The sequence below is a fragment of the Neoarius graeffei genome, chromosome 24, assembly GCF_027579695.1.
Source record: "Neoarius graeffei isolate fNeoGra1 chromosome 24, fNeoGra1.pri, whole genome shotgun sequence".
In the NCBI taxonomy this organism is placed as follows: domain Eukaryota; kingdom Metazoa; phylum Chordata; class Actinopteri; order Siluriformes; family Ariidae; genus Neoarius; species Neoarius graeffei.
In genome coordinates this window covers 38,918,312-39,195,351 of record NC_083592.1, presented here as the reverse complement: position 1 = coordinate 39,195,351, position 277,040 = coordinate 38,918,312, and the positions used below count along the sequence as shown (strand labels likewise).

The 277,040-nt window shown below is 40.9% G+C and overlaps 1 protein-coding gene across 2 annotated transcripts; it reads right to left on the bottom strand.

The window, feature by feature from the left end:
* Nucleotides 1-72,153: 72,153 nt before the first annotated feature.
* smarca2 (SWI/SNF related, matrix associated, actin dependent regulator of chromatin, subfamily a, member 2) lies at nt 72,154-219,370 on the bottom strand. Of its 2 annotated transcripts, XM_060907217.1 has the most exons (34): nt 219,241-219,370; nt 196,774-197,016; nt 194,135-194,264; nt 189,418-189,756; nt 185,945-186,034; nt 182,169-182,457; nt 169,334-169,460; nt 167,179-167,352; nt 161,612-161,785; nt 161,355-161,525; nt 159,402-159,452; nt 159,159-159,289; nt 156,936-156,993; nt 156,589-156,689; nt 156,179-156,326; nt 153,338-153,501; nt 148,380-148,446; nt 146,552-146,662; nt 146,184-146,426; nt 145,846-145,959; nt 144,690-144,797; nt 144,526-144,612; nt 144,349-144,395; nt 144,015-144,181; nt 143,617-143,780; nt 140,465-140,692; nt 126,594-126,671; nt 124,533-124,751; nt 99,940-100,157; nt 87,964-88,069; nt 82,295-82,396; nt 79,394-79,514; nt 78,284-78,420; nt 72,154-73,245 (listed from the first exon to the last, which is right to left on the bottom strand). In XM_060907217.1, exons 2-34 carry the CDS (start codon nt 196,999-197,001, stop codon nt 73,210-73,212), a joined length of 4,728 nt encoding a protein of 1,575 aa, XP_060763200.1. In that variant the 5' UTR covers nt 197,002-197,016; nt 219,241-219,370; the 3' UTR covers nt 72,154-73,209. The 2 variants fall into 2 exon arrangements, with proteins under 2 accessions (XP_060763200.1, XP_060763201.1); XM_060907218.1 differs by lacking the exon at nt 78,284-78,420.
* Nucleotides 219,371-277,040: the final 57,670 nt, after the last annotated feature.

Below are 277,040 nucleotides of genomic sequence, written 5' to 3'. Positions count from 1 at the left end.
CTACGGGCGAAAGGCGGGGTACACCCTGGACAAGTCGCCAGGTCATCACAGGGCTGACACATAGACACAGACAACCATTCACACTCACATTCACACCTACGGTCAATTTAGAGTCACCAGTTAACCTAACCTGCATGTCTTTGGACTGTGGGGAAAACCGGAGCACCCGGAGGAAACCCACGCGGACAACATGCAAACTCCACACAGAAAGGCCCTCACCGGCCACGGGGCTCAAACCCGGACCTTCTTATTGTGAGGCAACAGCGCCAACCACTACACCACCATGCCGCCCTACTGGGTGAAATATTTTGACAAAATTCAAAAGTTTAATGGTGGCACCAGGAGCTCAAAGTTATGGAAAAAGCTGCTATTTTATGACAATTTCGATCACTTTTCATGAAACATTATGACACCTTATAGAGTATACCAAATATCTTCGATACACATTTTTAGTACATATTCTAAATATATTCTCAAGCACAGTTTGAGTTTTAGCTGTTCATTGAATCATTGTTCAACTACTTTTAAACAATACAAATGTATTATGAATCACATTAATGCTTCTCAATCCCTTGTTCGAAAGCTGAAGAGCTGGCAATGCTAAAGTAAAGCAGTCACGGTTGTATCATAAACTAAATTGTATTTAGCTTCATGAGCAAGAAAAAAAATCCTTTCATACAGACATCAGTTGCCCCCTAAAAATGAAAAGTTCCTCCGATCATGATGCATTTTTGTTTTTATGTTCCTTTTGGTAAGAAAACACACTGGGTGAAATCTCATTCTCATCTCATTATCTGTAGCCGCTTTATCCTGTTCTACAGGCAAGCTGGAGCCTATCCCAGCTGACTACGGGCGAAAGGCGGGGTACACCCTGGACAAGTCGCCAGGTCATCACAGGGCTGACACATAGACACAGACAACCATTCACACTCACGGTCAATTTAGAGTCACCAGTTAACCTAACCTGCATGTCTTTGGACTGTGGGGGAAACCGGAGCACCCGGAGGAAACCCACGCGGACAACATGCAAACTCCGCACAGAAAGGCCCTCGCCGGCCACGGGGCTCGAACCCGGACCTTCTTATTGTGAGGCAACAGCGCTAACCACTACACCACCATGCCGCTCTACTGGGTGAAATATTTTGACAAAATTCAAAAGTTTAATGGTGGCACCAGGAGCTCAAAGTTATGGAAAAAGCTGCTATTTTATGACTTTTATGACAATTTCGATCACTTTTCATGAAACATTATGGCACCTTATAGAGTATACCAAATATCTTAGATCCACGTTTTTAGTATATATTCTAAATATATTCTCAAGCACAGTTTGAGTTTTAGCTGTTCATTGAATCATTGTTCAACTACTTTTAAACAATACAAATGTATTATGAATCACATTAATGCTTCTCAATCCCTTGTTCGAAAGCTGAAGAGCTGGCAATGCTAAAGTAAAGCAGTCACGGTTGTATCATAAACTAAATTGTATTTAGCTTCATGAGCAAGAAAAAAAATCCTTTCATACAGACATCAGTTGCCCCCTAAAAATGAAAAGTTCCTCCGATCATGATGCATTTTTGTTTTTATGTTCCTTTTGGTAAGAAAACACACTGGGTGAAATCTCATTCTCATCTCATTATCTGTAGCCGCTTTATCCTGTTCTACAGGCAAGCTGGAGCCTATCCCAGCTGACTACGGGCGAAAGGCGGGGTACACCCTGGACAAGTCGCCAGGTCATCACAGGGCTGACACATAGACACAGACAACCATTCACACTCACATTCACACCTACGGTCAATTTAGAGTCACCAGTTAACCTAACTTGCATGTCTTTGGACTGTGGGGAAAACCGGAGCACCCGGAGGAAACCCACGCGGACACGGGGAGAACATGCAAACTCCACACAGAAAGGCCCTCACCGGCCACGGGGCTCAAACCCGGACCTTCTTATTGTGAGGCAACAGCGCCAACCACTACACCACCATGCCGCCCTACTGGGTGAAATATTTTGACAAAATTCAAAAGTTTAATGGTGGCACCAGGAGCTCAAAGTTATGGAAAAAGCTGCTATTTTATGACAATTTCGATCACTTTTCATGAAACATTATGACACCTTATAGAGTATACCAAATATCTTCGATACACATTTTTAGTACATATTCTAAATATATTCTCAAGCACAGTTTGAGTTTTAGCTGTTCATTGAATCATTGTTCAACTACTTTTAAACAATACAAATGTATTATGAATCACATTAATGCTTCTCAATCCCTTGTTCGAAAGCTGAAGAGCTGGCAATGCTAAAGTAAAGCAGTCACGGTTGTATCATAAACTAAATTGTATTTAGCTTCATGAGCAAGAAAAAAAATCCTTTCATACAGACATCAGTTGCCCCCTAAAAATGAAAAGTTCCTCCGATCATGATGCATTTTTGTTTTTATGTTCCTTTTGGTAAGAAAACACACTGGGTGAAATCTCATTCTCATCTCATTATCTGTAGCCGCTTTATCCTGTTCTACAGGCAAGCTGGAGCCTATCCCAGCTGACTACGGGCGAAAGGCGGGGTACACCCTGGACAAGTCGCCAGGTCATCACAGGGCTGACACATAGACACAGACAACCATTCACACTCACATTCACACCTACGGTCAATTTAGAGTCACCAGTTAACCTAACCTGCATGTCTTTGGACTGTGGGGGAAACCGGAGCACCCGGAGGAAACCCACGCGGACAACATGCAAACTCCACACAGAAAGGCCCTCACCGGCCACGGGGCTCAAACCCGGACCTTCTTATTGTGAGGCAACAGCGCCAACCACTACACCACCATGCCGCCCTACTGGGTGAAATATTTTGACAAAATTCAAAAGTTTAATGGTGGCACCAGGAGCTCAAAGTTATGGAAAAAGCTGCTATTTTATGACAATTTCGATCACTTTTCATGAAACATTATGACACCTTATAGAGTATACCAAATATCTTCGATACACATTTTTAGTACATATTCTAAATATATTCTCAAGCACAGTTTGAGTTTTAGCTGTTCATTGAATCATTGTTCAACTACTTTTAAACAATACAAATGTATTATGAATCACATTAATGCTTCTCAATCCCTTGTTCGAAAGCTGAAGAGCTGGCAATGCTAAAGTAAAGCAGTCACGGTTGTATCATAAACTAAATTGTATTTAGCTTTATGAGCAAGAAAAAAAATCCTTTCATACAGACATCAGTTGCCCCCTAAAAATGAAAAGTTCCTCCGATCATGATGCATTTTTGTTTATATGTTCCTTTTGGTAAGAAAACACACTGGGTGAAATCTCATTCTCATCTCATTATCTGTAGCCGCTTTATCCTGTTCTACAGGCAAGCTGGAGCCTATCCCAGCTGACTACGGGCGAAAGGCGGGGTACACCCTGGACAAGTCGCCAGGTCATCACAGGGCTGACACATAGACACAGACAACCATTCACACTCACATTCACACCTACGGTCAATTTAGAGTCACCAGTTAACCTAACCTGCATGTCTTTGGACTGTGGGGAAAACCGGAGCACCCGGAGGAAACCCACGCGGACAACATGCAAACTCCACACAGAAAGGCCCTCACCGGCCACGGGGCTCAAACCCGGACCTTCTTATTGTGAGGCAACAGCGCCAACCACTACACCACCATGCCGCCCTACTGGGTGAAATATTTTGACAAAATTCAAAAGTTTAATGGTGGCACCAGGAGCTCAAAGTTATGGAAAAAGCTGCTATTTTATGACAATTTCGATCACTTTTCATGAAACATTATGACACCTTATAGAGTATACCAAATATCTTCGATACACATTTTTAGTACATATTCTAAATATATTCTCAAGCACAGTTTGAGTTTTAGCTGTTCATTGAATCATTGTTCAACTACTTTTAAACAATACAAATGTATTATGAATCACATTAATGCTTCTCAATCCCTTGTTCGAAAGCTGAAGAGCTGGCAATGCTAAAGTAAAGCAGTCACGGTTGTATCATAAACTAAATTGTATTTAGCTTCATGAGCAAGAAAAAAAATCCTTTCATACAGACATCAGTTGCCCCCTAAAAATGAAAAGTTCCTCCGATCATGATGCATTTTTGTTTTTATGTTCCTTTTGGTAAGAAAACACACTGGGTGAAATCTCATTCTCATCTCATTATCTGTAGCCGCTTTATCCTGTTCTACAGGCAAGCTGGAGCCTATCCCAGCTGACTACGGGCGAAAGGCGGGGTACACCCTGGACAAGTCGCCAGGTCATCACAGGGCTGACACATAGACACAGACAACCATTCACACTCACATTCACACCTACGGTCAATTTAGAGTCACCAGTTAACCTAACCTGCATGTCTTTGGACTGTGGGGAAAACCGGAGCACCCGGAGGAAACCCACGCGGACAACATGCAAACTCCACACAGAAAGGCCCTCACCGGCCACGGGGCTCAAACCCGGACCTTCTTATTGTGAGGCAACAGCGCCAACCACTACACCACCATGCCGCCCTACTGGGTGAAATATTTTGACAAAATTCAAAAGTTTAATGGTGGCACCAGGAGCTCAAAGTTATGGAAAAAGCTGCTATTTTATGACAATTTCGATCACTTTTCATGAAACATTATGACACCTTATAGAGTATACCAAATATCTTCGATACACATTTTTAGTACATATTCTAAATATATTCTCAAGCACAGTTTGAGTTTTAGCTGTTCATTGAATCATTGTTCAACTACTTTTAAACAATACAAATGTATTATGAATCACATTAATGCTTCTCAATCCCTTGTTCGAAAGCTGAAGAGCTGGCAATGCTAAAGTAAAGCAGTCACGGTTGTATCATAAACTAAATTGTATTTAGCTTCATGAGCAAGAAAAAAAATCCTTTCATACAGACATCAGTTGCCCCCTAAAAATGAAAAGTTCCTCCGATCATGATGCATTTTTGTTTTTATGTTCCTTTTGGTAAGAAAACACACTGGGTGAAATCTCATTCTCATCTCATTATCTGTAGCCGCTTTATCCTGTTCTACAGGCAAGCTGGAGCCTATCCCAGCTGACTACGGGCGAAAGGCGGGGTACACCCTGGACAAGTCGCCAGGTCATCACAGGGCTGACACATAGACACAGACAACCATTCACACTCACGGTCAATTTAGAGTCACCAGTTAACCTAACCTGCATGTCTTTGGACTGTGGGGGAAACCGGAGCACCCGGAGGAAACCCACGCGGACAACATGCAAACTCCGCACAGAAAGGCCCTCGCCGGCCACGGGGCTCGAACCCGGACCTTCTTATTGTGAGGCAACAGCGCTAACCACTACACCACCATGCCGCTCTACTGGGTGAAATATTTTGACAAAATTCAAAAGTTTAATGGTGGCACCAGGAGCTCAAAGTTATGGAAAAAGCTGCTATTTTATGACTTTTATGACAATTTCGATCACTTTTCATGAAACATTATGGCACCTTATAGAGTATACCAAATATCTTAGATCCACGTTTTTAGTATATATTCTAAATATATTCTCAAGCACAGTTTGAGTTTTAGCTGTTCATTGAATCATTGTTCAACTACTTTTAAACAATACAAATGTATTATGAATCACATTAATGCTTCTCAATCCCTTGTTCGAAAGCTGAAGAGCTGGCAATGCTAAAGTAAAGCAGTCACGGTTGTATCATAAACTAAATTGTATTTAGCTTCATGAGCAAGAAAAAAAATCCTTTCATACAGACATCAGTTGCCCCCTAAAAATGAAAAGTTCCTCCGATCATGATGCATTTTTGTTTTTATGTTCCTTTTGGTAAGAAAACACACTGGGTGAAATCTCATTCTCATCTCATTATCTGTAGCCGCTTTATCCTGTTCTACAGGCAAGCTGGAGCCTATCCCAGCTGACTACGGGCGAAAGGCGGGGTACACCCTGGACAAGTCGCCAGGTCATCACAGGGCTGACACATAGACACAGACAACCATTCACACTCACATTCACACCTACGGTCAATTTAGAGTCACCAGTTAACCTAACTTGCATGTCTTTGGACTGTGGGGAAAACCGGAGCACCCGGAGGAAACCCACGCGGACACGGGGAGAACATGCAAACTCCACACAGAAAGGCCCTCACCGGCCACGGGGCTCAAACCCGGACCTTCTTATTGTGAGGCAACAGCGCCAACCACTACACCACCATGCCGCCCTACTGGGTGAAATATTTTGACAAAATTCAAAAGTTTAATGGTGGCACCAGGAGCTCAAAGTTATGGAAAAAGCTGCTATTTTATGACAATTTCGATCACTTTTCATGAAACATTATGACACCTTATAGAGTATACCAAATATCTTCGATACACATTTTTAGTACATATTCTAAATATATTCTCAAGCACAGTTTGAGTTTTAGCTGTTCATTGAATCATTGTTCAACTACTTTTAAACAATACAAATGTATTATGAATCACATTAATGCTTCTCAATCCCTTGTTCGAAAGCTGAAGAGCTGGCAATGCTAAAGTAAAGCAGTCACGGTTGTATCATAAACTAAATTGTATTTAGCTTCATGAGCAAGAAAAAAAATCCTTTCATACAGACATCAGTTGCCCCCTAAAAATGAAAAGTTCCTCCGATCATGATGCATTTTTGTTTTTATGTTCCTTTTGGTAAGAAAACACACTGGGTGAAATCTCATTCTCATCTCATTATCTGTAGCCGCTTTATCCTGTTCTACAGGCAAGCTGGAGCCTATCCCAGCTGACTACGGGCGAAAGGCGGGGTACACCCTGGACAAGTCGCCAGGTCATCACAGGGCTGACACATAGACACAGACAACCATTCACACTCACATTCACACCTACGGTCAATTTAGAGTCACCAGTTAACCTAACCTGCATGTCTTTGGACTGTGGGGGAAACCGGAGCACCCGGAGGAAACCCACGCGGACAACATGCAAACTCCACACAGAAAGGCCCTCACCGGCCACGGGGCTCAAACCCGGACCTTCTTATTGTGAGGCAACAGCGCCAACCACTACACCACCATGCCGCCCTACTGGGTGAAATATTTTGACAAAATTCAAAAGTTTAATGGTGGCACCAGGAGCTCAAAGTTATGGAAAAAGCTGCTATTTTATGACAATTTCGATCACTTTTCATGAAACATTATGACACCTTATAGAGTATACCAAATATCTTCGATACACATTTTTAGTACATATTCTAAATATATTCTCAAGCACAGTTTGAGTTTTAGCTGTTCATTGAATCATTGTTCAACTACTTTTAAACAATACAAATGTATTATGAATCACATTAATGCTTCTCAATCCCTTGTTCGAAAGCTGAAGAGCTGGCAATGCTAAAGTAAAGCAGTCACGGTTGTATCATAAACTAAATTGTATTTAGCTTCATGAGCAAGAAAAAAAATCCTTTCATACAGACATCAGTTGCCCCCTAAAAATGAAAAGTTCCTCCGATCATGATGCATTTTTGTTTTTATGTTCCTTTTGGTAAGAAAACACACTGGGTGAAATCTCATTCTCATCTCATTATCTGTAGCCGCTTTATCCTGTTCTACAGGCAAGCTGGAGCCTATCCCAGCTGACTACGGGCGAAAGGCGGGGTACACCCTGGACAAGTCGCCAGGTCATCACAGGGCTGACACATAGACACAGACAACCATTCACACTCACATTCACACCTACGGTCAATTTAGAGTCACCAGTTAACCTAACTTGCATGTCTTTGGACTGTGGGGAAAACCGGAGCACCCGGAGGAAACCCACGCGGACACGGGGAGAACATGCAAACTCCACACAGAAAGGCCCTCGCCGGCCACGGGGCTCGAACCCGGACCTTCTTATTGTGAGGCAACAGCGCTAACCACTACACCACCGTGCCGCCCTACTGGGTGAAATATTTTGACAAAATTCAAAAGTTTAATGGTGGCACCAGGAGCTCAAAGTTATGGAAAAAGCTGCTATTTTATGACAATTTCGATCACTTTTCATGAAACATTATGGCACCTTATAGAGTATACCAAATATCTTAGATCCACGTTTTTAGTACATATTCTAAATATATTCTCAAGCACAGTTTGAGTTTTAGCTGTTCATTGAATCATTGTTCAACTACTTTTAAACAATACAAATGTATTATGAATCACATTAATGCTTCTCAATCCCTTGCAAAGGTTCTTAACATGATCTCTGGGTCACAAGAAATCAATAAATGGAGTCCAACATTGTGATTCAAACCTTACGCGAAAACATAAAATAAGCGTTTTTTGGAAAAAAATGAACCTCATGGTGCCACCATTAGACTTTTGAATATGGTCAAAAAATTTTACAGGATGTCTTTATTGGTGAAAAGGAACACCCGAACAAAAATGCATCAGATTTTATGAAAGTGAGGGCAACTGATGCACCCTAATATACACTACCGTTCAAAAGTTTGGGGTCACCCAGACAATTTTGTGTTTTCCTTGAAAAGTCATACTTTTATTTACCACCATAAGTTGTAAAATGAATAGAAAATATAGTCAAGACATTTTTCTGGCCATTTTGAGCATTTAATCGATGCTGCGCAGGTGGTTGGATGACTGACATATAGCAACAAATCATCGGCGTACAATGAAACCCTGTGTTCCAACCCCCCCTTACTATACCCTGAAATGCTGTTGTGGTTCGTAAGGCTATGGCAAGTGGTTCGATCACAATGGCAAACAAAAGTGGGGAGAGTGGGCAACCTTGTCTTGTGCCTCTACTCAAGGGGAAAAAAAACTGACCTCAAGTCATTGGTTTGCACGCTTGCTTGTGGATCCTTATACAAGAGCTTAATCCATGAAATGAAATTTTTACCAAAGCCAAATTTGTCCAATGCTGCAAATAAATGCTTCCACTCGACCCTGTCGAACGCTTTCTCTGCATCTAAAGAAATAATTGCTTCAGGCAGACGGTCTGTGTTTTTTGTACACTACTGTTCAAAAGTTTGGGGTCACCCAGACAATTTTGTGTTTTCCATGAAAAGTCACACTTTTATTTACCACCATAAGTTGTAAAATGAATAGAAAATATAGTCAAGACATTTTTCTGGCCATTTTGAGCATTTAATCGACCCCACAAATGTGATGCTCCAGAAACTCAATCTGCTCAAAGGAAGGTCAGTTTTATAGCTTCTCTAAAGAGCTCAACTGTTTTCAGCTGTGCTAACATGATTGTACAAGGGTTTTCTAATCCTCCATTAGCCTTCTGAGGCAATGAGCAAACACATTGTACCATTAGAACACTGGAGTGAGAGTTGCTGGAAATGGGCCTCTATACACCTATGGAGATATTGCACCAAAAACCAGACATTTGCAGCTAGAATAGTCATTTACCACATTAGCAATGTATAGAGTGGATTTCTGATTAGTTTAAAGTGATCTTCATTGAAAAGAACAGTGCTTTTCTTTCAAAAATAAGGACATTTCAAAGTGACCCCAAACTTTTGAATGGTAGTGTACTGTAGTTTTGACCAGGACTGACTGACTTCTCTGTTGCGTAACTGAACCTGAAATCATGCTGTCATTTTAAAATCTGGTTGCCTAAATCCACAGAAAGACATCACTTAACTCTTATTACATTCATTATCTACAGTACATTACATGCGTTTAGCAGACGCTTTTATCCAGAGCGACGTACAACATACCCAGAGCAGCCTGTGGAGCAGTTGGGGGTTTGGCGGCTTGCTCAAGCGCACTTCAGCCATTCCTGCTGGTCCAGGGAATCAACCCAGTGACCTTTTGGTCCCAAAGCTGCTTCTCTAACGTTTAGGCCATAGAAGGATGGTGTTATCTATCGAGTATAGGTTCAGAGATTTGAAAAATTTATACCAGGGTGCATTGAAGCTATTCTTGTGGCTCATGGTGGCCCAACATCTTACCCAGTTTAGGTTTTCATTTCATTTGCCACTTGTCTGTAGGATGTCCCTCTACAGGTTTGGTGGCTTGCTCAAGGGCTCTATAGCCATTCCTGCTGGGCCAGGGAATCAACCCAGTGACCTTTTGGTCCCAAAGCTGCTTCTTTAACGTTTAGGACATAGAAGGATGGTGTTTATCTATCGAGTATAGGTTCAGAGATTTGAAAAATTTATACCAGGGTGTATTGAAGCTATTCTGGTGGCCCATCATTTTACTTACACAGTTTAGGTCGTGTTTTCATTTCATTTGCCACTTGTCTGTAGGATATGCCTCTAGAGGTTTGGTGCCTTGCTCAAGGGCACTTCAGCCATTCCTGTTGGTCCAGGGAATTAAACCAGTGACCTTTTGGTCCCAAAGCTGCTTCTTTAACATTTAGGACATAGAAGGATGGTGTTTATCTATCGAGTATAGGTTCAGAGATTGGAAAAATTTATACCAGGGTGTATTGAAGCTATTCTGGTGGCCCAGCATATTACTTACATAGTTTAGGTTGGGTTTTCATTTCATTTGCAACTTGTCTGTAGGATGTCCTTCTACAGGTTTGGTGGCTTGCTCAAGGGCACTATAGCCATTCCTGCTGGGCCAGGGAATTAAACCAGTGACCTTTTGGTCCCAAAGCTGCTTCTCTAACCTTTAGGCCATAGAAGGATGGTGTTTGTCTATCAAGTATAGGTTCAGAGATTTGCAAAATTCATACCAAGGTGTATTGAAGCTATTCTGGTGGCTTATGATGGCCCAACATCTTACTTACCCAGTTTAGGTTGGGTTTTCATTTCATTTGCCACTTGTCTGTAGGATGTCCCTCTAGAGCAGGGGTGGGGAACGTCCGGCCTCCGGGCCGTATACGGCCCGCGAGACCGTTTGATCCGGCCTGCAAGATGGTTCATAATTACTCACACAGACAAAAAAAAATTTAAATCAGAAAAAATGAGACCGCAATTAATAAAATCGGCAAGTGGTTGTCTTTCCGGGCCAAGATAAGGGTCCTGAACCCCACATGAGCAGAGCGTGATTGTGCGCGGTCACGTCACATCATTTAGCGGGCATAGACAGACTGTTTAACGATTTCACCAAAACGCACCATGGCGAGTATGAAGAAGAGAAAGGTAGATGCAGAATGTCGTGCTTTTCAGGAAAAATGGAAAAACGATAATTTTTTCGTAGAAGTAAAAGGGAAGCCAGTTTGCTTAGTTTGTGGGGAAGCACTTGCAGTGATGAAAAAGGCTAATCTGGAGCGTCATTACAACACCAAACACGCCAAGCTGGACGAGCTGAAAGGACAAATGCATGTGGATAAAATCCATGCTCTTCGGCGGAGTTTGGGCACCCAACAAGCAACATTCACAAGACCTCAAGGTAACCAAGAAAACGTTACACAGGCTAGTTTTGTGGTAAGTGAGCTAATCGCTAAGAAACTGAAACCACATTCAGAATGGGAGTTTGTGAAGGAGTGCCTTGTCGCTGCCGCGGAACTGCTCGCACTGGAAAGGTTTCACTTCGTCCGAAGTGTCAGTTTGTCTCCAAGAACCATCTCCGATCGGATTACTGACATGGCCCAAGACATTGAGAAAACACTGAAGGATACCGCGAGGGATTTTCAGTTTTTCTCATTAGCCTGCGACGAGACAACAGACATCACAAATACCGCCCAACTTGCCATTTTTGTGCATGGTATTACAGCTGAGTTTGATACGCGGGAGAAAATGCTGTCTTTGCAAGCCATGCATGGCACTACTGAAGGTGAGGATTTGTTTGAGCTGCAAAGCAACAATGAGGTCAAAGCTAAGTACAACAGCCTTCCTCTGATTGAGTTCTACAAACTGTATGTGCATTCTGAGGATTTTCCCACTCTGAGGAGACATGCACTGAAGTTTGCATCACTGTTTGGGACAACCTACTGCTGTGAGCAGTTCTTCTCAAAACTGACCCTTGCAAAGAATCGGTTCCGCTCAAGACTGACTGACCCAAACCTGGAAAACCAGCTGCGAGTAGCATCGTCATCTGTACCATCTGACATCAGACGCCTCACCAAAGAGAAGCAGTTCCAGCCTTCACATTAGGTCGGCCAGATATAATAATAATTGGTAAAATATTATTATATTAGGGCGGCACGGTGGTGTAGTGGTTAGCGCTGTCGCCTCACAGCAAGAAGGTCCTGGGTTCGAGCCCTGGGGCCGGCGAGGGCCTTTCTGTGTGGAGTTTGCATGTTCTCCCTGTGTCCGCGTGGGTTTCCTCCGGGTGCTCCGGTTTCCCCCACAGTCCAAAGACATGCAGGTTAGGTTAACTGGTGACTCTAAATTGACCGTAGGTGTGAATGTGAGTGTGAATGGTTGTCTGTGTCTATGTGTCAGCCCTGTGATGACCTGGCGACTTGTCCAGGGTGTACCCCGCCTTTCGCCCGTAGTCAGCTGGGATAGGCTCCAGCTTGCCTGCGACCCTGTAGAAGGATAAAGCGGCTAGAGATAATGAGATAAGATGAGATTATTATATTATAGCATCTTCATTACATAAAATGCTCAAAGTGCTTGACATCGGTACATATAAAATCAATAAGAACACAAGACGAAAAACAGAGCATTAAAACAGTAAGAGGTGGATAAAATTTAAAAGGAAAATGGGAAGATTAAAAAGGGATAAAACAGAAAGTTACACAAATAAAGTTGCTTTTTTATTTGAATAGCATGAAAGAAGGCTAAAATAAATGGGCTGCATCTTAAAATTTTCAGCAGAGTTTATGGGTTAAAAAATTTAGTTTGGCCCCCATAGGATGTTATAAAATTCGAAATGGCCCTTGATAGGAAAAAGGTTCCCCACCCCTGCTCTAGAGATTTGGTGCTTTGCTCAAGGGCACTTCAGCCATTCCTGCTGGTCCAGGGAACCAAACCAGTGACTTTTTGGTCCCAAAGCTGCTTCTCTAACCATTAGGCTTCTCCCATGACACTATCTTATCTATGACACTTATCCATTGCTGTTCATGGGTAAGCTGGAGCCAATCCCAGCTCATTTTGGGCGAGAGCGGGGTGCACCCTGGACAGGTCGCCAGTCTATCACAGAGCAAACACAGAGAGACAGACAGACAGACAACCATTCACACTCACATTCACACTAGAGGAGCTAGTTGACCTAAATCTGCACCCAGAGGAAACCCATGCAGGCACAAGGAGAACAAATTCCACACAGAAAGACCTCAGTCAACTGGTTGCTGTGAGACACCATTGCACCATCTTCTTATTTCATTCATAAACTTAATTTACCTGCTTATGTAGAAACAGGGGCAGCATGGTGGTGTAGTGGTTAGCGTTGTCGCCTCACAGCAAGAAGGTCTGGGTTCGAGCCCCATGGCCGACGGGTTTGCATGTTCTCCCCGTGTCCGCGTGGGTTTCCCCCACAGTCCAAAGACATGCAGGTTAGGTTAACTGGTGAGTGTGAATGGTTGTCTATGTGTTGGCCCTGTGATGACCTGGTTACTTGTCCAGGGTGTACCCTACCTTTTGCCTGTAGTCAGCTGGGATAGGCTCCAGCTTGCCTGCAACCCTGTAGAACAGGATAAAGCATCTAGAGATAATGAGATGAGATGTTAAAACAGCATTACTAACCAAGTTAACGATGGGACATGAGTTATCACGTTGTATCCTAGTTGGGTGATCTGTTCATAAGTGAGCGATGCTAAGTACAGGTGTGAACGGGGGCAAATCCGTCTCAAAGATGCATTGTGATCTGTTCACTCAAACTACATTCGGAGGTCTGGAATACGTACGACCACATCACATTTGTAGTGTGAACATGAATACATCTCAATATGTTCTGGGCAGGAATGAAGAACCGCCCAATCAACTGCATCATTAACTCTAGCCAGAAATGATGTAATTGTGGTGAAACTCACACTGACCTGATAACAACTCTCTGCTGTCCACTGATAATAATTCTGCAATACACTCCGAATGTGCAGCCGTATCATTTTGCAGGATCTTCTAACTATAAAACATCAGAAATGAAAGCAGCTGCTTTTCATACCTTTTTTTCATCGTTCAAGTTTTATTTGTAGACCAAGTGAGTAAAGCTTTTGAAACAGCCTGGGCATGGACATAAAATATGATTTATTGGGCATTTCTGCTTGAAAATAAACAGCGGAAAGCTGACATGGTGAATGTAAACGACACCCTTCCTCCAGTGGAAATGATGCATGAAATCTGAATGCAAATGGTCACAGGGGACACATTTGTAATGGTCAGATGCAGACAGCTATGCATCTCGGCTGTAAACTCATGAACGGATCACTCGAGATGGATGTTAATAGTATGAGTGTGGACAGGTCCTTAGATTATGAGCAACAGCCACATCAACATCCACCTCATCACCTGAGGAAAAGTCGCTCAGAGCATTTGAAGAACCAGAGCCTAATTCTACCTTTATTAGAATGCTCTCTGTATACGCTAACATTGGTGGAAAAATAATCACTGACCACTTCAGTCAGTTCTGTTGGCTAAATTTTGTGTTATTAATGCCTTTTTATTAGATCATGCTGACATTCAGAAACTTTGTCTGCTGCCATCTGTACAGAATGTTTAAGCACTATTTCCTGTTTTGATGATGATGTGACATAATGGAAATATTGACAGCTGTTTTTTGATCACAAACTGAACTGATTAGGCTTCAATGGGTAACTATCCAAAACCTGGAGCAAATCATATGAAAATTGTATTTAACTAATGAGGTTTTAGGCAGAGTGTATTTACAGCTGTGTTCGTTAAGCTGATTTATTACCCAACATGATCTTTGCAGGCGGGCGGCATGGTGGTGTAGTGGTTAGCGCTGTCGCCTCACAGCAAGAAGGTCCGGGTTCGAGCCCCGTGGCCGGCGAGGGCCTTTCTGTGCGGAGTTTGCATGTTCTGTCCGTGTGGGTTTCCTCCGGGTGCTCCGGTTTCCCCCACAGTCCAAAGACATGCAGGTTAGGTTAACTGGTGACTCTAAATTGACCGTAGGTGTGAATGTGAGTGTGAATGGTTGTCTATGTGTCAGCCCTGTGATGACCTGGCGACTTGTCCAGGGTGTACCCCGCCTTTCGCCCGTAGTCAGCTGGGATAGACTCCAGCTTGCCTGCGACCCTGTAGAAGGATAAAGCGGCTAGAGATGATGAGATGAGATCTTTGCAGGCAGATAGCCAAAGAAAGGTTCGAAAATAACTTTAAAACACTTCTATATCTCATTATCTCTAGCCGCTTTATCCTGTCCTACAGGGTCGCAGGCAAGCTGGAGCCTATCCCAGCTGACTACTGGCGAAAGGCAGGGTACACCCTGGACAAGTCGCCAGGTCATCACATAGACAACCATTCACACCTACGGTCAATTTAGAGTCACCAGTTAACCTAACCTGCATGTCTTTGGACTGTGGGCGAAACCAGAGCACCCGGAGGAAACCCATGCAGACAACATGCAAACTCCGCACAGAAAGGCCCTCGCCGGCCACGGGGCTCAAACCTGGACCTTCTTGCTGTGAGGCGACAGTGCTAACCACTACACCACCGTGCCGCCCGCACGTCTATATCATTTTGGTAAAGTATATTTATGCTTCCTTAAAAACTGAGATGTCAATTTTGGTGAAAACTTGAAATTTTGTCATCTTGGCTGTTTCCCAGAATTCAGCTGTTGCAACTTTCAATGGGTTTTCTGGGCCACCTCACATTTACAGCATTTGGCACATGACCTTTTCCAAAGTGATTTGGTGTAGAAGTTGGACTTCAGTGCTCTTTTAAAGACAGTCAGTGACTCAGTTATTCTGAATGCCAGGGGAAGTTCATTCCACCACCTGGTTGCCAAAGGTTTGATGCATGTCTTCCTTGCAAGTTGAGGGATGTTGGGACAAGTTTGAAGGGAAATTCTAGAAGTTCAGGCTCATGCAGGCAAGCATCAGTGTTTTAAATCTGATTTCATGCAGCTATATATAGGAAGCCACTGGAAGGAACATAGCTAATGGGGCTATGTGGGAGAACTCAGAGAGAGGTGGCTCATTGGTTAAAGCTTTGGACTACTAATTGGAACGTTGTGGGTTTAAATCCCGCTGACATAGTGAGCTCTATCCTGTCTCAAGCATAAATCAAAATGGTCAATTGTTGTCCTTTTGCTGGATAAAATCATCAGCCAACTTGGCAAATTAGGGGTCTGGTGGCATACAGGAGAAAACCAGGAGTGGAGTGGAGTACAGTCTTCCAGTATCAAGATAACAAGCACCTGAGTGGCCTCTAGGGAGAAAAATTGCCAGACTCACTCATTGTTGTAAAGGAGAAACCTGTGTTACTGATTAATGTTGGTAATATGAAGACAGAAGGATAGTTGGTACCCCAAAGGTTTCATAAACCAGGTAATGCTGTATTAAATGCTTCATGTAGGGCAGTGAGAATATTACAATGTTCATAATAGGCACTTTAAAAATGGTCTTAGAATGTATTCTTGAGTTGAGTACCAGTTTTTACCAGTTTCATGTTTACAGCAGATGTTGAAGGAAATGATTTCCAAACCCTTTGCACATTGTACAAAGCAGCTGCTTTTTGCCAAAAGGCAAAACTGTGTTTTGTTGACTTTCTCACATGATTTCTTACTATAGAGACAAAGCCTGAATCGTATCTGGTTTTCTGTTGGGCATACTGTGTTGTGCAATTAGTAAGATGTTTTTTATCCTTTCATTATAGACCCCTTCGCAGTAAACGTCATTCATACGTAAGAGGAAATTGCGTGCGCAGCCTGGACCCAAAAAAGACTCAGCAACGGTAGAGACAAGAAGAAATATTTGGAAGAAATGCCTAGTTGTTGTGTTGTCGGGTGTCAGAATCGTAGCAGTGATGGGGTTAAAATGTACAGAATTCCAGCAGGATCTCACCCATTCCAAAAAAATCGCCGACGTCTATGGCTACAAGCCATCAAACGTGTAGACTGGGATGAAAGCACCATCAAAAATGCGCGGGTTTGCAGCGCCCACTTCATCACAGGTAAGATCAGGCTATTTATTAAATCTTTCTTTTTTATTCTTTCTAGTCTTCGTTTATTGATGTAGCAAAATACTTTGGTAACGTTTGTCTGATTAGCTGGGTCATAGTTACACAATGTAATGAATATTGTTAGCATGTTAACTTAGCTTTGCATGCAATTTTGTTTGTAGGAGAGGTCTCGCTTGACTCAAGCAGTCCAGATTTTGTGCCATCATTATTTGTGTATGCCGAAAATCACAATTTTAAAGCAAGGATGGAAAGGTAAAATTGTGTGCCCTCACTCTAAATGCCAACTTACGTTGACTGCTCTAACCTAGCTCCCGCCCCGTTCAGTTTCATTTCTGCTCTCTGCCTCTCGCTTTTTACGCAGCTCTGATTTCTCTTAGCTGCACTCTTTACACTATCATTCCTTTCATGCCATTACCTCCTGCAAATTGCTGTTTAGTGTTGGGATTTGCTGTTGTAGCTAAAGCCACATTGCCATCACATCACTGGCATAATTTGATTAAAACAAAATGAATATGAATGTCCCATTGTTAATCAAGTTGTAGTCTCGCTGTAACCAGAATGTTGATGGCAGGCTACTTTTGTAAATAGGGGTTTTTTTTTTGAGTTTGACATTTTTTGTAAATAGTATGACTGCCTTCAGGTATCAGAGGAAAACTTACTAACATCGTCCGTCCACTCTTTAATTAAATACGGATCCGGTAGGCGATGTCCACTTGTTAGAGTTAACTTATTTATGTAGCATTCTCAATCTTGTAACGAGAATTGTTTGGCATAATCTGACAGCTCATAATGCCGGTCTATGGGCAGCGCCATTGTTTCTGGGTCCAGGCTGCGCGCGCATCCTGGCAACGGTCGGTTTGTTTACAAACATGCGAAGGGGTCTATACACTCATATACAGTGGTGCTTGAAAGTTTGTGAACCCTTTAGAATTTTCTATATTTCTGCATAAATATGACCTAAAACATCATCAGATTTTCACACAAGTCCTAAAAGTAGATAAAGAGAACCCAGTTAAACAATGAGACAAAATTATTATACTTGGTCATTTATTTGTTGAGGAAAATGATCCAAGATTACATATGCGAGTGGCAAAAGTATGTGAACCTTTGCTTTCAGTATCTGGTGTGACCCCCTTGTGCAGCAATAACTGCAACTAAACGTTTCCGGTAACTGTTGATCCGTCCTGCACACCGGCTTGGAGGAATTTTAGCCCATTCCTCCGTACAGAACAGCTTCAACTCTGGGTTGTTGGTGGGTTTCCTCACATGAACTGCTCACTTCAGGTCCTTCCACAACATTTCGATTGGATTAAGGTCAGGACTTTGACTTGGCCATTCCAAAACATTAACTTTATTCTTCTTTAACCATTCTTTGGTAGAACAACTTGTGTGCTTACGGTTGTTGTTTTGCTGCATGACCCACCTTCTCTTGAGATTCAGTTCATGGACAGATGTCCTGACATTTTCCTTTAGAATTCGCTGGTACAATTCAGAATTCATTGTTCCATCAATGATGGCAAGCCGTCCTGGCCCAGATGCAGCAAAACAGGCCCAAACCGTGATATTACCACCACCATGTTTCACAGATGGGATAAGGTTCTTATGCTGGAATGCAGTGTTTTCCTTTGACCAAACATAACGCTTCTCATTTAAACCAAAAAAGTTCTATTTTGGTCTCATCCATCCACAAAACATTTTTCCAATAGCCTTCTGGCTTGTCCACATGATCTTTAGCAAACTGCAGATGAGCAGCAATGTTGTTTTTGGAGAGCAGTGGCTTTCTCCTTGCAACCCTGCCATGCACACCATTGTTGTTCAGTGTTCTCCTGATGGTGGACTCATGAACATTAGCCAATGTGAGAGAGGCCTTCAGTTGCTTAGAAGTTACCCTGGGGTCCTTTGTGACCTCACCAACTATTACACGCCTTGCTCTTGGAGTGATCTTTGTTGGTCGACCACTCCTGGGGAGGGTAACAATGGTCTTGAATTTCCTCCATTTGTACACAATCTGTCTGACTGTGGATTGGTGGAGTCCAAACTCTTTAGAGATGGTTTTGTAACCTTTTCCAGCCTGATGAGCATCAACAACGCTTTTTCTGAGGTCCTCAGAAAGCTCCTTTGTTTGTGCCATGATACACTTCCACAAACATGTGTTGTGAAGATCAGACTTAGATAGATCCCTATTCTTTAAATAAAACCGGGTGCCCACTCACACCTGATTGTCATCCCATTGATTGAAAACACCTGACTCTAATTTCACCTTCAAATTAACTGCTAATCCTAGAGGTTCACATACTTTTGCCACTCACAGATATGTAATATTGGATCATTTTCCTCAATAAATAAATGACCAAGTATAATATTTTTGTCTCACTTGTTTAACTGGGTTCTCTTTATCTACTTTTAGGACTTGTGTGAAAATCTGATAATGTTTTAGGTCATATTTATGCAGAACTGTAGAAAATTCTAAAGGGGTCACAAACTTTCAAGCACCACTGTACTTAAGTCAAAGGCGGTACACGTCTTTCTGCATCAAAAGGCTGTTATTTTTATAATATATAATTATTTACAATTTTGACATCAAAAGAACACATACTAAAACTTTTGAACCATACTTTGAACCATACTTTTTTTAAAAACTGCAGGATACTTTTCAAAGGGGGTGTGCTCATTTACGCTGAGCACTGTATATTGGTCCATCAGGTCCTGGTTGATCCAATCTCGGGGTAATTTGTACTATTGTCCTCAGACCGTTTCAGGGCACTTGTTTGGAGGAATACAAGACTCCATGTCTCTTTCATCCCTAGTGCTATTGAGATGTTTCATGGAAATTAGCACTCTGATTGCATTCTTTGCACTATCCTGGTATATTTGTACACTTGCACAATTGTCCTTTTGTATATTTATACTTGGTATGAAATTCCCATTTCCTTTATTGTTGGTGTTGTTGTTGTTGTTGTCCTTTGTATTTGTCATTATGTGTATCTTTGGGACATACAAATTTCCCATAGAGGGACAATAAAGAGAACCTGAACAAATATCAATATAATTTTCATGAGTGAGATTCCAATTTTTTATTTTTTCAATACTTCATATGTCCATGTTTATTTTTGATGACAGACTCAATATTCCTCGGCATGGAGGATACCAGTGTTGCGCAAATTTCTGGAGAGATGTTCAATTCTTCAGAGAAAATTTTTTCAACTGCTCTATGTTGCAGGGCTTGTGCTGCTCTACCTTTTGTCTTTAAAATACCCCAAAAGGTGTTCTATTGGATTCAAGTCAGGTGACATACTTGGTCAGGTCATAGTTTTCTAACAAAGGTTTGCCAAAGTAATCCTGAGCCCATGTGGTTATATCAGCTATAGATGAATGATGGCTCTTGATGCAGTGCCGTCTGAGGGATCAGAGATCACAGGTGTTCAGCTTAGGCTTGTGCCCTTGCCCTTTACGCACCGAAATTCCTCCAGATTGCTTGAATCTTTTAATGATATTATGCATTGTATAGGGTGAAATATCCAAATCCCTTTGTATCTGTATTATTTGATGAACGCTGTTTTTAAACATTTAAATAATTCTCATGCCCCAAAAGGTTGAGAAACTGGAGATCCTCGGCCCATCTTTTCTTCTCAAAGACTAGTCCTTTCCTGGATACTGATTTTGTACCAAATTATGATTACAATCAGCAGTTTACATCACCTGTTTCAAATCAAATCAAATCAAATCATTATTTAATTGTTTTACCTCACTACTAGCCCTAAATTGACCCCATACCAACTTTTTTTGGAATGTGTTATAGGCCTGAAATGAAGGAATGGATGTATATTAACAAATGAAATGAAGGTAACCAGACAAAACATGAAATATCTTGGGTTCACACTGTCTGCAATGAAATACAAGTCAAAGTAAATTTAGAAATCATTGCTTTCTCTGGTATTTATTTGCATATTCCATACCCAGGGCACTGCTAGAAATTTTGGGCCCAAAGAAAGAATATAATATTGCCTCCCCCTTTACGTTTCTGGTAACCCGACTTCTTCATGATGGTGTCAATCTACTGATGGTTCACCATCAATTTTGCTTCTACCATGTGCAGCTAATGTTAGTGCTGGATTGGAAAGCAACAAACCTAACGTGTAGTCACGCTCTGGTTCCACCTACACAAGACAAGACTGTACCATGTCATGAATAGGGAGAGGGGTGAAATATAAAGACTATTCTAATAATTTTGCAGAAAATGGAAAATCAAACTAGAAGGTTGTTGTATTTGCTCATTTTAAGAAACAAAATTATGAATTTTTTTATTCAATTAACTTACACATGGTAATAATATTACTACTGTCGTCTGAGGGCCCTCTGTCAATGCTGGGCTCTTAGAATCATCCTAACTCCCCCCCCCCCCCAATGGCGCCCCTGTCCATACCATTCCAGCTTTTTCTGATTTGGGGTTTTAAATCATTTGCACTACAACTATAACTACAACCCCGATTCCAAAAAAGTTGGGACAAAGTACAAATTGTAAATAAAAACGGAATGCAATAATTTACAAATCTCAAAAAGTGATATTGTATTCACAATAGAACATAGACAACATATCAAATGTTGAAAGTGAGACATTTTGAAATTTCATGCCAAATATTGGCTCATTTGAAATTTCATGACAGCAACACATCTCAAAAAAGTTGGGACAGGGGCAATAAGAGGCTGGAAAAGTTAAAGGTACAAAAAAGGAACAGCTGGAGGACCAAATTGCAACTCATTAGGTCAATTGGCAATGACTGGGTATAAAAAGAGCATCTTGGAGTGGCAGCGGCTCTCAGAAGTAAAGATGGGAAGAGGATCACCAATCCCCCTAATTCTGTGCCGACAAATAGTGGAGCAATATCAGAAAGGAGTTCGACAGTGTAAAACTGCAAAGAGTTTGAACATATCATCATCTACAGTGCATAATATCATCAAAAGATTCAGAGAATCTGGAAGAATCTCTGTGCGTAAGGGTCAAGGCCGGAAAACCATACTGGGTGCCCGTGATCTTCGGGCCCTTAGACGGCACTGCATCACATACAGGCATGCTTCTGTATTGGAAATCACAAAATGGGCTCAGGAATATTTCCAGAAAACATCATCTGTGAACACAATTCACCGTGCCATCCGCCGTTGCCAGCTAAAACTCTATAGTTCAAAGAAGAAGCCGTATCTAAACATGATCCAGAAGCGCAGACGTCTTCTCTGGGCCAAGGCTCATTTAAAATGGACTGTGGCAAAGTGGAAAACTGTTCTGTGGTCAGATGAATCAAAATTTGAAGTTCTTTATGGAAATCAGGGACGCCGTGTCGTTCGGACTAAAGAGGAGAAGGACGACCCGAGTTGTTATCAGCTCGGAAGCCTGCATCTCTGATGGTATGGGGTTGCATTAGTGCGTGTGGCATGGGCAGCTTACACATCTGGAAAGACACCATCAATGCTGAAAGGTATATCCAGGTTCTAGAGCAACATATGCTCCCATCCAGACGACGTCTCTTTCAGGGAAGACCTTGCATTTTCCAACATGACAATGCCAAACCACATACTGCATCAATTACAGCATCATGGCTGCGTAGAAGAAGGGTCCGGGTACTGAACTGGCCAGCCTGCAGTCCAGATCTTTCACCCATAGAAAACATTTGGCGCATCATAAAACGGAAGATACGACAAAAAAGACCTACGACACTTGAGCAACTAGAATCCTACATTAGACAAGAATGGGTTAACATTCCTATCCCTAAACTTGAGCAACTTGTCTCCTCAGTCCCCAGACGTTTACAGACTGTTGTAAAGAGAAAAGGGGATGTCTCACAGTGGGAAACATGGCCTTGTCCCAACTTTTTTTTAGATGTGTTATTGTCATGAAATTTAAAATCACCTAATTTTTCTCTTTAAATGATACATTTTCTCAGTTTAAACATTTGATATGTAATCTATGTTCTATTCTGAATAAAATATGGAATTTTGAAACTTCCACATCATTGCATTCCGTTTTTATTTACAATTTGTACTTTGTCCCAACTTTTTTTGGAATCGGGGTTGTATGTACAGAACTGCTTTTTGAGAAAATTAATCAACATCTGACAAAATGAAAAAAAATTTAACTGTGTTGTGGTATCAAGTTAAGCAATTAAAATCCTATGATCCTACCATGCTCTGTGATATGTATAAAAATACTAAGCAGGCCCAGTTTTTCAGTTTTGGGTCAAGGTGGCAAGGGAAAAAGATCTAAATTACTTTAAAAAGTGGGTTCATTATTGTGGCACATATTTCAGGAGCTTCTGTTACAAGACTGCTCAACTGGTGAGTGTTTCAGTCGAAACAGTGACGAAAGTGACATCTGCATTCGGCCTATGGAAATGGCATCCAATAACTACGATTGTGATGCACTACTGCAACATATAAGGTGGTTATGTCAGATTTTCAGTAAGAATTGTCCATAGACAGCTACATAGAGAGGGATATGATAGTAGGAGTCGTATAAAGAGGCATGCACAATTGAGAGTTATCTGGTGCAAAAACAATAAGGACTGGTTTACAGAGGGAAAAAAGTGAGTCACGTATTTTAGCCTGACGTGTTAGACAGCACTCTCCATCACCATCATCAAAACATCAGTTGAGCAAATATCTTTTTACCTCTCAACTGGCATTTATCGCACCATTCAGTACAGCTCCAGAGACTTGTACAATCTACACCAAGGTCACTTGAATTTGTTGTGGCAGTTTATGGCAACCCAACAGCTTACTAAGACATTTTTTCCCTGTTTTTGGCTATTTAGGTCTTTCAAGAGGTTTATGTTTTTGAACAAGTTCATAATCCATCCATCCATTATCTGTAGCCGCTTATCCTGTGCAGGGTCACAGGCAAGCTGGAGCCTATCCCAGCTGACAATGGGCGAGAGGCGGGGTACACCCTGGACAAGTCACCAGATCATCGCAGGGCTAACACATAGAGACAAACAACCATTCACACTCACACCTACGGTCAATTTAGAGTCACCAATTAGCCTAACTTGCATGTCTTTGGACTGTGGGGGAAACCGGAGCACCCGGAGGAAACCCACGCGGACACGGGGAAACATGCAAACTCCGCACAGAAAGGCCCTCGTCAGCCACTGGGCTCGAACCCAGGACCTTCTTGCTGTGAAGCGACAGCGCTAACCACTACACCACTGTGCCGCCCAAGTTCATAATCTACAACCCCAATTCCAAAAAAGTTGGGAAACTGTGTAAAATTTAAATTATTACATTTTGCGTAGCATCCCAACTTTTTTTGGAATTGCAGTTTGTGGCAGTGGGGTCATGGTTGAGCATCAGCTGTGGACAGATAGGAGACAGGTAGAACCAGTACGTAACCATGTGACAAATCTCATCTGTGTCGGATTACCAGCAATTTATTTATGTGTCTTTTGTGTTCTTTAGAGTGTTACAGGGTGGTAAGAAGATATTTTAGTTATTATTTATATACAAGATCCACTTCTTATATACAGATATACCTGGGAACCTACTTGCCATCAATCAGGAGGATCCTCAACCAAATAACATTAGAAATCATCTCATCTCATTATCTCTAGCCGCTTTATCCTTCTACAGGGTCGCAGGCAAGCTGGAGCCTATCCCAGCTGACTACGGGCGAAAGGCGGGGTACACCCTGGACAAGTCGCCAGGTCATCACAGGGCTGACACATAGACACAGACAACCATTCACACTCACATTCACACCTACGGTCAATTTAGAGTCACCAGTTAACCTAACCTGCATGTCTTTGGACTGTGGGGGAAACCGGAGCACCCGGAGGAAACCCACGCGGACACGGGGAGAACATGCAAACTCCACACAGAAAGGCCCTCGCCGGCCACGGGGCTCGAACCCGGACCTTCTTGCTGTGAAGCGACAGCGCTAACCACTACACCACCATGCCGCCCCATTAGAAATCACAGATATATAATTTTTTTTATTTATTTAGACAGCTTTAGCACAATAAAATGAACGACATGGGGACTGCTCAATATACAGCAATATGTCTATTTCTTTTATATCAGCCTTTTGTCACTCGTCCTACTTGCTGTAAAGTGTATGACCCCATCAAACTATAGCTACATTTAACGGTTATTCCACTAAATCTCGTTGTACATAAGCTGATAGCTGACAAGGTGTGTAGCGCCGAGTAACTTTATACAAAACATCCGACAAAATAATTTCCGCTTAGAATGTAAACAAACCAGCGAAATGACAGTAGTAATTTGTGAAAAATAAAGAAAAAAAGATATGTTCTTCCCATCAAATACTTTCATTCCATAGTTTGTTGCTTTTTTATGGTTTTATTTTCAAGTAGAGTTTTTATTTTGTCCTCGGTTGGTTCAGCAAGATGCTCCGCCATTTTGTTTTTCTCTACTCACGGTATATGAGCTGATATCCTAATAGTAGAGTAGCCGATCAGAGTGTGCGATCACTCATATCCAGTGAATGTGGATCGAATAAAATCCTTTAGAGTGTTACAGGGTTGTAAAACAAAGAAGAGATTTTCGTTACTGTTTATATCTAATATCCGTTTCTTTTATACAGATACGCCTGGGAACCTACTTGTCATCAATCTGGGTATGTGTATGTGCTCATTGCCCGCTTTTGTGTGTGCGTTCACTGCTTCAGATGGGTTAAACGCAGAGGAGGAATTTCGCTGTGCTTGAATGTACATGTGACAAATAAAGGCTTCTTAGAGTTTTAATTTGTCAATTACAACCCCAATAGCTAATAAGTAGTCATACTTTTTTTTTTTAAGTGGCAGAGGAGTTGTTTTTGAATGAGTTTCGGTTATAGAATATAGATATCAAAGAAATATTGTCCTCTGTTTTCTGAGACTCTTACTTACACACAAATACACATCCCAGCCCAATGAAGGAAACACAGTCCAGCAGTGGACAAACTACACAGAACTGGACAAACTTCTCAATCTTGCCTCTGGCTGCTCTCTAAGCTGTTAGTCAGTGTTTTTGCTGAAATACAGGGATGAAATTCCAGCAGGATGTTGATTCAAAAAGAGGGCACTTGGGGGTCCTGAGAATTTGTCTCTCCTCAGGTCGGAGTGAGCCTTAAGGTTTTATGGAGGGGTAAAACTGAATGTCAGCACCTCCTTTGTTTCCTGCCTGTGATCCGTTCCAAATGCACCCCCCTTTTTCCTCATAGACATTTAGCATGGCTGTAAAGTGACTAACAAAAGGACGACGCATCTGTGACGATGCTGGCATGAAGAACAACATCATTGTTACCCAATGCATTTTGAGTTGAAGGGAGACAGCTTGTTTTGTACAAATCCAAACCGCATCTCAGTGGCAAGTTGTAAATGCTCTGACCTTGCTGACATCAGTACGGGCGATTATGGATGCAAAATAGGCAGATAAATCTTCTGTTTCTCATTTGTTATACTCATATCATTGTTTCAGAACAAAGACACAAGGGCAACAATGGCAACCAAAGGCATGCCAAAATCACAATGGCGTATCTGGTGGCATTCACCCTGAGGCTGAATGGGTTAGCCTGCAGACGTCACGATACGAGAAAAGAGGCACAGCATTAAAATCATCCGGGAGCAGTGGAACATTGTGGAAGGGAGAGGAGTAAATTGGATTGACATAACTGAACATGTTCTTGCTTGATTTTACTGTGACTCATTAAGAGGAGCTTAACAACTCACAGACCACAAGTTGGCTCAGTGGTTAGCGTGTCTGCCTCTTGACCGGGAAATCGTGAGTTCTATGCGCGGTCAGGTCATACCAAAGGCCATCATAAAAATGGTACCTACTACCATCTGGCAAGGTATGCTGCAATACAGATGCGAGTGGGGAAGTCAAACTCTCACAGTTACCAGAGGACTAACCCTAACTGTATAGGTGAGAGGTTGAGGGCTATCAAAATGGAGATTGGCACCACACCATACGCCTTAAAGAGTTAGTTAGTAGTGGGACAGGAGACTGCCTGGGAAGACCAGATTCTGGTGTGAGAGGGACTTTGACTTGACAACTCACAAATGGTGTTACTTTGGGGGGGGGGGGTTTGCTAGACTTTTTTTTTTTTTTAAACACAGAAAGAACTTCACAACTGAATGAGACTGATTTAAATGCAACTGCTCTGCTAATTGTCATGTAAGGAATCTTACTGAGGAGACCCTGGAGAGTCTGCGGAAACACTATTTTCATGACGTTTGGAATGTGACCAAAGCCAGAACCACTCATCCACTCATGTGGTACCAGGACATGTTTTTTTTAAAGCTACACAGGAACTCATTTGGTGCTTTAAAAATGTCAAAGGGAGACTAAGGTTATGTATTTTCTTTCTATTGGGCCAAAGGACACAGTAAAGTGAAATAGGGAAAGGAGGAGAAAATGACCTACTTTCAAGGAATTCCATTGGACACGATCCACATTTGACTCCCTGTATTTTAACAAATATAGGTCACTCTTTCTACCAATTTGTTACTTTCTACAACTGTCCTGATTAAAAGTATGTGGTACGAGCTGACACTGTTTTTCCTCTATTTCACAATTTTCCAGCAATGTTTTGGCTCTTGCTGGATGTGTGTGGGTGGATGTGAATATGCGTGTGTGAGTATGTACAACACAAAATGGGGCTATACAAATTTCAGTGCCAGAAAACGATTTTTCTGGATGTGGTGTACACTTTTAATGGAGTGTACAATCTTGTGACACAATGTAAGTGCAAGAGAAACAAAAAACAACAGGAAATTGTTTTTTCTTTAGAAAAAACAATTTGTTGTTTCTTTAGAACTTTTATTATAGTTAGTATAGTTGATTGTATGTGAGCAGCATGATGGCACACAGCAGGCAGCATTGCCACATCTCAAAGCTCCAGGGTTCAAGTCTGAGCTCAAGTTACTGCTTGTACAGAGTTTCTCATGTTCTACCTTGTGCTCGCATAGGTTTCTTATGGGTTCTCTAGTTTCCTCTCACTGTCCAAAAAACATGCAGTTAGGCCGCCTGACTATACTAAATTACCCCTAGGTTTGACTGAGTGTGTACATACATGGCGCCCTGCAATGGACTGGTGGGTGAATTCTTCCACCTTATGCCCAGTGATGCCAGGATTGACACCAGATCCACTGCAGCCTTGGCCACGATAGTTCTCATCTCACCTCATTATCTCTAGCCGCTTTATCCTGTCCTACAGGGTCGCAGGCAAGCTGGAGCCTATCCCAGCTGACTACGGGCGAAAGGCGGGGTACACCCTGGACAAGTCGCCAGGTCATCACAGGGCTGACACATAGACACAGACAACCATTCACACTCACATTCATTCCTACGGTCAATTTAGAGTCACCAGTTAACCTAACCTGCATGTCTTTGGACTGTGGGGGAAACCGGAGCACCCGGAGGAAACCCACGCGGACACGGGAAGAACATGCAAACTCCGCACAGAAAGGCCCTCGCCGGCCACGGGGCTCGAACCCGGACCTTCTTGCTGTGAGGCGACAGCGCTAACCACTACACCACCGTGCCGCCTGCCACAATAGTTATTGAAGATAAATGAATGATAAATAATCACTTCACTTCATGGAGGACTGCCCAGTTTCCAACTTATAACACAAGCCAGGGATATTTCACATAGAAAACCACCAAGGTGCCATATTTGGATAAAATGTGTTCGAGTTCAATGTCCCTTCCCATGCCAGGACCTGATCTTCCCAGGCAGTTTACTGTCCCAGTACTAACCAGGCCCTTGAGGTACATTGGGCGGTGCCAATCTCCGTTTCTATAGCCCTCGGCCTCTCGCCTATTACATAGCTGGGGTTACAGTGGGGGGGTTGGTCCTCTGGTAACCACAAGAGTTTGACTCCCTACTTGCATCTGTATTGCAACATGCCTCACTAGATGGCAGAAGGTACTATTTTGATAATGGTCTTTGGTATGACCCGACCGTGAGTAGAACTCAAAATTGCCCAGTCGAGAGGCAGACATGCCAACCACTAGGCCAAGTCGCGGTAGACAAACGTGTATGCATCCATTAAATGGTAGTGGCATTAAGTGGCAAGATGCCAGTGTTGTAGTCCAGTCACTAAACCCCGAGTCCAAGTTCAGTCTCAAGTCCCCAGTGTTCAAGTCCGAGTCAAGTCCAAGTCATTAAAGAAAATTTTGAGTTGAGTCAACTATTGATCCGAGTCAAGGTCGAGTCCGAGAACAAGACTCCAACCGTATCCTTTGACGGTGGCTGTTGCTGCCTTTATGTGAAACCGTCTCTGCTACTGTGTTGGACTAACGTTACTGCTTGACTGCCTCATTTTAGTTACTAGGCTACAGATAAAAAGCTTGTTCATCGCTCAGCAAGCCCCGCCCACTATCAACAGGGCAAATAGCATGAGAGAGGGTTAACACTAGCTAGTTCATCGCTCAGCAAGCAAGCCCCGCTATCAACAGAGTAATGAACATAGCATGTCACTTCCTTCTCTGGGTAGAGTCTTGCCAAATGATGATTGAAGTTCGAGGTTGTCCCCATCGTCTCCTCGATAGTTCTTCTACATATGGAACACATAGCAGTGCATTTTGTTCCCACTGCACGAGAAGTCTGTATAAGCAAAGCGGACAATCCTAGGGGCCTCTCTCCAGGCATTTTAGCGCCATTAACGTTAGTTTGTTCCTGAACATGACGTATGAACACGTGAATGTGCATTCTTTTGCAAAAAATTAGTACAAAAATTTATCTTATGGCAAATTATTATGGCATGGTACAAAAAATAAAGAAAATATCTGAGTCCTCGTCTCCAATTTATGAGTCCGAATGCAGTTAATGCACGAGTCCTAGTCATCAGTGCTCAAGTCCAAGTCAAGTCACGAGTCCTTAAAATTAGAGCACAAGTCGGACCCGAGTCCAAGTCCTGGACTCAAGTACTACAATCCGGCAAGGCGCACATTGTTATTTATACATGATGGCTGAATTAGAGAATGAATGAGATTTAAATGATTCATGCTCTGCTGTGAAGACTTGAAAATAATCGCTATGCTCATTTTCTGAAAGGATGTGCTTCATAATTCATAAATTTTTCTTAATCTGCACTTCCTTTATTTATATAGAGAAAAAGCAGCAATCGGATAATTAAAAATACAGCATATTCAGCGTGGATAATAATAATATTAATAATGATTTAACATGTATATAATTAGCCCTGTGTTCAATTGGGGATAAAGCTGCCTCCATTTTAATTACAGATGTTCTCCTGTGATAGAGGCCATATTATTTGGAAGGCAGTATAAGGACCGATGTCTTCGGCTTAAAATGATCATACGATTCAGTTAACTGGGTGAAATTTACATGAAGATATGAAAAAAACATGCCAGGCAGACTGGAATGAAGCATATCATTTTGAATTTGCTTGGTACAAAAAACAAAAAAAAGAAAGAAAGAAACATTATTAAAGTATTGTGAACTGTGACAGGCAGACTCGGTCTATTATCACCTGAAAAATTCAGCAGTATTTATGAGTCAAATGGCAAGGCATCAGTTCAACACATGTACGGGTCTGAAGAAAAATGGCAGTGTATACTGGGATTTAGAACTTCAGTGCATTGCATTATACAGGGTGTTTAAAAAAAATTGATATTATTTCTCATCTCATCTCATTATCTGTAGCCGCTTTATCCTGTTCTACAGGGTCGCAGGCAAGCTGGAGCCTATCCCAGCTGACTACGGGCGAAAGGCGGGGTACACCCTGGACAAGTCGCCAGGTCATCACAGGGCTGACACATAGACACAGACAACCATTCACATTCGCATTCACACCTACGGTCAATTTAGAGTCACCAGTTAACCTAACCTGCATGTCTTTGGACTGTGGGGGAAACCGGAGCACCCGGAGGAAACCCACGCGGACACAGGGAGAACATGCAAACTCCACACAGAAAGGCCCTCGCCGGCCACGGGGCTCGAACCCGGACCTTCTTGCTGTGAGGTGACAGCGCTAACCACTACGCCACCGTGCCACCCATATTGATATTATTTGAGATGTAAATATCCCAGAAACTACACAGTCTAGGCAAATGAAACTAAACAGGCTTAATGTTGAGCAATATAAGCTTCATTCCTCAAAATTTCAATGAGAAATTCAAAGGTATGTGGATTCCATGAACGATTTCACAAATTTTCAATATGCGCGTCGCCTGAGACACACACACACACACACAGCCTTCCTCTTTGAACTTTCTGTGCCGTGTCCAAATCTGCATTGCAGTTGGTGCATTTTTAGAGAATGCTCTCATAAATGCACGCTGTACAGTCTTTTTCGAGTGTACTCTAACACACAAAACGCCTTTTCTTTTCCAGTGAATGGATTTCTATACCTAAAAAGATAAAAACCAAAATAAAAACATGAAACATAACATTTTGACCCATTTCCACACATGCTGTTAAAATTTGAGGTCAAATGAACAAGAACTGGCAAAGTTATTAGATTGTGAAATGATATCAAATGTTTTTTGAAACACCCTGTACATGATAACTATTAAGTAATTAAGTGAAGGTGGCACACAATAGCCAGTAGGGGGCGTTCACAATCCTGCTTCAGCTGCCAACTTTTTGTTAAACCATGTTCATGTTGAGGAAAAAGGACATGGAAGGGGGCATGAAAGGGAAGGGAAGCAGTGCTTCGGTCAAGCCCCCCATTTCTTTTCGATAATTCTCATGTCTTAGCTGAGATATCTGTGCCCGAGCGACAATATGGCCTATTCATGAGCCTATCTGATCCCTCCTCAGGTGAATAGCCTGATAGTATCTCGCCACTTAAACCAAAGCTTAACTCTAGATGCAGAGAAATCACTTGAATAGAAAAAGCCACATGCAAAACCAAGCCACAGGGAAAGTGCATTCAATTGCAATGAAAGATGTTCAGTGAACTTTTTATACACTGTACTTATAATCCAAAGACTTTACCATAATAATAATAACGAGATCATCAATGACGGCGTAGCTCACTCCGGCCCCGTCTAGTCCAGAAGGAATGATCTAAAGTGGGCCACCTTGGGCAATAAATGTTGCAAGCTACATACATTATATATACACAAGCTATATACAGATGCTACAGGGGTGCTTGAAAGTTTGTGAACCCTTTAGAATTTTCTATACTTCTGCATAAATATGCCCTAAAACATCATCAGATTTTCACACAAGTCCTAAAAGTAGATAAAGAGAACCCAGTTAAACAAATGAGACAAATAATATTATACTTGGTCATTTATTTACTGAGGAAAATGATCCAATATTACATATCTGTGAGTGGCAAAAGTATGTGAACCTCTAGGATTAGCAGTTAATTTGAAGGTGAAATTAATTAGAGTCAGGTGTTTTCAATCAATGGGATGACAATCAGGTGTGACTGGCCACCGTTTTATTTAAAGAACAGGGATCTATCAAAGTCTGATCTTCACAACACATGTTTGTGGAAGTGTATCATGGCACGAACAAAGGAGATTTCTGAGGCCCTCAGAAAAAGCGTTGTTGATGCTCATCAGGCTAGAAAAGGTTACAAAACCATCTCTAAAGAGTTTAGACTCCACCAATCCACAGTCAGACAGATTGTGTACAAATGGAGGAAATTCAAGACTATTGTTACCCTCCCCAGGAGTGGTCGACCAATAAAGATCACTCCAAGAGCAAGGCGTGTAATAGTCAGCGAGGTCACAAAGGACCCCAGGGTAACTTCTAAGCAACTGAAGGCCTCTCACATTGGCTAATGTTCATGAATCCACCATCAGGAGAACACTGAACAACAATGGTGTGCATGGCAGGGTTGCAAGGAGAAAGACACTACTCTCCATAAAGACCATTGCTGCTCATCTGCAGTTTGCTAAAGATCACGTGGACATTGTGTGAAAACCTGATGTTGTTTTAGGTCATATTTATGCATAAATATAGACAATTCTAAAGGGTTCACAAACTTTCAAGCACCACTGTATACACACCCTAGGAATAGCTACCTATTTGCCAGAAAGAATCCAAAACGGCGAGGAATTGACCAAGAAGAAGCGATTTTTGTTGAACTGCTTAATTAGTCCATAACTTCATTAATAATTGGAATTAAGCAAATCTGGGTATACCTCATGTGATACTTCATTATTTGGGTTTCAGGCATATTGCTGTTGAATTCTGGATTCTGATTGTCAAGAGGTGTTGAATCATTGGCTTGGACAGTAGTTCTAGCTGCAAAGTAAATCAGAGTTATCTTAATAAATTGTTAATACAATTTCTGTGAAAACACTATCAATTTTATCAACATCCCAATTTTGTGTTTTTGGAAGGAGTCTCCAGTGTCAGTGCTTTGAAACAGTAAAAATTTACATTTTTCAAATGGTAAAGTTTTCAGGATGGAGGACTTTGGGGTTAGTTTGTCACATGACAAGCTGCATCTTTGTCTGATTGATTGATTGACCTTTATTAGTGTGCTTGCAAAAGCACACTATTGTTCTTCTTAAGTTTTATTTTTATTATTATAATTATTATTATTCTGTTTCACCCGTTTTTTGGATCCACTACTCCTTCTAGGCTTTCGAGATAGAGACACCGTTCCAACGCTGAAATGTAGGGCCCGATCTGGAATGGCATGCTTGTTAAAATGGTTGCACTACCCCTTGTCATTCGTTCGGTATTCCCGTTTTTTGGCAAAATTCTGTGCCATTGAAATGAATGGGTAGAACTTTGGAGTGACGATGTCATAAGGAGCTCCTCCACTCTAGTATGCTAGCTGTTAGCATGTTAGTATGCTAGCTGTTAGCATGTTAGTATGCTAACTGTTAGCATGTTGGCATGCTAGCTGTTCTGCTACAGCTCAGCAAGCACACTTTGCATTTTCTCTGCGGAAATGCAGTCTAGTTGTCATTGTAATGCACAAGTATAGTACAATAAAATTGTTTGGCTGTCCTTTGCCAGTGCAAATAACATAATAATAGATAAATAATAGATCAATAGTAAGACACATTTTTTTATTTCAAAAGATACCGCACATTAAAAATACGCACATTCAAGAAATGTTGCCCATTTCGGGTGTTCATGCTATTTGTGTGTCCATATTCAGTGCTCTTATGGCTCTGGCATAAAAAAACCTGCTTTTCAGTCTGTTAGTTCTTGTTAGTGTGCTTGCTCAAGCACACTATTGTTCTTCTTAAGTTTACTTATTCTGCCTTATTCCGACACATTTTTTGGATCCACTCCTCCTCCTAGGGCGTTCGAGATAGAGAACACCGTTCCAACTCTGAGACATCTGGCCCGAAGTGGTGTAGTGTGCTTGTATACAGCTTTTGGATCAACGTGCCCGTTCTCTTGTTCTTGTCATTTTTCTTTTGTTTTTTTCCCATAGAGAATGAATAGGGCTCATGAATCGAATCGTCCTACTCGGACACGCTCCATCGCAGATGCACCAAACCTCAAGTGATACTTCAGGCCAACTCCCCCGACACATACATGCAATCGGTTCTGACCCGCACTCATATTTTCCCTTTCTTTTTGCTCATCCCTTTTTCCTCCACAGGCTTGCATTGATTTTTGGCCCCATTGAAAATGAATGGTGTTTCAGGAGAAAAACTTTCACTCTCCATCAATTTTTTTAACCAAGTGACCAAACTTCAAGAAACTTCACTTGATGCCTCAGGCCAAGTCCCCGCACAGATCCATCCCCTCATCTGAGACCTGCACTCGTCTTTTCTTTTGTTTTCACGCATCTCTTTTTACCTCCATAGGCTTCCATTGATTTTTGGCCCCATTCAAATGAATGGAGTTTTGCTCAGTAACACTTCACCACACATCCACCAAACTTCATACGGCACCTCAGGCCAAATCACCATCACACGCATGATATCGGTTCTGACCCGCACTCGTCTTTGTCTTGCCTTTCATCCGTCCATTTTTTCTCCATTTTGCCGCTAATCAGTGGAAGCTTGACTGAGTCATTCCTCCCTTCCCCCATAGGTGATGATGCATTTGGCAAGGATCTGCTCATTTGAGACTTTGACAGCAAATCAACTTCAACTCAATGGCCACTTTATTAGGAATACTTACACGCACACGATAGCAATTAGCATATAAGCATTCACGTGTTACCATGCTAGCTGTTAGCATGTTACCCATTACGATATCATGCCTGCTGTTAGCTCGCGAGTTGTTAGCATGTTCACCATTAGCATGTTATCATGAGAGCTGTTAACATGTCAGGATTAGCATGGTAGCATGCAGAGTTCGCATGTTTGCTGTTAACGAGTTCGCCTGAGCATGTTAGCATGCTAACTGTTAGCATGTTAGCTGTAAGCATGTCACCCTCAGTGTGTTAGCATGCTAAAAGTTAACATACTAGCCATTAGCATGTTAGCCTGTTTGCTGTTAGCATGATAGCTGTCAGCATATTAGCCTTAAAGTGTTAGAATTTTAACAAATAGCATGTTAATCATTAGCATGTTAGAATGCTAGCTGTTAGCATGTTATCTATTAGCATATTATCTATTAGCATGTTAGCATTAACATGTTAACATGCTAGCTTTTAGCATGTTAGTATGCTGTTAGCATGTTAGTATGCTAACTGTTAGCATGCTAGTTGTTAGCATGTTGGCATTAGCATGTTAGCATTAACATGTTGGCTTGCTAGCTTTTAGCATGCTAGCATGATAGCTGTTTTGCTACAGCTCAGCAAGCACACTTTGCATTTTTTCTGTGGAAATGCAGTCTAGTTTTTATTGCCCTGAAACGCCTTATTAATATTTGTTTATTATTAATTATTATTAGTTTATATTTATAACATACTTAAGTGAAAACAGGAGATAACTACTTCTTTTTGTAGACATGCCACAATATTAAACAAGTATAAATGGATAAAATTATTAAGTGTCATCTGTTTAATAAATAATGTGTTATATGAGGCATAAAGCACTTTTGGCATTTGGCGTTATCAGAAAATTGCCACTTTGGAATAATAACTGCCCTCCAGTTTCTGTCAGATGACATCACAGCATTCATTAACTGATTATTTTCCATGCGCTGTTGTGTTTTTTTTCCCATAATAAGAATATAATCAGCACTTGGTCTGTATTATTTTGGTCAGTCAATGAATTGGTCAGCCATTGCACTTGCATCAGTCATGGCTCGCCATGTGTCTCACTTTCTTCTAAAGCAAGGAGTCTTTCACAGTGACGACGCCTCCTCTCCTCACTCTATGTATACAGATTACACGAGCTACAACGTCAGCTGTTCACAAGTAAAGCCACTTAACCCGAGTCTAATTTGATCTGAGCCAAGACACACGGGATGTCCAGAAATCTGACCACATACTTGCATTCTCTCAACTGAAAAAAAAAAAGAAGATAATCATAACACCAGGAAGCAAGACTTGTACTGACATTCCATAATGGTCAGTGCACAGTGTAGTGGAGGAAAGTAAAGGGTTTTTGGAGTAGATGCCTATTCTTAAATCAGGTAAGATAATGTCCACGGTGATCCGTCTTCACATAACGCTATCCCAGCAATTCACCACAGACGAGACAGAGGTGCCCTCTGCCACTGGCCTGCTTGTTGACGTTGGCAAAAGTGAGCTGTCACAGGGCCCCAGTCCCATAGGAAAGTCTAATATTTGAACTTTTCACTCCTGTTGCGGCTGAAAAAAAAAATCTCACTTTGTCGAAGAGATGACGACCAGACAGAGAAAATAAGCACAGCAGGGTTTGCCACAGGCTGCCTTTCTCTGACCATTTGTGGTGAATAGAGTTGCAAATTCTCACAAAGTAAGTGCTGGATTGGTGTGCAAGTTGGGTAATAACAGGAATAACTCTCATTGGGGCAAAATATAGAATACTGCTTTAGAAACTGGTGGGTCTTAAGTCAATAATTGATGGAAACTCAACTTTTTAAAAAATATTTTAAAATATCTCATTCATTCATTCATTCATTCATTCATACATACATACATACATACATACATACATACCCTTTGCTTGATGACCTTGTTGATGTTAATTCATCTTTTAGGCCTTGTTGGGCCACCTATTCCCAAATACGTCCCTAAATTCATGCAACTGGTAGGCATTCAGCTCTCCCAAGAAGAAAAACAATGAAGAGACCAAGAGTCTTTATGAAGAGCCCTTCAAGTTCAAACTCTGGTTGAAGTCACTTGTCCAGTAATATGACATCTTGGAAGTCTTTAGTAAGATCAAGGCCACTGTCCGTCCCCTATAACTGGGCTGGACTCAAATTCTGTTTAAACACAAAAGCACATTGTGTGGGCTGTAATCGAAGTGTATATATTATATATATATACACACACACATCTGTACCATTCCAAGGACACCACTCCATCCCTTCGTGGAACCCATCCCACGCTCATACTACATATTCAATGATATACAGTGGAAGATGCATTGGAAGATGCACTGGCATGGTGGTGTAGTGGTTAGCACTATCACCTCACACCTAGAAGGTTCTGGGTTCAAACCCCATGGCTGATAGGGGCCTTTCTGTGCAGAGTTGGCATGTTTTCCTTGTGTCTGCGTGGGTTTCCTCTGGGTGCTCCGGTTTCCTCCAGAGTTTAAGACATGCAGGTTAGGTAAAAATACTCAGCCACTGGGGTTGCACAAGCCAGTGTGTACTTAGTGCTGGTCCCAAGCCTGGAAAGATTGGGGAGAGTTACATCAGAAAGGGCATCCAGTGTAAAAAATCTATGCCAAAGGAAAATCAATTGGGGCTTTGCCCTGTGTTTTTCCCCTGTGACAAATCTGTCGGTCCTCCTAAACCACTCCCTTTCCCATTGATTCATCTGAGAGTTGAACATATTTGCCCCAATTTAAGGTAATACCCCTCTCCATTGAAATTTACTGATAACTCTCTTGTATTGGCCACTTGATTGTGGTGATATCCTCAGGTTAGACTGACATTAACTTTTCCCTGGAAGATCTCTATATGAGAGTAGTGAATCAGGGACCTTGATCATAGATGTGATGATCTGGGATATCTTCTAATGAAGAAAATGAGAATGAGACATATGGCAACTTAACAATGGTCAGGATGTTGCGAAAAAATCCATTCCCAATCTTCAACTGTCCAGTTTTGGGTGAGCATACGCCCACAGTAGCCTCAGATATCTGTTCTTGACTGACAGGAGTGGAACCTAGTGTTGTAGTACTTAAGACTGGTCTCAAGATCACTTTTTGAAGGTCTCAGGCTTGTCTCGGAATCTACCACATTTTTACTCGGTCTTTTCTCGGTCATAGAGACTCAGGATTTCATTTCAAGACCGGTCAAGACCACAACTGTGGGGATTTCACTAAATTGCCTGTGGATTGTCAGATTTATTTGTTAACATCATTACCGTGATTGGATGCAAAACTTCCTGCTTCAAATGCATCCAATAACGTGACTCATTGCTCATTTGAAATTTTCGTTACTGTTAACGGCTGTCACTCCTCCCCACCTCCTTCACACACACTGGTCTGGTCCTGGTCTTGACTCGGTCTCGCCCTGCTTTGGACTTGGTCTTGACTTGAGTTCAACCCTTCAAAGTCTTGGTCTTGTCTCAGTCTCGATATACTCTGGTCTTAGTCATAACTTGGTCTTGGTTTAGGTGGTCCTGACGACAACACTAGTGAAACCCAATGTGATAGTTTGCCGTTGGAGCCCATCCACCTCAAGGACTGATCTGCTAAAATGCTTTTCTGCTCAGCACAGTTGTAAAGAGTGATTATTTGAGTTACTGTACCTTTCCTCGCAACTCGAACCAGCCTGCTGACAAGGTGAGTCCATCTGCAGAAATGCTATATTATCATTTTCCACACCATTCTGTGTAAACTGTAGAGTCTGCGGTGTGTGAACATCCCAGGAGATCCTGCTGTTTCTGAAAACCAGCCTGTCTGGCACCAACAGCCATGCCACGCGCAAAATCGCAGCGATGACATTTTTTTTCCACTTCGATGTTATGTGCAACATTAACTGAAGCTCTTGACATGTTTCTGCATGATTTATGCATTGTGCTTCTGCCACATGATTGGCTGACTGGATAATTAATTGCATAAATGAGCAGGTGTATAGGTGTTCCTAATAAAGTGGACAGTGACTGTAGATGTGTTCATCTACGTTCTGAAAATAAAAGCAGAAGATACTTAAATGAGTATTCTGTTTTCTCTTTCATTTTACTCTCTCTCACACACATGGTTGCTAAATGGTGGAATATGCTCTCAAGTTATCAGCAAAATAATGATCAAATTTATATTATAACTGTGAAAGACACAAGAAAAAGAAAAGTTGCAATATTGAGCCTAATGCTCCACAATCGTCTTCCCCATGTCATCTCTGTGTTTGATCCACAGGTTAAAGGAATGAAAACAGCACCCCAATCGCTTCAGGATTTCCAAAAAAAAAAAGAAAGGGAAAAAAAAAGTCAATTAACATTTTTATTTTCTTGCTGTTTGTAGTTTAAATCCATGGTTAAACTTTAATAAAAGGTGGTGAAGAAGAAGAAGAAGAAGAAGAAAGCCTAGCGTTTAAGCCTTTTGTTTTCTCATTTTATGCCTCTGGGGAAATGGTTTTGTTTGTCTCTTAAATAATTCAGAAATCTCTGGAGAGGTCATTAGAAGAATTATTCTTTGCCCATGCAGAGAAAGCCAAATGAGCTTAAAAATATGACAACAGCCTTGAAAAAGACTGAAAGGAAAAAACAAAACAAAAAACAACCCCAGAGTCCAACCAATACTTTACTTCGAGCCAATGCATTAATACATTAACAAATGTATTAATGATTAATTCATGAAATTAAATTTATGTCCCTTTCCAAAAGACATGCAAATAAGTATATTCCACTGGCCTTGGCTTATTTCTCCATGGAAAAGTTTGGAGGAAGCTTTCGTTCTTCGACTCTCATTAATTGTTTCAATGGTTCCCAGAAAAAAAATGGATTTTTTATTAGATCATATATACGTATAATAGATACCAGTACAATTCAAACAACCTCTTGGTTTTTTTTTCTTTCTTCAGAAACGGTACCCGGCGGCACGGTGGTGTAGTGGTTAGCGCTGTCGCCTCACAGCAAGAAGGTCCGGGTTCGAGCCCCGTGGCCGGCGAGGGCCTTTCTGTGCGGAGTTTGCATGTTCTCCCCGTGTCCGCGTGGGTTTCCTCCGGGTGCTCCGGTTTCCCCCACAGTCCAAAGACATGCAGGTTAGGTTAACTGGTGACTCTAAATTGACCGTAGGTGTGAATGTGAGTGTGAATGGTTGTCTGTGTCTATGTGTCAGCCCTGTGATGACCTGGCGACTTGTCCAGGGTGTACCCCGCCTTTCGCCCATAGTCAGCTGGGATAGGCTCCAGCTTGCCTGCGACCCTGTAGAACAGGATAAAGCGGCTAGAGATAATGAGATGAGATGAGAAAGCTCGCATTTAATCTACTCCGGGGCCTCTAATATAAGAAATGCTCAGATCAGGGAGATGCCCATCCACTTACTCTTACTCATATATGTTTTAGAGCAATTGTAACTCATACATCAAACCACCTTGCCAATTATACACGACAGACCCAAACAAATTTTCATAATCCAAATATTTAATGAATTTTTCAAATAACCCCATATTACGCAGTTGAAAGCCAACAATATACTGTGTTCAGTACAGCCAGCAGGATTCCCATCACCAACAAGGCACACTGAACAACTAATAGTCTATTTTTAACCAGGGTTGCCAGATGTCAGCAAATATTCCAAGCCAACTTTATCTCAAATCCCAAAAACCTTTGGGCATTGAAAAAGGGAGACATGTTTCGACCCACTGTCTGGACTTTACTAGATTTAATTCTGATTATTTCCTATACAAGGACCTTTTTCTTTGGCCATGGATAATTTGTCAACTAGCAACTTGTAAATCTCGCAACCAATTTGCTGTCCTGTCTCCTGGCTGCTCTTCCTCCGACTATGAAGCAGCGTGATTCCTTCCCCAGTGGGACTCTGTTAGCACCACATTAGTATTTCAACAGAATTTAAAATGCATGAAATTGTGAATGAGAACTTTATTACGATTGATGTCTTTGTATGACTATATATACTATCCACATTCATTGGATATGAGCAATCGTGTGCTCTGATTGGCTACTCTACTACTAGGGTATCAGCTCATATACCGTGAGTCGAGAAAAACAAAATGGCGGAGCACTTTGCTGACGCAACCAAGGACGAAATAAAAACTCCACTCAAAAACAAAACCCCAAAAAATAAAAAAAAGCACGACAAAATATGGAAAGAAAGTACTTGATGGGAAGAATGCGTCTTTTTTTAATTTTTCAAGAATTATTATTATAGCATTTTTTGCAAATTGCTACTGTCATTTTGCCAGTTTGTTTACATTCTAAGCGGAAATTATTTTGTCGGACGTTTTGTATGAAGTTTTTATTTATCGAATTTGCAAAAAATAAAAATAAAGATGCTCTGTTTCTCAAAATCCAGTGAATATGGATAGAATAAAACAGTTACTCCACTCAATCTCGTCGTACATGGCTGATAGCCAACTTGGAGCTACGCGACTCACCGGCTATCAGCTCATGTACGACGAGATTTCATGGAATAACTGTTAAACATATATTTTGTGCACCGATGGATGAGCTGCTACTGTTTCCTTTCATAAAACATATATTTTGTGCACCGATGGATGAGCTGCTACTGTTTCCTTTCATAAGCATCAGGAAGATTAGAGATTAGATAAAACTTTATTGATCCCTTTGGGAGGGTTCCCTCAGGGAAATTAAGATTCCAGCAGCATCATTACAGATAAACAGAGAAAAGAAATCGAGAAAACTTCTAGAAAAAAAGAAAGGAAGATTCACACTTTCTAAAGGCTTCATTAAAATAAGCTTTTAACTGAATAATCACTGTCTGTAATAAAACATGGACAGTGTAACATCCCTAAAAAGTGAAGCAACCTCAGGTCTAGCGCCCCTGCTGGCTCGCTACAGTATAATATGTAGTTCTGTCCATTCCCACATATGACCAATAGTCTATTTTCCATGTCACTTTTCTCATCTAAACTGTCTTTACATTTACAGTGTATAAATCAAATAGTTAATTTTCCATATGCTGATATCTACACATTTTTTATTCCCCCTACCCCCCAAAAAATTTAAAGCGTTATTCTACTATATCGTAAGAAGGCGTGGATAAACTTGGGAAAGAAGTGAGTGATTGACAGCCTTGGGTATGTGCTTTGTACTTTGGTATTAGGAAAAAGGGATAAGCCTACCAAATGAGTAGGTGTACCTGACTTTGTCTCTCGTCTCTACTGCACAGACTCTGGCTCCAGATTTGACAGCATGGCGGAGGGATTTTGGCTTCATTTCTATAGAATGGAAGGAAATGAAGCCACACTGTCCATGTTTTTTACTGTCATCGTGAATAATAATATCTATCACATCCATGTGGAAGAATCAGAATAATAATCCATCCATCCATCCATCCATCCATTATCTCTAGCCGCTTTATCCTGTTCTACAGGGTCGCAGGCAAGCTGGAGCCTATCCCAGCTGACTACGGGCGAAAGGCGGGGTACACCCTGGACAAGTCGCCAGGTCATCATAGGGCTGACACATAGACACAGACAACCATTCACACTCACATTCACACCTACGGTCAGTTTAGAGTCACCAGTTAACCCTGCATGTCTTTGGACTGTGGGGGAAACCGGAGCACCCGGAGGAAACCCACGCGGACATGGGGAGAACATGCAAACTCCGCACAGAAAGGCCCTCGCCGGCCACGGGGCTCGAACCCAGACCTTCTTGCTGTGAGGCGACAGTGCTAACCACTACACCACCGTTCCACGGAATTAATTTACGCCTGGGCAGATTTCTTTCTAGTACTGTCTCACAGGAGAATCCTGACTTCCTGGGGGGGGGGAAATCAACCTCTTGTAAATTTAATTCTGACCCTTTTGCTCTACCTCAAACTGTAACAGCAAGCTGTTTTCCTTCAGACTGCATTTTAATAGTTTCCCTGTGGTTTACCTGTTATCGTTCATTTCAGCTCCAATGTCTGTACCTGACAGACCTGTAATGTTAGCACAGATGGAAGTCTTCAAGGGAGGAATAGTATAAAAATCCAATTCTTCACTCCTTGCAGACTGTCTCTGGCTCGAGTATAATTTAATAGACTGCAGTGCGGGGATATTTCCATGACTAAAGCTGTGTCAAAGTCAATAAAGCATTTGCAGATGCATTTCTTTTTACCCATTCAAATGCATTATACAAAATATACAAATGTATTTAAGTGCACTGTGGTGGTAAGGAGTTACTGGAAATTGTTTGACACAATGTCTCAATGATTTGCATGTCCACCAATAATTGTTTTCTATATAGGCCAGATGAGAAAGCTGGAAGACCCTGTTCTTTACATGTGCAGTGGGTGTACAAATGAGAGAATGTGTCACTGTGTGTTCTGCAAATACTGGATCAGCAGTGGAAAAGTGGCAGCATGTGTATACAGCTAAGTCCTTCCAGTAAGAGGGAGTGAAAAGAATGCCTTGAAACATCTAAACACACAAAAGAGATGCGAGAGTGGGTGAGAGAACGACACGGCGCATAGAGCACTGAAATATCCGCTTCGCCTCTCCACAATGCACACACCTGCTTTGTGTGTGTTGTTTTAATCTGCGTCCTTTTTTAGACATAAATTCCTCTGAAACACATCCAGACTTCTTGGTACACGGTGCTCCATTACCACCCAAGGGTTTCTCCTGCTTTAACAGCCTAACTTGACCAGACTCAGTATTAAACACGCACTCATGAGAAGAAAATGGAGGAAAAGTGTCAGATCAGGACTAGAGAGGTGCTCAAATGTGAATGTGCTCCAACAATGTCTTATTCTATCCACAGTCGCTGGATATGAGCAATCACGCACTCTGATTGGCTACTCTACTACTAGGATATCAGCTCATATACCATGAGTAGAGAAAAACAAAATGGCAGACCGTGTTGCTGAACCAACCGAGGGCAAACTATAATAAAAACTACTCGAAAGCAAAACCCCAAAAAATAATAATTAAAAAAAAGCAACAAAATATGGAATTTGATGGGAAGAATGTATCTTTATTTATTTTTCAAGAATTATTATAGCATTTTTCACAAATTGCTAGGTCATTTCGCCGGTTTGTTTACATTCTATGCAGAAATGAGTTTGTCTACATCTATATTCTATAACCAAAACTCATTCAAAAAAAAACAACCCCTCCCCAACTTTTTAAAAAATTATGACTACTTGGCTATTGGGGTTGTAGTTGACAAGAATTTAAGAAGCCTTTATTGGTCACATGTACACTCAAACATAGCGAAATTCGTCTTCTACGTTTAACCCATCTGAAGCAGTGAACACACACATGCAAGTGGGCAATGAGCACACACGCATACCCAGATTGATGGCAAGTAGGTTCCCAGGTGTATCTGTATAAAAGAAACGGATATTATATATAAACAGGGCTGTTTACAACCCTGTAACACTATAAAAGATTTTATTCGATCCACATTCACTGGATATGAGCAGTTGCACACTCTGATTGGCTACTCTACTACTAGGGTATCAGCTCATATATCATGAGTAGAGAAAAACAAAATGGCGGAGCATCTTGCTGACCCAACCGAGGACGAAATGAAAACTACTCGAAAACAAAACCCCCCCAAAAAATTAAAAAAGCAATAAAATATGGAATTTGATGGGAAGAACGTATCTTTTTTATTTTTCAAGAATTATTATTCTTTTCGCTGTCCGGTTTCCATTAAATCGTGTGCTCTGATTGGCTCGCGAGCAGTCCGGAATCCTACGATACGGACCCCTGGTGACTTGCTCATTCACAACAACAAAAAACATAGTAGCAATTTTTGGCAACATTTATTTTCGCATTTCTCAGTATAATAGCATTAATTTTACAGCATGGATAGCGATAACAACAGTCTTCACAGCAAAAGCGAGTTTTACTACCCTGATGAAGATGAAATAAAAGAAAACATTTCAGGAGAAAGCTAAAAACCTCTAACTGTTGCTAACGCCGAGCAAAAACATAGCTGAATCCTGAATGACTCAATTTTGTATAAATAGGGGACTACATAGGCAGCAAAATGTAGTTTTTTTTTCCTGCCATGGAAGTGCACTTGTATACCGAGGAGGAAGCCATTTGCATTACAGCCGTGAATGAGGATTCAAAATGCTGGCTTGCCTTGGTTCGGTTTTCCCTTTCGGGCGCTCTCGTTTTCTGTTAGAATTTGGTAAAGAAAAAAATAAATATATGTTATTAACCAGCTGGGAGGTCTGTATCGTGAAACACCGTGACTGAGGTCTTGAAAGTACTGAGCTAGGCCCTTTGGGCCGAGGTCACGGTATTTCACCATACGGACCGACCTTAAGCTGGTAAATAATATATTTATTTTTTTCTTTACCAAATTCTAACAGAAAACGAGAGCGCCCGAAAGGGAAAACCGATCCGAGCTGCCATTTTGAATCGTCATTCACGGCTGTAATGCAAATGGCTTCCTCCTCGGTATACAAGTGCACTTCCATGGCAGGAAAAATACTACATTTTGCTGCCTATGTAGTCCCCTATTTATACAAAATTGAGTCATTCAGGATTCAGCCATGTTTTTGCTTGGCGTTAGCAACAGTTAGAGGTTTTTAGCTTTCTCCTGAAATGTTTTCTTTTATTTTTTCTTCCTCAGGGTAGTAAAACTCGCTTTCGCTGTGAAGACTGTCATTATCACTATCCATGCTGTAAAATTAATGCTATTATGCTGAGAAATGCTGGCAAAAATATATAAGATTTTTGATAATCTTATAAATAAATCTTATAAAAAAAAGATAAAATATTGACAAAAATTGCTACTATCTTTGTTGTTGTGAACAAGCGAGTCGCCAGAGGTCCGTAACCGGGGGCCGTACCGTAGGATACGGACCCACTCGCCAGCCAATCAGAGTGCAGGATTTGATGGAAACCGGACTGCGAAAAAAATATATAATTATAGCATTTTTCACAAATTGCAACTGTCATTTCACCAGTTTGTTTACACTCTATGCGGAAATGATTTTGTCGGACGTTTTGTATAAAGTTACTCAGCGCTACGCACCTTGTCAGCGCTCAGCTTGTGTACGATGAGATTTTGTAGAATAACTGTTAAATGTAGCTATAGTTTGCTGGGGTCATACACTTTACATCAATTGGGACTAGTGACAAAAAGCTTATATGAAAGAAATAGACATCACTTTTAAGACATTTCTATTCACAGCTTAGCACTTGGTGTATATTTAGCAGTCCCCATGCCTTTCATTTTATTGCACCGAAGCTGTTTAAATTTAAAAAACCCATTATATATCTGTGATTTCTAATGTTATTTGGTTGAGGATCCTCCTGATTGATGGCACGTAGGTTCCCAGGTATATCTGTATATAACAAGAAGTGGATCTTATATATAAATAATAACTAAAATATCTTCTGTTTTACCACCCTGTAACACTCTAAAGAACACAAAAGATGCATAAATAAATTGCTGGTAATCCGACACAGATGAGACTCGTCATGAGTTACGTCCTGGTTCTACCTGTCTTCTATCTGTCCACAGCTGATGCTTGACCATGACCCCACTGCCACAAACTGCAATTATTATTATTATTATTATTATTATTGCATTTTTCACAAATTGCTACTGTCATTTCGCCGGTTTGTTTACAATCTAAGCTGAAATTATTTTGTCGGACGTTTTGCATAAACTTATTTATCATCTCATCTCATTATCTCTAGCCGCTTTATCCTGTTCTACAGGGTCACAGGCAAGCTGGAGCCTATCCCAGCTGACTACGGGCGAAAGGCGGGGTACACCCTGGACAAGTCGCCAGGTCATCACAGGGCTGACACATAGACACAGACAACCATTCACACTCACATTCACACCTACGGTCAATTTAGAGTCACCAGTTAACCTAACCTGCATGTCTTTGGACTGTGGGGGAAACCGGAGCACCCGGAGGAAACCCACGCGGACACGGGGAGAACATGCAAACTCCACACAGAAAGGCCCTCGCCGGCCACGGGGCTCGAACCTGGACCTTCTTGCTGTGAGGCGACAGTGCTAACCACTACACCACCGTGCTGCCATTTATTTATCAAATATGCAAAAAATAAAAATGCTCTGTTTCTCAAAATCCAGTGAATGTGGATAGAATAAAACAGTTATTCCACTCAATCTCCTCAGTGCTACGTGCTCGTCAGCTACCAGCTCATGTACGACTCGATTTCATGGAATAATTGTTATTGCAAGCATGAATTCATTGTTTTGGGGTCAAATTGCCTTCAGGTTAAAGGGTTTTACTGTGTGTATTCCTGTAGTCGATCATCAAGCAGGGCCAAACGGTGTCCAATATCTCAAAAAACATTTACATTCGACTCCAATCTCTGTTGCTGGTCCACTGTGATGTCCAAGAACAGAAACCAAACCGAGAGCTAAAGGCCATCCTCAACACTGTGGGACATTCATTAATACATTTTTAAACAGACCTTGTACTCTATTGGTCTTTAAAGCAGAACCAGAAGACCTTTTGACTCATCATAAATCCATTTGCCATGCCTATTTATCATGACCTTTTGAGGTGCTTTCTGCTGTGGTGAGTAAATAACCTGCTGGAAATGTGTTTCTCAGCATTTCTCTGAATGAATGCTGTAAAATATTGGCTCCAAGTGGTAAACTGTGAGTCTAAATGAGGCACAAATCGTTCAAAGATTGCTGCAGTTTACAGGCTGCCAGTGTTAAAGGAATAGCAATGGACGGAGTTGTGGGAAGGGGGAAGCAATAGATTTCTGAAGCCTTGTGAAGTCTTTTAAGAAAGGATGACAAAAAGAGATCCTTTTCAAACTAATGAGGCATAAATGTATTCAGGTAAGTTCACACACTGTGGATCAGGCAGAGAATTCCATCCCCTTCCAAATGTGCCCTGAGGCCCCGAAAATGTGCATCCCATTTCAATTTACAACATGGCATGAGATATAAAATGTAATTTATATGAAACTGAGCATGCTCTCCAGGGAAATCAGGATCCATCCGGTGCTTATTCACCGAATCACCATTAAAGCATTTCATTAGTGCACTGAAAATTATTCAAAAAATACAACACAACAGCGGGCGGCACGGTGGTGTAGTGGTTAGCGCGGTCGCCTCACAGCAAGAAGGTCCGGGTTCGAGCCCCATGGCCGGCGAGGGCCTTTCTGTGCGGAGTTTGCATGTTCTCCCCGTGTCCGCGTGGGTTTCCTCCGGGTGCTCCGGTTTCCCCCACAGTCCAAAGACATGCAGGTTAGGTTAACTGGTGACTCTAAATTGACCGTAGGTGTGAATGTGAGTGTGAATGGTTGTCTGTGTCTATGTGTCAGCCCTGTGATGACCTGGCGACTTCTCCAGGGTGTACCCCGCCTTTCGCCCATAGTCAGCTGGGATAGGCCCCAGCTTGCCTGCAACCCTGTAGAACAGGATAAAGCAGCTAGAGATAATGAGATGAGATGAGACAACACAACAGCATGTGTGTATGGTGGACCGGCTTGTAGTACTCAAGTACAGGACTTGGACTCGGGTCCGACTCGTGCCCTAATTTTAAGGACTCGTGGACTGACTTGGACTTGAGCACCGATGACTCAGACTCGTGCATTAAATGCATTTGGACTTGTAAATTGGAGACGAGGACTCGGATTTTTTCTTTATTTTTTGTAACATGCCATAATAATTTAGCATAAGATATTTATATCTACATTAATTTTTATACTAATTCCATGCAAGAGAATGCACATGCACCTGTTCATAAGTCATGTTCAGGAACAATGGCGCTAAAATGCCTGGAGAGAAGTCCCTAAGATTGGCCACTTTGCTAATACAGACTTCTCATGCAGTGGGGAAAAAACGCACCGCTATGTGTTCCATATGTAGAAGAACTATCGAGGAGACGACGGGGACAACCTTGAACTTCAATCATCGTTTGACGAGACTCCACCCAGAGAAGGAAGTGACAGATTATTAGCATGCCACTGTAGCCTAATCAGCCTACTATGAGGGAGCAACATTGGCTGGGCTTGGCGCAGTTTCGTTTTGAAACCTAGACCTTTTTTTTTTCTTAGAGCTTGGGTTGTTTTCTACTTAACTCTTTCTTCATCTTAAAATGGGGCATTTAGATTATTAAACACTCAATATATATGGGGTTCTGTTTTACAGTGGTGCTTGAAAGTTTGTGAACCCTTTAGAATTTTCTATATTTCTGCATAAATATGACCTAAAACATCATCAGATTTTCACACATGTCCTAAAAGTAGATAAAGAGAACCCAGTTAAACAAATGAGACAAAAATATTATACTTGGTCATTTATTTATTGAGGAAAATGATCCAATATTACATATCTGAGAGTGGCAAAAGTATGTGAACCTTTGCTTTCAGTATCTGGTGTGACCCCCTTGTGCAGCAATAACTGCAACTAAACGTTTCCAGTAACTGTTGATCAGTCCTGCACACTGGCTTGGAGGAATTTTAGTCCATTCCTCCGTACAAAACAGCTTCAACTCTGGGATGTTGGTGGGTTTCCTCACATGAACTGCTCGCTTCAGGTCCTTCCATAACATTTCCATTGGATTAAGGTCAGGACTTTGACTTGGCCATTCCAAAACATTAACTTTATTCTTCTTTAACCATTTTTTGGTAGAACGACTTGTGTGCTTAGGGTTATTGTCTTGCTGCATGACCCACCTTCTCTTGAGATTCAGTTCATGGACAGATGTCCTGACATTTTCCTTTAGAATTCGCTGGTATAATTCAGAATTCATTGCTCCATCAATGATGGCAAGCTGTCCTGGCCCAGATGCAGCAAAACAGGCCCAAAACCATGATACTACCACCACCATGTTTCACAGATGGGATAAGGTTCTTATGCTGGAATGCAGTGTTTTCCTTTCTTCAAACATAACACTTCTCATTGAAACCAAAAAGTTCTATTTTGTTCTCATCCGTCCACAAAACATTTTTCCAATAGCCTTCTGGCTTGTCCACGTGATCTTTAGCAAACTGCAGATGAGCAGCAATGTTCTTTTTGGAGAGCAGTGGCTTTCTCCTTGTAACCCTGCCATGCACACAATTGTTGTTCAGTGTTCTCCTGATGGTGGACTCATGAACATTAACATTAGCCAATGTGAGAGAGGCCTTCAGTTGCTTATAAGTTACCCTGGGGTCCTTTGTGACCGCGCCGACTATTACACGCCTTGCTCTTGGAGTGATCTTTGCTGGTCGACCACTCCTGGGGAGGGTAACAATGGTCTTGAATTTCCTCCATTTGTACACAATCTGTCTGACTGTGGATTGGTGGAGTCTAAACTCTTTAGAGATGGTTTTGTAACCTTTTCCAGCCTGATGAACATCAACAACGCTTTTTCTGAGGTCCTCAGAAATCTCCTTTGTTTGTGCCATGATACACTTCCACAAACATGCGTTGTGAAGATCAGACTTTGATAGATCCCTGTTCTTTAAATAAAACAGGGTGCCCACTCACACCTGATTGTCATCCCATTGATTGAAAACACCTGACTCTAATTTCACCTTCAAATTAACTGCTAATCCTAGAGGTTCACATACTTTTGCCACTCACAGATATGTAATATTGGATCATTTTCCTCAATAAATAAATGACCAAGTGTAATATTTTTGTCTCATTTGTTTAACTGGGTTCTCTTTATCTATGTTTAGGACTTGTGTGAAAATCTGATGATGTTTTGGGTCATATTTATGCAGAAATATAGAAAATTCTAAAGGGTTCACAAACTTTCAAGCACCACTGTACATATGGCCTTGGGAGCCACTTAAGTGTTTTACTTTGTGTGTGTGTGTTAACTTTGCTTCTTAGGCGATGTCAAATCTGATAGTCTTTAGATCGGTTAAGCCTGCGATTCTGCTCAGGTTCTTTAATAGAGGTGGATCTAGGAAAGTGCTCTTGCTGTTTGAGCCGTTTCTGTTTTTATTTTTATTTTTTTACCTTATATTTTTAGTTGGCGGCACAGTGGTGTAGTGGTTAGCGCTGTCGCCTCACAGCAAGAAGGGCCGGGTTCGAGCCCCGTGGCCGGCGAGGGCCTTTCTGTGCGGGGTTTGCATGTTCTCCCCGTGTCCGCGTGGGTTTCCTCCGGGTGCTCCGGTTTCCCCCACAGTCCAAAGACATGCAGGTTAGGTTAACTGGTGACTCTAAATTGACCGTAGGTGTGAATGTGAGTGTGAATGGTTGTCTGTGTCTATGTGTCAGCCCTGTGATGACCTGGCGACTTGTCCAGGGTGTACCCCGCCTTTCGCCCGTAGTCAGCTGGGATAGGCTCCAGCTTGCCTGCGACCCTGTAGAAGGATAAAGCGGCTAGAGATAATGAGATGAGATATTTTTAGTTTTCTCCCCCCCCCTTTCAGTTCTTACAATGCTAATGGTAAGCCTAGCACTCAAGTCTATATTACAGTCATACTTAGCCTATGTAATGTGTGATATCCTTCCTCACTTTACTGACATCTCTACACCTCTTTTAGGTCCCCTTAACAAAATGTGTCATCACTTCTTTTATATCTTTCATCCATTGACAAAATGAATAGCAGCCCAGTAGTACGTTTTGTTTCATAGAATGCCAAGGGACTAAATGGACCAATCAAACGCTCTAGAATTTTCTCCTACCTTAAATCTCTCAATGCTGATATACTGTTTCTACAGGAAACACATTTACGAGTAAAGGATCACATTCGTTTACGTAAAGCTTGGATTAGCCAAGTCCATCACTCCAGACACAATGGTAGTTCAAAAGGGGTTGCCATCCTCATCTCATCTCATTATCTCTAGCCGCTTTATCCTTTCCTACAGGGTCGCAGGCAAGCTGAAGCCTATCCCAGCTGACTACGGGCGAAAGGCGGGGTACACCCTGGACAAGTCGCCAGGTCATCACAGGGCTGACACATAGACACAGACAACCATTCACACTTACGGTCAATTTAGAGTCACCAGTTAACCTAACCTGCATGTCTTTGGACTGTGGGGGAAACCGGAGCACCCGGAGGAAACCCACGCGGACACGGGGAGAACATGCAAACTCCGCACAGAAAGGCCCTCGCCGGCCACGGGGCTCCAACCCGGACCTTCTTGCTGTGAGGCGACAGCGCTAATCACTACACCACCGTGCCGCCGGGTTGCCATCCTAATTAATAAAAAAGTGCAGTTTACACCGACAGGGGTCATCACTGATACTCTTGGTCGTTTTGTCATAATCTGTGGATGTCTTTTTCAAACCAGAGTTATTCTTGTAAACCTCTATGCCCCTAATTGGGATGACACAGACTTTGTGAATAAACTGTTATCAACGCTTCCAAATTTAGACACTCATAAGCTCATTTTGGGAGGTGATTTAAATTGTGCAGTCAATCCTGTATTAAACTGGGGGCATCGTGACTCAGGTGGATAAGGCACCATACCATAAATCCGGGGATCTGACCCGAGGTCATTTCCTGACCCCTCCCTGTCTCTACACTGTCCTATCCGATAAAAGTGGAACCCCCCCCCCCCCAAAAAAAAAATCTTTAATCCTGTATTAGACAAATCATGCTCCAAAACATCCTCCCCTTCAGGCATGGCAAAGGCATCCTCTGCTTTTATGGCTCAAAGTGGTTGTATAGATCCGTGGCGATTTCTCAACCCAAATTTGAAACCGTTCTCCCTTTTTTCTCCAGTGTACCACTCCTTCTCATGTATAGATTATTTCTTTGTTGACAGTTCATTCATTCCTTCAATAAAAACAGCCGATTACTTAGCTATCATCATTTCTGACCACGCCCCGGTTGTTCTGGATCTCTCCTTCGCTCTGAATATAAAGCAACGTCCATTATGGAAACTAGATCCTCTTTTGCTATCTGAGGAGGACTTCTGCAAATTCCTGGCAACCAATATAGATGTTTATATTGCCATAAATAAAACTGATCAGATCTCATACTCCATGCTCTGGGACTCACTTAAAGCCTACCTTAGGGGGCAAATTCTCTCATATACAGCCTTTAACAATAAGGAGTGTTCTAAGGAGATATCAGGCTTAACTGAATCTATAAGTAAGCTTGACCAGCTCTACTCTGAGTCACCTAATGCAGAATTGTACAAGAAACGGATAGATTTGCAAGCTAAACTGAACATTTTAACCACTAAACATGCAGAGCAACTTTTACTTAAAACCAGAGGGACTTTCTATGAATATATCCAGTCGTTTACTTGCTCATCAATTAAAACGCCAGGCTGCATCCCGTCTTATCCCTCAAGTAACGGATGAACATGGTACATTAAATTTCAGACCCTAAACACATAAATGACATATTTGTCTCTCATTTCATCTCACTTTACACCTCTAATTTCCCTACAGACACCACCCCATGATGACTTTTCTGAATAAAATGAAAACCCCTTCCCTTAGTCACTCTGATGCATCTACCCTTGAACGAAATTTAGAGATAGAGGAGGTCCTCAACGCCATTATGGCCATGCAGAACAGAAAAACTCCAGGCATGGACGGATACCCTGTCGAGTTTTATAAAAAGTTTAAAGACCAGCTTGCCCCACTCCTCACGGCAGTTTTTACTGAATCACTGGAGAAAGGTTCCTTACCCCCCACATTCTCTCAAGCATCTATCTCACTTATTCTCAAGAAAGATAAGGATCCCACCCATTGTGGCAGGGGCGCAGATACGTTTTTTGAACTGGGGGGGACAAAGCTGCCAGCAAACCAACCCCACCCCCACCATGTGTTGTGCGAGGAATATACTCTGATGCCCTCAGGGCGGCGACGTTACTCAGCTAAGACAAAAAAACCATCACTCCTTCATCCCTGCAACCGTTAGCTTAGGTTGTGATGTCTGGTGCTCTCATGTGCTATTTACCACTGACACGACAGGACGTCATATGGGTTGAATGTGTGTGTGTTCTGGATGACTGCTGACTGTTTTGTCTACCCTTTGTATTTATCTATAGCATCTACGTAGGTCTGTGTATCCTATGTATTGAGACTTGGACTGTCAAACTTAATTACCCATCATTGAAAGAAATAAAGCTTATTGATTCTGATACTGATTCCAATCACTCCCCAAGCATGCCATATGCCATATGCAAAAACTGTTTTATTTAAACATTAATTGACTTTCAGCACACTGATTCTTTAAGAAAACAAAGAGCAGGGTGTAAAAAAAAAAAAAAAAACCCACAAAATGTAATTAAAAGTCACTTCTTACTTGATGTGCCTTACAAACACAAACAACATAACCTATATATATATACATGAATAAAACTGTAAATAAGTAGTCTACATGAGTTTTCAATAAATGGCCTCAAATGCAGAAACAGATTATGTGAAGGATCCAAAAACCTCTCTCCTCCGAACCTTGCCCTGAATATATTGTTGGGCGATGTCTCTCCTATTCAGATTGTCCAGCCTCTCTTGGTGGATGTGGCACACTGCCACTCCATTCAGCCTTTTTTGGGTCATGGTGGACCGCAACCATGTTTTAAGCCTCCGCAAGCCACTGAAACTTCGTTCTGCCTCTGCAGATGATGCGGGCACTACCATTAACAATCTGAGAAGTGTTTCAACTTGCTCAAAAAGGGCACAAACTTCAACAGGCATTGCTTTTAAGGTCTGTGCAGCATCTGCAGTGGTTTTGAAACTGTACTATGTACTATGCTCTTGGCTTGTGCTGGTTTTCCACTTCTATAGTATTTAGAGCAATGAAAACACAGAACACCATCAATACCAGGACTGACATGCAGCCAGGGATACTTTTCATACCATACTTTTTGGAATGACAGTGTACGGTGCTTCATCACCTGCTTTTGAACAGATTTGGGGTCAGGTTGATTTGGCTTTGTATATGACACGTCAACCTCCTCTCCCTTTCCTCCAGCGGTCTCTGCCCTTGCTTTCTCGTCTCCTGTCCATCCTTCTTCCGACCCTTCTTCTCTCTCTCTTCCTTCTGCCTCTTGCAGTTGCAGGCCTAGTGCACTACTACTACCCTCCTGTGGATCACTTATTTCACCTCCCTCACTGCCATCACCAGGAACTACCTGCAGGCCAGGACAATGATAACATTTTAACATAGCCTATGGAAATCCAAAGTTTACACATTATCATCACGCACAGAAATTGCAAAACTAGTTTTAAAACCGCTAAGTTCCAACTGTTAAACATAGCGAGAGGCTGGGCTACGTGTGTGTGTGTGTAAAGTGTAAACCAGTGCATCCTGACTTTCTAACTATGCCTGTGTGTTGCGTGAGCGGCAGTCAGTCAACAACTCTTCGCAAAGTTTCCTTATGAAACAATATGCTCGCTGAAATTATGGCAGGGAACGCCAGATTAAACATTAAAACTGCCTTCTGAGCACTGTATCTACAGGCTACCACCGAAAGAAGGAGGCTACCAGAAAGGCATCTCTACTCCGTACGATTTTACTTTCACTACGACATTACTTTGAACAGACTATCAAAAAATTGCAAGGTGATATGATAAAGTAAGGCACAGTTTACTTACAGTCGTTGTTTTTTGAAAAAAACGATGCAATCGTTTTCTGCCTTTTCGGTTTGGCACCCTTCATCATGCCGTGTTGGGGTCCTGAACTAGGAGCTGTCCCCGATATGCCTGTCAAACTTGTTGTGGGTAACCATAGCAATCAAGCTCGAGCTCGCAACCTATGCAGTCTGCGCAGCTCAACCAACCGAATATCAGTCTTTGTTTTGTTTTATGTGAGTTTTTGCAACTATGTATGTACTGCTGTGCACCTCAATAAACCGAATGGTAATTAGTCTTTTGATTTTTCCGTGAGGTTTGCCTTATGCAAAGAAAGACAGCATAGACGTTTTTTCCTCCCTATAAGTGGGGGGGACCGAACGAGGTGAATTTAAATCTGGGTGGGACGAATCCCACCCGTCCCACCCTCTATCTACGCCCATGCATTGTGGTTCTTATCGTCCGATATCTCTCTTGAATGTGGATGCAAAGATCCTAGCTAAAATTTTGGCCCGCCGGATGGAGAATTTTCTTCCAACAATCATTTCTGAAGATCAAACCGGTTTTATTAGAGGTTGGCATTCTTTTTTGAATGCATATTGCCTTATTAATATAGCATATACACTACCGTTCAAAAGTTTGGGGTCACTTTGAAATGTCCTTATTTTTGAAAGAAAAGCACTGTTCTTTTCAATGAAGATCACTTTAAACTAATCAGAAATCCACTCTAGACATTGCTAATGTGGTAAATGACTATTCTAGCTGCAAATGTCTGGTTTTTGGTGCAATATCTCCATAGGTGTATAGAGGCCCATTTCCAGCAACTCTCACTCCAGTGTTCTAATGGTACAATGTGTTTGCTCATTGCCTCAGAAGGCTAATGGATGATTAGAAAACCCTTGTACAATCATGTTAGCACAGCTGAAAACAGTTGAGCTCTTTAGAGAAGCTATAAAACTGACCTTCCTTTGAGCAGATTGAGTCTCTGGAGCATCACATTTGTGGGGTCGATTAAATGCTCAAAATGGCCAGAAAAATGTCTTGACTATATTTTCTATTCATTTTACAACTTATGGTGGTAAATAAAAGTGTGACTTTTCATGGAAAACACAAAATTGTCTGGGTGACCCCAAACTTTTGAACAGTAGTGTACAAAAAACACAGACCGTCTGCCTGAAGCAATTATTTCTTTAGATGCAGAGAAAGCGTTCGACAGGGTCGAGTGGAAGTATTTATTTGCAGCATTGGACAAATTTGGCTTTGGTAAAAATTTCATTTCATGGATTAAGCTCTTGTATAAGGATCCACAAGCAAGCGTGCAAACCAATGACTTGAGGTCAGTTTTTTTTCCCCTTGAGTAGAGGCACAAGAAAGGTTGCCCACTCTCCCCACTTTTGTTTGCCATTGTGATCGAACCACTTGCCATAGCCTTACGAACCACAACAGCATCTCAGGGTATAGTAAGAGGGGGGGTTGGAACACAGGGTTTCATTGTACGCCGATGATTTGTTGCTATATGTCAGTCATCCAACCACCTGCGCAGCTAAAATTGTTTCCATATTAGAAGAGTTTGGGAGATTTTCTGGATATAAACTGAATTTGCAGAAAAGCGAATGTTTCCAACTAAACTCTCCAGCACCGTCTGGACAAACACCTTCCTTTCCTTTTCACATTTCTGGTTCAGGTTTCAAATATTTAGGAGTTAAGATTACCAAGTCCTTCACTTCCCTTTCATCAAATTTTACAGCATTAGTTAATCAAATGAAGGATGACTTCAAAAGATGGTCTGCTTTACCTCTTACTTTGGCAAGCCGTATACCGTAAATACTGTAAAGATGACGGTTCTCCCGAAGTTTTTATACCTCTTTCAGTGTTTACCTCTCTTTCTTACCAAGTCTTTCTTTCGACTGCTAGGTCAAGTTGTGACCTCATTTATTTTGGGCAATCAAGTACCAAGAGTTAAAGTGAATCTTTTACAAAGGCAGCGAAGTGTAGGTGGATTAGCCTTGTCCAGTTTTATCCATTACTACTGGGCTGCAAATGTCCAGGAGATACTTTATTGGTTACACGCTACTAACACAAACTGGTGTATTTTGGAAGAACAGTCATGCAGACATTCAAGCCTTAGGGCTTTAATTTACTCATCCTTACCTTTAAAGCCTTCTCGCTTCTCCTCTAATCCTATAGTTCTGTCCACACTAAAAATTTGGAACCAGTTTCGTTCACATTACAAATTTCTTTCTGCCTCTATCCTTGGCCCCATTCACAAAAATCACTTATTTCCTCCATCTACCATGGACTTGTCATTCATGGAGTGGTGGAAGAAGGATATTTACTGTTTCCAGAGTCTTTACAGCTCCAAGACCATGGACAGTTTTAAAAATCTACAGAAACAGCATAATCTACCCAGACAATTATTCTTTCAGTATCTCCAAATACGACATTTTCTCAAAACTAGTTTCCCCTCCTTCCGCAATCTACCAACACTGGGAGCCTGGGAAGACTTAACTCTTTTAAAACCAGAAAGAGGTATAATTTCTGTCATATATCAGAAACTAATGTCTTTGGATGACCACAATTTAGCCAGAATTCAGTCTAAGTGGGAAGATGAGTTAGGAATGGAGCTGGGAGGCTATTGGGACTGTGCACTTATGGTACAAAAGTTAATTCGTCATCATTCTGTGCACGCCTGGCTCTTATTCAGTTCAAAGTCTTACACAGAGGACATTATAGTAAAGCCAAATTGGCTGAAACATACCCAGAAGCGGATGCAAGCTGTAGTAGGTGTTCCTTTTCTCCAGCTAATCTTACGCACAGTTTCTGGTCCTGTCCTTCCCTTGAAAGATACTGCTCTGGAGTGTTTGAGGCTTTGTCTGAGGCACTCGATATATCCATCGAACCGAACCCCTTAACTGCAATTTTTGGTGTTCCTGCAGACACAGTTTCAAAGACTCAATCTGATGTCATTGCTTTTACCTCACTGCTTGCCCGCCGTAGAATTCTCTTAGGATGGAAATCTTCTACACCCCATTCACTAGCCCGGTGGCTAGAGGATACTATGCTCTTTCTTAAATTAGAAAAGAATAAATTTACTCTTAGAGAGTCAATGAAAAAATTTTACTTGAGATGGCAACCCCTTAGCACTTACTTTGATAAGTTAAAAGAACTGGAGGCTGAATCCACATACGGTAGCTTATGTTACCTTCCCATGATCTTTTTGAGTAAGTAGGTCTAGTACACATGAAGCTGCTCTTGAACACCTAGGCTTATTCAATTATTTATTTCCTTCCCCCCCATTATTATTATCTCATCTCATTATCTCTAGCCACTTTATCCTGTTCTACAGGGTCGCAGGCAAGCTGGAGCCTATCCCAGCTGACTACGGGCGAAAGGCGGGGTACACCCTGGACAAGTCGCCAGGTCATCACAGGGCTGACACATAGACACAGACAACCATTCACACTCACATTCACACCTACGGTCAAATTTAGAGTCACCAGTTAACCTAACCTGCATGTCTTTGGACTGTGGGGGAAACCGGAGCACCCGGAGGAAACCCACGTGGACACGGGGAGAACATGCAAACTCCACACAGAAAGGCCCTCGCCGGCCACAGGGCTCGAACCCGGCCCTTCTTGCTGTGAGGCGACAGTGCTAACCACTACACCACCATGCCGCCATTATTATTATTATTATATTATTTTTTATTCTCTTCTTGGCTTGAAATTTACTTTATGGTATTGTTGTTTGTTGCTGTTCCATGTTTTATAAAAGGAAATCAGGTGGAAACTGCTTTTTACTATCTTTGTCTTAGTAGACAATGTCTACTTCACCCTCTATATCACTTTGGTTTTCATCAATAAACAGATTTCTAAAAAAAAAAAAAGGAGGAAGTGACACACTATGTTCATTGCTCTGTTGATAGCGGGGCTTGCTTGCTGAGCGATGAACTAGCTAGTGTTAACCCTCTCTCATGTTATTGGCCCTGTTGATAGTGGGCGGGACTTGCTGAGCGATGAACGAGCTTTTTCTCTGTAGTCTATTAACTAAAATGGGGCAGTCGAGCAGTAACGTTAGTCCAACACAGTAGCAGAGACCTTTTATTTGTTTTATATACAAATGTGTGTCAAAGCCAGCACACAGGACGGCATATTTTAAAGTTTGCTGACGACTGTTATTGTGTCTCTTTTAAAGTCAGATGATCCTGATCATAGCTCAGTGGTGTCTGATTTTATTAACTGGTGTAAGTCATCCTTTTTAGACATAAGCGTCAGCAAAACTAAAGAAATTATCATTGATTTTAGAAAAAAACAAAGATGTCATCTCCCCTGTATATATTAATGATCAGGTAGTTGAAGTTGTGGAGGAGTACAAATACTCGGGTACCATAATCAACTACAGATTTACTTTTGACAAACATGTGGACACTGTATGCAAGAAAGCTCACCAATGTATGCATTTTTTTTCGTAAACTGAGGAATTTTAACATGGACAGCAGTTTTATGAGAATGTTTTACAGTTGTTTTATTGAATCTGTTCTTACTTTTTCTTTTATCTGCTGGTTTGGGTTGCTGACACAGAAGAACAAGAACCGTATTTTTATCATCATCAGTCTCTGTAGCAAAATTGCCAATACCCCCCTGAACAATATCTCCACTCTCCATAAAATCAGGTCACTCGAAGAAGCACAGGCAATTTTAGCTGATCCCAGTCAGCCCCTGTTCTCAGAGTTCTCCCTTTTACCATCCGGACACAGATTTGTTTTAAAAGGTTGTAGAACCAACAGATTCAAAAACTCATTTTTACCTGCTGTAACCGTCCTTTTAAACACTTCTTGATGAATGTTTTTATTGTTCTAATTATTTATGTATTATTATGTTTTTATGTCTCAATTGTGACTGTATTTATTGTTGGTACGTGTTTTTTTCTGCTGGCTGCAAAATGAATTGCCCTCAGGGGACATTAAAGATAACTTGAACCTTGAGACGGTTTCACATAAAGGCACCGTCAAATGGTGCAGTTGGAGTCTTGTTCTCGGACCCAAAATTTTCTTTCAGGACTTAGGCTACACCCACACGATAACGGCAACGAGATTTTTTTTTTTTTAAATATCGCGTCCACATGGGCAACGGATCAGTAAAATATCAGGTTCATATAGCAACGCAACGCTTGCTGAAAACGATGCAATACACATGCCACACCTCTACGTGCGCTGTAAGACGGTCCCATCAGAGACACCAGAACAATAGAAGAAGTAGACGCATGCGCATAAACCCCTTCTTCTGTAGCATCAGCCACATAAAGTTTTGATTATTAATCAGTAGCGTAAAACGAAAGACGCGGAAAGAGGAATGAACGGGGGTAGATGGAAGCTGGTACGCCAACATTCTGATATCCTCCAGAATTCTTTAATGGTCCGGAATAAATTGAATGCTACACGTTGATGGATTACTTTGTTCTTCTACACCCTTTTTGAGGAATGTATTGTCAGACTTAAACCAACATCCGAAGAGGTGAGATCGCTCCTTTTTTTTTTCCCTATTTTTCCTGGCGGGATTGTTTTTGTTTTTGGAAAGCGCACGGGCGGTGCGCGGTTTGGTACTGCTTCCGCAGTGTTTGGACTAAAGACTCTGCCCTAAGGGCTATTCTCTCACTCTCTCTCTCTCTCTCTCTCACTTTGCACCATTACACAATAAATATTCACAGTGAAAATATTTTGTAAGCGCGTTTCATGAACCAAGTTATAGGATTTGTTGACAACTCGCATCAAGTTCGTTACACTTCTACCCGGCGTGAAGCACTGACAGTCATGTGGTTGTGACGTCATCGTAAACAAATCCGTTCTACTCATCCAGACGACTTCGCAACGGCGCCGTTGTCAGATTTTTCCACTCTGGAACCCGTTCTCAAAAGATTTTGTTTTGGGGCACCCAAAACGCCGGTGCCGTGTGGACGCCAGGCCGAAACGATAAACAATTTTATCAGATTCACCTGAATCCGTTGCCGTGTGGACAGGGCCTGAGTGACTCGACTGCAACACTGATGCTGGACTCATTTCTTTACATACCCTTTTAAGGAAGGAAATCATCCACCTCCCAGCTAACAATCCACAACACAGACGCAGCATGAAATCTTCCAACAACGCAGACTGTCACGATTTGTGCTTGTGTGGCAGCTTGTCAAACGCAATTAAGTCGTTACTCAGTTCTCAACTAGATCTCCATGTGAATGTGCCAAACTGCCTCATCTTTGTTCTCCAGGAGTCTTACCATCGCATACCAAACGCAGCTCCCACACAGGCACATCAACTTCAAAAGTTCATCAGTGTAAAGTGATTAATGAGAGTGGCAGATAAAGAATTGCGCATGTGGACCTGACTTCCAAACTTTGCAAGAACTATCATAATGTACAGAGAGCTGAGGGAAGAATGAATAATGAGGACAATTATGCAAGTAAGCCTTGAGGTCTTTTTCCACACACACACACACACACACACACACCTTCCCAAGATTTTCTATTTTAAAACATGCTAGGCTGAGAAGTCATGTTAAATTCCTCTGGAGATGTTCATCATTATTTTCTTAAATGTTAAAATGATTGATACCCAAAAGAATATATTAAATAAAACCCAAAATGCTTGATAATATTAATTTAAATTGCATTCAGCCTTCATGGACTTGACCTTCACTTTGACTATAATGTGTTTCATTGGGATAAAATTACAAGTTTGCACACAAGTAAAATGATTTTGTCATCCAGTGAGAGCCAAAGAGACATGGACACAAAAAATACAGATGTATTACATTACAAGCATTTAGCAGGTGCTCTTATTCAGAGCGACATACAACATACCCAGATCAGCCTGGGGAGCAGTTAGAGGTTTGGTGCCTTGCTCAAGGGCACTCCAGCTATTCCTGCTGGTCCAGGGAATTGAACCAGCAACCTTTAGGCCATGACTTCCCTATGGGCTTTTCCTCCAGATAGCTGCTGATGTGCTCAAGTCTGGTAGAAAGTTCATTCGGAAACACAAATTGGTTCTTCTGTGGCATTACACTAAAAACCTCAAGGGATGGTTAAGGGTCCTTCTCTTCCTAATGGTTTTTACTTAGAGTGCTTTTTGATAGGAAAACACCCTGCTGTAGGGTTCGACATAGAACCATTCGGTGAAAAACAGAAGGACAGAAAGAATGGCACTAAGCCAATATACTGTCAAATGTCCCTCCTGTGCCAGGACCTGGTCTTCCCAGGCAGGCTCCTGTCCCAGTACTAACCAGGCCCTCAAGGCGCATTGGACAGCACCCCTTGGCCTCTCACGTAGCTAGGGTTAGAGTGTAGAGCTAGTCCTCTGGTAGCAATACTCACATCTTACCAGATGGTTTTTGGTATGACCTGACCACAAGTAGAACTCACAATCTCCCGGTCGAGAGGCAGACACACTAACCAGTAAGCCAGCTCATAGTTAATGAACTGTACTTGCATCAAACTAAATACAACAAAGAAGCAATTTGTTAAATGGAGCAAATCTTAAGCATATTTACCTGCATTTCAGTTCGTTTTATCTATTCTTGAATAACGAGTAGAAACCAAGCAAGCATTTATTTATTTTTTGATCAATGACAAACTGAAAATTGGACACCAATATACTATTTGTGTGCTCCTGACTGCTTGTTTGGAGAAGGCCTTATACGAGGGTACTTCAAAAAGAAAATTCTTGCTCTCACCCAGAAAACATTAGAGGAGAAAGACTGTTCTTGCATTATTTTTCAACACAGCCCCCTTTAACGTCAATGCACTTGGTCCACCGATGTTCAAGCTTCGCTATCCCTTCCTGGAAGACGGTCACATCTTGAGCCTCCAGATCCTCCTCAACAGCATGGATGACCTCATCATCACTGTGAAAATGGCGACCATGCAAGTGGGATTTCAGTTTGGGAAACGGATAGAAGCCAGACAGTGCCAGGCTGGGTGATTAAGGTGCATGGGGCAACAGTTCAGAGCCACATTTGACTGCTTCTGCCCCTGCCATTTGTGCTGTGTGGACGGGCGCATTGTCCTGAAGCAACAGCATGCCAGCTCGAAGTGCTCCTCTCCTTTTTTCTTAGAAAGCTTCGTTCATTTGAGTTTTGGTGGACAGTGATATAACGTTTACATTTAGCAGACGCTCTTATCCAGAGCAACGTACAATGTACTCAGAGCAGCCTGGGGAGTAGTTGGGGGTTAGGTGCCTTGCTCAAGGGCACTTCAGCCATTCCTGCTGGTCCAGGGAATCAAACCAGCGACCATTAGGCCATGCCTTCCTCAGTATATAAGACTTTATAATATACAGTTATGCCCCAAAATGGGAGTTACGCCACTTGTTTCTGGGTGAGGCTGATAACTTTTTGAACTACCCTCATATTTAATCTGATGGCTATTGGCAGTAATAAGTTCCAACAGCGTTTGTTTGTATTCTATATTATACTGTACAGCGGGCGGCACGGTGGTGTAGTGGTTAGCGCTGTCGCCTCACAGCAAGAAGGTCCTGGGTTCGAGCCCCGGGGCCAGCGAGGGCCTTTCTGTGTGGAGTTTGCATGTTCTCCCCGTGTCCGCGTGGGTTTCCTCCGGGTGCTCCGGTTTCCCCCACAGTCCAAAGACATGCAGGTTAGGTTAACTGGTGACTCTAAATTGACCGTAGGTGTGAATGTGAGTGTGAATGGTTGTCTGTGTCTATGTGTCAGCCCTGTGATGACCTGGCGACTTGTCCAGGGTGTACCCCGCCTTTCGCCCGTAGTCAGCTGGGATAGGCTCCAGCTTGCCTGCGACCCTGTAGAAGGATAAAGCGGCTAGAGATAATAAGATGAGATGAGATTATACTGTACAGCCAGGTATAGAGCATCATGCAAAGAGTGAGCAACAGTACACATTGTGACCTCTAGTTTTGCTCACATCTTCACTAAACGTGCTACAAAGTTGTCATTTAAGTACTCAGAAGTACTTAAAGTCCATAGCAATTTGGCAGTTCCAGCAACTTCAGATTGCGAAGTGACCTGTAATAACAGTGTACAACCTTCTACATTTCAACAACAAAAAGGCCTCTCACTTATCACTTCAAGCAAATTCACAGCCAGCTGGGGTTCTTTATTCATTGCCAGCAGCAAATTCTTGTGACAGTGGTCCACTAGAGGAGCGTATGTGTTCAGAGAAAAGTCATCTTAGTGGCTACCTATGAAGAAACACATTCTGTCCAGCACCTTTTCAAGTGGTGCAGATTTGGTATGTGGAGGCTGTTTTAGAGCCAGCTGAATCAAGCGATACAAAAGGTGCGATTTATGCCGGTACTTTTAATAACAGAGTGCACCTGGCTCCTTCATATCAAATCATACATGACTTCTTTTTCCCACCAATCTGAAAGACTCACAAAGGCCACAGAGGAATCAAGTGGAATGCACTGGCACCTGACATTCCAGCTAACATCTCTGGTGCTGAAACACGGATTACCGTCCAATTTATCTTTTTTTCAGAGGCTTAGCTCTATCTAAACAGCTCTCCACTTCAAAGTGCATGATATAAACGGATGCAGCGATGGATGACTGCAGACTCTCAGGCAAAATTGGCTTAGTCCAGCTCCATTTACTTTGTGCAATCGCACACAAAATGTAAAAGCCGTTTTGAAATCCGGGGAGAAAATTAGCTTGATGCAAGAGGAGACTACGATTTCCTTTCAATTGGTCCCTGGTGCTCTGCTAGGACAGGGTATGTGAGGACAATGATGGACCCTCTATGGACTAATGGGGTTAGGACCACATCACACGACCAGGTTTCAGTGGTTATAAACCCATTGTGACATATCAAATTATTTTATTTCTCATCATTTATTTATCCCAAGTATATTACCTTAAAATCATGTTGTTTGATGGAGACTAGGGTGCATCAGTTGCCCCCTAAAAATGAAAAGTTCCTCCGATCATGATGCATTTTTGTTTTTATGTTCCTTTTGGTAAGAAAACACACTGGGTGAAATTTGACAAAATTCAAAAGTTTAATGGTGGCACCAGGAGCTCAAAGTTATGGAAAAAGCTGCTGTTTTATGACTTTTATGACAAAATTTCGATCACTTTTCATGAAACATTATGGCACCTTATAGAGTATACCAAATATCTTCGATACACATTTTTAGTACATATTCTAAATATATTATCAAGCACAGTTTGAGTTTTAGCTGTTCATTGAATCATTGTTCAACTACTTTTAAACAATACAAATGTATTATGAATCACATTAATGCTTCTCAATCCCTTGCAAAGGTTCTGAACATGATCTCTGGGCCACAAGAAATCAATAAATGGAGTCCAACATTGTGATTCAAACCTTACGCGAAAACATAAAATAAGCGTTTTTTGGCAAAAAAATGAACCTCATGGTGCCACCATTAGACTTTTGAATATGGTCAAAAAATTTTACAGGATGTCTTTATTGGTGAAAAGGAACACCCGAACAAAAATGCATCAGATTTTATGAAAGTGAGGGCAACTGATGCACCCTAATGGAGACCAGCTTGGTTCTTTTACTGATATGCTGAGTATAATTAACAGTTATTCCATGAAATCGAGTCGTACATGAGCTGATAGCTGATGAGTCACGTAGCGCTGAGTCGGCTATAAGCCACGTACGACGAGATTGAGTGCAATAACTGTTTTATTCTATCCACATTCACTGGATTTAGAGAAACTGAGCATTTTCATTTTTTGCAAATTCAATAAATAAAAACTTTATACAAAACGGCCGACAAAATCATTTCCGCTTAGAATGTAAACAAACCGGAGAAATGACGGTAGCAATTTGTGAAAAATGCGATAATTATTCTTGGGGAAAAAAAAAAAGTTCTTACCATCAAATACTTTTAATCCATATTTTGTTGCTTTTTGTGTGTGCAATTTTTGGTGTTTTGCTTTCAAGTAGTTTTTATTTCGTCCTCGGTTGGTTCAGCAACACGCACCGCCATTTTGTTTTTCTCTCCTCACGGTATATGAGCTGATATCCTAGTAGTAGAGTAGCCAATCAGAGTGCACAATTGCTCATATCCAGTGAAGATGGATATAACAACATATACTATACAGATTAATTAACATTTTTACAAAGATTCTAGACAGCTGTTCCCTTCATTTAGTAAATTATACACATCTTGCTTGGAAGTAGAACTTGAAGGCAGCATACTTTTCAAGAAGAACCCGAGGTTACTTATATAGATCCAGATGGTTTCCCAGTAGACTGGCTTGTTTGTTGGAAATTCATCTCATCTCATTATCTCTAGCCGCTTTATCCTGTTCTACAGGGTCGCAGGCAAGCTGGAGCCTATCCCAGCTGACTACGGGCGAAAGGCGGGGTACACCCTGGACAAGTCGCCAGGTCATCACAGGGCTGACGCATAGACACAGACAACCATTCACACTCACATTCACACCTACGGTCAATTTAGAGTCACCAGTTAACCTAACCTGCATGTCTTTGGACTGTGGGGGAAACCGGAGCACCCGGAGGAAACCCACGCGGACACGGGGAGAACATGCAAACTCCGCACAAAACCCCTCGCCGGCCACGGGGCTCGAACCTGGACTCTCTTGCTGTGAGGCAACAGCGCTAACCACTACACCACCGTGCCGCCCCTTGTTGGAAATTATGATAATCAATTAAAAATGTTTGAAGTAATCAGAAGCCCATTATACCACAGGTTTATTGTTGCTACATATAGTACCAACTTACTCACAGGAACTTGTATGGCATTCATATAATCACTCTATATAATTAAAGACTAATAATACACGGATTTAAAAAAAAAAACAAACCAGTTATTTAACAAAGAAAAGAATAATGTATACTTGTTGATATGATGACTTTCTGCACGGAGAGTTTTATTCAACACATTTAGAAGGCATTATCAGCGTCAATACTTTGTAATACTTTTCTGCCACTGAAGAGTCTTCAGGGTGGAGGGGTTTGGACTTTCTGGCTTGTTGGTTACATAAGAGGTTGAGTTTTTAGTTTCATTAACTTCAAGAGAGATTTTTTAAAAAAGGCTAGTTAGGAAACAACTGTTTATAGCTCTTACAACATGTGATAACAGGAACAAACTCATTTTACAGACTTTCCACAACATTAAAAGTAACTATTAATTGCAAAAATGCATGAATTCATTATCTAATTGAAAATTGTCATCATTGGCAAATTGCTGAACAAAAATGAAATAAGAAAAATACCACTTTGATTGGTAACTTCACTTTGCTTCTGGCTGCATCACACCACCCCGACATTGATTAATTCTCTAAAACAGCACACCCCGTTTTATTCTTTACATTACATTAATGGCATTGAGCAGACGCTCTTATCCAGAGCGATGTACAACATACCCAGAGCAGCCTGGGGAGCAAATTTATGGTAGCAGTTTGGAGAAGGACTACATTTGGGTGTTGAGGGTAAGGTGTTCACAAACGTTTGACCATATAGTGTATCATCATTTGGTAAGATCCAAGTTTTGCAGTGTAATGTGTACAAAGAAGGTATCATGGTATACAAAGCCACATCCTGTAATCTTCAAATTTAAACATTGTTAGGATATTCACAATCTGCCATTCATCATATATTCTGTTCAGTCAGTTGTCAGTTTTTTTTTTTTCTAGTTAGCTTCTTAGCAATTCAACATATTTTAATGATTGAAGAATAGGGTGCATCAGTTGCCCTCACTTTCATAAAATCTGATGCATTTTTGTTCGGGTGTTCCTTTTCACCAATAAAGACATCCTGTAAAATGTTTTGACCATATTCAAAAGTCTAATGGTGGCACCATGAGGTTCATTTTTTGCCAAAAAACGCTTATTTTATGTTTTCGCGTAAGGTTTGAATCACAATGTTGGACTCCATTTATTGATTTCTTGTGACCCAGAGATCATGTTAAGAACCTTTGCAAGGGATTGAGAAGCATTAATGTGATTCATAATACATTTGTATTGTTTAAAAGTAGTTGAACAATGATTCAATGAACAGCTAAAACTCAAACTGTGCTTGATAATATATTTAGAATATGTACTAAAAATGTGTATCGAAGATGTTTGGTATACTCTATAAGGTGCCATAATGTTTCATGAAAAGTGATCGAAATTTTGTCATAAAAGTCATAAAATAGCAGCTTTTTCCATAACTTTGAGCTCCTGGTGCCACCATTAAACTTTTGAATTTTGTCAAAATATTTCATCCAGTGTGTTTTCTTACCAAAAGGAACATAAAAACAAAAATGCATCATGATCGGAGGAACTTTTCATTTTTAGAGGGCAACTGATGCACCCTATTGAAGAACTAGACAAAAGCCTTTAAAATTGGTGGCATTTATTTGCTCAAGGGCACTTCTGTTCCTGCTGGGCCAGAGAATCAAACCAGTGACCTCTTGGTCCCAAAACAGCTTCTCTAGCCATTAGGCCATGGTTCCTCTTCTTTGTGTATGCATATATGTTACAGGTTAAAATATTTCAACCTCGGTGATTTTTTTTTTTTTGACCTGGGTGAATTTTTTTAAATCTAGTTCATAATTTCCAACGTAGGTAAAATTTTGGATTATCTAAGCTTCTTAAGAGTTATTGTCCATCCACATCCTCTCTTTCTGCACCTTCCTATTATTTCCTTTTGTCTGTCTACCCAATTACCATTTTGTAAATAGCTTTTTTCATATTTAACTAGGATTCAAACTCAAAACCTTCTGATTTTTAACCTAACACCTTAACCACAAGACCAGCGAAGACTGCGAATGAAGGATATGTATTTTGAATTTATTAAACAAGTCCAGTCTTATTACATTACCAAGTAGTTTAAAATATTAAAAGTCTTTCCAAATCCTGACCCTAGATATAGTAAGTCTCCCTAATACAAGTAGCAAATTATGAACCGGGTTAAAAATTCTAACCTCGGTTGAAAAATTCCCCCGACCTACAATTCTGACCTGTAACATATACATACTGTACACTGTGAAATATCTTGGTTATCTTAGCAAGTACAAATATCTTCAATTCAGGCAAATGAACTCAACTAATATTTCCCTTTATTAGAATTTCAATATAATTAGGGTTTTTGTTTGAAACAATGCAAGCGTATTAAGGCCATTTCTGGACATTTTGATTTACTAATTTTATGCCTGAAATTGTTTTATTCTACTGGCAGATCATTTTACTGATTCGAAGCATTTATTTAAAAAAAGCAAAAATTATCTGCCACTCCAATCAGCCCATTTTAAGTTGGGATTTAGTAAATATCTCTATAACTATTCATATTTGTCTTATAATAATAATAATAATAATAATCTCATAATGACAAATATTACATACCTTTATTCAAGATACACTATACGGCCAAATGATTGTGGACAGCTTCATCTCATTCCAGACGCAGTCTCTGCGTTTTACTGTTATAATAATAACCTTCACTTTTCTGGGAAGGCTTTCCGTGAGATTCTGGAGCGTGACTGTGGGGATTTGTGCTCATTCAGCATTAGCGAGGTCAGGCACTGATGTTGCGTGAGGAGGCCTGGTGTGAAGTTTGCATTCGAATACATTCCAAAGATGTTCAGTAGGGTTGAGGTCAGGGCTCTGTGCAGGACACTTAGGTTCTTCCACTCCAAACTGGGTAAAACATGTCTTCATGGAGCTCGAACAGGAACTGGAACAGGTTTGGGCCACTTAGTTGCATTTAAGGGAAATTTGAATGCCTTGGTATACAGATACATCCTATACAATTGTGTACTTCCAACTTTGTGGTAAGAGTTTGGGGAAGAACTACATAGGGGTGTTGAGGGTAAGGTATTCACAAGCGTTTGATCATATGCGTCACGCCACGGGATTCTTGTACCAGATGCTCTGTTTACAGAATGTGTAGATATGGTGTTTAAAAGCACGCAATATTTTGGACTGTTTTCGCTGGCTGATCCAGTAACTTATCAATGAAGAATCACCTCAATTGCGCCCCTACGGGATACATTACACTTTAACATCATCCACGACTGTGTTGGACTGAGGCTGGTTCTAGAGGACTTCAGACAGGGACTCATTTGAAAGTGACTACCATGTCCAGAACCGGAAATGAATCAACACTCGACAGCATCCATTCATTGTACATGTACTGACTGATTCGGAGTCCTGGTCTCCGTGTTTTCAACACTGCATGTTCAGAGGTTAGAAAGAATAAAAGTACATTTTATGACTGACTATCTTGTATCAACAACAGTTCTAGCCTAGTAACATTTTGTACAGGTTAAAGTTGGTCCCATGTGAGAAACAGAGTATTGCCGACCAATATTCTGACATAATATTCTGTAGGAGCGCTCTTGAGGTGGTTATTCATTGATAGTTCCTGGATCAGCCAGCGAAAACGGTGACACATATAGTGCATCTTCACTTGGTAAAGTCTAAGGCCAAATAAAAAAAAATAGTGTGTTTCCGGTAACCCGACCGACCGAGAATTTTGGCGGCGAAATTGCCGACCGTAAAGTTATTACAAATTTCCTTCGATATTTTAGTGTAAGCGGCGTTAGTTTGTCATAATTTTTTGTTTCAACGCATTCAAGTTGTGAAAGAAACGATAAAAAGTAAAATAATGTTTCGCCACTTCTATCAGCCCTCCTGCATAAACATGGAAGCGCACTTGTATACTGAAGGAGGAAGGGAAAACTGAGCCGAGCCGCCATTTTGAATCCTCATTCAAGGCTGTAATGCAAATTGCTTCCTCTTCAGTATACAAGTGCACTTCCATGGCAGGGAAAAATACTACATTTTGCCGCCTATGTAGTTCCCCATTTATACAAATAGGAGTCATTCAGGATTCAGCCATGTTTTTGCTCGGTGTTTTTGCTCGACCCAGGTTCGACAGTAGGCTAGGCTAGGCCGTCTGCTTTTAATGGAAGTAGCCTAGGACGTTATTTTCACGTTATTTCTTGATAAGGTGTTTTCATGTTATTACATGAAAATATCATGAAATAACGCGATAATTTCGTATCATGAAATTACGTGATATGTTATTACATGATAAATATATTGTAAAAAAGTGATAACTTTGTTAACAATATCTTTTCATGTAATTACTTGATTCGAAGCCAATTTTTTTTGAGTGTGGCAGCAATACGCTTCCGTAGATCATAACTCGAACTCTTGCGATATTTTTTTTTAATTCGTTTAAAGATTTAAAACACTTTTATTTTATTAGGATGTGTGGTATAAAGGATTCTGTGCCAAAATACTATTTTGTAAGATGTTTACTTGTGTTAATTTTTTCGAACAAAATAAAAAAAAATTAAGAAAAAAAAAAAAAAAAAAAAAAACCTTTTTCCTACCTACCGACCTTATTTTAGTATTTCATGTTACCGGAAACACACTTTTTTTTTTTGGCCTAATTTTTTTGCAGTGTAACGTGTACAAAGACGATATCATGGCACACAAAGCCACATCTGTAATCTTCAGATTTAAACATTCTTAGGAACATATTCACAGTCTGCCATTCATCATGTGTCATCATATATTCTGTTCAGTCTTGTTTTTTTTTCTCTCATCAGCTTCTTAGCAATTCAATATATTTTAATAACTGAAGAACTTGAGAAGAGCCTTTCAAATCGGTGACATTTATTTGCTTTGGGCTATGAGATACAACCTCAAAGACATTGTGCAAAGAAAGCAATGATTATGACACTTCAGAAAAGGTGACATGCATAAAGCAAAAATATAGAACAGGAGATATCTGAAAAAAGTTCAGCTGGAACAAGAGGACAAACATCAGGAGAGAGAAAGCAGACACTAATACTGATAAATGTAAGCTCATTAATGAGACAAAATATTTTTAACACTTCAGTATCAAGTTTTTTTAATACTTTTTTTTTTTTTTTAAATGTCCAGAATTTTAACAAAAAGTCAAATCTTTGAAAAAAGATAAATACAAAAATACCCAGACCTGTGAGGGTTGATATTAAAGGCGAGATGATCAGAAGCAAGAGTGAAGTGTCATCTGTAAGTGAATCGATACACAAGTGAATCTTGCTCGATGTCTCCATCCACTAAAACTGCATCAGGTTTATCAGTGGACCAAATCAAAGTCTAATGATTATCCATTTATAAACATCTCTGCACAAAGTGCGACTCAAAGTCTCTACATTATATGGAGTTTATTCATTTTAAGGGCATGAGCTCCGATGGGGACAACGTGAGAGTATATGAAATTCTATCCGAAATGTGTCTTTTACTAGATAAAAATGTTCAGATAAAATTCGTAGATATGTGAATCATGAGCAGGAGCACTGCTATTCTTCTTGACGCGATCAAAGCAGAGATTTCTGTAAAACGTGTTTTTTTTCTGTGCGAGTAAATATAGAAAACATTTATAGATTGGTAAAACACATACAAGGGTATAGACTCAGTTTCATCAGTACAGTATGTGTCGTGAAGCCACACGACAGACCGAAAAAACAAATGAAAAAAAAAAAAACAGGACAAACATTGAAAAAACACTGCATTTGTCACATGATCTGAAAGCAAGCCAGAAATAAGTGTTGTATTGTCTTCAGTGACTTTGCAGGGTAGAAAGTGTAGATATGCTGGCAAAAAGCCCCCCCCCCCCCCCAAAAAAAAAGAAGAAAAATTGATAAAAAGACAAACACGGGTCAATCGGTTATTCATCTTCGGTGCGGCTGCCCTCAGACTGCTCCTGTGAAAAACACCAATGCTGGAATAAGTGAGATGGCACCAAAAAAAAGAAAAAAAAAAAAAGACCAGACAAGAGTCTGATTGCCTGCAATCCTCAACTCAGAACTGAGAGCTAGTCTCAAGAGACTTTCACATGTCGCTTTTTTCATGTCACACGCGTGTGGGAGAATCAGACGAAGCATATGGGCACAGTGCTACACTAAATATTAACACACTGTCTTAAGTGTGAGAAAGGAGCATATGGTGCTATAAGCCACAGGCAAGAGACAAGGGACATGGAGGCTGAACAAATAAATAAAAATTGATCCTTATCAATAACTGGCTAATTAACCTGTTAATACGAGTCATTGACATGTAAGTGGACACCTGACCGTCTGACTCAGATGTGTTTGTTGAACCGCTTATTTCGAAACCATAGGCTATATGAGTGATTCCACGCTTATGGGTACTGAAATGGGGACATGAACTTATTTTTAAAAATTCACCTAAAACCATTTCTTTTTTTTACCATCAGGTCACAAAACATGTAATCTTTAATGAATGATATGTTAAAAGATAACTTTAATTTTCTGAGATGTAATAAAAACATATTTATATGCCAAAGTCAGAACGTAACAGAAGTGTTGTGGACATATATATTCTCAATTTTAACAATGTAGAATTACTTTTTGAAACATAGGAAGGTGATGTTTTAGCAAATATAATTAATAAACATGTGTAGTAGAATAAACGTACACATTCTTTCAATAAGATTAACATGGTATAGAGCTAGATTGTAATTAATTTGTAACAGACGCGAGATGGACAATCGTAACAGAAGTAATGTAACAGACATCATTTTGGAACTCATGGGCTTGACTTTGGCATATAAATATGTTTTTATTACATCTCAGAAAATTAAAGTTATCTTTTAACATATCATTCATTAAAGATTACATGTTTTGTGACCTGATGGTAAAAAAAGAAATGGTTTTAGGTGAATAAGTTCATGTCCCCATTTCAGTACCCATAAGCGTGGAATCACTCATATATATTATATATATTTTTTTTTTTGGGCTTTTTCACCTTTATTGGATAGGACAGTATAGAGACAGAAAATGAGCGGGAGAGAGAGACGGGGAGGGATCGGGAAATGACCTCGGGTTGGAATCGGATTTATGGTATGGCGCCTTATCCACCTGAGCCACGACGCCCCATAGGCTATTTTAAACATGGAGTTGATAACCCTTTTTAGAAGGCTTTCATGTGGATTAGATTAACTGGCTACTTTAAATTGCTCATTAGGTGTGGATAAGAGTGTGAATGGTTGGTTGTCTCTGTGACAGATTAGCAATCTTGCCCGAAATCAGATGGGATTGGCTCCAGCTTCCCTCGCAACAACTACTTCTTTTTTCTTCTTTTGGCTACTCCGGTCACCACAGCAGATCTTTAGTCTCCATTGCTCCCTGTCTTCCGCATCCTTCTCTACCACACCTGCCACTTTCATATCCTCCCTCACCACATCCATGTATCTCCTCTTTGGCCTTCCTTGCTTTCGTTTGCCTGGCAGCTCCATCCTCAACGTTCTCCTTCCAACATGCTCTGCATCTCTTCTCAGGATGTGCCCGTACCATCTCAGTCTCATCTCTCTTACAGTAGCTTAATTCCCAAGCTCTCCACATGTGCTGTCCCTCTGATGTGCTCGTTCCTTATCCTGTCCAACCTCCCATCGCAAACCTTAACATCCTCAACTCCGCCACCTCCAACTTTGCCTCCTGTCTCTTCGTTAAGGGTACGGTCTCCAATCCAGACATCACAGCTGGTCTCACTACTGTCTTATACATCTGACCTTTCACTTTTGCTGGGACTTTCCGATCACAAATGACTCCCGAAATCCTTCTCCAACTGCTCCACCCTGCCTGCACTCTCTTTCTCACCTCACTATCGCAGCCCCCATTTTCCTGCACAGTTGACCCCAGGTACTTGAATTCACCAACTTTCTTTACGTCTGCTCCTTGCATCTTCACTACACTCTCGCTCCCATTCTCATTGATGCACATGTATTCTGTTTCGCTACTGCTCACCTTCATTCCAATGCATACAGTACCTCCAACTTTCCAAACCCAACTCAACCTCCTTTCTACTTTCACCACATATCACAATATCATCCACAAACATCATGTTCCATGGTGACTCTTGCCTCACTCTTTACCAGCTTCCCCTGCAACTGCTTATTGGATAAGCAGTAGTGATAATTAGATGGATGGATGGATTTTTTTTGGTTTGTTTTGAAAGATAGCTCACAGCTTATGAGCTAGTCATAGTCAGAGTGAGAAGGAGGAAAAAGGCTAGCTGCACAATGTTTTTTTCCCCAGTTATTACTGGAACTCCAGGGACATGACATGTCTGGAGGCAGTGAGGAGTGACATGCACAGTAATAGTCACCTGATGGGCGATCCAATCTAGAACCACCTGTGTAACTGAATCAAATCTTATCTGTCATATTTAGGCAAAAATACAAGATTTATGTCCCCTTCTATAACATTTACGCTCAGATTCAGAGAATCACATCCACAAAGTACATCAATATTTACACTGGGAAAGTTGTATGTATTCAGAGTTTGGTTACACATCTGCTTAAGGTGCTTTTATGGATGTGCCACTCCAATTATACAAATTACCTGTGTGCATTTCATGCCTCCTAGGTTGGCAGATGCTAAGCATCCGAGACAGGGTTTTTAAATAACACCTAAACACAAGTACTGGCCTGAAAGGCCAAAAAAAAAAAAAAAAAAAAAACAGGGGTAGAAAAGACAGACTGAATAAGAATTTTTTTCCCCTGTGCTGTCAATTGCAATACAATGCAACAAAGTAAAAAGACTTAATATGATGAATTATTACCCATACAGGACACTTTTTCAATGGAATAAAAACATGTGTTCTATTCCCTTCTAGCAGGTTTCATTCATTTGGTTTGACAGCATGCAATATTGTTAGCATATCGCTTATCCTACGTGTATTACGTCACTCTACCCAATGGAGAATGAGTGTTGAATATTGCACGGTTGTCAAGACAATATGACGTCACACGTCGGAGCTGACGCGAATATTCAACGAAGAGGTTTTCTGCTCTGCATGCGCAGAAGCATTTCTTTGTTCACCGGGAAAGAGAAAGACGCATTGAACACCCGAAAGGAATGTAGTATAATAATAATAATAATAATAATAATAATAATAATAATAATAATAGCTGACTTTTTTGTGGTATATCAGATATATTCCATTCAGCTAGCATGATATTAAACTTGTCTTCGACTCGTTCAATATCATGATAGTTGAATGGAATATATCTGATATACCACTCAACACTAGCCAGTATTACAACCCCGATTTCAAAAGAGTTGGGACAAAGTACAAATTGTAAACAAAAACGGAATGCAATAATTTACAAATCTCAAAAACTGATATTGTATTCACAATAGAACATAGACAACATATCAAAATGTCGAAAGTGAGACATTTTGAAATGTCATGCCAAATATTGGCTCATTTGAAATTTCATGACAGCAACACATCTCAACAAAGTTGGGACAGGGGCAATAAGAGGCTGGAAAAGTTAAAGGTACAAAAAAGGAACAGCTGGAGGACCTAATTGCAACTCATTAGGTCAATTGGCAATAGGTCATTAACATGACTGGGTATAAAAAGAGCATCTTGGAGTGGCAGCGGCTCTCAGAAGTAAAGATGGGAAGAGGATCACCAATCCCCCTAATTCTGCGCCGACAAATAGTGGAGCAATATCAGAAAGGAGTTCGACAGTGTAAAATTGCAAAGAGTTTGAACATATCATCATCTACAGTGCATAATATCATTAAAAGATTCAGAGAATCTGGAAGAATCTCTGTGGGTAAGGATCAAGGCCGGAAAACCATACGGGGTGCCTGTGATCTTCAGGCCCTTAGACGGCACTGCATCACATACAGGCATGCTTCTGTATTGGAAATCACAAAATGGGCTCAGGAATATTTCCAGAGAACATCATCTGTGAACACAATTCACCGTGCCATCCGCCGTTGCCAGCTAAAACTCTACAGTTCAAAGAAGAAGCCGTATCTAAACATGATCCAGAAGCGCAGACGTCTTCTCTGGGCCAAGGCTCATTTAGAATGGACTGTGGCAAAGTGGAAAACTGTTCCGTGGTCAGACGAATCAAAATTTGAAGTTCTTTATGGAAATCAGGGACGCCGTGTCATTCGGACTAAAGAGGAGAAGGACGACCCAAGTTGTTATCAGCGCTCAGTTCAGAAGCCTGCATCTCTGATGGTATGGGGTTGCATTAGTGCGTGTGGCATGGGCAGCTTACACATCTGGAAAGACACCATCAATGCTGAAAGGTATATCCAGGTTCTAGAGCAACATATGCTCCCATCCAGACGACGTCTCTTTCAGGGAAGACCTTGCATTTTCCAACATGACAATGCCAAACCACATACTGCATCAATTACAGCATCATGGCTGCGTAGAAGAAGGGTCCGGGTACTGAACTGGCCAGCCTGCAGTCCAGATCTTTCACCCATAGAAAACATTTGGCGCATCATAAAACGGAAGATACGACAAAAAAGACCTAAGACAGTTGAGCAACTAGAATCCTACATTAGACAAGAATGGGTTAACATTCCTATCCCTAAACTTGAGCAACTTGTCTCCTCAGTCCCCAGACGTTTACAGACTGTTGTAAAGAGAAAAGGGGATGTCTCACAGTGGTAAACATGGCCTTGTCCCAACTTTTTTGAGATGTGTTGTTGTCATGAAATTTAAAATCACCTAATTTTTCTCTTTAAATGATACATTTTCTCAGTTTAAACATTTGATATGTCATCTATGTTCTATTCTGAATAAAATATGGAATTTTGAAACTTCCACATCATTGCATTCCGTTTTTATTTACAATTTGTACTTTGTCCCAACTTTTTTGGAATTGGGGTTATATTTAAATAGGAAGAATGATATATTAGAATGTATTGTTTTTAATGGGAGAAGCTGATTCGAGGTGAACCTACATTCTCCTCCTGCTCTTCATCACTGTCATCATCACTGACCACAGGCTTGGCTTTGACCCGACTCGGCCGCTTCTTGCCCCTTTCTTGGCCGCGTTCCTCCCGCTTGTTCAGCCTGATCTTCACTTTCACTGACTTCGCTGGGGTGGGGAACCATGTTGCGTAATTAAAGAAAACATTATTTACAAACTTGTTTAAAATTGCACCACTAGTTTTCTTGAGCTCCTAATGCCACACTGCCCTTATGTTTACAGTGGGCAATAACTGCATAAACGGAGCAAGTAAATTAATGTTTGAGAAAGACATTAGAAGTCAGACGCTAAGTTACTCTACTAATAACAGGGATGCAAACAGCGCGCCTTTTGGCGGATGGCACCTTTTTCACGGCTGAATTGCGCAGATCCGAATTTTTTTTTTTGGGGGGGGGGGGGGGGGGGGGGGGGGGGGCGTTGGAGTGTCTGATTATAATTTCAAAGTAAATTCTGTATTAAAATGACTAAATAAGCAAATCCGTTACAGTCCATGAAACAGGAAGTACAAGGATGAGGAAAAAACAGTTTAAATCGGGAAGCTGCGCACATTTGTGCAGCCTGAGTGGCAGGACTGCGCAAATGTGCGCAGCTTCCCGATTTAAACTGTTTTTTCCTCATCCTTATACTTCCTGTTTCATGGACTGTAACGGATTTGCTTATTTAGTCATTTTAATACAGAATTTACTTTGAAATTATAATCAGACACTCCAACCCCCCCCAAAAAAAATCGGATCTGCGCAATTCAGCCGTGAAAAAGGTGCCATCCGCCAAAAGGCGCGCTGTTTGCATCCCTGTAATAAGTTAGAGTGGCACTAACACGAAAACCTTTCAGTTTGATGAGGAACTTAACTGTGCATGAAATGATGAGCTGGAATGAATCAAGTGCTAGTGTTTTGGGCTGACTCAACCATATGAAATATCTATACAAAATTACTCAATGCTCTGTTTCAGTAAATTCCCTATATTTTGAGATCCTTATTTTAAAATCAGTGTATTGCAAAACACCATTTAAACAGGTTCAGTTATTCATGGTGTCCATAATTCTTTACTTATGTGATTATTGAAGATATACATTTCTTACACTCAGCCTCTGACTCATCCTCCTCCTCATCATCATTGCTGTCGTCCTCACTCTCTTCTTTGGCAATCTTCTGCCTGGCGCTCCTGAACACTGACTGCAACACGATGGAGTCCTCAAAGATCTTAAAGATAGCAGCATCAAACAAAATCAATAGTTCATTAATAATGGAAAAGGTGGGCATAATTTGAAAAAGCCATTCATACCTAGACAAAAGTTTGATTACTGTTTTTTTTTTTGTCTCCAAAATAAAGGTTTGAGTGGAAAATTAGGTTGTGTATGAAATTAATTTACAGTACAAGGCAAATCAGCAACTGACAGTGTCCACAGTCCTTCACCACTGAACATCCTTCGTATCTTATTCCGCAACACTATATTGACATCTTTAAAGTGCTGTATCGAAATACCAGTTGTTGTTTTAAAACTTCCTCTGGCACAATGGATTTTTTTTTTAAAATAGTGTCAGGGGTGCATCAAGGGTGTATGGTTCCTCCCTTCCTATTCCTCTTGATAGTTGACTTTATATTGAAGAGGGCTACTGACAACCAAAGGGGTGGTATAGAATGGAACAATGGGCGCTTGACGGATTTGGATTTTGCAGACATCACCACTCTCTCAGCCGAACAGTGTCGAGAGCTACAGATAATGACGAATAGCCTAAAGGAAAATGCAGAGAAGGTTGGTCTTCGCATCCATGTAGATAAAACAAAAGTCCAGAAGATCAGTAGAAATGAAGACACGCCTATATTAATAGCTGGAACACCAGCTCATACGTCTAGGGAGTAACTTTTCAAAAGAGACAGACCTAAAGCGCCGACTGGGTAAAGCAACCACGGCTTTTAGCTGACTACAATCAGTGGTCATCCAAATCATTTGGTATCTCTACCAAAGTTAGACTGTATCTTGCAATAGTCATACCTACAGCAATCTATGCTGGTGAAACTTAGAAAACGGCAGCGAAAATGGTTCAGAAGTTAAATGTGTTTCATAGAAGATGCCTTTGAAAAATTCTACGTATAAACACTGGACAGCCCACATAAGCATGCAAACACAAGGGACTTGTATGACATTGGTACAGAATGGAGACTACGCTTTGCTGGCCATGTTTTAAGACTTCCAGACAGCAGACCATTGCAAACTGCACTCGTCTGGACTTCAAGAGATGGAAAACGCCTGAGAGGACGTCTAAAAAAGAGCCACATTTACAGTAAGCAAGATCTCAACAGACGTAACAGTCAATGGAGTTCAACAGAGTCTCTTGCAGGTGATAAAGAAAGATGGAGAGAACTTGTGGCCCTTTGCCCATCCCACGGCTTTTGAGGAGCTAGCTAGCTAGCTAACTAACAAGGCAAATCAACATCCAATTGGCAATAATTTATTATATGGTTGCCGCAAACACAGCTGCGCGCCTTATTTGCAGTATGTCCCGTTCTGATCATATATCGCCTGTGCTTTTCAAGCTTCACAGGCTACCAGTGCAATTTTGAATGAAATTTAAGATACTAGTAATTATATTTAAGGCTATTCATGGGCTAGTGCTAGAATATATCTCATCTCATTATCTCTAGCCGCTTTATCCTGTTCTACAGGGTCGCAGGCAAGCTGGAGCCTATCCCAGCTGACTACGGGCGAAAGGCGGGGTACACCCTGGACAAGTCGCCAGGTCATCACAGGGCTGACACATAGACACAGACAACCATTCACACTCACATTCACACCTACGCTCAATTTAGAGTCACCAGTTAACCTAACCTGCATGTCTTTGGACTGTGGGGGAAACCGGAGCACCCGGAGGAAACCCACGCGGACACGGGGAGAACATGCAAACTTCGCACAGAAAAGCCCTTGCCGGCCACGGGGCTCGAACCCGGACCTTCTTGCTGTGAGGCGACAGCGCTAACCACTACACCACCGTGCCGCCCCTAGAATATATTAATGACTTAATTATCATTAAGAGTACATCGCCCTAGTCTTTGAGATCAAATAATGGACTTCTCCTTGAGTTGCCAAGAGAGCGAATAAAGAGGACTTACTTTTTTTGGGGGGACAGGGCTTTTTGTGCTGCCGCCCCAAAACTATAGAACTCCTTATCAAGTAGCATTCGTAACTGTAGAACTTTGGACAATTTTAATAATATGTTGAAGACACGTGGGCGGCACGGTGGTGTAGTGGTTAGCGCTGTCGCCTCACAGCAAGAAGGTCCGGGTTCGAGCCCCGGGGCCGGCGAGGGCCTTTCTGTGCGGAGTTTGCATGTTCTCCCCGTGTCCGCGTGGGTTTCCTCCGGGTGCTCCGGTTTCCCCCACAGTCCAAAGACATGCAGGTTAGGTTAACTGGTGACTCTAAATTGACCGTAGGTGTGAATGTGAGTGTGAATGGTTGTCTGTGTCTATGTGTCAGCCCTGTGATGACCTGGCGACTTGTCCAGGGTGTACCCCGCCTTTCGCCCGTAGTCAGCTGGGATAGGCTCCAGCTTGCCTGCGACCGTGTAGAAGGATAAAGCGGCTACAGATAATGAGATGAGATGAGATTAACAAAGTGTTAGTGTGTAGTGTATAAGAAGTGTAATGTGTCCGAAATAAAGCTGCATATCCTGTTTCGTGGAGGCACAGAATGCTAAAAATTCATGGTTCTGTGAGAATGTGAGGGAAGGAGAGTGTTGAAGTGCAAATTCTCTTTACAGATGTGAGCATTTTCAAGCAGATAAAATGATGGAATCAATTACAGAGTAGAGGATTTTGGCCCATAACCCTGCACTTCCTGGCAAAACTCTGGGACACTGCAAAAGAACATTCTGTGGAAAGTTAGTCTCAACTCTCATATAGCCAGTATTTAAAGACCCAAGTCCAACTGCGCTTTTGGTCTGAACTGGAGGATGAACTAGATGACGTGCTTTCAATCACTCACCTGAGAGCCTTCTAGGTTGTAGGTTTGAGCATTGTGACAGAGAAGCATGACGTCTTTTTCCAAATCGCCCAAGCTCCTGTACTTATGGTTGCGCACTCTTTCCTACAAACATGCACAACATTTCTTAAACCATCTATTAGAAGTGGAAATTACAGCACCAGGAACAATACAGTGCGCTCCATGATTATTGGCACCCCTTGTAAAGATCAGGGTTAGAAAAACGCCACTTTTTGGTGACATCACTTTATCTCAGACTGAAAAAATGAGAAAAATCCAACCTTTAACTGAAATACATTTATTCAGAGAAAAATCCCTCATCAAGGAATAATTATTTTCAACAAAAACACATGCTACAATTACTGGCACCCGTCGAACTGATCGTGAACACAATGTAACTGAAGCATGTTTCCCATTTAAATTGCACATTTTTGAGTTGACTGGAGTGTGTAGGAACTTTCAAGCTGTAATCCATGACTTGCTGATTAACTAGGGAACAAATATGACGTGGCCAAATTCCCTTAAGCATCCACGTCGTCTTCTGTCGTGACTCCTTCATGTATTATTAAATCACACATTCATACTAGAGATGAAAAATGACTCAACTCATGGCTGAGTCAGCCCAAAACACTAGCACTTGATCTATTCAAGCTCATCATTTCATCCACAATTAAGTTCCTCATCACACTGAAAGGCTTTCATGTTCGCTCCACTCTAACTTATTAGTAGAGTAACTTAAGGTCGGACTTCTTCTGATGTCAAATTTCTTTCGTCATCCATCAACATGGGAAAGATAAGAGAACACACGAACCAAATGAAGGAGATGCGTGCTGACCTTCATAAGTCAGGGAATGGTTATCAACAAAATAGCTACTCGCTTGAAAATGTCCATTTCTACTGTTAGAGCAACAATAAAAAAGTGGACACCGACTGGAACGGTTACTAACTTGCATGGAAGAGGACACAAGTTTATTTTTACCCCCATGTACAGTGAAGAGGTGAAGAGAACGGTAAGAGAGGCAAAAAAAAAAAAAAATCAATCCTCAAGGATCACCGTTTGAAAAAAAGTACAATTTCCAAGTTTCCAAAACCACCATCAGATGCCACCTTCATGCCAACAGATTATTTGGAAGGTATGCCAGAAGAACAAGAATAAGAAAAAAAAGCCTTTTCTGTCAGTTAACCACAAACATAAGTACCTGGAGATTGTGAAATGCTACAACTTTAACTAGAACCATGTTCTACAGTCTGATGAAACAAAAATGGAGCTTTTTGGCAATAAACACTCAAGGTGGGTTTGGCGTAAAAAGAAGGATCCCATTTTTGTAATGAAAATAGAGATGAAAGTGGAGCAAAGAAAAAAATCCTGAACTTTTGAAAGTCAAACTAAGATATTGGGGGGCAACGTCCCCCGAAAAAATTTTAATAACACACAAAACCCTGCATTCTAGAGCATTTTAGTACTTATTTTCACTCAAACAAGTTATACCTTTTAAGCCTTTTTCTTTCATGTACATTAATGATTAACATGCCAAAAATATCAAATTTAATTCCCCTAGTTAATGAGTAACTTTCAGGAGTGCATTTAGAAAACGCGGTGATTTTCCTGCTACACAGTTCATTACTTTGAAAAAAATCAGACAGTTGAAGGTAAACTCAGCAAAATCCCAAAACAGTCCTGTTAAAAAGTAAAGGTCTGTTATAGACTGGTACCAAAATCCAGGATTGTGACACCCAAAGGCATTTTTGAGACAAAGTCAGCAAACAGTCTTATTTTGTCAATTTGGGTGTGCCGAATTCAAATCTGCAACATGCCGAGCTCTATCTGACCTCTTTTGACCTCTAGAGGTCATTGAACTCTGGGCCTGTAAACGTCTCAGCTGAACCCAGTTTCTCAGCTTTCTAAGGAATGAAATGTACTAAAATGATTAATGAAGTTAGCAAATGGCCTTGTTTGTTAAATGTTTGGGTGCTGAATTCATTTTTCATTTGTAAAACGACATATGACCTCTGATAACCTCAAGGTCATTAAACTTGGCCTATAGGCCTATGCATTTAACGGCATTTTTAAACTGACTTTACTCCCCCAAAAAGAATATGAACAGACAAAAAACAAATAGAAAGGAACAAATACAACATTAAATGCCAGTCCATGTACATGTGACTTACTTTTCACAATGAGAATGCCTAGGCGATCACCTTACATAACATTGCATTATATTTAGCGGTTATTGTTTATACAAAGCTACTGAAAAAAGGACAGATTCAGCAGCATACAAAATGTGGGGGCATACAGGGTATACAGGTTAATCAGGGTTAGTATATATGAGAGTTTTTTCTTTGTTGTTTTGTTTTAAACGGGGTAAAGCCTTTACAAAAAACAAACAACAAAGAAAAAAACTCTCATATATACTAACCCTGATTAACCTGTATACCCTGTATGCCCCCACATTTTGTATGCTGCTGAATCTGTCCTTTTTTCAGTAGCTTTGTATAAACAATAACCGCTAAATGTAATGCAATGTTATGTAAGGTGATCGCCTAGGCATTCTCATTGTGAAAAGTAAGTCACATGTACATGGACTGGCATTTAATGTTGTATTTGTTCCTTTCTATTTGTTTTTTGTCTGTTCATATTCTTTTTGGGGGAGTAAAGTCAGTTTAAAAATGCCGTTAAATGCATAGGCCTATAGGCCAAGTTTAATGACCTTGAGGTTATCAGAGGTCATATGTCGTTTTACAAATGAAAAATGAATTCAGCACCCAAACATTTAACAAACAAGGCCATTTGCTAACTTCATTAATCATTCTAGTACATTTCATTCCTTAGAAAGCTGAGAAACTGGGTTCAGCTGAGACGTTTACAGGCCCAAAGTTCAATGACCTCTAGAGGTCAACAGAGGTCCGATAGAGCTCGGCATATTGCAGATTTGAATTCGGCACACCCAAATTGACAAAATAAGACTGTTTGCCGACTTTGTCTCAAAAATGCCTTTAACTCCTTAAATAAGCACTTTTTTGAATTTTGGTACCAGTCTAATAGAGTTTCTAAAGCTTTCAGGTTTCAATGTTGGGGACATTGAGCCTCGTTTATCAATCTTTTAGTAGAGTTGTGCGTTTGCAGAAGCTAAAGTGAACTAAACATTTCCAATTCATATTTATGCGAGTTGAAGCCAATTGTTTACATTAGTTCGTATTGTCTGTAAATTTAAACACACCAATGAATACCAAATTTCTCATGAAAATCAGGGGCGCAGCTAGGATTTTTCGGGGGGGGGGGGGGGGTGTTCACACACTAACTGGCAGCCTGAGTACATTATGTAACAAAAAATAATCATTGCTAGTTTTAGGTAGCTGAGAAACCGGCTCTTCCATTATTGCTGTTTCTCCCACGTTTTCTTGATGTTGTGTTCTAGAAACGGCGCATTAAAACTTAGCTTCGAAGCCACAAAATGCAACTTTGATGGAAAAAATATATAATAAATTGCTGACTTCTCTTCACGTCGAAAGGAGGAGGAAAGTTTTGCTTGTTTTGACATGGTGAATTATTAACACGAGGAAATACTTGTAATTCACAACTAAAAAGACTGCAGCTACACTGGCAGCTTGAACAGGCTTTCTAGCGCGATTGTGTTGCACTTGCGCAGAACTGTGTCAGTCCTGCGCGCCTTAGCACGTGCACCTGAAGGTGCGCCTAGGGCGCGCGTGTGCCTAACGAGCTCCGGCACGCGTGCCGTTAACAAAGAACACCTGTCTTTAAATCACTGAACTATGTTTGGGCTGTTTAAGGACTGCGCCCATGCAAGGACGATGCGAAGTATTACGCCGCATCTAGGAACGCGAAAAATCCAAAAAATAAATTTCTCCATTCGGAAAACCGGAGATTTTCAAGATTTTTGTCAAATATCCGGATTTCCAGGTAAATCCGGAAGACTTTCATCTATATGAAAAGAACCCCATCCCAACTGTAAAATATGGTGGGGGTTCTGAGATGTCTGGGGGCTGTTTTTCCTACAAAGGCCCTAGAAACCTTCTTATGGTATATGGCAGCATGGACTTCATGAAATACCAGGACATTTTAAATCAAAACCTGCTCCTCTGCCAGGAAACTAAAACTGGGTCGTTATTGGATCTTCTAGCGGGACAATGATCTGAATCATATGTCCAAATCAACACAAGAATGGTTTGCTGAGCATAGACTCAAGCTTCTGCCATGGCCGTGTCAGTCCCCTGACCTGAACCCCATTGAAATCCTGTGGGCAGAGCTGAAGAGGAGAGAGCACAAGAGAGGGCCTCGGACCCTGGATGATCTGGAGAGATTGTGTATGGAGGAATGGTCTCGGATACCCTGCTCTGTATCTCCAACCTTATAAAATGTTATAGGCGAAGACTCAGTGCTGATTTACTGGCAAAAGGAGGTTGTATAAATGATTAAAAATGCAGGGGTATGAATAATTGTGGCACGTGTTTTTATTGAAAATAATTTTTTTTTGATGAGGGATTTGTTTTTGTTTAATTGATTTCAATTCGAGCTTGGATTTTTCTCCTACTCTCTCAGAATACAGATTGAGAAATTTTTTTAGGATATGGTCTAAATGGGGCGGCACGGTGGTGTAGTGGTTAGCGCTGTCGCCTCACAGCAAGAACGTCCGGGTTCGAGCCCCGTGGCCGGCGAGGGCCTTTCTGTGCTGAGTTTGCATGTTCTCCCCGTGTCCGCGTGGGTTTCCTCCGGGTGCTCCGGTTTCCCCCACAGTCCAAAGACATGCAGGTTAGGTTAACTGGTGACTCTAAATTGACCGTAGGTGTGAATGTGAGTGTGAATGGTTGTCTGTGTCTATGTGTCAGCCCTGTGATGACCTGGCGACTTGTCCAGGGTGTACCCCGCCTTTCGCCCGTAGTCAGCTGGGATAGGCTCCAGCTTGCCTGCGACCCTGTAGAAGGATAAAGCGGCTAGAGATAATGAATGATGAATGAATAATACTGATTAATATTGTTACTGTGTAATTTTGTATGTTTAATTTCATTTTTGTGAATTGTGGAACCCCTAATGTTCAAATTGCTCCTGTTACAAGAATACTGAAATGTATAAAATCCATGGCCATAACAGAAAACTGTCGTTGATATTACGACCCTTAAGGTCTTCATCAAAATACACAAGTTTTATTTCCTTTTTTCCTGTATTGGTATGTATAGCTCATGTAAAAAAAGAAGAAGCGATGTAAGAAAAGTGTCTGAAATCTTGTGACCACAATAAAAAATGTCAAAAAAAAAAAAGCACTTGGATTTTTCTCATTTATTCAGTGTGAGATGAAGCTACTTCAACAAAAGGATTTTTTCTGACTTTTTGTTTTTTAAACTGATCTTTAGAAGCGATGCCAATAATTGTAGAGGACACTGTATGGTCCATTGCCAATGTTATATTCCAAATGAAATGAACCCAGTAACCTGCAGGATATCATCATATAATCATATTAATGCAATGTCTCTTCGTGCATTGAAACCCTTTTCCACATGCTTGCTTACCCCCGTTATCATCAGTCCTGAGTAATGGATATGCTACCAAGATATTATCTGCAAATAACATGTCACAACAATGACTAAAGATTGCAGTAGGAGAACAAAGTCCTCTCCGAGGAAGGGACTTCACCCTTGCTTTAACTTTTTTTTTTTACCTTGATCTTTTTGAAGTCCACTGGCTTCCTTATCAGTTCGTAGTATTCCGGGAGCTCTTTCCTGGAAGGCAGTTGTACAAACACCTCACTGAGCTGACGGCCTGATCTATAATTACAGAACACACAGCCAGTTTTAATAAAGATCCCTGTGAACTCGATGAACATTAATTAAAGAAAATACGGATTGCCATTTTCTGTTCAAGAATTCTGTTTCAGTACTGCTCAGTCTGCTTCAGTTCTACCACAGTTCTCCAACGAAGAATAGACAGGTTACACCTTGGCTAAAGTTATCCAGTCTCGGGTTTTTTCACAACTCCACACATTTCAGGTTACTACATTCTTCTGGCAATAGCCTCCAAGCATAACTACGTCATCACTTGTTTACCGCAATGCATTGTGGGGGATAGCCGGGGTCAGTAGTTGAGCGATATGACGGATGTCAGATTAATTTTACGTGAGAGCGACGTTATGCCGCTTTTCCACTACAAACGCGGCTGAGTTGGGCTGAGCCGTGCCGTGCTGAGTCGGGCTGAGTGGGGCTGTTGGAGTTGCATTTCGACTACAACCGCGCTGAACCGTGCTGGCTGGAAGTGGGTGGACACATTGGGTGGAGTTAGCGAAAGTGGGTGGACGTCACGTGACGTCGTTAAGCAGCGCAAACAGTGACATCAGTGAGCTTTTAAGCGGTAGTCTCACGACCCGAATAGTAAACAATAAACATGGAGGACATGGAGTCGTTAGTGTTGCTGGTCTTGGTGCTGTGGCTTGTTGTCACCGACAACGCGGACAGATACTGGCAAGAGCGTATAGATGAGGCGAGGCGCATAAGGCTTCAGAAATTCTCGTAATTCGTAATTATTCTCCTTCCGGGTTTGCGGTGTTTACAGATCCCAGCGCGCTCGCGGGGCGTGTGGGCATGTGAGGACACTCCTCCTCACCAATCAGTGCACAGGGGAGTGTCTGCTCACGCCCCCAACCTCACTCGGCATGGCTTGGCTCGCTTCAGCCCCACTCCAAAACCGTGCGAGTTTTAGGGGCTAAGCAGGGCTGAAACGAGCTGAGTCGTGCTGTTCTTTGGTAGTCGAAACGCGAGCCGTGTCGGGCTGAAGTGAGCTGAAGCGAGCTGAAAAAGGGTAGTGGAAAAGGGCCATTAGAGGAGCGATTTTGCTGTGCTCTGTTGTGGAGGACAATGAAATTGCTGATTTAAAAGAGGTGGAGAACATGTCGAGGGTTTCCAAAAGGAAAATCGGAATCCAAATCAAGCTTAGTGACAAGGTAAGAGTCTAGACCGAATCTACCACACTGTACAACATCACATCTCAATGTCTTATTTCTGAGGACGTACAGTGGGGCAAAAAAAGTATTTAGTCAGTCACCAATTGTGCAAGTTCTCCCACTTAAAAAGATGAGAGAGGCCTGTAACTTTCATCATAGGTACACTTCAACTATGAGAGACAAAACGAGAAAAAAAAATCCAGAAAATCACATTGTCTGATTTTTAAAGAATTTATTTGCAAATTATGGTGGAAAATGAGTATCTGGTCAATAACAAAAATTCATCTCAATACTTTGTTATATATCCTTTGCTGGCAATGACAGAGGTCAAACGTTTTCTGTAAGTCTTCACAAGGTTTTCACACACTGCTGCTGGTATTTTGGCCCATTCCTCCATGCAGATCTCCTCTAGAGCAGTGATGTTTTGGGGCTGTCGCTGGGCAACACGGACTTTCAACTCCCTCCAAAGATTTTCTATGGGGTTGAGATCTGGAGACTGGCTAGGCCACTCCAGGACCTTGAAATGCTTCTTACGAAGCCACTCCTTCGTTGCCCGGGCGGTGTGTTTGGGATCATTGTCATGCTGAAAGACCCAGCCATGTTTCATCTTCAATGCCCTTGCTGATGGAAGGAGGTTTTCACTCAAAATCTCACGATACATGGCCCCATTCATTCTTTCCTTTACACGGATCAGTCGTCCTGGTCCCTTTGCAGAAAAACAGCCCCAAAGCATGATGTTTCCACCCCCATGCTTCACAGTAGGTATGGTGTTCTTTGGATGCAACTCAGCATTCTTTCTCCTCCAAACACGACAAGTTGAGTTTTTACCAAAAAGTTCTATTTTGCTTTCATCTGACCATATGACATTCTCCCAGTCCTCTTCTGGATCATCCAAATGCTCTCTAGCAAACTTCAGACGGGCCTGGACATGTACTGGCTTAAGCAGGGGGACACGTCTGGCACTGCAGGATTTGAGTCCCTGGCGGCGTAGTGTGTTACTGATGGTAGTCTTTGTTACTTTGGTCCCAGCTCTCTGCAGGTCATTCACTAGGTCCCCCCATGTGGTTCTGGGATTTTTGCTCACCGTTCTTGTGATCATTTTGACCCCACGGGGTGAGATCTTGCGTGGAGCCCCAGATCGAGGGAGATTATCAGTGGTCTTGTATGTCTTCCATTTTCTAATAATGGCTCCCACAGTTGATTTCTTCACACCAAGCTGCTTACCTATTGCAGATTCAGTCTTCCCAGCCTGGTGCAGGTCTACAATTTTGTTTCTGGTGTCCTTTGACAGCTCTTTGGTCTTGGCCATAGTGGAGTTTGGAGCGTGACTGTCTGAGGTTGTGGACAGGTGTCTTTTATACTGATAACGAGTTCAAACAGGTGCCATTAATACAGGTAACGAGTGGAGGACAGAGGAGCCTCTTAAAGAAGTTGTTACAGGTCTGTGAGAGCCAGAAATCTTGCTTGTTTGTAGGTGACCAAATACTTATTTTACCGAGGAATTTATCAATTAATTCATTAAAAATCCTACAATGTGATTTCCTGGATTCTTTCCCCCCATTCTGTCTCTCATAGTTGAAGTGTACCTATGATGAAAATTACAGGCCTCTCTCATCTTTTTAAGTGGGAGAACTTGCACAATTGGTGGCTGACTAAATACTTTTTTGCCCCATTGTATATTGGATCCCAAAGCAATCTCAGACTCAAGTTTAAATTTGTTTCTTTTAATCTTCAGTTATTACTTACCATTTTCGAAGAAGCTTTGTTCTAATGAAATTTTAGCCTTGTACTTAATCTTGATCCAGCACAATGAAAAGTTACAGATGCAGTAAGAGGAACTATTATGAAAAATCAACTGTTGACTTAAGTCTAAGATTGCTTTGTGATCCTGGGCCCAGATGAACAGCATCAAAACATTTATAACTGAGTGATTAGTTAAATAAAACTTGATACCAGGAAACATTACAAAACAAACAAAACTTTGGAAACCCGCTAATCTGCCATGTCATGTTCAGTATAAATGCATTTTCTCAAATAAATGCTGCTAGTGAGGTACACTGAACATTACACATACTGTACCCGAAAAAGAACCCTTCATGGTTTGGGAGTTTTATCGGTCCGACAGGTTCGCTCGGCTGCCAAGTGAAGAGAGGCAAAGGCCGAAGAATGCTTCTTTGTTTTACAGGCTTTGGAATGTTGCTAGTTTCAGATGATGAACAGTGTTGATTGTTATAATCTTCTATAACCGAAGGCCATTCCACAGACCATAGAAATATTGCCGGGTCACAGTTTAAGTACGCCTTTTTCCCACCAGAGAAATGCAAGCTACAAACACTTGTCCATTTCGATTCAGTTTGAAGGTTTTCGTTGCGGATTAAACTCATCCATTTCTTTCTTCTCTTCTCCTTGACTAGCAGCAGATAAAAGCTCAAATTAGGTGGCGTTCTCTTTGTTGTGGAGACACAGTAAGGCACACAGCAATTCACTTTAGGCACGGTTCAAACCGGTTAGACGGAACAATGCAGTGTTTAACAAAGGCGAAAGTAAACAATACGGCGGGGCTGACCCCGGGTATCGCCCATAATGCACTGTGGTAAACAAGCAATGACGTAGTTATGGGTTAGGTCTATTAGGGCACCTACTTTTTTCACATCATCAGCCATTTTAAAACAATCAATCAATCTGTGGCAGATTTACTTCAGCTTTAATTTGCTATAGCAGAATTCTAGAGGGTCAAGTTTCCAGAAACTGATGAACATTTAGAAGTCAAGTCAAGTCAAAGTTTATTTATAAAGCACTTTAAAAAACAACAACAGGGCAGTTGACCAAAGTGCTGACAAAAGGCCCTAAACACGCAAGACTTGAAAGACACACAGGACTTGAAAACAACCATAAAACACATAGGAGAACAATAATAAAATACCAACACAAGAGGGGGGCTATTTACAGTAGATGGAATATAAATATATTAAAAGAATAAAACAAAGTGACAATTTTGCCAATAAAAGATGGGTTAAAAGCGGGATTTCAGACATAGATAGATAAAATAAAACCTCAAAAGCCCTAGGTATATTAAAACAGACGAGACTAAGGTCTTATAGAGTTAAAAGCCTGTGCATAGAAATGTGTTTTTAGGTAGGTTTTAAAATCAGTCAAGGAGGGGGCCAGGCGGATGTGAAGAGGGAGCTCATTCCAGAGTTTAGGGCCAATGACAGCAAAGGCCCTGTCCCCTCTACTCTTTAGTCTGGAGGGGGGCACATCTAGTAGTAGTTGGTCAGCTGACCTCAGTGCTCTGGCGGGAGTGTGAATTTTTAAAAGATCAGCCAGGTAGGATGGTGCCAACCCGTGTAAAGATTTAAAAACAAATAAAAGAATCTTAAAATGTATTCTATACTGTATAGGGAGCCAGTGGAGGGCAGCCAGCACCGGTGTAATATGCTCACGCCTTCTTGTTTTAGTAAGAAGGCGGGCTGCAGCATTTTGAACTAGTTGTAGGCGTGAGAGGGCAGTAGCGCTTATGCCAGCATACAAAGCATTACCATAGTCCAGGCGTGAGGAGACAAATGCATGGATGATTTAGAAGCTACTGGTTGGCCAATGGCACAATTTGAAGCTAACTCGGAGTGCACCTGTGGCTGTAGTTAAGGACCTACCTTTACAGCCAGTGCCTTTTTGCCACCTACACAATGGGAATATCAAAAGTAACAGCCAAAACCTCGGAAATAAAAAAATGCAGAACTCCACAAATCCGGCTCCTCCTTAGGAACAATTTCCAAACAACTGAAAGTACCAAAAACATCTGTACAAACAACTGCATGCAAAAATAAATATCTTAGGACCACACAGATACTGCAACATTCAGGAAAGAGGCACAAACTAACATCAGAGAAGAACGAATTTTGCTCTGAAAGGTTCAACTGAACCCCAACACAACAACAAAGGAACTTGTGAAAGAGTTGGAAGCATCAGGAGCCAAATAGATACATGTTCCGATAGGCTGCTGCACAAGGAAGAAGCCCATAGTCCAAGACGGAGACAAAAAAGCCAGACTGAAGCTTGCAAGGTGACCACCAGGATGAAGACCTAGATTTTGAGAGAATAAAAATTGAACTGCTGGGTCATAATGATCAGCGCTATGTATGGAGGAAAAAAAAAAAGTGAGGATTTAATTTGAAGAACACCATCCCAACTGTGAAGCACAGGCATGGAAGCTTCATGTTATGAGGGTGCTTTGCTGGAAAAGGTACTGGTGCACGCCAGAAAATAGATGGAATCATAAGGAGAGAAGATTGTCTAGAAATACTAAAACAACAACACTTCAAGACAGTTAAAGTTAAAACTTGGGTCACCACTGGGTCTTCCAGCAGGACAATAATCCAAAGGATATCTTCAAAGTTATAACAAAATGGCTTAAAGATAGAGTCAGTATTGAAGTAGACATCACAAAGCCCTGACCTCAGTCCTATAGAAAATTGTGGACTGAACTGCAAAAGCATGCTCAAGCAAGGAGGCCCATAAACCTGACTGAGCTGCACTAGCTCTGTGCAGAGGAAGTGGCAAAAACTGTTGTGAGAGAAAGCGTCATAGGCTACCGCAAGTGTTCGAGTCCATTAAAAAGTGTCCGATTCATTATGCAATTAAAAGTCAACACCACCAAATAACTATAATGTAAAATTCTGATGCACTGAAAATCTGATTAAAGTAAATAAAGTCACTTCGCTACTGTATTGAAATTACTCCTTATTTCTAAAGCCGTCTTCACATATGAAATTCATTATTGTATGAGGTAAAAATAAAACAGAATGGATCAGTTTTTATTCCCTTCCATAACAGAAAAAGTAACAGACACTGAGACGGAAAACACGCGAGACCGTATATAGCGTACAATTCATGTAAATAAAAACGGAATGCAATGATGTGGAAGTTTCAAAATTCCATATTTTATTCAGAATAGAACATAGATGACATATCAAGTGTTTAAACTGAGAAAATGTATCATTTAAAGAGAAAAATTAGGTGATTTTAAATTTCATGACAGCAACGCATCTCAAAAAAGTTGGGACAAGGCCATGTTTACCACTGTGAGACATCCCCTTTTCTCTTTACAACAGTCTGTAAACGTCTGGGGACTGAGGAGACAAGTTGCTCAAGTTTAGGGATAGGAATGTTAACCCATTCTTGTCTAATGTAGGATTCTAGTTGCTCAACTGTCTTAGGTCTTTTTTGTCGTATCTTCTGTTTTATGATGCGCCAAATGTTTTCTATGGGTGAAAGATCTGGACTGCAGGCTGGCCAGTTCAGTACCCGGACCCTTCTTCTACGCAGCCATGATGCTGTAATTGATGCAGTATGTGGTTTGGCATTGTCTTGTTGGAAAATGCAAGGTCTTCCCTGAAAGAGACGTTGTCTGGATGGGAGCATATGTTGCTCTAGAACCTGGATATACCTTTCAGCATTGATGGTGTCTTTCCAGATGTGTAAGCTGCCCATGCCACACGCACTAATGCAACCCCATACCATCAGAGATGCAGGCTTCTGAACTGAGCGCTGATAACAACTTGGGTCGTCCTTCTCCTCTTTAGTCCGAATGACACGGCGTCCCTGATTTCCATAAAGAACCTCAAATTTTGATTCGTCTGACCACAGAACAGTTTTCCACTTTGCCACAGTCCATTTTAAATGAGCCTTGGCCCAGAGAAGACGTCTGCGCTTCTGGATCATGTTTAGATACGGCTTCTTCTTTGAACTATAGAGTTTTAGCTGGCAACAGCGGATGGCACGGTGAATTGTGTTCACAGATAATGTTCTCTGGAAATATTCCTGAGCCCATTTTGTGATTTCCAATACAGAAGCATGCCTGTATGTGATGCAGTGCCGTCTAAGGGCCCGAAGATCACGGGCACCCAGTATGGTTTTCCGGCCTTGACCCTTACGCACAGAGATTCTTCCAGATTCTCTGAATCTTTTGATGATATTACGCACTGTAGATGATGATATGTTCAAACTCTTTGCAATTTTACACTGTCGAACTCCTTTCTGATATTGCTCCACTATTTGTCGGTGCAGAATTAGGGGGATTGGTGATCCTCTTCCCATCTTTACTTCTGAGAGCCGCTGCCACTCCAAGATGCTCTTTTTATACCCAGTCATGTTAATGACCTATTGCCAATTGACCTAATGAGTTGCAATTTGGTCCTCCAGCTGTTCCTTTTTTGTACCTTTAACTTTTCCAGCCTCTTATTGCCCCTGTCCCAACTTTGAGATGTGTTGCTGTCATGAAACTTCAAATGAGCCAATATTTGGCATGACATTTCAAAATGTCTCACTTTCGACATTTGATATGTTGTCTATGTTCTATTGTGAATACAATATCAGTTTTTGAGATTTGTAAATTATTGCATTCCGTTTTTATTTACAATTTGTACTTTGTCTCAACTTTTTTGGAATCGGGGTTGTAACATTTTTGCTTCTATCTGCTGATGTTTTCTTTGCTTGTTGTTTTACATTGTGGCAGGAGGAGTATTTCCATCACAATATCATTATTTACATCACTGTCAGTAAAGTCACTACTGGCCAAAACATGCAAATCTGATGGTTCCGAGCCCCACGCCAAAAGATTTCCGTAAACATTAATAGGTTGCCAGGGGGTAGATTAAAGTTTCAACTCTGCCATTTTGCTCCCATTCCCACATGACAATTGCAGCATAATAACGGAAAATATATGGCTTTCAGTGCGAGTGGGAATGGGGTATAATTTACTCCACCACCACCAAAGAGATGCACAGTGCATAACACGAGTAGAACAGCATTTATTGATTGATTGATTTATTTATTTATTTAACTGTTTCAGACAGTGGAGAGAGGGCAGTTTTAAATTATTTTGGCCAGTTTAATTTAACTAGTCTGCGGTTGGTTAGCCTTCTGCATGTTCTGCGATAGTGTTCCTGATGTGATCCTTCTGTGGTGATTGGTGCTATTCTTGGGTGCATTATACTACTATTGTATCTTGCCTTTGATATCCATGTTTAGCCAGCAATTTAGGGTTTTTTTGGTGCCTTTAAAGTTTATTCTCCTCAGTGCTATTTGTACAAATTTAGTACTGATAATACACTTAATTCTATTATTAAAGTGTCAGCATAGTGCCACCCTGAAACTTTTCTTAGGACCACAATGGAAATAAGTGTTTTACACTTTGTTGTGCCATCCTTGGTTTAGTTTCATGTATTTAGTTCAATTGTACATTAGTATATTGTCCTACTTGCAGGTAATTTTACCATAATAATAATAATAATAATAATACAGGTTTTTTTCTAGAAAAATTTAGTATGAGGGCGCTCACCATGGTGAGGGAGCGAAGCGGGGGGGGGGGGATGGTGCCGGTTGTCCCCCCCCGCCGTGCAAAGCCTTTGAAAAATGCTCCAATGGGACATTCTGAGGCTATCTGAGAGGGAAATTGTAACAAATTGTCTGTCAACATTGAAAAAGAAAGAAGTAATCATCTTCTGCCCCGGACAGTCTTTGGCTTTCTTCCGTTTCGTGCCGCGGGATGACATCTTTAAATGCCCAAGTGTCAACAAAAACAACTCGCGAACTACTTCTGTCAAAAGCTCCCGCGCTGGTGGGTGAAAGGTCATTCAGTCTCAAGAAATCTCGCTCTACAAGTCAGCTGACCTTGTATGTAACCCATGTCAAATCTCGCGAGAGCAGCCGCGACAAGGAAACAACTAAACAACATGGCGCCTCAGTCTGGAAAACACCAATTCGGATTGTTTTTGCACCGTCTGGCGGTGTATCTACTATGATTGGAATATTTTTGGAGCAATTATAACATATTTGATGATCAGACACATTGTCACGTAGTGCTGCTGGGATGCTTTCACGGAGTCGGTAAGGGGGCGCACGCCGAGAGTAAGAGGGCGCAGCGCCCCTGTTCCCCCGTTTAGACGAAAGCCTGATAATAAATCTATCTATCCTGCCATAAACAATACAGTAAGACATACTGTTGCAAAAAAGCAAGTGTTAACAACATCATGATGCAATCTCAACATGTGTAACCAAGTATTTGCACCACTAGCTTAAAGTGCATATCACGGGTAAATTCAGGAGCAATATCAATGTAATTCTCCTATTTTATATTAAACTTTGGTCAAATATCTGTAACATTCTGCATTCTCTGCAATTTTTTTACCTTGCCCAATACCAGAAAAATTTCAGTTGAAATCAAGCCATTTGAGGCGAATTGGTCCGCCTCTGAAAAAACTTGGCATTTGGATTTCCCGGGAAACATTGATTTTCGTGACGTCGTGTGCGGGACGCCTCCCTCTGAATCCTACGTCAGCGCTGGTTTATGAGAAAACGACCTGGTGGTTTTCTGCAAATTTCTTCAACGTTATCGCGTAATTATTAAAATGGTTAACAGATGTATCGTCGGAGGGTGTAGCAACACCAATCTTGATGGGATTAGTACTCATCGTTTCCCAAAAGACCGGACAGTGAGAGAGAAATGGGAGCGCTTGGTCTACACAGGCTGCGCACTGAAACCGTGCAAAGCTCTCACAGCCTGCTGGCGCTTCCGCAGGTAACATCACGAATCTGGCTCCAGACTCCCTTGGGATTTTTCCAGACGTGTTATTTTTTTCTGCTGTAGACAGATGGCCTTGTGCAAAATTACCCTTCTGGATGAGTGTGTAAAGGGACATACTTTCATATATAAAAAAATGAAATTGGTCCAGAATATGCCCTTTAAAACCCCATAATATTCCCCTTCCTCTGAGCAGAGTCATCGTCAGCAAGGCATGAAGCACAGCCTGCACTCAACACGCATGATTCAGGCCAAGTTTACATTAGACCGTATCTGTCTCGTTTTCTTCGCGGATGCACTGTCCGTTTACATTAAAACGCCTGGAAACGGGAATCCGCCAGGGTCCACGTATTCAATCCAGATCGTGTCTGGTCCGGTGCTGTGTAAACATTGAGAATACGCGGATACGCTGTGCTGAGCTCTAGCTGGCGTCGTCATTGGATAACATCACTGTGACATCCACCTTCCTGATTCGCTGGCGTTGGTCATGTGACGCGACTGCTGAAAAACGGCGTGGACTTCCGCCTTGTATCACCTTTCATTAAAGAGTATAAAAGTATGAAAATACTGCAAATACTGATGCAAATACTGCCCATTGTGTAGTTACGATGGTCTTTAGGTTTGCCATCCTTCCACTTGCAAGTGGTAAGTGACTTGCGCACAGCGGCTCAGTCCCGAATCACTGCTCATGCACTTCACTCGCGCGCTCTGTGAGCTGCGCAGGGCCGGAGTGCGCACCCTCCAGAGGGCACTCGCTGTTCAGGGCGGAGTGATTTGGAGCGCAGCCGCTGAGGAGGAAGCGATGAGCCGCACTGACACACAATTTCTCAACTTGCGTGCCGAATTAGTCATGTGATTAGCGTATCCGTGTATTGGCTTTGCTGTGTGCACGCGAATCGTGTATTGGCGTTGCTGTGTGCACGTTAATCGTTTTTAAAAACGCTAATCTGATGATCCGCTGATACGGTCTAATGTAAACCCCACCTATGTGCACTTCAGGATTAAATCAAGGAGGAGCATACCGGTGGAAGGACACCTCCATGTTCTGGATAGAGAGTTTCTGAAATGGCTCATGACCATTTAACATCACACTCCACGTCCCATTTTAAATCATATAGTGACAGTAGACAGGATTTAACAAAAAAAAACAAAAAAAAAAAAAAGTAGTGTTTCTGCACTAGTTAAAAACAATGAACAGTCAGTCAAAGTAATTACCATAAATAGTGGACTGAGTTTAATGAAGAACTGCTCAAAACTGCTTCGAAATAAGATTGGGGACCGTTCTTGAAGCATCTTCAAATGATTTAGGTTAACTTGTTTTTCATCAGTTTTAACAACGTGAGTCAACCTCTGAGATATATCAATAACCATGTACGAACAATGAATCATGTATCTTGTAAAATGTCCAAAAAGACAAGGGACTGCAGTGTGAGCAGCAATTAAAGTGTGCATCCAAGCATGAGACTGCTGCTGAAGTGTCCTGTTGTCCCACTGCATTTACCCGTCAAATGGCGCTTACACAATCCTAATTTATCCTGAACTAACGGCCCCAGACTTCCCCAGCCACATGGTGCAATTGCCAGCCAAAGCCCTGTGTGAAATTCCCCATAGTTCATGGTAATCTCAGCTCGATTAAATAATGTTGGACTATTCCTGTGTATGATGACTTTCAAATTTAAAGCGTGTGTGATGAGCCAAAAAGCTGTGCCAAATGTCCACCTTAATGAACATGCAAAAACACCAGGTCGCTAAGGAAATAAATTCAACCACCCAGTGTTTTGCTGAAACCATGAGGGTTGAAAATATTGGCATATTGAAGGGGCAAAAAAATGTGAACAACCAGCAAGCACAAGTCAGCACAGCCCATCCAGTATGGAATCGCAGCCATCCCGTCTTTCCAAAAGAGGGAACAAAAATGTCAGTCGTATGTGTGCTGCAATTCTCAGTACATTACATAAGCTCCAATAAAATGACATCATCTTGGCCGTCCCCGTTAGTGTTCTGACTGTGGTAGAATTCTAAAGAGTTTGGTTTGACAGTCAAAACAATACGATAGATCAAATGTGAAACCGAGGAAGCTGTGAGTCATACGCAGGAGAGAGATGTTTATGTGCTCATACCCGTCTCTGTAATTGACGACTGTCTCGATGATGGCGCTCATCTGCTTGGTGAGTTTGGGAGGGTTGGGGGAGAGCTTTTCAGCCGGAGGTCGTCCCCTCCTCTTTTTAGCCTTCTCCCCATCCTCCCGCCGGCTGCCTTTGTCCAAGTATCTCCTGCGCTTGCGCTTCTTCAGACGGATCTCCTCTTCCATCTCCTCCAGGTTGCCATCTTCAATGGCCTGCAGGATCACACAAGAGAAGCTTTATAAGCAAGGAAACAAATTTCATACTAGGAAAGGTGAAACAATTCCCAAGAACTAGCTAGATCAAGATCTATTCTAATTCTCCAGAAGTTAACCCCTTCAACGCCCTTGGACGAGTCACGTACGTCGTGAAATCTTTTACCACTGTGTATTATGACGGAAGAATGTTTTAGGCATTGACTGTAATTCATGCTGTATGTGCCAGTCAGTGCGTTTACATGCACATAGAGAGAATCGAATTTCTGCCGTTGCTCGACTGAAATCGAAGTTCAAAATGCCATGTATACACCTTAATTCGGCTGAAATTGAACCGAACTTGATTTCTCGGAATCGAGCTACACGACCTAGATTATGCGATTTCTGCCGAGCTACTTAGTGCATGTATACCCTATTGAGCTACGTATTCGAGCTACTTACTTCAGCACTGCCCCTTCCGGAAGTGACAAGACCACAAGGGAAACACAACAGCCTCGGTCGGCATGACAACGGCATGAATCTTTTCTTTTTGTGGCATTGTTTGCACTGTTAAAATTTAGCTCACTTACTGTATCACCAAATACATCTGTACAGCTGTTGCATAGCTGTGAATTGTGTACATAAACAAGTCATTGTATTTGTGTGTGTGTGTGTGTGTGTGTGTGTGTATATATACAGTACATGTCCAACATCTGAAGAATGTCAATAAAAACAAAACAATTGAACTTTGTGTGTGTTTATTAAGACATAAGTTAAATTGTAAGCAAAAAAAAAAAAAAATTTTTTGTAAGCAAAAAATGGACTTTAGAAAAATATTATTGTGCAAAATAAGTTGTCTTACAAAACAGTGGTCTGCGCCGGACAGTTTGTAGCCATACAGTCTGTTAGAGCAAGCCTAACAGCTTGAACACGGAACTGCCAGTGTTGCCAGATTGGGGGTTTAAGTGCATTTTAGCGGATTTGAACATGTTTTGGGCTGGAATACGTTAGCAGTATCTGGCAACACTGTCTGGAATAATCGATCACCTAATAAGGCAATATTTTGATCAGGGGTTGACACAGGGAGAGATTGCATTAAGTCTTTTAATAAGGGATCATTTCAAAATTAGTCCGCGGCACCTCCGCAGAAGACTGGCCCGGCTTCGTCTCTACCGACGGAGATACAGTGATCCAGCTGAGATCATGAAATAAATTGTTTTGTTTTCTCGAGATCACGGAATAATTGTTTTGTTTTCTCGAGATCTCGAAATAATGGATGCCATGTATTCTCGGAAGGAAGTTACTCGGTAACCACGGAAACACTTCGCGCACGCGCATTTCAACTACTCAAAGAAAACCGCAAACATTTCTCGATAGTGTGGACAGATGCACTAAACTGTACTGGTATAATTTGTACCGATACAGTTATACCATTTTCGTACCGGTATAAGTGTGAACACAGCAATAGTTAAACAAGACGGAGACGTGATCATGGAGCATTGTAACTGTATGGCTGGGTAAGAATTTTGTTGTGACCTTCATGCATATGAACTTTGTGAGGAGTAAACAAAGAAACAGCCGGGGACTTTAGCGCTTCGTGACTAAAAAAAAAAAAAAAGTACCGTAAAATAACGACACATAGCAAGAAAAGTACTTGGAAAACACCAAGGACATAGCCGAGAGGGATATAAACCTTTCACCAAGTGATCACTGCAAACTCGAGCATGCTGCGACTCGGCTCCCTTCGATTTCACTGAGAGGTTCAAAAGCCACCTTTCTCGACGTCTTTTTGTGAAATCCTGTGTTCGTTCACCCTTTTTTATTAGTTCACGGGGAACCCTGAAGAAACTTTTATCAGTTTCATGGTTTGATCGTTTTGAACAACCTAAAAGCGTAAGGCATTTTTCATGCGAGCAATGCACCTTCTCCGTACAAACGCTTTGTCAACTGAGCTTTGGGAGACCACCAGATAAAGTTTTGAATAACTAATGAGGCGGATGTGACGTCACGTGAAACCCAGCAATAGTAGCAATGACAGGCCATTTTTTTAAGTAGTTGTCGTGGTGTTGTGCAACATATCAAATTAAAGAGCGTGAAGACCTGAATTGAAAACTTGCTTAATTCTGTAAATATGTCTTAAAAAAAAAAAAAAAAAAAAAAAAAAAAAAAGTTATGAACATTTGAAAATCCAGTGTTTTATAAAATTTATTTCTGTCCGTTGCCCCGGTCACAAAGCAGCAATCATTTTCCACTGGTTTAATTTTCCATTCATGAGAAAAAACCTCAATCAGAAATTAGTAGACCAAAAAGCCAAAAATAAAGAGATTTAGAATTTTGAGTATCAGGATAAGAATTACAGATAAAGGCTTCTTTTATATCACAATTATGCACCTAGAAGACTTAAAAGTAATAGATCACTGAAATTGGTCCATCCTTTGTGTTTAAACAAACACCAGAATTTAGTGGGTACGTTCACTTTAAAGTGCATATCACAGGTAAATTCAGGAGCAAGATCAATGTAATTCTCCTATTTTATATTAAACTTTGGTCAAATATCTGTAACATTCTGCATTCTCTGCAATTTTTTTACCTTGCGCAATACCAGAAAAATTCAGTTGAAATCAAGCCATTTGAGGCGAATTGGTCCGCCTCTGAAAAACCTTGGCATTTGGATTTCCCGGGAAACATTGATTTTCGTGACGTCGCGTGCGGGACGCCTCCCTCTGAATCCTACGTCAGCGCTGGTTTGTTTATGAGAAAACGACCTGGTGGTTTTCTGCAAATTTCTTCAACGTTATCGTGTAATTATTAAAATGGTTAACAGATGTATCGTCGGAGGGTGTAGCAACACCAATCTTGATGGGATTAGTACTCATCGTTTCCCAAAAGACCGGACAATGAGAGAGAAATGGGAGCGCTTGGTCTACACAGGCTGTGCACTGAAACCGTGCAAAGCTCTCGCAGCCCGCTGGCGCTTCCGCAGGTAACGTCACGAATCTGGCTACAGACTCTCTTGGGATTTTTCCAGACGCGTTTTATTTTTTTCTGCTGTAGACAGATGACCTTGTGCAAAATTACCCTTCTGGATGAGTGTGTAAAGGGACGTACTTTCATATTTAAAAAAAAAAAAACCCACAAAATTGGTCCAGAATATGCACTTTAAACTGTGGACACCAAACATGACTAATGATGGTGGTGCTCGAATGCACGGTGTATAAGAGGGTCAAACTTTTGTTAATTCTCTTCAAAACAGAATCACTGATATTTATACACCACCTCATTTTTTCTCCATGAAAAAAAAATTAGGAAAATCATTGATTTTTTTTTTTAGGAAGGACAAAATTTTCCTCAGTGATCTGATCTTTCGCGGGCGCTAAACAGCAAAGTGTTCAGCTGATTTTATTGGAAAAATCAAGTCAACATGAGAGATTTGACCACTAGGTGGGAATCATGAGTTTCAACCTGACTGAACCAACACAGGTGCCCCTTTTCCACCAAAGCAGTCCCAGGGCTGGTTCGGGGCCAGTGCTTAGTTTGGAACCGGGTTTTCTGTTTCCACTGAGAAAGAACTGGCTCTGGGGCCAGAAAAACCGGTTCCAGGCTAGCACCAACTCTCTGCTGGGCCAGAGGAAAGAACCGCTTACGTCAGCGGGGGGGGCGGAGTTGTTAAGACCAACAACAATAGCAAGACCGCGAAAGGTCGCCATTTTTAAGCGACGAGAAGCAGCAGCTGTACAAACGCAAAGTCATCCATTATTATTATTGTTGTTGCTGCTGCTGCTGCTTCTTCCGTGTTGTTTTTGCTTTGATATTCGCGCCAAGGTTTATGCAAACATAGCGACATAACTGACGTATACAGCGACGTAACTGACGTGGCTCCCCTTAGCACCGCGAGCTATGGAAAAGCAAACTGGTTCTCAGCTGGCTCGCAAGTTGAACGAGTTGTGAACCAGCACCAGCCCCGAACCAGCCCTGGAACTGATTTGGTGGAAAAGGGAGACGACTGAGCTGGAAGCAACAACAAAACACATGGACCGGTGAAAAATACCACTAAAAAACCCAAGATGGTGTCACCCGTGAAGTCGGTGTATTGCATTACACAACATTAAAAAAAATGCTTAAAGTAAAAGCTCATCACAACGCTGCACAAAATTAACAATATATTCGGTAAATCTGTTATTTATTCTTGAACAGACACTAGTTTTATGTAGATTATGTAGAACACTTTTAAATGTCTTTAAAGGCCAAAGGAAACCATGCCGTTCTCCCATCCAAACGTACGAGAGGTTCATCAGCACTACGGCGCGCTGTCAGGCCTAGCAATAGCGATTATTCTTCTTATTTATATTATTACACAACATGCAGATAAAAGATTACAGCATACACACGATTACACAAAAATGCTTCACCGATTATGCTATGCGTAAAACAAAGTACATGTGATATGAATAACTACTCGCATGTTATTTTCTTGTTATATTTTATTTATTAGTTGAGATGAGCCTAACAATGCAATTTTTCCTTTTCTAAAAAAGTTAAACTTTATCTTTTAGAAAACAAATTAAAAACTAAATCTTAACTATTTAAAATGAACTTTGCATAAATTCAAAATTCTGGCTTTTGTTAAAAATCATATAGTTTCCTTTTCACCATATATCAGTTCTTTTTGTTAACAAAAATTAACTGGAGGTTAACCAGATAACACTCAGTTTATTTAGCCCCGAGGCACAAAACTTCAAAACACCATTTATTTCCCCCTCCTCCCTTTTTTTTTTTAAACAAGAGTGCTCTGAGAGCACAATATCCCCCGCTGGCAACTATATCTATGCTACAAGTGCTTAATATACCCTCATGAAATTGTCAAAGTACAAGTTTGGTAATCAAGGGCTGTAACTCTGGTAAAATGCGACTGAATTGAACGAAATTGCAATACGTGTATTACTGACATACAACAAAGAATCCTGTCAAGTTTCATGAAATTCCTCCAAAAATTGAGAGAGGAGTTGATTTCAGAAGGCGAGTACCCTTCCCGGGACGGACAGACATCGCCACGACATCATCCCCCTTCAGGATATAACTAATTTTTAATAATTTTGGTGCTATTTCTGTAATCTAGTTGTACTCTGTGATACAGTTAGTACATATATTTTTTGTTTCTGACTATCGTTTATAAATTGACAAAATTGTATTATTGTCTCTTATATTTTATTGTGCGGCACGGTGGTGTAGTGGTTAGCGCTGTCGCCTCACAGCAAGAAGGTCCTGGGTTCGAGCCCCGGGGCCGGCGAGGGCCTTTCTGTGCGGAGTTTGCATGTTCTCCCCGTGTCCGCGTGGGTTTCCTCCGGGTGCTCCGGTTTCCCCCACAGTCCAAAGACATGCAGGTTAGGTTAACTGGTGACTCTAAATTGACCGTAGGTGTGAATGTGAGTGTGAATGGTTGTCTGTGTCTATGTGTCAGCCCTGTGATGACCTGGCGACTTGTCCAGGGTGTACCCCGCCTTTCGCCCGTAGTCAGCTGGGATAGGCTCCAGCTTGCCTGCGACCCTGTAGAACAGGATAAAGCAGCTACAGATAATGAGATGAGATGAGATATTTTATTGTTTCCTGCTACCATCATGCATTGGAAATAAGTGTATTTTATACTTTGTGTTATCCTCGGTGCTATTTATACTGTATCTTTTACATGTATGAATTTTACCAAATAAATCCATACCATACCAGCAGCTCGGGTGTTTTTGGCAATACTTCCGCCTTTTTCCGTACAAGTGCATCCTCCTGCAACGTTCACATGAGTCCTGTATAGTAAAACAGTGTTTGTTTGTTTGTTGAGTTGGACCGTCTACCACGGTAATTACTAGGGCTGTAACGATACACCCAACTCACGATTCGATTCGTATCGCGATTTTTGACCCACGATTCGATACGCCCACGATTTTTTTTAAAATGTTTTTTTAAAGTAGTAAATTTGACTTATTAACATTTACTTACTTACATTAACTATTTAATAACAAATAATTCAGACCACTGCAGAGAATGAGTAATATGTATGCAAAAATGAACAAATGTATATCCAAAGATTGTTTTATTTCTCAAAATAATACTGTTGAGCCGGAAGCTCTGTTTTTTTCGGTTCTGAAAAAGTCATTTTTTCAAATCGTGTAAATCCGTTAAGATTTTTTTTTTGGGGGGGTGGCTCTCTCACTGTCTCACTCTCATAGGGCCAATGATTTTCTGTGATCGCGGAAAACAGATGGAAATTACGGAATTTTTATGGTGAAACATTGCTCGCGTGTCAAAATGTAACTGCCGCAGAAGGCTTCCGCCCAAGCAGACATGCCTTCAGTGTTGCCAGATATTGCTAACGTTTTCCACCCCAAAATATGTTCAAAACCAGCCAAAAAGCACCTAAACCCGCCCAATCTGGCAACACTGCATGCCTTTCCGGTCAAGTGATTGTGATTGGCTTGTGGCACACCTAGCCAGCCAATGAGCTGCTTGTTTACAGATTCGCTCCCCGCGTCGCAACCAGAATGGCGACCGCTTAAAAGAAATGAATGCTCTGCCAGTGGCGAGTGTGGACGTTGCGTGACTCGCAGAAGATTGTCGCAGGTCGGCGAAAAAACGACTTACTAATAGATATAAAAAAATAAAAGTAATTTAAGTAAGTTTAAAATGTAATTTAAATAAAAAGTAAAGTATTCATAAATTGAAGTTTGGAAGCGCCTCTGTTTTTGGCTGAGGAGAAGTTTGAAAGGGTGTACCGCGATTCTGCCTTCTTGTATCGCGATACGGATCGTGGCTCTGCGTATCGCGATTTCAATTTCGATACGCATATCGTTACAGCCCTAGTAATTACGGTAGGCTAGCCTGATGAAGTTTTTCACGAATGAGTCGAGAGCATCCTAACGAGTAGTATAACGCATAGTTTACAGATAAAGAGTTCAGGTTTGTTCGCATCTCATCAATACACTATTTCAGATGTACAGTGAAGAAGAAGGAAAAAAAAATAGAGACACTGTCACCTTAGTAGACCTTTCACTTTGCGCCTTCACTACTGAAGAGCGACACTCAGCCATGCACCCAAATGACATCACGCATCACCCTTCCAACAGGCAACATGGCAGGCTACTGGTGGCACTACAGCAGCGATACAAAAACGCTCACAATTTTCTCATAACTGGTCAAAAATGCCTGAAACTTTTCTTATAGGCTCTCAATATTACAAGCTACCAACCCGTGCATGTATTTTGCTTACAATTTTCTCTCTTTCTTTAATAAAGGCATTTCATTTCATTGGTGACCGTGAATGTGCAACTATTTCACAACATTTCAGTGCATGCCATGTTATGGCAGCAGATACAAGGCTTGGTGAATGTCCATCTCCTTAGTGCACAAATCTGGCCGGTTCCAAATATCTTGTGGTTCTTTCCTGGGAGCTTAAAACCTTTAGGCTTTTAGTCATACTTCAGCCATGATATATTTTCTAAATCTTACAATGAACTTTAAAAGAACAACCTAATCCTCTGGGTAAAACATGAAAAACTCAGAAGCAGAGGCAGCTCATCCAAATCCATAGACCCCCCCCCCCCCCCCCCCAAAAAAAAAAAAAAATAAATTGCACCAACGCCTCAGAAATCAATTTACTCTACCCAATCTTCTAGCTTTATCTTCCAATCACCTTTAATCTTTTATGTTAGGCCTGGAATTCCAGTACATAACTCAAACAGTCTGATCCTCAATATTATTTCAGCTCACCTGCTAAAAATGAAGTCAGGTGCTTTGACAGGGAGAGTAAGAACCGCAGACTAGAAACAGATGGTGACTAGAAAGGAAATTGAATGTGTGCCACTGTCTAAACACTCTCGCGCTTTCATTTTACTCGACTAAATGGTGCAACGTCTCCGTGCTTTCTGCAGAAATTACAAAACCTTGGATGATCACGGGTGGTTATATTTCACCACAAAACATAAGAAACAGTAACAAGGGCTATAGATGATGGTTGATTTCCCAGGCTGAACTTTACCCTTTCAAGTTTTGAGACATTAAAATGCATTAATAAACTGTTGGAGGGGAGGGGAAAAAAAAAAAAAGGCATTACAACACAAATCTCTCCCAGATATGCAGACACTACGGCAAGGATTTTATTAAAAGGGCGCAAAACTGTTCTAGGAGATAAACATCATCTATAATTTCATCTGGAGCTTTCTTTCTGAGTGTGGTGCGGTCTTAGTATGAAAGATTACATCAAGATTCTGTCTAGCTTTTATATTGTACTTCAATATACTGTTTGAGAAAGAATCAGTGCTACATTTCTCAGCCTCTCATAGTAATACAGCCTGTTTACAAACTCAGTGATGCATTCAAGCCAATTTATTGATCCACTGAGCCATGCGAATCTAAAGACACGTGTTCTAATGCGTCATGTACAGCTGAATGGGATCTATGTTCTCGACACCATTCTGATTTGTGCTAGTGCAGCTCCCAACATGAGCGCTTCATCCCGAGTCAAACCAGCATAATAACGACAGTCTGAGTAAACAAACAGGCTTTCAGTCTCTGCCCAAATGTACCGTGTCCAATTCTGTCCATGCCTTTGGGCTTTTTGCACTAGAGCTTAACTCCTTGGGCCAGATTCAGAGCAAACTGGGGAATGAGGACGTGAGCTGGCATCTCACAGGGATGTGTGCCTCGGGGAAATGGAGGTGCACGAGGGCGTCCCAGACATACGAAACAAGCTGGTTAGTAATGAGACGTCGGATGGCCAGTTTGGGTTAATTTGTTGTTTATTGCCACGAGCCATGGAGAAGTATGAGGTTTAACCAATTTATGTCGTTTTCATTTGCAGGACTGTCTGAGAATTACTGCACAGACATGTTGCAAATCCAATTACACAATAAAAGAAGGAAAGAGAGAGCAACATCGACTGGGCAAAATATCTAATGAGATTCTCTCTATGCAGCAATAAGGCAAAAATATGATGCGCTTGTAAATATTCATCTGAAACAACCATGCTGCAACCTTCTGGGTAAAATCATCTCTTAACATTAAACACCCTGATTTATGAAGATGTACAGTAATCCATGTGAAATCACCAGAAGCCTCGCCACTGACCATCTCAGATTTGCTTCATACTTTCTGGAAATATTGTCAGTGTGCCCAATAAATAGTGTACAGAATTTTAGGCTTGTACCTTCATTAGTTTCTGAGATATAGGGACTTTAAAAAAGGGGCGTAGCGCCAATTTCACTGTTAAAACGCGTGCTACAGAAAACGGACCTAACTTCCATAACTCATTACTTTCATGCAAGATGCATGAAATTTTCAAGGATTGTTCTTCAATGCCAGACACCTTTAAATACTATAATAGAAAGTTCACAGTTCAATATTTGCCAAGTTATGGCTTGCTGAAAATCATAAAAAAAAAAAAAAGTCTTCTATCGTGCTTTGGAGCAACTTTGACCCCCCCATATCTCCACATTAAAGCACACCAGGTCTTTCAAATTTTATTTATTACTCATGTTATAGTACTCTTTAGGCAACTAGGTATGTGTTCAAAAGAAATCAAAACTTTCTGATTTATTAGGCTTTAAAAATAAAAAAATTAAAAACATTTTGCACCTATAATTAAAATGCATATTGCAAATGTATGACAAGGTCTACCACAAAAACAATTAGACCACTGGAAAGAGCTTGTTCTGATTGAGCAAATGCACAAAATATGAAGTTGGTACCCTAGGCAACTAGGTCTGGCATTGAAGAACAGTCCTTGAAAATTTCATGTATCTTGTACGAATAGTTTAAAAGTAATGACTTATGGAAGTTAGGTCCGTTTTCTGTAGCACGCGTTTTAACAGTGAAATTGGGGCCACGCCCCTTTTTTTAAGCCCCTATATCTCAGAAACTAATGACGGTACAAGCCTAAAATTCTGTACACTATTTATTGGGCACACTGACAATATTTCCAGAAAGTATGAAACAAATCTGAGCTGGTCAGTGGCGAACATTTTTCTAAATCTGGTGATTTGGGGCGGAATTACCCAGTACTGTGCAAAAATCTTAGGCACGCTATTTTTTTCATACAAACTTTATTGATTTCTATTTTATGACTTCTACATTAGGGTTATGACTGTGAAAGTGTTTTCAAAATTTCTACTTTCCTGATGTTGCATTTGGTGAACTTTTACTCATATATTACTTTTTTGAAGTTATTTTTATTGGGTCATGCAAAAACCTCCCGCACCCAACATCACCTCAGTTTTGATAAATACATTATTATTATACATTATAAATAAATTATTAAATTTGTATTAATTAACAATTATAATTTTTATTACAACAATTGTTAAGCAATTTATTGTTATATAAAAGTACTTTACACATCTTTCAATGAATTTATTTTATAATCATGATTTATTTATTTAATATACATGTATTTATCAAAAGTGAGGTGATGTTGGATGCGGGAGGTTTTTGCATGACCCAATAAAAATAACTTCAAAAAAGTAATATATATGAGTAAAAGTTTACCAAATGCAACATCAGGAAAGTAGAAATTTTGAAAACACTTTCACAGTCATAACCCTATTCTACATTGAGTCAGTACAGAAATATTTTCGAGTTCCAGACGTTCGTTTTCCAGCACAAAATTAAATGCTACAGGAAAAAAAAAAGTTTGTATCCGAGCAGCGTATTACATAAGAGAGCCCTTTTCAGATTAAAAAAGAAACTTAATGAAGGCTACTGGGTTTTGGTGCAAAATTAAGAAGCGAGTGTGACTTCGTTCTGCAAGATGTTCAGTCAAACCTACAGCTCATTTCCTTATAAAACTGCACTCACTGTACCTGAGACGACTATTATTTTTACCAAAAGGTCGTCTCACACCAAATATCGACTTTGTTTAATTTAATTATGGCTGACTGCTGCTTATAGTATTTTTTAAATACTGAAACCTTTCCATTTCGTTATTCTTTTGACAGCATTTCTTTACATGTGCTTAAAACTTTTGCACACTACTGGAGTTAGTTTTGTGTGAATTTCACAAAAGAATAATAGTGTAAATTAAATACATACAAGTGATAAAAGTTGGACAAAACTATTTAAAAGGGAGTTTTTGTAGGTGCCGATTCTTTCGGATAGCTATGTAAAGAGATCTACCAGAAACAAACACTGAAAACACTGGCAGAATTAGCAGCGTCAGGTCAAAAGATGAAAACTATTTCAAAGGCTTACAGAAAAAAAAAAAGTAAACAATATTACGCAAAGAAACACAATATTGGCCAACATTAGAGAGTATGTTGAGATGATCTAGATCAGCATTTCTCAACCTTTTTTCAGTCACGGCACCCTTCAGAAGGATGCAAATTCTCAAGGCACCCCCATATAAAATATACGCAGTCACGCTGACCATACACTGACCCCGGCAGTGACGTTGTGACATGGGAAAGGGGGCCGTGAGACAAATTTTGATGATGCATGAGGCGGCGATGATCTACATTAGTGTAACTATCGTTTTTTGGAATTTTAATTCATTTTATTTATTTCAATGTTAGAATATATCATTTTTTGATGGCACCCCTAACGAAGCCAGATGGCACCCTGGTTGAGAAAGGCTGATCTAGATTAATCCTTTCTCTGTGGAGAAGAGTTTCTTCCACTAATTATTTTGAAGTTAAGACTTGGAGAAAGTTTCTCAAAATTGTAAATGTATCATAAAAGTTAAGAAATCGGAGATGTCGACAAGCACCGGCAATTTACTCCGCCTACACAGACGGTCTGCGCTGGTTATTCGATCCCAGAAAAAAATAAAAACTTGACTTTCAATGTTCAAGCGATTTATATCGTCTCCGCTGCCCATAATTTGCTGCAAATCCAATTACACCACCACAAAACCGGCTTCGATTCGGGTCATGACCGGAAGTGACGCCATATTTGTTGATCAATTCTCGCACTCTGATTGGCTGAGCCGGACTATGTGACCACGCCGTAGCGCATGTAGTTATGTTACACAGAGTCAGGCAGAATACTACAGAGGGTAACTGAGAAAGCCAAGCGCGCGCGCACACATCTGGAGGGGAATTTCATACATATTTTGTAAGTACTTTACAGGTAAATGGTGAGTAATTTATTAGCCAAGAATGCACCAGAAGGCATGTAAATTTTTAATTTTTCTGAGGGGGGCCACGCCCCAGACCCCCCCTAGCATTAGTGCACCATTGGCGTGCCACAGCAGCTATGGTGCCACAAATTCCAGAGCCGCCTACTACTATTTTTTTTTTTTTTTTTTTAAGCCGGCTACTTCAGATTTTCTGGAAACCCTGAGAAACATTTTCTTTATTTTGAGATGCTGAGTAACTTTAGAGAAAGTATTGTTTTCTCATTATACAACCCCAATTCCAAAAAAGTTGGGACAAAGTACAAATAATAAAATAAATAAATAAAATAAAACGAAAAAATAAATAAAAATAATAAAAAATAAAAATAACGAAATGCAATGATGTGGAAGTTTCAAAATTCCATATTTTATTCAGAATAGAACATAGATGATATATTAAATGTTTAAACTGAGAAAATGTATCATTTAAAGAGAAAAATTAGGTGATTTTAAATTTCATGACAACAACACATCTCAAAAAAGTTGGGACAAGGCCATGTTTCCCACTGTGAGACATCCCCTTTTCTCTTTACAACAGTCTGTAAACGTCTGGGGACTGAGGAGACAAGTTGCTCAAGTTTAGGGATAGGAATGTTAACCCATTCTTGTGTAATGTAGGATTTTAGTTGCTCAACTGTCTTAGGTCTTTTTTGTCGTATCTTCCGTTTTATGATGCGCCAAATGTTTTCTATGGGTGAAAGATCTGGACTGCAGGCTGGCCAGTTCAGTACCCGGACCCTTCTTCTACGCAGCCATGATGCTGTAATTGATGCAGTATGTGGTTTGGCATTGTCATGTTGGAAAATGCAAGGTCTTCCCTGAAAGAGATGTCATCTGGATGGGAGCATATGTTGCTCTAGAACCTGGATATACCTTTCAGCATTGATGGTGTCTTTCCAGATGTGTAAGCTGCCCATGCCACACGCACTAATGCAACCCCATACCATCAGAGATGCAGGCTTCTGAACTGAGCGCTGATAACAACTTGGGTCGTCCTTCTCCTCTTTAGTCCGAATGACACGGCGTCCCTGATTTCCATAAAGAACTTCAAATTTTGATTCGTCTGACCACAGAACAGTTTTCCACTTTGCCACAGTCCATTTTAAATGAGCCTTGGCCCAGAGAAGACGTCTGCGCTTCTGGATCATGTTTAGATACGGCTTCTTCTTTGAACTATAGAGTTTTAGCTGGCAACGGCGGATGGCACGGTGAATTGTGTTCACAGATAATGTTCTCTGGAAATATTCCTGAGCCCATTTTGTAATTTCCAATATAGAAGCATGCCTGTATGTGATGCAGTGCCGTCTAAGGGCCCAAAGATCACGGGCACCCAGTATGGTTTTCCGGCCTTGACCCTTACGCACAGAGATTCTTCCAGATTCTCTGAATCTTTTGATGATATTATGCACTGTAGATGATGATATGTTCAAACTCTTTGCAATTTTACACTGTCGAACTCCTTTCTGATATTGCTCCACTATTTGTCGGCGCAGAATTAGGGGGACTGGTGATCCTCTTCCTATTTTTACTTCTGAGAGCCGCTGCCACTCCAAGATGCTCTTTTTATACCCAGTCATGTTAATGACCTATTGCCAATTGACCTAATGAGTTGCAATTTGGTCCTCCAGCTGTTCCTTTTTTGTACCTTTAACTTTTCCAGCCTCTTATTGCCCCTGTCCCAACTTTTTTGAGATGTGTTGCTGTCATGAAATTTCAAAATGAGCCAATATTTGGCATGAAAATTTCAAAATGTCTCACTTTCGACATTTGATATGTTGTCTATGTTCTATTGTGAATACAATATCAGTTTTTGAGATTTGTAAATTATTGCATTCTGTTTTTATTTACAATTTGTACTTTGTCCCAACTTTTTTGGAATTGGGGTTGTAAAAGCTAGACGGCCTTTCGATTTCATAAAAATCTATGAAATTTAGTTCCCTCTGAAATTTGGTCATTGTGATATATACGTTTATTTCTGTAATATCTCGCAAAATATCAGGCCATACTGTGGTTGGGAAGTTATTTAATTTGAGGGGATTCCCGAGCAAATAATGTCCATGAAATCGCTCGCTTCGCACAGTCAAGCAGACAGAGGAAGCCCATGTGCGCATGCGCAGGTTTACACTTGACTCTACACTGACCGTTACATCATTCTGTCACTAAACGAACAGCTGATCACACCGAGGTGCTCGCTGACCGCCGATATTTATTAGTTTGGTCCTGTGTTTCCTTTCCTTCGCAACATAACGGCTTTTGTTCTCGCTTTCTGTTACTGTAGTCAGTCTTTCATGTTTCATTCGCACACTCACGTCCTCCATTTTTCTCTCCTGTTTCAAATTTGTATCCCACAATGCCTTGCGTGAATGGGGAATGCTCATCACATAATGAATGATGTAGTATCTTGAATTGGGTCATGGTGAAGCAGGAAAAAATAGCCGAGAATTTAGAGCCACTTGGCCATAAATTCATTAACTGTTCTGTTAAAAAAAAAAAACTAATAAAATTGGAAGTCTGTGATTCGAATTCAGTAGCTTTCTGTCCACTAAACAAAAATAATTAGGTCTCATCTCATCTCATTATCTGTAGCCGCTTTATCCTGTTCTACAGGGTCGCAGGCAAGCTGGAGCCTATCCCAGCTGACTACGGGCGAAAGGCGGGGTACACCCTGGACAAGTCGCCAGGTCATCACAGGGCTAAAATAATTAGGTGTCGGGAAAATTTTTTTTTATAACCTAAACTTGAAAAATCTGAAAGGCAGTCTACCTTTAAAGCTCATAGGCAACGGTTTTAATTTTATGCACATTTGAAACTTTATACATGTTAAAAAACCCTCTGTAAATTTTCTTCTGGTCCCAAGAAGTATTGTTAATAAGTAACAATTAAAATAAGTTAGCGTGGCTCATGGCGAATTTCTGTTCGGCTATTTCCGTGACCATTCGGCGCGTGACGTCATTTAAGTCAAACAAACCGCTTGAGTTGAGTCCACTTCCGTTTACTTGCATTGCCGTTCGGCTTGAGTGCAGACGTGCGTTCGGGAATCCCCCCCCAAAAAAAAAAAAAAAAAAAAAAAAAAAAAAAAACACACAACATGCCTTATTGTTGTGCAGTTAACTGTAACAACGGGACCGGTTCAGGAAGAAGTTTTCACCTTTTTCCAAGAGAGGAGAAGAGGCGGAGAGAGTGGACTGGCTTTTTCTGGAAGAGGAGAAGAGTCGGGGCAAGAGGATTGACTTTTCCCAAAAAAGGAGAAGAGGCGGGGCAAGAGGGTTGGCTTTTTCCAAAAAAGGAGAAGAGGCGGAGAGAGTGGATTGTGTGCGTGAAACAATCAAGCAGTCAAAGAAGAAACGGAGCAGCAACACTCAAGCAAAAAGGAGAAGATTGGAGGTAAACATTTTTACCTTTGCTTGCAATTGACAAGTCAAGAATCCTGAGGGATCCTGGACAATCATTGTGGAAATGAGACAAAGGGATATTTCCTCGCTTAGAGTCGGCTATAAATAGTATAATGCCGCGGATGGCAGGCTAATGTGGCCTACCGGCGCACTGTCCAGTAATCGTTACCTATATCCACTAGGGAGCGCGGTTTAATTATTCTTCAGAAGGGCTCTTATTTAGTATTACGACGAAAGTAAGAATTTATCATAACTACCAGGATAAATCGTTTGGGCGCGAGTCTTGTTGAGGTCTGGGGTCACTGCGATCAGAGTCGGCCGAGTCGCTGTCCGATTCCGAGGCCGCACGGTCAAACCAGTGAGCCACGTTCACCGATTGCTTCTCAACGGCCATAGGTTCATACATATACGGTTTCACCTCTCGATATTCAGTTTGGAGAGTTCCTACTTCAAAAATCGCTATCGCTTTCAGACTTTTTACACAACCTCTCACGACCAAAGTCCGTACACGCGTGCTCGGTTCGCAAGTAAACACAGAACTGCTCCCGGTCTGTTTGGCTTAAATGACGTCACGACGACGGTCCCCTGGCGGTAAAAGTGCACATAAGTGAGATGTAAACAAACCTTCGGAAATTGGGCAAACCAGTATATTTTAACCGTTTTATTCAATGTTAGGGTGCAAATTAAACACCAGGAAAACTGAATTCGCTTTTTGGGTCGTTCTTCTAGACAATAAAGTTGTTATTCTACGTTTCACCTCCGACCCTTGCCTATGACCTTTAAGATTCTGAATTTTTTTTTCTTTAGATAAAAGAAACAGGATTCGATAGATTAATACATGGCCAGTGGTCGAAATACTTTTTTCCAGTGTTCTGCAATCTTGCAGAAGGTCAAAATTTTCTTCTGCAATTTGGAAATATTTTCTGCAAATACACAAGCCTCCATACTACACCCTTCTCAACCTAATAATGCCTATATTTACATCATATCTAGCTTTACAACTCATAGCGTTACTGTAATTCTTTATTCTCTCACTCTAGTTTTAATTTCAGTCTTCACAGATCCTTCTCTGCAGCAAAGTTATCATTCCATGATCCCTCCACAGGTCTTTCATCCCCCTCGCCCTGACACTACGGGCTACTACAACTTGAAGTATACCAACTAATTCATAAATGTACTAGTTATCACACCCACACATTATCCTTCCACACAACATACTAATAAAGGTATCACCGCAATAAAAAATAGAACACAACTGTTCTTCAAGAAACAAAACATTCATTTTCATGTTACACGTCATGTTACATTTGGTCAAGATTAAGTTTCTAGCTTGAACAATAGATTGTTACCCAAAATGTACTTCATTCACAGTGTTTGCATCTGCAACCTGTAGTTTTAAACTGAAAGCAAGGTTTCAATTCTACACTCTGTTACATCTTACGATGATGCAAAGAATTGATGCCATTAAGGAATAAAACCCAACTGGCAAATGGAAAGACGTTTGGGTTCATGGTGTTTGCCTGGCTTCTAAAGTGCAAGGTCGTGAACTGAACTAAGAACGACTGCAGGGGCTTCACTGCTCTAAACTAACAGAGAACTGGGTACAAACTAATCATGGCAGAACTGAACCTATGAGCTTTGTCTTAAGGGGTGTTCACATGGCAACTTTTACTCCGGTGTAGCACCGGGGCTGCCCTGGTAGAGCGTTCACACGGTACAAAGTTATGCCGGTGTAGCCCCTGAAAGCTGCTTAAACCGGTGCAAATCTAACCCTGCTCGGGAGGTGGTTTAAGAAATTTACTCCGGAGTAAATGCTAGTTTGCGGGGCAGCACCGATATAAAATGGGACGTCTGAACGCTACAGGGGTAGACTCGCTACGCGTGAGGAGCGTTGATTACATACGGGCATTGCATAATTTGCATCCTGGTATTTTGCGCTTCCAAAATGGCAAATATCAACAATAACAGAACTGCGTGTCTTCCAGTGTTGCCAGATTGGCCGGTTTTAAGTGCATTTTGGCGGATTTGAACATATTTTGGGCTGGAAAACGTCAGCAGTATCTGGCAACACTGGTGTCTTCATCCACGTTGTTTTCCCGGCGCTTGATGATGCCATGACAACCGGGAAAAGGAAGTACATTTTCACGCATGCGCATATTTCATTTCCGCATTATTTCTATCGTATAGCACCAGTGGTTGCGTTAGACTTTTTCATTGTCCATCATTTTGATGGACAGGGTCGTAAAAATTCCGTCATTGTCCATTATTATCTGTCATTTTATTTTAACTTTTAAATGACAATGTATATAGGCTATAAATGCTATATATTTAATAACTTGTGTTTTCATGGACTCTTTCATTTAAAAATTAATTCACAGAACAAGCTTGTATTATTTAATCATTTATTTATGTATTTATGATGCAAAAAGATGAACAGAGATTCTGACGTTCGGTCACTTGTGAACCCATTTTCCCTCCGCTAAAAACATTGCGGCTGTTGTGCCTTAGCGGGCATATGAACAATGTTATTTTACAACGTAGCAAGACAATTGCAGTTAAAATATAAAACAGTCCACTACAACGATTTAAGTGACAATCTAATTTGACCTGTTTGCATGAGCTCAAACCTTCCTTCTGGCCCGCATGGATTTAAATTGGGAGCTCGCTTGTGCATAATCTAAGTCGTCAATGGAGACTGCTGCCAAGGCAATTGTCATTAAATTTTGCGTCTTTGCCTCGGACAGACGACTTCTCATTGACGTTTTAATTTTATTCTGAAGGCTGAACCCGCGCTCTGCTGCGACACTGGAGTAGAGCCCTGCACTCCCGCGGGAGTCCCGCGGGACCCGCCGCAAAGCAGTGCGGCGCGGGACAAATTTTGAAAGCTCATTGCGGGCGCGGGCGGGACCGGAAGTGCACATATGCGCGCGCGGGCGGGAGCGGTGATGAGCTGCAGTCCCGCTAACTAAAATTTATAAATTATTAATTTGTGTCTATCATATATAATTTGTGCTGGATATTTTATTTGGCATTAATAAAAACATTTTAAGATGCATAAATTTACAGAGAGAGTCAGATTGCCAGATTGAGTGAGGAATGGCATCTTAAATTTGCCATTGATCATCCTAACGGGAAATCCTTTGATCACTCTAATGACTCGCAGTTCACACCCAGCTAGCAAGAGAACCATGAATAAAAGTGATTTACTGCTTGAGTTACGTAGTGTCTCTAACAATAATTAATGCTGTCAAGCGATTAAAATATTTAATCGCGAATCGCACATTTTTATCACATGAGAAACCATTGTAATTCTCTGATCAGCATAAAAAAGTGAATGGGCTTGCTTTGTACCAATGGTGTTTTTTTTTTTATTTTTATTGCAAAGCAGAGCTAGTAAGAGAAGTGAATTGATTTACTGCTTGAGTTAGTCTACAATTTTAATCAGAGAGACAGATTACACAGTGACTGTAGGCTTGACTCAATGCTATCCCAGAAATCCTTCCTGTAATATGCAAATTTGGCTGTCCAATCAGAGGCAGCCAAATTTGCATATTATAGGAAGGATTTCTGGGATAGCATTGAGTCAAGCCTGCCGTCACTGTGTAACCTGTCTCTCTGATTAAAGTTGTAGACTAACGCAACAAGTAAATCAATTCACTTCTCTTACTAGCTCTGCTTTGCAATAAAAAGAAAAAAAAGAAAAAAAAACACCATTGGTACAAAGCAAGCCCATTCACTTTTTTATGCTGATCAGAGAATTACAATGGTTTCTCATGTGATAAAAATGTGCGATTCGCGATTAGATATTTTAATTGCTTGGCAGCACTAATTATTATTAGAGACACTACATGCTGAATTCAGAAAGAAGGTAAATAATAACGAACATGAGCTGTAGATATTTATGCTCAAATCCACTCAAAGTAGGGGGCGGGGCACCATCACGCTGTGTCAAGACAAGAACTTTCTTGAGAAATAACGCAAACGTAAGCATCATGCGGGATTTGCGGGCGGGAGCGGGACAAAATATGGCAGGCGCGGGTGGGAGCGGGACTGAAAATCATAATTTTTTTGTGGGCGCGGGCGGGAGCGGGACTGAAAATCATAATTCTTTGCGGGCGCGGACGTGAGTGGGACTGCACAATGCGGGCACGGGCGGGAGCGGGACTGAAAAATCTGACCTGCGCAGACCTCTACACTGGAGACTGGAATAACCAGCGCCACTTCAGCCAAAGTTCTGAAGTCGGGAAACATTTCTCCCAGGGAAGTGATAAGAAGCCGGCAAGAGCCTCTGAAAGTTGGATTTCCCGACCCTGCTAGTACTCTCTTCATAGGGAGGAAATCCTGCAGCATGCGGTCTTTCTGCACCAGTGGTGCAGCTGCACCCTGCGTCTCGGCTCGGCGGAGCCTGGAACCTGACACGGAAGGTCTTAAATAAAAAGAAAGTTATGTTTAAATGTTAGTTTGTCTACCCGTGCTCTCATTAAAATGATAGTTTAGCAGATATTCGAGCAGTGATGTTCCTAAGCTTCCTAAGCTTGCTGGGGAAGAATACAATAAATCGACATGTGTTTCATTTTAAAAACAAGAAAACAACTAGCCTAAATGAGCGCTATTGTACAGGCAGGGAAACAACACAAACAACCCAATGCATCTCTTTTTTTTAATAGCAAAAATGACGTCTTCTGCAGAGAAGGGAAACATTAATCCATCTCACTGTGCTAGTGGTTAGAAAAGTCCTAGTGCGGTCAGGAGCGCGATGGGGGGGAACAGCCTTGCGCAGTGGCTACAGTGTATACATGAGTAGCCTATGCACTGAACGTCAAGACTGCCGCAACGCCGGCTCAGATTGAAAGTGACGGCAGTGAAGGCTATGTATACTGTATGTAAGAAAACTCTGCCACAACTTGCCAATCATTTCAATTGTGTGTTTCATTATGTTTTATTATTGTTATTATTAGGCTATTATTGTTATTGGTAATGGTAACGGTAAACATCCGTCAAAATGACCGACGGCCTTCAGATTTTTCCATCATAGCTAAAAAAAATCCGTCAATGACGGACAATTGTCGGTTCACGCGACCTATGTATAGCACGGTCGCAAAAACTGCCGTGTGACCGCAAGTGGGGCTGCACCGGTGCTAACACGCTTCTCTCTAGTAAGCAGGTTTGTGACATGTGAACACTCCACAAAATTTACACCGGTGTAAGATATATCGCAACAAAATACATCGGTGCAGCATCGATGCAAACATGTGCCGTGTGAACACCCCTTTACAGGGCAACTGTTTTACTTTGTGCTAGTCTGCACCACAGGCAAGACAGCACTAGTAAAAAAAAAAAAATAGAACATGTACACAACATGTATTAGTGTAGCTTGGTATGAGAAAACAAAATATTCAAAAGTATCTATGAATAAAGGTAAAATACTGTTGCTGTCTTCAAAAGGGATATAATATCAGTATAATTTTGCATGATTCAACAATACAATATATACAAACTAGTGCTGTCAAGCGATTAAAATATTTAATTGTGATTAATGTCGCGACAGTCATAGATAACTCGCGATTACCGTATTTTCCGGACTATACGTCGCTCCGGAGTTTAAGTCGCATCAGCCAAAAAATGCATTATGAAGACGAAAAAAAACATATATACGTCGCACCGGACTATAAGTCGCACTTTTTTGAAGGGTTATTCTATCCATAGAATCTGTGATTGTATCTGATAAGCGGCACGTGGTTACTGCGCGACTGCATTGTTTATTTAATAAACGAACAGCTGAGCAGTGATAACGTGCCCTTTGCCCTGTAAGTAGCCTAGTCTGATTATTTTAAATATCTACTACTATCTTTAATACTATCACTATCGTTATTACTAATAGCCTATATTATTATTATTATAACTAATATTAGTAGCCTATTACTGATGCATTAATCAGTTTGCTTTTAGAATATTTTTACCGGTAGGGCTTATTATCGCCCCCTGGCTCTTTCATCTGTGTTATTAAAGCTGTAGTCATCATCGAGGAGTGTCATTCTTCATTTTTGTCGAATTTTATTTCATCAAATCAGAGGTCAAGTAGGCTATAGGTATATCATCTCCAAAGACAGGTACGGTAGTAAAAACAACCGTCTAGTGAAAAAAAAACAACAACAACCGCTTTTAAATCCCCTACTTAAATCCTTAAAATGAGTCATTTAACTCATGTCTTGTGTGATCTGATCTCCAATGGTGAAATAAACCGGTTGTGATGAGTACAGTCTGTTATTTTAGAAGATAAATGTAATATATAATTTAATATATAGACTAATAAAAATTAATATTTTATAATATAATATCACGACATATTACTGTCTGTAACTGTTTGTCACTAAAGCGTTTTCTAAGATCATAATGTCTGATATTATTATTATTATTATTATTATTATTTTACACACACAATAAGCGCATGTGCTTTAAGTTATAGTAAACCATCCCCCGCCTTTTTTTTCTTTTTTTTTGAGTCGCCGGACCCACCCACCTCCTGTGTTCCGGGACCTCCCACTTCACAAATTAAGCACTGCCTAAAATCACTACATAACTTATTTAAATAACTACAGGCCTATCATTAATAATAAAACACAGGTCAATCAAGTTTATCAAGCCGATGATTTCACTCCAAATCAGCAAATCCACTGAATTCCTCATCCTCGGTGTCGCTTCTGAACAACTCTGCCTCCAGCGGCAGATGAAGCGCCGTTTCCTCTTCTTCTGCGTGGCTGTCGTCAGACTCAGCATCAGCTCCAGTTATTCCGCGGTGAAAAAAAAAAAAAACATATATACGTCGCACCGGAGTATAAGTCGCATTGCCAGCCGAACCATGAAAAAAAGTGCGACTTATAGTCCGAAAAATACGGTAATCGCAATTTAATCACACATTTTTGTCACATAAAAAACCATTGTAATTCTCTTATCAGCATAAAAAAAGTGAATGGGCTTGCTTTGTACCAATGTTTTTTTTTATTGCAAAGCATAACACGTCTTGACACAGCCACTGCAAACTGAAACCTAAGCCGAGCACCGGCGCGGGGCTAGCAAGAGAACCATGAGTGAAATGATCTACTGTTTGAGTTAGTCTACAACTAAAGAGAGACAGGTTACACAGTGACGGTAGGCTTGACATGCTTGATTATAATATAAAGTACACTATTATATTAAGTTTAAGTTGTTCGTTGATAAATATTGCATTGAATCTGATCTTTACTGTTTCAGCTCACTTAACACATTTTGTACTTTTACACTTTCTGCCTGTTGATGCGTCGCGCTGTCCAATCAGAGGCGGCCAAATTTGCATATTACAGGAAGGATTTCTGGGATAGCATTGAGTTTACAGTTCAGAGGGATCTGGCTTCTTTAGACGCTGTCTTCTTAAAAAACTGAATAAATATTTAAAAAGAGCCAAATGAGCCAGTCTTTTGAACGGCTCTTTTCAAAGAACGGATCACAAAGATGCGAATCCCATCAAAGAGCCATAAATCCCATCTCTATTAGCGCGCCCTGCCCGCGCTGGTTCTTGGGGGGGGGCAGAGGACTCTGGCTGTGCGGGGCGTGGCATTACAGTCTAGCTGCTATCGGTTTTCTCACCAAAGTCTCTGTTCCAAGTTCCTGGCAGTTTCAAAAGTTTATGAAAAACCTACATCATGCCACAGAGAGTTAATCTCGCGATAAAAAAAAATTATCGCCGTTAAAATTGAGTCAAGTTAACGCGTTAATAACGTGACATTTTTGACAGCACTAATACAAACCTATACAATTTACCAATATATATATATATATATATATATATATATATATATATATATGCAACTCTAACAGTGACCGTCTTCATTTTTGTCCCCCTTGCGGACGCGCGATCTGTCGCCGTTGTTGGAGTCACGCTGGCTGCCGGGTTTGCCGAGATATGACAAAATTGTCTTTGTTTCCTTGGTGTTTTTGTCGGACTATTGCCCCGAAGAAACAATCCTCTTCTTGGGAGCCATGTTTGTTGTGCCGCATTGAATTCTGGGAGATGCATGGCGGAAACTGCCGAGGTAGTTGTCGGGTCCTCCCGGCGGGTATTAAAAGTGACGAAATCTTACATTGGAAAATGGCAACTGCCCTTATTTGGTAGTCGTCGCCTTTCATCGGTATTACGTAAATATTGCTCAACTTTGACCTGGAAAACGCAGTCAGGTTCGCGCGGCGCAGGTTTGAGTTTATTTACAGCGCCGCTAGTTTGCTAAAAATTGAGAACCATTGAATCCCGAGCCTGATTCTTTCATCCTGCAAAATTGCAGGTTGTTTAATTTTTCTTCTGCAATCTTGAAAATCATTCTGCAAAATGCAGACTAGCAGACGGGTATTTCGAACACTGATGGCCTTTAGTTACTTTAGCCAGTCTTATTAGTCTTACACTTTACACATACAAGTGCTACTTGTGAAAGTGTGAAAGTGAAGCTTAGGCTTAGTAAATCACACTGTAGGTTCTAAACTAATCTAGTTGTGTTGACCGCAACCTGGATTTGGGTAGCAATGTTTATCTAAATTACATATGTAGCACATTAAACCCATAAAACTGGCACGGCATATTATTTTGCTCATTTAAAAGAATCTATGCTCTGCATGCATCTATGCACTTTAGTAAATCCACCTGGTCAACAAATTTTTGCAGGTATTAACCCGTATGTCCACATTTTACTAAATCAATAGTTAGAGGTAAATGTTCACATCAAGACATGGACTACACTAGAGGCTAGGTCTGGAGACAGCAGGACATGCCAAAATCTTCACGATGCTAGTTTTTAATTAGTAAATTAGGCAAAAATTTGGCCTTACTCTCAGCCACTGTTTCTCAGTCAGCGCGTCACTGTAATCCACATCCCTGCGGTGGCGTGATCCGCGAGGGAACATCTTCTCTTTCTCTTCCTCGCAGGTGAGCCGCTCCACTTCAGCATCATCTTTGATGATCCAGGATGGTAGCTCATCCTCCTCCATCAGACGAGGCTTACGCTTAGGGTTACGCGCATCTTCGCGACGCCGATCCAGGTCCATGCGCTAAAGAGACCAGGTCCATTTTTATCATCATTTGCCAGTAAATTTATTAAAAAGCATTTTAAACTGCTATACAGTACCAGTCAAAAGTTTGGACAGACCTAATTCAATGGCTTTCTTTATTTGTATTAATTAAAAAAAAAAAAAGACACTTCATGTCTTATTACATTACTACAGTTGTGGAATAGGGCTATTTACTGTATTATTTACAGTTTGATCGAAAGAAAGAAAGAAAGAAAGAAAGAAAGAAAGAAAGAAAGAAAGAAAGAAAGAAAGAAAGAAAGAAAGAAAGAAAGAAAGAAAGAAAGAAAGAAAGAAAGAAAGAAAGAAAGAAAGAAAGAAAGAAAGAAAGAAAGAAAGAAAGAAAGAAAGAAAGAAAGAAAGAAAGAAAGAAAGAAAGAAAGAAAGAAAGAAAGAAAGAAAGAAAGAAAGAAAGAAAGAAAGAAAGAAAGAAAGAAAGAAAGAAAGAAAGAAAGAAAGAAAGAAAGAAAGAAAGAAAGAAAGAAAGAAAGAAAGAAAGAAAGAAAGAAAGAAAGAAAGAAAGAAAGAAAGAAAGAAAGAAAGAAAGAAAGAAAGAAAGAAAGAAAGAAAGAAAGAAAGAAAGAAAGAAAGAAAGAAAGAAAGAAAGAAAGAAAGAAAGAAAGAAAGAAAGAAAGAAAGAAAGAAAGAAAGAAAGAGAGAAAGAAAGAGAAGAGAGAAAGAAAGAAAGAAAGAAAGAGAGAAAGAGAGAAAGAAAGAAAGAAAAAGAAATTCCACTAATTAACTTTTGACGAGGCACAACTGTTAACTGAAAAGCATTCCAGGTACGACCTCAAGGTAAACGGTGGCTACTTTGAAGAATCTAAGGTGGTGTTTACATTAGACCGTATCCGTCTCGTTTTCGTCGCGGATGCACTGTCCGTTCACATTAAAACGCCGGGAAACGACTCCACAGGCGGAACAACTTGAATCCGCCAGGGCCCACGTATTCAACCCAGTTCGTATCTGATCCGGTGCTGTGTAAACATTGAGATACGAGGAAATGCAGTGCTGAGCTCTAGCTGACGTCATCATTGGACAACGTCACTGTGACATCCACCTTCCTGATTTGCTGGCGTTGTTCATGCCACGTTGGTCATGTGACGCGAGTGCTGAAAAACGGCGCGGACTTCATTTCCTGCTATTGTTTCCGCCTTGTATCACCTTTTTGTTTTTCATTAAAGAGTATAAAAGTATGAATATAATGCTTTGCCATTCTTAATGTTGTTCATGGTAAGATGCAAATACTGCCCATTGTGTAGTTATGATTGTCTTTAGGCTTGCCATCCTTCCACTTGCAAGTGGTGAGTGACTTGCGCACAGCGGCTCAGTCCCGAATCACTGCTCGTGCGCTTCACTCGCGCGCTCTGTGAGCTGCGCAGGGCCGGAGTGCGCACCCTCCAGAGGGCACTCGCTGTTCAGGGAGCGCAGCCGCTGAGGAGGAAGCGCTGAGCCGCACTGACACATTTCAACTTGCGTGCCGAATTAGTCATGTGATTAGCGTATCCGTGTATTGGCGTTGCTGTGTGAAAGCGAATCGTGTATTGGTGTTGCTGTGTGCACGCGAATCGTTTTAAAAACGTTAATCTGATGATCCGCTGATACGGTCTAATGTAAACACCACCTAAAATATGAAACTTTTTTTTAGTTTAACACATAATTCCATACATGTTCCATATGTTATTAGAAAATAGTCAAAATACAGAAAAGCCTATGAAAAAGAGTACGGGTGTCCAAACTTTTGACCGGTACTGTAGATAAAACTGAGGATAAATCAAGTGATGGTGTGTAATGGAGTAAGGGAAGTGACCATTGTGTCATTCTTACCATAAAAAGCTCAAATTCATCCTCATTGCGGGCAATCATTTGATTTAGCGTTTCATCATCTGGAACTTCATCTTCCTCCTGATATTACAACAAAATACACAAAGTTGTTTAAGTGAGAAAAACTCAGAAGACATTGTTCAGTTAATTCTGTTTATCCGGTAGTGTTTTAATGACTATAATGAAGCTCGAGGGCAAAATTACATTGTGGACACAAAATTATATGAACCCCACTGAACTGAACGGTGATGCAACAGGAAGATGGAACAGTTCCAGGGTCCCTGGATTGATCGTGAGCTTGGATTACTGTCTGTGTGGATTTTTACATATTCTGCATGATATGAAAAACCAGAGATTTCCTGAGATTCTCTGGGTTCTTCCCAACTCCCAAAAACAAGTTAGTTAGACTAGTTTCTTTAAATAGTCTAGAGAGACTTTGTACTGTCACATGACCCCATAGCAACGGTAACTATGCTGCCATGACAGGAGGGCACGCTTGTAGTGCTTCATTCAGACGAGTTAGTCGTTATTGGTCGGTATGGGACCTGCCTTTTTGGATGTGCAAATCGTTTTGAACGAAACGAAGACATCAGATTTTTTAATTTACCAAAAGTAATTCATCATCAGGGAAAAAAAAAAAAAAACTTGAGAAACTGCTCAACGTAGAAGGGAAAATGGGGCGAAATAAATAAATAAAAACACCATTCACTTGGTGTCGAACAGAGCAAAACCCTATGCTCACTTCATTTCCACAAAGGTAAGAATAAAATAAAGTAATTTCACAACTGCAGCAAGGTGCTCGTTCTTATACAGTGACGTGAACATGAGCAACACAGCAGCTCTGCATTGGCTAATCTTCACCGAGACTTAAAAAGTGCATTTACATTCGGGGGTCCTTCAGCACACGTTGTGCACGCACTTGGGACCCAGTCGTTATAGGAAACACCTGATGCTGATTTGAGCGTCAAGAATCATGTGTCAAGTAGGGCTGCACAATATATCGAAAAAGTATCGATATCGCGATATCATAGTTTGCGATACACATACCGCAAAAATTACTTAAATTTCGATAAAAGGCACATTTTTCTGTGCCGTCCAATCACATTTGAATGTCAACAAGCGCCGCGGGATAACTCCGCCCCCTACTGCAAAACAAGTAAAAGCCTCGTGGTGATGGCGGAAGGCGGGAGCAAGTGTGGTGAGACAAACTTGTGTGAGGAGGAACTGGTTTCCAAAAAAAAAAAAAAAATGCACGTCTGCTATTTGGAAGTACTTTGGATTCAGGAGGGATGACGTACTGCAAACTCAGGTACTTTGCAAGACATGTACCTATAAAACAGTGGTGGGGCGGCTCACTGGGACAAACACTGCTGTACAGAAGCATTAAAACATAAAACCGCGCTCTCTCTCTCTCTCACACACACACACACACACACTACCGCTTGCTCACTCACACACACTACTGCTCTCACTCTCGCTCTCTCACACACACCACTGCTCTCTCACCCGCATGTGTTATTAACAGATTGTGTTTGAGTTTATGGTGAACCTGTGTCGCTCACCTTCATCTCCCGGGAGCCGCTGAAATTGCCATTTTGAATGCTTTATGTTAATGTAATGTAGTTTTCAGTTTTTTGTTTACTTCAACTTAAGACATTTTCTGCTGCGCTCACAAAAATTAAGAGATTTAAAGATGATTGATGGACACCATTGCAGGTGTAGCCATGTTTTTCCAATAAAAAATAATGTTGGAATGGAAGCGATGCATTGTTTTTTTTTTTTTTTTTTAAATGCTAGATACAGGGCAGAACGGCGAGTAGAGGTAAGAAAAACATTATATATTTAATTATCGTGATACATATCGATATCGAGATATTCAGTCATGTTATCGAATATCGCATATTTTTCTGATATCGTGCAGCCCTAGTGTCAAGTATTCAGAGCCACGACAGCCCGAGCCAGGATAAAGCAATTACTAAAGATGAATGAATGAGTGAAATCAAATCACTAAATTCAGCTGAAATTGCAGGCCACTCTTGCACGTCTCCTCAAGACCTCTTGAGGATCAGAAAATGGGCAATCAATTCAAAGTACAGTTGTTCTTGTTGAGAGCTGAACACTGACATGGTCTGTAATTTCATGGACAAAATGTAGTACATTTCACACTCGAGAATAATGATCAGAACTAGCGCCCAGGCATCAAAATGCCTTAAAATGATTCTAACACGATATTGTGAGAAAAGTGAAACGCTACCCCTATAACCACAATCATCAAAATTCACATCTTCCACAAAATGGTTACTAATGGGATCCGCTCCCTACCAATGACCGCTCTGTGTCTCTGACTCTTAGCACTCTCTACCACGAAAGGACCACTCAAAAATCACTGGCAAAAAGAAACTGTTCATTTGAAATTTACTTACCAGTCCCAATCTGTTGCCTGAAAACATGTTGCATAAAAAGTGGTTTATTACAAACTTTTGACTGGTGGAAAAAGGTACACCATGTGCACATTAAATACAAAACGGAGAGAGAAATTAGTCAGCAACTATTTTGTTGAAAGGTCATTATAATACTGTGTCATGAACTTAAAGGAGAACTGAAGGCAAATTTATCATCAAAATTCTCTCTCATCTCATTATCTCTAGCCGCTTTATCCTTCTATAGGGTCGCAGGCAAGCTGGAGCCTATCCCAGCTGACTACGGGCGAAAGGCGGGGTACACCCTGGACAAGTCGCCAGGTCATCACAGGGCTGACACATAGACACAGACAACCATTCACACTCACATTCACACCTACGGTCAATTTAGAGTCACCAGTTAACCTAACCTGCATGTCTTTGGACTGTGGGGGAAACCGGAGCACCCGGAGGAAACCCATGCGGACACGGGGAGAACATGCAAACTCCGCACAGAAAGGCCCTCGCCGGCCACGGGGCTCGAACCCGGACCTTCTTGCTGTGAGGCGACAACGCTAACCACTACACCACCGTGCCGCCCAAATTCTATTTCTCTCATTTTATTAAATATAGGAATGCTATTCTGTCATTGCTATAGCAAGTTATGAGTGTTTGAAATATGCTATGTAATATATCAGTCCATATGTCAAAGCAATGGCCGTAAACGAGATTCGCAGAGACATCGTAGGACGGAAGTAAAACGTACAGCGGAAACCAAAGTGACCAACATCTGCCAACGTTGTCAAAAGACGCGCGCGCCCTCTTTCGAATGCTGACGTAATCAAGCCGGAAGTTTTGCTTGTTTTGATAGCAATCAGAAAAGTTTGAAAAAAGTAGGCAGTGATTGTCATTTAAACTCGTTTTTGTGCAATACTTCGTTGGTAAAACGGTTTTCAAATCATTAGCTTTCTTTTGTTTCAGACATGTAAAAGTTTTTTCCTTTACCTGACATGTTTCGACGGTGTAACTTCTGTCTTCATCAGAGGGTCACCCGGATGTTGGTGTGTGACGTGCTTTTATAATCAGCTGATGTTACGGAGGTGTGACCTCCCTGTCAATATTGACCGGTCGGTCACACCTCCCGCTGTCAGTGTTGCCCCCTCAGGACGGCGCTCCAGGTGTGGGAGAGCATGTATGCCCGCTCATCCCTGTTTATTGTTCTTGGGCTACGCTTTCTGATTTCTATTGACTCCTTAATCCAACGGTGGTATCTGTTGTTCTCTTGCTGTATGATTTGAGCATTGTCCCAGTCCATTACATGATTTTCCCTTCTGCAGTGGTCTGTTATTGCTGATTTGAGGTTCTCTTGCGTGGCTTTATCTTTTCGTGCTCGTTTGTCTCTGTTCTGTTTCTTTTTCACATTCCTTTTTATGTTCCTTTTTTCGTGTACTAAACCTCCTTCCTGTCTCCCCAATGTAGGTTTTATTGCATGACAGGCATGGTATTTCATATATGACATTACATTTATTGTGTTGGTCGATTTTGTCCTTAGGGTGAACTAGTAGCTGTCGTAGTTTGGTGTGTGGTTTCACGGGTGTTTGTATGTTGTGTTTTTTCATGGCTCTTTGGATTTGTTCTGTAACTCCTCTTACATACGGTACAGTCACTACTGCTTTGCTTTCCTGTTTTTGGGTTGTCTTCCTTTTTCCGTCTGTCTCTTTTCTTTTGTTTTCACTTGTTGTGCACCTTTGTGTATGGCCCATGGTGGATATTGACATGTGATCAGAGCTTGCCGTATGTGTTGTTCTTCTGTTGCGCGTTCTGTGGGGTCGGTTATGATTGCTGCACGTTCGTAGAGTGTTCTGACAGCTGACGGTTTGTGTGCGATGGGGTGTTCAGACGTCCAGAGCAGATGTTGATCAGTGTGTGTCGGTTTTCTGTAGATTGTTATTTTGATGTCTCCGTAGTCTGTGTGGTGAATTTTTATGTCCAAAAACGCTATTGATTTTTCTGTTTCCTCTTCGTGCGTGAATTTTATGTTGCCGGTGTGGTCTATAGAGTTGAGGTGATCAGTCAATTGTTGGGTGCGTCCGACTTTCACTTTCTCTAGGATGTCATCTACATACCTCCTCCATAATGTGGGCCTGCATTCTTCTGGGGCAGATGTAATAGCCTCTCTTTCGAGGTGTTCCGTGAAGAAGCCGCACATTATGGCGGAGAGTGGGTCCCCCATCGCAAACCCCTCCTTCTGCCTGTATATTGTTCCGCAGAACTGCGGATGTGTGACCGACCGGTCAATATTGACAGGGAGGTCACACCTCCGTAACATCAGCTGATTATAAAGGCACGTCACACACTAACATCCGGGTGACCCTCTGATGAAGACGGAAGTTACACCGTCGAAACATGTCAGGTAAAGGAAAAAACTTTTACATGTCTGAAACAAAAGAAAACTAATGATTTGATTTAAGAAGAAGACATAATGAACGTAACATATTTATAAAATAGTTTTCAAAATGGCGGCACTGACACCTGGCTGACACTTGACGTTTCGAAGTCTCACACAAGTCTCGTGAAGATAGCGCGGATAAGCGATGCCTGCCGTGGACCAAACGAACTAAATTCAACACGGCTAAAAAACGAATAGGCCAATAAGTATAATATTTAATTGCTATTAGTTGCCAATACAAGTCACGATATACTGTAAGGTTACTAAAACAGAAAACGTAATTGAATAACACGTTAATTAAGAAATTAAGCAAGTTTAAAAATGACTTCAGTTCTCCTTTAAACAAAATGACCGTATTATAAATGGGCTGTCATTTTAGCTGGGCATGGTTGTGTGCGCTGCAATATCTGAAAAGGGTGCAGAAAATGACAGCACTTGAATACTAAGAGCTGCTCCGAGAGCCTGCAGCTGGATCATGGACTTGTCACGACTAATGCCAGCTTCTTTACAAGTGGAAATCATCAGCTAGCAATCAATCCCATAGGGTAAAGTTTACACATTAATAGGAAAGGAGAATGTTTTAACAGGTCTGTTCACCTTTTCTCATTCATTAGTTTATGTTGCTGCTGCTCTGTCCCTCCCCATTTCTGCTAAACTCGCAGATAAATTGGAAATATTTTCTCAGAATAGATTAAGAAATCAAATGACATACATCTAGGAACATATTTGGGTATGAGAAACACTGACAGAGTGTAATCCGGTGTTAAATTGTATAGTCATGCAATGAAATATTTAACAGTTATTCCACGAAATCGAGTCGTACATGAGCTGACAGCTGATGAGGCACGTAGCGTGTATGAGCCGTGTATGATGAGACTGAGTGGAATAGCCGTTTTATTCCATCCACATTTCACTGGATTTTGAGAAACGGAGCTTTTTGATTTTTTTGCAAATTCAATAAATAAAAACTTTATACAAGACATCTGACAAAATCATTTCCGTTTAGAATTTAAACAAACCGGCGAAATGACGGTAGCAATGTGTGAAAAATGCTATAATAATAATAATAATTATTATTATTATTCTTGGAAAGAAGAAGAAGAAGAAAAAAGTTCTTACCATCAAATACTTTTATTACTTTTTTTTTTTTTGTGTGTGTGTGTGTGGGGGGGGGGGGGGGGGGGATGTTACCGAGTAGAGTTTTTATTTCGTCCTCCGTTGGTTCAGCAACAAGCTCCGCCATTTTGTTTTTCTCTACTCAAGGTATATGAGTTGATATCCTAGTAGTAGAGTAGCCAATCAGAGTGTACGACTGCTCATATCCAGTGAATGTGGATAGAATAAGTTTATTTTTATAGCGCTTTTAACAGACATTGTCACAAAACAGCTTTACAGAATTTTAGTGATTTTAAACATGAGCTAATTTTATCCCTAGTCTATCCCTACTGAGCAAACCTGTGGTGATTGTGGCAAGGAAAAACTCCCTCAGACGACAGGAAGAAACCTCGAGAGGAACCAGACTCAAAAGGGAACCCATCCTCATTTGGGTGATTAGAATAATTATATTTATTATGTGGATTGGGGGGAGATGATGATGATGATGATTATCCACCTACTTCGGTGGCCACAAAATATACACTACACATTCACAAATGAAAAACGAATGAAATAATCAAACAAAGAATCAATAAAAGAAAAAACTGAACAGCCTTCAACCTTCATATAATAGTAGATGACATGGTCAAATAATGAAACCTGAATTTCTCAACCTCTGTCTCCAGTTTCATACTCTTCCCTTCTCCCCTCCTTTTTCACTCGATGCTTGTTTATTAAACAGGCTCATTGAGATATTGCTTTTACATGTGCATTCAGTCGTCCTATTTGCTTTACAGTACATGCAGCACACGATGACACACATTAATATAATAAGAATACAATACCATGGTATGATGAAAAATCTCTATAGACCCCTTTCACTGACGTCACCCGAAACCGGAAGTAAACAGACCCTGCGCCATTTTGGAAGACCAACAAACTCGTGATTAGGGGAAATAACGGCAGCGGTATGTGAACCCACGAGAATAAAGTGGAGTGGCAAACGACTTAAACAAATCTGAGCTGTTTTATTTATGATTTATTGGCCCAACAGTAGACTTGAAAGAAACCTGTGTGAGACTTGGCAAAAAACTGTGGATATAATGGATAAGTCTGTGCATGATCTGCGGACACTCTGAGGTAAGCAAACGCAAGAAATTCAGATTTAAAACATGCTAAATTGGCCCCAAGTTGATAACTGTATGAGGAGCAAGCCTCCCAGACTTCTACAACTTAATAATAATAATTTAGGATGGTTTGGGGCTTGCTCGCTGCTGCCAGGTTGGTTGTTGAGTAGCCTGACTGTTTTTTTTTTTTTTTCCTTGCGTGTGCCATGTGGTATCATTGTTGACACGAGGTTGTTTTTTGAACATGCCAATGCGAACACGATTTCCCCTGATGAGTTATGACTTCAGACGCGATGCGTGTGTGGAGGTGTGGAGCCCGCGTGATGTGTGTAAGATAGGCTTCTCATGTGTTTGGAGATCCGCGCTCCGAGACAAGCGCAAGCACCCCCCCAGGGAAAAAAGGGACCCCCCAAAAATATCGGCATAGTTCGAACACTGAGTGTAGGCACTGGGTGTAAACAACAAATAGTTTACAATGTCTGGGTAGCAAACAGATGGCAGAATTGGTGTCAGGTCCTCCTTATGTTTCCATTCTCCCTTGCCCCGAGCCTTATCATATGGGTCAAACCCATCAATCACAGCCAGTTTCTCCACATACCGTGCCCTTTCTGCAACTGGTACTCACATAACCAGAATTATCATCCATCGTGTCACTTTACTCTCGCTCGTACTTTGTTTTACATTGTGAGTGCATGTACTTGGTCTTCCAATATGGCGCCTAACAAAATCTCGCGGCGCGGTGATGTCATGTGAAAGGGGTCTATAGGTTTGAGACTGTGGAGGGTATGTGACGCTGTGTATATGGTACAGAGTTATTATATACAACTCTGTACTGCAGGGCTGAGTAATCAACATGTTGCGTTGTACTGTTTATATTTACTGGTCGTAATAAAAGAAAAAGAAAAAAGATAGAAAACATTTTGTTTTGGTTATGACACAAACTCTACATGACATGCTTACATGCACAGAGAGCATAAAGAAGTTTATAGATAAACTCTAAGAACATTTTTTTGAGAAGTCTAATTACAGAATACTAGGGGTGGCACGGTTCACAAAAGTCACGGTTCGGTACGTATTGCGGTTTGAGGTCTGCGGTTCGGTACGTATTGCGGTTTTTTTTTTTTTTTTAAATCTTAAGTACTCTGTATTTGGGTATATAGCCTACTATTTACCTTAAGTAAACATAGTTTAGGATACAGCATTTAAGAGAGGTTAAAATTATAGTTACAATGAAATAATCATGCACAAACTGAGTTTGAGTTGACATAAGCACATTTTATGAACAATCTCTGATGAAAAGCCAGGTAGTATTTTGAAACAGCAAGAGGGAAGACATGGATGATTTCAACAGCTTTTTTTATAATATTTATTCATGTTATTTTATTAATAATATTTATTAATTTTACTTAACTGTTAAAGACATGCTCTAAACCATCCAGTTTGCCATGAGACTTGCAAGTTCAGCCCCCTGTACACAGTGACCCACACAGCATCCCTACATAGCCTACAGACACTTGACTGTCACCCCGGACTTTTCCCCCAAACAAATTTATACCGTAGGTAATTTAGCGGGATGCCATTCATGTCAAATGAAAATGGCTCCAAGCGCAACACTCTGAAAAGTTAAAAAATTTATTTCTGGTAATAAAAGGCGAAAATTTTATTAAGCGACCTTCCAGTGAACCTGATGCCATGTTCACTCAGTCTGCCGATAATGAATGAATGGGAAGAGAATGAAATCAATAAAAATACATAATTAACTCGATAAAACAAAATGAACACGTAATAAATTCATTTTTATTTATTAATAATTAATAAATAGTTTATAAACAACTCATTATTACGAGAAAACAAACTTTATCATCTTAATGAGAACAGTCACCAGGAGATGGCATATCCCCCCAGCCCCCACATGAAACCTCTCTCCAAATTTTCCTAAGTTGAATTGGTTGCCATGGAAATACGGGGGGAAAAAAATCAATCACCACAGGAATACGAAAATGTCAAAAAGGCACAACTCCCTCTAGTCACTTAACATAACTGTCAGGTTTCGCGAAATAATTCCTGATAGTTTGAGTTATGCTCTGGAAACTAAAATGTTTACAGATGGATAGAGCGAAAGCTACATCCCCCTGTACGATATGCCAGGGGGATAAAAATTAACTTGTTCTCATGAGAAAAACAGCATAAAGTTTTGCAAGCATGGACACTCTTGACTTCCATAATAAATATTTTGACAGTGACACAATTTTTGTAATTTTGCATCTGTACACCATCACAAAGTGGTTTCTGCCATCTCTGTTTTTTTTTTTTCAGAAAATGATGGCCTCTTTTACTTGCATCGATACCTCTTTGGACTGCATATTGAGATGAACAGCTGCCAAACGTAAATTCAACACTAGGAATCAGCTCCAGACCTTTAATCTCCTTAAATCGGTCATGAAATGAGGAAACGGGCCATAATTGGCCATAAAACTGCTTATGAATCAGTTGGCTGAATACTTTTGAACCTGTGAAAATGGATGGACTACGTAAAAATAGCTGTAATTCATAAATGGTTAATGCGATATACTGTATATCTTTATAAACCTCCTTGAATTAAAGCTGAAAGTTTACACTTCAATAACATCTTGATCGCGTCATTCCAAATCCACTGTGGTGGCGTACAGGGGCAAAAGCATAAAAAAAATATGTCGGACCTACCTGACTGTATTACTGCAAGCTCGTAAGAAATTCATTCAGGATTTACAGATTTAATTATACACAGGTGACCTGTGACAGAACAGTCATTTCAATGGAAGGTTAAAGTATGCTGACTGTGGAATGTATATTTAGCTTACAAGTTATTACACTTTCTGCAGACCTTAAGTCAAACAACACTAACAGGAAATTAATTAAATACACTTGGAGAGTAATCAAGCTTTAAAACTGATACTGCCCTCATTTAGATCTGCAATGAGATACAAAGTGTGTGTGAGAGAGAGAGAGGCAGTGAGGTACATTGTTAGAGTGTAGAAAAAGTGCAAAGTTTTACATGTTCATTAACACAATGTGTTAAACACTACGATATGGCCACTTATGTATCAGTTAGCAGCTTTCCTAATACAAGATCAACTGTGATCTACTGCTCACTTACAGCGAGTTTGTGAACCCTTTAGAATTTTCTATATTTCTGCATAAATATGACCTAAAACATCATCAGATTTTCACACAAGTCCTAAAAGTAGATAAAGAGAACCCAGTTAAACAAATGAGACAAAAATATTATACTTGGTCATTTATTTATTGAGGAAAATGATCCAATATTGCATATCTGTGAGTGGCAAAAGTATGTGAACCTTTGCTTTCAGTATCTGGTGTGACCCCCTTGTGCAGCAATAACTGCAACTAAACGTTTGCGGTAACTGTTGATCAGTCCTGCACACCGGCTTGGAGGAATTTTAGCCCATTCCTCCGTACAGAACAGCTTCAACTCTGGGATGTTGGTGGGTTTCCTCATATGAACCGATCGCTTCAGGTCCTTACACAACATTTCAATTGGATTAAGGTCAGGACTTTGACTTGGCCATTCCAAAACATTAACTTTATTCTTCTTTAACCATTCTTTGGTAGAACGACTTGTGTGCTTAGGGTCGTTGTCTTGCTGCATGACCCACCTTCTCTTGAGGTTCAGTTCATGGACAGATGTCCTGACATTTTCCTTTAGAATTCGCTGGTATAATTCAGAATTCATCGTTCCATCAATGATGGCAAGCCGTCCTGGCCCAGATGCAGCAAAACAGGCCCAAACCATGATACTACCACCACCATGTTTCACAGATGGGATAATGTTCTTATGCTGGAATGCAGTGTTTTCCTTTCTCCAAACATAACGCTTCTCATTTAAAGGAACAGTCCACCGTACTTCCATAATGAAATATGCTCTTATCTGAATTGAGACGAGCTGCTCCGTACCTCTCCGAGCTTTGCGCGACCTCCCAGTCAGTCAGACGCAGTCAGACGCGCTGTCACTCCTGTTAGCAATGTAGCTAGGCTCAGTATGGCCAATGGTATTTTTTGGGGCTGTAGTTAGATGCGACCAAACTCTTCCGCGTTTTTCCTGTTTACATAGGTTTATATGACCAGTGATATGAAACAAGTTCAGTTAAAAAATTGAAACGTAGCGATTTTCTATGCTATGGAAAGTCCGCACTATAATGACAGGCGTACTAACACCTTCTCCGCGCTTTGGCAGCACATTGATATGGAGCTCAGATATCAATGCGCTTCCGAAGCGCGCAGAAGGTGTTAGTACGCCTGTCATTATAGTGCGGACTTTCCATAGCATAGAAAATCGCCACGTTTCAATTTGTCTAACTGAACTTGTTTCATATCACTGGTCATATAAACCTATGTAAACAGGAAAAACGCGGAAGAGTTTGATCGCATCTAACTACAGCCCCAAAAAATACCATTGGCCATACTGAGCCTAGCTACATTGCTAACAGGAGTGACAGCGCGTCTGACTGACTGGGAGGTCGCACAAAGCTCGGAGAGGTACGGAGCAGCTCGTCTCAATTCAGAGAATAACATATTTCATTATGGAAGTACGGTGGACTGTTCCTTTAACAAATTATTTGCATTAAGTAGCAACTACTAAGTCGAAATCAGCATCAATGTGGTATCCAGGATAGCTTGTTAAACTTTTCCACACTACATGTAAGTTTGGAGAAAAGCAAAGGTCATCTTTCTTCTTCTTCTTTTTAATTCCAGAAGTACTGTCCGATTGTCAGCAACAGATTAGAGGAAGACAGAAGTGCTGTCCTTAATAGAATTGCCCGACCTCAATCAAAGTCAACCGACCTGAACCCGATCAAGGTTTTCTGGGAGGACTGATATTGAAAGGTTGGACAGATAAATAGCGAGAGGTCTTGCGAAAGGCAGTGCACAGCATCTGAGCATTAGAATGCCTGGAAAAACTAACTGTTCAGAAGAATATTTTCTTTGGATGAATGTTTAGTTTGTTTTTCAGCTACCATAGATAAAGGGAATTTTAATATAAAGTTATAGCAAACTGACAAACAGCCAAATTTATTAAAAATTGTTTCAGAGGATAAAAGAGTATTGTTGAATATGTATAACCATCATTTTTTTTTTATACTTGAATTCAAATCCTTTACAGTCAAAGAATGCCTGAAGTCTGGACCCCTGGACATCACCAGATACTGAGTTTCCTCCCTTGAGATGCTTTCCCAAGCCTTTACTAAAGCTGCCTTCAGTTACTGTTTGTGGGTTTCTGCCTTCAGTAAGTGAAAAGAACGTTCAATTAGGTTGGCTGACTCAGCCATTTACAACTCTTGCTTTCGCGGTATGTTTTGGGTCATTATCCATCTGTATTGCAATGTGCCTTATCGGTTTTGCAGCACTTGCCTGAATCTGAGCAGATTCAGTGCAGGTCTGACGTAGCAGATCCTGCTATTGTTGAAAGTCAATGCCTACAAGCAGTGAGAGACTTACCACTTGGTGTTTTCTTCACATATGAAATGGAGTAAAAACTTATGCTCACTCATCTCATCTCATCATCTCTAGCCGCTTTATCCTGTTCTACAGGGTCGCAGGCAAGCTGGAGCCTATCCCAGCTGACTACGGGCGAAAGGCAGGGTACACCCTGGACAAGTCGCCAGGTCATCACAGGGCTGACACATAGACACAGACAACCATTCACACTCACGGTCAATTTAGAGTCACCAGTTAACCTAACCTGCATGTCTTTGGACTGTGGGGGAAACCGGAGCACCCGGAGGAAACCCACGCGGACACGGGGAGAACATGCAAACTCCGCACAGAAAGGCCCTCGCCGGCCACGGGGCTCGAACCCGGACCTTCTTGCTGTGAGGCGACAGCGCTAACCACTACACCACCGTGCCGCCCTTAATGGCAATCCAGTTTTTATAAATCCAATTAAAACACAGACTTCATTTTTCTATTATTTGAATAAATACAGCAGGCCCAGTTCAAAAAGGTGGTGACTACTGTAGATCGCAATCTGCTGATGAAAGGATGCTTTTACAACATTCAACATAACTGATCTTTGGTGGGTTTCCCAAAAGCCTCTTAACACCAAGAGCATCTTAACAAGGAGACAGAGTGTTCATTGTGTTGCTCGCTCTACTGTTTAATGATGATCTTTGTACTACGATGCTTTTGGGAAATCTGCAGTCGCCTGTTTAAGGCTCGACTCAAAAGTTCCATGATGCCATCTCAGGACAAGGTCACAATCCCAAATATGCCAAGGGCCCTCAAATTCATAAACAACGTTATCAGGCTAATTTCCTGCAAATAAACAAAATATTCGAGCAACACATCCTCAGCACTACCAGCGTGTGCAGAGTCCTCAGGGAAAGTCTTTTGAATAACTTGAGCACAACCAAGTAGAATTGTGGCCTGTACTTTTGCGGCATACCGAAACGTTTGTGTGTCTCACATATCTGCATTAGGAAGACTCTTCTTAAAGCATTTAAGCAGGTTTCACTCCATTTTTTTTTTTTTAAGATTTTTTTTGGGCTTTTTTCACCTTTATTGGATAGGACAGTGTAGAGACAGGACAGGAAATGAGCGGTAGAGAGAGACGGGGAGGGATCGGGAAATGACCTCGGGTCGGAATCGAACCCGGGTCCCCGGATTTATGGTATGGCGCCTTAGCCACCTGAGCCACGATGCCCCCAGGTTTCACTCCATTTTAATGCTAATGGAATGTACATAATTACACATTGCAATGTAAAATGGCCACATGGTTGTTTCTTTGCTGGTTTCCTGTTCGCTTACCTCGTTCTGCTCCTCATGTTCCAGGATGGCCTGTAGGAAAGCCCTGCGCTCGTGACTAGAAGATTTCTGGTCGAACATGCCAGCCTGGATGACCTTCTGGTCAACGTTGAGCTTATATTTGGCAGCAGCGAGGATCTTCTCTTCTACACTATTGACGGTGCAGAGACGCAGCACACGCACCTCGTTCTGCTGTCCGATTCGGTGAGCGCGGTCCTGAGCCTGCAAATCCTAAAGACAGAAAGATCATTCCGCAGAGTGAGTGCAACCATTATTTTTAGTCAGTGCCATAAAACCCAACACCTTATGTTTGATTTGTTTCAAAATGACTTTTTCATGAAGTTTTCATTTTACTGTAAAACTTACAACTATTTTAACATTCATATTCATAATCAAAGGGATTCTGTTCAGATCATTTTCACATGAGGGTGTTTTAAATATATGTAATACATAACCGTTTTAAGTTCCTGTCATATTTTTCCCTGATTTTCTCCCTAATTTAGTCATAGCCAATTCCCACCCACTAGACATCTTTCCCCAATCATACCGCAGCTACCAACCAGGAAGAGTGAATATTAATCACATGCTTTCTCCAAGGTACATGACACCAGCTGACAGCATCTTTCCAAACTGCTGCTCATGCAATGTCAGGGGTGAAGTAACACGCTTGGAGGAAAGGGCACGTCCATGTGCATGAGCTCACAAATGCACAAGATTAGCCAGTGTTGCTGTAAATGCTGCCCATCCATACACATCTTCCCATCAGAAGGATATAAAAGCATGTCAAGGGGCATGATTGTATAACTCTGATTCCAAAAAGTTGGGACACTGGGTAAAAAGTGAATAAAAATAGAATGCAAATCATTTTCAACTTGTATTCGAATGTATACAAAAAGATAAGAGATTTAAAGTTCAAACTGATAAACCTCACTGTTTTGTTTTTTTTTAATAAATATACACTCGTTCTGAATTTGGTGCCTGCAACACATTCCAAAAAAGGTGGGACAGGGGCATGTTTACCACTGTATTACATCACCTTTTCTTTTAACAACACTCGGTAAACATTTGGGAACTGACGACAGCAACTGTTCAAGTTTTGAACGTGAAATTCTTTCCCATTCTTTCTTCACATATGACTTCAATTGCTTCAAGGAACAGTCCACCGTACTTCCATAATGAAATATGCTCTTATCTGAATTGAGACGAGCTGCTCCGTACCTCTCCGAGCTTTGTGCGACCTCCCAGTCAGTCAGACGCAGTCAGACACGCTGTCACTCCTGTTAGCAATGTAGCTAGGCTCAGTATGGCCAATGGTATTTTTTGGGGCTGTAGTTAGATGCAACCAAACTCTTCCGCGTTTTTCCTGTTTACATAGGTTTATATGACCAGTGATATGAAACAAGTTCAGTTACACAAATTGAAACGTGGCGATTTTCTATGCTATGGAAAGTCCGCACTATAATGACAGGCGTACTAACACCTTCCGCGCGCTTCGGCAGCACATTGATACGGAGCTCAGATATCAATGCGCTGCCGAAGCGCGCAGAAGGTGTTAGTACGCCTGTCATTATAGTGCGGACTTTCCATAGCATAGAAAATTGCTACGTTTCAATTTGTGTAACTGAACTTTGTTTCATGTCACTGGTCATATAAACCTATGTAAACAGGAAAAACGCGGAAGAGTTTGGTTGCATCTAACTACAGCCCCAAAAAATACCATTGGCCATACTGAGCCTAGCTACATTGCTAACAGGAGTGACAGCGCGTCTGACTGACTGGGAGGTCGCGCAAAGCTCGGAGAGGTACGGAGCAGCTCGTCTCAATTCAGATAAGAGCATATTTCATTATGGAAGTACGGTGGACTGTTCCTTTAATAGTCCGGGATCTCCGTTATTGCATTTTGTGCTTCATAATACACCACACATTTTTCAATCGGTGACCAGTCTAGACTACAGGCAGACCAGTTTAGCACATGCACTCTTACTACATAGCCATTCTGTTAGAACATGTGCATAATGTGGCTTTGCACGGTGTTGCTGGAATAAACAGGGACGACCTTAAAAAAAAAAGATGCCATCCGGATGGCAGGTGCCTTCACACATGTGCAAGTTACCCATGTCATGGGCACTAACACACCCCCATACCATCACAAATACTGGCTTTTGAATTCTGATGCTGGTCAACAATCTGGATGGTCCTTTTCCTCTTTAGCCTGGAGGAAACAACGTCCATGATTTCCAAAATCACGAAATGTGGACTCGGCAAACCACAGCAAGCATTAAACTTAGAATGAGAGTATATTTCCAAAAAAATATAAAAGTTGGTCAGTTTGAACATTAAATCTCATTTTTGTATTGTATTCAATTGAATATAGGTCGAAAAAGGATTTGCAAGTAATTGCATTCTGTTTTTATTTACGTTTTACCCAGCGTCCCAACTTTTGGGGTTGTAAATCATTATTATGAGATATGTTAAGTATTCAAAACAAACAAAAATATTGATATGAAATCTAAATCTACATGTGAACCATACATTTCAGTAATACGTTCCGTAATAAACATAACAGAGTTTTAATACCAAGTGAAAAAGTTAACAAGTATATTCATAAATGTCAAGAAGCTGCCAGTTCGGACATAATATGGACACAAAATTAGTTTATTTCTACTCTGTGAACGGAAATAGATCCTAAAGTTGCCATACTCACTGATGTATCTTTGTCTGGTAGCCTAACTAGCTCATAATAATTTGTATATTCCAGTTCAAGGTACAGCTGGTGAAACTGCCTTCCCTTCTTCCTTGTCATCTTCATTTGACATGGTTTCATATTTTAAATATAAAGTTGATATTAATTAAAAATGTCGTTTGCCATGCCTGCTAATTATGTCACTAACGCTAAAGTGGCAACAGGTTCAGTGGAACTGTTTCTAGAATTGGAATTTTACATGGCAAACTCAGACGACACGCAGAGTGAACTTTAGACTGTTCCATCACTGAACTTAATTCCGCTTGACTATGCAATTACTCCTCAGCTGATGCAATTTCCCCAAATCTTTATCCAAAACCATTGGTATGATATTAAAAAAATATTAAGAAGCTGATAGGAGCTCAACTCCAAGTTTTCACTAACTCTTAAAACACCCACACTCCAGTCAGACCTGGTGGGGGTTCCAGTCACTGTCAAAGATGACAACAGTATCAGCAGCCTGCAGGTTGAGGCCCAGACCTCCTGCCCTGGTGCTCAGCAAGAAGATGAAATACTGAGAGCCCTCATCATTAAACTTCTTCAGAAGTGCAGCACGGTCTTCAGACTTGGTTGTTCCTGTGAAATGAGGCAAAAAGGGGGAAAAAAAAGTTTCCTGGCTTGAAATAGCACTGGAACCCAACAGTGTTTGATGTATGATGACTAGCGCTTTCCTCATTTTAATGAGCAAACTCAAACACCTACTGATGAATTAAAGTGGAAACAAGTTTCTAAAGCTGTTTTTTCATTGCAAATGTTATTTGACGACCTCCAACTTTCTTATTTGGTAAAACCAAATAATGTGTTGATCACCATCTAGACGTAGGTAGAGGAAGTTGCGGTAGGCGAAGTAGTCCTCCATGATGGTCATTAGGGAAGTCATCTGACAGAAGAGCAACACTCTGTGAATGGTGGCCTGCAGCTTAGGCAGGATGCGGTCCAGCAGCTCAAATTTTCCTGAAGCACGGTACAGATCAGGACTGTCAGGAAAGAAAAAAACAAAACAAAACAAAACACAATCTTTACCCATGGCACAACGGGAGGCAGTGGCAGTTTTTGTAACCCACATATTAATCAGGTTATAACTAATCCCTTTGGCTTGTCATCAATGTTCTGGAAGACTTGGTTTAATTTAAAAACTGCTCACCCATTGATGATGCCATTTGGGTAGCCTAAGTGCTCAGCAAAAGATTCCTGAAAGGGCAGATAGAAAATGGAGTGTGTACAGTCAATGAGGCCGACCAAGATCGAGACATTTGGATGCACTTTACATTCCAGCAGTATATTAAGCCAGCTTCTCTATTGTTTGTTAGCTGGCTCTTACTTCAATGTGTTGGAACATATAAGGGTGGTTACAGATCTTCTTCAGCTGCATGATGGTGTTCATCAGAGTCTTTGCCCCTCCTTTACCCTGTGGAGGATTCAGGTAAAATAAGGATCCCGACTGTAAACAGAGGTGGTGAAAACCCTCTTATTTATTTCACTTACCTTCTTATCTTTCTCTGAGCCATCTGTGAGCAAGATGCCTTTGCCTTGCATGTGCCGATAGAGAACTTTCTGAATGGCTGACATGTCACACTTGACCACATACTCCACCTGTAATGTTAGGGGACATTTCAGGAAAAGTTTGGATTAGGGATGGCGAAAACTAAAAAAAAAAAAAAAAAAAAAAATCTTGACTGACCACCGAGCCTCATTTGCCGGTTAAAGTCGGTTAACCTAGGAGTTTAACAGGGATGCAAACGGCGCGCCTTTTGGCGGATGCTGCCTTTTTCACGGCTGAATCGTGCAGATCCGATTTTTTTGGGGGGGGGGGGGGGGGGGGGGGGGGGTTGGAGTGTCTGAATAATTTCAATGGCATTTGCTTATTTAGTAATTTTAATACAGAATTTACTCTGATGACATTATTCAGACACTCCAACGCCCCCCCTTAAAAAAAAAAAAATCGGATCTGCACGATTCAGCCGTGAAAAAGTCGGCATCTGTGCCTTTAGTTTGTGTGGAGAGATATGATCTGCAATAACATGCATTGTTGGCTACAGACCGAAACATACTTTCAGAATGCACTGGCCAGGGCAGGACTAAACTCGATGTGCCTTCTAATAATAATTAAAAAAAAAAAAAAAAAACAGAATAGTAATTTGTAAGCTAAAAAGCCTGTGTCTACACTTTTCTCTCACCGAGTGGCAGCTGTTTTCAACTGGGGCGGGAGGGCGGGACATGACTGAATGGGTGTTTCTGATTTGTCAGCTGTCTTCAACTGGGGCGGGAGGGCGGGACATGACTGAATGGGTGTTTCTGATTTGTCAGCTGTCTTCAACTGGGGCGCGACACGACTGAATAGGTGTTTCTGATTTGTCAGCTGTCGTCCTTACACCGCATGGCATGCCCCAAGCGTTTACAACACAGAATTCCAGGTTCTCCGCTCCAAAATCGGCAGCTTCAAAACAATTGATTTTTTTTTTTTAACCGACAACCAAAAAAAAATTAACTGGTTGACGTTGATTCGGTCAACCACCGGTCAAACGGTCATCGGTTAACATCCCTAGTTTGGATAAATAAAATAAAGAAATGAAGTGGAGAGCTTGGTATGAAAACAGTTTTGGAATCAAATTAACTTCGTTACCATCTAGTCATCCATCACCTTTTCAGGCAGCTGAGATTCCACTTCCTTCTTTAGTCTACGAAGCAAGAAAGGGCGCAGCACTTTGTGAAGACGGCGGATGATCAGGATGGTCTCCTCTTCATTCAAATCCACCTGTGAGGGGGGAAAAAAAAAAAAAAACACCAAGCAAATTCACTCCTAAACTATTATTTAAACCAGGATTAGCTCATGTTTTCATCTTCATCTAGCTTTCAGGCTACACAATTGTGTACTACCGTTTCTTATTTCAAACTTTGTCTGGCTTTTCATGTGCATCCACAGGATAAAGCAACCGAAGGAAAAAGTAGGATCTCTGGGCATACAGAAGGCGAGCTCACCCTTTCCCCGGTCATGGCGAATGGAGCGTTGAACCACTGCTCAAAGGTGCTGCAACTTTTAAAGATTGTGGGGAGGAGAAAATTGAGCAGAGCCCAGAGCTCGGGCAGTTTGTTCTGCAGAGGGGTTCCTGTTAGCAAAAGCCTGCGTGGGGCGACGTAATGCGTGTTCAACACCTGCGTAAGCTTGCAGTGGTGGTTCTTCATACGATGTCCTTCATCCACTATCATGTACTTCCAGCGGATCTTAGCAATAAAAGAAAAACACACAAAGAAATACTCTATTTTTTCCTCTTTTTTTAACAGAATAAGAGAGCTTAGCAAAAAATAAACCAGCCTGTTTGTGTGCTTAACATACTGCATGATCTTACCTTAGCGAGAATGTGTTTGTCCTTAATGATGTACTCATAGGTGGTTAGAAGGACATTGAACTTCCCGCTACGAAGTTGAGGCACCAGTGACCTCCGCATGGATGGCATGCCCTGCAGGACAGACACACAAAATATAGTTATGTTACTTGCATAACCCCAGTTCTGTGGTAACAGACAGGCATTCTCAGGAAAATAGTTGAGATTTAGATATAGTTGTCGACAGAATATAATAATTCAATTTGAAAGGTAGTCAGGAGAGAGGCGGAATTAAGTATTCTAACTGCCAGGGCTGGAGATTCATATATTATACATCTTATGTTACATGTGAGGGAAAAATAAGTCAAAACAGGTGCTCTGGAGAACCCAAGCTCCTCCTGGATTAACTTTTCATACATTTAGAGAAAACAGGCAAGCTTTCCTTTTAGACAGAAAGGAGGCTCCCACTTTGACAGCACGGAAATGGCGAGTGGTGCAGTGATAGAACGGCATCCGATTCTTAGGATTTCTTTAAAGCATGCAAGCAAGCACCTCTTCGTCCTCCTCTCTCAGGGAATACGTTCGAATCGAACAATGCAAGTAAACCAGGAGACTTCACCTGTATTAAAGGGGAACTGAAGGCAAATTTTTTTATCATCAAAATTCTATTTCTCATTTTATTAAATGTAGGAATGCATTTCTGACAGCTATTTTGTCACTGCTATAGCAAGTTATGAGTGTCTGAAATATGCTCTGTAATATATCAGTCCGTATGTCAAAGCAATGGCCGTAAAAGAGATTCGTTGAGACCTGTGCGAGACATTGTAGGACGGAAGTAAAACGTACAGCGGAAACCAAAGTGACCAACATCTGCCAACGTTGTCAAAAGACGCGCGCGCCCTCTTTCGAATGCTGACGTAATCAAGCCGGAAGTTTTCCTTGTGTCTGAAATCGCTCCCTACTCACTATATAGGGCGCTACATACTGGAGACGCCATTTTGTAGTGCTGTCCGAAACCTTAGTGAGGAACATGTGCGAAATGCGCTCAGTATAATATGTATTTATCACAAAAATACATGCATGTAGTTATTATTTTGAAAACCCACCAGCTGCCTGATCTGGCACGTTTTAATTGTGCGACAGTAATGACATAAATACCAGCGCGACGGACTAGTCCTTGTCCTGTCGTCTTTCCAACTCTTCTCTACTCCACGTTGGTTGGAAGTCGTATGGAATAATTTCCATCACTGATGAAGCTGGCAAATCTCGAAATTAATTTAAAATTGGAATGAGATGGCGATCTGGCCGCTGTGTAAACAGTTTTCAAAATGGCGGCGCTGACACTTCACGTTTGAAGTCTCGCACAAGTCTCATGAAGATTGCATGGATAAGCGACGCCTGCCGTGGACCATACGAGCTACATTCAATACGGCTAAAAACCGAAAAGGCCGATAAGTGTAATATAATATGGCAATACAAGTCACTATATAAGGTTAATATAACCGAAAACGTAATTGAATAACACGTTAATTAAAAAATAAAGCAAGTTTAAAAATGACTTCAGTTCCCCTTTACCTGTGAAGCCTGTGACTGAGAAGGCTTCACAAGCATCTTGGCTACAGGCTTGGCAATAGTAATAGGGATCCTTGCCTGAGATCATAAATCCACAAGCACTTAGACAAGAACATGATGTGATCTCTTCAGCTTCAATCAAATTCCTTTTGGGGCAAAAGAGGCCATCCTCAACACAGCAATGCCTCAGGAATTTCCCATAGTGACATACTGAACAAACAATTGAAAGCAAACCAGTTATTTGTTATGCCAAGAGCTTATATTTACAGCAAAATCAGACCTTGTAAGCAATTTTCACAATGGATGGTGCCCACTTGTCAAGTTCATAAACCCAGTTGGACAAAGTCCTATAAAAAAAAAAAGAGAAAAAGAATCAATTAATACATCTGAAAATGATCTGTGCAGCTAGGGGCTAGAATTAAACTCATAGTTTAAAAAAAAATTAATTTACACAGTTTTCCAATCATACTGAAGATAAACCAACAGATATTTGCTGTCTTAAGTTTACTTATTTGCTCGGTTTCGCACTGCACCGATAAGGCTAATGTAGAGAGCGTGCATGTGACGTCACGAGGTCACGTGATATCTGTTTATCTGCCATCTTGGACGGCATGGCTGCGCATAGAACTTAGACAAACCTGTTCTAATTATCAAGTGTGTGGGAGTAGATCTTTCGAGAACGGTTATATCTTGTTCAGCATTTGGTTGTACCAATAGACAGGGCCAAAAGGACGGCCTGTCATTTTATAGATTCCCCGCAGACAAGGAGAGACGCGCAAAATGGGTGTCCGCTGTGCGAAGAGAAAACTGGTACCCCAGTTCTACCAGCCGAATTTGTAGTGAACACTTCATATCAGGTAGGTGTAATCTTCTAATACATTTATATCTGATATTGAATAATAATTCTGCACAGATAAAGATAACGGTGATTTGTGATTTTTTTTTTTTCAGACAAAAACATACATATTTACAACCTTGTCATTATCTGGAACCGAGTTTAGATTTCAAACATTCTTACGATAAAAAGTCCTGCATAGTCTCTTTATGATAAACGCCTTAATGCCACTTACCCGTGAGGTTATCAAGTAGACATTCTTCTTCGGGACCTTCCAGAGGTATAGTTGGGATACCCATCCCGCAACAAAATATTTATAAGCTTCCAGGCTCTTGTAAGCTTTGAGGGCTTTGCCAGTGTAACACGATTCACGATTAACAAGAAAATTGTAAATGTCGTGGTAGGCCAGATCGGGCAAATCGCCGGCACCGCAGCTCCGAATTTCCCTGAACAAGGATTGCGGCAAGTTGTACGGATCTGCAATCCCCAACCTGGAACACTTTTCCACGTAACGCTGCCTCACGTCACCTTCAAGATGCTGAACAAACTTCGACAAGTTATCGCGCGATGTAACTGGGGTATTTTCCGAATTTTCTTGGGGATTACTCCCTGGATCCATTACGCTCGTGCAAGGTAAACAATCCTGAAGCCGTCCAATATGGCGGAGTAAACACGGACGGGTCACGTGACTGCACATCCTCTGTAGGCAACAAGTGAGAGGGATGTAACTGGAAACAACCATGTCCCCACCCCAAACACTGACTGGTGCATTGCTATCTATCAAAATGAACAGATCCACATTGCATAGATAAGTGCAATAACAGCCATTTTAAATCAGAACCACTTACTTTCTTCGTAAAATGTTTTCTGGAAAATAGTGACTCAGACTTGTTCTGCACATTTAGGAATCTGTTCGGTGGGATTTTCCGCACATAGATTCAGTTGTGCAGAACATTCTCATGCTGCAAACATCTTGGTTTCTCTGAATTTAGACGGCTGAATATAACAGCTTGAATCTCTCTTTTTTTTCATTGATTATACAGAGCTTATTTCTGATTTTATGCTCACAGCTTGCTTGCCTCACTCCCCCCCTTTTTTTTTTTTTTTTTTTGCTGTACAGCAAGACTCGAGCACTATAATAGACTGGAAATGATCCAGAAACAAAGCACTGAATAAAGTCCTTTTAATACAAAACTATCTTTTGGGACACTGACTGGTGCATGTTTATACTATTTAAAAAAAAAAATCCAAAGCTGTCTCACAATTGGTATAAAAAGTTCATGTCTTCACAGCTAGGCTTTGCAAAGACGAAGAACCTTTTCCCACAAATTTATTTACTGAAATTTATATTTTACATCCTTATAAACTAGCAACTCACTAATAAATAAGAGAGAGAGAGAACATATATGGATATTACAGATAGGTGTGCCTAATAAACTGACAGCCCAGTGTGCAGATTTACAGTATAAAGGCATATTCTAGCATAAAAATCAGTGAGTGTTTTATAGTAAGGCATACAGTATTCTGCAGCAAAGTAAATTCTGCCACACAAGCAGCCAGAGCACATTTACTGCTCCGGGTTTAAAATAAACTTCCTCCAAGGACACCATGGCTACAGTATAATGGTGTACCAAGTAAAAGCCGTCGCTGTAGAATGCTGAATGCTGCAGCCTAGCTACTGAGTCCTGTCTATTTTCGCTGAACGAAGAGCCTTGACCAGATGTACCAGATGTCTTACAAGGTTGAAGACATTTGTAGAGCGCTCTTGGTCTACTCCATGCAAAACATTCTAACTTCCTTTCTATACTCATACAGTGGTGCTTGAAAGTTTGTGAACCCTTTAGAATTTTCTACATTTCTGCATAAATATGACCTAAAACATCATCAGAATTTCACACAAGTCCTAAAAGTAGATAAAGAGAACCCAGTTAAACAAATGAGACAAAAATATTATACTTGGTCATTTATTTATTAAGGAAAATGATCCAATATTACATATCTGTGAGTGGCAAAAGTATGTGAACCTCTAGGATTAGCAGTTAATTTGAAGGTGAAATTAGAGTCAGGTGTTTTCAATCAATGGGATGACAATCAGGTGTGAGTGGGCACCCTGTTTTATTTAAAGAACAGGGATCTATCAAAGTCTGACCTTTACAACACATGTTTGTGGAAATGTATCATGGCACGAACAAAGGAGATTTCTGAGGACCTCAGAAAAAGCGTTGTTGATGCTCATCAGGCTGGAAAAGGTTACAAAACCATCTCTAAAGAGTTTGGACTCCATCAATCCACAATTAGACAGATTGTGTACAAATGGAGGAAATTCAAGGTCATTGTTACCCTCCCAGGAGTGGTCGACCAACAAAGATCACTCCAAGAGCAAAGCGTGTAATAGTCGGCGAGGTCACAAAGGACCCCAGGGTAACTTCTAAGCAACTGAAGGCCTCTCTCACATTGGCTAATGTTCATGAATCCACCATCAGGAGAACACTGAACAACAATGGTGTGCATGGCAGGGTTGCAAGGAGAAAGCCACTGCTCTCCAAAAAGAACATTGCTGCTCATCTGCAGTTTGCTAAAGATCACGTGGACAAGCCAGAAGGCTATTGGAAAAATGTTTTGTGGACGGATGAGACCAAAATAGAACTTTTTTGTTTAAATGAGAAGCGTTATGTTTGGAGAAAGGAAAACACTGCATTCCAGCATAAGAACCCTATCCCATCTGTGAAACATGGTGGTGGTAGTGTCATGGTTTGGGCCTGTTTTGCTGCATCTGGGCCAGGACGGCTTGCCATCATTGATGGAACAATGAATTCTGAATTATACCAGCGAATTCTAAAGGAAAATGTCAGGACATCTGTCCATGAACTGAATCTCAAGAGAAGGTGGGTCATGCAGCAAGACAACAACCCTAAGCACACAAGTCGTTCTACCAAAGAATGGTTAAAGAAGAATAAAGTTAAATGTTTTGGAATGGCCAAGTCAAAGTCCTGACCTTAATCCAATCGAAATGTTGTGTAAGGACCTGAAGCGAGCAGTTCATGCGAGGAAACCCACCAACATCCCAGAGTTGAAGCTGTTCTGTACGGAGGAACGGGCTAAAATTCCTCCAAGCCGGTGTGCAGGACTGATCAACAGTTACCAGAAACGTTTAGTTGCAGTTATTGCTGCACAAGGGGGTCACACCAGATACTGAAAGCAAAGGTTCACATACTTTTGCCACTCACAGATATGTAATATTGGATCATTTCCCTCAATAAATAAATGACCAAGTATAATATTTTTGTCTCATTTGTTTAACTGGGTTCTCTTTATCTACGTTTAGGACTTGTGTGAAAATCTGTTGTTGTTTTAGGTTATATTTATGCAGAAATATAGAAAATTCTAAAGGGTTCACAAACTTTCAAGCACCACTTTAAAATCACGGGTTTTCAGGAAGGTTCAAATTGAGAGACTGAGACGGTCATTACAAAACACTGGGCTGTCAAGTTTTGCATCTTTCACCTTTTCTGTACTGATTTGGAAAAATGTTTGGCTCATTATCTTTCTGAAAGCTTTCTTCCTTCCCCAATCTCCTCATTGTGTAGGAGGACACAATCAAGGGTCTTCAGGGGTCTGAAGACAGGGGTCTTCAATCTTATCTTACTCAGGTTGGGGCTAGGCCTGTTGGTTCCAGTAAATGGGAATGTTAAAGCATACAAGACATTATAAACAACTGTCTGCTGCCAACTTTGTGGCAACAATTTGGGGACGACCCCACATGTCGATGTGATGGTCAGGTATCCACATATTTTTGGCTACATAGTGTATAAAGTCTATTATGAGTAGTGCCAATATTTCTGAAAAGAAGTTTCTAGACAAAATGAGTAATTCTAGCTTGATGCAGTTTCGATGAAAGAGGCTACATGAACCAGAAAAAAAAGCCATTTTCGTTTCAGTCAATTTAATCATCTGCTCTTAAAGTTTCACCCAATCCAGCCCAGCCAGAATAAAATGGAAGAAAGTGAAAACTCTCTCTCCAGAAAACTAGACAAGCCATGTGCACTTCACCGAAGATGCTGTAGATCTTATCGACAAAGGGCAGGTGTGGCTGCAGGCTTTCATTCCAACCAGGCAGGAGCCACACCCGATTCCACTTATTTGACGATTGATCATTCCTGCTCATTTATTCACTTAGATGGTTTTCACAAACATGAAATCTCCCACGTTTGAGAAAAGTGAAGAGATGAGCAGAAATATTTACTACAGATGGACTGATTGTTATTTGTTTTGCCCTTTAACACTGTGTTTATTATTTTCTAAGCCAGTAAAATCCCCTGCCCTTGATTATATACATAATAACCTCATTTGTAGCCGCTCTGTGTGTTAACCAAGCGTGGTCTGTCTGTCAGCATGTAACTTACGACAACGGCACGATGATCAGATAAGGACCGTTCAGTCTCTTGTGTTCCATTAGGTATGTGATGAGTGCAATGGTCTGGATGGTCTTCCCCAGCCCCATCTCATCTGCCAGAATGCCATTCAGGTTATTGTTGTATAGGGACACCATCCACTCCAGCCCCTGGATCTAACCAGAGAGAACGAAACAAGAGGGTTTTTTTTTTTTTTTGCTATACTGTTAGTTTACATCTTTTATTTAATATTGTCCAGTCCTAATATTTTATTTACAGGACAGCTCCTCTAATTTAACACTAACCAGTACTATACATAATTTCTTTTCTTTACATTCTTTAGGTGCATACATTTAACAGTTATTCCACGAAATCGAGTCGTACATGAGCTGATAGCCGATGAGGCACGTAGCATCGAGTTGGCTATGAGCCATGTACAACGAAACTGAGTGGAGTAATTGTTTTATTCTATCCACATTCACTGGATTTTGAGAAAACAGAGCATTTTTATTTTTAGCAAATTCAATAAATCAAAACTTTATACGAAATTTCCATTTAGAATCTAAACAAACCAGCGAAGTGACAGTAGCAATTTGTGAAAAAACACTATAATAATTCGGGGGGGGGATACGTTCTTACCACGAAATATTTTCATTCCATATTTTCTTGCTTTTTTTGTATTTTTAGGGGGTTTGATTTCAAGGTATTTTTTTGCCATCCTTGGTTGGTTCAGCAACATGCTCTGCCATTTTCTTCCTCTTCAGAGTTTTTGTACGGTCGGCAAACCAACTTAAAGGCGCAGACAGACAGACAGTCGCTATCTTTTTTAGCTATTTCTGTTTCTTTTAAATACTTGATAAAGTGTTACATCTGACTTGATGCATGCCGCCATTTTGTTTTTCTCTATTCATGGTATATGTCCTGATAGCCCAGTTGTAAATTAGCCAATCAGAGCACGCGACTGCTCATATCCAGTGAATGTGGATAGAATAATTTATTGATGTATCTTCAAAAAGGTTATGTTTTTTTTGGTGACAATCCTTTGACAGACCCAAACAAAGTTGGCGTTTCTTCTATTAACCTCCATCCACTTCAAATTAGAGATCAATTGCAGAACACAGCAAAATCACTTCTGCAAACTATTCCGAGCTTTGTCTGCTTGGTCTACATGAAATAATTAAATGTTCATGAAAATACAGGAAACAAAATATAGATTCTAAGTCTCAGTGACAAAAAGTGAGAAAAATAAATAAGATAAAACACAAAATTTAAATAAATAAATAAAATGAATTTAAAAAAAAAAACCAAACCAGTTTTTTCCAGTTTATCGAAAGGTTCCAAGCTTGAATCTGAGCTCCACTAATGACTTCTGCCAATTCTTCTGTAACCCTTAAAAGCCATACATATCTTACATTTCCATTCAGGGACGTACTTAAAACAATCAAGAGAAGAGATGACAAGGAAAGACAAAATTTTCTGAAAATCTTCAGATAAATCCCAAACCAGGGTGTAGCCATCAGGGGTGTGATCAAGTATAGGACAGAACCACGATGTGGCATTCAGCAATAACCGGCTAATCTTGCAAACCTGCTCCCGGTTGCTGCTTTGTTTGTTTATCCTCCATTTCAGCTCAGTATGTTCTTGGTAATTACAGAAGAAGCTTGTGTAGTGGTTAGCACGGTCGCCTCACAGCAAGGCCCAATCCCAATTCTAATTTCTACCCCTACCCCTCCCCCTTCCCCTTGGCCCTTCCCCTTGAAACTGAGCTACAAGGGATAGGGCTTGAAATTCAACCCTTACGTATTGGGATAGCCCTTCAACGATCGCATACGTCATCGTGTACCTCCGTCAGCGTTTACGTTAGCAAAACGCGACCAAATGCGTCATTGGCTGCGACCAGCCACTACAGTCAGAGCCAGAACCAGAAATCTCTGCTGGCAGGGTGTGATTTGTTAACTAACACCACTGAATGGGATATCTTTGGCGCTTCGTGCACCACATCCGACAGAATGAGGTGTCAGAACACTCATGTAAACAATAAAAGCGAGAATAACAGAACAAAACGTACGCAGTCAAGCAACCGAAAACAATACTCACTCCCAAAGCTTTTTAGCAGCAGCTTGGATTTCAGAAATCGCTGCTCATTCTCAGCTCGAAAGCGAATCAAGCGGCGTGTTTCCTCTGGATAACAACTTAAAACACGTAAATAATGGAGAAAATACATTTATGACAATCTTTCGCCGCGGGAACCGCCATCTTTCTGAAATCCGCATGAAATCTCGCTGAAATCCGCATGGCATTGTGGGAAATCACTCAAACCCCTTCGTTCGGAGTCAGCTCCAGGAAAATCTCCGTTTGGAGGGGTACAGAAGCCCTACCCCTTCCCCTACCCCTCCGCGTTAACTGGGATTGGGATACCCCTACCCCTTCACGTGAACGCGCAAAATGGAGGGGAAGGGCCAAGGGGTTGGTCCAAGGGGTGAAATGGGATTTGGTCCAAGAAGGTTCCAGGTTTGAACCCAGTGGCCGGTGAGGGCCTTTCTGCATGGAGTTTGCATGTTCTCCCCATGTCTGCATGGGTTTCCTCTGGGTGCTCCGGTTTCCCCCACAGTCCAAAGACATGCAGTCAGGTTAATATGGGGCGGTTACACTGACATGAGCGATTGCGTCTAGTGTCAAATGAAAACAGCTGCAGCGCGATCAGAGCAAGGGCCACCTACATACCCGAGATTCAGTTCTCTACGCTGCACTTGGTTCTCTGTACTTCATCATCTTTGCATTAGCTTTGAATCAACTAGCATTCAGAGTATCTGGCTGGTTATTGGTTGTTAAACTACTCTGCATGCATTTCACCTGGTATTGCTTGAGCGTGCCATTGATCAGTAAGGATGACTGCTTCTCCACCTTCTCAATGACGGCATGGGCCACTCCGTAGTAAGACTGTGAGCTGGTCTGTCCTGCCTGGACACTGTACTCATCATCCACGTCTTGCTTGGCAGACCTATAGAGGACAATGAATAGGAAGGGTCATCTCACATCTTGTACTATTTCAACTGATGAAAACAGCTTGTAGCTCTGCCTATACTGTACTAATATCAACATACAAACAAACTTGTAATCCACAGAGGGTATGAACAGAAGAAAGAATAAAAACATATAGCAAAGAAGGTGAAAGAGAAAATAAGCAGAGATGGCTATTATAAAAGAATAAGTCTTGTGCTTTTTCAGGTTTGATGATTTAAAAAAAAAAAACGGTTTCATACTCTATGATGTGTTTTGCTGCAGTTTCAGACACCTCATCACTGTTGGGATCAATAATTTTCTTTTCTTCCGATTCTGCCCGGGAGACCACTTCTTCTTCATCCTGGAGAGTCAAGAAAGCGAAATAAGCTCAGGGCATTATTAGTATGAGGAATATCATGGGGGGAAAAGCAAAGCAGGCTGTTTTAAGAGAAATGGGATGTAAAACGGGCCAATAGGAGATTTTGCTGAGAAACAAACAAAAGGACGCGTGCGTGTGTGCTTGCTTGCATGTGGATGACTCACTTGCAAATTTGAAATTTAAGATTTTATGAGAGGTAGAGGGGGGAAAAAAAAAAAGAATGCTGACCTCCTCTTCAAACTCTGAACCACTCTCTTCGCTGTCTGACCTCGGGGCCACTTCATAGCTGCGTTGAGAAGAGTATACATGAGGCGAGGCAAGGCAAGTTTATTTATATAGCGCATTTCATACACAGTGGCAGTTCAATGTGCTTTACAGAGGTAAAGGCAAAACAGTAAACAATAGAAAATAAAATTACATAAAATAAAGGGGGAAGAAAAGAGAAAAAAATAAGAATTAAACAATAGTAGAAATAAAATGAAGTAAAAGTTCAGTAAAAAACAGCAGAATAAAATAGAATAAAAGTTTAAAACATGTAAAGATGATATTTATCAGTTAGCAGAAAGCATCTGAGAACAGCTTGGTCTTTAGTCTAGATTTGAAGCTGCTAACAGCAGGAGCATTTTTGATGTCCTCTGGCAGTTGGTTCCATAGCTGTACTGCATAGTAGCTAAAAGCTGCTTCACCACACTTTGTTTGAACAACAGGTTTTACCAGTAAATTTTGCTGCTGCGATCTGGTAGATCTGATTGGGTTAGGCCGCTGCAACATATCAGAGAGGTAATTGGGCCCTGTATGAGAGACAAGTGCTAGAGTCTTGCCCCTTTTCCACCAAATCAGTCCCAGGGCTGGTTCGGGGCCAGTGCTTAGTTTGGAACCGGGTTTTCTGTTTCCACTGACAAAGAACTGGCTCTGGGGCCAGAAAAACCGGTTCCAGGCTAGCACCAACTCTCTGCTGGGCCAGAGGAAAGAACCGCTTATGTCAGTGGGGGGCGGGCAGAGTGGTTAAGACCAGGGCTTTGAACCGGTTCAAGGAACGAAAACGAAAACCGGGAACTTTTTCTATTTCACATGGAACAGAAACAAAACCAGAAACTTTATTATTTTTTATGTTCCGGAACAGAAACGCTTATTAAAAATAATGGTAACCGGTTAATACCGGTTTTTATTTTGTTCCTCAAAGTTTCCGTAGCCCACAAATAAAAAAAGTCATTCTTCTCCTGCACAAGTTTCTATGACCCGCTGGGGTTCACTTCCTGTGTGACGTTCGCTGACTGAATGTAGAGAGCGGGAGGGTGGACTACTATCACGTCTCCACATCTTAAATAAGAGGTAAATATTGCAGTCTATCGTTATTCAAAAACATCAATTTCAAACACGATATCAATATATTTGTCCACGTTAATGAGAGGCTCGCGAACATTAAATGATGTTAACCTCTGTTAGCCTATCAATGCATAGGGCCTGACTAGCCTTTGGTAACACACTAAACGAATTATCTTTCATTTTTGGCACTTTTTCTGTTTGTGTAGATGGGAAGACATACTGAGAATCCAAATCGCCAACATTTGAAATAATAATTGTTTTGAATTATTTCTTGTCTTATTTAATGAAGGTTGTAATAGAATTAGCCTACATTTGGCTTAAGCTGGATGAGACAGAGACATAATTTTATAGCCATTTGTTAAACAGCTGAGAGGGAACGTAATTAACCGTTCCGGGAACGAAATTTTTTTTGTTCTAACCGGTTCGGGAACGTCTATTTAATGGTGGAACCCAAAACCGGAAACATTAAAATTCCGTTTCTGTTTGGAACGAACCAATAGGAAAAAAATTCTGGTTCAAAGCCCTGGTTAAGACCAACAACAATAACAAGACCGCGAAAGATCGCCACTTTTAAGTGATGAGAAGCAGCAGCTGTACAAACGCGAAGTCATCCATTATTATTATTGTTGTTGTTGCTGCTGCTTCTTCCGTGTTGTTTTTGCTTCGATATTCGCGCCAAGGTTTATGCAAACGTAGCAACATAACTGACATATACAGCGACGTAACTGACGTGGCTTCCCTTAGCACCGCGAGCTATGGAAAAGCAAACTGGTTCTCAGCTGGCTCGCAACTTGAACGAGTTGTGAACCAGCACCGGCCCCGAACCAGCCCTGGAACTGATTTAGCGGAAAAGGGGAATCTGTGTACTCCTAACCTTTTTTGCTTATTTCCACAAATATGTCTCTGTCCACAAATTAACCACTGTCTTTACTTTCTGCAATTCAAATGCATGAGTTCTGTTCAATAACACAGTCAAAGCAGCTGATGCAAATCTAGTTAAGAGAGGAGAAAGAAAACAAATGCATACTGTACACAAAATATATCTGTGTTAAAAAAAGGACGGATATTGCACAAGTATAATTCTGTACACTGAACTGCACCAAACTCTAGGTTGTAGACTCTTACCCAGGATTCATCTCAAGCCAGGCCTCCAACTGGCTAGACTTGGGAGCATCTGTGCCCTGCAGCACCTTCCCTGTCTCCGTCTGGATGACTTTGACAGGGAGTTCACTCATCTGACTGCTCTCATCAATGGGCTGTGGGAATCGACACGTAACAGCATTTGTATATCTGTCTTCTGAATGCTGATAAGTGCTGCTGTATCACAGTAATAGATAAGCAGCCTGCCTCTGCATGGATTTCACTCACCTCCCCATCAGGTCCGATCACTCCAAGTCCCTCGGTATCTCCATCTTCCTTCTAGAGGGTGAGGAAGAAAAAGAGAAAAAAAAAATCATCTTAATTCAACTCCATATCATTACTTTTAGCATATTATAGCATCTGCAAATGATGAAAACATACAATAATGACATTAAATGACTTACAACCCTGCAGCAGCTATTTTACAATGTCATTATTATTATATTACAGGGGTGGACAAATCAACTTCCCAAACAAGCAGATTTTGTGTCCGGGCTCTTAGCTTTTTATTCACGGTTGCCCAGAGAATATGCGCGTTTAACAACCAGACAGCGAAAAGTAAAAATTCAATGTGGTAGGTTTAAGCATAATGCACTTTCTAGGTGGTGTAGCACCCCACTTTAATGCTCTAATTAAGCATATACATCCAAATCCCACCACCCACATCATCAGAGGCATGACCTGGCTGACAGTCGAAGGAGTAATTAGAGTCCAATTAGAATCAGGAACACACAGGTATGCGGAAACACTCGCCAAACCAAGCAAAATAAAGCACGGTGCGAAACTATAACTCTCCTGCTAGCACTATATGCAGCAACCTCACAGTTAACCCCTTCGGTGCCCTTGGATGAGTCACGTACGTCATGAAATCTTTTACCGCTGTGGTGGTGTAAGTGGTTAGCACGGTTGCCTCACAGCAAGAAGGTTCTAAGTTCGAGCTCAGCGGCCAGCGAAGGCCTTTCTGTGTAGAGTTTGCATGTTCTCCCCGTGTCTGCGTGGGTTTCCTCCGGGTGCTCCGGTTTCTCCCCCACAGTCCAAAGACATGCGGTTAGGTTAATATGGGACGGCCTTGGGCTGAGGTGCCCTTGAGCGAGGCACCTAACTCCCAGCTGCTCCCCGGGTGCTGTTAGCATGGCTGCCCACTGCTCTGGGTATGTGTGTGTGCTCATTGCTCACGTGTGTTCTCACTGCTTCAGACGGGTTAAATGCAGAGAGGAATTTCACAAGTGTGTGATGAATAAAGCTGTGCTTTCTTTCTTTTCTCATGACGTACACTACTCGTCATAAACACCTCCTTTTATGTACCTTACTTTTACTTCACAGTGGCACATATGAATTACACTCGATGCCTAAAACATTCTTCCGTCATAAGGCACAACGGTAAAAGATTTCATGACGTACGTGACTCGTCCAAGGGCATTGAAGGGGTTAAACATCTCATCTCATTATCTCTAGCCGCTTTATCCTGTTCTACAGGGTCGCAGGCAAGCTGGAGCCTATCCCAGCTGACTACGGGCGAAAGGCGGGGTACACCCTGGACAAGTCGCCAGGTCATCACAGGGCTGACACATAGACACAGACAACCATTCACACTCACATTCACACCTACGGTCAACTTAGAGTCACCAGTTAACCTAACCTGCATGTCTTTGGACTGTAGGGGAAACCGGAGCACCCGGAGGAAACCCACGCGGACACGGGGAGAACATGCAAACTCCGCACAGAAAGGCCCTCGCCGGCCACGGGGCTCGAACCCGGACCTTCTTGCTGTGAGGCGACAGCGCTAACCACTACACCACCGTGCCGGTGGGGTTAAACATATACAGAGAAAATAAACGTATGAACTAAACTTACATGTTTTTACTTGTGATGTGAAATCACTGCAGCTCATACCTCAAACAACTTGGGCACAAACATGGTGTACTAGCACTAAGAGAGGATAAGGATCATGAATACACAGTGGTCCCCTCCAAGGCTCAGTTATCATTCATTTCCTTAATGCACTTAATTAACTGGCCACGTCATTATATTACTTTGAAGGATTGACCTGTCCAGTGGGATAAATAAATTCATCATTTGTCCATCCCTGCATCACAGCAAAACTGTACAAAAATACACAAGTTAATCTGCTTTTTTTTTTAATTTACTGATTTAAAAATGCTAAATCATGTAGTCATCCACCTTCTTCTTCTTCTTCCTCTTCTTTTTTTCCTTGGCAGCTTGGGCAGCCTTGTGTTCATAGACCAGGGTAGTGAGGTTGGCCACATACTCATCTGTCTGCTGGAGCAGGTAGGCTAGACGTTTGTCCTTCTTCTGGTCGATTAACTTCCTGTAGCCCTCTTCATCCTCTGCCTAAGTTAAACGCACATTTTAAAGACAAATGTCTCTTGGATGTTCTTGGAAATATGGTTCAGCATAAATGTTCCAAATCCACAAACCATCAGCCTTCTCATCCTCTCTTTCTCGATTCTCTCCGTCTCTTTCTTCTGCTCCCTCTCCGTGTTGGTATGCCATGTGGCCACAGCCTTGGACAACTTTTGAATCTTTCCAGAGATCGATCGGTGATACTCCTTGAAGTCTTTAGCATGCTGGAGGATGCTGTTAAGGTATTCCTGTAAAAAAAAAAAAAAAAGTGCACGTATAACCATTGAAAGCATTCAAGCACATGAATGTGTGAGACGATCTCTTTTTATTAACCTCTGTTATGTTCATGTCAATTTAAATTTGATCTAAATGAAACTATGTACATACAAACGTTTAAAGGAGAACTGAAGGCAATTTTTTTCATCAAAATTCTATTTCTCTCGTTTTATTAAATGTAGGAATGCATTTCTGACAGCTATTCTGTCGCTGCTATAGCAAGTTATGAGTGTTTGAAATATGCTCTGTAATATATCAGTCCATATGTCAAAGCAATGGCCGTAAACGAGATTCGTCGAGACCTGCGTGAGACGTCGTAGGACAGAAGTAAAACGTACAGCGGAAATCAAAGCGACCAACATCTGCCAACGTTGTCAAAAGACGCGCGCGCCCTCTTTCGAATGCTGACGGAATCAAGCCGAAAGTTTTGCTTGTTTTGATAGCAATCGGTAAAGTTTGAAAAAAGTAAGCAGTAATAGTCATTTAAACTCGTTTTTGTGCAATATTTCGTTTGGAAAACGGTTTTCAAAATGGCGGCACTGATGCCTGGCTGACACTTCACGTTTCGAAGTCTCGCACAAGTCTCGTGAAGATCGCGCGGATAAGCGACGCCTGCCGTGGACCAAACGAACTAAATTCAACATGACTAAAAACCGAACAGGCCGATAAGTATAATATTTAATTGCAATTAGTTGCCAATACGAGTCACGATTATAAGGTTACTAAAACTGAAAACGTAATTGAATAACAAGTTAATTAAGAAATAAAGCAAGTTTAAAAATGACTTCAGTTCTCCTTTAAAGAACATAAAAAGTAACTTGCGTTACAATATCATGAGCAAGTCGCTGTGCCGTTTTCTTTTATTTGCACTTGGCATACAAAGGGGTTCTATTTCCACAAACATGTATTATAACTTCAATTAAAAAAAAAAAGTTGGGACGCTCTGTAAAGCCTAAATAAAAACTGAATGCAATGATTTGCCAAATCATGGAAACCCTATATTTCATTGAAAAAAATAGCACAAAGACAACATATCAAATGTTGAAACTGAGAAATCTTATTGAATTGTTTTTTGGTTTTTTTTTAAACTAAGTGCTCATTTTTAATTTGATACCAGCAACATGTTTAAAAAAAAAGTTAGGACAGGGGCAACAAAGGACTGGAAAAGTTCTGTTAAGCCTAGGTCACAACCGGACGTACGATTTTTTGGCCGTGCGATTTTTGGCGTTTCCCCAAATCGCTGCGGTTTGTTCGTTCGTGGAGAAAGACGCACGTTGGCCGTAAGTTTGTCTTGCAACCTGAGAAAAACGTAAGCGCCCGTAGAGTTTGTTTGACATGACAAAGAACCTCTGCGGCCAGTCTGCGGCCAGTCTACGGCTTGAAAATCAGCACGTCACACGCGCGCCCTCCGTGCGTTTCACGCGCGCCCTCTGTGCGTTTCTTGCGTTTTTTTGCACGTAGACCGGCCGTAGGAGCACGTACGGCCGGTTGTGACCGAGGCATAAGTGTTATATTTAAAAAAAAAAAAAAACTAATTAGGTTCATTACCATCAACAGGTCAGTAGCATGATTGGGGATAAAAAGAGCATCCCAGAGAGGCGGAGTCTCTCAGAAGTAAAGATGGGGAGGGGTTCACCGCTCTGTGAAAGACCGCGTGGGCAAACAGTGCAACAATTTAAAAATAACGTTCCTCAACATAAAATAGCAAAGAATTTGGAGACAAGGGGACAAGGCCAGAGACAAGGCCAAAAAGCAATATTGGATGTCTGTGATCTTTGGGCCCTCAGGCAACAGTGCATTAAAAACAGGCACGATTCTGTAGTGGAAATTGCTGCATGGCTCAGTGACACTTCCAAAAACCATCCTCCGTGAACACAATTCATCACTGCATCCACAAATGCAAGTTAAAACCATATTATTAACTCAACTTTGTCATTCTATCACATACCCAGTATGTGGGAAGAGAAGAATGAAACGGACTAAGGTGCTTAGACAGTGCAAACAAGTATCGCGACAAAACATTAAACATTAAATAATACAAGGTGTAATGAGTGTGAAGAGGTAGAGATGTAAGAATAAAGTGCTAACGCACAGTTAAAGTGACTATGTGCAGTTTGTGTATACAATGTCCATTTTCCCTTTTTATAAACAATAACCAGAAGCACCGCTGCCTTCACTGGGCCCGAGCTCATTTACAACGCACTGAGGTGAAGTGGAAAACTGTCCTGTGGTCTTATGAAACAAAATTTGAAATTCTTTTTGGAAATCATGGACACCGTGTCCTCCGGGCTAAAGAGGAGAGGGACCATCCGGCTTGTCACCAGTGCACAATTCAAAACCCAGCATCTGTGATTGTATGGAGGTGCATTAGTGCACATGGCATGAGTAGCTTGCACATCTGGGAAGGCATAAATAATGCTGAATGATACAAGTTTTGGAGCAACATATACTGCCATCCAGAGGATTTTTTTTTTCCCCCAGGGAAGGCCTTCCTTCTTTCAGCAAGACAATGCGAAACCACATTCTGCACGGATTACAACTGCATGGCTCCGTAGTAAGAGTCTGGGTGCTAAACTGGCCTGCCTGCAGTCCAGACCTGTATCCCACTGAAACCATTTGGTCCATTATGAAACACAAAATATGACAAAAGGAGATGGTCTCCTCAGTTTCTAAACATTTAGAGTGTTGTTAAGTAAAGGTGATGTAACACAGCGGTAAACCTGCCCCTGTCCCAACTTTTTTGAAACGTCTTGCTGGCATCAAATTCAAAATGAGCACGTATTTTTCATAAAACAACAATAAAATGTCTCGATTTCAACACTTTGTGTTGCTTTTGTATTATTTTCAATGAAATATAGGGTTTACATGAGTTGCAAATCATCACATTGTGTTTTTATTTACATTTTACACAGCGTCCTGACTTTTTTTGTAATTGGGGTTGTATACTGACTGAAATTAGAGATGAAAGTGGAGCAAAGAAAAAACCCCTGAACTTTTGAAAGTCAAACTAAGATACGGGGGAGGGCAACGTCCCCCGAAAATATTTTAATAATATAACACGCAAAACCCTGCATTCTAGAGCATTTTAGTACTTATTTTCACTAAAACAAGTTATACCTTTTAAGCCTTTTTCTTTCATGCATATTAATGATTAACATGTCAAAAATATCTAATTTAATTCCCCTAGTTAATGAGTAATTTTCAGGAGCGCATTTAGAAAACGCGGTGATTTTCCTGCCTACACAGTTCATTACTTTGAAAAAAAAAATAAATAAAATATATATATATATATATATATATATATATATATATATATATATATATATATATATATATATATGACAGTTGAAGGTAAACTCAGCAAAATCCCAAAACAGTACTGTTAAAAAGTAAAGGTCTGTTAGAGTTTCTAAAGCTTTCAGGTTTCAATGTTGGGGACATTGAGCCTCGTTTATCAATCTTTTAGTAGAGTCGTGCGTTTGCAGAAGCTAAAGTGAACTAAACATTTCCAATTCATATTTACGCGAGTTGAAGCCAATTGTTTACATTAGTTCGTATTGTCTGTAAATTTAAACACACCAATGAATACCAAATTTCTCATGTAAATCAGGGGTGTAGCTAGGATTTTTCGGGGGGGTTCACACACTGACTGGCAGCCTGAGTGCATTATGTAACAAAAAATAAATTACCATTGCTAGTTTTAGGTAGCTGAGAAACCGGCTCTTCCATTATTGCTGTTTCTTCCACGTTTTCTTGATGTTGTGTTCTAGAAACGGCGCATTAAAACTTAGCTTCGAAGCCACAAAATGCAACTTTGATGGGGAAAATAAATAAATAAATTGCTTACCTCTCTTCACGTCGAAAGGAGGAGGAAAGTTTTGCTTGTTCTGACATGGCGAATTATTAACAAGAGAAAATACTTGTAATTCACAACTAAAAAGACTGCAGCTACACTGGCAGCTTGAACAGGCTTTCTAGTGGGATTGTGTTGCGCTTACGCAGAACGGTGTCAGTCCTGCGAGCCTTAGGGCCCTGTCACACTATAGCGTTTTGTTCGACGTTTGGTTGCGTTTTTAAAAATTTGAGAAACGCCGGGGAACGTCGACGTTCTTCAAATTAAGTTTCTAGGTCAACGATGTTGTAACGTTCTTGTAACGCTTGGGTAACGCTCAGCCAACGTTCCCTCAGTGTCAGGCGACGTTTGTGGTCCAAAATAGCAGCAAAACCTAGCGTTCTCATAGCGTCCACAGCGCTTTGATAGCGTTATCATAGCATTTGGGTAGCGTCTGCCTTGCGTCCAGGTAATGTTCTGGACGTTACACAGACGCTGGAAAAATTCAGAACGCTGACAGACGTTAGAAAGATGTTGAAAGAGCGTTACATGAGCGTTAAGAACGCTCGGCGAACGCTGACGAACGCTGAAAAACGTTGGCGACACGCTGGACAGACGTTCGATGGACGTTACACAGGCGTTAGGCAAGCGTTACCCAAGCGCTAGGCACGCGCTGGACACTCGACCCTGATGGGCCGGCGTCCGCCTAGCGTCCAGGGAACGTCCTGACTTTCGAGTAACGTTCGAGTAACGCCCGCAAACTTTCGTGTAACGTTCCTCTAACGTGTAAGTAGCGTTTTGATAGAACGTCCTGAATTTTTGTGCACACCCAAAACTATTTTTCACCCTCAGCGTTCGCCGACGTCCCTCGACGTTCCCCAACGTTTGCCGACGCTCGTCTAACTTTCTTGTAACTTTTTTCTAACGTTCTCGACGTTCCTCTGCGTTTTGCAACACGTTACTCGAACGCTGGTGAGAACGTCGTAGTGTGACAGGGCCCTTAGCACGTGCACCTGAAGGTGCGCCTAACGAGCTCCAGCACACGCGCCGTTAACAAAAGAACACCTGTCTTTAATCAATGAACTATGTTTGGGCTATTTAAGGACTGCGCCCATGCAATGACGATGTGAAGTATTACGCCGCGTCTAGGAACGCGAAAAATCCAAAAAATAAATTTCTCCATTCGGAAAATCGGAGATTTAAGAGTTTTGTCAAATATCCGGATTTCCAGGTATTTCGTCATTAGTGGGAAAAATCCGGAGGAATTTTCATGAAAATCTAAAAATCCGGAATTCCGGGAAAATCCGGAACACTTTCATGACTGAAATAAACACATACTGGGTGTATTAATAGAAATGTTAATCATATTGAGAAAATCAAAAGAAACAGCATAGGTTAAGAGAGTAACCGTTGGGGGCAATGATGCAACTGTGGCTCAGCTCGATTCAACTGGAAGCTGCTTTATGTATAAAAGTGAACAGAATACGCAGGCTGAAATTCCCGCACTGGTTTCTATACCATGGACTATAGTACCTGATGTTTCTGACGCCGCTTTCTCTCCTGCTCAATTTTCTGCTGCTTTTCCAGCTTCTCAGTCATGCGTGCCTCTCTCAGGGTTTGCCTCTTACTGCGCTTGTAGGCCTTGGAATTCAACGCTGTCTCCAAAGTGGTGTCTCTGCGCATGCAAGCCACGACGTCCTGCCGCAACTGATGGGACACGAGGGTAGGGCTATGAGTCAAGGTTAAAAACATGCTTTGCATTTCATCTCAGTTCAAAAGCTAATTTAAAAGGTTAAAAAAAAAAAAAAAAAAGTCTTAAGTGTTCCAATTTTGTACTAATTTTCACCTGGTAGAGGCCCAGGAGAGGGTGGGTTATAACTAGCAGTGTCTAAATGCAGTAAGAGCACCCCCTAATGGCCATTCTGGATAATGTCATAAACTGGAGTGGGGTGTTGTTCCAGCTAGAGTGATATGATGCAGACTGGCACATAGTAATAATTAAAGAGAGCGATAGGTGGGTACAATGTGTACAAGCTAGTGAACAGTGAAACCAGGCATTTGATAGTTGTTTCCAGATCGGCAAAACAAACTGGCACATGATTATACCAAAAACTACGCTTCCAGGTTAATTAAAATGTTGTCCCAAGTGGAATCACAGAGAAGCTTAAAATCACACAAATCAGTGTGTTGGGTTACTTTTATTTAAAATCTAATTTATTTACCATAGCACCAAACTGGTAGCCTGGCAAGCCAGGCTAAATGTGAATATTTAGTCTGGTCTCGGTCGTAGACATTTCCGAAGGGTGTGGGTAGGAACAACCCGCTGTCTTTCAAACACTGTCTGTGCGTACAGGCCAACGCTCTGACCAATCAGCGCAACAGTGACTGTGACATAGTCAGAGCGACAGAAAGCAGTGGGGGAGGCCTTGAAATAAATAATTTTTCAAAATGCGCATTAACAGGTTCTAGATATTAAGAAGTTTGGAGATAATGACCACAAGTTTGGAGTCTGTACCACAAACTTAACATACACTTTTTTTTTTTCAAGTGTTTTTCAAGGGTTTGCTTAAACTGTTTGAGTTTTTATTTTTATTTCGTGGTGTTTGGTGAAATAATTTCCCTTAAATTTAAAATAACGGGAAAATAAGAAACAATCAAAAAGTAATGTTTCAAAGCCGTTTATTAATTCTTCGTACTGCACAAACTAGCCCCATCCTTTTGGCTACGAGCGGAGCCAGCTGGTAGATCAGACTTTTGCCATAGCCGGTCGGCAAAACAGCGAAAACGTCCTTCTTGAAAAGGAAGGAGCGGCGAGCCTCTTCCTGCTCATGTTTCAACGAAAACTCCAAGTCTAATTCTTCTAAAACTGATTCCAAAGCGGAGTCAAACGAGCGCTGTTCACTAACCCGTAGCCATCTTTCCTGTTGTGCTTTCTCCAGCGTCGCGCAGCCTCGTCGTCACTCCTGCAAAAGCCCGCCCAAAGAATCCAAACAAAAACCTTGTGTTGTGATTGGCGGGCACGATTTGATGCCCGGGGTGTTTTGTTGATATGGTGCGAGGCTAGACCTAATATAAGTAATATAAAAAAGTATTGTTGCTGAGAAATTCACTGCATCCTCGCTGATTGCTAAATTAGATGCTCTCTTTGTTGTGGAAACACAGTAAGGCAGACAACAATTCACTTTAGGCATGGTTAAAACCGGTTAGACAGAACAATGCAGTGTTTAACAAAGGCGAAAGTAAACAATACGGCGGCGCTGACCCCGGGTATCGCCCATAATGCATTGCAGTAAACAAGCAATGACGTAGTTATGGGTTAGGGTCATCAAGACGTTTATAAACTGAAGATAGGGAACCGCAACTGGCAAAACATCAAAGCATACAGTTCTGTTATACACTAGAACACTGAGCTAATTGATGTATATTAAGCAAATTAGGCATGCAAAATACTACAAACTACTGTATATCAGGATGATTTTTCAAATAAATTATAATCTAGCGATTGTGTGTTCCGGTCTTGTCATCTCTCCATCCCTCTCTCTCATGCTTAGCGGATACTTTTTCAGTTCTGGGACTCAAATGAAAATGCACAATTATCACCATTTACCGGCCAAGAAACCGCTTAAAATTGGCTAAACGTTCCTAATGACGCCACAGAGGTCTCTTTCAAACACTAATTATTCCTTACCTGCCGTTGAAAATTGAGAAGTCTTAAGGCCTTCAGCTCAACTGTCGCTTTAGTTCTCAGGTCAGGCGGTAAAGAACCAGGCAAATTCTCCAGCTCTTGAATTCTATGAGCAATCCTGGCCTGTAACCTTTTAACAAAGATATATAAAAAAAGTTTAAGGTCTTGATGTAATGCACAAATTAAACAATACTTTCCACAACACAGTCGTCATCATTACCTCTCAAACAGTTATTCAGGTCATTTTAATATTTTTTTTTTTTACACTCACTATTCAGTTTATTAGTAACACCTATACACCTGCTCATTCATGCAATTACCCAATCAGTCATGTGGCAGGAGAGCACACACAAAATCATGCAAATACAAATCAAGAGCTTCAGTTAATGGGGGCTATGTGATCTCAGTGACTTTGACTGTGGCGTAGCTGATAGAGCCAGTCAGGGTGTTTTGATTATTTCATAAAGAAACTAATGATCATCTGGAAGCTTCTACACAACAGTCTATAGAGTTCACACAGACTGCTAAGAAAAGCAAAAAACACATCAAGTGAGCGGCAGTTCTGTTGGGGGAAATAAGATCAGAATAGTTAGACTGGTTCAAACTGAAAGGAAGGCTATGGCACCTCAAATCATTCTTTACAAAAATAATGAGCAGAAAAGTAAAAAAAAAAAAAAAAAAAAGAATCTGAGTTTGTAGTGGACACAGTCACTGAAACTGGACTGCTGGAGAGAAAACACGCAGTGGTCAAAGTCATTGAGACCACAATTTTTTCCCTGTGTGTGTGTGTGTGTGTGTAGTAAAAGTTTGGACACACCTTCAAATTTAATGCTTTTTCTTTATTTTTATTAACTAAAAGTCACTCCATGACAAAGTAATGATGGATGTCGTTTCTCTTTAGGCAGATTCTACCGTAACTGGATCCATTAATCACTTGCCCACAAAATAAGATATTTTTCTTGTCCTTTTTTCAGTGAGGTAATATTTTCAAGATTGAAAATATGGTATTTGGTCGTCTAAAACAGCACGTCATTTAAAAATACACTGAGTATATCAATAAAATATTTTTAAAGAATAAAGTTCTATTTCTTTGACATATCTGACAGACATAACTCCCATTTTAAAAATCACTTTCATTATCCCTGTTGCTATCGTCAGTGAATTTCTGTCAGATGACCTGATGATAGACTCGGCCATTATGGATCTTTGGTAGTTATCGTGTGGAAGCAGGCTTTATAATTTTTGGGTGTCAACAGATAGAGTTGAAATAGATGAACAGCGAAAAAACTATTTCGTTCACGAGAGAAGCCCACAGTTATTTTTTAAAAATGCTATCGCCAGTCTGTCAGTCTAATGCACCTGACGATAGCAAAATTCACAAGCCCTCGCCACGCACATGTTGACTGATGCAAAGAGGAAATTCTACTGCGCATGATTTTTGTGACAGCAGACATTTACTTCCGGGCAAGACTTGGAGTTCTGACAGCTAGATTTCATCAAATAAATCAAGGTAAGATTTTCAGTCAGCTATCCTGACGATAGAAATTTTTGACGATAGAAACATTGAGAATATATTTGTGCATTCGTATTTAAATTTTTCTGGAGGAAAACTATCGTAAGTTGAGATAAATCAGAGCCACTTGCGACCCTTTCAGCCGACAGGCCATTTCAATGTGTTATTTCCCCGCGAAAGTGACACAGTCGTGTCTATCGTCACTGTTCTGACAATTATTGTTATTTCAATTTTGAAAATAAATTTTATCTTTTTATTTCAATATTTTATTTTATTATTTGGTTCTAGTGATGAGGTATTTAATATTATTACTAAATTTGTCAGATTAATAATGTAAGAAACAGTTTTGTTGCTATTGTCATCTAGAGTGTCTGTCAGAATATGATGGTAGACGTTAGTTTGTCAGATTTTGATGATAGAAACCGATGTGTTTCTATTGTCATTTAGCATGTCTGTCATGTCAGGCTTTTATTAATTAGTTACCAGGACTACTGTCCTAAAATTTACTGTGAATGTCCAAGACCCCAAATGCTACTAGAAAAACTTAATAGAATGATCAAAATAATCAATTCAGCAATTTAAGGAGATGGGACTTAACTGGCCTCTGTTATGGTAGAATCTGCCTTTACTTAATTGATCGGTTCTTGACATAATATGGATTACTACAGTTGTGGAATAGGGCTGTTTACTGTGTTCTTATTTCCTGTTTGATCTCAAACACATTAAGACAGGGTATCTGCACATTTTTCAAGTACAAATTTAAAGACTTTTAAGACCTTTTCAAGACCTCTAAATGGAAAAATTAAGACTGTACCATGGCAAAGAAAATGATAAATACGACAACTTAAAACTTTTCTGCAATAGTTTTTTTTACTAACTTTAAGAAGAATGCACACAATTGGTGAACAACAGGGTGCATCAATGGCAGCTGTTAGACATGCAAACAGCTGAAACAAAGTCGTGTGTTTTGGGCCTGCAGAACTACTGTAGCAGCAAGGAGAAGACTGGGGTTTACTGGAGAAAACACCATGAATCATTTCAAAAACGAAAACAAAACGGCAAGTAGAACCAGCTGAACAGCCTTAGCCGGCATTATTTCAATCCCCAAAGATTATCTTTGATGATGTGTGATTTTGTGTCCAACAGCAAAATCAGTCTGAGTGTCGTACAGTACACAGCTGGCTGAGGAAGTTCTCGAGTATCTTCTGCATTATAGCAGGTAACAGCATAAACCTGTTTATGCAGTCATACAATCATCAGAGCGTTACATTAAACACAGAAAAACAACTGTCACCTTTCATAACCATTATCAATATTAATCAATGTGTTGTAATAGCTGTAAACTAATTATCATCAGTGCAATTGTTATATAAATGTTCATTATTCAAAAATAATCATTATTATCTATAATCCATGAATAATTGTTTGTATTACTACTACTACTAATAATAATAATAATAATAATAATAACAACAACAAAAACTACTTTTTTAATAATTAAAAAAAAATTTAACTACATTTTATAACATTTTAATAATCACTACTTATTAAGGGGCCTCGACGACCTGATCCCCGGACACAGCGACTGGCTGTTGGGACATGGAATGTCACTTCGCTGGGGGGGGGAAAGAGCCTGAGCTTGTGCGGGAGGTTGAGAGGTACTGGCTAGAGATAGTCGGGCTCACCTCCACGCACAGCTTGGGCTCTGGAACCTAGCTCCTCGAGAGGGGCTGGACTCTCCACTTCTCTGGAGTCGCCCGTGGTGAGCGGCGGCGGGCTGATGTGGGCTTGCTTATAGCTCCCCAGCTCAGCCGCCATGTGTTGGAGTTTACCCCAGTGAACGAGAGGGTCGCCTCTCTGCACCTTCGGATTGGGGAGAGGGCTCTTGCTGTTGTTTGTGCCTACGGGCCAAATAGCAGTATAGAGTATCCAGCCTTCTTGGAGTCCCTGGGAGAGGTACTGAGGGGTGCACAGACTGGGGACTCCATTGTGCTACTGGGGGACTTCAATGCTCACGTGGGCGACAACAGTGACACCTGGAGGGGCGTGGTTGGGAGGAACGGCCTCCCCGATCTGAACCCGAGTGGTGTTTTGTTATTGGACTTCTGTGCTAGTCACGGTTTGTCCATAACGAACACCATGTTCGAGCATAGGGGTGTCCATAAGTGCACGTGGCACCAGGACACCTTAGGTCGGAGGTCGATGATAGACTTTGTAGTCGTTTCATCTGATCTCCGGCCCTATGTCTTGGACACTCGGGTGAAGAGAGGGGCTGAGCTGTCAACTGATCACCACCTGGTGGCGAGTTGGATCCGCTGGCGGAGGAGGAAGCCGGACAGACCTGGCAGGCCCAAACGTATGGTGAGGGTCTGCTGGGAACGTCTGGCCGAGCACTCTGTTGGGGAGGTCTTTAACTCCCACCTCCGGGAGAGCTTTTCCCAGCTTCCGAGGGAGGCGGGGGACGTTGAGTCTGAGTGGACCATGTTCTCTACCTCTATTGTGGACGCAGCTGTTCGGAGCTGTGGCCGCAAGGTCTCCGGTGCCTGTCGTGGCGGCAATCCCCAAACCCGGTGGTGGACACCGGAAGTAAGGGATGCCATCAAGCTGAAGGAGGAGTCCTATCGGGCCATGTTGACCTCCAGGACTCCTGAGGCAGCTGACGGGTATCGGCAGGCCAGGCGTGCTGCAGCTCGGGCAGTTGCGGAGGCAAAAACTCGGAACTCGGGAGGAGTTCGGGGAGGCCATGGAGAAGGACTATCGGTCGGCCTCGAAGAAATTCTGCCAAACCGTCCGGCGCCTCAGGAGGGGGAAGCAGTACTCTGCCAACACTGTTTACAGTGCGGGTGGGGAGCTGTTGCCCTTGACTGGGGACATTGTCAGGCGGTGGAAGGAATACTTTGAGGATCTCCTCAATCCCACCGTCATGTCTTCCACTGAGGAGACTGAGGCTGATGACTCAGAGGTGGACTCGTCCATTACCCAAGCTGAAGTCACTGAGGTGGTTTGCAAGCTCCTCGGTGGCAAGGCACCGGGGGTGGATGAGATCCGCCCTGAGTATCTCAAGTCTCTGGATGTTGTGGGGCTGTCTTGGTTGACACGCCTCTGCAACATCGCGTGGCGGTCAGGGACAGTGCCTCTGGAGTGGCAGACTGGGGTGGTGGTCCCTCTTTTTAAGAAAGGGGACCGGAGAGTGTGCTCCAATTATAGGGGAATCACACTTCTCAGCCTCCCAGGGAAGGTTTACTCCAGGGTACTGGAGAGGAGAATTCGACCAATAGTCGAACCTCGGATCCAGGAGGAACAATGCGGTTTTCTTCCTGGTCGCGGAACACTGGACCAGCTCTATACCCTTCATAGGGTGCTCGAGGGTTCATGGGAGTTTGCCCAACCAGTCCACATGTGCTTTGTGGATCTGGAGAAGGCATTTGACCGTGTCCCCCGTGGTATTCTGTGGGGGGTGCTTCGGGAGTATGGGGTTTGGGGCTCTTTGCTAAGGGCTGTCCGGTCCCTGTACGAACGGAGCAGGAGTCTGGTTCGCATTGCCGGCAGTAAGTCAGACCTGTTCCCAGTGCATGTTGGACTCCGGCAGGGCTGCCCTTTGTCACCGGTTCTGTTCATAATTTTTATGGACAGAATTTCTAGGTGCAGCCAGGGGCCGGAAGGAATCCTGTTTGGGAACCACAGGATTTCATCTCTGCTTTTTGCGGATGATGATGTCCTGTTGGCTTCTTCAAACCAGGACCTTCAGCATGCACTGGGGCGGTTTGCAGTCGAGTGTGAAGCGGCTGGGATGAGAATCAGCACCTCCAAGTCCGAGGCCATGGTTCTCGACCGGAAAAGGGTGGCTTGCCCTCTCCAGGTTGATGGAGAAGGCCTGCCTCAAGTGGAGGAGTTTAAGTATCTCGGGATCTTGTTCACGAGTGAGGGAAGGATGGAGCGTGAGATCGACAGGCGGATCGGTGCAGCCTCCGCAGTGATGCAGTCGCTTTACCGGTCCGTCGTGGTGAAGAAGGAGCTGAGCCAAAAGGCGAAGCTCTCAATTTACCGGTCGATCTACGTTCCGACTCTCACCTACGGTCATGAGCTTTGGGTAATGACCGAAAGAACAAGATCGCGGATACAAGCGGCCGAAATGAGTTTCCTTCGCAGGGTGGCTGGGCGCTCCCTTAGAGATAGGGTGAGAAGCACAGTCACTCGGGAGGAGCTCGGAGTAGAGCCGCTGCTCCTCCACATCGAGAGGAATCAGCTGAGGTGGCTCGGGCATCTTTTTCGGCTGCCTCTTGGACGCCTCCCTGGGGAGGTGTTCCAGGCATGTCCCCCCGGGAGGAGGCCCCGGGGAAGACCCAGGACACGCTGGAGGGACTATGTCTCTCGGCTGGCCTGGGAACGCCTCGGTGTTCTTCCCGAGGAGCTGGCCGAGGTGTCTGGGGAAAGGGAAGTTTGGGCTTCCATGCTTAGACTGCTGCCTCCGCAACCCGGTCCCGGATAAAGCGGAAAACGACGAGACGAGACCTTAATTTTATAGCATTTAATAATCCCTAGCAGCGCTCGAAACTAACGGTGTCCCGACGTCCCGGGGACCATAAAAAATGTCATCGGGACACAAAATTATCATATCTGGGACAATCCCGGGACAATGGAAAAAAATAGATCTCGAAAAAAGTTCTACATTAATATTATTTACACAGCCGTAACACATACGTAGACATTCACCTAATTTGTCAATTTTAATTTTAAAACGTTAACAGCGAAAAATACATAGTAGCTACACTTTCGATGCACCTGCATCCGTAGGCTACAGAGCAGCGCATTCTGTTCTAGAATCTTCGGCCGGTGTCCGCATTATATGGACTTGGAATGGAATTGCTACCGCACACGCTGCGCCGACTCTTGCCAGAACAAAAATGCTTAAGTGGTTGAAGCGGACCGACCGCAGGGAAGAAACTGAAAGCCCAGACATAACGTCTCCGGGACCTTCAGGATCCAAAGTGTCCTCGCCTGGTCTGCAGGCAACGCTAGCAACTGAATGAACACTGTTAGACACGTTATAAAATACAACAGGAATGATGTGGATGATATTGACGGAAGATACCGTTCAACAGAATAAGTGAGTTTTCTTGGTGTCTTTCTAGTTCAGAAAGTTTAGTCAGTCAGCAGCACAACTAGGCTCGGACCTGGCACTATGTTGATGTTGCTAACATTTGCACCCGGCAGCGAAAGTTCATAAAATGGATAACGGAAAGTTCATAAAAATGGATAACGGAAAGTTCATAAAAATGGATAACGGTAATGGATAACGGAAAGTTCATAAAAATGGATAACGGTAATGGTGAAAATTATAAGTTGGCCTTATAAGTGCCAACAGATATTCAAGGTATAAGTAGATGAAATGAACATAAAAGGGGTCTTATTTTCAACTAAAGTGTACTGCAGATGTAGGGAGTTGAAACATTTTCTGAATGAGCTAGTTGGCCCCTTTAAATAAACAGGTATCTATTCATACAGTGAGATCGCCAAAGTTTAATAAACTGAAAATGCAATAACTGTAATTTTGAAGTAGATGATGTATAGGACATGTGTCGCTTGTGTCTTGTGACTTATTGTAAAAATGATATAAAGGGTTCAAAATCGCATAGTTACAAATATAATAGTAATTTCATATGATGGGCGGCACGGTGGTGTAGTGGTTAGCGCTGTCGCCTCACAGCAAGAAGGTCCTGGGTTCGAGCCCCGGGGCTGGCGAGGGCCTTTCTGTGTGGAGTTTGCATGTTCTCCCCGTGTCCGTGTGGGTTTCCTCCGGGTGCTCCGGTTTCCCCCACAGTCCAAAGACATGCAGGTTAGGTTAACTGGTGACTCTAAATTGACCGTAGGTGTGAGTGTGAATGGTTGTCTGTGTCTGTGTGTCAGCCCTGTGATGACCTGGTGACTTGTCCAGGGTGAACCCCGCCTTTCGCCCGTGGTCAGCTGGGATGGGCTCCGGCTTGCCTGTGACCCTGTAGGGCAGGATAAAGCGGCTAGAGATAATGAGATGAGACTTCATATGATAATATTAACCACTGGTTATTTCAGAGAGGAAAAAAATGGGGACACTATTACTTCCATTCGGGACAATACAACACAGAATTCGGGACCACTGGGGGACACAAAGAAAAAAAGTTAATTTCGAGCCCTGATCCCTAGTACTTATTAATCACTAATTCATATGTAGTAATGATTAATAATCAATAATTATTACTACTAATTATTATTACTACTAATATTATTATATTAAAAACACTGCTGTAGACGATAAGTAATAAAACTAAAAAACTTTGTGCAAATTATTTATATTGTACTATATTTAGAATTATTGTATTTTCTGTAGCTCTTTTTAATTGAATTTTGAAATAAAGGTTGTTTATATATTTATATGAAACTTAGTACAATAAACAATGTTAATTATGTAAAAAAATGATGCTAATCATTATTATTATTAGTAGTATTTCCTATAAGTCCCATTTTCCACCTGACTCTTGTGCGCATGCGCAAACCCCCCTGTGTTTCACTCCGGAGCACATGAACTCTAACACACACACACACACACACACACACACCTCGTGTCCGTGAAAAACCAGTTTCTCAGTCTGCCGTGTCCCCAGCGCTGCGTTACCGTCTTTAAACACATTTGTGCGATCCAGCGCTTTTTATCGCAAACGAGTCTTCTCCTTATTTTGGGGGTATTTGTCATCCTCCAACCACTTGTCATTAAACAGACATCTTCCCATCATTATCAATGCTTTCTAGCGCCCACGTAAGCTACCTGCGTATCTCTCACTCTTCACAACCACCACACCACACCACCTCCAGTAGCCTCCTAACGTTAGTTCTTGTTCTACGGAATGCACAGAACGCACAGAATCAATGCTGCCCCCAAAAGGTACGATGGTCACTTTTAAAATTACGGTTAAAAAAAAATACCCCAAACCGGATGGAGACATTTCACTCGTTCGGTCCAATATCACATTTAATACCTCCCTTTCGAAAATTCCACTCATTCCAAACAAGTTAAGACGTTTTCAGGCCTTGAAAACCGAAAGTTGTCTCATTATTATTATCTCTAGCCGCTTTATCCTTCTACAGGGTCGCAGGCAAGCTGGAGCCTATCCCAGCTGACTACGGGCGAAAGGCGGGGTACACCCTGGACAAGTCGCCAGGTCATCACAGGGCTGACACACAGACAACCATTCACACTCACATTCACACCTACGGTCAATTTAGAGTCACCAGTTAACCTAACCTGCATGTCTTTGGACTGTGGGGGAAACCGGAGCACCCGGAGGAAACCCACACGGACACGGGGAGAACATGCAAACTCCGCACAGAAAGGCCCTCACCGGCCACGGGGCTCGAACCCAGGACCTTCTTGCTGTGAGGCGACAGCGCTAACCACTACACCACCGTGCCGCACCGAAAGTTGTATTTAAGACTTTTTAAGGACCTGCAGGAACCCTGTAAAAAGGCAAGAAATTGCACTAATTAACTTTTGATGAGGCACCTGTTAATTAAAAAGCATTCCAGTTGACTCCCTCATGAAGCTGGTTAAGAAAATGCCAATAGTGTGCAAAGCGTCAAGGTAAACGCTGACTACTTTGAAGAATCTGAAACGTATTTTGTTTTTTAATACTTACTTATGACGTAATCCTATTTATTTTTTTCGCGGTCCAGTTTCCATCAAATTGCGCGCTCTGATTGGCTCGCGAGCAGTCCGGAATCCTACGATCCGGACCCCGGTTACGGACCTTTGGCGACTCGCTCGTTCACAACAACAAACATAGTAGCAAATTTTTGTCAACATTTATTTTCGCGTTTCTCAGTATAATAGCATTAATTTTACATCATGGATAGCGATAACGACAGTGTGAAAGCGAGTTTTACTACCCTGAGGAAGAAGAAATAAAAGAAAACATTTCAGGAGAAAGCCGAAAACGAGCTTGTAGCAGGTTTGTTCTAAATATGGTTTCCCTTTCGGGCGCTCTCATTTTCTGTTAGAATTTGGTAAAGAATTTTTTTTTTTTTTAAACCAGCTTAAGGTCAGTCTGTATGGTGAAATACCGTGACCTCAGCCTTGAAAATACTGACCTCGGCCCAGAGGCCTCGGTCAGTATTTTCAAGACCTTGGTCACGGTATTTCACCATACGGACCGACCTTAAGCTGGTAAATAATTATATTTATTTTTTCCGCGGTCCGGTTTCCATGAAATCCTGTGCTCTGATTGGCTGGCGAGCAGGTCCGTATCCTACGATACGGACCCCAGTTACGGACCCCTGGCAACTCACTCATTCACAACAACAAAAAAAACATCGTAGTAATTTTTGTCAACATTTATTTTCACATTTCTCAGGAGAATATCATTAATTTTACAGCATGGATAGCGATAACGACAGTGTTCACAGCGAAAGCGAGTTTTACTACCCTGAGGAAGAAGAAATAAAAGAAAACATTTCAGGAGAAAGCTAAAAACCTGTAACTTGCTAACACTGAGCAAAAACATGGCTGAATCCTGAATGACTCAATTTTGTATAAATAGGGGACTACATAGGCGGCACAATGTAGTTTTTTTCCTGCCGTGGAAGTGCACTTGTATACCGAGGAGGAAGCAATTTGCATTACAGCCGTGAATGAGGGTTCAAAATGGTGGCGTGGCTCGCCTCGGCTTGGTTTTCCCTTTCGGGCGCTCACGTTTTCTGTTAGAATTTGCAGGGATGAGAATGGGACATTTAAAAAAAACTCTGCAAAGCGTGCATGGGGGGACCTTATATATATATATATATATATATATATATATATATATATATATATATGAATGAATGTTTTCAAATTCAATGATGGTTTAAAACGTTTATAAACTTTAAGATAACAAATGTATATCGTGAGCGATAATGGAGGTAACCGTAACGATATATTAGATTCCTCCTGACGCTATCTTTGACAATTTAAGTAAAATGTACCTTTGTGCTTTTTTGTTTTGATGTGCTCCTGGATGTTTCTAGCTCCTCGGTTTCCATAATTGATCATATCTGAGCACAGAATACACAGAACCTTTCCCGGCACGTCCACTTTTCAGATATGTTCCGTCAGGCACGTCGTCACAGTTTGTGTCCCTATCTGCATGGTAACACTACTATCGAGCCATGCCCATCGGAAACAGTTCTTTATCCCATTTGATTTATCGATTTCCCTGGCAGAGCCCCGGTGCGGGAGCTAATGATTTTTGGCTTTTTTTTTTTTTACCCCAAAACCATTAATTTTATCAGCAAAAAGTTGCAATTTATTTGGAAATAAATTCCCCTTCTTGGTGGACTACCAGGTGAAAATGATTAATATGGTGCAAGAGACTTGTTTTTAATCAATTCACATTTGATGATTTCAAAAAATAAAAATTAATGCACCTTTTAATATAAACGAGCTCTACAGTATTATATTTCTGCATTTTAGCTATTCATGTCTTTGAATACTCTAATCCTTTGAAATGAAGTGCCGCCCAGAAAAAAGTTCCATCATATAATTCTCTTAAGCTTTCTTCTGACATTATCATGGTAGCAGGAGGTCTTGCATATTAAGCAGGCAACATTCAACATCACTCATCACTTCCCTTTCAACTGTTGTGTGGACTAACTAGGTTTTATCTGGACAGGATGTTGTGTAATGTAATACATGTACCATATGGTCAATCTGAAGATCAAGATGGTGATTTTGAATTAAAGAACAGGCATGTACAATGGGCATTACATACTGGAAATTTTTTTTAAATCAAAAACTAAGTTCATCTCGGCCTAAAAAACTTGGGCAGACACGCCAGCAATTCCCCCCGTCCCCCTATGAAATGAGCAATAAGTAGGAGAGTTATACACAGTATCATAACTAAAATTTTATCAGAAATATAGATATGATACTATGATTCTCCCCAACATGCTACATTAGATAAGCTAACCCCATTTATAAAAGATACACACTTATATATGACGTGTATTTGATATATATGTGATATATATGATGTATATTCATACATTGTTACTTTACGGAAATCTTCAGTAAGTCTGGTCTTTTCATGGCAGCCTGTTGTAGACCTAAATATAATGCACATGAACTGACACTCCTCACCTCAACATGCCCTTTACAATCATTTAAGCCACCATGGGCGATGCTGAAATCACTGTTGCAAACAGTACATCGCGCGAAACTGTAATTATTGTTGACCCTTATTAGACAGGGAGATTCTCTCTCTGCCATGCCGATCCTGTAGGCTGCACTGACTCAACTGAAAACGTCGGTCCTCAAGAAAAGGGATAAAAGCCCGCCCACACTGAAAGCTGATTGGCTTATTTTGCTGAGTAACCCAATCAGGATGCTCTTTGTCTAGCATGCGTTCCATGAACAGGCACACACGCAGTCTCTCTCTCGCGCTCTGTCATATGTGCGCATTCTAAGATGCGCGAGGTAGACAATGTTTCGCGTGCACGCTCTTGCTCGCTTGCTCTAGATTCCGGGAGATATTCTCCAATTTGCGGGCATCAGGGAGCCGCTATCAATATGCGGGAGACTCCCGGAACTTCCGGGAGACTCAGGATGTCTGCGTTATAAGGTGACCACAGATCGTTAACCATACACACACACACACACACACACACACACACACACACGCACCCCGAACCCCCCTGAAATTTTCTCAACGGATTTACACGTTTCACAAAAATGACATTTTCAGCGGGAAAAACTCGGAATTCCGCGGATCCGCGGAAAATTCGCATCCCTGAATTTGGTAAAGAAAAAAATAAATATATTATTTACCAGCTTAAGGTCGGTTCGTATGGTGAAATACCGTGACCTCGGCCTTGAATACTGACCTCGGCCCGGAGGGCCTCGCTCAGTACTTTCAAGACCTCGGTCACGGTATTTCACGATACGGACCGACCTTAAGCTGGTAAATAATTTTTGATATACATGTTCCATATGTTATTTCCTCATTTCGATGACTTTAGTATTGTTCTACAATGTAGAAAATAGTCAAAATACAGAAAAACCTTATGAATGAGTAGGAGACGCACTCGTGGAGACACACTCCATGCTCTAATGGATGAATGACAGTTATGTGAGTCACAGGCAGGGTCATTTGAAAAGGCTGGACTGCACAATGAATAACAATTAAAAGATTTTATTTCCCGAATGTGAGATGTAATGTTTTGTTTCAACTTTTGCTCGTTAATGGTTAGAAAATTAAATGAAGAAAAACCTGTTTTAACCAACTGACAAAACAGCCTTGGCACGATGGAGTCTGTATTTCATACCTGTACTCTCGCTCCTGCAGGAGCTCCACTGGGTCCAGGCCCTGTGGTTTCTGGATGGGTGTGATGCGGTTCTGCTTCTGCTGAAGCTGGATAATGAGCGAGGTCTGCCCAGGGCCCTGTTGCTGCTGAGGCTGCTGGGCTTGGGTTTGTGATTGGGGCTGTGGTGTGAGAGATGTACTGGGCATGGCCTGGGCAGCTGTGGGAGCCTGAGGAGGAGCAGGAGAGGGCCTGCCACTAGGGGCTGGTACAGGAAGCTTCTGGGAGCCGCTACAGGCCTCAGCACCTTGACCTAAAAATGAGTGATGAAGAAGCTGTTACAAAATAGAAGCAAGATAAACCATCATGAATCCGTGAACTATCAAAGAAACCATCCAAAGACCTCCAAGACACAACTGTGTATAGGCACAGATCTGAGAATGGATACAGCTTTGGTTTCAAGGTCCCAAAAGTGCACCAGACATAAAAGTTCAGAACTCATCCTAGAGCTGCTCACGCAGCCACACTAAGAAGTGGGAGAAGGGCTTTAGTCAGGGAGCTGAGAAAACCTGCTCAAAGGACAACCGTCTCCTCCACCAGTCAGGCTTTCATAGCAGACTAACCAAAAAAAAAAAAAATTCTTCACTCTGATGTTGCCAAAGGACACCTTAAGAACCTCAGGTCAGGAAGACAAGATTCTGTTGTATGGTTAAAGTCAAGAGTGAAGAAGAATGCAACTTCTCTGAGACTTCAACTTCCGTTTTAAGATGCTTAGAAGGAAAAACATTGCTGCTTTAATGTCCTGACTCCTTAGTGACAGAAGGATCTTCCACTTTCAGTCCAAACATTACACACTACTGTATTTCTTCAACAGAAGTCTTTTCCCTGCACTCCCCCCCCCAAACTGATTATCTTTTGTGGCAACTTGACGTCTTTCTTTTTTTTACAAATATTTTTAGTGTTTATGGATTTGGTTTTGATATTACCATTGTTGAAACTGACTAGACTCTTTAGCATGTTTACAAACCAACATTAGTCTCTAGGGATATGAACCATGTAAAGTTGTAAAGATCCAGATACATAAAAACCTTTCCATACAAAGGGCCACATAAGCAACTAACATAACTGCATGGCAACAACAGTTATCTTTGCAATGCTTACCAATTTATAATTAGTTTATGCCTATAAATAAGACAATTTACATAGTTATGTTTTGCCGTGTAGTGGCCTTTGGCCCTGTTTACATTATTTCGAATCAGCGGATCATCAGATTAACGTTTTTAAAATGATTCGCGTGCACACAGCAACGCCAATACACGATTCGCGTGCACACAGCAACGCCAATACACGGATACGCTAATCACATGACTAATTAGACAGCACGTCACATGATCCCAGTGCATATCGGGCATGCGCAAGTCACTCACCACTTGCAAGTGGAAGGATGGCAAGCGAACACCTTCTCCAGCAGATAAACACACCTGGCTGTGATGTTCATGTCCTCACTGAGTTTAAGCGCCTGAAGGAGGTTGAACTGTGTAAATAAACCTCAGTGCAGCTCAGCGCTTCCTCCTGCGCCCAAATCACTCCGCCCTGAACAGCGAGTGCCCTCTGGAGGGTGCGCACTCCGGCCCTCGCAGCTCACAGAGCGCGCGAGTGAAGCGCACGAGCAGTGATTCGGGACTGAGCCGCTGTGTGTGTGTGATCCCAACGCCAGCAAATCAGGAAGGTGGATGTCACAGTGACGTTGTCCAATGAAGACGTCAGCTAGAGCTCAGCACAGCGTATCCTCAATGTTTACACAGCACCGGACCAGACACGAACTGGATTGAATACGTGGGCTCTGGCGGATTCCCGTTTCCCGGCGTTTTAATGTGAACGGACAGTGCATCCGCGAAGACAACGAGACAGATACGGTCTAATGTAAACTTGGCCTTTGACTCATGCTATGGATGCTTCACAGAAGAGACACCTGCTCTGAATTTGGGTAGAACAAAAAAAAAAGTCCATTTGTCTTTAAACATTCTCATTGTCAACATTTTTTTAAAAAATCTCTCATCAGACCAGAAAGGCAGAGTAAAAGGAAACAAATCTATGAAGGTTAAAACTCTGTGAGAGCTCTAGCCTTTCTGACCTAATGTGTCTAACCTGAGGAGCGAATCTCTGGGCTGACGTGCGGCCTTCAGCTAAGTAATTTACATAAAATGCATGCACTCAAAAAAAAAAAAAATAATAATTAATTAATTTAAAAAATAATAATAAATTAAAAAAAAAAAAACCAGATCTGCTACACAAGCTAAGCTGGTTCATGTTTAGAAAACTAGAGTCGCTGAACTACAGTAATCTCTTTTCCGTTTCCGGTTGAGAGTATACGCTGTGCGCATTCTGGCTGCCGATTCTCACTGGAGCTTTTTATTTTATCTTTTGTGTTTGTGTAGTTTGACATTTGTTTTTTGTTTCTGTTTGAGCGTTTTGTCCGCCGGTTGTGGTGTAGCTTCAGGCCTTGGTTTGCTGTGGGTGATGCCGGTGCTCCTCGCTATGGACTGCAGTGAGCTCGTTGCTCATTTTAACATCGGGGATGTCCAGCGCTCTGTGCGGCGGTGCTTTTGTGCTTGGCGCGGTGTTCTGAGCGATGCTGCTTGGTGGCGTCAAGGCAGCTGTGCAGGCAGTTTGGGACATACCAGCGCTCTGCGTGGCGGTGCTTCTGTGCTCGCTTTGTGGATCCATGGCACGGTGTTCTGGGTGATGTTGCCCGGCGGCATCACGGCGGCTGTGCAGGTGGTGTGGGACTTGTTTTCGTGCGCCTTTTGATGGGACTGTGGCTGCTACACCATTGGAATGTCATCCTGACCTTTATTTGGTGGACTCCCCCCTCCTTATAATTGTAAAGCGACCTTGGGCATGAGAAAGGCGGTATATAAATTTAACTGATTATTATTAGTCAATTTTTCCACGTTGTGGCAGCGAGGGTGTGGTCGAGTGTCGGCTGTGAACGGCGAGGAGTCAGGCTGAACCAGCAGGTAACGTGACGGAGTTACACCTGTGTCTAATTACTGGCTGGCTGTTAATGTGCGTCTCTGTGTGTCTTTCAGAAGGCCAGTAACGAGAGAGAGAGAGAGAGAGAGAGAGAGAGAGAGAGAGAGAGAGAGAGAGAGCTGTGTTCCCAACGTGTGTGTGTTTATCGTAGTATTCACAGAAAAGTGAACGCGAGAATAAAGTGCACCTTGAATTGTCACACCTGTCTCCAGTTCCTCATTGCCCAAACAAAGTCGTGACGTGTGTTTATCAGTTCTGCTACAGTGGTTTTTCCAAGTACACGATTTGGTCTGCTGAAACATTTTGCTGGGCCTATAACCCAGGTTAGACCCAAAATGCCTATATAAAGGCCTAGAACCCATTCTGATGATCAGTGTAGACCTCAGGACCTTCATCTGAAATAAGCATTGGTCCTGCTTACTACTGTTGGTACCAAGTTGGTCAGAAGCATCTAGTATTTTGACTTGAACCAACTTCATGAGGTCAGGCCAATTAACTTTCTAGCACTGAAATCTTTGCTACCCATTTCAGAAGACTGGCTAGAAGTTCAGCCAGACATGACAAGTTTCTCAGAACTGTTGCAAAGCAACAGAAAGCAAGTTTAAAAGCACTACGTCCATTTTAAAGGGTTGTTCAAAACAGCATCAGATATGGCACATTCTAAGGCAACATCAAATAGCAGTAAACAAAGAGAATTCCAATGTGAGGGAAAAGTCTCAGTTCAAAGGAAGAGTGTGGAAGATTGAAGAGCATCTGAGATTCACCTTCTGCCCATGGTTTTGGCCCGGTGCTTGGAGCATGTGTCTGCATGGCTGGAGTGGAGCATGGGCCAGACGCAGGGCTTCCAGACATACCTGTGTGAACATCAAATATGGAACATTAAATGTAAAGTGGCATGGAATAAATCCCATACAGAAGGTGAATTTTAAAAAGAATTCACCTCAGAGCGTACTCAACTACTATATAATTGAACCTTGGATATTAGGTGTTAGTAACCATGGTACCGCCCATTCTGTGTGCTTTAAGGTTACTGTAATAAATAAAGCATCATTTTGGATTTGCACTTTGCAAAAAAAAGCAAAAAACAAAACAAAAAAAACACATGCAACACACATTATTGAAAAATCTCTATCTCATGAGATGGATATTTAATGTATTGTTTTAGGACTTATACAGCCCAATGAACCTCTAGGAATACAATTAAATTGCAGCACTTGTGTATAAAATGACAACCTCATACCCTAATTAATTGGATTAGATCATGCTAATCAATGCAGGCAGGCCCTTAGTGTAAATATAATTGCTTATCTGGCTATGCGCTTCAAAAACCAGACTTAAAGGAACAGTCCACCGTACTTCCATAATGAAATATGCTCTTATCTGAATTGAGACGAGCTGCTCCGTGCCTCTCCGAGCTTTGCGCGACCTCCCAGTCAGTCAGACGTGCTGTCACTCCTGTTAGCAATGTAGCTAGGCTCAGCATGGCCAATGGTATTTTTTGGGGCTGTAGTTAGATGCGACCAAACTCTTCCACGTTTTTCCTGTTTACATAGGTTTATATGACCAGTGATATGAAACAAGTTCAGTTACACAAATTGAAACGTAGCGATTTTCTATGCTATGGAAAGTCCGCACTATAATGACAGGCGTACTAACACCTTCTGCGCGCTTCGGCAGTGCATTGATAGGGAGTTCAGATATCAATGCGCTGCCGAAGCGCGCAGAAGGTGTTAGTACGCCTGTCATTATAGTGCGGACTTTCCATAGCATAGAAAATCCCTACGTTTCAATTTGTGTAACTGAACTTGTTTCATATCACTGGTCATATAAACCTATGTAAACAGGAAAAACGTGAAAGAGTTTGGTCGCATCGAACTACAGCCCCAAAAAATACCATTGGCCATACTGAGCCTAGCTACATTGCTAACAGGAGTGACAGCGCGTCTGACTGCGTCTGACTGACTGGGAGGTCGCGCAAAGCTCAGAGAGGTACGGAGCAGCTCGTCTCAATTCAGATAAGAGCATATTTCATTATGGAAGTACGGTGGACTGTTCCTTTAACAAAAAAAATAAAAAATAAAAACCCTACAGCATTTTTCTGTATGTACAAGTCAATGAGGATGCCTCTGCAAACAAGAAGACTAGGCCTTCTTGTTACTAATTTGTATCCCAAAAATGGCCTTAAAATATACAGTACTTCAAGGATGAAGGCAGCTACTGTAGAAAAAAAACAAAAATTTCATACATTTGACTGCTGGTTAGAATGATAATTCCATATAAATCCTACAAACATTCAACCACTTGGTTTTGAGATACTACGGTAACGAGAATCACAGACACACGGACAGACAACCCGAAAACATACGGTAAGGCCACCCGTTTTTTATCTTTAGGTTCACGGATTTTTTCAACATATTTTTGATGATGTCGGTTGAAATAAAAAAAAAAAAAAAAAAAAAAAAAAAAAAAAAAAAGTGTCCTTGTCCAATTTTTTTTTTTGCATGGCAAAATTTCAATGTCGGATTAAGACGATAAAATAATTTAAATTCAAGAGACACACTTTACATACATACAGTGTGTGTGTTCTTGTGTACAAGTTTATAACACGGACTAGCATTCCAGTACTTACTTCTCTGAAGGTATGTGGTCATATGACCGTTAAGCTCTCATGAGCACATCGAAGGCTGATACGTTCGTGCTACTCAATTCGATAGGACTCTCTCCGGCACCATCCTCTTCTAATTCCACAGTCAGATACTTGCAGCCAAAATCGCGAACTAACGTTATGGGCATCGCGCTCGTTACATCACTGCCTTTCTGAGAACCAAAGATCGTTTTGATCTTTTCATCGTTTACTTTCAACGCTTGAGAGACGAAAATCGCCCACGTTTTGGTTAGTGAGACAGTGAAAAGACTTTTCTTTACCACGCTTTATGCTTACGTACAGTTGAGGCGATAGCTCGGGATCCATGCTGTCAGCATCAGCCATGGTCAGCACGAGGTTGACACTGTCGTAAAGCGGTCGTAAATACCATAAAAACATTCAAGTGAATACTCAATGTCGTAAATAGTTTCGTTTTTGGACTCGGCTGAAGTGGATATATACAACACACATTGTCGTTTGTATTTGCGATTCTAATACTTTTTACTTAAAGAAATATGACCTCGTGCCAGGGATACAGTGCTGTTACAAGAAAAATGTGACTTTTTTTTTTTTAACATGTCTTTTTGTACGTTTCAGCAGTTAAAATAAAAATACGCACAGACTTTTTATTTTTCTAGCGGTAGTATTTAACTGCCGTTGGCGGATCCGTAATCCGAAAAATCTAAAATGAGTCGCCTAATGCATCTACCACTCAGTGGTGTATGCCTAACAACATACGTGAAACTCAACTGAAAAAGATCCAGTTAGTTTAAGACGCTATATTCATGTTGATTTGTAGAAATTAAATTGTGTTATTTCAAAAAACAAACAAAAAAAACCTAGATAGAGACTGTGACTAAAGTCACAGTGATTTGCGTTAGCTGTTAAAAACCGGGACGTCTGGTCACCATACCCTGTAGATCCAGAATGGTAAGAAATAGAGAATGATGCTTAGTGAAAAAAAGTTGCACCATGCCACCCTGAACAAAATCTTAAAAAAAAACAAAAAAGCAAAAACTGATTGGAAAAAAATTATGAAAATTAACAGGGTTAAGTGATTGAAAAAAATCCAGTTCTTCATGGATCATTCCAGTCAGTGATCCAGATCAGCACCAAAAGTCATAGCAATGTAATTCAGCCCAGCGGTCTTCTTCCTGTGAAATTTGGTGATGATTGCTTGAAAACTGAGGGAGAAATAGCATCCTAAACTACACTAGGAGAAGAAGAAGGATCCTGAGAGAGAGTAACAATTTGCACCAGCGCTGCTACGCAAATAAAAATAAATAAATGAGCACAACGGACATCCGACTTGCGATGATGGTGATTAAAGTTGTCAGATGATGGACAAAGGTTAAAAAATTGTAGATGGTGAACTCAAAAAAAAAAAAAAATCATGACTACTTCACTTGTAGCTTATAACAATTGTAAGCAAAGGGAAAAATAAATTATAGACTGACTCATAAAATGTTACAGGATTCAGAAGGAGTTCATTTCTACGTATGGTTTTAAAATGTTTAAAAGTAACTGACATACGTGTTTGTACTGTACTGTGGTTTCTTAATCCACCTCAGTACTATAAATCCCAGTACACACCTGGAGGCCTGCTGTAAGGTCCGGTGTTAACAGGCTGCTGCTGCTGCATTGTGGGAAGGCTCCTCTTGCCCTGCACAGCCAGTTGCAGGTTCTCAGGTAGAGGCTGTCCACGGCCCAGGATCTTGTAAGCGAGTATCTGAGCACGAAGCTGCTGCAGTTGAACAGGGCTGAAGGCCGAGTGGCCACGTCCCTGCTGTCCCATCGACTGAGGCTCCATCGGCATCATGGGGCCTGACTGAGCCTGGGACATCTGAGGTGGGGTAGGACCCCCTCCAGACATGGGGCTTGATACATGCTCAGGTACAGAGCCCATTGGGGAAGGGTGAGGTGACATGTATCCTGGAAAAAAAGCAGCATACTTATCAAATAATTATCTAGATAATTTTGATGGCCATGTTAAGGTCAAAGTAGCTTCAATATTAGAGATATTACCACGAGTAGTATGACTAGTAGTGAAGAGGGAGTGCTCAGGGATGTTTCTTGAGACTACACCTATTACAATTATTTTTTATCCACAGCAGTTCCTAGCTAAGGGCATATCAAGAAAAAAAAAAAAAAAACTGTTGCTTTAAAAGTGTCACTAAAGACTACCTTAACTAAATCTTGTCTGCTCAATATGAAAATAAATTACTCAAAAAGGCCCGAAGCAATGACAATAGATCTGTGGTTGTACAAAAGCAGACTAGTAAAGAATTTTAGACGGCGTGTTTGAAAGGTCATGGCTAAGGTACACTTTCCCTGAAGGACAGTGATGCAAGTTCACACAGTATATACCCAAGATAGCACAAATACATCAGAATTTGTCTCATAAATTCAAAAACAATGACCTTGTTTACTAATTGAGAAAACCTGCTGTGATTTAAACCTGTCAGTGTTGTAAGACAGCACCTTGTCTTAGCGATGCTTTATTTAATCCTCAGTCTCGCCATGTGATAAGCAGACTCCTAGCAAGGTCACGTGACACAATTGTCCTCTTATAATTAATTGACTACATATCTGAAGTGTCTCTTAGCCAGTAGCGCACAACTGACTACATTCAGCAACTGAATAAATATGCCAAATGATCCAAATTGATAATATAGAAAAATAAGACCACACTTTAACAGTGATCAAAGATGACATTGTGCTGACGTGTTCCTAATTAGCAATCGGGCTGCACATGATGGTGATGAGGTGCGATTAATGCATGTGTATCAACACTGGCTAGATCCGAGTGTGACATCTGGGACTGCTATGGTATGCATGCGTTTCTGAATTCTATATCATTATCAAGGTCCGAATTACTGATTTCCAATGACATGCTACATCTGACTTCACCAATGACAGAAATATACACTTTTTTTTTAAAAATTGAATGAAACTGATTAATCATTTTTTCTTACCACAAAGGGAATGGCACAGATCCAATAAATAAATAAATAAATCAGGGGAAAATTTCCCTCATAGCTCTAAGACACATAATCTGTTCCTGAACACTATAAATTCATCTACGGTCATATCCAGTGGTGCTTGAAAGTTTGTGAACCCTTTAGAATTTCCTATTTTTCTGCATAAAATGACCTAAAACATCATCAGATTTTCACACAAGTCCTAAAAGTAGATAAAGAGAACCCAGTTAAACAAATGAGACAAAAATATTATACTTGGTCATTTATGTATTGAGGAACATGATCCAATAATGACATATCTGTGAGTGGCAAAAGTATGTGAACCTCTAGGATTAGCAGTTAATTTGAAGGTGAAATTAGAGTCAGGTGTTTCCAATCAATGGGATGACAATCAGGTGTGAGTGGGCACCCTGTTTTATTTAAAGAACAGGGATCTATCAAAGTCTGATCTTCACAACACATGTTTGTGGAAGTGTATCATGGCACGAACAAAGAAGATTTCTGAGGACCTCAGAAAAAGCCTTGTTGATGCTCATCAGGCTGGAAAAGGTTACAAAACCATCTCTAAAGAGTTTGGACTCCACCAATCCACAGTCAGACAGATTGTGTACAAATGGAGGAAATTCAAGACCATTGTTACCCTCCCCAGGAGTGGTCGACCAACAAAGATCACTCCAAGAGCAAGGCGTGTAATAGTCGGCAAGGTAACAACGGACCCCAGGGTAACTTCTAAGCAACTGAAGGCCTCTCTCACATTGGCTAATGTTAATGTTCATGAGTCCACCATCAGGAGAACACTGAACAACAATGGTGTGCATGGCAGGGTTGCAAGGAGAAAGCCACTGCTCTCCAAAAATAACATTGCTGCTCGTCTGCAGTTTGCTTAAGATCACGTGGACAAGCCAGAAGGCTATTGGAAAAATGTTTTGTGGAAAGATGAGACCAAAATAGAACTTTTTGGTTTAAATGAGAAGCGTCATGTTTGGAGAAAGGAAAACACTGCATTCCAGCATAAGAACCTTATCCCACCTGTGAAACATGGTGGTGGTAGTGTCATGGTTTGGGCCTGTTTTGCTGCATCTGGGCCAGGACGGCTTGCCATCATTGATGGAGCAATGAATTCTGAATTATACCAGCAAATTCTAAAGGAAAATGTCAGGACATCTGTCCATGAATTGAATCTCAAGAGAAGGTGGGACATGCAGCAAGACAACGACCTTAAGTACACAAGTCGTTCAACCAAAGAATGGTTAAAGAAGAATAAAGTTAATATGTTTTGGAATGGCCATATTTATGCAGAAATATAGAAAATTCTAAAGAGTTCACAAACTTTCAAGCACCACTGTAAATACTTGAAATTAAAATAAACTAATAAAGGTTTGTAGTTACACTGGTGAGGAATACAAGTCTGGAACTGCCAACAAGAGGTTCATTATATGGGTTGGGTTTTTTTGTTTTTCCCCCTGATCTTTAACTGTCCAGTTTTAGTGAGCCAGTGTCTAACACATCCTCAGATTCCTGCTCTTGGCTCACAGGAGCAGAACCTGATGTGGTCTTCTGCTGTTGTAGCCCAACGTGTGTTTTGAGATGCTTTTCTGCTGAGCATGGTTGTAAAGAATGGTAATCTGAGTTACTGTCACCTTCCTCAGATTATTCTCTGATCTCTCTCATCAACAAGGTGTTTCCACCTGCAGAGCTGCTTACTGGATACCTGCTGCTTTTCACACTATTCCATGTAAATTCGAGAGACAAAGCAGCCTGTCTGACACAGCAGCCAGGTCATAGACAAAGTCACTTCAGTTAACTGAAGCTCTTGATCTGTATGCTACAGTATTGGTTAGAGCTGTGCAATATATCGTATTTTTATCACGATATCGATATTGGTGTCAAACGATATCAAAATTCATAATATCGATATGAAACGATTTTTTGTCATTTGTCGAAAGGGACGTGCACAATATTTCGACAATGGCAATAAAACAACAATAACATTGACGTGACAGTAAGGTAAAACGAACCCTTCTGTCCCCTAAGGCACACCGTAGCCTTGCATACGTCATCCATTCTACTCCCGCGATATCTCCGCAACAGTAAAAAATCAGTTCTTCTGTTTTCATACGTGTCGGGTGATTTGATATATTGATTTGTTAATATGTTGTTTGATTTGCTTGCTAATAGTTATAATAATACAATTAACATATATTTACGTCATATTTTTGGATGTGGGACTGGGTAATGTAAAAATGGCATCTACGGAAGAAAACAAGCACAACAATATTAGCACATATCCAGCTTGCTAGCTGTGTTAGATGTGTTAAACCGTGTGGATTTAAGTGGAATAATTGCGAGTCGTCCTGTGGTCAAGGCAGCGTTTTAAGGTAAGGCAATTTGGTTATTAATGTTGCCCGGCGCGGCATGTTGGGTTCATTTGATTTTGACTTGTGCATCTGCAGCTAGCATCATGCTTTGAAGTAGGTTCTGCTAAGGACGGGTTTATTGCGCGATGTAGACGGACTCAGATGTAATTACATTGTTTTTAAAATTCCGTGCGCTTAAAACGGTGTCCCCCTGCTAATCATGTAGCCCTAATCATGTGTTGCTTTTACTTTTCTTAATGGCGAGTGAAATATCTCTGCAAATGGTATTTCAATGCTGACATGCCAAAAAGATAGCGGAGTCCACATTTGGAAGAGGAAGGAAGAGAAGCCTATTTTCATGTATGTTAATTCTTAAGGACTTGTTTCTATATTGTGCGTGTTTAATGTTGGTGTCTTAACAACACACAAGCTTACGTTGTAGTGTGTGTGTGTGTGTGTGTGTGTGTGTGTGTGTGTGTGTGTGTGTGTGTGTGAGAGAGAGAGAGAGAGAGAGATTTTATCCTTGGCTGGCTACGAGCCAGTGTGGACGTTACGCAGTAATCACTGGTAATACCAGCGCTGGCTCCATCCTCTGTGATCGGAAATGCTGAGTGAGGAGAACGTGAGCCTTGTGCAGGCGATAGGACCTATGCAAAGTACGTGCTTGCACAGTAAATAGTTTAAGTAAAAGGCGTTTCAGGGTACAACGGGAAGGGTTGACAGGTAGCCTATGAGGCCTGTACTATAAAAATGTGGCCCGGTGCCTCAGGTGTTGATGATCAGGGCTTTAAAAAAAGGTGTATAAATATCGTTTTAAAAAATCGCGATATCGATATTTACTGAAAAAATCGTGATATTGATTTTTTCCAATATCGAGCAGCCCTAGTATTGGTTGATTATATAATTAATGAGCAGAAATACAGATTTCTTATTAAAAGTTGCCAGTGAGTGTATACTGCCACGAAAACAAACCTTGGCTGTGCTGATCCATTGGACTCTGTGGTGGGCCCATGCCACTGTGCAAGGATCTCATGCCAACACCTTTGATCTGCCCATAGTGCATTTCATCTCCGATACCCTTCTCATGCATTCCTTCTATGGGCTGAAATGAGTCAGAAAATAGAGATATATTTTACTCTTATGACTAAGCACATGACAATTCACTAATTCATGATTCAATTAACGATTCAATTTTCCCACAGTATTTTTGAAAAAAAAAAAAATTGGAAAATGTTATCAAATACAATGCAACATTTATTATCCTGTTCTTTATCAACTTAAAGCTCATAGGCAAAGGTTTTAAATTTATGCACATTTGAAACTTTATATGTTAAAAAACCCTCTATAATTTTCTTCTGGTCCCAAGAAGTACTGTTAATAAGTAATAATTAAAATAAGTTAGCGCGGATCGCGGCGAATTTCTGCTCGGCAATTTGTGTGACCACTCGGCGTGTGATGTCATTCAAGACAAACAAATCGCCTGAGTTGAGTCCACTTCCGTTTATTTGCATTGCCGTTCGGCTTGAGTGCAGACGTGCGTTCGGGAATTTCCAAAGAAAAACCATGCCTTATTGTTGTGCAGTGAACTGTAACAACGGGACCGGTTCAGGAAGAAGTTTTCACCTTTTTCCGAGAGAGGAGAAGAGGCGGAGAGAGTGGATTGTGCACGTGAAGCAAGAGGGCTGGCAGCCGGGTAAATATGCCACTCTGTGCTCCGATCACTTTTTGAAGAATCCCTATTTGTTGGAGAGTTTAGGTGTCAGTGTCGGACAAAGAAGGCTCAAACCTGATGCTGTTCCGACAAAATTCGAACACAAAATCAAGCAGTCAAAGAAGAAACGGAGCAGCAATGCTCAAGCAAAAAGGAGAAGATTGGAGGTAAACATTTTTACCTTTGCTTGCAATTGACAAGTCAAGAATCCTGAGGGATCCTGTACAATCATTGTGGAAATGAGACAAAGGGATATTTCCTCGCTTAGAGTCGGCTATAAATAGTATAATGGCGCGGATGGCAGGCTAATGTGGCCTACCGGCGCACTGTTCAGTAATCGTTCCCTATATCCACTAGGGAGCGCGGTTTAATTATTCTTCAGAAGGGCTCTTATTTAGTATTACGACGAAAGTAAGAATTTATCATAACTACCAGAATAAATCGTTTGGGCGCGAGTCTTGTTGAGGTCCGGGGTCACCGCGATCAGAGTCGACCGAGTCGCTGTCCGATTCCGAGGCCGCACGGTCAAACCAGTGAGCCACGTTCACCGATTGCTTCGCAACGGCCATAGGTTCATACATATACGGTTTCACCTCTCGATATTCAATTTGGAGAGTTCCTACTTCAAAATCACTATCGCTTTCAGACTTTTTACACAACCTCTCACGACCAAAGTCCGTACACGTGTGCTCAGTTCGCAAGTAAACACAGAACTGCTCCCGGTCTGTTTGCTTTGAATGACGTCACGACGACGGTCCCCTGGCAGTAAAAGTGCGCATAAGTGAGATCTAAACAAACCTTCGGAACTTGTGCAAACCAGTATATTTTAACTGTTTTATTCAATGTTAGGGTGCAAATTAGACACCAGGAAAATTGAATTTGCTTTTTGGGTTGTTCTTCTAGAAAATTAAGTTGATATTCTACATTCTACCTCCGACCCTTGCCTATGACCTTTAAATACTCCTTTAAAAAAAAAAAGTTTCATTTTCTTAATAAATCAACAATAATTATTTATGTGTAAGCAACGCAATTACAGCCTGGAAAAACTAAGAGATTATGCAGCATAATCATCATCAGTTCATTTCTTATTTCCTCAATTTGAAAACTCATATTTGTACCACGATTTACTGTCGCATGATATACTGTAACATGCCTACTACTACTACTTCTTCCCACAGCCAGCAAAGGCCATAGGGGCACGACTGATGACATTTTTTTTAACAGTCCATCATTGGTGTATAAACTTGGCAGAGCCCATCCCTCTCCAAGCTTGACCAATAGGCAATTTAGAGTAGCCAGGTAACCTAACTGCCTGTCTTTGGACTGTGGGGGAAACCAGAGCACCCAGAGGAAGAACACGGGGAGAACATGCAAACTCCACACAGAAAGGTCCCCGCTGGCCATGAGATTCGAACCCGAAACCTTCTTGCTTTGAGGCGATGGTGCAAACCACTGCACCACCATGCTGCTCACATCTCATTTCATATCATCTGTAGCCGCTTTATCCTGGTCTACAGGGTCGCAGGCAAGCTGGAGCCTATCCCAGCTGACTACGGGCGAAAGGCGGGGTACACCCTGGACAAGTCGCCAGGTCATCACAGGGCTGACACATAGACACAGACAACCATTCACACTCACATTCACACCTACGGTCAATTTAGAGTCACCAGTTAACCTAACCTGCATGTCTTTGGACTGTGGGGGAAACCGGAGCACCCGGAGGAAACCCACGCGGACAAAATGCAAATTCCGCACAGAAAGGCCCTCACCGGCCACGGGGCTCGAACCCGGACCTTCTTGCTGTGAGGTGACAGTGCTAACCACTGTGCCGCCCCTGCTGCTCACATGATTACTTAAAACTATTCAAAAATTGCTTGCAGAGATGAGTCAGCTTGCTTACCTTGTGCAATGGATGCATGCCCTCCTGAGGATAGTCTCCTGACCCCTGGCTCTGCATGCCATGAGGTACACTGGGAGGTCCTGGGCTGGGGCCCATCATACTGTGGACAGAGCCTGGAGAGGGGCCTGGTCCGGGACTGGGGCCTAAAATGGGCCCAGGGGAAAGGCCAGCACCAGGGGAAGGACCAGGGTGGGACATTCCAACTGAAGGATCAGTTGGGGTGGACATCTGTCAGGTGTGAAGCTATAGACAAGACAAACAACAGAGATACTAAAAAGATATGTACGTGTTATTTACATGATATACATACAGTTTGCAACAATCAGGGTGTGTGGTGAAATGGGATTGAAGATGATGCCATAAACCAACGTTATTTTGAATTACATTCCTTTTGGAAAAATCAGCATCACCCAGTTAATGAAATGTTAATAGTGGCTAAGATCCATCCATTCATCCATTATCCATAACCGCTTATCCTGTACAGGGTCACGATAAACTGGAGCCTATCCCAGCTGACTATGGGCGAGAGGTGGGGTACACCCTGGACAAGTCGCCAGATCACTGCAGGACTGACACATCGAGACAAACAACTATTCATACTCGCATTCACACCTACGGTTAATTTAGAGTCACCGATTAGCCTAACCTGCATGTCTTTGGACTGTGGGGGAAACCGGAGCACCCGGAGGAAACCCACGCGGACACGGGGAGAACATGCAAACTCCGCACAGAAAGGCCACCATCAGGCACTGGGCTCGAACCCAGGACCTTCTTATTTGAGGCGACAGTGTTAACCACCTCACCACCGTGTCACCCAGTGGCCAAAATATATATATAAATACTTTAATATAAATGAGATTTACACATCAAAGCACATTTTAGTTCATGTTTCAGTCTAGTTTCAAGCTACAAAAATGTCAGTTTATATACCAACAAAATGTGTGTCCTTTCAAAAAAGTAAATATGATAACACTTATTAGAAATGACACACAAAATTCTGTACAATTTCAAAAAGAGGCTAGGCACTAACAAAAAAAAAATTAATCACCTTATTGCTTCATATTTTTACATTTATTTATTTTTTGTTTTACAGACAAGTCCTTTCTTGTTTGCCACAGTGATGGATAGCTTGACGGACGAGGTGAGGCAAGCGTCACCATGGAACGTGATGTTTGTGGATGATATTGTGATATGTGATGAAAGTAGAAAGGAGGCCGAGTTGGGTTTGGAGAGATGGAGGTACTGTATGCATTGGAACGAAGAGGAATGAAGGTGAGCAGGAGTAAAACAGAATACATGTGCATCAATGAGAATGGGAGTGAGAGTGTAGTGAAGATGCAAGGAGCAGACGTAAAGAAAGTTGGTGAATTCAAGTACCTGGGGTCAACTGTGCAGGAAAATGGGGGCTGCGATAGTGAGGTGAGAAAGAGAGTGCAGGCAGGGTGAAGCAGTTGGAGAAGGATTTCGGGAGTCATTTGTGATCGGAAAGTCCCAGCAAAAGTGAAAGGTAAGATTTATACATCTTACCTTTCACTTTTGCTGGGACTTTCCGATCACAAATTGGAGACCGTACCCTTAACGAAGAGACAGGAGGCAAAGTTGGAGGTGGCGGAGTTGAGGATGTTAAGGTTTGCGATGGGCGTGACAAGGTTGGACAGGATAAGGAACGAGCACATCAGAGGGACGGCACATGTGGCGAGCTTGGGAATGAAGCTAAGAGAGATGAGACTGAGATGGTATTGGGCACATCCTGAGAAAAGATGCAGAGCATATTGGAAGGAGAACGTTGAGGATGGAGCTGCCAGGCAAACGAAAGCAAGGAAGGCCAAAGAGGAGATACATGGATGTGGTGAGAGAGGATATGAAAGTGGCAGGAGTGGTAGAGAAGGATGCGGAAGACAGGGAGCAATGGAGACGAAAGATCCGCTGTGGCGACCCCTAATCGGGAGCAGCCAAAAGAAGAAGAGGAGACTAGTCCATTTTAATTTCTTACTTCACCTTGTTACTCAGGGTGTATTCAGACCAGGATAGTTCGATAGTTCACTTGCTTTGGTCCGAACCGAATGTTTTTTTTATTTTTTCATTTTGGTGCGGTTCGCTTTCACACTGTGCATTTTAGTAAGCGGACCAAAATCTGTCAACAAAGCCACGCGCCCCGAGGTCGTTCAGCTATTGGTCAGAGACGACACGCGCACAAAGCGTTAAGTTCAAAAGTAGTCATGGAGGCTTTCCGTGCTGTTATTCTTTTTAATGTCATCAAAGCTATATGTTTTTTCCAGTTTTTACTGTTTTCACAATTGTGCGATTACTATGCTGTTGTACAAGTAATTTATCAATGACGACGACAAAAGGCAAGGCGGCTACGGAGGATAGCGCTGATGAGCGCACATCATGTTGTGACAGTTCTGGCTCTTCACGCAAGTCGCTAGTACTGCCACTTTTTGAAAGAATGTCCCTGATTTTAATGTAGGTCTGACGGAGTTTCTTCACTTTTAGCCGACATTGTTCTGGGGAGCGCGTGAACCCCTTCTCCTTCATTTTCTCACTGAATACAGCAAACACGTCGGCATTTTTGTGTGTTCTCTCCAAAAGCCCAGATATGTGGACATCTGCCCAGATATCCACAAGGGTACGCGTTTCTTCCTCGGCCCACGTTTGCCCCCTACTCATTTTTTGTACTCTGTAGTCTAGCCTGAATAACTGAACGACTGTTGTAAGGTTCCCTTGACAACCGAAACAGTGTTTGTGCTTTGCGGTGGAGTGTCAAAACTCTGTTTCCCATAATGCTCGACAAACGACGGAAGCTCCCAAGGTACAAAAAAGCAAAATTGTCGGATTAGGTCCGGTCTGCTTTCACACCTCCAAAAGATCCGCACCAGGGTTCCTTTGGTCCGGACCGAGTCCGACCTTGCAGCTCGGTCCGCTTGTTTGGTCCGGACCAGAGTTCGGTGGTTTGTATTCAGACCACCCCAAAAGGTCCGGACCAAGGGAAATTTGGTTCGTTTGGTCCGAACCAAACAACGTAGGTGTGAATACGCCCTCAGATTAAAGTGACCCACAGATTATTCCATTAATACAAAAATTGATATATTTACCATTTCATTGTCATTTTAGAAATTTAGCAAGGTTTCATGCTGCTAAAAAAAAAAAAGCGCTTAATGGCAGGTAAATGCTGTGTGAATATGCTACATAATCATGGTACACAAGAATACATGGACTAAACAATAAGAAATGTGTCACTAAATTCTGTGTCAAGGAAACATGATGATTCCCTTAAGGTGTTTTCATTTTGGTCTTTTTTGTCCACAAGGTTCATAGACATTGCCTAAAATGAAAGTCAAGGATTTTTGGGGAATGAGACGCACAGACAGACAGGGTGGGTAAGCACAATATAGATCACATGACTAACCAATAATCAAGCAGTGTTTCAATATTCCACTCGCAATCAGTATGAAATTTGCATTATTTTATTTTAATTGCTATAAAGTCTTAATGCATTTGTTGGCCATTTTGCCATAATATAATCTTGCAAAACTTGCACTACATTTTCTTTGTTTTTTGAATGTAGGTGTAACAACTAGGGATGTAAGCTTCAGGCTACCACACGATACGATTTCGATTCCTAAAGCAACGATTCGATATTTGACATCAAATATCAAGTCCTGGTGTTCTGCTAACAAGCTTGTTTTGAATGATGGCAAAACTGAACTCTTGCATATTCACTCAAAGTTTGCCCGGCCACTCTCTACCTTACCTGGAATTGCTGTCGGCGATAAAATTATAGCACCCAAGCCTGAGGCCCGCAACCTTGGTGTTCTCTTCGATCATAATCTATCTCTAAAGGGTCAGATTACTAATTGTTGCAAAGTGTCTTTTATGGCTTTGAGTAACATTGCTAAGATTCGACGATATCTGGATCAAGACCAAGCTGAAAAGTTGGTCCATGCTTTTGTCATCTCTAGAGTGGACCACTGTAACAGCCTGTTGTATGGCTTACCTGCTTATGAGATCAACAAGCTTCAACGGGTCATGGATGCTGCTGCCAGAGTTGTCGCAAGACCAAAGCCTGATGATAATATCCACGATATTCTGAGGAGGTTACACTGGCTTCCAGTTCAAGATCGAATAATCTACAAGATCCTGTTACTGACGTATAAAATACGTAATGGCCTTGCACCTCAATACCTAACTTGTCTCTTGAACGATTACTCTACAACTCGATGTCTGAGGTCCACTACGAAGAATCTCTTGGCTGTTCCGCGCACATACACAAAAACTTACGGAGATCGTACTTTCTCTGTAATAGCACCGAAGCTCTGGAATGCTCTCACTGCTGAGCTTAAAGACTCTCCTTCAATAGATAGTTTTAAATCTAAGTTAAAGACATTTTTGTTTAAGTGATTAACCACCATGATTATTATTATTTTTTTATTAGCTATTCGTACCTTTTTTTGAGTATTTATGATTCTTACTGTAAAAAGCATTGAGATTTCTATGTGAATATGCGTTTTTAAGAAATAATTATTATATTATTATTATAATATTTGACATCACCACTGGATCTGCTACACTATGATACAATACAGGCAACTCACTTTGCGAGCCTATTAAAATTATCAACACATCAGTTTTAAAACATTATTTTTTACACACCAGTTGCTTGTACTTTTTCAGTAATAATCAATTATAAGGAAGCCAAGAAGCCTGTGTCACATATACACTCAAGCACACCGTGAAATTTAACCTCTGCATTTAACCCATCTGAAACAGTGAACACAAACATACACACACGTGAGCAATGAGCGCACACACACACACATACCCAGAGCAGTGGGCAGCTATGCTATAGCGCCCAGGGAGTGGTTGTGGGTTAGGTGCTCTTGCTCAAGGGCACTTCAGCCCAACCTCAGCCCAAGGCTGCCCCATGTTAACCTAACTGCATGTCTTTGGACTGCGGGGGAAACCGGAGCACCCGGCGGAAACCCACGCAGACACGGGGAGAACATGCAAACTCCACACAGAAAGGTCCCCATTGGCCGCTGGGCTCGAACCCAGAACCTTCTTGCTGTGAGGCAACAGTGCTAACCACCACCGTGCCACCCAGTAATCACTATTATTCGATTTTTGACTGTTGTATTGATTCATTTCAATCGTTGATTTGTTATACTCCAAGTAATTATAGTTGGGAATTCTGATTTTCTAGACTGTTTATAAAAAAAATAAGAAGAAAACAAAAACAAAAACAGGGGCCCAGAAATCATGCAGATTTCTTTCTCGAATCTGTACAGACATGGGTTCTCAAACTTTTTTTTTTGTAGCCAGGGACTCCCTGAACTGCAAAATATATTCCACAGGCCGCCTCAGTACAGATTTATTTAATGAACATTATTTAAATACAATAAAAACCATTGTGTCTATTTATTAGAACCCCGTAGCCTATTATTCCTGAAAAATCCACTGACAGAACATATTAGGTCCAAGTTAACATTATTACTGGGCTACTTGTGTCGAGTTATTAAGGTCTGGATTAAATCTCCTTGATTCAAGTGACCTAATAAAACATTCAAATAATCTATAACAATTCAATAATAATAACAAACAACTAGACTTTCCTGAATCTAATACTACTGTTTGCAAAGCAAAAATTTCAAAATAAACACAAAGTTTAAAAGATATTTAATGAAGAGAGAGGTTTTATTTTACTTACTCCAAGTAATTTCCTTGATATAAAATGAAATTAGTTTAGACAGACAGATCTAAAAAACCAAACAAAACCATAAGATTAAAAAAGGCATGCAAATAGACAAATACATTAAAGGTAGACTACCTTCCAGATTTTTCAAGTGTCGGTCATAAAAAGAATTTTCCCTGACACCCAATTATTTTTGTTTAGTGGACTGGAAGCTACTGAATTTGAATCACAATCTTCCAAATGTATTGGGTGTTTTTTTTTTAATATAACAATCAATTTAGGGCCACATGGCCCTAAATTCTCCACTACTTTTTCCTGCTTCACCATGACGCAATACAAGATACTACATCATGCATCACGTGGTGGGCTTTCCCTGTTCGCGCAAGGCATTGTGAGATACAAATTTGAAACAGGAGAGAAAAATGGAGGACGTGAGAGTGTGCGAATGAAACGTGAAAGACCGACTACAGGAACAGAAAGCAATAAGAAAGATTATGTTGCGAAGGAAAGGAAACGCAGGACCAAACTAATAAATATCGGCGGTCAGCGAGCACCTCGGTGTGATCAGCTGTTCCTTTAGCAACAGAATGATGGAACTGTCAGTGTACAGTCAAGGTAAACCTATAGATGGCAGTAATGCAACACTGGATGCCAGCTGCCGTAAAACCCGAAAGAAGAAGGGAAACCTGTGCATGTGCACACAGACTTCCTCTGTCTGCTTGAATGTGCAATGAGAGCAATTTCATGCACATTATTTGCTGGGGAATCCCCTCAAATTAAATAACTTCCTAGCCACAGAATGGCCTGAGGGGGTTTTTGTGTGTGTGAGAGAGATATTACAGAAATAAACATATCACAATGACCAAATTTCAGAGGGAACTAAATTTCACCAGTTTTATAAAATTGAAAGGCCGTCTAGCTTTAAATAAAACACAATGTAGAAGAGAGAGAGAGGAGAGAGAAAGTTGATAAAGACAAACATAGGGAAAGAGAAATAGAGTGAGAAGCAAAGAAAGACAAAGAAGTTAAAGAGATGGAGAAGTCAGATATGAAGAGAGAAAAAAGAAACAGACTGTCTGTCTGACAGCATGAGAGAGAAATCAAATAAATGGGAAAGTTTGATACCGGGGCGGCATGGTGGCGTAGTTGTTAGCGCTGTCGCCTCACAGCAAGAAGGTCCGGGTTCGAGCCCCGTGGCCGGCGAGGGCCTTTCTGTGCGGAGTTTGCATGTTCTCCCCGTGTCCGCGTGGGTTTCCTCCGGGTGCTCCGGTTTCCCCCACAGTCCAAAGACATGCAGGTTAGGTTAACTGGTGACTCTAAATTGACCGTAGGTGTGAATGTGAGTGTGAATGGTTGTCTGTGTCTATGTGTCAGCCCTGTGATGACCTGGCGACTTGTCCAGGGTGTACCCCGCCTTTCGCCCGTAGTCAGCTGGGATAGGCTCCAGCTTGCCTGCGACCCTGTAGAACAGGATAAAGTGGCTACAGGTAATGAGAGGAGATGATTACACCCTTCATTTCAATGGGAAATTTTTACTCGTTTTTCCTTAATAATTTAAAAGTACAAATTGTAGAAAAACAATCAACTTTGAATTAAGTATTTACATTAAGCAGTTATTGAGGGATTGTTCACAGAAAATCTGTGAAAAGAGGAAAAAAAAAGTACACTATAATAAGAAGCCTCGAAAGAACAATATAGTGCTTTGCAAGCTCTGTAACTCTAAGGTGATGGGCTGGAGACGAAGCCCGTGTCCGAAATCACTCACTACTCACTATATAGTGGACTATATAGTGAGGTCGCCATTTTGTATTGTTTATATACCAATGCACTGTGGTCGTGCTGGGGCCAAAAAAAAAAAAAAAGGATGTCTGGGTGAATGGACGGAGGAAGAAATACAATATAAACAGACATTTAAGTACAATTAAAAACAGTAAGAGAAAAGAAAAAAGCTAAAATAGAATAAGACAGATAAAAGACAAGAATAAAAGTTACAGTGCCGAGCAAGGAATGAATCAAAAGCCTCAAACCTGATTGAATAAAAGGCAGCGGCAAAGAAGGAAGCATTCAGCCTTGATTTAAAAGAACTGAAAGATGCCACAGACACAAAGTACTTTGTATTTATTAATGTAGGAAATACGCTCAATATAGAGTGTTTTCACGTGACGTCATCAAACCGGAAGTCAGCCATATTGGCGGCACTGGACACATTGGCAGCAAAGCAATCTTTGTGAATTTTTCAATAAACTAACCAAGTAATGGTGAATTACTGCAGAGTTTTGGGTCGCTCAGATCGTGAGAAACAACTGCACTTCTACCGATTACCTAAAATAATCAAAAATCAGGGGGAGAAAACCAGAAAATTGTCAGAACAGTGTCGTCGTCTCTGGCTTGCCAAACTAAACCAGGATCTGACCGACAAAAATCCGGACAACATAAGAGTGTGTTCAGTTCACTTTGTATCAGATATGAGTTTTTTAAAGTTTTGATCACTGTCTTAAAATTAAACATGACACTTTATTTCTACTGTCTAGTTGTGATGGTGCTTCTGTATGTTCTCTTGAGAGTAAGCTAAAGTTAAAAAAAAAAAAAAATCACAAATCAGCCATCTGCTGTCAGCCGAGGTCGGCCCACAGGGGATGTGCACTCATGATCTACAGTACATCACTGCACGTGTAATGTACACAGTACACACCTTTGCTTTCACCAGACACATCACCAAATTTCTGTGCTTTTCATTCCCTGACCCAGCCACAGCACATCTGGTTATAGGCTTCTAGTCCCTTGAAAAACTTCAGATCCTCAGCAGCGTATGGACTTGGCGAAAAAAAAAAAAAAATCAAGTAGTTGATGATGTCTGGGAATGTCACAGCCGGCAGCAATGCATTGTCTTCGCTCAGTTCCTCTCCAATTTCGTATGGTTCCAGGCCGTCGATTAGCTGTAGGTTCTCCAGATAGCGGGCTCTTGGCCTTCTACATACTTTCTAGCAGCTTCTGTCTTCTTATTGCACGTTTCTTTGGCCGATGCCATTATGAAAATTGTGATTTTTTTTTCCTGTGTGAAATGCAAGTGTTTGTTTACGGAAATCGATGCCTCCGATATGTCTGCGCATCCGGGACGTTCATGTTTTGGTGATGTTGGTGAAAACACTCTATGGCTACATTTACATTATGTCGAATCAGCGGATCATCAGATTAACGTTCTTAAAACGATTCGCGTTTACACTAAAACCGTTAGCCGTGCACACAGCAACGCCAATACGCGGATACGCTCGGCTCCGCAGGCATCCTGCGCTCCAAATCACTCCGCCCTGAACAGCGAGTGCCCTCTGGAGGGTGCGCACTCCGGCCTTGCGCAGCTCACAGAGCGCGCGAGTGAAGTGCACAAGCCACAATTCGGGACTGAGCCGCTGTGTGTGTGATCCCAGCGCATATCACTTACCACTTGCAAGTGGAAGGATGGCAAGCCTAAAGACAATCATAACTACACAATGGGCAGTATTTGCATCAGTATTTGCAGTATTTTCATACTTTTATACTCTTTAATGAAAGGTGATACAAGGCGGAAGCAGGGCTCGAAATTAACTTTTTTTCTTTGTCCCCCCCAGTGGTCCCGAATTCTGTGTTGTATTGTCCCGAATGGAAGCAATAGTGTCCCCATTTTTTTTTCCTCTCTGAAATAACCAGTGGTTAATATTATCATATGAAGTTACTATTATATTTGTAACTATGCGATTTTGAACCCTTTATATCATTTTTACAATAAGTCACAAAACACAAGTGACACATGTCCTATACATCATCTACTTCAAAATTAGTTATTGCATTTTCAGTTTATTAAACTTTGGTGATCTCACTGTATGAACAGATACCCGTTTATTTAAAGGGGCCAACTAGCTCATTCAGAAAATGTTTCAACTCCCTACATCTGCAGTACACTTTAGTTGAAAATAAGACCCCTTTTATGTTCATTTCATCTACTTATACCTTGAATATCTGTTGGCATTTAAGGCCAACTTATAATTTTCACCATTACCGTTATCCATTTTTATGAACTTTCCGTTATCCATTTTTATGAACTTTCCGTTATCCTTTTTTTTTTTTTTTTTTTTGGTCAATGTATCTTTATTGAGTTTTTAAGATGTACAAGGTAATCAACATGAAGGATTGAATAAAAAACAGATGAGAAAAAACAAATAGACAAAACAAAAACGCAAAGAAAAAAAAAGCCCACTGTATTTTACGTAAAAAGAAAATTACTCAGAGTCCAGATTTATTGTCCACTGTTCCACGTGAATACACTGTATTTAAAGAAGAAAAAAAAGAATTAGGGGACTGCCATATTGCAGGAGACATGTCCATTGATACAAAATAATCCCAAAGTAATTTTACAGGATATAGACAGAGTGCATAATTAAGTATACAAAATGTGTTACGCATTATCTAGGTGCATTGTCAGCTGCTCAACATAGGAAATGAAGGGCTGCCATATAACATGAAACTTGTCCGTTGACCCATTCATTGTGTATCTAATCTTTTCTACCTTAAGGAAAAACATGACATCACAAATCCATCTACCAAATGATGGAGACTTATCATTTTTCCAATTCAAAAGAATGAGGCGCCGTGCTAGAAGTGAGGAGTAGGCAATACAATTTAACAGAGGCTTTTGGAGAGACAGATCTTCTGAGGGTACACCAAAAAGTCCAATAAAAGGGCATGGGTCAATATTTACACCTGAAATATTTGAATATGCTTCAAATATAGAGGCCCAGAATGAAGTAAGACTGGGGCAGGACCAAAATGTGTGGAAGAGGGTACCTGGTACTTGCTTGCATCTGTTACAAATAGGATTAACCTCTGGATAGATTTTGGATAACTTAACCTTAGACATGTGGAGTCTGTGCACAATCTTAAACTGAATTAAACTATGCCTGGCACAAATAGAAGTGGAGTGAATTCTTCCAAGTATGTCAGACCATTGTTCATCTGTAATATTAACACCCAAATCATTCTCCCAGTTTTCCTTTACTATAATCAATGAACAGGCTTCCAAATCAAATATCTTAGCATACAGCCTTGATATGGTTCCTCTAAGTGCAGGCTGTACTTCTAATATTGCATCCAAAGATGATGACTGTGGTATTGAGGGGAATTGGGTAAAGTGACTCCGTACAAAATGTCTCACTTGCAGATATCTGAAAAAATCATTTGGTGACAAATGAAATGTTTCTCTAACTTGATCAAAAGACATAAATATGTCATTTTTATATAACGTTTTTATATTCAACACCCCATTTTGAAACCACTGATAGAATGTATGGTCCAAAAGTGAAGCTGGAAATAGATGGTTGGACGTAACTGGAGCATAAACTGACAGGGAAACAAGACCATAATGTTTACGAAACTGAGACCAAATCTTCAAAGAATGAAGCAGAACTGGGTTCTGACAATCCTGGGGTGAATGTAAAGGAATTGATGAACATAACAGAGCAGAGAGTGAGACTGGACTACAAGAATTAGATTCAATGTGTAACCAGCCTGGAGTGTCCATTAGAGATGGGTCTAAAAACCAATATAAAAGACATCTGATATTGGCTGCCCAGTAGTATATTTGGAAGTTTGGTAGTGCCATCCCACCTGTCATTTTAGGCCTTTGTAGAAACAACTTTCTGATCCTTGGCCTTTTGTTATTCCAAATAAAAGAAGAAATAATACTATCAATTTTTGCAAAAAAGGTTTTTGTGAGAAAACATGGAATACATTGAAAGAGGAATAAAAACTTTGGGAGGATGTTCATCTTAATTATGCTGATACGCCCAGCTAAGGATAGAGGCAATGTAGACCAGCGGTTGAGGTCCTGTAGGGTACGCTCCAAAAGTGGGTTAAAATTGGCCTTAATAAGCTGAGAGAAAGACTTTGTAACATACACACCCAGATATTTTAAACGTTCATTGGAAACTTTGAATGGTAATGAATGAAATGAGATTTTTCTAGCAGCTATGTTAATAGGGAGGAGCTCACTTTTGTCAATATTCAACTTGTAACCAGAGAAGCTACCAAAAACACTTAAAGTGTTAAGAATATGTGGGATGGATGTTGTAGGGTCAGATACAAAAAGAAGGACATCATCAGCATACAGGGATATTTTGTGCTCCCTGTGTGCCCTTAAAATTCCCTTAATATCTGTCTGCTGCCTAATGGTAGCTGCAAGAGGTTCCATGACCAGTGCAAAAAGTAATGGGGACAGAGGGCAACCCTGTCTGGTCCCACGCTGTAGGGGAAAGTATGGTGAGTAAGTGTCATTAGTCCTAACTGAAGCCATAGGCGAGGTGTACAGCAACTTCACCCAAGAGATAAAAGTGTTCCCAAAACCAAAGTGCTGAAGGACATAAAATAAATATTCCCAACTCACACGATCAAAAGCCGCCGCGGCATCCAGAGATAAAAGTACCTCTGGCACCTGGTTTGAGGATGGTGTATAAAGGATGTTAAATACACGTCTAATATTGAAAAATAATTGTCTATTTTTGATAAAACCAGTTTGATCGCAAGACACAAGTGAAGGCAGAACTGACTCAAGACGGAGAGCCAGCATCTTAGCGAGAATCTTAACATCAACGTTTAGGAGGCTAATAGGACGATACGAGGAACAATTAAGAGGATCTTTGCCCTTTTTCAGAAGCAAAGATATTGACGCTTGGCGTAGAGTTGGAGGCAGGCACTGGCTATGAAAGCTGTCATCAAATACATCCTTCAGCAAAGGACTAAGCTTTGGTGAGAACTTTTTATAAAATTCTGTAGGAAAGCCATCTGGACCAGGGCATTTTCCACTCTGCATGCATGTGATGGCGTCATTAATTTCGTCTAGAGAAAAAGGGCGATCTAGTGACTTTCTGATGTTCTCATCCACAGTAGGAAGATCTAAACCTTCAAAAAATGTCCTCATCACAATCGGGTCAGAAGGCTCCTGAGATGAGTATAATTTGCTATAAAATTCACTGAACTGTCTATTGATATCTGAAGGGTCTGAGACCAACCCTGTTTCAGATTCAATTTGATCAATTACATGAGTTGTAGATATCTGTCTTAGGCTGTAGGCAAGGGCTCTACCAGGTTTCTCTCCATGTTCATATGACCTATGCCTATTTTTCAAAAGGGCTCGTTCTGCCTGACCAGTTGAAAGCATGTCAAATTCAGCCTGATGCATTGTTCGCTTTTTTAACAGCTCTGGGGTTGGAGCAGTAGCATATATTTTGTCCACAGCAGAAATGAGCTCTGAGAGTTCAGCCTGTCTGGCCAGTCGCGCTGTTCGTACTGAAGCATTATATGAAATAATATGTCCCCTCAGGTAAGCTTTCAGCGCTTCCCAAAGCAAGGAGGGAGAAGTTGTTTCATTTACATTGGTTTCCAAGAATATGTCAATGTGAGTATTAATGTAAGTAACAAATGAATCATCTGACAAAAGTAGTGGGTTGAGTCTCCATCTAAATCTGCTAATTCTTTGGTTAGGGAAGATCAAAGAGAGTGTTACAGGGGCATGATCAGATATCATAATACTGTTATAATCGCATTTATGAATCAGTGGGAGTAAGGACTTGTGTATGAAAAAATAATCTATGCGGGAATATGTATGATGGACAGGAGAAAAAAAAGAATATTCCCTCCTTGTAGGGTAAAGGAATCTCCAGGGGTCAGACACGCCATAAGATTGCAGAAAATTCTCTAAACATTCAGCTGTTTTAGACTTACTAATTGGGCGGGTTGATGATCTATCTAATATAGGATTTATTACACAATTGCAGTCACCAGCTAAAATAAGCTGATGAGTATCCAGGTAAGGTATACGGGACAGAAAGTTGCTCATAAACCCAGAATCGTCCCAGTTTGGAGCGTAAACACAAGCCAATATGACAGGCCGATTATAAAGTTTACCTACAACAATAACAAAACGTCCATTTGGATCTGAGATGGTTTCAGTAGCTACAAACAAAACTGATTTGCTTATCAAAATTCCAGCCCCCCTGGCTTTGCTCGTAAAACAAGAGTGAAATACCTGTCCAACCCAGCCTCTCCTCAAACTAATATGGTCAGAACTGCGCATATGCGTCTCAGTTAAAAACGCTATATCGGTTTTCAGACTTTTAAGATGGGCTAGGACCTTAGTGCGTTTGATAGGGTGGTTGAGTCCCTTCACATTCCAATTAGTAAAGTTAACAGACTGACCTCTTCCCCTAAATGCTGTATGTGGATTAGCTATATTGAACAATATAGGTTATATGACAGAAACATATCAATCTGACAAGTGACATTTTCATATTGGCTCTGACAAATAGACAAGGTGGAACCACAGGTGGGCACAAAAAAAAGAAATCAAATACACAATACATAAAAAGACTATAGAGAAACACACATTTACCCTCCACCCTCTAGCACTTTCCCAAACAAAGTGCTCAACCCCTTGGGCAGCAAACCCAAAACATCTCACATCTCTAGCTTGGGTCACTAACATAGTCAAACCTGACCCAAAGCACAGCGGGCAAACCAGGAACTTAAACGCATAACTGGCAAATGCTTATGAATTATTATGCTAACAATCTGAAATAGTAGGCTGACATAGAAGGGCCAAAATATAGCCTGCTTTATCATCAGCAGCAGCAGATCATCAAATTACTGGCGTCACCAAACTGCGGCATATTGAATATTGAGGAAAAAAGTGGCTGATGAGTGGCTCTACCAAAAAAAAAAAAAAAAAAAGATCTGACTGAATCTAATACAAGCGCGGAGAAGTTAAAGCGAAAAAAGTGTTCAAAGTAGGACATATAGGAAAGGAAAATCAGTCGGATTAACCCCAGGGGCTATTAGTGCTTGAAGTATAACCTACAAGGAAACAAATGACGGTCTCTGAGGTTCCTGGCATAAACCACAAAACAAAAATTAACAATATAATTATCATTGTAGTATGAATATGTGGTCAACATTCATAAACTGAGAAGGACAAACAGCAGTCAAATATGCGGACTTGTAGTAGCCTCAGATACCTCAGTGTGCGGGAGAATGTTCCCCTTAATGTACGAGACGGCTTGCACAGGATCGGTGAAGGAATTTTCCTCCTCTCCCAACGTGATCCGGAATGTAGCTGGGTAACGGAAACCAAACCTGACATCTCTGACATTCTTAAGAAGCTGCCTTGCCTCCGTAAAAGCAGCGCGCCTCTTGATTACCTCAGGAGGGAAATCTGGAAAGATGTGCACGCGTTTCCCCTGGTATGATAGCTGCCTCTTCTGACTGGAGATGCGAAGGATGCGATCCTTCACGTCTCCATGATGCACACGGATTATGAAGGGCCTTGGCTTCGCTTTGGGAGGGGGTCTCTCTGCTAGTGATCGGTGGCAACGGTCTAAGCGTGGAATTTCCTCCAGACCCAGTATCTCCTTCAGCGCTGTTGCGCAGAACTGCAGCGCGTTGCTTCCTTCTTTTCCCTCCTCTATTCCCACCAACCGAATGTTTTGACGTCGGTTACGGCCTTCCAAGTCCAGACATTTTTCAGATAGCCGATGCACCTCGGCCTGCAGCTTTTCCACTGTAGCTTCCAGACGCATGACTGTAGAGCTCCACTCTGTAGTAGATTGCTCAAGGTCGTCAATGCGCGTTGAGTTCTGAGTGTTAGCAGACTGTAAAGAGCTGCCAGTCGTTTGCAATTCTTGACGAACTGAGGCTATCTCTTGACGAAGGGCAGTGGTTTGAGTGTCAATTTTCGATCCCAACGATTCAATTGCTGCCATAATTTTCTCAACGAAATCTGGGGGAGATTGTGCGTCTGCCTCGGAGTTAGCTTTTTTGCTAGTTGTAGCACCTTTCTGTCGGTTAGCCATTTTGCAAACAAAGGTGAGGAAAAGAGAAAAACAGTCCTTACTGCAATATCAGCCCTTCAAAAGTCTCACAAAGCATTCAGACGCGCGATTTCACAATCACTGGCCACTTTGCGCATTCATTAATACAGTTAAATAAAAGATGCCCGCTGAGCTCGAGAACCACGCAGCCTCACATGTCGAGCGCAAACCGGAACTCCGTTATCCATTTTTATGAACTTTCCGTTATCCATTACCGTTATCCATTTTATGAACTTTCGCTGCCGAAACGTGGGTGCAAATGTTAGCAACATCAACATGGTGCCAGGTCCTAGCCTAGTTGTGCTGCTGACTGACTAAACTTTCTGAACTAGAAAGACACCAAGAAAACTCACTTATTCTGTTGAACAGTATCTTCCGTCAATATCATCCACACAGGCCCGGCGCCAGGAACAGTTTACTAAGGGGGCAAATTTTTTTTTCATATAGTGTGTAGTAGTGATGGCGGTCTGACAACGTGTTTCAAACAATTAACTGCACCAACCACAAAACCACCACGGCCCCGAAGGTTGCTTTAGTCCAGGAAAATCATGTGACATATTACCAGGGCAGTTGCGCTTTATCAACACCCGTGCCCACCTGTTAACCCTCCCCTCCAATTTTCTCACAGACAACCGGAAAGATGCCAAACATAAAACAACACACAAACCTACAGGCAAGTCCTTTACATTTAAAATACATACAAATAACTCCGCGGCATGAAAACAAAACGTCAATGCAAGTAACGCTAACCACTTAATCCGCGATCCCAGTTTAGGCGTGTAGGGGACTAAACACTCTGAAGTGATGAATTTTCACCCCCGCTGCATGGGGGGGTGACGTCAACGACACATATTCTTACGCTATTTGCGCACAAAGCGGACCATATATGAACACACACACCAACATAAACGGAGATAAACTTAGCCTACAAAGAAAGAAAATGGATTCACAATATTGTGATTGAATTCGTTTAATTCGGTGGTGGAAAGACTACTCCCGTAAACTGACTGCATATTACAGGATATTGCAGAGACAGTGCACTTGTAAGTGTAGACTACATGTAAAACCCCCGCCCGCCCGCACGACCCCTCCCCTTGTCCTTATCACAGGTGTGTGTGTGCGCGGCTGTGTCAGCATTTCACACACACACCCACAATAACTAGTCCCCAGTAGTTAGGATTGATACATATGTCTAAAACAGGGTTAATATTAAATTCAGGCTTTTTGAAATAATCCTACCTTAATACAGTTGAATTCTACGATTGCAACGTAAGAATCATAACAACCAATCAGATTTGTTCTACCATGCCAGTTTTAGTAGTGATTCATGTGAAATGTATTTTTGTGCAATGCGCAACCACTTAATATTTCGTATTTGAAAATGCAAATTATTAATACGTCTATAATACATTATATTTTCATAAGAAAACAATTAAGTGATCTGAGTCTCCGTTGAGGGGGCGGGGCTGTAGCCACGAGGGGGCGACGCCCCCTTTCGCCCCCCCCATGGCGCCGGGCCTGCATCCACATCATTCCTGTTGTATTTTATAACGTGTCTAACAGTGTTCATTAAGTTCATTCAGTTGCTAGCGTTGCCTGCAGACCAGGCGATGACACTTTGGATCCTGAAGGTCCCGGAGACGTTATGTCTGGGCTTTCAGTTTCTTCCCCGCGGTCGGTCCGCTTCAACCACTTAAGCATTTTTGTTCTGGCAAGAGTCGGCGCAGCGTGTGCGGTAGCAATTCCATTCCAAGTCCATATAATGCGGACACCTGCCGAAGATTCTAGAACAGAATGCGCTGCTCTGTAGCCTCCGAATGCAGGTGCATCGAAAGTGTAGCTACTAATGTATTTTTCGCTGTTAACGTTTTAAAATTAAAATTGACAAATTAGGAGAATGTCTACGTATGGTTTACGGCTTTGGAAATAATATTAATGTAGAACTTTTTTTTCTAGATCTATTTTTTTTCCATTGTCCCGGGATTGTCCCAGATATGATAATTTTGTGTCCCGATGACATTTTTTATGGTCCCCGGGACGTTGGGACACCGTTAGTTTCGAGCGCTGGGCGGAAGTCCGCGCCGTTTTTCAGCAGTCGCGTCACATGACCAACGCCAGCGAATCAGGAAGGTGGATGTCACAGTGACGTTGTCCAATGAGACGCCAGCTAGAGCTCAGCACAGCGTATCCGCGTATTTTGAATGTTTACACAGCACCGGAGCTGACACGATCTGGATTGAATACGTGGACGCTGGCGGATTCCCGTTTCCAGGTGGTTTAATGTAAATGGACAGTGCATCCGCGAAGAAAACGAGACAGATACGGTCTAGTGTAAACGTAGCCTATAATATGTATTTATCACAAAAATACAGGCATGCATTTTATTTTTAAAACCCACCAGCTGACTGATCTGGCACATTTTAATTGTGCGACAGTAACAGGGCTGTGAAACGGGAAAAGTAAAATCGGGGGGGGTAAAAATGCAGCTGAGGGTATGGAGTCCACATGGCCCCAGAAACCAAGTACATCTTGCATCAAATAGAACATTCTTAGCATCTCCTGAAAGAGAAAACTGCTCCCAAAATGTGCATATATTTAAAGATTATAGCTTTGTTTTGACAAAACTATCCATCAGTATTTTTCATAATACTGAAAAAATAGGAGCATGACTTGAAATAATTTTTCTTATTTATAAACCAACATATACATTAATTAAGAAGAGTTTAGCTACATGAATTAAATGAAGATTGAAAATCCTGATTGGTTCCTGAAATGCCTTAGTAAAACCATTTAGAAAGTTTATCAAGTAAAAATATCAATAACATACCTTTGTTTTAAAAATGTGTCACTTTAAAACTTGTTTTATTTCTTGCCATTTCAACAAAACACCACAATGTCTTTTTTTTTTCCAGAGACAGAATATTCTAAACTAATGTTTTATCTACAACTATTTACAAGATAATGTTTTTGGTGATTTATTTTCTTCATCAGCATTTGTTTCAGTTTTTTTTTTATTCTACTCTTTTCCCTCTGGTTGTCTACATGGCTCTTCCTTGCTCTCTTGGTTTCTCGCTCGAGCATCTCCTTTGCTTTTGATGGCAGCTTAACTGTACCTGGACTCACACCACTCTCATGCCTCCTCTGCGCTTTTTGCCTTGCCTTTTCATCATTGTACGCCTGGTATGCAGTTCTCAGATTTTGACACAACTTTCTGTCAACAGCATCATGAAGGAAGTCTTTCTTCTTGAATAGTCCTGCAGCAGTCTTCCCATGCTTTAATTTCACCAGTTCTGCAGGTTTCTTTCCGTGCACATGATCGACCGAGCCCGTTCTTCCTCCTGAGCCGTATTTTACATCCTGATGGCATAACGTGCAGTACGCCTTGCCTGGTTCCTTGATCTTTCGGATGTGTTCATAAAGATATTCGTTTCCGACTTTAAATTCCAGCCGCCTGATCTGGTACGTTTTAATCGTGTGTCTACACACTAACAGAGCACACAGGCAGCTAAATCCTACACTGTAGCTAATAACTGTGTCTTTAGTTAGTAGACAATCCACTATGTTTTTGAAAAACAAGGTGTAACAAGTTAATCGAGTCATTAAGAAAACTCTGGAAGGAGGTTTTTTGGGTTACAAGATGAAATTTTTTTTGACAAATATATTGTCTGGCTAACATGACTGACCATAACAGTGTGTTTAGTGAAAAACTAGACTAGCATGGTAAACATTTCAACAAACAAAACAGCAACAAGAAAGAAAGTAAGTTATGGTCATTTACAGGTGGAAGTTGTTGATATCAGTCACAGTTCTTCTATTGTTTTAGTGTGTGTCATTAAGGGCTGAAAATCCCCTCGATTTTTTTCGAAATTAAAAAATTCATAACTTTAATATTGCTCATAGATAGTTGGTTCATGCATCATTTTAAATGTCTTTTCTAGTGTAGTAGAGGGCTCCGTATTTATACGATTCAAATTTCTCAAACATCACGCATAGCTGTCGCACGACTATTGCACGACTGTCGCACGACACTCGCAAATTTGAAAAAAAATCGGAATTGTGTTTCGCGAATGGCGCACGACATTTGTGCTACAGGTATACGAACTTCTGGAGAATTTTTGGTCAAAGTTCGCCGGGAGTTCTTGTGACATTCATGCAACACTCGTGTGACATACGCAAACGTGTCGTAAGTATCAATTCAGTGTGATTCCAAGTGAAAATTGTCGCTAATTTGCTAGTTTATCGCAACTGTTGTGTCTCCAACTAGTCGCAAGCTGTCGCAGCCCAGTCAGACACTGGCTTAAGACTTTTGCACAAATTCTGTACATGTAACATTTATTATTTAGCTAAAAATTGAACCGCTAACTGTATTTCATGTGTTTTTATTTCATTTCTTTTATGAATCATGCTTCTCTACACACTAACAGAGCACACAGGCAGCTAAATCTACACTGCAGCTAATAACTGTGTCTTTAGTTAGTAAACAATCCACTTTGTTTTTGAAAAACAAGGTGTAACAAGTTAATCGAGTCATTCAGAAAACTCTGGAAGGAGGTTTTTTGGGTTACAAGATGAAATTTTTTTGACAAATATATTGTCTGGCTAACGTGACTGTTATGGTCAGTGTGTTTAGTGAAAAACTAGACTAGCATGGTAAACATTTCAACAAACAAAACAGCAACAAGAAAGAAAGTTATACCCTGTCCACACTAGGGATTTTGTACCGATACGATACTACTTTTGTACCGCAACACCTGTCCACACTAGCAACTATACCGGTACTGTAGCGGTATAACTGTATCGGTACGAAAACCACAAATGTATGGGTTTCGTACCGGTACAGTATCGGTACTGTAGCGCTTCGCGTAGTGTGGACAGATGAAGCAGTTCTGTATCGATACAAATATAATGCACATGCGCAAAGTCACACACACCAATCGATGTCTTCGCTGAATAAAAATAGTGAAGAACGGAGATTCGTTTTCTTTGTTTCTTTCTCAACTGCCTCGCGCGTTTTATACGATTCGACTGAATAAATGACCACCAGAAATACAGACTGTACATTGACAACAAAAAGCACACACACGTTGTTTCATCCGCCATATTCTCGGAAGGAAGTTACTCGGTAATCACGGAAACATTTCGCGCACACGCATTTCAACTACCGTGAAAGAAAACCGCAAACATTTCTCGCTAGTGTGGACAGATGCACTAAACTGTACCGGTATACTTTGTATCGATACAGTTATACCACTATATATATATATATATATATATATATATATATATATATATATATATATATATGTGAACACAGCTTTATGGTCATTTACAGGTGGAAGTTGTTGATATCGGTCACAGTTCTTCTATTGTTTTAGTGTGTGTCATTAAGGGCTGAAAATCCCCTCAATTTTTTTCGAAATTAAAAAAAAAAATTCATAATTTTCTTAATATTGCTCATAGATAGTTGATTCATGCATCATTTTAAATGTCTTTTCTAGTGTAGTAGAGGGCTCCGTATTTATACGATTCAAATTTCTCAAACATCATGCATAGCTGTCGCACGACTGTTGCACGACGTTTGTGCGACTGTCGCACGACACTCGCAAATTTGAAAAAAATCGGAATTGTGTTTCACGAATGGCGCACGACATTTGTGCTACAGGTATACGAACTTCTGGCGAATTTTTGGTCAAAGTTCGCCGGGAGTTCTTGTAACATTCGTTCAACACTCGTGCGACGTACGCAAACATGTCGTAAGTATCAATTCAGTGTGATTCCAAGTGAAAATTGTAAAATTGAACACAGCTTTATGGTCATTTACAGGTGGAAGTTGTTGATATCGGTCACAGTTCTTCTATTGTTTTAGTGTGCGTCATTAAGGGCTGAAAATCCCCTCAATTTTTTTCGAAATTAAAAAAAAAATTTCATAATTTTAATATTGCTCATAGATAGTTGATTCATGCATCATTTTAAAAGTTCTTTTCAAGTGTAGTAGAAATAGTCTTAATCTAATAACTTTGATTTTTATTGTCACATGCCTACATCTTTGTGTCTTTTGGAGTGCATGTCATTTTGACCAGGGGTGCACAAACTTTTGCATACCACTGTACAAAGTTACACTTCACAGGATAATCTTTCTGTACAAATCCTGTGAGTGGATTAATATGCGTCTGCAATACATACGACAGCTAAGATGATCTTAAGACAAATAAAAGTAAAGCTAGAACACTGTTTTCATAAAAGCTTAGTGTATGTGTGGAGGAAAAACTGCAGAAGAAGAAGTGTTGATGTGTGAGCGTGAGGTTCTCTCTCAAACCAAAATAACACACACGACAACGGAAACTTTGGAAAAGTAGCCCATATATACACAGACTACTTTTCTTTAAAACTAATTTGTATTACCGTTGTTATTATCTGTAGTAGAGGAAGTGTTTTAGTAGTGAGAAGCAGGGTTTTATTTTCAGACACAGTGATCATGGCTTCCCCGCCCCACACTGTGCTGCTGCTGCTTCTTTAACGCCATTGCAGTTTGGTTACAAAATCTGGCAAAAAAAAAAAAAGTTTCTCTCTGTGTGTGTATAAATATCTCCACAGCGCTTGAAATAAAAAAAACAGTCATGTGTATTAAAATATAACAACTGTTTTACTATTTATATTAAGTGTATATTTACTGAAAAGGCCAAATTCCTGCCAAAGTTCACACAGCTACAGTACAGAGCTCCATTTCATACTAGCAACAAGCTAATGCTAAAGCTAACCGTGGCGCTAGTTAGCAGCATCTGACCTGGACAGTTATGTTAGCATGCATGCTAATGAGCTGACTAGCATTCTATGCGCACTTTTTTTTCTTACTGCCAAAGAAAAACAGTAATAAAACTCTTTTACCTTCCAAGGGTCAAAATTCAATAGTGCATAATTCCAGCTTCAGAAATATGACTCCTATTACTTAGTTCATACCCTCCCGTCTGTTTTTTTTTCCTCCTGACATGTTGAAGTTTTTTTTTTTTTTTTCAAACATGTTTCTATTCCTGATTTGGTAACAGAACAGGAAATACGGGTTGCGTTGCTCTGTGATTGGTCGAAGAAGACATCAGTCAGCCGTATTTGTGTGTTTGGGGGCGGGACTTTTCCCTCAGTGCTCTGTAGAAAGTGCTGGAATTCAGTTGCAGGAAGGCAGTGGAGTGTCTGAGTGATGCACAGCGCCGGTCATTATTTCGCTTCAGGTTGTTAAACTGTTGTATTTAAGCTCATTTAGTCCAAGGTGAAATGGACACTGGAGACAGAATGAGCACAAACAGTACCATGCTAAATAGTATGTTAAATAAATAGTATGCAGCTCGTACTGGAGTGGTTTAACGGTTTTCCTTTAAAACACACACAGAGAGGAAAAAAATGACTTAGGATCTCATTATTATAAGATACTGACTTGACTTATTATATCGTAATAATAGCTGGTTGTTTTTTGTAATAATGAGAACATTCTGACTTATCTCATTATTATGGGATCGCAAGTCATTATGATGAGAATTTAAGTCATAATTATGAGATAATGTCATTATGAGATACTGAGTCATAATTATGAGATAGTAAACCAGAATTATGATAAAAGTAAGTCATAATTATGGGATAGTAAATCAGAATTATGATAAAAGTAAGCCATAATGATGAGAACTTAAGTCATAATTATGAGATAATGTCATTATGAGATACTGAGTCATAATTATGAGATAGTAAATCAGAATTATGATAAAAGTAAGTCATAATTATGGGATAGTAAATCAGAATTATGATAAAAGTAAGTCATAATGATGAAAACATAAGTCATAATTATGAGATAATGTCATTATGAGATACTGAGTCATAATTATGAGATAGTAAATCAGAATTTTGACAAAAGTAACTCATAATGATGAGAACTTAAGTCATAATTATGAGATGTCATTATGAGATACTGAGTCATAATTATGAGATAGTAAATCAGAATTATGATAAAAGTCATAATTATGGGATAGTAAATCAGAATTATGATAAAAGGAAGTCATAATGATGAAAACATAAGTCATAATTATGAGATAATGTCATTATGAGATACTGAGTCATAATTATGAGATAGTAAATCAGAATTTTGACAAAAGTAACTCATAATGATGAGAACTTAAGTCATAATTATGAGATGTCATTATGAGATACTGAGTCATAATTATGAGATAGTAAATCAGAATTATGATAAAAGTAAGTCATAATTATGGGATAGTAAATCAGAATTATGATAAAAGTAAGTCATAATGATGAAAACGTAAGTCATAATTATGAGATAATGTCATTATGAGATACTGAGTCATAATTATGAGATAGTAAATCAGAATTATGATAAAAGTAAGTCATAATTATGGGATAGTAAATCAGAATTATGATAAAAGGAAGTCATAATGATGAAAACATAAGTCATAATTATGAGATAATGTCATTATGAGATACTGAGTCATAATTATGAGATAGTAAATCAGAATTTTGACAAAAGTAACTCATAATGATGAGAACTTAAGTCATAATTATGAGATGTCATTATGAGATACTGAGTCATAATTATGAGATAGTAAATCAGAATTATGATAAAAGTAAGTCATAATGATGAAAACTTAAGTCATAATTATGAGATAATGTCATTATGAGATACTGAGTCATAATTATGAGATAGTAAATCAGAATTATGATAAAAGTAAGTCATAATGATAACTTAAGTCATAATTATGAGACGTCATTATGAGATACTGAGTCATAATTATGAGAGAGTAACACAGAATTATGATAAAAGTAAGTCACAATGATGAAAACTTAAGTCATAATTATGAGATAATGTCATTATGAGATACTGAGTCATAATTATGAGATAGTAAATCAGAATTATGATAAAAGTAAGTCATGATGAAAACTTAAGTCATAATTATGAGATAATGTCATTATGAGATACTGAGTCAAAATTATGAGATAGTAAATCAGAATTATGATAAAAGTAAGTCATAATGATGAGAACATAAGTCATAATTATGAGATAATTCTGATTTACTATCCCATAATAACATTATCTCATAATTATGACTTAAGTTCTCATCATTATGACTTACTTTTATCATAATTCTGATTTACTATCTCATAATTATGACTCAGTATCTCATAATGACATATCTCATAATTATGACTTAAGTTCTCATCATTATGACTTACTTTTATGATCATTCTGATTTACTCTCCCATAATGACATTGTCATAAAAGTAAGTCATAATGATGAGAACTTAAGTCATAATTATGAGATGTCATTATGAGATACTTAGTCATAATTATGAGATAGTAAATCAGAATTATGATAAATGTTGATCATTATGATGAGATATTATATCATAATTATGAGACAATGTCATTATAAGATACTAAATCATAATTATAAAATACTAAATCAGAACTATAATAAAGTATCTCATGGATGGATAATCATGACTTGGTATCTCATAATGTCATCATCTCATAATTATGACTTAAGTTCTCATCATGCGATATTACATCATTATGATGAGAACTTAAGTCATAATTACAAGATAATGTCATTATGAGATACTGAGTCATAATTATGAGATAGTAAATCAGAATTATGATAAATGTTTCTCATTATGATGAGATTACATCATAATTATGAGAATGTCATTATGAGATACTAAATCATAATTATAAGATACTAAATCAGAACTATAATAAAGTATCTCATGGATGGGTAATCATGACTCGGTATCTCATGTCATCATCTCATAATTATGACTTAAGTTCTCATCATGAGATATTACATCATTATGAAGAGAACTTAAGTCATAATTATGAGATACTGTCATTATGAGATACTAATTAATAATTATAAGATACTAAATCAGAACTATAATAAAGTATCTCATGGATGGATAATCATGACTTGGTATCTCATAATATCATCTCATAATTATGACTTAAGTTCTCATCATGAGATGCTACATCATTATGATGAGAACTTAAGTCATGATTATGAGATGATGACATTATGAAATACCAATTCATGATTATCCATCTATTATCTGTAACCGTTTATCCTGTGCAGGGTCACAGGCAAGCTGGAGCCGATCCCAGCTGACTATGGGCGAGAGGCAGTATACACCCTGGACAAGTCGCCAGATCATCGCAGGGCTGACACATAGAGACAAACAACAATTCACACCTACAGTCAATTTAGAGCCTAACCTGCATGTCTTTGGACTGTGGGGGAAACTGGAGCACCCGGAGGAAACCCACACAGACACGAGGAGAACATGCAAACACCATACAGACAGGTCCCGATCAGTCACTGGGCTTGAACCCAAAAACTTCTTGCAGTGAGGCAACAGTGCTAACCACTATACCACCGTGCCACCCAAGTTGTGATTATGCATGTCTTTGGACTGTGGGAGAAAACTGGAGCACACAGGGAGAATATGCAAACTCCACATAGAAGGGCCCCATCGGCTACTGGGCTTGAACCCAGAACCTTCTTGCTGTGAGGCGACAGTGCTAACCACTAGTCAAGTCAAGTTTATTTGTATAGCGCTTTTAACAGTAAACATTGTTGCAAAGCAGCTTTACAGAATTTGAAGGATTTAAAATATGAGTTAATTTTATCCCTAATCTATCCCCAATGAGCACGCCTGTGGTGACGATGGCAAGGAAAAACTCCCTCAGGCGACATGAGGAAGAAACCTCAAGAGGAACCAGACTCAAAAGGGAACCCATCCCCATCCGGACAACAACAGACAACATGACTATAACATTAACAGTCCTAACATAAAGTCAGCTTCGTTGATGCTATAAACCCCCCACCGACGGAAACCCGAGCGCAAAACCGTTCACGACAACCGTAGTCCCAAAGTCAGCAAGTCAACTGCAGTCCTAAAGTCAGCAAGTCAACTGCAGTCCTAAAGTCAGCAAGTCAACTGCAGTCCCCAGCCACAAAAGCACCACTGCAAGAATCTAGAGCGTCCTCCAGGCGCGACCCCCAACTATCCACATGGGGCCGCCCTCCACAGGAGCGATGCAATGAGACTCCAACCAGACACAGGGCACCAGGATGGATCAGGCAGGTCCGAGGGGCAGATGAGGTCAGCATCTCGATCCCAGGACCGACATGTAACTCAGCGGGACAGATTTTTTTGGGGGGGGGGGGGGGACACAGGTTGTTAGGTATGCTCAATGTCACCTGAATAAGTAGGAACAGTCTACAAATTGCACTGAGTACAAGCAGGGACTCCAGCAGCTAACTATGACAGCATAACTAAAAGGGGAGAGCCAGAAGGTAACACAGGCATGAGGGAGCCCCGGGACATAAAGCAGCCAGCCACTACACCGTCAACAAACTCGAGTGAGCAAGCGAGTGGGGACTGACAGCATCCATACATCCCAGTTTACCAAAACACTATGTCTACACCACCATGCCACACAATGTTGATGCTGATATTGATATTGGCTAATTGATATAGTGCTGTCTGACAAATGGGTCATACACAAACAGGAGAATATGCAAACCCCACACAGAAAGGTCCCCATCGACCATTGGGCTCAAACCCAGAATCTTCTTGCAGTGAGGCAACAGTGCTAATCACTACACCACTGTACCACCCAAGTTGTGATTATGAGAAACTAAATCAGAATTATCATAAAAGTATCTCATTATGATGAGATATTAAGTCATAATTATGAGATAATATCATCATGTCAAGGACCAGACAGGAGAGGAGATCAAATGCACTCAAACCACAGTTTATTAATAACAGGGGAAAAGGGAGTTGGGAGAATGTGTGTGAAGTTCAGTGGCAGGAGGACTGAGAGGCTGGTGACGTTTGAGGTCTCCCATCCAAGTACTGACCAGGCCCGACCCTACTTAGCTTCTGAGATCAGATGGGATCAGGCGTAGTCAGAGAGGTGTGGCTATAGGCTGACAGCTCTTGGGTTTCAGGCAGTCTCCCAGCAAGCAGTCCCTCAGCAGCCAGGATATAGAGAGCAGGCTGGAACACAGAGTCACAAATCAGGTAGCAAGATAGGGGACAGAAATGCAGGGTCAGGTTACCAGGGCGTGATGACCTGGCAACTTGTCCAGGGTGTACCCCGCCTTTCACCCGTAGTCAGCTGGGATAGGCTCCAGCTTGCCTGCGACCCTGTAGAACAGGATAAAGCGGCTAGAGATAATGAGATGAGATGAGGTTACCAGGGCAGAAGAGTAGGGCTCCAGGCAGGGCTGCTCACACCAGGCAGATGGAGAGGCAGGTGAGCAGCAGGGCTGGGCGAGCTGGAGATCAGGCGAAGGTACAGGAGAGGCAGGCAAGAGGCAGAGTCGACAGGACAGAAGGCAGATCAGGTTACCGGGGCTGGAGAGCAGACAGAGTCAGACTAGTAGGAACACAGAGCAGGTTATCACGCTGAGAGTTGCAGACAATCTGACACAGAAGCTTGGGAGGACTGCAGTATAAATACACACAGGGGGAAAGCAAGTGATCGGCAACAGCCAATGACAGTCACTGAAAGTTAATAAGAGGAAGTGAGTGCGGGCATGGCCGGTAATGCTCAGTGGAGATGTTACCTGAAGAGAGAAGCCCACAGGTAGGACCATGACACATCATGGGGTACTAAATCATAACTATGATAAAAGCATCTCATTATGATGAGATATTAAATCATTATTATGAGAAACCTTTTCATTATTATGGTGGTGAAATTGGGCTTCTATATGTCAGTATGCTGGGGATATGTTATTTTCTTTTTCTTACATTTAAAAGAGGAAGCTTTTATTTATCATACGTACACTCAAGCAGAGTGAATTTTCTCTTCTGCATTTAACCCATGAAGCAGTGAGCACACGCATAGCATTGGGCAGCTATGCTACAGCACCCAGGGAGCAGTTGGGGGTTAGGTACCCTTGCTCAAGGGCACTTCAGCAATGATACATGATATATTCACTCAACTCCCCTCACATTTTTCCTGCCAGTCCGAGGAATCAAACCTGCAACCCTTTAGGCCCAAGGCTGCTTCTCTAACCTTCAGGCCAAATTCTACGAACCAGCAATTAAAATTTACCATCAGTAAATAAGCCTAAAATAAAATAAAGAAATTATGTAGGCCCACTCAATGGACATTATATTCGTACATTGACAATTCCATTTAAAATGGCTTCCTTATGATTCCTTATGTTTCTTTTCTCTTCATCCTCACAAAGGAAAACGGGGGAAAAACATTTTAGTAGTGAATAGTTAGGTAGGGCAACAAGTTTCGCATTGTTTGATATTATACATATTACGTATGATGCGTTATAAGATTAATTTTGATAAGAAACCTTTATTAAAGAAACCTTTATTTATACAGTTAGGTCCATAAATATTTGGACAGAGGCAACATTTTCCTAATTTTGGTTCTGTACATTACCACAATGAATTTTGAACAAAACAATTCAGATGCAGTTGAAGTTCAGACTTTCAGCTTTAATTCAGTGGGTTGAACAAAATGATTGCATAAAAATGTGAGGAACTAAAGCATTTTTTAAACACAATCCCTTCATTTCAGGGGTTCAAAAGCAATTGGACAAATTAAATAATTGTAAATAAAATGTTAATTTCTAATACTTGGTTGAAAACCCTTTGTTGGCAACGACTGCCTGAAGTCTTGAACTCATGGACATCACCAGACGCTGTGTTTCCTCCTTTTTAATGCTCTGCCAGGCCTTTACTGCAGCGGTTTTCAGTTGCTGTTTGTTTGTGGGCCTTTCTGTCTGAAGTTTAGTCTTTAACAAGTGAAATGTATGCTCAATTGGGTTGAGATCAAGTGACTGACTTGGCCATTCAAGAATATTCCACTTCTTTGCTTTAATAAACTCCTGGGTTGCTTTGGCTTTATGTTTTGGGTCATTGTCCATCTGTATTATGAAACGCCGACCAATCAGTTTGGCTGCATTTGGCTGGATTTGAGCACACAGTATGTCTCTGCATACCTCAGAATTCATCCGGCTGCTTCTGTCCTGTGTCACATCATCAATAAACACTAGTGACCCAGTGCCACTGGCAGTCATGCATGCCCAAGCCATCACACTGCCTCCGCCGTGTTTTACAGATGATGTGGTATGCTTTGGATCATGAGCTGTACCACGCCTTCGCCATACTTTTTTCTTTCCATCATTCTGGTAGAGGTTGATCTTGGTATCATCTGTCCAAAGAATGTTCATCCAGAACTGTGCTGACTTTTTTAGATGTTTTTTAGCAAAGTCCAATCTAGCCTTTTTATTCTTGAGGCTTATGAGTGGCTTGCACTGTGCAGTGGACCCACTGTATTTACTTTCATGCAGTCTTCTCTTTATGGTAGATTTGGATATTGATAGGCCTACCTCCTGGAGAGTGTTGTTCACTTGGTTGGCTGTTGTGAAGGGGTTTCTCTTCACCATGGAAATTATTCTGCGATCATCCACCACTGTTGTCTTCTGTGAGTGTCCAGGTCTTTTTGTACTGATGAGTTCACCAGTGCTTTCTTTCTCAGGATGTACCAAACTGTAGATTTTGCCACTCCTAATATTATAGCAATTTCTCGGATGGTTTTTTTCTGTTTTCCCAGCTTAAGGATGGCTTGTTTCACCTGCATGGAGAGCTCCTTTGACCACATGTTTTCTTCACAGCAAAATCTTCCAAATGCAAGCACCACACCTCAAATCAACTCCAGGCCTTTTATCTGCTTAATTGAGAATGACATAACGAAGGAATTTCCCACACCTGCCCATGAAATAGCCTTTGAGTCAATTGTCCAATTACTTTTGGTCCCTTTAAAAACAGGGTGGCACATGTTAAGGAGCTGAAACTCCTAAACCCTTCATCCAATTTTAATGTGGATACCCTCAAATGAAAGCTGAAAGTCTGGACTTTATGTCCATGTCCATTATATAACTATAACTTGAATATGTTTCAGTAAACAGGTAAAAAAAACAAAATTTGTGTTAGTGTCCAAATATATATGGACCTAACTGTAGGTACCTTGCTCAAGGGCACCTCAGCCCAAGGCCACCCCATGTCAACCTAACTGCATGTCTTTGGGGGAAACCCACACAGACAGAACATGCAAACTCCACACAGAAAGGCCCTCGCCGGCCACTGGGTTCAAACCCAGAACCTTCTTGCTGTGAAGCGACCATGCTAACCACTACACCACTGTACCACCCTTTAGGTCCAAGGCTACACCGTGCCGCCCTGGTGCAGTGTAAGAAAAAATAATCTGCTGTAAATGATCCTCACCTGTTTTTTTTTTTTATTTTAGGGCGTAAATGGCATAAAAATTTGGGGTATAAAAGGGCGATAAATACCACCTCTAAAAAGTATCATTAAGCTATAATCACAGTGAAAACAGGCGGATTTGGGATTGATAAACGTGATGAGGTTATAATATCGATAACACAATGAATCAAGATTGATTAACTATATAATAGTCATTGTCGTCACTGCCAAACCGGGCTTGAGATGAAGCGTCTTTGGTTGACTTTGCCAGAATTGCAGCAGTAGAGTTCCCAGTTCCTTTCTGCACACACGCACAGTTATGGGCAATTTCAAGTAGCCATTTAACCTAATTGCAGGAGGAATGCAGACTCCATATGGACCCTTTTCACGTGACGTCACGACAAACACGGCCGCCATTTTGGACATGTACTACCAGTAGTTTACCACAGCCAACATTGAGGAACGGCAGCAAAGAAAGTTTTTACTTTCAGCAAGACTTCCATCATGCCACTATATTGTTGTGCACCTGGATGTAGTAACCATCAACAAACAAGGCAAGGGTTATCATTTTATCAGATCCCGACGGAGAAGATGGATAGCGGCCATTAACAGATTGGCAGCCCTCGGCATACCAACGCTTGTGTAGTGACCACTTTGTTGGAGGTAAGACGAATAAAATTAGCCAGAAAAGGCATTACATTGCTGTTAACATTCTGTGGCGGCGAGTGTGTAACCAAATAGGCTAAAATAACCCATTGTAACCTCTTTGTTCTTCTGTAGTAGCTATTGTTGACTAGCTAATGTCAACAAGTAGCTGGTATGTTACTGTAGCAATGTTTACGTTCAGTCATTTGGATGACTGTTAAAACCTTTCAGTCTCAAGTTTTTCCTTTACTGTATTTACTAGTTTACTGTAATTATGATCCGGCAGCTATTTACACTGGATCCAGTATAAATAGCTGCCGGAGCCAACGTCCGAGGTTCCGGAGCGCGCTCCGGCTTGCTCTCCCTCAAATTAAGCAGCGCGCGCCGGCTTGCTCCCGGAGTGCTCCGGCTTGCTCGCCCTCAAATTAAGCAGCGCGCGCCGGCTTGCTCCCGGAGTGCTCTGGCCGAGGTTCTGGAGCACACTCCGGCCGAGGTTGCCCTCAAATTAAGCAGCGCGCTCCGTAACCTCGGCCGGAGCACTCCTGGAGCAAGCCGAAGTGCGCTCTGGAACCTCGGCCGGAGCACTCCTGGAGCAAGCCGGAGCGTGCTCCGGAACCTCGGACATTGGCGTGTATGTGTATGGCGATGGGTTTTTAACGACATAGGTATACAGATCATGTGGGCCGAAGTCAGGTAAAGACGAGGGCTTCGTGTACTTCCGTACGTCAGTGAACAATCCTGGTGGAAGCAGGTAAACGTCGTTCTCTAAGCCTGCTAACCTCAATTTTTGCAAATATCTCTCCCTCTGCTCGCCCTGTAAATGCCCTACGTCGCTGGATAGTGAAGGTGTTTTCTGCATCTCGCTCCTTTTTCTTTTATCGCCTTCCTTGCATTCAAACTGATTCGAGCCGAAGTCCACTACATGTCCAAAATGGCGGCCGCGTTTACGAAGGTCACGTGACTGAAAAGGGTCTATAGAAGGGCCCCTGTCAGCTACTGGGCTCGAACCCAGAACCTTCTTGCTGTAAGACAACAGTGCTAACCACTACACCACAGTGCTGATGCTAATATTAATATAGGCTAATTGATATAGTCTGACAAATGCATCACGCACAAAAAAATATAAATATTTGATGACAAAACTCTGTGCAGGAATATTTCATTCCTCATCGTTAGTGGTTTCTGAAGGTATTTTGTTGATAAATGCAAATTTTAACCTGAGTTTTTCTGCATTACCATGATTTTGCCACAAGGTGGCGACTCTGCCTAACATCATCATGGAGAGAGCTTTTGTAGACTGGTCTTTCGATTTATTATCAAAAATAGATCGACGTATATTTGTAGGAAATGCAAAAGTTTAGCATTGTATTGTAAAAACGATGCTTAAATATACTTATTATAATATTAGCTTTACTCTGATTATTTCACTGAAACATACACTAATCATACAAATTTTTTCTAAATGACGTCAGGCCATTTAGGTGGCGTAAACAGACACGCACACACACACGCACACACACACACACACAAATAAGTAAATAAGCCACAACTCATCAGTTTGCTGATTCAGTATTTTTTCCCCCAGGGGCATGTGTTTACTAACACACAGTCCCAAAACATGATTTGCCTTGCAGGTGTGTGTGTGTGTGTGTGTGTAAAGGACACCTGGCTGATGCTATCAGGTGAGATAGGCATGTTGTTGATTGCCAGCCCAGTATTGGAATGAAGAATAGATTATTTCTCTGATGGAGTTTCTCATCTCATCTCATCTCATTATCTCTAGCCGCTTTATCCTTCTACAGGGTCGCAGGCAAGCTGGAGCCTATCCCAGCTGACTACGGGCGAAAGGCGGGGTACACCCTGGACAAGTCGCCAGGTCATCACAGGGCTGACACATAGACACAGACAACCATTCACACCTACGGTCAATTTAGAGTCACCAGTTAACCTAACCTGCATGTCTTTGGACTGTGGGGGAAACCGGAGCACCCGGAGGAAACCCACGCGGACACGGGGAGAACATGCAAACTCCACACAGAAAGGCCCTCGCCGGCCCCGGGGCTCGAACCCAGGACCTTCTTGCTGTGAGGCGACAGCGCTAACCACTACACCACCGTGCCGCCCATGGAGTTTCTCATGAGGTTTAAATAAATGACTGAAATCAATGATGCTGTTGTGATAGCCTGCATCACACACACACACGTAGAGAGAGAGAGAATTTGAATAATGTAAATAATACTGAACATAATATATTTATAGTATATGTCTTACATCACTGGTTCTCAAAATAGGGTTCGGCGGTCCATAAAGCATAGCCAAGGGGATTTAATTACATTTATTTAATTACATTGCTGGAAATCATATGCCACTATTATCAAAGTAATTATATTGAGGTTTATTGAGGTTTTATTTATAATCATTATTCAGTTTGCCTGGTGATTTGAACTGAATGGATTTAATCCGAATCTTAGTAACATGAAGACAATCTGGTCTATAAATAATCTCAATTTGTACTTTATGAAGTCTGTCAACAATCATATGCAATATATAAAGATTGACAATAGTATTTACTTCTTACGAAGAAGAAGCCATGGCCTAAAGGTTAGAGAAGCAGCTTTGGGACCAAAAGGTTGCCAGTTTAATTCCCTGGACCAGCAGGAATGGTTGAAGGCAAGTTTATTTATATGGCGCATTTCATACCAGTGGCAGTTCAATGTGCTTTACAGAGGTAAAAGCAAAACAGTAAACAATAGAAAATAAAATTACATAAAATAAAGGGGGAAGAAAAGAGAAAAAAATAAGAAGAATTAAACAATAGTAGAAATAAAATAATACAATGAAGTAAAAGTTCAGTAAAAAACAGCAGAATAAAATAGAATAAAAGTTAAGTAAAGTTTAAAACATGCAGAGACTGTAAAAGTTAAGTAAAGTTTAAAACATGTAAAGATGACGATATTTATCAGTTAGCAGAAAGCATCTGAGAACAGCTTGAAGTGCCCGTGAGTAACGCATATAACCCCAGGCTGCTCTGGGTACATTGTACATCGCTTTGGATAACAGCGTCCGCTAAATGCCTGTAATGTAATAAGGTTTATGAGATTCCTGAGTAAAAATAGTATAATATATTATTTATAAATTTGCTTGTGAAGTTAGTTTATAGTGCTTAATCGTACTTAAATACAGAAAACTGCCATATCATGAGTTGTCCTAATCTACTTACTGAATGAACAAGTCACCATATACATATAAACTACTTATAAGTCTAAGTACAGTCTGATAATCTGGAATGATGTCTGAAAGTCATATTTATTCCATGCGGTGCCGAAAATCACACAAGGCTTTGTTGGGTTCTTTAAAAGAGGAAGCTATAATGGTCAAAAGTTCAACATCAAAAAAGTATCTTGTTCATGTACACAATGTGAGCTCAATGCACTGATTCGGATTTGAATAGCCAATAGGCAGATATACAAAGCGTATGGTTTCAGTTCTGTCCGAACTTCCTTTCCTCAACAATCCTCTCCTTTCTTAGCATTTTCAGAAAGGATGTGTGCTATGAACCCTAATGTAAATGCAGCCAAATAAAACCCCATAATTAACCTTCGTGGTTGCTCTCACCACTCTCAATGCACTGGCTTTGCTAGCGTTCATTTGATAGGGAAAATGACAGGTTGCAGAGTAAGTTTGCCCTAAAACCAAAGTCCCTTCAGACTTACCGCCATGAAATTATTCAATGATCAATCATACGTACAGCCCGACTAGAGGCCTTTTAAGAAGTAATAAAGAGGCACTGCAGCTAACCGTTTTAAGCCATCATCATTATTATTATTAGTAGTAGTAGTAGGAATAATAATAATAATAACAACACAGTAATATGTTTTCTCAGTGCACATTCAGTAGAAATACTGTGTAACTTCATCCCTTTAGAACAACAGTTTTGCTGTTCAATCTAGGTGTGTGTTTGCTCAGCGGCCATGGCTATATGTTAGATAGATTCCCGTGGCTTCCATACTTTGACTAATAGCCAGTCTATTCCAGGTGTGAGCCAACAAAAGGCACGTTATATATAGTTTTACATGCGACGTCTGTCAATGGGCCTTGTTTGTTTTACACCACTGGCGCGGTTGATGCTGTGTGCCAGGTGGATAGCTTACTTTAATACGCCTTTTCACATTTAAATGAAGATTCAGACACACACACAGGAATGGAAGGTAACGTCATTAAAGGGCAGCCCTAACATTCTACCTTTAAGGATCTGACGATGGATTAGTTAAAAGATTAAGCCACCTTAAAAGGCCTATATATAATTTTAAATAACAGATGATGTATAAATAAGAAAAGGCTACTGAAAGACTTAACTTGAATTGCAAATGTAGGAATGACATCAACAAACAGGACTGCCTTTGTTGTTTAGTCGTCAAACAGTGAAGCTGAATAGGAAAAATGGGTTTTATAAACTCGTAAAACAAGATATATATATATATATATATATATATATATATATATATATATATATACACACACACTACCGTTCAAAAGTTTGGGGTCACCCAGACAATTTTGTGTTCTCCATGAAAAGTCACACTTTTATTTACCACCATAAGTTGTAAAATGAATAGAAAATATAGTCAAGACATTTTTCTGGCCATTTTGAGCATTTAATCGACCCCACAAATGTGATGCTCCAGAAACTCAATCTGCTCAAAGGAAGGTCAGTTTTATAGCTTCTCTAAAGAGCTCAACTGTTTTCAGCTGTGCTAACATGATTGTACAAGGGTTTTCTAATCATCCATTAGCCTTCTGAGGCAATGAGCAAACACATTGTACCATTAGAACACTGGAGTGAGAGTTGCTGGAAATGGGCCTCTATACACCTATGGAGATATTGCACCAAAAACCAGACATTTGCAGCTAGAATAGTCATTTATCACATTAGCAATGTATAGAGTGGATTTCTGATTAGTTTAAAGTGATCTTCATTGAAAAGAACAGTGCTTTTCTTTCAAAAATAAGGACATTTCAAAGTGACCCCAAACTTTTGAACGGTAGTGTATATAAACCAAAGATACAAAGTCACACATCAAAGTGCTCTCCTGCATCTTTCTTAATGTCCACCTGGCCAAGAGGTCTTTAAAACATCCCTCTGTATCCAATTGTCTGCTTTTGCCCCTTTTTTCATCTTCCCTATCCATGTCAGTGTTTACTATTTATTCCTGCCCTTTATGTCAACCTCATGAAAGAAGAACCTGCCTGGATTTATGTGCAGGTGTGTAACGCTGTCTATCGCTTGACCCTGCACGTCATCTCATTGGATGCCCAATTTGCAAAAGGCCGCATGTTTAAACGCACTCCGGAGAGTGGTGTCTGATGGAGAGCAAATCTTTTTCCAAGATGGCGCAGGATTCCAGCAGGGTCACGGGAGGGGAGGAGGGTTCGGGGGGGTTTGGGGTTGAAGGAAGCACCACCAGTGAAGGGCCCTTTGTAGTCGGCTTTGTTGCAGGTGCTCTACCAGTCACTGTTATCCCTCCACGGTCTGCTCGTCCGCTCAAAACCTGCATGACATCTGCTGGCTCAAGGCACGTCATGGAGGCCTGGAAGGTTCTGTGCTCTAGTAAGACACATTTAAAAGTGTTGTAAAGATCAGAGTTCACTGGGGTTGAAGATTAGAAAGGTTAGCTAGGTCAAAGTTGCATTGAGGAGAAAGAAAAGCAAGCAAAGCGAGTCTAGTGTTGTTACTTACATTCAGTTAAGACATGTCAATTGTCGTCCTTATTTTCTTTTAAAATGAGGAGCGGGTTTGCACTTTTTTATCCTCAAATCTAAGGGCATGTGCATCTGGCAATTGAAGTGCACAATGTGTTTCAAACTTGTCACACTGAACGCTTGTGGCTTGTGATGTGTGATGTCAGCAGAATACCTGCCCACCACCAAGGAGCCACCAGCATCTGGGAGCTGTTAAAGCTACTTTATCTTCTTACCATCAGTCTTCAATAGACCCGCTCTGCGTGTGTGTTGCGTGTGTGTGTGTGTGTGCGCGTGTTCCAATTTTGCATGTGAAGCACATGAAGCAATCTCTCTCTCTCTCACTCACTCACACACACACACACACACACACTTTTTATCTTCAGGATATCTATATTTAATTATTATAACGTAAAGACTTGATTGATGGATATGGACATGGAGCATGCACACACGTGCACACACACACAGCTGGACAGAATTTGCACTTATGTGAATTACCTGAAAATATCTACAACAATTTTTTTTTTCTGCTCAAATAATATTTGTCAGGAAAATTAAATGTGGAATAAAATAATAATTTATTCTTAAATATTAATCAGTGAATATAAATCTTAAAATCAGGAATATTTTTTCTGCTCATTCACTGATAACAATTGGACAAACTTTTTGAAAATATCTATTCGTTTATGTGAATAATCTGAAAACCTGAAAATATACAGGATTATTCTATCCACATTCACTGGATATGGGCAATCGCGCGCTCTGATTGGCTACTCTACTACTAGGATATCAGCTCATATACCGTGAGTAGAGAAAAACAAAATGGTGGAGTGTATTGCTGAACCAACCGAGGACGAAATAAAAACTCTCCTCCAAAACAAAACCCCAAAAATTGTTATGAAATATTTAAAAGAAACAGAAATAGCTACAAGAATATTGTTTTTTTTTCCCCCAATATCTCCTGTTCCACACTCCAGCCCAGCCGGTGGTAGTAGTAGTACACCTTTAAGTTGGTTTGCCAACCACCAAAAACACCCTAAAAGAAGAAGAAGAAGAAGAAGAACCTCCAAAATATTTTTTTTAAAAAGCAACAAAATGGGGAATGAAAGTATTTGATGGTAAGAATATATCTTTTTTTTATTTTTCAAGAATTATTATTATTATCACATTTTCACAAATTGCTACTGTCATTTCATTCTAAGCAGAAATGATTTTGTCGGACGTTTTGTATAAAGTTTTTTATTTATCAGATTTGCAAAAAATCAAAATAAAAATGCTCCGTTTCTGAAAATCCAGTAGAATAAAATAGTAATTCCACTCAGTCTCATCGTACATGGCTTATAGTCGGCTATCAGCTCATGGCCGACTCGATTTCATGGAATAACTGTTAAATATATTTATGTTCTGGGACAGATTGTATCAACTAACACTGAAAAACAAAATAAAATATTATGCAGCTAAAATAAAATGGCAGACATTTTATCCTCTGGATTAAGCAGATTGATGACTGGTGGGGTTTTTTTTCCCACTTTTTCATAATAATTTATTCAATGCTACTATAATTTATACTACATTATAGTATACACTCGATGTGGTTATAATTTTTAATATACATTTATCTGTTTATATATAAAGGCTGAGTATTAAAGCCTGACTGTAGACTTGGCACAGTGCTATGCTTTGTCAAACCCTTGCGATCTGATCTAACCCCTGGGCTTGTGTTGTTTTTGGTGTAACAACAGATTTGTAATAAGTGATGAACCTGTTCTTTTGAGAATTCAGTTGCCGTTATAGAGTACAATCTATACAGCACATAGCGTTCTTATTCCTTCCTCTACAGGCTCGGCTAAACCACTTGGCTTTTTGTTTTGTTGAGCACAAAAGCAGACTGCTATGGCTATTATTCATTTCTGATTCCTTGGTACACACACTTCATCTCAAACCATCTCACAAGCAGTGTTTTCTTTGTTTTGTTTTTTTTAAGCAAGCAAGGATTCAGGCAGGGAATTTTTTTTCCTCTCTCATCCTCCACTCCTGGAATGCAGATGTGTATGTAACATTTTACAAGTTTGATACTTGTGACAACTTGTCGCTAATAAATACAGCATCAAGGTGACTGAATGGCATTTGGATATAATCCTGGATAAATAATTACATTACGTGTAACAGCGAGCAAATGACATCTTTCATCGAGGCACTTGAGATTTGAACAGGAATAACAGAGTCGTAGTGACATATGAGGACAACTTTATTAAAAGTATTAGGGATTCATTTGAAAGGTATGCTTACTTTCGGCCTACTCTGTCCTAACCGATACATATATAAACCCCGTGTTATTCTTGTGCACAAAAAACAATGTGTCAGTTCATGATAAATTACAACAAGGTTTTGGGTTTTTTGTTTTTTTTTTCCCTTAAAGATTTAGGTTTGGGATTCTGATGAATTCCAGTATGAGATGCTGGAAAGCGTACACGTTACAAGATTTTGCTGTCAAGTGTTATGACATTATGAGTTCATTACGATTACATCAGCTCATCTGTGCTGGCAACAAAAGCTTCCCACCTGCACCCATGAATCAGACCAAAAAAAAAAAAAAAAACGCTTATCTTGGGCCATTGTCTCAGCATCGTGGTCAGTTTCTCATCACTAAATCATACGCAGGATTGTACTGAATCTGTTTGATGAACAACATTTCCAGGGCAAAGAGCTTAGATTTAAAATAATCTGCCCCTCAGCAGACAGCACTGGTAAAACGTGACACCTGGAATCAATGAAACTTCACTCTCCCAGTTGCACAAAGGAATAAAACCTTTTTTTGGCACAAAGGTACTCATATACCCTTCATCATAAATGCCGAGAAGAGCCTGCATTTAAAAAGACTAAGCTTTATATGTTGTAAGTTCCGTTAGTGCACTTAGAGCGAAGGAGAAGTCAGATCAGAGCTGATATTATGTATTATTCTATCGACATTCACTGGATATGAGCAATCGCGTGCTCTGATTGGCTACTCTACTACTAAGATATCAGCTCATATACTGTGAGTAGAGAAAAACAAAAAGGAGGAGCGTTTCGCTGAACCAACCGAGAACGAAATAAAAACTTGACTCGAAAACAAACACCCCAAAAAAATACCAAAAAAAAGCAATGGAATAAAAGTATTTGACAGTAAGAACGTCTCATCTCATTATCTGTAGCCGCTTTATCCTGTTCTACAGGGTTGCAGGCGAGCTGGAGCCTATCCCAGCTGACTACGGGCGAAAGGCGGGGTACACCCTGGACAAGTCGCCAGGTCATCACAGGGCTGACACATAGACAACCATTCACACTCACATTCACACCTACGGTCAATTTAGAGTCACCAGTTAACCTAACCTGCATGTCTTTGGGGGAAACTGGAGCAAACCCATGCGAACAAAATGCAAACTCCACACAGAAAGGCCCTCACTGGCCACAGGGCTTGAACGCAGACCTTTTTGCTGTGAGGCAACAGCGCTAACCACTACACTACCATGCCACCCACGGTAAGAACGTATCTTTTTTTTTTAATTTTTCAATAATTATTATTATGGCGGCACGGTGGTGTAGTGGTTAGCGCTGTCGCCTCACAGCAAGAAGGTCCGGGTTTGAGCCCCGTGGCCGGCGAGGGCCTTTCTGTGCGGAGTTTGCATGTTCTCCCCGTGTCCGCGTGGGTTTCCTCCGGGTGCTCCGGTTTCCCCCACAGTCCAAAAGACATGCAGGTTAGGTTAACTGGTGACTCTAAATTGACCGTAGGTGTGAATGTGAGTGTGAATGGTTGTCTGTGTCTATGTGTCAGCCCTGCGATGACCTGGCGACTTGTCCAGGGTGTACCCCGCCTTTCGCCCGTAGTCAGCTGGGATAGGCTCCAGCTTGCCTGCGACCCTGTAGAAGGATAAAGCGGCTAGAGATAATGAGATGAGAATAATAATAATAATTATTATTATTATTATCGCATTTTTCACAAATTGCTACTGTCATTTCACCGGTTTGTTTACATTCTAAGTGGAAATGATTTTGTCGGATGTTTGGTATAAAGTTTTTATTTATCGAATTTGCAAAAATAACAATAAAAATGCTCTGTTTTTCAAAATCCAGTGAATGTTGATAGAATAAAACAATTATTCCACTCAATCTCATCATACATGGCTTATAGCCAACTCAGCGCTACGATCGTCAGCTGTCAACTCGATTTCATGGAAAAACTGTTAACTGGCTTAATGCTGAAAAAGAAACACATGACTTTGTATTCCCTTGTATTACAGAAGATGATAAATTAGATATTCGTTTAGTTTTTATGTTTTCATTTTATTGAACAGCAAATTGGTTTTGGCTCAGAGGTATCACTCAGATGATTCAGCTAAATGGAGGAATTTGTGTCAATGAGAGGACTTGTGTTGCCATTCAAACAATAAGCTGTGAATTATAAGTTAGCTAGTGGCAACCTGTCCTCACTTCACATAAGGAGAGGTGTGTCCTGTTCTGCTAAAACAACACTCTGGAAACATATCTGACAGATTGGGAAAGGTGACAGATGTACGCCACACGGAGTGGTGTTGACACTTTTCCTCCCATGCTTCTTTTGTCAAGTCAAGTCTATTTGTACAATGCTTTTAACGATAAACATTGTCGCAAAGCAGCTTTACAGAATTTGAACGACTTAAAACGTGAGCTAATTTTATCCCTAATCTATCCCCAATGAGCAAACCTGTGGTGACGGTGGCAAGGAAAAACTCCCTCAGACGACATGAGGAAGAAACCTCGAGAGGAACCAGACTCAAAAGGGAACCCATCCTCATTTGGGCAACAACAGACAACATCTCATCTCATTATCTCTAGCCGCTTTATCCTGTTCTACAGGGTCGCAGGCAAGCTGGAGCCTATCCCAGCTGACTACAGGCAAAAGGCAGGGTACACCCTGGACAAGTCGCCAGGTCATCACAGGGCTGACACATAGACACAGACACCCATTCACACTCACATCTACAGTCAATTTAGAGTCACCAGTTAACCTAACCTGCATGTCTTTGGACTGTGGGGGAAACCGGAGCAAACCCACACGGACAGAACATGCAAACTCCGCACAGAAAGGCCCTCGCCGGCCACGGGGCTCGAACCCAGAACTTCTTGCTGTGAGGCGACAGCGCTAACCACTACACCACCGTGCCGCCCAACAGACAACATGACTATAGCATTAACAGTTCTAACATGACGTCAGTTTCGTTGATGTTATAAACTCTTCATTGATGGAAACTTAAGTGCAAAACTGTTCATGACAACTGCAGTCCTAAAGTTAGCAAGTCAACTGTCGTCTTCAGCCATAAAAGCATTACTGTTTTTGTGACTGACATCTCTGAAGAACGTTCACATCTTCTTCTTCTTCTTAGTTTGTTGAGCAAAAGCATACTTGTAACATACTGAAAAAGCACCTATGTTGGAAAATACAATATTACATTTGGTTGCAGTGTCTTGCAAACATATTGGTTACCTAAATAAACAAAAGATACAGAAGTTTATTTGAAGCACTATGCCGCTTATGCTATAGATCCAATACTGTTCCGAAGGGGAAAAAAAAGCTTCATAAAAGTTGTTCATGTATGCTCGGCAAAGAAAAGACAATATTTTAGGATGATTAACTGTTTCACAGGGTGATATGCCTGGTTTGTGTTCTCCTCAGCCTCAGTCAAGTTTCCATCAATGAACAATTGATAACTTCAACAAAATAGACTTCATGCTAAAATTATACTAAATTTTCTGGTTACACAGTTGCGACGATATAGGACACTGTTATACGAGCATGTTATTTATAATCATGCTATCTGTTATCACTCAGACGAGGATGGGTTCCCGTTTGAGTCTGGTTCCTCTTGAGGTTTCTTCCTTGTGTCATCTGAGGGAGATTTTCCTTACCACCATCGCCACAGGCTTGCTCACTGGGAATAAATTAGGGATAAAATTAGCTCATGTGGGGTGGCACGGTGGTGTAGTACAACCCCGATTCCAAAAAAGTTGGGACAAAGTACAAATTGTTAATAAAAATGGAATGCAATGATGTGGAAGTTTCAAAATTCCATATTTTATTCAGAATAGAACATAGATGACATATCAAATGTTTAAACTGAGAAAATGTATCATTTAAAGAGAAAAATTAGGTGATTTTAAATTTCATGACAACAACACATCTCAAAAAAGTTGGGACAAGGCCATGTTTCCCACTGTGACAAGAATGTTTCCCATTCTTGTCTAATGTAGGATTCTAGTTGCTCAACTGTCTTAGGTCTTTTTTGTCGTATCTTCCGTTTTATGATGCGCCAAATGTTTTCTATGGGTGAAAGATCTGGACTGCAGGCTGTCCAGTTCAGTACCCGGACCCTTCTTCTACGCAGCCATGATGCTGTAATTGATGCAGTATGTGGTTTGGCATTGTCATGTTGGAAAATGCAAGGTCTTCCCTGAAAGAGACGTCGTCTGGATGGGAGCATATGTTGCTCTAGAACCTGGATATACCTTTCAGCATTGATGGTGTCTTTCCAGATGTGTAAGCTGCCCATGCCACACACACTAATGCAACCCCATACCATCAGAGATGCAGGCTTCTGAACTGAGCACTGATAACAACTTGGGTCGTCCTTCTCCTCTTTAGTCCGAATGACACGGCGTCCCTGATTTCCATAAAGAACTTCAAATTTTGATTCGTCTGACCGCAGAACAGTTTTCCACTTTGCCACAGTCCATTTTAAATGAGCCTTGGCCCAGAGAAGACGTCTGCGCTTCTGGATCATGCTTAGATACGGCTTCTTCTTTGAACTTTGAGCTTCTTTGAACTCTTTGAGTTTTAGTTGGCAACGGCGGATGGCACGGTGAATTGTGTTCACAGATAATGTTCTCTGGAAATATTCCTGAGCCCATTTTGTGATTTCCAATACAGAAGCATGCCTGTATGTGATGCAGTGCCATCTAAGGGCCCAAAGATCACGGGCACCCAGTATGGTTTTCCGGCCTTGACCCTTACGCACAGAGATTCTTCCAGATTCTCTGAATCTTTTGATGATATTATGCACTGTAGATGATGATATGCTCAAACTCTTTGCAATTTTACACTGTCAAACTCCTTTCTGATATTGCTCCACTATTTGTCGGCGCAGAATTAGGGGGATTGGTGATCCTCTTCCCATCTTTACTTCTGAGAGCCGCTGCCACTCCAAGATGCTCTTTTTATACCCAGTCATGTTAATGACCTATTGCCAATTGACCTAATGAGTTGCAATTTGTTCCTCCAGCTGTTCCTTTTTTGTACCTTTAACTTTTCCAGCCTCTTATTGCCCCTGTCGCAACTTTTTTGAGACGTGTTGCTGTCATGAAATTTCAAATGAGCCAATATTTGGCATGAAATTTCAAAATGTCTCACTTTCGACATTTGATATGTTGTCTATGTTCTATTGTGAATACAATATCAGTTTTTGAGATTCGTAAATTATTGCATTCCGTTTTTATTTACAATTTGTACTTTGTTCCAACTTTTTTGGAATCGGGTTTGTAGTTAGCACTGTCGCCTCACAGCAAGAAGGTTCCGGGTTCGAGTCTAGTGGCTGACAGGGGCCTTTCTTTGTGGAGTTTGCATGTTCTCCTTGTGTCTGGATGGGTTTGCTCCAGGTGCTCTGGTTTCCCTCACAGTCCAAAGACATGCAGGTTAGACTAATTGGTGGCTCTAAATTGTCCATGAGTGTGAATGGTTGTTTGTCTCGATGTGTCAGTCCTGTGATGATCTGGCGACTTGTCCAGGGTGTACCCCACCTCTTGCCCATAGTCAGCTGGGATGGGTTCCAGCTTACCTGCGACCCTGCACAGGATAAGTGGTTATGGATAATGGATGGATGGATTAGCTCATGTTTAAAGTCTTTAATTTTCTGTAAAGCTGCTTTGCAACAATGGCAACAATGTCTGTTGTTAAAGGGAGCCTCCAGTGGATTTATTCTCATACTTATTTTAAGTAAAAGTAATCACAGATTTAAAAAAAAAAAATCAAACTTTCATTTTCGGAGACCAAATAGTGTTCAAGAAAAATGAATTTTCTTTAAAATGCCAGATTGGCTTGATGTATGCCATGACATCATATAATGGTCACTTGCAACAACTCAGTTGTTTATATTCTCTGTTTACATCGTAGTTTTGCTAGTTTTACAAGTATTTTACCGAATTTATCAGTTTTTAAATAAGTATGCCTCACTGTGTAGCATATAAATGCCACAATGATGCTAAAAAGAAAGCACAAGCTGGAACTAGACTGCATTTCCACAGAGAAAATGCCAAGTGTGCTTGATCAGCTGGAACAGAGTGTCACAGACAGAAACTGGATCAGACATGAGACCTCGCGCTGCAAAATCTTCTTTTTTTTTTTTTTTACATGATCCACATGGTACTGGTTCTGGGTAGATGAATAGAGAGTGTGTTACAAAGGTTAGCTCGATGCAAAGATAGATACCACGGAGATACAAAGGTTAGCTCTTGATTCCTTAAAGGTCCCATGGCATGGTGGTTTGTTGATGCTTTAAACGGGCTCATGGAGGTTTCCGGATGTTATATCCGCAGCCTTTCTCGAAATGAACCCTCAGCACGTAGATATAGCCTCCTGGGAGAAAGCCCCATTTCAGCGCTTTTCCCAGTGCGTCGTTTTGCTAATGAGAAGCAGGAGGCGGGGAAGGGTAGAAGGTGGGGGCGGGTCTTATAATTAATATTCATGACATGTAAATGTGTTACCTCTGATTGGCTAACAGCACTGTGACGCTACCTCCAGTGGGTCAGAACAAGCGGATGTGGGTGTCTTACTATGGCGAGAGAGAAGGAACAAACCGCGAAGGGAAAAATACCGCGCGCTGACGTCATTAAGGTGCGACGCGAGGAAATAAAATAAATTCAACAAATGTTTGGGTTTTTACTGAACAAACAAACAAATAAAATGAACGAGTGACTTAAAAAAAGAATGTGGGTGTCTTTGTAAAAACTGTTTTGATTGGCTATTATAACAGAGCATGCTGCATGCTTTTTGGTTTTGTAGCGCAGAGTACCTGGCTAACTGCAGGAAGCGGTTAGCTGCACAGCTAATGTAGCCATTGCAAGGCTAATGTGGCACCGATTTTAAAACACGGCAAAACGACTTAACAGTTATACACTTACTTGTTCGGTGTTTGTGGCTGATGCGGCAGGGATGCTTGGTACGGACCCAGGCTTCAGTGACAGTTGATGTGCAAAACCTGCCCTGTACTGTCCCAAGTTGTGGAAACATTCCTCAGGAAAATGCTTCCGACAAACATACACCGTCTTAGGTAGACTCGACGGCGTATTATTGGAGTAAATAAAATTAAGCCACTGCATCTTCAGGGGCTCTCCCGTCGGCAGTAAAAACAGACTCTTTTCTGTGTTGTCACATCCATGTACAGCGCAATTTCCATGTTTCGCTCGCTTAGGTGATGCCATGTTGTTGTGTCCTCTATGGTCTCCTCACTACAACTGGGCGGGCAATTCATACAGTGGGTGGGAATCCAGAGGGGGGGCGTGGGGATCATCTCCCTTGCTGACGTAGTAAAGGGAAGAGTTTATCAACGCGCCATTTTGACGCGCCATTCTGAAATGTTGGGCATAGTTTGGTTTACGCATTATGAAATTTCTAGCCACTGGGGTGACTTAAGAAGGTCAGAGGAACTCATTTTAACGTTAAAAAACCTCAGAAAGTGAAAATTTCATGCCATGGGACCTTTAAAGGAAAACATCACAGTGAAACTCATGAAATATTTTATATCAAAATATTCCTGATATGCTTCGAATTTCTGGGAGCATTGTGGGTAATGTAAAGAACCGTTAAGTCAAAATTTAAAGTCAGAATTTCCATGAAAACCATTAAAGTCAAAATTTCAATGAAAGAAGTTCAAATTAACAATGTTAAGTCATAATTTCATTACAAAATAAACCTTCAGATGTTAATTCCATGTTTACATGGTTTTTAAAAAAATTATTATGCAAGTCATTCAAGATGGATTTTTTTGTTTACCCTTTAAGGTTTTTTTTTTTGGTTGCCCCTTTGGATGTCTCTATGCATTTACATTTGTCCCTTCATGGTTCTATGTAAATGAGCGTTTCCTTATGAGACAGCAGTCCAAAGAGAACCCTTTTCAACAACTAAGAACGTTTAAGCAAGAATAACCCTTAAAGTGTTCAAAGGCAAGACATTGGTGCCCCTTGTTCATATATATTTTGTAATCTGCCAAAGGTATTAGTCAAAGTCGAAAGAGACACTATAACTCAAGCACATCCTAAACGAGGCCGATACTTCCTTCCTCTCACATTCCCAAACAGCAATTTCTCTTTGGCAGGCGCATATCATGTGTCCAAAATCCAAACAAATCTCTTATGAATGCCTATTTGAGGGCTGCAGCGTTCTACAAGTCTCAACTCCACCCGTTAGACGTGAGCCACTGGACAAGCTTTCTCTGATCGTCTGATAACAACAGATCTATATTCCCCAGGTGTTTGATAGAGCTTAGCCTGACTGTGCACTGTCAGGGCCCACTCATTAATCACCACGTCAGAGTCAAACCCATTACTTTTACTTCCCTTCCCCGTTAACAAGCTATTACATGCCACAGTTACAGAGTTGCTCTGACTTGCAATTTTCCATTTGAGGATTCAAGTAACCCGTGTTGCAATGTTGTATTATGCCTCTTCTGTTTGTCTTTTTGGTCCAAGGTGCTGAAAGGTGTGCACACATTCTTACCCTGTTTGCATTGATCAGATGATTCCCATTGTCAGACCCCGATCACTCGCTCATCACCTGCTGGAAAAGGATCTTCAGGTTTGGCCCTGATTCGGCTTGGTGTTGCACAGGGGGAAGTCCATGCCTTGATAAAACAGTTTTTATTTTTTTGCTGACTAGAAGAAATTAGTGGTGGTTTGAGCTCACAGTAAACATTATTGTGTCTGATTTCTTTAACTTCAAGGATCCTTTGAATAAAATGCTTGAAATAACATAAGACCCCTGGAGTTTCCCAAGCACCCACATCTTATTTAATACCTGTATCTTTGCTGTAATCATTAACATTTGGTTCACTCAGAGTTCAACTCTCGCTGGACGGTTATTAAGTGTGGGCTATGAAAGCAGTCTGGTTTTCAGTGAAACCACAGGAGAAGGGCTGGCTAAATTGTTTTGGTTAGTGCACCCAGGAGGAATCTTGGTTCAATGGGGACACTAACGTTTCACCGTGGACGGAAATAAGATGCCTCCTCTAAAATTGCAAATGATCACATCCTCTTGAGAGGTTGCATTAAGGTACAGAGTACAGTGCTGACAACTTGGGAGAATTAAAGAGTATTGGGCTTGCCACTGAAGTGGGTGTGGAGCATAGCATACGAGAAGCAAAAATCGCATGGAAGCAAACGGAACTCAATCCAAGAGTGCTTAGACAGGCGCCATTTTCCCCAAACAGTAATTAGAAGTTCTATCAAATATCAACGCTAACCTTAAGTGCTTCTCTGCCAAAAAGAAAAGAAAAGAAAGACAGAAAAGTGCCTTGCTATTGTATTCCTTCTCATTGAAACTCATGAAATGTGATATTTTATGTGATTAATCTCTTGGGCAAAAGTACGTAACAATTAAACTCTTGCATGGTAACCATTAGACGATTTCAGAACATACCCCAAGTTTTTATCTTTATGTACTGCAAATTTGACCTAAATGGCTCATTTGGTCATCAGAAGGAATGATCCATTCATTTTTACTGATTCATTTTAACCAAAAAAAAAAAGCACAAATTTGTATAACTCAAAGGTAATCAAATTTAATGTTAACATGTAACATTTTTCATAGCGTGACGTCTAAACAAATATGCCTAAATAGAGAACTTCAGTAATCCAGCCAGGTCCTCGCACTCCCCAGAAAATTACTGGCTGTAGTCTTTGCAAATCCTGAAATACGGACCTGTGACTAATGTCGGAATTTAGCAAGAAATCAGCTCTGGTTTCACAAGGCTTTATTGGAATAAAGCATGATGCCCTCCACCCACCCTACCCCACCCCACACCACCTCCCACCCTCGGCTTATGATAAATTGCACTAGGCTAAGAGGCTGGGCTGGGCTTTCCCCTGCATGTCTTTCACTATTAGTTTAGTGTTAGTGCTAATGAAAAGTGTCAGAGAAGCATGTAACAAGGCTTTTCAGTCCATTGTAAAAGAGATAAGCTGACATTAAGGCAGGAACGTTGAAACTGGTTTAGTGGTAATTTGTTTCTCAGCTCGCTTTCTACTTTCAAAATTTGTTGTTCATTATAAATACATGAATTGACTTTTAGCCTGAAGGAAAAATGTGACAGGCGGTTGTGTAATATATATTTTTCTCAAGAAAAATAAATTCAAATGAATAACAGTGTCTAACAGAACAACAGTGGTGACATGCACGAACATACTGCAGTTGACATGATATCTTAAATTTGTTGTTACTACAGTAGAGTTTGCAAAGTATTTTTTTCTCAAAGTGCCAATAAACCACGTGTTCAGTTAAACAAGTTGACAAAGCAAAGCGTGGTGATGCAGGAACCTGTGTGGAAAATTTCTGGGGTCTGCGAATTGCCAAAACATGTTTTTTTTTTTCTCGGAAATTTCTAAATATAATAATTTTTAAAAATTCCAGTTTTTTTAATAAAACGTCAACATATAGCCTTGTGTGTATACAAAACAGAAATGGCCAACTTTTTTTTTCAATCTTGCAGTAGCAAAAAAACTTTTCTAATTTTTTTTTTTAATTTTCTTTAAATTCTTCATTTTGGTTTCAGTTTGGCGTTTAGGTCTTTGTCGTCATTTTTGCATGTTAACAATGGAAATTAATTTAAAGAAGGGCCATCGTGGAATTGTCAGTGGAATTTTAAAACGTTTTAATTATATATTCTTGCTTATGTGCGATATGAAATCTCATCTCATCTCATTATCTGTAGCCGCTTTATCCTGTTCTACAGGGTCGCAGGCAAGCTGGAGCCTATCCCAGCTGACTACGGGCGAAAGGGGGGGTACACCCTGGACAAGTCGCCAGGTCATCACAGGGCTGACACATAGACACAGACAACCATTCACACTCAAATTCACACCTACGGTCAATTTAGAGTCACCAGTTAACCTAACCTGCATGTCTTTGGACTGTGGGGGAAACCGGAGCACCCGGAGGAAACCCACGCGGACACGGGGAGAACATGCAAACTCCACACAGAAAGGCCCTCGCTGGGCACTGGGCTCGAACCCAAAACCTTCTTGCTGTGAGGCGACAGTGCTAACCACTACGCCACCGTGCCGCCCCAAGAAAAGAACCATGGGGGGAAAACAAAAAAACAAAAAACCCATCTCTCTCTCTCTCACACACACACAAAAAAAGAAAACCTCAGACCCCTTAGACTTATATTTACACATACACATGGAACAGACTGAATACACTGCATATCCCAGTTCTGTGTTTGATGTTAAATAGAGATTTCTGCTATAAAGAAACGGTACTCTTCAACACGGCTGTTTTGTAAACACATGCTGCCTGTATTTTCCAAGATAAAACTTATTAATCTTGTTTAATAGATAAACTGTAACAGATAACCGAATAAATTGCATAATCATTTTTTGACCACACACATCTGAAGGATTTTTTTCTGCGGAGAATTTGGGGGAAAATTATATATATATATATATATATATATATATATATATATAAAATCAGAAGCAATTACTATAAATGATTAAATCTTAATCTGATGGATTGCAGATTGTAGGATAAATGAAAAAAAAAGTTCTTAACTTGGATGTCTTGACATAGTTTCCATTCATATATTCTCTACACATGGATGGATAAAAAGTATTGCTCTGCTTCCTCTTTAGGTAAACACATACAGTATATAAAGGTTTCATAATGCTGTTAAATAAGCCCCAGCACAGCTTGATATCATTGAGGATTTTATAGCCCATTTCAAGAACAGATATAAACTCTAGTATCCCTTAATAATTCCCCAGAGTGTAAAGCGCAGTTGAGGAATGAGAACACGCACTATCAGTCTGAAAGTACTTTAGCACGTGTATCCCATTCATGACAAATGAGCTGTTAACATTTTTATACCGTCTATCCAGGACCAGCAATTCTCACTTCATTACCGAAACCATACACTGTAATAGATATGTGTGTATTTTATGGTAATATTTTTGCAGAATTTAATTAATTATTAATAATATATGAGTTGCAGGGGTGGAGAACTGGTGAAAAATACATTTTTATTCAGACCTTCAAGGCACTTGTTACAAATTTTGAATGCCTCTGCTTCTGGAAGCCATGGCCTCATGGTTAGAGAAGCAGCTTTGGGACGAAAAGGTTGCTGGTTTGATCCCCTGGACCAGCAGGAATGGCTGAAGTGCCCTTGAGCAATGCACCTAACCTCCAACTGCCTCCTGGGCTGCTCTGGGTATGTTGTCTGTCGCTCTGGATAAGATAAATGGCATTAATATAATAAATCTGATGATGCTAATATGGCAATACAATATGCTCCTGTGGATTTTATTTACATTTCTGTTTAAAGCATCCAATTGAGTTTATCAACAATTGTGACAAATGATGATCTCATACTACACAACGTACAGTACAATAGTTGGTGCTAGAGCTATCCATATGTATATGAAAATGAACTGCAGTGTCAAGGGTGGCACGGTAGTGTAGTGGTTAGCACTGTCGCCTTACAGCAAGAAGGTCCTGGGTTCGAGCCCAGCGGCCAGTGAGGGCCTTCCTGTGTGGAATTTGCATGTTCTCCCCTGCGCAGGTTTCCTCCAGGTGCTCCGGTTCCCTGCCACAGTCCAAAGACATGCAGATTGCGACAGTGCTTATGTCGGCCCTGCGATGACCTGGCGGCTTGTCCAGGGTGTACCCTGCCTCTCGCCCATAGTCAACTGGGATAGGCTCCAGTTTGCCTGCGACCCTGTAGAACAGGATAAGCGACTATAGATGATGGATGGATGGAACTGCAGTGTCAAACTTGTGGATGAGCGTCTTGAGCGATACCTCATTAAAATGTTACATTATGCTGCCGTAAGCAAAGACTATATATAAATATAAAGATGAGGTGTCTCTTTTGCCTCCTTAGATGGCATGAACTTGATCTAATTCCTTCCGCCAACTTTGTTCAGGGAGGTTATAGTTTCACCTCTGTTTGTTTGGTTGTTTGTTTGACTTTTCCCAAAGTAACTCAAAAAGTAGTGAACAATAGTGAATTTGATGAAATTTGGAGGAAAGGTGGGCCATGGGCCAAGGAACAATCAATTAGATTTTGATGCAAATCCAAATATGTGGCTTGGCGGAGGTATGCACTCTACCAAGTGCCCTTCTGGTTTGAAAAATAAGTGGGTAATTCAGTGGATAAATTATTGGCCTAGAAGTTCATGAGTTCAAATCCCAGCACCACCAAGCTGCCACTGCTGGGCCCTTGAGCAAGGTCCTTAACCCTCAGCTGTATAAAAAGAACAAATGTACAGCAAGTTGCTCTGGATAAGGGCGTCTGCCAAATGCTGTAAACGTAAAAAGTATGTTGAGGTAAGTTTCACTAATCTGCAAATGTTAAATGGTTATATGTGATATTTTAATTTAGTTAGCCTGATTTCTTTACAAATTATAGTTCACTGAGTAAAGCTACAGTTACACTACAGCTCGTGATGCTTTGCGATGAGTTGTCGATGAAAATGAGGCGTTTTGGTGACGATGCAAAGCGATGGGAAACACCTGACGTTGATTTGAGCACAGTCAGTACGCATAAGGACACGGAGGCTTTGTTAAGTATTAGATTAGATTAGATTAGATTAGATTAGATTAGATTAGATTAGATTAGATTAGATTAGATTCACTTTATTCATCCCACATCGGGGAAATTCACGTGTTACAGTAGCAAGAAAATGTCAAACAGATAACAAATAAAACTGAAATAAAAATTAGACAAATGAAGGATTAAATACAGAGGGCTATTTGCATTATCTACCGTGATAAAGTATAGAAAAATTGCCTTACTGAGAGGCTTGAAAAATTGCACATTACAGGTAGACTCTGTATATATACACACATATATACATAAATTATATATATATATATATATACACAGTGGTGCTTGAAAGTTTGTGAACCCTTTAGAATTTATGTTTCTGCATAAATATGACCCAAAACATCATCAGATTTTCACACAAGTCCTAAAAGTAGCTAAAGAGAACCCAGTTAAACAAATGAGACAAAAATATTATACTTGGTCATTTATTTATTGAGAAAAATGATCCAATATTACATATCTGTGAGTGGCAAAAGTATGTGAACCTCTAGGATTAGCAGTTAATTTGAAGGTGAAATTAGAGTCAGGTGTTTTCAATCAATGGGATGACAATCAGGTGTGAGTGGGCACCCTGTTTTATTTAAAGAACAGGGATCTATCAAAGTCTGATCTTCACAACGCATGTTTGTGGAAGTGTATCATGGCATGAACAAAGGAGATTTCTGAGGACCTCAGAAAAAGTGTTGTTGATGCTCATCAGGCTAGAAAAGGTTACAAAACCATCTCTAAAGAGTTTGGACTCCACCAATCCACAGTCAGACAGATTGTGTACAAATGGAGGAAATTCAAGACCATTGTTCCCCTCCCCAGGAGTGGTCGACCAACAAAGATCACTCCAAGAGCAAGGCATGTAATGGTCGGCGAGGTCACAAAGGACCCCAGGGTAACTTCTAAGCAAGTGAAGGCCTCTCTCACATTGGCTAATGTTAATGTTCATGAGTCCACCATCAGGAGAACACTGAACAACAATGGTGTGCATGGCAGGGTTGCAAGGAGAAAGCCCCTGCTCTCCAGAAAGAACATTGCTGCTCTTCTGCAGTTTGGTAAAGATCACGTGGACAAGCCAGAAGGCTATTGGAAAAATGTTTTGTGGATGGATGAGACCAAAATAGAACTTTTTGGTTTAAATGAGAAGCGTTATGTTTGGAGAAAGGAAAACACTGCATTCCAGCATAAGAACCTTATCCCACCTGTGAAACATGGTGGTGGTAGTATCATGGTTTGGGCCTGTTTTGCTGCATCTGGGCCAGGACGGCTTGACATTATTGATGGAACAATGAATTCTGAATTATACCAGCGAATTCTAAAGGAAAATGTCAGGACATCTGTCCATGAACTGAATCTCAAGAGAAGGTGGGTCATGCAGCAAGACAACGACCCTAAGCACACAAGTCGTTCTACCAAAGAATGGTTAAAGAAGAATAAAGTTAATGTTTTGGAATGGCCAAGTCAAAGTCCTGACCTTAATCCAATCGAAATGTTGTGGAAGGACCTGAAGCGAGCAGTTCATGTGAGGAAACCCACCAACATCCCAGAGCTGAAGCTGTTCTGTATGGAGGAACGGGCTAAAATTCCTCCAAGCTGGTGTGCAGGACTGATCAACAGTTACTGCAAACGTTTAGTTGCAGTTATTGCTGCACAAGGGGGTCACACCAGATACTGAAATCAAAGGTTCACATACTTTTGCCACTCACAGATATGTAATATTGGATCATTTCCCTCAATAAATAAATGACCAAGTATAATATTTTTGTCTCATTTGTTTAACTGGGTTCTCTTTATCTACTTTTAGGACTTGTGTGAAAATCTGATGATGTTTTAGGTCATATTTATGCAGAAATATAGAAAATTCTACAGGGTTCACAAACTTTCAAGCACCACTGTATATATATATATATATATATATATATATATATATATATATATATATATATATATATATATATATAAAGTATGCATAAAAATAGTTTAGGGCCTATATTATTGCACATAATAATTGCGTCGATGAGAGATGGCAGAAGTACTAGTGGTGAAGTAGTGCAAATTAAACAACAAACAGGTTATTGGTGCCACGTTACACTGTCACGTTTGTTTCTAGCCATGTTTATGACTCTGCTTTCAGTTTCATTTGTATTTTGTTTTTGTAAATATCACGCATGCTAATAAACACTCTTCCTGAACTTAGATCTTTCTACCGCCACATACCTGACAGAATACTTCACAAAGTCTCTGTGAAAACAGTGTCCTTATATGCGCGTGCTGATTGCACTCAAATCAGCATCAGGTGTTTCTCATAACGACCGGGTCCCTCAGAAGGATCCCCGAATGTAAATGCTCTTTTTAAGTCTCGGGGAAGGTTAGGCTATGCTGAGCCACGGTGTTAACGAGGCTCCCATGAGCATCAGGGACATGGATTTGAGACAAATACATCTCAAGAGGCTCAAAGAAGGTTCCCCCAAGCTTTGGGAAATATTCCTAAATGCATCTGCGAGTATTCGCTGCTTAGTTTGCCGATGAAAACATCGCCACCAAATTTCAACGCATGCACTGAAATTTTTTGCGATATTTTTGGCCACTCACGAGGCAGAGACACAACAAAAAACAACTCGCGAAGCTCAGAAAATATTCACTGTGTATTGCACGATTGGTGGCGATGCTACCAATTTTTCATCGCCAAATATTCGCAAACCCATTGCAAGCTGTAGTGTGACCAGGACCTAAGACTCTGACACAGTAGCTATACGGTACATTCACTTCGAAGTATACTTTCACAAGATTAATTTCTCAGTACGTTTCCCTACCCTGCCAATTTGTAACTATTTTCCATGGATATTACTTGGAATATTTAATCCATCCATCTGTTATCTGTAGCCGCTTATCCTATTCTACAGGGTCACAGGTAAGCTGGAGCCTATCCCAGCTGACTATGGGTGAGAGGTGGGGTACACCCTGAACAAGTAGCCAGGTCATCATGGGGCTGACAACTTGGAATATTTAAATTTTTAAATATTTTTTGCTCATTCTTGCAAATACTTTTTTTTTCCCATGCTGGTATTACACTTAGTTGCGTTGAAAACAGTATACACAAAATATTTCTTCCTTAAATCTAAGCCACATTTGTGTGTACCATGACATCTGTCAACACCGTATTATCAAGCACCAACATCTACAAACATCATTATAGCACACAACCATGCTGTAAATGTTATTGACCCAGAGACAGGGCAGAAGATACATAACTGTGTCTAAATCTTCAAAGCCTGTCAAACCATTAATCAGTGCCTCTATGTACCCAAAGCGCTTTGCATTCAAATAATTGTACACAGCCCCAGTAGGACTTGGGTTCATGTATTGGCCATGGACTCTGGTTATGGAAAGGGGTTCTGAGATTTTTTTTTCTGTGTATGATTGGTCATTTGCCTCACTGAAAAAGCCCCTTGGTGTATCTAGTCCAGCAGTGGAGCATGGCAAAATATGCTAAGATACAGGTGTTGGGGAATTTTAAAGAGGTACCCCAGCTGGTTGTTGAACAAACACAAGATTTGGACCATAGATGGATTTTTATATTGTATGTTAGACACAATGAATATATTTATGCTTTCATTAACCTCATGGAGGCATTTTGATGTTCAACTCTGGATAAGCAGGGACACTCACTTCAAACATTGACACTGTTTTGGTCTGGTGGAAACATAACGTCTGTATCACGGGCTCCTCAGATTACAGCAGAGCGAAACTTTCTCTCACAGGTCTGCACCATACATTTATACGGGTGCCAGCAAATTATGCATTAAAGTGAAATGCAGTCATCTGGTCATCTTACATTAGGGGTTCTCAACCTGTTTTGGCCAGTGACCCCATTTTAAGACCCGAAAAAAATTCTTATTACTTTGATTTGGTGTACACAAGGGCACTGAACCCTGTGTCTCATAAATAAGTGCCAGCAAACAGTTGGGGTTGTCTGGATCACATATTGCATAATATTTTCATGACTGTAAAGCTCATTTTACAGCAGAAGCATTGCAGCATGGAGCATTTTGTCCTTTCTTGCATTGGCTTAGTAAATAGAATGTGCAAATCTCTGTAAATATGATAAACATGTACTCTATATGTACTTATTAGGTTTAATTAATCCAGTGGGATTTTCACTTCTACAATGTGTTGCAATTAGAGCGTTCCAGTTCAAATTTTTATGTTGCAGTATTTCTAGATCGAAACCACACCTGTGCTGCATAAAAATGTGCATATTTTTTATTTTACATTACATTAATGACATTTAGCAGATGCTATTATCAAGAGTGATGTACAACATACCCAGTCTGGGGATCAGTTGGGGGTTAGGTGCCTTGCTCAAGGGAACTTCAGCCATTTCTGCTGGTCCAGGGAATCAAACCCAAGCTGCTTCTCTAACCATTAGGCCATGGCTTCCCCCGTTTTAAATAATTAATTAATTTTAAATAGTTGCTCAAATAGACAATGCTGCCATTGTCCAGGTAATTTTGATTAAAATGGGTGCACATTGGATGTGGTATGACTGTGTTCTGGTGTAAAACCAGCTTCAGAGTAGCTCCATATGGAAAGAAGGTGAATAGAATTTTAATAATCATAACCTGTCAGTTTTAATTATTCCATAAATCAATCTAAAGTCCTTACCATGCCATGCCCTGGTCTTCCCAGGCAGTCTCATGTACCAGTACGAATCAAGCCCTTAAGGCGCACTGGGCAGCGCCGATCTGCATTTCTGTAGCCCTCGGCCTCTCACCTATACAGCAAGGGTTACAGTGGGGGGCTAGTTCTCTGGTAACTGTGAGAGTTTGACTCCCCACTCGCATCTGTATTGCAGTGTGCCTTGCCAGATGGCAGTAGGTACCATTTTTCTGGCTACTGCCTCATAGAGGCAGAGCCACTATGTCATCGTGTTGTAAGAGTGTAAGAATGAGTGTAAGAATAGCGCACTGCGCATGCACATACGTATAAGCATTACAATTACCAGAACGGTGAATTGCGATCTCGCGATATGAACAGTTGATCTCGCATTATCAAAGGTACACAAGAACGAGTGACGAAGCCACTATGTCATCGTGTTGTAAGAATGTAAGAATTAGTGTAACAATAGCAAAACTTTGTAACCAATCAGCACTTATCTTGATCAGGTTCGATTACCCGTTCTACTTCTTGATAAACTTCGGAACCAATCAGAACCAGAAACAAAATAAGAGAAACCTCATTATAACTTCGTAATATCGGAAGATAATCGACAGATAAACATCTCATCTCATCTCATTATCTCTAGCCGCTTTATCCTGTTCTACAGGGTCGCAGGCAAGCTGGAGCCTATCCCAGCTGACTACGGGCGAAAGGCGGGGTACACCCTGGACAAGTCGCCAGGTCATCACAGGGCTGACACATAGACACAGACAACCATTCACACTCACACCTACGGTCAATTTAGGGCCACCAGTTAACCTAACCTGCATGTCTTTGGACTGTGGGGGAAACCGGAGCACCCGGAGGAAACCCACGTGGACACGGGGAGAACATGCAAACTCCACACAGAAGGGCCCTCGCCAGCCCCGGGGCTCGAACCCAGGACCTTCTTGCTGTGAGGCGACAGCATTAACCACTACACCACCATGCCGCCCGGCAGATAAACAGATAAACGAAATTCACCTCGTGGTTCGCCAAGGCTACTGATTCGATATCGAGTAAGTGGTGTTTATTTTAAGAAAATGTACCTTTTGATTATCACAGCTTTTGTTTGGTCCTTCTGAAAAGTCAAATGAAAGGTTTTGTAAGTTTTTTTGAGCTTTTTGGCAGATATTTATGCCAAGAATTCCAGCCATTCAACAAAAAACTCGAGAAGGCAGCGAAGACAACGCTGGAATCTTTTGAGAGATCCGCTCGGCTTGCAATTACAAAAGTCCCATGTGGGAATAACTCAGGTCCTTTGTGAAAACTAAGAGTAAAAGTTAAAAGTATGATTGGTCAAACTTCTGCTATTGGCTTAATTTTTTTTAATTTTATTTTTAGAGTCTTTACACTACACTTGTGAAACAAAATGTGCTCATTAGTACTAAATAATGCTTCTAAGACAATTCATGAACAAGTGCTTTCTTACTATTCTGAAAGTAGATCTAGTTCACAGCACTGTATTTTGAACAAAACACAGTAAACAAAATTGGTAACCAAAATACTACAAGCCCTGATGCTGCTCACAGCTTGGTGATGCTTGCAAGAGATGAGGTTAGTATAATTGACAACATGTATATTTACTGTATGGACATGGGATCAGAAAACAATTTTATTTACAGTATAAGCAGTAGCCACATGGACCCATAGGGGACCTATTTTCATGATGGTCTTTGGTATGGTCCAACCACAAGTAGAACTTATGACCTCCCGATCGAGAGGCGGACACACTAACCACTAGGCCAACGAATCAATAAGTTTAAATTGTATTCTAAATGAAAGTTGGTCAACTGTAACTCCATCAGCATCTCAGGGTTGAGAGTCTATGGGTAGTTCTTTAGTAACGGAATTACATTCACAGCAAAATGGGATAACTTTTTTAAACTGCAGTACTCAAGACAATGGTATTACAGGTAAATAAAAATTTCACACTGTATTGGGTATCTTTTGACCCTAAAAAAAAGCATAGAACAATTTTTAACTCGGAACAGAAAATCTTTTATGAAGAAAGAAAAGTCAGTAACGGAATTACGTCAGGAAAAAAAAAAACCCTGAACTTTCATTTCTTAAAATTCAAACCAAGATTTACTTGAAGCGACATTGCTATAATTGGGGTGATGATTTTTAAATATGGTTTTCAGTACATTTTGCCTTGGATTCCATACTTTAGCAATATCACTGAGCTGACAAGTTAAAGCAATCTTAATAATTTAATTATTAAGATTTTGGCCTCTCTACTGAAGAATTGCCCATATATGTCTTACATAATCCAGCCAATATCTGATTTGTATGTAAGAATGTTGGTGCTCCAGTAATAATAATAATAATAATAGGGCGGCACGGTGGTGTAGTGGTTAGCGCTGTCGCCTCACAGCAAGAAGGTCCTGGGTTCGAGCCCCGGGGCTGGCGAGGCCCTTTCTGTGCGGAGTTTGCATGTTCTTCCCGTGTCCACGTGGGTTTCCTCCGGGTGCTCCGGTTTCCCCCACAGTCCAAAGACATGCAGGTTAGGTTAACTGGTGACTCTAAATTGACCGTAGGTGTGAATGTGAGTATGAATGGTTGTCTGTGTCTATGTGTCAGCCCTGTGATGACCTGGCGACTTGTCCAGGGTGTACCCCGCCTTTCGCCCGTAGTCAGCTGGGATAGGCTCCAGCTTGCCTGTGACCCTGTTGAAGGATAAAGCGGCTAGAGATAATGAGATGAGATGAGATAATAATAATAGTCAGCCCTGCGATAACCTGGCGACTTGTCCAGGGTGTACCCCACCTCTCTCCTATAGTCAGCTGGGATAGGCTCCAGCTTGCCTGCAACCCTGTAGAACAGGATAAGTGGCTACAGATAACAGATGGATGGATGGATAATAATAATAATAATAAGAAGAAGAAATCACATAAGAACAAGTTTCTATAGGAACAGGCTTGCTCACTGGGGATAGATTAGGGATAAAATTAGCTCATGTTAAAGTCATTAAAATTCTGTAAAGCTGCTTTGCGACAATATCTGTTGTTAAAAGCGCTATAAAAATCAACTTGACAAGTTAAACTGATTATGACAATTTTATTTAATTACTGTCATCTTATATCATGAGACATTTGGCTGTTTGGTAAATTACAAATATTTTCACCTAAAATATTTCACCTAAGGGCAAACTTACCTTGTGCAACCTGATCAAACCGTTTTTTTTTTTGTTGTTTTTTTTTGTTGCTGTTGTTTTTTGTGTGTAAAGCAATATGCACAATGTGGGCAGGAACAATAAATGCCAGAGAAGGCACTTTGAAATAGTGCACTATGAAATGCACATGGGGAAAGTGTCGCACGTTTTGAGAACACATGTTCCTCATGGTGCATGTTCCTCATGCATGATCAGATCTTGAAGAGATGCACATGAGGCCTTCCTGCCTGCTGTGTGACTGATAGTTCAGAATTTCTACATGTGAAAGATATGCATTTCATTGATGTGTTGAAGCTTTTGCTTCACCTTCACCTACGGCATTACGATGCATCACGCATGGACTTTCACATTTGCCATACCACCACCTGGACTGCACTAATAAATGGTAAGCAACAGTAGAGAGGATTGTACATAAAGAAATCCATGGCTTTCCCAGTATAACACTGGCAAAAGGCAGAGGAAGTGTCTAGTTCTTTCCCCCAGCCTGTTAATAAAACAGTATTACATTTCATTGCTAATGAGAAAGACCTGCTCAAGTAATGGCTCTGACATTTGAATCGTTGGCTCTTTTTTTATAGAAAGGTGTATGAATCTTGTAGTCTTTATGACACCATTGTTTCAAACCTCTGTAAACCTGAGCACTAATACAAGCCTTTGGAGGCAGCTATCAGGCACCCTGGCTGTTCAGTTTCATAGGTGTTAAGGGTTGAGGAAATGACGAGCTGGGAGCCTCAAGCACCTGAGAAAGGAAATCACTTGATAGAGTCGGAGACCAGGGGTGAAGGACCCTGAAAGGTGGCAGTTAGCCAGAGGTCCATGCTATTCTTTTACCCTGATGGAGTCTGCTAGGCCTCCTCAAGTTACACACTCTGAGAAGAACAAGCACCTGCCTTGGGTTTGAGCACCATTTTGAAAATGTTCACGAACAGCATCCGTGAACCTAGAGCCAGGTGTGTGAAGAAAAAAAATCACCATGATCCCACTGAGTTCTTCTCAAAATACCACTGACCCATCATTTCTTCTTCATCTCTAGAAGCTTCTGGCTGTTGGTTGGGTCCATCACAGTAGGAGTTTAAGGGGACAACTGTTAGTGAGAGCCTCTCTGACCAGCCTTAGAGTTATGGATCTTCTCCCCTGCCAGGTTCAGAGACACAAAGTGGGAGGTTGTCATAGACGTGCCAGTAACCTGGATGAAAAAAGGGTGCATTGTAGCATTCAAGTCAGAGAAACTGAGGTCATCCTCACGGGAGCTATCTGTCTTATGGTAGAGCCCTGTGAACTTCTTTTTAGTATCAGGTGCACAGTCTTGAGATCTCATCTGACATTCCAAAAGAGGAATTAGCTTTTCCCCTGCACATTTTAAGCACCAAGGCCAGGTGGTTGGCCATTAAATAAGCACGCTGTGTAGAACTAAATAGATTTGCATGTCTGTGGAATGCTTGGGGAAATCTGAACACAGCTTTTTTAGTTCAAACCATGAATAGTTTTACAATCGGGTTTTATGTTTTATCTTTTCCACTGCATCAGCATCAAACCTTTTTATAGTGTTTATTTTATAATTCGCAAATAGCAATGTATCAAAGTTTTTGAAAAAAAATTGCAAATGTAAAACTTTTCCAGTTATACAGTCCTTTTAATATATTACCAGTTGATATCTTGGCATGTATAAAAGCTATTATAAAAGAGACATCCATGGACGTCATGCGTCCCTTTGAATAAGTCATCTACACCGTTTGAAGTTCTTGCATGCAGGTTTTCTTTGACTATGGTAGTCCATGTGTGTTTTCTTTGCCCTCTCTGATCTTTGTCCATGACAAACTGTAACGTCCGATGATTGTCAGATTCAGAGCCCTTCTTCTCAGACCATCTGGTTTGCTTTGGTTACACCAGGAGTGTGGTAAGATACTCCTAGTGTGGTATGCGGTGACTGCACTTGTTGAAGTTGCTTCCTGCTGCCTCTGATGTTTGGCAGGTTTAATGAATTGAGTTAGTGACAGAAGCACTTTATTTGTGGGAATGGATGCTAATCCTATGGGAATTATATATAAATTTAAAAGTTATTCCACAAACTCAAGTCATACATGAGCTGATAGCCAATGAGGTGTGTAGTTGGCTATAAGCCATGTATGATGAGATTGAGTGGAATAATTATTTCATTCTATCCACATTCACTGGATTTTGAGAAACAGAGCACTTTTATTTTTATTTTTTGCAAATTTGATAAATTAAAACTTTATACCAAACATCCGACAAAATCATTGCTGCTTAGAATGTAAACAAACCGGCGAAATGACAGTAGTAATTTGTGAGAAATGCTATAATAATAATAATTATTGAAAAATTAAAGATACATTCTTACCATCAAATACTTTTATTCCATATTTTGTTGCTTTTTTGTATTTTTGGAGGTTTTCTTTTTCTACTTTTTCTTCTTCTTCTTCTTTAGGGTTTTTTTTTTGGCGGTTGACAAACCAACTTAAAGGTGCATTACTGCCACTGACTGGGCTGAAGTGTGGAAGGGGCGATATTGTGGGAAAAAACTATATTCTTGTAGCTATTTCTGTTTCTTTGAAATACTTGATAACAAGTCTTGGGGTTTTATTTTCAACTAGAGTTTTTATTTCATCCTCGGTTGGTTCAGCAACACGTGCCGCTATTTTGTTTTTCTCTATTCACTGTGTATGCTCTGATATCCTAGTAGTAGAGTAGCCAATCAGAGCGCGAGATTATATACACTGTAGAGAAATCTAGTATTTTATATAGGATTAGCAATTAATCAAAACAAATAGTTCAAGAATATCATTTCTCCATGACATTTGATTTTATTCAGTGTAAATATTTGATTAGGTTTTCTTTGGATCCATTTGATTCAACTGTATTGCAGACGATAATCCCAGCTATTGGTATGGCCATAGTACAATTGCTCACTGTCGTTTAAAATGTGTTCTTTTCAGAAACAGTGTCTGTACCAAAGCACTTCACAGCCCATCTGCAGAATAATGGGCATAGAGAATGTATTGGCTCTGGCCGGGTCAATGACTTTTGAAAAGATGACACCCAGATTGGGTTCTGATGTTCCATATAAAAAATTATTTATGAGCCATCACAATGTTTTCTTTCTTTCTTTCTTTCTTTCTTTCTTTCTTTCTTTCTTTCTTTCTTTCTTTCTTTCTTTCTTTCTTTCTTTCTTTTCTCCACACACCAGTCCAGAGTCAGCTTTAACAAAGCCATTGCTGGATAGTGAAACTTTCACTTACCCCTGTGAAATACTCCATTGAGAAAGTTCTCGATCTAGTTTGGCACCATTTCTGATAAAAGAAACTCTTGTTGTGGGGTTCTGTGTCAAATCTTTTATTGTTCTCCAGAAGGATAATTGAAGAACCTTTAAAGGATCTATATTTTACTTTTTTTTTCTAAGGGTTGACACAAGGCACAAGTGTGAATAGACAGTTGGAAGAATTTCAAAGCTCGTCATGGTGTCCATGACTCTATGAGTTGCAGTAAAGAAGCAGGGAGGGGAAAGAGATGTAAAGAGTTGAATAGCAAATTGCCTGAGGGAAAACATGAAAAAAAGAGATGTCACACATTAACCGAATCTTCCAATTTATCCGTGAGAACAACTGAAAGAAAAACAAAACATGCACTTTGTAATTCCCTGATTTACTGCAAGTAGTGAAATAACAAATCTGTGGTTTTATCTGAGATAGCCATGAAAAAAAATACATCCTGTGTTAGGATTTCCTAAATCAGTATGAATTATTGTTGCTTGTGCTGCTTCTTTCATTTTGAAGATGGAACACGCTTAACGCCAGTTAGGTTGAAAACGTGAGCCTGGTGTGAGACAACATCCCCAGTCATGGAAGGGAGGGAAAAAAGAGAAAACACAAACACACTCACAGGGTGTGTGATAGCTCTCACCTCCAACCCAGCAGTTGCTTGGAGGTTTCAAATCATCCTAACAACCACATAATGACCTCACTCCAGTCACCTGCTGCTGTGACCAGGCGTGACCTGGCACTGGCATCTATGATCAGAAAAAAGCTGTGGCCTTTTAGAAATGTTATGCAAAAACCATGTGGGCTGGGAGAGGCACTTCTGGACACCTCAAATTTTTGTTGGTGCTACGCTGTTTTAGATCATCCAGAGCATATAAAAATGTGGAAATGCTTTGGTTATCCAAATCTGCTTGGTAGTAAATCAGTCAGGGAGCTCAAATGTAGTACGAGTGTGCATTTCTGAGAATAAGGAACTGAGTATCTCGTTGGACATGTCCAGCCGCACAAACAAAGACTTTTCCAGAACAGTCCCAAAGGACTACTGCACTACATTTAAATCATTTTCATTGTTCTGACATTTTGGACTGAGAATATCATTTATGAACATTTATAAGTCGTTATTTCAGTAAAAGGTTTCAGTAAAACCTTTTTAGTCACAGTTATGTTATTTTTTCAATTTTATATATATATATATATATATATATATATATATAAAAATGCCATCTTGTTAATCAGACAATAGTCGCTTTGAATTTTAAAGCAAAATCTTCTTTCTTTCTTTTTTAAATGTGCATTTATATAAATGTAGCGGCTTCATGTACTATTTCTTTGCCTCTCTTTTTAAATGTCAACGATATAACTTATTTAACAGATATTTGCCCCAGCGCTCGCATTAGCTGCCAGAAAAATCCTCTGGAGACCTAGGAAAGAAAACAACCTTGCTTTTGTACCCCCACTATTTCAAACCCATTTTAAGGATCTGCACTTAACCCCATGCTGAAAAGTCCACTGCCTCCGTCGGTAAGCACTCGTTGACCATTTGCACATTGGAATTGGAAGGTTTAAGCCATCCTGCCAATTCCCATGAAATTTGTCAATATTTCTTTCATTTGTTCTCCATTTGTGATTAGTCTTGGTCAAGCTGATCAAAGAGACCGGCCGGTCAGTTGCATGTGAACCAGCGTCCCTCGCAATGACATCCGCAAACCAGAATGAAATATGAAATATCAAGTTTCCATGGATGCATGAGCTTGTAAAAAAAAAAAGGGAAAAAAGAAAAGGCAAAAGAATAGGAGGATTTTCACACCGGTAATGTGAAACATTTGGTGCGTGTTTTAGGCCTCTAAAGAGGAAAGCCTGCAGTCAGAAAGCTGCCTGGCAGTAAAACTCCAGTCACTCCAACGTTTAAACAAAAGACACTACTAAGACCTATTGATTTAGATGTCATTTCTACTCCTTGTTACATCAGATAGCTGCACTCTTGTGGGAGCCATCGATGCACAGTCCATGTGCTCCAGCATGGCATGGCTTACCATGGAAAAAATGAAACAGATTCATTTCTGAATGTTCTGCATATGATCTATGAAAACAATGTTGCCAGAAAAATAACCACTTGCTGAAGATGCAATAAATATTTTAGTGAGAGAATTATGGCTTGCTTTTTTTTTTTTTATAGCATGCAGTACTTTCAGGTTTTGTGCACAAAAGCAAAGCTGCTAAAAAAATCAGACGACACTTTTTGCACAACTGACAAAAGTCAAATAAATTTTCATTTTTATTTCTTCATAAAAAAAAACCCCAGCATGAGCAGCGTTATTTCATTTTTTCAGTAATAAATGAAAAATATCTTCTCAATTCTAAATAATAAAATAATAGAAAGAGAAATAAAGAATTTACTGAAGGGAAAACAAAATGCCAATTATGTATTGTTTGAAAGGATTTCTTTGGTATTTTACAGTGATTTTTTTTTTTTTGCATCTAAGGTTATTAGTTTCTATCCACTGCAGAAGAAAATCGAACTTGCGCTATATAATTAATTTGAGTCTGAAGTCGTATGGTGGTTAGAATAATTATTTTGTTAGTTTATCTGAAGCAAATGGCTCGCTTCATCATACTTCTTCTATTGGTGGTAAATGTGGTGTAGGATTACCTCCTGACTTACCAATTTATCTTCTGTAAAACGGTTGATTCAGACTGACAGAGCAAAGGCTCGAACGAGGGGGGATGTGGAGGAGGTATTTAATGTTTTCATTCCAGGCCTCCCTTTTTACCTCACGTGTTTCCCCTCCGTCTCAAAATGAAGTAGCAGATTTTGTAACAAACAGGCTCGGCTGAGACAGGTGCAGGCAACAATTAACCTCGAACAAGCGAACGTGTGGCCTCTTCTAAAGCTGTGAAAGCAAATAAACAGTAGGTGGGTTCAAGAGAACGGATGTGTAATTTGTGCCTGCTGGTGGCCAAAGTGTAACAGAAGCTAAGCAAACTCTTTATCTCTTTAGCAGACGCTCCTCTTCAAAAGCGTGTGTCCAAAAGGCCACCTTTAGAAATACAGTGTGTTTTTAATTGCCCTCTATGCCTTCTCCATGTGTGAGAGCTGGCTGCTATTCAAGGCCAAAGAAAGAACAGCAGTTTATATGAAGCAGGTTAAATGTGAAAATGGTTTTGAAGTGGCTCTGTTCAAGAGGACATAAAACCTGAAAGAAATTACTGTCCAACTGATACCTTATTTCACGATTCTATTAGTGTGCACATTTTCACTGATGTGGAAGAGATTTCAAATAAAAGACAACAACAAGAACAGTGTTTTTAAAATGCAATAAAAAGTTGTGCTATATTGGGTTATATATCATATTTAGCATAATCCTACACAAAGACTATAGAGATATTTGGAAGGTGTTTGTGCAATATTGGGCAACATTCATCTCATCTCATTATCTCTAGCCACTTTATCCTTCTACAGGGTCGCAGGCAAGCTGGAGCCTATCCCAGCTGACTACGGGCGAAAGGCGGGGTACACCCTGGACAAGTCGCCAGGTCATCACAGGGCTGACACATAGACACAGACAACCATTCACACTTACACCTACGGTCAATTTAGGGCCACCAGTTAACCTAACCTGCATGTCTTTGGACTGTGGGGGAAACCGGAGCACCCGGAGGAAACCCACGCGGACACGGGGAGAACATGCAAACTCCGCACAGAAAGGCCCTTGCCGGCCCCGGGGCTCGAACCCAGGACCTTCTTGCTGTGAGGCGACAGCGCTAACCACTACACCACCGTGCCGCCTATTGGGCAACATTGAAACAAAATTAATTTATAGAATAAAATTTGCAAAGATTAAATCTCTTGTTCAGACATAAATACCTGTAAATGTCATCTAGGCCTTATTTATGTCAAGTGAGGTTAAAGGGCATATTCTGGACCAATTTCGTTTTTTTTTTATATGAAAGTATGTCCCTTTACACAATCATCCAGAAGGGTAATTTTGCACAAGGCCATCTGTCTACAGCAGAAAAAAATAAAATAACAAAACACATCTGGAAAAATCCCAAGGGAGTCTGGAGCCAGATTCATGACGTTACCTGCGGAAGCGCCAGCAGGCTGCGCGAGCTTTGCACGGTTTCAGTGCGCAGCCTGTGTAGACCAAGCGCTCTCATTTCTCTCATTGTCCGGTCTTTTGGGAAACGATGAGTACTAATCCCATCATGACTGGTGTTGCTACACCCTCCTACGATACATCTGTTAACCATTTTAATAATTACGTGATAACATTGAAGAAATTTGCAGAAAACCACCAGGTCGTTTTCTCATAAACAAACCAGCGCTGTCACGAAAATCAATGTTTCCCGGGAAATCCAAATGGCAAGTTTTTTCAGAGGTGGACCAATTCGCCTCAAATGGCTTGATTTCAACTGAATTTTTCTGGTATTGCACAAGGTAAAAAAACTGCAGAGAATGCAGAATGTTACAGATATTTGACCAAAGTTTCATATAAAATAAGATAATTACATTGATCTTGGGCGGCACGGTGGTGTAGTGGTTAGCGCTGTCGCCTCACAGCAAGAAGGTCCGGGTTCAAGCCCCGTGGCCGGCGAGGGCCTTTCTGTGTGGAGTTTGCATGTTCTCCCCGTGTCCGCGTGGGTTTCCTCCGGGTGCTCTGGTTTCCCCCACAGTCCAAAGACATGCAGGTTAGGTTAACTGGTGACTCTAAATTGACCGTAGGTGTGAATGTGAGTGTGAATGGTTGTCTGTGTCTATGTGTCAGCCCTGTGATGACCTGGCGACTTGTCCAGGGTGTACCCCGCCTTTCGCCCGTAGTCAGCTGGGATAGGCTCCAGCTTGCCTGCGACCCTGTAGAACAGGATAAAGCGGCTACAGATAATGAGATGAGATGAGATGAGATGAGACATTGCTCTTGCTCCTGAATTTACCCGTGATATGCACTTTAAGGCAATGTGCAAATTAAGTGTTGCCCAATTTCAGTGCATTAGTTATTGAGTATAAGTTTTTCATTGCAAATATGCAACAAATACTTATGTTTCAGCATTTTTCAATCACGGCATAAACCTAACAAATTACTGCATTGAGCAAATTTTCCTTCAGCTTTCTGTTTACAGTAATTTTCTCAATTGTGTAGAAGAATTGAGTCATTTTTTTATATAGATTACTACAGTTGTGGAATAGGGCTATTTACTGTATTTTTATTATTATTTACCATTTACTGTTTGATCTCAAACGCATTAAGAAGGCAAGAAATTGCACTAATTAACTTTTGTCGAGGTACATGTTAATTGAAAAGCATTCCAAGTGACTACCTCATGACGCTGGTTAAGATAATGCTAATAGTGTACAAAGTGTTGTCAAGGTAAACGGTGGCTACTTTGAAGAATCTAAAATATGAAACTTTTTTGTTATTGAAACACTTTTTTGTTTACCACATAATTCCATACGTGTTCAACATGTTATTTCATAGTTTTGATGTCTTCAGTATTGTTCTATAATGTAGAAAATCATCAGATATACAAAGTCCGGGTGCACAAACTTTTGTCTGGTACTGTATGTTAACTTTAAACATAGTGAGTGTCATTCAAAGTCCATTATCATATGTGAAATGTTACTAAAGAGAAAAAAGAATAGAGGATGAAATATATTTCATCTTCACACAAGACAACATTACCTCATCAAAAAATAGTGGTTTCACCTGAAAATACTGAAATTTTGACAAATTTGCCTTCAACTAATTAGAAGTAATCACAAATATATCCAGTTGAAAAAATATGAATACTATCTTTATATCTTATAATATATATTTAACAGTTATTCCATGAAATCGAGTCGTACATGAGCTGATAACCGATAAGGCGCGTAGCACCGAGTTGGCTATAAGCCATGTACGACGAGATTGAGTGGAATAACTGTTTTATTCTATCGACAGTCATTGGATTTTGAGAAACAGAGCATATTTATTTTTAATTTTTGCAAATTCGATAAATAAAAACTTTATACCAAACATCCAATAAAATCATTTCCGCTTGGAATGTAAACAAACCGGCGAAATGACATCACAATTTGTGAAAAATGCAATAATAATTCTTGAAAAATAAAAAAGATACGTTACTACCATCAAATACTTTTATTCCATATTTTGTTGCTTTTTTAGTAATTTTTTGGGGTTTTGTTTTCGAGTAGAGTTTTTATTTTCATCATCAGGTGGTTCAACAACACGCTCCACCATTTTGTTTTTCTCTACTCACGGTATATGAGCTGATATCCTATTAGTAGAGTAGCCAATCAGAACACGCGATTGCTCATATCCAGTGAATCTGGATCAAATAAAATATCTTATAATATCTTAACTTGATTGCTGCCCTGTTGCTATTATATCTCCTTCACTGTTTATCTACAGTTAATGCACAAAAAAAGAAATATAGTGCAAATAAAGATGTATCTGATACAGTCATGTTTTCCTACAGTCGCTGCACCCACTGCATTTGACCACAAGTGGACATAACACCTCACATACTTCATTTGTGCCCTCTGTGCCCTGATCCTGATGTCTGGTTTCGATCTGTTGGTTTATAGGGTGATACAGGGACCACCACCAAGCTCTAATTGCTTCAACATAACCTCTCGCTCTTTTGGTCATGATTAGTTTTCCCAGCCCTCCATCATGTGGTTCATGAGTGAGGACGAGGTCGGCACTGCTTATACACTTTCCTATGACGTATACAGGCAATAACCTTAATGGGGATCTGCAATGCTGCCCAAATTACTCTTGGTACTACTGTATACAGTGGAAATGATATGAATATGTAACAGTGTTGTGCGTGACAGGGGGTATGATCAAAAAAGCTAGTCAGATGATTTTAAAGAAAGGTTTCTTTTGTCTCAAATATATGTGTCATCTTCTTTTAAGCACCTCTAACAGGAAATTTGCGATGCACTCGTTCAACTCATTCCAACTCATTCCTCAAGCCAATTGCTTTACAATGATTATCCCCATTAACACGTCTACTAAATAAAGGATGTTATTTGAGATCGCTCTGCCTTTCACGCTCTACACATGGGGCCAAGCAGTCAAACTGGATCTTTTGTATTATTTCCTCTCACAAAGGATTATGTTATATGGGGACTGTCAGCATCTCTTTGATACAACTCTTGGAAGCTGGGAGAAGCAAAAGCAATGACTTCCACATGTGTCTAATCACACAGCCAAGGTTTGGAGAATTGGAGCTGTGTTGTAGCTTTCAAACAAGCCTCAACGTCTCTGGATTAAACCCTCTGCCTGAATGGTGGTTAAGTTATAATCGTTTAAACATTCAATATGCCATTCTGTTTCATAATGACTGGCATAATGATGCCAAGAATACTGGTAATTATTGTCAGGAAGTAAGACAAATTTGAAAATTATATACCATGACATTATTATGCCTTCTAGTTATATATAACTGTTGACCATTGTGTATTTTTGTGAATATTTCTAGTGCACATAGACTCATATTGAGATTTACAACATTTCCATTATCAACACTAGTATTACAAAGGCGTCATTTGTTACAGAATGGAATGATATGGCTATGTTTTGGTGTGCTGTATCAGTGTGGCATCACGAAGAAATTCTCACTCTCGCAACTGATGCAGAGCAATCTGTTTATACAATCATCCGCTTTCATGTGGTGCAGTGGTTAGGAGGCCTACAATACGGGCTAATCTCTCTATAACCCCTTTCTCAGATGGAATCTTGTGTTGCATGGCTATATAGCTCGCCAGCCTCCAGAGAGAAATCACAGCACTCCATAATCCAGTACTGTTTTCCTTTGCATGCTGTTCTTCGAAGTTATGGAAGCATCAGTTTAATTCCCCATGGGGAAGAGACACTAATACTGCAGTCTGCAATGACATATATAATTAGGTTGAATGAATTTAATTGGCTCTTCCAATGGATTTAACTAGTGTTGCTTTTCTTTCTTGGTCAGTGATCTTATGGCCAGCAATGAAACACATTTACAGTCGTGGCAATGGTGTAATTCTCATTGACTTGTGTGAACATGTGCTTACTTACATAATTTAGCCATGTTTCTATTACATGCCAAAGCTTTTAAGCAATATCAGATTGTCCTGACTAAAGCATGCTATGCAAAACAAAAACATTTGAAAGCCTTTAAGCCTTGTTGGAAATCTTCATTGTCTTCCAATGAAGTCTCAAATAAAGCCATTTACTACGTATTTGTGAAGGAAGATAAAAAAAAAAGAAAATAGCCAGCAGGGTTTTTTTTTTTTTTGGTAACCCATTAAACTCCCAGAAAAATGTGAATCCAGGCTTACAGTTCTCACTAACATAATTGCTTTCCAATTAGTTTCAAAGTAGTTACTGCATAATTAATGACCATTGATGAATAAAATTCTTTATGATGGACAAGTAAATAATTAATAAAAATTACTAACATTAGAAATCTTGATTTGACTAGGTAAATACACTTTTTCATGCAAAGAGAGAAAACAGTTTCAGTAACCATTTATTAAAGTCTAGCAAAAAAATCTCATCTCATCGTCTCTAGCCGCTTTATCCTGCTCTACAGGATCGCAGGCAAGCTGGAGCCTATCCCAGCTGACTACGGGCGAAAGGCGGGGTACACCCTGGACAAGTCGCCAGGTCATCACAGGGCTGACACATAGACACAGACAACCATTCACACTCACATTCACACCTACGGTCAATTTAGAGTCACCAATTAACCTAACCTGCATGTCTCTGGACTGTGGGGGAAACCGGAGCACCCGGAGGAAACCCACGCGGACACGGGGAGAACATGCAAACTCCACAAAGAAAGGCCCTGACCGGCCACAGGGCTCGAACCCGGACCTTCTTGCTGTGAGGCGACAGCGCTAACCACTACACCACTGTGCCGCCTAGCAAAAAAATAATAATAATAAAATAAAAAATAAAATAAATGGGGAAGCCATGGCCTAATGGTTAGAGAAGCAGCTTTGGGGCCAAAAGGTTGCCAGTTTGATTCCCTGGACTAGCAGGAATGGCTGAAGTGCCCTTGAGCAAGGCACCTAACCCCTAACTGCTCCCCAGGATGCTCTGGGTACGTTGTCAATCGCTCTGGATGAGAGCGTCTGCTAAATGCCATTAATGTAATGTAAAATGGAGTTAAATCTGAAACAGGTCATTTTGGCATTATAGCAAGAAAATTAATTCTGCTTTTCTTGCCCAAGGCCACCATTTTGTTTTAAAAAAAAATATTAGGACCCAATTCTGTTATTTAAATGTTATGTGGTTGTTTTCAGTTTGGGTGCCAACACCTGGGTATGTTTTTGTGTGCGTTGTTGTGGTGGTGGTGTACACTAATATTTAGCCTCTAAACAGTTTGTACAGTCTAGAATTACTATAATGCACATGAATACCCAACCCAACCACAACGCTAATACATTTTGTATTGTTTTTATTGTGTTGATAATCAATGGATCATTACAGCACAAGTCAAAAATGTTTGTATCAGGATGAAAAGTGACTTAGCTTTTCGCAGACTTTAATAAAAAGGTTATTTATAGAACTCCTAGGTACTTCGGTTATACCTATGGGGAACCTTTAAAGTTTCTATGTAAAATGAAACTTTTTTACTCGAGCCATTTCAACCCATCTTCTATTGAAAAAACTTAAAGGGAATCATTTTTGTGTGAGTGTAATTCCAAGCATTATTATCTACATTAATTAAAGCTCCAGCAGGTTTTCTGGTAACTGGAATGAGGTTCAGTTAAGAGTATGTAATATATCATATTAAAAATAATAATAAAATAAAATAAAATAAAAACATATATAATTTAAATTAAAGGATCTTTATTATAGGCGGCATGGTGGTGTAGTGGTTAGTGCTGTCGCCTCACAGCAAGAAGGGCCGGGTTCGAGCCCCGGGGCCGGCGAGGGCCTTTCTGTGTGGAGTTTGCATGTTCTCCCCATGTCCGCGTGGGTTTCCTCCGGGTGCTCCGGTTTCCCCCACAGTCCAAAGACATGCAGGTTAGGTTAACTGGTGACTCTAAATTGACCGTAGGTGTGAGTGTGAATGGTTGTCTGTGTCTATGTGTCAGCCCTGTGATGACCTGGCGACTTGTCCAGGGTGTACCCCGCCTTTCGCCCATAGTCAGCTGGGATAGGCTCCTGCGACCCTGTAGAACAGGATAAAGCAGCTAGAGGAGATGATATATTTCTAAAATATTTTTGAAAATGTATAACACCTATAAAATATTTTTCTTTATGATAATGAAAGATTTCATATAATCTTTGTTCATATTTTTGTCCATTATAATGTACGATTCAGGCAGGAGAGCTCTTTAACACCTTCCAGCAAAGATCATTGTTCAAAAAAGTTTATTAATGCAGTTTTTTGAGCAATCAATCAAACAAAAAAACAAACAAATAAATAAATGACAGTAAGATGATTCGTAATGAAGTATAAGCCACCTTTTTTGCCTTTACGTTGACAGGCAAAGCATCCAAATAACTGTCCCCCCCCCCCCCCCCCCCCCAATAGTGGATGTCAGAAACTGTGTATAATAGCGACATAGACTTTACATGTCTAATAATGATGAAATACACTTTAAGAAAAAAGACCCAGTGATAGGTAAGACTTAGGGTTAATGTAAAACATTACACTGTTATTCAGAAACATACCCAGAAGGTGCTCATCAAATTTGGCACATGCAGTTTAGACTCAAAACAAAGCTAACACTTTCCATTGCAAAAGGCCAAGCCAGTGCACTTGCAGGCAATGGAAAACAGGTTAATTCATAGCAAAACAGCCAATTCATGGAAAAACATCTCCTCCGTTCCTGCATCAACAGCAAAACAACTGTTTTCTCCAAACAAGGCTGTGTTCCCTAAAACAATTTTGTAAACTTTGAACTTGGGTGAATTTAAAGGAATTAGGTCACAGCACCATTCTTTCGTGAAGCTCAAACCGACCAATCAGAAGGTTGCGGCCAAAGTCTGATAAATGTCCGTTCAGCCAACATGGAGATGGAAATCAGACAGACATGTTCACAAAGTTTCAATATCTAAAAGCTGTTCTTTCCCACTTTATAACATCCTGTAATACAAACCAGCGAGAGACCATGAAACTATTTGCATCCGAAACATTAAAATGAATTGTCTTATCCTAGTCAGATTAGCGTTGGTCATATTGGCTGCTGATCCTTGGAATTTTGGTTTTGCACAGATCCAAAGTTCAGCTTCTTTTCTGTCAGTTTGAAGTTGGATGCATCTTTGATAAGGTGTTTCTGCGACATAATCCAAAGCCAGAACAAGCACAGAACTGCATCTGCAGAACACGATCCTTCCTCTGTCTTGGAATATGTTGAAAACAGACTCTTTGATATGCTCCTATTTCCACATTGGACAGAAATGACATGTTTTTTCACTGAACAGCATCTGCGCACTGTAAGACTTGGAAATGCATAAATGGAGTGGGACTCAAACTTAATTTTACCCCCATTGTACAGATCTGTTTCATTTTTTTGACAAATTTTCCAAGTATTTGAAAATGTTTAATTGCTTAAATGTGTGCAATAATATTTTATTGGATAATATTTAGCATTGAGCACTCAGGCTTGTTTTTCCTTAACTTTCTATTCATAAAGCACTTCTTTATTGAAAGTGTGATTACATTTCATTTATTTATGCTACTTGAGTTATCGAGGTTTGGATTAAATCCGTTCAATTCAAGTGATCAAAGAGTTAAGCAGCCGAAAACTGATATCATGCAATAATGCATATAATAACTTAACTATTAATGATTCATAACTAAATTATTAATTGTAGGTTACGATTTCATGCACTGTAACAATTTCTTTTTAAATTGCAGATCTGGATTTGCGGACCGAGGATTGTAAAAGTTTATTTGTAGGTCTTCCTTTTTATATCGATGGCATGCGTAAAAATCACCAGCATATGTGCTAACTATATAATGTTCAGCATTCGCCAAGGTACACCCTGAGTCAGTATGGTCCCAATATTTTTTTAAAGCATCTGTGAACAGTTCCATAAGCAATAATGATAGACACTAACTTCAACACTGTACTATAAAGCCATTATGAAACCTGCTGATTTTTTAGGACATGGATTCAGTAAGATCATAATTTATATCGAAAAATAAAACAGATTTAAAATCCCATATGCTTAAACTTGTTGAGCAAGACCAGTCTGTAAAGACTAAACCCATCTCCTTGCTTATGAGAAAACGGCAGAAAAAGTCCACACTCATCAGTCAGAGCTTATAAAGACACATTGAATCCAGAAGTGTCCTCTGGGTCCCCTAACCACACACTCCATCCCTCAAAACGTATCTGAAGCTCAGCCAGCTCCAGGTCCTGTCTAATTGGCTGAAGTCGGCAAAGGACCTACTTCTTCTACCTCAAGCTTCACAGCTATTGCTCTGGAAGGCTGGAAGCTCATTTTTCACAAGTGTCCAACCCATCTTTTCACTTTCTTTTCCATTTATGGCACCCATCATGCAGTCAGTACTAGATTTCCAAAATAATTACAAGCTTGGATCAGTAAATTACTTCTTGTGACAGGATCTGAATATGCACTCGTTTTATACTGCTTAAAATTGCATGGTGATAATAACATAGCGTGTTTAAGGTAACTTATTCAACAATTTACATCCATCCATTATCTGTAGCCGCTTATCCTGTCCTACAGGGTCGCAGGCAAGCTGGAGCCTATCCCCCTGACTATGGGCGAGAGGCGGGGTACACCCTGGACAAGTCGCCAGGTCATCGCAGGGCTAACACATAGACAACCATTCACACTCACGGTCAATTTAAAGCCACCAATTAGCCTAACCTGCATGCCTTTAGGGGAAACCAGAGCACCCGGAGGAAACCCACACGGACAGCATGCAAACTCCACACAGAAAGGCCCTCGCCGGCCTCGAACCCAGGACCTTCTTGCTGTGAGGCGCCAGTGCTAACCACTACACCACCGTGCCGCCCGACAATTTACATCTTCAGCATATTCAATGAAGTTCTGCTAGCAAGTTATGAGAGAAACCACAAATCATAAGTCAGTCTTCTACATCCGTCCTGCCTTAGTCACACTGTAACAATAAGATGTTATAAGATTCAGGACTTGGATGGGGTGGAAATATGAAAATTCTCCTTTGATTGTAGCATTTAAGATATTGTGTGCACTACTGGCTCGGCTGCTGCAAAGCATTAGGCTCAGTAACCAGCTGCTTGTAAAATATGTTTGGAAATACTATAGACAAGGAAAGCAGAGAAGATGAGGATTCCACATGTCTATCCTAGGAGATGATAAACAAAAGGATAAGGTGATACACTTTAAGTGATATATTGAGCACATGTGGGAGAGAGTGAGAGAAGAAAAGAAGAACGAGAAGAGGGAGAGAAAAGACTAGAATCTCTGTACTGATTTATTCTAAGCCTTAAAGGCTCGCGTATCCAAGAACAAGATTAGCTCAGTAGATCACATCACCCTACATGTTTCACAGATTTGCTCTCCTCCCCAATGTTATCACAAAAAGACTAAAAGATAGGAATAAGAGTTCTTGTTAAACTTGGTCGAAGACTGACAAGGGTCTGAAAGAGTCTTCCAGAAAGGAAACTTCCAGCAGAGATTAATGTGCTCCTCTATATATTATAATCTAGATTCCAGATCAGTGTTGCTTTTATAGCTTTCCGAGCATTCCTTTGGTATTGGATGCTCTTGGAAATGGCTACCTCATCCGTTTGACTGAGTCACCTTGAAGTAACCACACCTAGTCCAGTTGAGGCAGCCCTCTTTAAAGGTGAGCATGTCTGGAGAGTTCATCTTCGTGCTCCTGTGAAAAGGGCTATGGCTCTTCAAGTAATCCATGTTAACTTTTATAGGAAGTGCCTATGTAAGGTCAGAGACATCGGCTTACGCGTCTCTATTTTACCCGGCTTGGCTGCTTTTTCTCTGTTCACAGGACATAAAAAGATATAAGAGCAGCAGCCCATTTTAACCTCAAGCTTTAAAGGCAAAAGCCTCCAACACAGCCACTGGCTGTGATTTTTTTTTCTCTTTCTTTTTACAGTTTTTTCTTTCACACAGTCATCCTTCATATTTACCTAGTACAACCCCTTGGTAAGCTCAGTAAGCATCTTGTTTACACAGTAGCTCAGCAGTACAGCTTGATTAGTCATCCTGAAAATTTCAGCCAAGGAGGTTGGGCTTATTTGTGTGCTCGGCATTAGAGCCTTGATGTATCACAATGCCAGGAAGGCAACAAACGGAGCTACGGAGAGCATCTGCTTTCTGTAGTTTACAACCCACCAGGAGAGAATACAAACACCACGGGAGAACATAGCAAAAAGGCAAACAAACCCAGCAGAAGCATCACACAGCTGGGGTTTGGTGGCTTAAGGAAAATCCTATCCATGAATCACTCACCCTCGGAGAAGTCAATGAAGCAAGTAGACAAACAAGGAGAGTTTGGAAGTTCAAATGCAGGCTATACATCTTGATTCCCATTGTGTAGTTAAGAGGTCAGGTGGGGTGAGAGGAACAAGAGATGATCCAATGCTGATGGGTTGTAATCCACTTCCCTTTTTTCCCAAGCGCTCCATTTTGTGTGCTTGACTGAACCAGCTGTCTATAGTAATCAGCAGGACTCGGTAACTGATCCTGTGATGGATTGAACTTCCACTTTCATCTGTCCTGCTTAAGAAGCCTGAACGCCAACATGGAAATGAGGATGATCATATTTATGTGCTTTTGTTGAAGAAGTAGCTTGAAAAATGGATCTACATATCAGAGAACATGTTAGAACCCTGCCTTGCATTCCTCTTGAGAAATATCTCATACGTCTCTCCAATGCACACAATACCTATTTTCACTGAGATTGTCAATTTTAATCATTCTTGATGAGATTGCCTTCCAAATAACAAAGCATATGAACTAGATATAATATACACCTTTTCTATACATCAACAAAGTGTCAATATACAAATCACGTTCTTTTAGGACGGAAAATAACCCGACGATTGCGTACACTCAAATGAAAATGCTAGGTATTATATCACTATTCATCTGTTTAAATAAACAAGCAACAAGACACACCAAAGCCACATTCCTCAGTGCAAGTAGACCTCAGATGTATTCCAATCTTTACCTGGAACACAGTGCTTTCCCTCACGAGATGTGTTTTTATCTTTGGCTTTGGCAATACAGCATAGCCTATTCACAGAGCCATGAGGGTGAAATGTCTCAGCTCAAAGCAATACTTTACTGAGATGTCATCATTGCTAATAGTCAGTTCAAGCTAGTGGAAACCAGCTAGCATTATGCTAGTATGCGTTCCAGTCACCAGAGGGTGTTAGCCACTTGTGTGTAGTGGTATAAGTAAAGAATTCCAGTGAAGTTCTGATAGTTTTCCGAGAGTTCCAATGAAAGAGTAGAAAAAAAGAAAAGCTTGTTGAGGCTCGTAAGGCCACTAAGTCCCAACAGGAGGCTCACTCATCTGTCTCCTATGTCAGGATTAACATGCTCAAGAAATGGTAAAGCTAGTCGACAAAATGTTTGTTTGGTTTTAGGACGTCAGACTTTGAGAAGATTAAGGTTTCAATTCACATTTCCTAAGATCATTCTTGCTCTCTTTGGACATTCAAAGTTTGTTTGGCTGACCCCACTCTCATGAATAGTGTAATATGATGAAGTAAACTTAAGTCATTTAAGTAGTGAAATTTTATTTCACTTGTACTAATATTTGAAATCTTCGGCTAAGCAGTATACATTTTTACATGAAAAATATTTTAAAAGCCTAATTCTACCATGAAACTTAAATATATCAATTCAAAGAGCACTGTATTTGTGCAGAAAAAAAAACATGCCGTTAAATTTTAATACCATGACCAAAATAATAAAACAAAAAAGGCTAAATATCAGATTCAAATGTTCCCCTGCATAAAACCAGACTTGTATTATAGACACAATGGGA

Coding starts and splice junctions, on each gene's coding strand:
- smarca2 (XM_060907217.1), bottom strand. CDS start 197,001: ATGTCCACCCCAACTGATCCTTCAGTTGGAATGTCCCACCCTGGTCCT. Junction 161,526..161,611: donor AGAGGATGAGAAGGCTGATG/GTTTGTGGATTT, acceptor CGTTTAACTTAG/GCAGAGGATGAAGAGGGCTA. Junction 156,690..156,935: donor GTTCAGAGTTTGAAGAGGAG/GTCAGCATTCTT, acceptor TTGACTCTCCAG/GATGAAGAAGAAGTGGTCTC.